The sequence below is a fragment of the Pristiophorus japonicus genome, chromosome 20 (genome assembly GCF_044704955.1).
Source record: "Pristiophorus japonicus isolate sPriJap1 chromosome 20, sPriJap1.hap1, whole genome shotgun sequence".
Lineage (NCBI taxonomy): Eukaryota > Metazoa > Chordata > Chondrichthyes > Pristiophoridae > Pristiophorus > Pristiophorus japonicus.
This window is the reverse complement of record NC_091996.1, coordinates 20,627,414-20,834,098: the sequence shown is the minus strand read 5'-3', so window position 1 is coordinate 20,834,098 and position 206,685 is coordinate 20,627,414. Positions and strand designations below refer to the sequence as shown.

The following is a 206,685-nucleotide window of genomic DNA, read 5'->3' as shown; positions in this document are numbered from 1 at the left end:
ACAAGAAAAACTCTAGACTCAGGTATTTGTTATGCATACTCTTTATTTTTGATATTTGTCTCTACAATATTAAAATATCATGTATGAATCTATTTCTTTTGACAACCATTTCTATTGATAATAACATTTCTTGCACATTTTTTAAATGTATTCATTCACAGGATGTGGGCATCTCCAGCAAGGCTAGCATTTATTGCCCATTCCTAATTGCCCTCGAGAAGGTGACAGTGAGCCACCTTATTAAATACAACTGAGTGACTTGCTAGGCCATTTCAGAGGGCAGTTAAGCATCAACCACATTGCTGTGAGTCTGGAGTCACATATAGGCCACAGGATGGCAGATTTCCTTCCCTAAAGGACATTAATGAAGCAGATGGGGTTTTACAACAATCCACTAGTTTCATGGTCACCATTACTGATACTAGCTTTTTAGTCCAGATTTATTTAATTTACTGAATTTAAATTCCCCAGCTGCCATGGTGGGATTTGAACTCATGTCTCTGGATCATTAGATCAGGTCTCTGGATTGCTAGTCCTGTGACATAACCACTATGCTACCATACCTGGTATTGTCACCAGCCTACCTGTCAATTATTTTCTTCTTTCTCACTGGTTAAGTATCTTTTCTTCTCGCTCACTGGTTAAGACTTTATTTTATCCTTTCCAATTGATTATTTTGTACTTTAGTTATTCATCAATCATATTGCAGCAAATCTGTCTCCCCAAACACATTCCAAAAAAGAGGATTGTACCCAATCACAATTGGCTTTTGATGCCCAGGAAACAACATCCCAGGATGAGCCATTGCTTTCAAAAACTGAGGTTAAACATTGTTTCTTCATCTAGCATCTTCCAGACCATAGTTAGGCTGGATCATGATCCAGGGAACCCATAAGATGGGCCACACCTCCTTGAAAGATTTTTAATATTATAGTGCCAAAATGGCTTGGCCATCTACAAGATCCAATTTAATTCTTGAAACTTTTAAATGCCTGCATCCTGGATTTTCATCGTTCCCCCACTGGCAGGCATGCCTTCAGCTGCCTACAAATTCAAAGTGGCCAAAACTACTGGGAGGACAGAAGATTGGGAAGCTTTTAAAAGCCAGCAAAGAATGACTAAAAAAATGATTAAGAAAGGGAAGATAGACTATGAAAGTAAACTAGCACGAAATATAAAAACAGATAGCAAGAGTTTCTACAGGTATATAAAAAGGAAAAGAGTGGCTAAAGTAAATGTTGGTCCCTTAAAGGACGAAACCGGGGAATTAGTGATAGGGAACATGGAGATGGCAGAAACTCTGAACAAATATTTTGTATCAGTCTTTACAGGAGAGGACAGAAAAAATATCCCAACAGTGGATAGTCAAGGAGCTATAGCGGGGGAGGAACTTACCACAATCACAATCACTAAGGAGGTGGTACTCAGTAAGATAATGGGACTAAAGGCGATAAATCCCCTGGACTTGATTGCTTGCATCCTAGGGTCTTAAGAGAAGTAGCAGCAGGGATTGTGGATGCATTGGTTGTAATTTCTCAAAATTGCCTGGATTCTGGGGAGGTCCCAGTAGATTGGAAAACTGAAAATGTAACACCCCATTTAAAAAAGGAGGAAACTATAGAACAGTTAGCCTAACATCTGTGGTTGGAAAAATGTTGGAGTCCATTATTAAAGAAGCAGTAGCAGGACATTTGGAAAAGCATAATTCGGTCAGGCAGAGTCAGCATGGATTTATGAAGGGGAAGTCATGTTTGATAAATTTGCTGGAATTCTTTGAGGATGTAACGAACAGGGTGGATAAAGGGGAACCAGTGGATGTGGTGTATTTGAACTTCCAGAAGGCATTTGACAAGGTGTCACATAAAAGGTTACTGCACAAGATAAAAGTTCACGGGGGTGGGGTAATATATTAGCATGGATAGAGGATTGGCTCACTAACAGAAAACAGAGAGTTGGGATAAATGGTTCATTCTCGAGTTGGCAATCAGTAATTAGTGGGGTGCCGCAGGGATCAGTGTAACGTAGCCAAGTTTGCTGACAGTGCAAAGATGGGAGCAAAAGCAATGTGTGAGGACGACACACAAAACCTGCAAAAGGACTTAAGACAGGTTAAATGAGTTGCCAAAAAATTGACAGATGGAGTATAATGTTGGAAAGTGTAAGATCATGCACTTTAGCAAAAAAAAATCAAAGAGCAAGTTATTATTTAAATGGAGAAATATTGCATAGTGCTGCTGTACAGCGGGACGTGGGGTACTTGTGCATGAAACACAAAAGGTTAGTATGCAGGCACAGCAAGTGATCAGGAATCTTGGCCATTCTTGCAAAGGGGATGGAGTATAAAAGCAGGGAAGTCTTGCTATAGTTATATAGGATATTGGTGAGGCCACACCTGGAATACTGTGTGCAGTTTTGGTTTCCATATTTAAGAAAGGATACACTTGCTTTGGAGGCAGTTTGGAGAAGGTTCACTAGGTTGATTCCAACGATGGGGTTGATTTATGAGGAAAAGTTGTGATACGTCCTTACTATACAGTATAAATGCACACGAGGCCCATGCTTGAGAGGTCAGTCTGTGACCTGTCCTTTATTCCATAGCACTTAAGTGATGAAGGTGGGTGGAACTTCCCCTTTTATAACTGAAGGTCCAGGTTAGGAGTGTCTCCCAAAAGTTCACCACCCAGTGGTCATTGTTCTCACAGTGTACAACTTGTCAGTTTATACATGGGTTACAATGCTGGTTGAATACATGACAAGTTGGGCCTCTACTCATTGGAATTCAGAAGAATGAGAGGTGATCTTATTGAAATGTATAAGATTATGAGGGGGCTTGACAAGGTGGATGCAGAGAGGATGTTTCCACTGATAGGGGAGACTAGAACTAGACGGCATAATCTTAGAATAAGGGGCCACCCATTTATAACTGAGATGAGGAGGAATTTCTTCACTCAGAGGGTTGTAAATCTGTGGAATTCGCTGCCCCAGAGAGCTGTGGAAGCTGGGTCGTTGAATAAATTGAAGACAGAGTTAGACATTTTCTTAACCACTAGGAATAAGGGGTTATGGTCGCAGGCAGGGAAGTGGACCTGAGTCCATGATCGGATCAGCCGTGATCATATAAAATTCAGAGCAGGCTCGAGGGGCTGTATGGCCTATTCCTGCTCCTATTTCTTATGTTCTTATGCCTAGGCCCTAAGCTCTGGAATTCCCTCCCTAAACCTATCTGCCTCTCGATATCTCTCTCCTCCTTTAAGACCCTCTTGAAAACCTACCAATATCTCCTTGTGTTGCTCTGTGTTAAATTTTGTTTGATAACGCTCCTGTGAAGTATCTTGGGACGTTTTATACGTTAAAGGCGCTATATAAATGCAAGTTGTTGTTGCTGCGTAACTCACTTCAGCAGTTTTTTTCTCCAGCAGGAATACTCCGTACTCCTTCATGTCCATTCAGATTTGTGACCATTTAGCAGTTCCTCTACTAATAGATAAGTCCAAGTTAGGCTTAGATAGTTGTCACTTGTTTCTCTTAAATAGTTTCTTTCTAGTCAGCTTACGTAAAAGGAACGCATTTCTAATATGTGTTTGAAAGGATTGAAGCTTAATTCCACAAAGGTACATCTGCAGCTATTTTAACTTTCTGTAGTCATCTGGTAATGAACATAAGAACATAAGAAATAGGAACAGGAGTAGGCCATATGACCCCTCGAGCCTGCTCCGCCATTCAATAAGATGATGGCTGATCTGATCATGGACTCAGCTCCACTTTCCCGCCCTCTCCCCATAACACTTTATCCCCTTATCATTTAAGAAACTGTCTATTTCTGTCTTAAATTTATTCAATGTCTGATCTTCCATGCTCTCTGAGGCAGCGAATTCCACAGATTCACAATCCTCTGAGAGAAGAAATTTCTCATCTCTGTTTTAAATGGGTGGCCCCTTATTCTAAGGTCATGCCCTCTAGTTCTAGTCTCCCCCACCAGTGGAAACATCCTCTCTGCATCTACCTTGTCAAGCCCCCTCATAATCTTATACGTTTCGATAAGATCACCTCTCATTCTTCTGAACTCCAATGAGTAGTGGCCCAACCTACTCAACCTTTCCTCATAAATCAATCCCCTCTTCCCCGGAATCAACCTAGTGAACCTTCTCTGAACTGCCTCCAAAGCAAGTAGATCCTTTCGTAAATATGGAAATCAAAACTGCACGCAGTATTCCAGGTGTGGCCTCACCAATACTTTATACAGCTGTAGCAAGACTTCCCTGTTTTTATACTCCATCCCCTTTGCAATAAAGGCCAAGATACCATTGGCCTTCCTGATCACTTGCTGTACCTGCATACTATCCTTTTGTGTTTCATGCACAAGTAACCCCAGGTCCCGCTGTACTGGGGCACTTTGCAATCTTTCTACATTTAAATAATAATTTGCTCTTTGATTTTTTTTCTGCCAAAGTGCATGACCTCACACTTTCCAACATTATACTCCATTTGCCAAATTTTTGCCCACTCACTTAGCCTATCTATGTCCTTTTGCAGATTTTTTGTGTCCTCCTCACACATTGCTTTTCCATCTATCTTTGTATCGTCAGCAAACTTGGCTATGTTACACTCAGTCCTTTCTTCAAAGTCGTTTATATAGATTGTAAATAGTTGGGGTCCCAGCACTGATCCCTGCGGCACTCCACGAGTTACTGGTTGCCAACCAGAGAATGAATCATTTATCCCGACACACTGTTTTATGTTAGTTAGCCAATCCTTTATCCATGGTAATATATTACCCCCAACCTCGTGAACTTTTATCTTGTGCAGTAACCTTTTATGTGGCACCTTGTCAAACGCCTTCTAGAAGTCCAAATACACCACATCCACTGGTTCCCCTTTATCCACCCTGTTCGTTACATCCTCAAAGAACTCCAGCAAATTTGTCAAACATGACTTCCCCTTCATAAATGCCTGACCGAATTTTGCTTTTCCAAATGTCCTACTACTGCTTTTTTAATAATGGACTCCAACATCTTCCCAACCACAGATGTTAGGCTAACTGCTCGATAGTTTCCTGCATTTTGTCTGCCTCCTCTTTTAAATAGGGGCATTAAATTTGCAGTTTTCCAATCTGCTGGGATCGCCCCAGAATGCAGGGCATTTTGGTGTCAGATGGGAGAATATCCACTAATGGTATCCTTTATGAGAAAAATTTGGGAATTGAATTTGTACTAATCTCCAATTGGGATATAAATTTAGTCCTAAATCAATTTAGAATAGCCCCTTTAAAATCTTGTCATTTTTTGACATGGAAATCAATAATTTTGTTGCTTTTGGTTTCAGCTCGAAGAGTCAGTGAGACCCAGGTACTTTGCATTTACCAGCATAATTTAATCTGGTTTCCTTCTGAAAGTGGTCTCTGAATTTCACTTAGCTTGATCATTCAACTTCTCTCCCATTTATTCTTCAATGCTTGAAAGTAGCTTGCATAATGTTGACGTCCATAGAGCATTGCAAAATAATTTTCAACGTTTCAGCAGAAACATTACAAGGATACTCTCAAAGCCTCCCTGATAAAGTGCAACATCCCCACTGACATCTAAGAGTCCCTGGCCAAAGGCCGCCCTAAGTGGAGGAAGTGCATCTGGGAGGGCGCTGAGCTCCTTCAGTCTCGTCACCGAGCGCATGCAGAAATCAAGCGCAGGCAGCTGAAAGAGCATGCGGCAAACCAGTCCCACCCACACCTTCCTTCAATGACTATCTGTCCCACCTGTGACAGAGACTGTGGTTCTCGTATTGGACTGTGCAGCCACCTAAGAACTCATGTTAAGAGTGGAAGCAAGTCTTCCTCGATTCCGAGCAACTGCCTATGATGATGATGATTATGATGATAATTTTCACCATTCCTCTGCCTTCTTGAGTTCTTTGCAAATTTTCTATTTTGGTCCTGATTTAGACTGCCGCTTTGATATTGATTACCACCTATCTGACAAGGGAGCAGAAGATTGTTCATAAGGTCAGTCAACTTACAATTTAATGGGCTAGGTTTTCAGCGAAAACGGGAATTTTACGCCAAAATTACCGTTTTCAGGTCTAACTTTCGGCCTTTACTTGCGCATAGGTAAAATCGGCGTTACACGAGAATTCGCGGCACAAACCATGAGTTTCGGCAACTTTAGTCTGAGGCCAGTAGCGCTGCGAGAGAGGCCTTGGGAGGGGGAAAAAAATTGCAAAAAACAAAAAAAGCATTCACAAAACATTCAAAAAACACACCGACTAAATCGCTGCAAAATAATTAAAAAATAAAAACTTTAACTTACCTTTTTGCATGTCTTCATACTTACCGATGCTGGAAGGGCTGTACCGACAGCCTGGTGTATTTGGACTTCCAGAAGGCATTTGACAAGATGCCACATAAAAGGTTACTGCACAAGATAAAAGTTCACGGGGTTAGGGGTAATATATTAGCATGGATAGAGGATTGGCTAACTAACAGAAAACAGAGAGTCGGGATAAATGGTTTATTCTCTGGTTGGCAACCAGTAACTAGTGGGGTGCCGCAGGGATCAGTGCTGGGACCCCAACTATTTACAATCTATATAAACGACTTGGAAGAAGGGACTGAGTGTAACGTAGCCAAGTTTGCTGACGATACAAAGATGGGAGGAAAAGCAATGTGTGAGGAGGACACAAAAAATCTGCAAAAGGACACAGACAGGCTAAGTGAGTGGGCAAAAATTTGGCAGATGGAGTATAATGTTGGAAAGTGTGAAGTCATACACTTTGGCAGAAAAAAATCAAAGAGCAAGTTATTATTTAAATGGAGAAAGATTGCAAAGTGCCGCAGTACAGCAGGACCAGGGGTACTTGTGCATGAAACACAAAAGGATAGTGTTGTGTATGGAGAAAGAGTCAGACTGAAAACTGTGAGTTCAAAGTAAAGTGTGACCTTAGTCTTTTATTGCAGGTCTCCAGAGTGCCTCTCCAACCTGTGAAGCCTCCTTAAATACCTGTGCTCCCAAGGGATTATGGGATCCCTTGGGACTCCAGGGGATGAGCCCTCTGGTGGCAGTACAGAGTAAACACAAGTCCACATATATAACAACACTCCCCCCCCAAAGTCAATAGTGTAACTATTTACAATGTGAGTCGATCTGGGGCCCTTCTTGCCCTGGTTGATCGTATCGGTGTGAAAGCTGGTGTTGTTGAATCATTTGTTGGGCCCTCGTTGGGCTGCTGTGCAGCTGGCCTTGCTGGGCTGCCTGGTGTGTTGGGCCCTGCAGGGTTGCTGTGGATGATGGGTTCTGCTTCGTGGTCAACCGTGGTGCCGGTTGCCACTGGTGTGTATGTTGGGGGATCAAAAAAGGTAGAGTCCAAGGTGGGTTGCTCAGGATAGTCCGTGAATCTGAGTTTGATTTGGTCCAAGTGTTTCCGGTGAATGAGCCTATTTGAAAGTTTGACCCGAAACACTCTGCTCCCCTCTTTGGCCACGACAGTGCCAGGAAGCCACTTGGGAACTTGTCTATAATTTAATACAAATACAGAATCATTGATTTCAATCTCGCGTGACACATTTGCGCTATCATGGTATGTACTTTGTTGAAGCCGCCTGCTCTCTACCTGTTCATGTAGATCAGGGTGAACTAACGAGAACTTTGTCTTAAGTGCTCTTTTCATGAGCAGTTCAGCAGGTGGGATCCCAATGAGTGAGTGGGGTCTCGTGCGGTAGCTAAGCAGGATTCGGGATAGGCGAGTCTGCAGTGAGCCTTCAATTACCCTCTTCAAGCCTTGCTTGATGGTTTGCACTGCTCTCTCTGCCTGACCATTGGACGCTGGTTTAAACGGGGCAGATGTGACATGTTTGATCCCGTTACGGGTCTTGAATTCTTTGAACTCAGCACTGGTAAAACATGGCCCATTGTCGCTCACCAGGACATCGGATAAGCTGTGTGTGGCAAACATGGCCCGCGGGCTTTCAGTAGTGGCAGCGGACATGCTAGCCGACATTATCTCACATTCAATCCACTTGGAGTACGCATCTACAACCACAAGGAACATTTTACCCAAGAATGGGCCTGCATAATTGACGTGTACCCTAGACCACGGTTTGGAGAACCATAAACTTAGTGGTGCCTCCCTGGGTACATTGTTTAACTGCGAGCATGTATTACATCTGTGAACGCAGGACTCTAAGGCCGCATCGATACCGGGCCACGACACATGGGATCTGGCTATTGCTTTCAGCATTATGATGCTGGATAGGTACTGTGGAGGTCATTGATGAAGGTGTCTCTGCCCTTCTTGGGGACTACTACTCGATTGCCCCACAGAAGGCAGTCTGCCTGTATAGACATTTCATCTTTGCGCCGCTGGAACGGCTTTATCTCTTCCTGCATTTCCACTGGGACACTGGACCAGCTCCCGTGAAGCACACAGCTTTTGACTGGAGATAATAAGGAGTCCTGGCTTGTCCAGGTTTTGATCTGCCTGGCAGTGATGGGTGATTGCTCACTCTCAAATGCTTCCATAACCATGGCTAGATCTGCGGGCTGCGCCATTTCCACCCCCGTGGTGGGCAATGGCAGCCTACTGAGAGCATCGGCGCAGTTTTCTGTGCCTGGCATGTGGCGGATGGCGTAGTTGTATGCGGACAACGTGAGCGCCCATCTCTAGATGCGGGCCGATGCGTTGGTATTTATCCCTTTACTCTCGGAAAACAGGGGTATAAGTGGCTTATGTTCAGTTTCCAATTCGAATTTTAACCCAAACAGGTATTGATGCATTTTCTTTGCCCCATAGACACACACTAACGTTTCTTTTTCAATCATGCTGTAGGCTCTCTCAGCCTTAGACAGACTCCTGGATGCATAAGCAACCGGTTGCAGTTTCCCGAAATCATTAGCTTGTTGCAATACAAACCCGACGCCATATGATGATGCATCACATGCGAGTACCAAACGCTTACATGGATCATACAACACAAGCAATTTGTTTGAGCATAACAATTTTCTCGCTTTTACAAAGGCATTTTCTTGGCTTTTGCCCCAAACCCATTCATCCCCTTTTCGTAGTAAGACAGTTGGTGGTTCTAGAAGTGTGTTGAGACCCGGTAAGAAGTTACTAAAGTAGTTCAAGAGTCTCAGAAACGACCGCAGCTCTGTCACGTTCAGTGGCCTCAGTGCGTTCTCGATTGCCTCCGTCTTCGCATTGGTGGGCCTGATGCCGTCCGCCGCAATCCTCTTTCCCAAGAACTGCATTTCAGGCACCAGGAAAATGCACTTCAAGCGTTTTAACCTGAGCCCCACGCGGTTGAGTCGACTAAGAACCTCCTCCAGGTTCTGCAGGTGCTCGACTGTGTTCCAACCTGTGACCAAGATGTCATCCTGGAAGACCACGGTGTGCAGGACCGACTTCAGTAAACTTTCCATGTTTCTCTGGAATATCGCCGCCGCTGATCGGATTCCAAACGGGCATCTGTTATAAACAAAAAGACCTTTGTGCATGTTGATGCAGGTGAGGGCCTTCGATCATTCCTTCAGTTCCTGTGTCATGTAGGCTGAAGTCAGATCCAGCTTCGTGAATGCCTTTCCTCCCGCCAGCGTTGCAAAGAGGTCGTCGGCCTTTGGTAGTGGGTATTGGTCCTGCAGGGAGAAACGATTGATAGTTACTTTGTAATCGCCACAGATTCTGAGCACTGGGACAATAGAACTGGCCCACTCGTGGAACTCGATCGGTGAAATGATGCCTTCTCTTTGCAGCCGGTCTAGCTCGATCTCTACCCTTTCTCTCAACATATACGGTACTGCTCTCGCCTTGTGGTGGATGGGTCGCGCCCCCGGAATTAGGTGGATCTGCATTTTTGCTCCTTGGAAATTTCTGATGCCTGGTTCAAACAGCGAAGGAAATTTGTTTAAGACCTGGGCACAAGAAGTGTCGTCAGCAGGCAATAGCGCTCGGATGTCATCCCATTTCCAGCGTACCTTTCCCAGTCAGCTCCTGTCGAGCAGTGTGGGACGATCGTCCGGTACCATCCAGAGCGGTAACTTGTGCACCACTCCATCGTAGGAGACCTTTACGGTAGCACTGCCGAATACAGGAATCAGTTCTTTAGTGTAAGTTCTTAGTTTCGTGCGAACTGGAGTTAAGACTGGCCATGAGGCCTTGTTGTACCACAACCTTTCGAAAGTCTTTTTGCCCATAATGGACTGGCTCGCGCCTATGTCCAGCTCCATTGACACCGGGAGTCCATTTGGTTCAACATTCAGCATTATCGGGGGACAATTCGTGGTGAATGTGTGCACCCCATGTACCTCTGCCTCCTCTATCTGAGGCTCTGGTCGTCGTGAAACTCCGTGGATCTGTCCTCCTCTGCAACATAGTGGTTTGCAGGTTTAACAGGCTATGCAGCTCGCCTGCACATTCATTGGAGGTGTCCCATTGTTCCACAGCCCTTGCAAACGTACTCTTTGGATCGGCATGAATGGAAACGATGATCACCCCCGCAGCACCAACAAGGTGTTAATGGCCTTGCATGGTGAACTCTGAGTCATCTGAGGACGTGCAGCTGCAAGTATGTGTGACCTGCCCTGTACATTACGATTTGAAAACAACATCACTTTGTTCACAGTACTTGCAGCAGCACTTGTGTGCTGAGATATTTGCTTCTTATTGTCACTGGTGGCAATGAACGCCTGGGCTATCGCTATGGCCTTACTCAAGGTTGGGGTCCCTACAGTCAAAAGTTTGCAAAGTATGGTTTCGTGGCCAATGCCAAGTACGAAAAGGTCTTTGAGCATGTGCTCCAAATGTCCTTCAAATTCTCAATGTCCTGCAAGGCGTCTTAGCTCGGCGACATAACTCACCACTTCCTGGCCTTCAGACCTTTTGTAGGTGTAGAACCAGTACCTCGCCATCAGAATGCTTTTCTTCGGGTTCAAATGCTCTCGGACCAGTGTGCACAAATCGTCGTACGATTTCTCCGTGGGTTTCGCTGGAGTGAGCAGATTCTTCATGAGGCCATACGTTGGTGCCCCACAGACGGTGAGGAGGATCGCCTTTCGTTTGGCAGCGCTCTCTTCCCCATCTAGCTCGTTGGCCATGAAGTATTGGTCGAGTCGTTCCACAAAAGTTTCCCAATCATCTCCCTCCTAAAATTTCTCCAGGATGCCCACTGTTCTCTGCATCTTTGGGTTTGCTATCTGTATCTCGTCACCAGTTGTTGTGTATGGAGAAAGAGTCAGACTGAACACTGTGAGCTCAAAGTAAAGTGTGACCTTAGTCTTTTATTGCAGGTTGCAACCTGTGAAGCCTCCTTAAATACCTGTGCTCCGAAGGGATTATGAGATCCCTTGGGATTCCAGGGGATGAGACCTCTGGTGGCTGTACAGAGTAAATACAGGTCCATATATATAACAGATAGTATGCAGATACAGCAAGTGATAAGGAAGACCAATGGTATCTTGGCCTTTATTGCAAAGGGGATGGAGTATAAAAGCAGGGAAGTCTTGCTACAGCTGTATAAGGTATTGGTGAGGCCACACCTGGAATACTGTGTGCAGTTTTGGTTTTCATATTTACGAAAGGATATACTTGCTTTGGAGGCAGTTCAGAGAAGGTTCACTAGGTTGATTCTGGGGATGAGGGGGTTGACTTATGAGGAAAGGTTGAGTAGATTGGGCCTCTACTCATTGGAATTCAGAAGAATGAGAGGTGATCTTATCAAAACGTATAAGATTATGAGGGGGCTTGACAAGGTGGATGCAGAGAGGATGTTTCTATTGATGGGGGAGACTAGAACGATATAAATTTCTTCTCTCCTGGGTATGTTAATCTGTGGAATTCGCTGCCTCAGAGAGCTGTGGAAGTTGGGACATTGAATAAATTTAAGACAGAAATACAGTTTCTCAAACGATAAGGGGATAAGGGGAGCAGGCGGCGAAGTGGAGCTGAGTCCATGATCAGATCAGCCATGATCTTATTAAATGGCGGAGCAGGCTCGAGGGGCCGTATGGCCTACTCCTGCTCCTATTTCTGATGTTCTTATGACAGGTTTGACCCTGTCGGTATTCTGGGCGTGGCATACGAGAGAGCCGAAAGTGCGGCGCAAACGCAATTTGCATCGTTGCACGTCGGTGCACCTCTCCCCGGCAGTATGTGGAAATGCTGCTGAAAAGAGGGGGCCGAGGAACCCGCCGACTGGGTTTTTGCCGTGGAGGGTCAAATCGCGGCGAAAGCCCAATTGCAAAGTCGGCGAAAAGCTAGTTTAATGTCTTGTACAAATCGTTGAAACAGATCTCTATTGACACCAAATGCAGTGCTGCCAAGTGAACTATTCTGTCTACATGTTCATTAATCATTATGATGCTATTGATCTGATAGCCATAGACCGATCAATATTCCTTCAGCTGGACTGTCCTCGAGGTCAAAGTCTCAAGAGTACTGCAAGGCCTCCCTTATCCTTCTAGTATAGATAATACTTTACTATGCTCCAGCATTGTGTTGAGGATACTGAATGCTGAAATATCTATTGATCCAGTGCTGAATGTCAGACAAGTAGTTTGATAGTACAGAGACAGTGGAGGGTTCGAGAAAGGTGGAGGAGAGGTAGAGCTGGGCATCATTAATGTAAATGTGAAAACTCACGTTGTGTCGCCGGATGATGTCACCGATGGTAATGAGAAATAGGAGGGGGCCAAGGATAGACAGTATGGGATCAGGAAGAGAAACCACTGCAGGTGATTTTATGGTTACACTGGAAAGATAGGAATGAAACCAGGCAAGTACAGTCCCATCCAGCTGGACAACGGTGGAGAGGTGTTGGAGCACAAGCTGCAGACATCTCCAGAAGGACGAGAAGGGATCGCAGTCAATTAGGATATTATTTGTGACCTTGGTAAGAGGCCTTTCAATACTGTGGTGGGTGACGGAAGCCAGATCGGAGGGATTCAAACAAGGAGTTCTGGGAAAGATGGGCACGGATTTGGGAGGTGACAACACATTTAAGAACTTTGGAGAGGAAAGGGAGGTGGAAGATGGGGGTGATAGTTTGCGAGGAAAGAAGGATCAAGGACCATTTTTTTTGAAGAGAGGAGTGATGACGGCTGATTTGAAGGAAAGGGGGACAATACCCGAGGAGAGAGAACCGTTAACAATATCCACTAACATGGGAGCCAGGAAGTGACTTTGGATGGTTAGCAATTTAGTAGGAATAGGGTTGAGAGAGCAGGAGGTTGGTCTCATTCGACAAGATGAGCTTTGAAAGGGAAAGAGGGGAGACAGGAGAGAAATATGCAAATTTGGGGTTAGGGCATGGGGAAAACGGAGAAGTCTGGTCCGGTGGGCTAGGGGAAGGGAGGGAATTGAAAGCAGAGGCAGTTGAATGGATGTTGTCGATCTTTTTAACAAAGAAGTCCATGAGCTCCTCACATTTATTATTGGAGGTGAGGGAGGAGGAGGAGGCAGGGGAGGGTGGTTTGAGAAGACAATTAGTGGTGAAGAGAAGCCTGCTGTTATTTTTGCTGAATAGTGGGTGGTTTTAGTGATGGAGAGCAGGACCTGGTCATGCTTTATATGATCTAGCCAAATCTGGTGATGGGTGATTAGACAAGTTTGCAGTGGGGTTCCGCAGGGCTCAGTACTAGGTGCCTTGCTTTTTGTGATACACATCAATGATCTAGACTTGAATATAGGGGGTATGATTAAGAAGTTTACCGATGCTGCTAAAATTGGGTGTGTGGTTGATAATGAAGAAGAAAGCTGCGGACTGCAGGAAGATATCAATCAACTGGTAAGGTGGGCAGAACAGTAGCAAATGGAATTTAATTCAGAAAAGTGTGAGGTAATGCATTTTGGGAGGGCTAACAAGGAAAGGGAATGCACATTAAATGGTAGTATACTGAGAAGTGTAGAGGAACTAAGGGACCTTGGAGTGCATGTCCACAGATCCCTGAAAGTAGCAGCCAAGTACATAACAAAGTGGTTAAAAAGGCATACGGAATGCTTGCCTTTATTAGCCGAAGCATAGAATACAAGAGCGGGGGGGGGGTTATTCTTGAACTGTATAAAACACAGTTAGGTCACAGCTGGAGTACTGCGTGCCGTTCTGGTCACCGCATTACAGGAAGGACGTGATTGCACTGGAGAGGGTACAGAGGTGATTTACAAGGATGTTGCCGGGAGTGGAGAATCTAAGCTATGAGGACAGATTAGATAGGCTGGATTTGTTTTCATTGGAACAGAGGAGGCTGAGGGGAGACCTCATTGAGGTGTATAAAATTATGAGGGACCTAGATATAGTGGATAGAAAGGACCTATTTCCCTTAGCAGAGGAGTCAACAACCAGGGGGCATAAATTTAAAATAATTGGTAGAAGCTTTAGAGGGGATTTGAGGGGAAATTTCTTCATGCAGACGGTTGGGGAGGTCTGGAACTCACTGCCTGAAAGGGTGGTAGAGGCAGAAATCCTCTCTACATTTAAAAAGTACTTGGATGTGCACCTGAACTGTCATAACTTGCAGGGTTACAGACCTAACACAGTTAATATATTCTTAGATGATACTGATTGAGGTCAGAATAACAGCTCGGACCAACTTCAAATTATTGCCCCCTTCACACACAATCCCTCACAACCGTAACCTCTGCCTTTATGGATTATATATATATATATATATGGTGCAACCGGTCAGCCTGACATCGGTGGTGGGGAAAATGTTGGAATCAATTATTAAAGATGTAATAGCAGCGCATTTGGAAAGCAGTGACAGGATCGGTCCAAGTCAGCATGGATTTATGAAAGGGAAATCATGCTTGACAAATCTTCCAGAATTTTTTGAGGATGTAACTAGTAGAGTGGACAAGGGGGAGCCAGTGGATGTATTTAGACTTTCAAAAGGCTTTTGACAAGGTCCCATATAAGAAACATAGAAAATAGGTGCAGGAGTAGGCCATTCGGCCTTTTGAGCCTGCACCACCATTCAATAAGATCATGGCTGATCATTCACCTCAGTACCCCTTTCCCGCTTTCTCTCCATACCTCTTGATCCCTTTAGCCGTAAGGGCCATATCTCACTCTCTCTTGAATATATTCAATGAACTGGCATCAACAACTCTGCGGTAGAGAATTCCACAGGTTAACAACTCTCTGAGTGAAGACATTTCTTTTCATCTAAGTCCTAAATGGCTTACCCCTTATCCTTAGATTATGTCCCCTGGTTCTGGACTTCCCCAACATTGGGAACATTCTTCCTGCATCTAACCTGTCCAGTCCTGTCAGAATTTTATATGTTTCTATGAGATCCCCTCTCATCCTTCTAAACTCCAGTGAATACAGGCCCAGTCGATCCAGTCTCTCCTCATATGTCAGTCCTGCCAACCCGGGAATCAGTCTGGTGAACCTTCGCTGCACTCCCTCAATAGCAAGAATGTCCTTCCTCAGATTAGGAGACCAAAACTGAACACAATATTCCAGGTGAGACCTCACTAAGGCCCTGTACAACTGCAGTAAGACCTCCCTGCTCCTATGCTCAAATCCCCTAGCTATGAAAACCAACATACTATTTGCCTTCTTCACCGCCTGCTGTACCTGCATGCCAACTTTCAATGACTGATGTACCATGGCACCCAGGTCTCGTTGCACCTCCCCTTTTCCTAATCTGCTGCCATTCAGATAATATTCTGCCTTAGTGTTTTTGCCACCAAAGTGGATAACCTCACATTTATCCACATTATACTGCATCTGCCATGCGTTTGCCCACTCACCTAACCTGTCCCAAGTCACCCTGCAGCCTTTTAGCGTCCTCCTCACAGCTCACACCGCCACCCAGCTTAGTGTCATCTGCAAACTTGGACATATTGCACTCAATTCCGTCATCCAAATCATTGATGTATATTGTAAATAGCTGGGGTCCCAGCACTGAGCCCTGTGGCTCCCCACTAGTCATTGCCTGCCATTCTGAAAAGGACCCGTTTATCCCGACTCTCTGCTTCCTGTCTGCCAACCAGTTCTCGATCCATGTCAGTACACTACTCCCAATACCATGTGCTTTAATTTTGCACACCAATCTCTTGTGTGGGATCTTGTCAAAAGCCTTTTGAAAGTCCAAACACACCACATCCACTGGTTCTCCCTTGTCCACTCTACTAGTTCCATCCTCAAAAAATTCCAGAAGATCTGTCAAGCAGGATTTCCCTTTCATAAATGTTCCAATATCTGGACTCCCCCCGCCTCGGCGAACCGACTTCGCCGCCCCGACCTCGGCGTGGCCCACCGCCCCCCCCCCCCAACTTTGCCACAACTTCGCGCAACTCAACCTCGCCCCATAGGACCTCGGCCCGCCCTGACCCAACTTCGCACAGCCCAACCTCGGCCTGCCCCCACCCCGCCCAACCTCGGCCCGCCCCAACTTCGCTTGGCCCAGCATCGGCCCGCCCCGCCCCAACTTCTTGCGGCCCGCCCTCAGCCTGCCGCGACTTTGCGCAGCTTGGCCTGCCCCTGCCCCACCCGACCTGCCTCGGCCTGCCCGACTTCGCCAGAACTTTGCGCGGCCCGACCTCCGCCCGCCCCGACTTCACACGGCCCGATCTTGGCCCGGTTCGACTTCATCGTCCTGACCTCGGCCCGGTCTCCCTCCCTCCCATCCACCTCGGCTGCCCGACCCCACCTACCTTGGGCCAGACAAGGAACTCCTTCACGGCGGCGGGCCCCGCCTGATCAGGTCCTCTTTGACGGCAAACAACTCCATGGCGGCGAGGCCCCGCCCATACCCTCGAACAACTCATCAACGTGCCCCGCCCCCGTCCCTTTCTGACATTCTGAAATCCGGAAATGCCCAAACCTGGGCTCGACTGTTTCCGGATTCGTGATGTGAGAAAGACGTTCCAAAATCCAGCAAAACGCAAAATCCGCAACGGCCTCGGTCCCGAGCATTACGGATTCGGGGCGCTGCACCTGTATACCTTAATGATTTAGACAAAGAAATTGAATGTAATATCTCCAAGTTTGCAGATGACACTAAGCTGGGTGGCGGTGTGAGCTGTAAGGAGGATGCTAAGAGGCTGCAGGGTGACTTGGACAGGTTAGGTGAGTGGGCAAATGCATGGCAGATGCAGTATAATGTGGATAAATGTGAGGTTATCCACTTTGGTGCCAAAAACAGGAGGGCTGATTATTATCTGAATGGTGATAAATTGGTAAATGGGGAGGTGCAACGGTATCATGGTACATCAGTCATAGAAGGTTGGCATACAGATGCAGCAAGCGATGAAGAAGGCAAATGGCATGTTGGCCTTCATAGCGAGAGGATTTGAGTATAGGAGCAGGGAGGTCTTACTAGTTATACAGGGCCTTGGTAAGGCCACACCTTGAATATTGTGTACAGTTTTGGTCTCCTAATCTAAGGAAGGACATTCTTGCTATTGAGGGAGTGCAACGAAGGTTCACCAGATTGATTCCCGGGATGACAGGACTGACATATGAAGAAAGACTGGATCGAGTAGGCCTGTATTCACTGGAATTTAGAAGAACGAGAGGGGATCTCATAGAAACATATCAAATTCTGACGGGATTGGATAGGTTAGATGCAGGAAGAATGTTCCCGATGTTGGGGAAGTCCAGAACCAGGGGTCACAGTCTAAGGATAAGGAGTAAGCCATTTAGGACCGAGATGAGGAGAAACTTCTTCACTCAGAGAGTTGTGGGCATGTGGAATTCTCTACCACAGAAAGTTGTTGGGGCCAGTTCATTAGATATATTCAAAAGGGAGTTAGATGTGGCCCTCACGGCTAAAAGGATCAAGGGGTATGGAGAGAATGCAGGAATGGGGTACTGAAATGCATGATCAGCCATGATCGTATTGAATGGTGGTGCTGGCTCGAAGGACCGAATGGCCTACTCCTGCACCTATTTTCTATGTTTCTATATAATTGCTGTCCATTTAAACCATTTCCACTTCGCTAGGGAGAAACTAGCTGGCACTCATAAGCAACATCGGTCTCGCCAGTGGGTGAGGCCACTTGGATGTCCAGGTCCTTGCTTTGCCTCCTACCATCGTGGCATTTTGACAGTGCACACCTCAAAGGGGTTGGCCCATCTCACATAAAGTTTCCCCAGAATGGGATCCTGCCTTGCTCAACTCCAACACGACGTGGAAGATGCCTTGGTCTCAGGAGAGGAAGATTCCCACAAGATTGCTAATTTCTCCTCATTCTTCTTGTCTGCATTTTTCATATCTTTCCCCTCAATTTATTGTCACTTTTCTTAAACGGTTCATTTCATTTTATCCCTTATTTTATTGCCACTGTACATTTGATGGGTTACATTTCCTTCGTGTTATATATTCCTTCCAAATGGCTTCAATTCCTTCTTTTCATGAAAGATTCCTTTACTTCGCTCCTCCGGTCTAAATGAGCTTTTCTGCAAACTTACTAAATCTTTCTTCGTTCAACAGGCGGTTAAAATGGTGCGCAGGGCAGTTGGAACCGTTTGGGCTTTGGCGTTTGAACAACGGAAGGAAGAAGCGCGAGGAAGCGCGCGCCGCCTTCCCCCAAATAAACATGGCGCCGGCCAACGGCTGCACTTCCTACTTTTGCTTCGTCTCGCCATCATCACCTTCTGAAGCGGTCCCCGGCGCAATTCAGCACAGGTACGTTTACAGAACACAAAAGGAGACTTAAAAGCAGAATTTATACTTTTTTAAATTCTTTATCACGATTCATATTTCGCTGTGTGTCAGCATTTAATCAATTGAAGTCCAGGGGAGGGAGAGTCGTTACCATGTCAACGGAGAGCCAACACACACTCGCAAAGAAAGCATTCTGGCTGAGCAAGCAGATTGTGATACTAAACTTGATAAGGCTTTAAAAAAATATATAAAGGATGAATTGGCCTAAATGTTCCATTATTTTCGGAACAGTGGAGCTTCGTCCTGAATTGGTGAGACAGACGAATTCCGATGTAGGTATGTTACTTCTTTTGGCACCTTGGGCAATGAGAAAAGATGAGAAAATGGAAGCGGGCGATGATAATCAACGAAGTGATTCGTTGCAAGTTCTGCATTCGGTTTTTCATTTCCCCCCATCCCATTGCATTTGTACAATACAAATGCTAATGCAGTGCTATATCGTTGTTGGCACGACCAGACAGCTGCTAGGAATGATGTTTAAACATTTATGATCAAAAAGGTAAGACCAATTGCAAGCCCATTTAAACATATGGAGCTCTATCTAGTTTTAAGATTTTCATATCAAACCAGACTGCATGTTTAAACCAAAACCTTGGTAGTTATGCAGTGTTGATAAACTTGCAATTATTTGCAGCCGTGTTTCACACATGACAACAGTAACTACACTCCAAAAGAACTTCATTTGCTGTAACGTGCTTTGAGACGTCTGGTGGTCGTGAAAGGTGCTATATATTATATATAAATGTAAGTCTTTCTATTTTTCATTAGACTGCCATGATACTGAACAGGCATTGTTTCTTTGCAGTACGATTATATTTTGGCCCAGTCACCTGAAATTCAAAATCGATTTGTACAAAGTATTCCAAATTGTAATAAGTACACCTTTACTCAATTAATGGTGTTGGATTAGCTAGATGGGAGCCTGAACGTGCTGAGAGTGACAGTAGACTCAGCACTTTGTCATTGTGGGTCAGCAATAAACAAAGCTAATATAATGCTGATACAAAAGCAAAATACTGCAGATGCTGGAAATCTGAAATAAAAACAGGAAATGCTGGAAATATACAGCAGGTTAGGCAGCATCTGTGGAGAAAGAAATAAAGTTAACTTTTCAGGTTGATGACCTTTCGTCAGAACTGGAAAAAGTTAAAGATGTAACCAGTTTTAAGCAAGGGGAGGGGAGGAAAGAACAAAAGGGAAGGTCTGTGATAGGGTGGAAGGCAGGAGAGATTAAATGACAAAAGGGATGATGGTGCAAGATGAAAGGGGATGGTAATGGGACAGTAAAGAAATTTGTGGGAAACAGGTAAAGTTATTGAGGGGAACGTCTCTGCACTTGAAGTTGAACATTTCAGACCAATGATAAAACACATAGAAAAAGTTACAAATGTTTTTATGTTCTTATCCTAATATGCAAGTGATGACCTCTAAGAAAAATGTTTACATTATGCTATGTTTAGAAACATAGAAAATAGGTGCAGACTCGAAGGGCTCTTCGAGCCTGCACCACCATTCAATAAGATCATGGCTGATCATTCTCTCAGTACCTCTTTCCTGCCTTCTCTCCATACACCTTGATCCCTTTAGCCATAAGGGCCATATCTAACTCCCTCTTGAATATATCCAATGAACTGGCATCAACAACTCTCTGCAGTAGGGAATTCCACAGGTTAACAACTCTGAGTGAAGAAGTTTCTCCTCATCTCGGTCCTAAATGGCTTACCCCTTATCCTTAGACTGTGTCCCCTGGTTCTGGACTTCCCCATCATCGGGAACATTCTTCCCGCATCTAACCTGTCCAGTCTCGTCAGAATCTTGTAAGTTTCTATGAGATTCCCTCTCATCCTTCTATACTTGTGTATAAAGGCCCAGTTGATCCAGTCTGTCCTCATGTCAGTCCTGCCATCCCGGAATCAGTCTGGTGAACCTTCGCTGCACTCCTTCAACAGCAAGAACGTCCTTCCTCAGATTAGGAGACCAAAACTGAACACCATATTCCAGGTGAGGCCTCACCAAGGCCCTGTACAACTGCAGTAAGACCTCCCTGCTCCTATACTCAAATCCTCTAGCTATGAAGGTCAACATACCATTTGCCTTCTTCACTGCCTGCTGTACCTGCATGCCAACTTTCAATGACTGATGAACCATGACCCCCAGGTCTCATTGCACCTCCCCCTTTCCTAATCTGCCATTCAGATAATCTGCCTTGTGTTTTTGCCCCCAAAGTGGATAACCTCACATTTATCCACATTATACTGCATCTGCCATGCATTTGCCCACTCACCTAACCTGTCCAAGTCACCCTGCAGCCTTTTAGCGTCCTCTTCACAGCTCACACCGCCACCCAGTTTAGTGTCAACTTGGAGATATTACACTCAATTCCTTCTATTGTGTTCCTAACACAGGGAGGTTAAAGTAACAGTGACCTCAGTCTTTAATAAGACACTCCAGAGTGAGCAACAGGCCTTAGGGGCCGGCTTATATAAAGTGCTCCCAAGGGCTGTTGGGATCCCTGGTGGCGGAACATGGGAGTGCATGCTTTACAGATACACAACATCACTAGCCCCCCGCACCCCCGCTCCCACCCCACCAAAGTCAAAGTGAAAACTATTTACAAGGTGAGGCAGTCGCGGGCCTTTCTTTCCCTGGTGGACCGCCTCGGTACAAATGTCTGTTCTGGTATGTTGGTTGTGCCCTCGCTGGGCTGGCGAGTTGTTGGCCCTGCAGGGCTGCTAGGTGAGCCTGGCCTTGCTGGGCTGTTGGGCATGATGGGTTCAATTTCCTGGTCTGGCGTGGTGTCGTTGATCCTTTGGGTGTGTGTTGTGGGCTCCAAAAAGATGGTGTCTGTTGTGGGTTGTTCAGGTAGTCTGTGAACCGCAGCCTCGTTTGGTCCAGGTGCTTTCTGCAAATTTGTCCATTGTCCAGTTTGACTACAAACACCCTACTCCCTTCTTTAGCTATCACCGTGCCCACGATCCACTTGGGACCATGTCCATAGTTTAGCACATACACAGGGTCATTCAGATCAATTTCCCATGACACAGTGGCGCGACCATCGTTTACATTTTGTTGCTGCCACCTGCTCTCTACCTGATCATACAGGTTGGGGTGAACCAGCGAGAGTCTGGTTTTAAGTGTCCTTTTCATGAGTAGCTCAGCCAGGGGCACCCCTGCGAGCAAGTGAGGTCTCGTGTGGGTTTGGAGTGAGCCTTCTGTGACTCGTTTAAGGCTCTGTTTGATGGTTTATTCTGCCTGCCCATTGGAGGCTGGTTTAAACGGGGCCGAGGTGACATGTTTGATCCCTTTGCAGGTCATGAATTCTTTAAATTCGGCACTGGTGAAACGTGGCCCGTTGTCACAGACCAGTGTGTCAGGCAGGCTGTTGGTGGCAAATATGGCCCTCAGGCTTTCAATGGTGGCGGTGCTTCCCGACATTATTTCACATTCAATCCATTTTGAAAAAGCATCCACCACCACCAGAAACATTTTACCGAGAAACGGGCCCGCATGGTCGACATGGGTCCTCGGCCATGGTGTGGAGGGCCAGGACCACAAACTTAGTGGTGCCTCTGGACGCGTTGCTGAACTGAGCACATACGCTGCATTGCCGTACACAGGACTCTTAAGTCAGAGTCGATACCGGGCCACCACACGTGGGATCTGGCTATCGCTTTCATCATTACTATACCCGGATGTGTGCTGTGGAGATCCGAGATGAACATCTCCCTACCTTTTTTTGGCAGCACGACACGGTTACCCCACAACGGGCAGTCTGCCTGAATGGACAGCTCGTCCTTTCGCCGCTGGAACGGCTTGATTGGCTCTTGCATTTCAACGGGGATGCTGGCCCAGCTCCCATGCAGTACACTGTTTTTTACTAGGGACAGCAGAGGATCTTGGCTGGTCCAAGTCCTAATCTGGGCCGTGACAGGTGATTTACCATTTTCAAACACTCCCATGACCATTAACAGGTCTGCGGGCTGCACCATCATCAACAAGTTTGCAGGCTGTGCCATTTCCACCCCCGTGGTGGGCAATGGTAGCCGACTGAGAGCATCCGCACAGTTCTCGGTGCCTGGCCTGTGGCGGATGGTATAGTTATACGCTGATAGCGCGAGTGCCCACCTTTGTATGCAGGCTGAGGCATTAGTATTTATCCCCTTGTTTTCAGCGAACAGGGATGTGAGGGGCTTGTGATCGGTTTCCAGCTCAAATTTGAGGCCAAACAGGTACTCAAGTGTTTGGGCACGCAAATGCCTCTATCGCAATCATGCTGTAGGCCCTCTCGGCTTTAGACAAGCTTCTGGAAGCATAGGCGACAGGTTGCAACTTCCCCGCAACACGTTAGCTTGTTGTAATACACACCCGACTCCGTACGACGACGCGTCACATGCTAGCACAAGTCTTTTGCATGTATTATACAATACAAGCAGCTTGTTGGAGCATAAAATGTTTCTGGCTTTCTCAAAAAGCAATTACTTGTTTTTTTCCCCATACCCAGTTCTCACCTTTGCGCAATAACTCATATAGGGGCTCGAAGAGGGTGCTTAACCCCGGTAGGTCGTTACCAATATAGTTGAGTCCCAGGAACGACCGCAGCTCCGTGACGTTCTGTGACCTGGGTGCATTCCTGATAGCCTCTGTCTTGCCGTCTGTGGGCCGACTGCCGTCCGCCGTGATCTTTCTCCCCAAAAACTCCACTTCTGTTGCCATGAAGACGCATTTCGATCTCTTCAGCCGCAGCCCTCCGCGCTCCAGTCGCTGGAGGACCGCCTCCAGGTTTTGTAGGTGCTCGACGGTGTCCCGACCGTGACCAATATGTCGTCCTGAAAAACCACCGTGTGTGGTACCGACTTGAGTAGGCTCGCCATGTTTCTCTGGAAGATCGCTGCGGGCAACCAAATTCCAAACGGGCATCTGTTGTAGATATACAGTCCCTTGTGCGTGTTGATGCAGGTGAGGCCCTTCGAAGACTCCTCCAGCTCCTGCGTCATATAGGCCGAAGTCGGGTCGAGCTTGGTGAACGTCTTGCCTCCTGCCAGCGTCGCAAATAGGTCACCTGCCTTGGGTAGCGGGTATTGGTCCAGTAGCGAGAAACGATTGATAGTTACTTTATAATCGTCGCAAATCCTGACCGTGCCATCACTTTTGAGTACTGGAACAATCGGGCTGGCCCACTCGCTGAATTCCACTGGGGATGCCCTCGCGTTACAGCCTGTCTAGCTTGATTTCCACACTCTCCCTCATCATGTGAGGTACCGTTCGCGCCTTGTGGTGAATGGGTTGTGCCTCTGGGACCAAGTGGATCCGCACCTTCGCCCCGGAAAAGTTTCCAATGTTTGGCTCAAAAAGGGAAGGAAATTTGTTAAGAACCTAGATACATGAGGCCTCATCGACATGTGATAGCACTCGGATGTCATCCCAGTTCTAGCGGATTTTGCCCAGCCAGCTCCTTCCAAGCAGCGTGGGGCCATTGCCCGGGACAATCCAGAGTGGCAGTTTGTGCACCGTGCTCTCGTAGGTGACCTTGACCATGGCGCTGCCCAGGACAATAATGAGCTCTTTGGTGTACGTTCTCAGTTTTGTGTGGATGGGGCTCAGGCCTGTTCTGAGTGCCTTGTTGCACCACAGTCTCTCAAGCATCTTTTTACTCATGATGGATTGGCTAGTGCCAGTGTCCAGTTCCATGGCTACGGATAAGCCATTCAATTTTACATTTATCATTATAGGTGGACATTTCGTCAAAAATGTGTGCACCCAGTGTACTTCAGCATCTGCCTCCTCTCTGAGGCTCGAAATTGCTTTGATCCATCATGGGCCGATCTTCCTATGCCACGTGGTGGTTAGCAGGTTTTGCAGAGCTTGCAGCTCGTTTTCAAGCTCGTTGGAGGTGCCCCATTGTTCCACAGCTCTTGCAAACATACCCTTTGAAGCGGCATGAATAGGCTGAATGGAAGCCTCCACAACGCCAACAAGCTGTGAATTGCCTTGCATTCATTCTTTGTTGTAGACTCCGAGTCATCTGGGTCACCTGAGGCCTGCAGGCAATTGCAGACTCCTGGTTTCTGCCCTGTACATTTCTGCTCGCAAACACAGTTCCAGTTAATTTATGAACATTGCTAGCACTTGTATGCTGAGAGATTTGTTTGGTGTTATCACTGGTGGACATAAACGCCTGTGCTATCGCAATGGCCTTGCTGAGGGTCGGTGTCTCTACAGTCAAAAGTTTTTGTAGGATAGTCTCGTGGCCAATGCCTAGTACAAAAAAGTCTCTGAGCATTTGCTCCAGGTAGCCATCAAACTCTCATTGTCCTGCAAGTCGCCTTAGCTCGGCGACGTAGCTCGCCACTTCCTGACCTGGCACGTGTAGAACCGATACCTTGCCATCAGCACGCTCTCCCTCGGTTTAAGATGCTCCCAAACCAGTGTACACAGCTCCTCATACGACTTATCTGTGGGTTTCACCGGAGCCAGAAGATTCTTCATGAGGCTGTAGGTCGGTGCCCCGCAGACCGTGAGGAGGACCGCTCTCCTTTTTTCAGCGCTTCCTTCTCCGTCTAGCTCGTTGGCTACAAAGTACTGGTCTAGCCGTTTGACATAGGCTTCCCAGTCCTCACCCTCCGAGAACTTCTCCAGGATGCCTACAGTTTGCTGCATCTTTGCGTTGGATTCGTATTCTCGTCGCCAGTTATTGTGTTCCGAACACAGATGAGGCTGCACACAGGGAGGTTAAAGTAACAATGACCTCAGTCTTTAATCAGACACTCCAGAGTGAGTAACAGGCCTTAAGGGCCGGCTTGTATACAGTGCTCCCAAGGGATGCTGGGATTCCTTGGGACTTCAGGGGATGAGCTCCCTGGTGGCGGAACATGGGAGTGCATGCTTTACATACACACAACACCTTCATCTAAATCATTAATGTATATTGTAAAGAGTTGGGGTCCCAACACTGAGCCCTGCGATACTCCTAGTCACTGCCCGCCATTCTGAAAAGGACCCGTTTATCCTGACTCTCTGCTTCATGTATGCCATCCAGTTCCATATCCACATCAGTACATCCCTCCCAATACCATGTGCTTTGATTTTGCACACCAATCTCTTGTGTGGGACCTTGTCAAAAGCCTTTTGGAAAGTCCAAATACACCACATCCATTGGTTCTCCCTTGTCCATTTTGCAAGTTACATCCTCAAAAAATTCCAGTAGATTTGTCAAGCAGGATTTTCCTTTCATAAATCCATGCTGAATTGGACAGATCCTGTCACTGCTTTCCAAATGTGCTGCTATTTCATCTTTAGTAATTGATTCCAACATTTTCCCCACTACTGATGTCAGGCTACCCGGTCTATAATTACCCGTTTTCTCTCTCCCTTTTTTAAACAGCGGTGTTACATTAGCTACCCTCCAGTCCATCAGAACTGATCCAGAGTTGATAGACTGTTGGAAAATTATCACCAATGCATCCACTATTTCTATGGCCACTTCCTTAGTCTGCATCCCAGAGTACTTATCATGGCCCCGTGGATTTATCGGCCTTCAATCCCATCAATTTCCCTAACACAATTTCCCGCTTTATAAGGATATCTTTCAGTTCCTCCTCCTTACTAGACCCTCGGGCCCCTAGTATTTCCGGAAGGTTATTTGTGTTTTCCTTTGTGAAAACAGAACCGAAGTATTTGTTTAACTGATGCGCCATTTCTTTGTTCCCCATTATAAATTCACCTCAGTCTGACTGCAAGGGACCTATGTTTGTTTTCACTAATCTTTTTCTCTTCACATATCTATAGAAGCTTTTGCAGTCAGTTTTTATGTTCCCAGCAAGCGTCCCCTCTTACTCTATTTTCCCCCTCCTAATTAAACACTTTGTCCTCCTCTGCTGTATTACAAATTCTCCCAGTCCTCAGGTTTGCTGCTTTTTCTGGCCAATTTATATACCTCTTCCTTGGATTTAACACTATCCTTAATTTCCCTTGTTAGCCACGGTTGAGCCATCTTCCCCGTTTTATTTTTACTCCAGACAGGGATGTACAATTGTTGAAGTTTATCCATGTGATCTTTAAATGTTTGCCATTGCCTATCCACCATCAACCCTTGAAGTATCACTCGCCAGTCTATTCTAGCCAATTTACGTCTCATACCATCGAAGTTACCTTTCCTGAAGTTCAGGACGTTAGTCTCTGAATTAACTGTGCCACTCTCCATCTTAATAAAGAATTCTACCATATTATGGTCACTTTTCCCCAAGGGGCCTCGCACAACAAGATTGTTAATTAGTCCTTTCTCATTACACGTCATCCAGTCTAGGATGGCCAGCCCTCTAGTTGGTTCCTTGACATATTGATCTAGAAAACCATCCCTAATACACTCCAAGAAATCCTCCTCCACCGCATTGCTACCAGTTTGGTTAGCCCAGTCAATATGTCGATTAAAGTCGCCCATGATAACTGCTGTACCTTTATTGCACGCATCCCTAATTTCTTGTTTGATGCTGTCCCCATCCTCATTACTACTGTTTGGTGGTCTGTACAGAACTCCCACTAGCGTTTTCTGCCCTTTGGTATTCCGTAGTTCCACCCATACAGATTCCACAGCATCCAAGCTAATATCTTTCCTTACTATTGCATTCATCTCTTTAACCAGCAATGCCACCCCACCTCTTTTTCCTTTCTGTCTATCCTTCCTAAATGTTGAATACCCCTGGATGTTGAGTTCCAGCCTTGGTCACCCTGGAGCCATGCCAATTACATCATATCCGTTAACTGATATTCCACAGTTAATTCGAATACTCCTCGCATTGAGGCACAGAGCCTTAAGGCTTTTCTTTTTAACACCCTTTGCCCCTTTAGGATTTTGCTGTAATGTGGCCCTTTTTGCTTCTTGCCGTGGGTTTCTCTGCCCTCCACTTTTACTTTTACTTCTTTCTATCTTTTGCTTCTGCCCCCGTTATACTTCCCTCTGTCTCCCTGCATAGGTTCCCATCCCCCTGCCATATTAGTTTAACTCCTCCCCAACAGCACTAGCTAACACTCCCCCTAGGACATTGGTTCCGGTCCTGCCCAGGTGCAGACCATCCGGTTTGCACTGGTCTCACCTCTCCCAGAACCGGTTCCAATGTCCCAGGAATTTGAATCCCTCCCTTCTGCACCACTCCACAAGCCACGTATTCATCTGAGCTATCCTGCGATTCCTACTCTGACTAGCACGTGGCACTGGTAGCAATCCTGAGATTACTACTTTTGAGCTCCTAGCTCCCTAAATTCGTCTTGTCGGACCTCGTCCCATTTTTTAATCTATATCGTTGGTACCTATATGTACCACGACAACTGGCTGTTCACCCTCCCCCTTCAAAATATCCTGCACCCGCTCCGGGACACCCTTGACCCTTGCACCAGGGAGGCAACATACCATCCTGGAGTCTCGGTTGCGGCCGCAGAAACGTCTGTCTATTCCCCTTACAATAGAATCCCCTATTAATATAGCTCTCCCACTCTTTTTCCTTCCCTCCTGTGCAGCAGAGCCACCCACGGTGCCATGGACTTGGCTGCTACTGCCCTCCCCTGATGAGTCATCCCCCTCAACAGTACCCGAAGCAGTGTATCTGTTTTGCAGGGGGATGACTGCAGGGGACCCCTGCACTACCTTCTTTCCACTGCTCTTCCTGTTGGTCACCCACCCTCTATCTGGCTGTCTAACCTTTACCTGCGGTAAGATCAACTCACTAAACGTGCTATTCACGTCATTCTCAGCATCGTGGATGCTCCAGAGTGAATCCACCCGCAGTTCCAGTGCCGCAATGCGGTCTGTCAGGAGCTGCAGCCGGATACACTTGCCGCATATGTAGTCGTCGGGGACACAAAGCGCCCCTGACTTCCCACATAGTACAGGAGGAACATAACATGTGTCTGAGCTCTCCTGCCATGACTTTACCCCTAGATTAACTTAATTTGGCAACAATAATGCTAAAGGTTACTTACTGATAAAGAAAAGAACAAGAAAAAACTACTCACCAATCACTTTATACATTTAGTCTGCTGCAGCAATGTAGTTGAATACAGATTGTTAAACATGAATGGAGTTTTTGGAGAAATTATGAATTCTCTCCCCAAATGTGTTTTTTTTTTGTAAAGCTGTAAAGAGGTGAAAGCTGGTGGATTTATGAAGATCATCTGAGTGAGGCAATTAAAAAGCATAAAAGAACAAAAGGGTGTTAAAATATCTAAGTACGGCGGTGAAAAGGTACAGGAAGGAAAATGAGGTGTGGTGGGTGAGAATAAGGGGGACTTTGTCATTTAGGCAGGGAGAGCAGAAGCCGAAGAAATGCGGTCGAAATGGGCCCTGTTGACTACAGCCAAGTGGAAGCCATGACTGAGGAAACTGGAACATTTCAGAAGCTTTGGTGTGAACGTGGACTCGTCAGAGCAAATGTGATTGAAATGGTGAAAGGGGTATTTGGGAAGAATAATAATAATAGGTAGTTGTGAGAGTCTGTGGGCTTGTAATAGATGTCAATGGAAAGTTAATTGCTGGAATATACACAGCGAGATGTCCAAGAAAAGCAGAGAAGAATAAAGGTTAGGGGAGAATGGACATTGGAAGTTAAGTTAATGAAATTCTCAAGATCAGAGTGAGAACAGGAAATGGGATGGACATGGTCAAAGCCATCAGTGTAATGTAGATTGAAGTCCAGAAAGGGGCCAAAGTAGGATTGAAACAAAGATTGTTCAATATATCAAAGTTGTTAGGGTGAGCACAAATTCAGCCAAGTAGTGATGGAAGGGAAACAGTTGGGATACTATTTAAGGAAGAAGCAGAGGGCCTGAAAACCGTTGTGGTGAAAAGGAGATAACTGGGACCAGAGAACCTGACAGCTATGGAGGGCATCCAATAAAACCATGGAAGGGGGGGGGTGGGGGTGTGGAGGAGAGAGAGAATGGAGACGAGGAGATTAGTTCAGTGGGCAGGAGCAAGGCACATGGCCCAAGCAGATTTCAGCCACAGGCCCACCTTCTGGCTGTGTCAACAGGGAGGAAATATGAGTGCTATTTCAAGTCTCAAGGGCCTGCAACTGTGCTTTGAGCCACCAAGATCGGGGCCTTCTGCCCCCTTCCAGAGTGTAGAAATCAGAAGGACGGTACAGGAAATCATCTGGGGGGATTAAATAACGACATTTGCCTTCATGTCTTTAGTCTGCCCTTGGAATCCTCAAGATCCTCTGGTTGGCAGGGGTCTGATGACAAGTTCTTGCTCCAACTTTTGGCAGGTGCCCTTCTGCTGGGACGCCATGAGTAGACTCATCAGAAAATGAGATGTGAGATGATGAACAGGTTACTAAAATGCCAATGCTGATTATGTATCCTGTGATATGCTTTTCTTGTGTTATAAGTTTCAATACGTGTAACAATCTAAAAGACATGCTACAATTTTTACTTTGCTACTATTACATTCCAGGAGTATACACAGACGAGTTGAGATGTGTGCATTGAGGAATATTAGTAAAATGTCTTGGTTTATGAGTTATTGTTTTGTTTGTACAGATTTACCCCAGTTTTTCATCACATTACAAAATCTTTACACTTCACCCAGTGATTGAGTTCTGCTAACACCATGAGGAAAAGAACTTCACAACGATTGGTAATCAACAGACTTCAAACATCTAGAAGTGATATGCACAGCCCAGTAGTTTTAAGTCGAAGAACTGCATCACCTTCCCCAGCCAGTAGACCTCCGACTCCAGAATTATACAATTCTAGAGGCTCTGGTGCGCAGCAACTTGACATCAGTGACGGAAGTGAAAGCGAATCTGCCATTACGTACTTTACCGGAAAGAGTAAGAATTTAGATGTTGCATATTATAAAATCTATCCAAATCCAGCCCAGATTTTCCTGGGGACTTACACCATTATAATGGCATGTTTACATCATCTGGTCCCTTGAATGGCACAAAAGAAAGGAAATTGTGGAGTAAGTTGCACGCTATCACTTATGGCACTCCATATTTTCCTCTGACTTTTTCCCTGTGTTGACAACAATGGCGATTGTGATTGCTGGATTGTCGTCATTTTTCACATCACTGCAGTGTGTTTTATACCTAATAGACCTTTTTCGCTCAAATGATCAAACATGAGCTGGCCTGAGGCTAAAGAACAGGCTCAATAAACCCCTGGAATCTCCATAATCAAATTTATGGCATGCTCTAAACTGAAAGAGACTGACTGATTCCACCGAGAAGTGATCATCCTGATGGAAGTAGCACTTTGGATGAGTGTCATACTGTGGATTTGCATTAAAAGATGATTTTCCAAACTTAAAATTGCCACCCAGTTGATTTCATGAAATTGTCGACAACAATGCCGCATCATTTTGGATTCGTTGCCATTCTCGGTGCGATGTATTCTCATTACAAATGCAGGAAAATATGGAGAAATTTATCGCCAGTGTGATCAGTGCGCTGGATGACTAAATGTACAGTGTAAGTCGCTGATCTTGTCATTGCAAGAAAATCTGGGCTATTGTGTTAATTGCAAGTAGCTATTTTGTAACTCAAGTAATAATTGACCATAGATCTGTGGATTCATGCTCACCACCAGATTTCTTTATTGTAAAGTTGCTTATTTATTTTGTTATACTACACGAAGACGTGGCATAAATAAAATTAGCAAAATGTATGTTGCAATTTGCGGGTGCTCTAAACAGTGATACAGTGCTACAACAGCTACGTTTATACCGAGCATTCCCAACAGTGAATTACCAGTATCAGCAATGCTCCTTGGATGGAGTGTTGAGCAGAAGCAAGGTGCTACCCTTCAGGCAGAGAGAAAAAAAGGCAAGAGTGACTGCATGGTGTTTTTTCTCTGTGTATCTTGTAAAGAGTGGTATTGGCACAAGTTATTTATCTGCCTTCTCAAACAGAGAATGGTGTTTAGATAAAACAAATAAGACCGATTACATCATTTTTTTAATGTACACCCCTCGAGCCTGCTCTGCCATTTAATAAGATCATGGCTGATCTGATCATGGACTCAGCTCCACTTCCCTGCCCGCTCCCCATAAAACTTTATTCCCTTATCGCTCAAAAATCTGTCTTTCTGCCTTAAATATATTCAATGACCCAGCCTCCACAGCTCTTTGAGGCAGAGAGTTCCTCAGATTTACCACCCTCAGAAGAAATTTCTCCTCATCTCAATTTTAAATGGGCGGCTCCTTATTCTGAGACGATGCCCCCTGGTTTTAGTTTCCCCTATGAGTGGAAATATCCTCCATGCATCCACCTTGTCGAGCCCCCTCATTATCTTATATGTTTCAATAAGATCACCTCTCATTCTTCTGAACTCCAATAAGTGTAGGCCCAACCTACTCAACTTAACTTCATAAGTCAACCCCCTCATCTCCGGAATCAACCGAGTGAACCTTCTCTGAACAGCCTCCAATGTAAGTATATCTTTCCTTAAATATGGAGACCAAAACTACATGCAGTACTCGAGGTGTGGCCTCACCAACACCTTGTACAGTTGTAGCAGGAGTTCTCTGCTTTTCTATTCCATCCCCCTTGCAATATAGGTCAACATTCCATTTGCCTTCCTGATTGCTTGCTGTACCTGCATACTAACTTTTTGTGTTTCATGTGCAAGGACTCCCAGGTCTCTCTGTACTGCAGCACTTTGCAATTTTACTCCATTTAAATTATAATTTGCTTTTCTATTTTTTTTTCTGCCAAAGTGGATAACCTCACATTTACCCACATTATACCCCATCTGCCAAATTGTTGCCCACTCACTCTACCTGTCTATATCCCTTTGCAGATTTTTTGTGTCTTCACAATTTGCTTTCATCAGCAAACTTGGCTACATTACACTTGGTCCCTTCATCCAAGTCATTAATATAGATTGTAAATAGTTGAGGCCCCAGCACTGATCCCTGCGGCACCCAACTAGTTACTTTTTGCCAAGTGGAAAATGACTCACTTATCCCGACCCTGTTTTCTGTTAGTTAGCCAATCCTCTATCCATTCTAATGTATTGCCTCCAACCCTGTGAAATTTTATCTTGTGCAGTAACCTTTTATGTGGCACCTTATCGAATGCCTTTTGGAAATCCAAATACACCACATCCGCTGGTTTCCCCCTTATCCACCCTGCTCGTTACATCCACAAAGAACTCCAGCAAATTTGTCAAACATGATTTCCCTTTCATAAAACCATGCTAACTCTGCTTGATTGAATTATGCTTTTCCAAATGTCCTGCTACTGCTTCCTTAATAATGGACTCCAGCATTTTGCCAACAAGATGTTCGGCTAACTGGAAAGGTAGACAAGAAGGGAAAGGAGGTGGGGTAGCTCTGTTAATAAAGGATGATATCAGGGCAGTTGTGAGAGACGATATTGGCTCTAATGAACAAAATGTTGAATCATTTTGGGTGGAGATTAGAGATAGTAAGGAGAAAAAGTCACTGGTGGGCATAGTTTATAGGCCCCCAAATAATAACTTCACGGTGGGGCGGACAATAATCAAGGGAGTAATGGAGGCATGTGAAAAAGGAACGGCAGTAATCATGGGGGATTTTAACCTACATATCGATTGGTCAAATCAAATAGCACGGGGTAGCCTTGAGGAGGAATTCATAGAATGCATATGGGATTGTTTCTTAGAACAATATGTTACAGGACCTACAAGGGAGCAAGCTATCTTAGATCTGGTCCTGTGTAATGAGACAGGAATAATAAACGATCTAGTAAAAGATACTCTCGGAATGAGTGATCACAGTATGGTTGAATTTGTAATACAGATTGAGGGTGAGGAAGTAGTGTCTCAAACGAGTGTACTATGCTTAAACAAAGGGGACTACATTGGGATGAGGGCAGAGTTGGCTAAAGTAGACTGGAAACACAGACTAAACGGTGGCACAATTGAGGAACAGTGGAGGACTTTTAAGGAGCTCTTTCATAGTGCTCAACAAAAATATATTGCAGTGAAAAAGAAGGGCGGTAAGAGAAGGGATAACCAGCCGTGGATAACCAAGGAAATAAAGGAGAGTATCAAATTAAAAACCAATGCGTGTAAGGCAGCCAAGGTTAGTGGTAAACTAGAAGATTGGGAAAATTTTAAACGACAGCAAAGAATGACTAAGAAAGCAATAAAGAAAGGAAAGATAGATTATGAAAGTAAACTTGCGCAAAACATAAAAACGGATAGTAAAAGCTTTTGCCGATTATATAAAACGGAAAAGAGTGACTAAAGTAAATGTTGGTCCCTTAGAAGATGAGAAGGGGGATTTAATAATGGGAAATGTGGAAATGGCTGAGACCTTAAACAATTATTTTGCTTCGGTCTTCACAGTGGAAGACACGAAAACCATGCCAAAAATTGCTGGTCACGGAAATGTGGGAAGGGAGGACCTTGAGATAATCACTATCACCTAGCGGAGTAGTGCTGGACAGGCTAATGGGACTCGAGGTAGACAAGTCCCCTGGTCCTGATGAAATGCATCCCAGGGTATTAAAAGAGATGGCGGAAGTTATAGCAGATGCATTCGTTACAATCTACCAAAATTCTCTGGACTCTGGGGAGGTACCAGCAGATTGGAAAGCAGCTAATGTAATGCCTCTTTTTTTTTTAAAAAGGGGCAGACAAAAGGCAGGTAACTATAGGCCGGTTAGTTTAACATCTGTAGTGGGGAAAATGCTTGAAGCTATCATTAAGGAAGAAATAGCGGGACATCTAGATAGGAATAGTGCAATCAAGCAGATGCAACATGGATTCATGAAGGGGAAATCATGCTTAACTAATTTACTGGAATTCTTTGAGGATATAACGAGCATGGTGGATAGAGGTGTACCGATGGATGTGGTGTATTTAGATTTCCAAAAGACATTCGATAAGGTGCCACACAAAAGGTTACTGCAGAAGATAAAGGTATGTGGAGTCAGAGGAAATGTATTAGCATGGATCGAGAATTGACTGGCTAACAGAAAGCAGAGAGTCGGGATAAATGGGTCCTTTTCGGGGTGGAAATCGGTGGTTAGTGGTGTGCCACAGGGATTGGTGCTGGGACCACAACTGTTTACAATATACATAGATGATCTGGAAGAGGGGACAGAGTGTAGTATAACAAAATTTGCAGATGACACAAAGATTAGTGGGAAAGCGGGTTGTGTAGAGGACACAGAGAGGCTGCAAAGAGATTTAGATAGGTTAGGCGAATGGGCTAAGGTTTGGCAGATGGAATACAATGTCGGAAAATGTGAGGTCATCCACCTTGGGGGGGGGGGGGGGAGGAAACAGTAAAAGAGAATATTATTTGAATGGGGAGAAATTACAACACGCTGCGGTGCAGAGGGACCTGGGGGTCCTTGTGCATGAATCTCAAAAAGTTAGTTTGCAGGTGCAGCAGGTAATCAGGAAGGTGAATGGAATGTTGGCCTTCATTGCGAGAGGGATGGAGTACAAAAGCAGGGAGATCCTGCTGCAACTGTACAGGGTATTGGTGAGGCCGCACCTGGAGTACTGCGTGCAGTTTTGGTCACCTTACTTAAGGAAGGATATACTAGCTTTGGAGGGTGTACAGAGACGATTCACTAGGCTGATTCCGGAGATGAGGGGGTTACCTTATGCTGATAGATTGAGTAGACTGTGTCTTTACTCGTTGGAGTTCAGAAGGATGAAGGGTGATCTTCTAGAAACATTTAAAATAATGAAAGGGATAGACAAGATATAGGCAGTGAGGTTGTTTCCATTGAACGGGGAGACTAGAACTAGGGGGCACAGCCTCAAAATACGGGAGAGCCAATTTAAAACTGAGTTGGGAAGGAATTTCTTCTCCCAGAGGATTGTGAATCTGGAATTCTCTGCCCAAGGAAGCAGTTGAGGCTAGCTCATTGAATGTATTCAAATCACAGATAGATAGATTTTTAACCAATAAGGGAATTAAGGGTTATGGGGAGAGGGCGGGTAAATGGAGCTGAGTCCATGGCCAGATCAGCCATGATCTTGTTGAATGGTGGAGCAGGCTCGAGGGGCTAGATGGCCTACTCCTGGCCTCACGTTTCCTCATGATTTGCTCCTGATTTTTAAGAGCAACTGGTGTAGAATGGAGTATCTTCGAAATCGGAATTCTCCACATTTAGTTTTCTGCAGTTCTAGTCAGATAGAACAGTTTCACTTTGGAACAGAATTTTTTTTTCAAAAGGGGGCGTGTCCGGCCACTGACACCTGATTTCAAAGTTTCCACAGTGAAAACGTACTCCAAACTAACTTAGAATGGAGTAAGTGAAGATTTTTGTACGCTTGAAAAAACCTTGTCTACACTTTAAAAAATCAGGCACAGGTTACAAATTAGGCGTAGGGAACGAGGTGGGGGGAAGGGAAGTCATTAAATTCTACAATCAATCCTTAGTTATACTTATACAAATATTATACAAATAAATCCAACCTGAATAAAAATTTATAAGCAAAGAAAAGATTAAATAAGCCATGTTCCTACCTGTATGAAAGTGCTTCAGGCAGGCCTTTCAGGCAGCGGTGTGGCGTCAGTGTCTCGACGGCAGCGGCAGCAAGCAGCCTTCGAGCTGAGCTGCAGTGCTTGAGGCAGGGGTGTAGCGTCAGTGTCTTGTCTCGACGGCAGCGGCAGGCAGCAAGCAGCCTTCGAGCTGAGCTGCGGTGCTGAGGCAGGCCTTCATTCCCCACGAAGATGCAGCACCCGGACGGACTTGAGGCCATTCGGCCATGGGATTGCAGCGGCGTCAGTGGCTGGCCGGGAGCTGAAGAAACAACAGCAGCAGCCTTCGAGCTGTGAGGGGGACTGACTGAGGCCATTTGGACAGGAAGAGGCAGCCACATCGACATCTTTATATTTAAATTTGCAGAATGGGTGCTGCATTGTCAACACCACATATTATGCAATGGTTTGCTTCCTCATGCAAGAAATTCTTTGTTCTTGGTGGACGTTGATCCATTGCAAAGTTGAATTGGCACTTTTATTTCTCCAAACACACAGTCCTTAATTTGCAGGCACCGGTTCTGCAAGTTTAGCAGTGAAAAGCTGAACTCACTGATTTCAGCAAGTGATTTATTCAGCAGTGCTGCTAAAAGCACTCCCTCACACAAAGAAATATCAAGAAAATTAAAATACAAGCCTTTGCAGGGGTCCAAGAAACAAATCTTCACTTTTTCTGCAGTACTTTTAAAAATGGCCGAGTGCCAATGTTTACTTCAGACTGCGCGAACGCTCCAACGCGCACGCGCAGGGTTGCCGGCACCAAGAAGCCTCATTTCAATTGTACCGGCCCCCTCCTACTTACAAAATCGGCGCGAGTGGTAGGCTCTGCCCCCTGTGCGCCGCGCCAAGCAGACATCGAGCTCCAAGGAGCTCGAGAATACCGCACTTTTTTTCCGGTGCCATTTTCGGCGCGGAAAACAGGCGCCCAGTTCTGAGGTGCGCCTTTTTCGCCGCGTGTGGAAACTTGGGGCCCCTGTTCCTAGTTCTTATGGTCTATAGTTTTCTGCTTTCTGTCTGCTTCCTTTTTTAAATAGGGGTGTTACATTGGCGGTTTTCCAATCCGCTGGGACCGCCCCATAATCCAGGGAATTTTGGTCTATTACAACCACTATCTCTGTCGCCATCTCTAAGATCCTAGGATACAAACCATCAGGTTCAGGAGACTTGTCTGCCTTTAGACCCATTATTTTACTGAGTACTACTTTAGTGGTAGTGATTGCATTCATTTCCTCCCTCCCTATAGCACCTTGATTATCTACTATTGGGATGTTTTTAGTGTCTTCTACCGTGAAGACCGATACAAAATATTTGTTCAAAGTCTTTGCTATTTCCCTGTTCCCCATTATTAATTTCCCAGTCTCATCCTCTAGGAGACCAACATTTACTTTAGCCACTCTTCCTTTTTATGTACCTGTAGAAACTCTTACTATCTTTTTTTATATTTTGTGCTCATTTACTTTAATCATCTATCTTCTGCCCCCCCCCTCCCTTTTTTTTTGTCGTTCTTTGCTGGCTTTTAAAAGCTTCCAAATCCTCTAGCCTCCCATTAGTCTTGGCTACATTGTATGCCCTTGTTTTCAATTTAATACCATCCTTTATTTCCGTAGTTAGCCACAGATGGTTATCCCTTCTCTTACAGTCTTTCCTTCTCATTGGGATATATTTTTGTTGAGAGTTATGACATATCTCCTTAAATGTCTGCACTGCTCATCAACTGTCCCACACTTTAATCTATTTTCCCAGTCCACTTTAGCCAACTCTGCTTCATACCTTTTGTAGTCTCCTTTTAGTTAAACTTAGGACACTGGTTGAGATCCAACTTTCTCACCCTCCAAGTGAATTTTAAATTCAACCATGTTAAGGTCACTCATTCCTAGAGGATCCTTTACTAGGAGATTGTTTATTAATCCTGTCTCATTACACAGTACCAGATCTAACATAGCTGCTCCCTGGTTGGTTCCGCAATGTACTGTTCAAGGAAACTATCCCGGATACACTCTATGAACTCTTCCTCAAGGCTACCCTGGCCAATTTGCTTTGTCCAATCAATATGAAAGTTAAAATCGGCCATGATTATTGCCGTTCATTTTTTTACAAGCCTCCATTATTTCTTGATTTATATTCCGTCCAACAGTGCAGCAACTGTTAAGGGCCTATAGACTACGACCACCAGCGACTTTTTCCCCTTATTATTCCTTATCTCCACCCAAACTGATTCAACATCTTGATCTTCTGAGCCAATGTCGTTTCTCACTAATGCACTGCTCTCATCCTTTATTAACGGAGCTACCCCATCTCCTTTTCCTTTCTGTCTGTCCTTCCGAATTGTCAAATAACCCTGAATATTTAGTTCCCAGTCTTGGTCACCTTGCAGCCATGTCTCTAACGGCTATCAGGTCATTTCCATTTGTATCTCTTTGTGCCGTGCTGAGCTCTATTGATTCTTTCTTCCTTTGACTGGACCAAAAGAAACCTTCCCTTCCAGCTCCAGAACAGACACCAGGATCACCAGAGTATAGCTTTGCATTGATGAAATGCACAGTGCAATTGTCACAATTGTACCCATTCAGATTACTCCATGTGTGTGAATTAAAATGTACACTATTTTTAAATGCCACTATTCTCATTTAAGTCACTTGAATCTATTTAAATCCAACAGAATGCATTGATGTAGCATCTGTTTACTGAATTCCGTTGAAACTTTACTTTTCATATTCATGTAAATCAGATTGTTGTGAAGAACTTAAAAAAACATCAAGAAATAGGACTGTTTACAGCTCAGAATAATTACAGTTTGGATTGAAAAACTGAAAACATCAAGCCTTTTGGCCCTTAATTGTTAAATCTAATTAAGATATTTGCTCCAGAATTTATTGTTTGGAAACATCATGAACCATGTACTTATTTCGTTTGGGGCAGCCCTTTTGCAGGAAAATTATATATTGGTTGAGTGTAAACTTTGGAATCCTTTTCTCTTATTTTCAGATGCAGTCACTAAAAGACCAGGGGTCCGATACATCACTGAGGACTTGATCAAAAAACAGTCAAAACAAGAACAGTTTAGTTCTGTGCATTCACTCAACCTTTGCCTGTCCAAGGGAGGGGGCAAAAAGTTTAAGGTAGTACATAGGATAAAGTTCACTGAAACAATGATGCAAATGTGACTTAAAGTAGTTTTCTGAAAAAATATAGTTCATGGTGATAGATTTAGATGAGGAAAGATGGGAGGAGGCTCGAGTGGAGCATAAACGCCGGCATGGACTGGTTGGGACGAATGGCCTGTTTCTATATAATCCTATTCCAATAGGAGACATACACTGCTGAGATTTTAATAGTAATCCAGGAATTTCTACAATCTAGACAATGCTCTCTAGTCTTGGGACTCCTACAACATTATGTGTTGCCCAGTTCCATCTAGCTTAGTGCAGAGCTGTTTTACATATTGGCCCGAAAATTACGGTTGGAGGCTTCCTGCAGGTGGACGCCTCCGACCGAAAAAATGTTTCCGAAAGTACCTGGTGGTCCCTGACGAACGTATACTTACGATCCGAGGCCTAGATGCGCAGCCCAGGCCTAGATGTGCAGCCCATGTATGGGCTCACGCATCCCAGGAATGTAAGCGCGGCCTGGACCACCAATCACAATATTCTCATTGATAATAGGAGCTCCGCTTGTACAAGCTCCCATTACTATCGATGACAATACTCCTACAAATACAAATACAATACAATAAATACAAATAAAAAAGTCTCACATATTTAAAATTAATTGAAATTCAATGTTTTAGAATTTTTTTTTTAATTTTTAAAATGTTTTAATAAAAATAAACCTATCTTGATGGACAGGGTTTTTAATATAACAATTAGTGATAACATTTAATTTTTCTACGTTTTAAAACTCTTGTGCTGGTAAAAGTAGGATATAGGCCTGCTTTGAGGCATAAGAGCTTGAAGGACATTCGCTGGGCAAGAATTGGGCAAATAGCCCAAATCTCTGCCTCGCAAATGTCCTTCTCCCGAGGATGCGTGTGCTCTTTTGACCGATCGTAAATGCCGGATCTCGGCGCATGTGCATCGCGCATCGAGAACCGGTATTTGCGAGGCTTCTTCCGGTGCATGCGCACATTGGACGCACCCGGAGAGGCCTCAATTTTCAGGCCAATCTCTCGATGCTTGGGTATTCTTTTTAAAATTAGCACTGGATAAGCAAAACAGCAGACCATTGGCAAACAGTTCTGTGCTGTAGATCCAATTGTTAGGGTTTAATTTGATTAACAGGATACTTTAGTAACTGCTATTACCTAGTTTAGAGAGAGACACTTTTTAAAAACAGTTCCTTATAAATGCCTGTATAATAAAAACTATTAAATTCATGAGCTATTTATTGTTGATCCATCTCAACTTTATTCAGTAGTAGTGGAAATTGTATCTTAATAGATCATCTCATAACTTTTACACAATCTCCAGTCGATCTATGTAATGTAGTTTACAATAGTGTCATGGTGCTGTAAATCAGATGGACAATGTCTGTAGTGTTACTGTGTCATCATTTTCTTTTCCTATCTGTTTAGCCACTTAATTTTATGCAATCCTTGTCTAGCTGTAAGATACAGGAAAGTGAATCCAGTCCTCTGCCACGGATTCATATTTCCATTTCTGAATGTATTACTGTGCAAGGAGGCTTTGCATTCACTTTCTGACCTCGCAGAATGAGTGACCACTAAATCTGAAGTTTCTGGGCCATAATTAAAACATAAAAGATGGCTTGTCACGTTTTTAAACTTTAGGGCTGATTCTGTATTGGTTCAGCGGCTAGTCTTAAAAATGACATGCAGTGACCAATAATTGCTGCTCACTTGTAGCTGTTATGTCTTGAATAAAGAGTCAGACTAGATACTGCAAGCTCAAAGTAAGGTGTGACTGTAGTCCTTTATTACAGATCTCAGAGTGCCTCGCCAGCCTGTGGGGTCTCCTTATATACAAGTGCTCCCAAGGGATTGTGGGATCCCTTGGGACTCCAGGGGATAAGCCCTCTGGTGGTTAGACATGGTATTTACAGGTTTACATACATAACAGTAGCCCTGATACGCTGTTTGGGTTTTAAATTTTGCTCAGAATGTGCTATCACTTTATACAAGAATATTTCAGGATATGCTGCTAATTGGGTTTGAATATTTGTTTCTAACAGAGCTCAAACTCTCCACCAAAGGTGTGAATAAATGTCTTGGTCGCTGCGTGGCCAATTTCATTAAATTAAATTTCAGAATTTGTCGTAAGGTTGACCAAGATAAGGGAATACTTCTAGTATTTGTGTAAGATGTTCATAGCTGTGCAAAATAATTCTGCTATCTTAATTATTTGTTCTTGGAAGCCTGGAACTAGAGTACTTTTATCTGATATGTGATGTAGGATAGGTCTGATCTAATTAATGAGGAATATTTATAGATATAAAAATAATCCCCCAAGTCTTGTACTTGAGAGCATAATAATTTACATAAGATACAGGATCTAACTTCAGCAGTACTGTAAGTTGGAAAGTGCAGCACCAAGGGTGTAGAAAACATTTATCTCCAATTCTGTTTAGTTCCCATTCTAAACCATGGTGTGCAGGGAGCATCAAGCACAAATAATGTGTCTCCCTGAAAGAAGATGGAAAAGTTTTCTTTTGGCCGCCATTACTTGCCCTTCAGCAGAAAGCTTAAGTCCTAGAAAGCATCTACTTATTGAAAGAAAAATTGTGTAAATCAGGACAACACATGTCTTCTTTGGAGGCTAAATGTCATCGGGGGGTGGGTAATAAACTAGTACCTAACTTTCTAAGTTCTGGTGTTGTTAGCTAACAAATTCATAACATTTTATATTCAGTTTATAGAAAACTTGGAAAAATGCGAGCAGCTACAGGTCCTGAACCTGAACAACAATTTGATTGAGAAAATAGAAAAACTGAACAAACAGTTTAAACTACGTGAACTTAGTCTTTCATGCAACCGAATTCGGTGAGTAACTAGAGAAATGTGCTGTGCATTCACCAGGGAAACAAAGTGAATGGGGCAGCATAATTAGACCTGTGTGGTTGAATGGATGAAAGAAAATTTTAAAACAAAACAAACTGAAATTTGTATTTTTGATATTTGATGAACATTCAGTAGATCTTGCATGATAATACTACATGTGTATTGGTCCTAATTAAATATAAATCATACAGCTTGATTCTGTTTCTAATTAGATCATATTGAGAGCCTTCACACTGACTTTACATGCCTGGTCAGCAGATATATTTCATGTCGCCATTTAAAATAAACTGTATCCTAATTTTTCCTGCATGCAGTAAAATTGAAGGTCTGGAGCACATGGTGAACCTTCAGAATCTGAAGTTGGCTGAAAATTATATTGAACAAATTCCTGCTTGGGTTGGAAAGAAGTTGCGATCCCTTCGTGTCCTCAACCTCAAACAGAACAATATTACATTGGTATGTTGATTTCAATTATGCACATTTCAGAATTCATAGAAGATTGACTGTTGGGATTTGTATCTTTGAAAAATTAAATTGTGTCGAGGATTATGTTAAAAATTGTAATTTGTAGGATGTAGGTTAAGAGATGATATATTCATGTACTATTTCTCCTTTCACAATATACAAGTTTTCAAAGCTTCTAAACCAACAAATCTGTATACAACCAGTTCACAATTATAAGATACTGTCATTATCTGTTTCAAAGAAAATGAATACAGGGAAAACTGCAGCATACTTTAAAAAAACTGAACTTCAAATAATGAGTTGGCAAATAAGACACAACTTTGCAAAATTAAACCCCAAACTACCAAAAGCAAACATAATGTGAATCTCCAAATGTCAGGAGTGACACCTGAATATTTGAACTTTGCCTACGCAACTGACTGCAATATCAACCGTTCGGATTGCTCTTTTTCCTCCAGTATTACATAACTGAAGGCTCAATTCTACATTTAGTATTAGCACTGGAGTTTAAAAAACAAAACACCTCTTGTGAATCTGGGGTAAAAGGCATCTTTGTGTATCTCATGCGTATGGATAATTACTTTATTAGGTGTCACAACACAACTGGAAAATCTGTTGTTGGTACCTGTAGATAATCTGTAATTTGTGCATTTCCATTTCATCGCTGGACAGAAGGGGGCAAGGAAATAAGTAAAATTGAACTAAGAATGTTTTTTTTTGTCCATTGGGAACTCTTTGAATAATGTTATATTCAACTTAAAACAAGATAAAATTTCAGTTTTTGTTTTTTGCAGTGGCAAAATGATGCTTCTGTTTAGACAAGAAGATTTATCTTAATGACTTTATAAATAATACATTGGTTGCATTTCCTGTGAATGATCTAATAATTTTTATGTTTTATGGCTTAGCTCCAGGATGTAGCTAAACTGAAACCTTTGAAAGAGTTGACTTCACTAACCCTGGCAGATAATCCTTTAGCTCGTCTTCCACATTATCGATTGTATGTCATATATCATTTACGCTCATTGAATTGCTTGGATGGACAGCCAGTAACTATCCAGGAGAGGCAAGAGGCTCATGAACGATTTCATTTAGGTAAAAAAAAAATCCAGAAACATGTATGATTTTATCCTAATAATAATTGAACTGTGTTTGAATAATTGTGACATTAAATTAGCTATATAAATCTGGTGGTCAAGTACACTTTTTGTCTATAATTAGGTCCTCTAAATATAACAAAGATATGCTGATCAACTTGCTGTGCATTTCCAACATTTTCAGATTTCCTTTTAACCTACAATTAATGTGCATAGCCCTATTGATTTTTTTTTCTTTGTTTTTCTAATTGCTTAAATGGTAAATTCTGATTTAATTGAAAGAAAATGTTTGGGAAGCATCACAGATGCTGTAACTATCGGGGAACTAAATTATTATAATATGCATAGACATTAATCCATGTGATCTTTTTATTATTTTAATTGTTTCAATTGGCTGTTTGAGCTTCCTTACACTGCTAATTTCAATAGCATCTCAGCAATACTCCAAATGATGTCATCAGTACTTAGATTTTTTTTCCATCATATATCGTGATTTTTAAAGGGGGCACTGATAAGACTCCGTTTAAATTTTAGACTATGGGCTGGAACTTCGCCAACCTTGCGGCTGTTTTTTTTTCGGCGATATTTCACCATTTTGGGTGAAAAATGATGAACCGGTAATTTCGTAGAAGTCTTGCATCGGCGGTTTTTAAGTACCACTGGGGAGCAAGACTCGAAATAGCGCTTTTGCCAAAAATTTGCCTTAGCGGTGACCCATATTCTGCATGAAAAAAAACACCAGGGAAAACCTGCGTTGCAGCCCTTGGAACAGCAGTAGATATGAAGACCTGCAAAAATGGTAAGTTAAAGTTTTTATGTTTTAATTCTTTTGCAGCGATTCAATAGTTAAGTGTTTTGTGATGTTTTATTTTTGTTTTTTTTGAAAAAACATTTTTGGTGTTTTGCCCCCCTCCCAAGGCGCCTCTCGCAGTGGTAATCGGCCTCCGGCTAAAGTTTGCATGGATCGTGGTTTCCGCCGCAAATCCTCGTGCAATGCCGATTTTTACCGCTGGGCGTTTTTTTCCCCGAAACTTAGGCCTTAAAAAAAAAACTAGTGGAGCGATAGCGGCATACATTTATGCCGCTATCACCAGAAAACAAATTTCTAGCCCATGGAATTTTAATATCAATGACCCAACTTCTACTTGTGGAAGATACAACTAATAGTTTCTTTATTATTTACTTTCTTAAAAACTACATTTTCAAAAATTGATAAAAGGCATAACATTGCAAATGCTGGAAATCTGAAACAAAAACAAAATGCTGAAAACATATTTACCAGGCCAACATCTATAGAGGGAACAAGTTAACGTTTTGGGTGTAACCCTTCATTAGACCTGGAAAATAATTCAAGATGAATTGCATCCAAAAAGGAATAGAACAAAGGCAATGAGAGGAAAAGGAAAAAAACAGAATAAACACATGAGATGAAATATGTGTAGAATGACCTGAAAACAGCTGATAATTGCTGAAGTTATATTAACATGAGATAATAAGTATAATTAAAAAAATGTAAAGGTATTTAAGAGATACGCTGAACGTGTGAATAGCTGCCTGTATGGCAGGAAATGACAACAGCAGAAGTTGGCAAAGGGCACCAGATTCAGCAGCCCGAGAAGACAAAAGCGAGAGAGCACCAAGGTTGCAGACACCCACTTCCATCAGCACAGTGTTCTAGCCACAGTTCGCCACGTTCAAGCAACATTCTCCTCCCCAAATGCCGACGCACCCATCCCATAACAGCAGTGGGCACTATAGTTAATGTCTGAGGTTATTGAAGTCAATATTCAGTCATGCTTATGTTTTTGCTATATCTATGCAGAAGAACTAGAGAACCTAGAGATGGAACTGGAAAGGAAGATGAAGGAGATTGAGCGGATGGAACAGGAGCAATCCAAGGCAATAGAGAACATTAAAAAGCAAGAACAAGTGAACATGGCACTTAAACTGGAACACCAACAACAGAAGAGCAGCTGCAAAAAACTGGCGAGAGAGGTGGCGACCCAGAATGAGCTGGTATGACTGAGTTAATAATGATATTTAAGAAGGAAATAGGTAACACTTGGGGGGGAAAAAAACCTCAAAAAATGTGGAAAGAGCAGTGCATGGGATTCAAGTGGAGTTAGCAGAAGCACAATGGACCTTCTGTGCTGAAATTTCCACAATTTTTATATCGAGTTTACAAAATGTTGTGGGTGATACAGAATTCAAAATCATAGGCCCAGAATTTCCTGGAAGGTTTTAGTGTAACTATAGTGTAAGAGTGGCTTTGCAGCAGTTTTTTTTTTAATACAAGGAAATTTCTGTGCAACTGATTTATATCAGTTTTGCACCAAAACATCGGTTATGCACAAATTTTCTGTTCTGCATAATAATGGAAGCGAAAGAGGAGCAGCAGTGGCAAGAAGCTCCGAGAGCGAGGCACCATTACCGAAGGTACTAACAGTGTAACCACTAGCACAGCGACACAATCGACGAGAAATTCCTTAGCTGCTCCCATACCGCTGGCACGACTTTACTGCAAGTGCAGTGGAAACCCCATTTATGTGTGAATGGGGTTTCCCTTAAACTTCTTGCAAAGTAACATCGGTGGAGCGGGAGCACTTCCAAAGAATTTACTGGCCATTATCACTCAAATGTAAAACTGCATCTGGTAGAGATGTTGATCTGAAAAGAAAGCTGTGAATAATTCAAACTTTTAACAATGGGTGTAGGATGCTGCCCAAATTGACACTGGTGAAAATGTACAAATGAATCTTTGTTACTGGACATAGCAATGGAGCTGCTGCCTTTTCACTTGCAAGTAGAAATGAGAGTCTAAACAAGAAATACGTTCCTCTCCAGTAGGCCTGCTGGTAAAATGTTGGGGAATCTTAACTGGACAACAGTGAGTTCAAACTCTGATTTAACTGAGATTCACACTTCCTTCCCCTCATTATGCAAGTTTTGGTGGTTTTTGGCAGACCACTAAATGATGCAGCACTGTTGCTGCCAAACATCATAGTGCTCAACTTAACACCCCACACATGCAAGTTGCCTGATTTTACATAAAAAGTTCATGAACCAGAATGCAGACACATGCAATAAGTCTTTATTTTCTATGGGGAATGTACCATTTTTTTAAATAGTTTATCTACAGTGTGTCCTTTATTTAAAATTGTAGTTGACTTTCAGGCACTAAACTCTTAGTTATTCAAATGAGATTAGACAACAAATGTTACGTTTTGTTTGGCCTGATGTGATACCTTTTCTCTTACCTTATTTGGGATCTATGGACAGGGCAAAGAAAAATGGGCAGTGCACAACCATTCTCTAGTATAAAAAGCTGTTCTCAGATTTCATATGAAATGTATTTTAATAACCTTTTTGGTCAGTATGGTTAAAATGATGTATCTGAGCTTGAAACCCTGCTGAGAGTTTCAGATGATGCTAAAGGTCTGTGCCTCAGATGAATGTGCTTACACAAATCTGATAATGTGTAATGGGAGTGTCGTATCATCAGTTGTATATGGCTTTCAGGTGCTCAAAAGTGTAACCAGAGCTGAAGAATTAAAATCAATTTTGCCTTCAGTTCTGGAGGGGAAAAAGTGCTGTGTACGCTTACACTTTTTACAGATTTTTGCAATTTGTGCTGACTACCTGTGCTTGCTTTTCTCCCTTTAGCTGGTATCATTTGTTGTTCACAACGCCCTCCCTGCTGCGCGCTGCATCTCTGTTCCCCAGTGAAGGTAGCCTGTGGAAAAAAAAAATGTACAGCTCATCTATTTTTGTCATCAGCTGATCTATCTGCATGTTGAACTGTAAAGAGTTTTTGTTTAAACAAAAACAAATGCACCGTACTTTGTGCACTGATCTTTTACTTGTGTGCAGTGAGCACAACAGCATAGCATGTATGGAAATGCTGGCAGCTGCAAGGTTCTTTTGTTTTATTTTTAAGCAACTTGTTTTTAACTGAAAAGTTTTTCTAAAACTGGTAATTTGTATGATTCTCAAACCTTATTATATTGACTCTTCCATTTTACTCTCTTACCTGTTGCTTTTCTTCAGTTTTTCCTGCCGCTGTCTATTGAGGCCTTACTGCACGCTTGCCTTCAGGTATCACAGCATGTAGCACTCCTGTTGCATGCAGCAGGGATCACACACAGGATTTCAGTGGCTGGGATGCAAAAACATACCTGAAGCTTCCTAATGATAAAACATTACGTAAATGGTAGAACAGAAGACAATATATGTTGTGCTTAATGCAATTCGAAAACCCGGAGTCACCTGAAGACTTTACATTAGTGCTCTAAATCAGACCTGCTGTCTAAACTACTGGTCAGCTTGCAGAAATAAGAATTTTGCAGCAATCAAAATTAATACATTCGGTGAATGAATAAACATTGTACCATTCAATCATGTTGGGCTGAAATGGCTGAAGAAACTGCCATCAGTAGTGGTGCAAAGGGAAGGGATCCAGCTTTGGAAGACCAGCAGGCAAGTGCTGGGGATATAGGTCTGGAGAAGGTTTCATTGGGAGTGTTGAGGCTTTGGAGGAATTTGAATTGAGGACTGGGAAGTCGGTGGAGATTGGTGAGGACATGGATGAGTGGGACTTTGTGCGGGCAGGATATGTGCACCATAGTTTGAGTTTGTTTAGAGTTTAGCTAATGGAACTGATGGATTAGTTAAGATTTGGGTTTCTTTTGTTAGACTATTCTGTTAAGAATGGCGGATGAAATATTTTCAAAAATATCCCAAGTGTGATCTCTGTGTTCATTATTGTGATTTTTACTGTTTGTGTATGTGTGTGTGTGTGTGTGCTTGTGATTTGAAATGCATTGGGAAAGATTTGTATGACAAAGAACATGGAGAAATCTGTATTGTTATCTATTGAGTTGTTAAATACCAAAATTTGTTCATTTTAAGATAAGCTATATGCATACATTAAAATATTAGGATTTTTTGGATAGTAACTGCCATGTGAAAAACATGGGAATGGCCTATAAAATAATTCAGGAAATAATTTTAGGCTTTGAAATCATTTAGTATTGAAAGGATTTCTTTTCTTTTAATGCATTTGATTTGAATTGTTGAACTTTGCTCGTCGTGGAAATATCTGGCTGCTTGTCCTCATTGGATATGTTTTTACAATGTTGATTTAGTGAAAAATTATTTCTTCAGAAACTGAACATTTTAAAAAGAATCTTCAAAGAATAATAGTATGTTTGTTTCCAAGTGCTAGCCAAGAAGAAATTTTGCAGCAAATTATTATTAATTTCAATTAAATATGTTGGCCATTTTAATATTCTAAAGTGCAATCCTTTCTACACAGTACTATCCTTGGCTGACCGAATACATAACATCTGTGTTTATTATTAGGCCTTAAACTTTTGATAAACTTTAGATTTATAATCCTCTTAAAAATATTTGAATTGTTTTATATAATGTATTTTAGCTAATGCAAATGCTATATATATAGTAGCAGGTGCAATGGTCCAAGATTTACTCACATTAAATGTTGCTTGCTCTCCACAATTGGGTGTGCAGATTAATTAGTGCAGAGATTAACATTTCACTAACATGGCTAATCAATGAAGTAGAATCGATTAATTTAATTTTACATGCAATGGGTTTTCTTGATTGCACAAACTGCCTTAAATGTATCGCCCTTGACTCTCAACTAAGTCAGAATGTTGTGCGTTCAAGTTCCAGTTGAAAGATTTGAGCGCACAATCCAGGCTGACACTCCAGTGCAGTACTGAGGGAGTGCTGCACTGTTGGTGGTTCCATCTATTGGAGAAGTTAAACAGAGTCCCCGTCTGCCTTCTCAGGTGGACGTAAAAGATCCATGACCCTATTCAAAGAGCAAGGGAGTTCTCCCCTGGGTTTTGGCCGATATTTATCCCTCAACCAACATCACTAAAAGAGGTTATCTGGACATTATCTAATTGTTGTTTGTGGGAGCTTGCCCTGCACAAATAGACTGTTGCATTTCCCTACATTCCAACACTTCAAAAAGTATTTCCTGAGGCTATGATAGGCACTATATAAATGCAAGTTCTTTCTTTTTGTATCACTCAACAGAAATAAAGGAAATGGGTATCCATTTCAATTAGGGAGCATCACACCTCCATTTATTGTCTCATGGTGGTTCTTATGTTGTCTCATCACCTGCTCTTCTGCCTTAACCAAAGGAAACATTCGGGGAGCAAGATTCGACTGCAGGAAGTCAAGAAGAGCACACTTTTTTTCAAAAAAATCATATTTACATTTGTCAGACATGATGAATGCTATGTTACTTGTTTTTCATATTTTTTTTTCCGTTACAGCTGAAGCAGAAGACAGCGGAGCTAACCAGGTCCTGTCATAAGCAGTATCAGCTGGAACAGGAACTAGCATTTTACAAGATTGATGCCAAGTTTGAACCACTGCATCACTTTCCAACTGAAGTAATGTACAACCTTACTTTATTAGGTTGCTTATCTATTGATAAAAAAACAATTCTGGGGGAAGAGGTGTCAATCTGAATGGAACAAAAATAAAACATACAATTACTTGTCCTATTTTCTAAATTGAACTGTTTGCGTATCCAGCAGTTCATACATTTACACCGTGGCTTGTTTTTTAGCTGATTATTCCGTCACACTCCTGGCTGGCCTCCCATGTTCCACCCTACGTAAACTTGAGGTCATCCAAAACTCGGCTGCCTGTGTGCTAACTCGCACCAAGTCCCATTCACCCATCACCCCTGTGCTTGCTGACCTACAATGGCTCCCATTTAAGCAACGCCTCAATTTCAAAATTCCCATTCTTGTTTTCAAATCCCTCCATGGTCTGGCCTCTGCTTATCTCTAATCTCCAGCCCCACAACACCCCCTCCCCCGAAATATCTGCGCTCCTCTAATTCTGCCCTCTTGAGCATCCCTGATTATAATTCGCTCAACCATTAGTGGCCGTGCCTTCTGTTGCCTAGTCCCTAAGCTCTGAAATTCCCTCTCTAAACCTCTCTGTCTCGCTACCTCTCTTTCCTCCATCAAGACGCTCCTTAAAACCTACCTCTTCCTGCCCTAATTTCTCCTTATGTGGCTCGGTGTCAAATTTTTAATCTTGTAATACTCCTGTGAAGCGCCTTGGATGTTTTACTATGTTAAATACGCTAGATAAATACATGTTGCTTTGGGTATATCATCTTCAACAAATTGATTATTGGCTACCTTTTAAACATAAAAATGCAAACTCTAAATATAGCAACGCACAGTACGGCTTCATAGGATTTGTTTCCAAAGAAATCATTAAACGTACACACTATGCTCCACTTGGACAATAAAGTAGCAGGGAAGGATTTATTCTAACATGATCATGGAGTGGTAATTTGAAATAAAAATGTTGTGAATTTCCTGATTTTTGACTTGAGGGAGAAGGAAATGAAGTGGAATGCACAACAGAAGCTTATTCTCCACCTGAGAGCAGGGGAAAATTAGTGTGCAACTTACAACTGGTTCTTGAATATCTCCTGGCAACCAATTTGAGTGATTCTAGCCAGAGTTCTGGCAGCATGTCAATAAACCTGCTCAGCTGCAGAATGCTGTGTGGCATGTAAAAAGGTGGGGGAGGGAGAAGAAATCACATTTTCTGGAGCGAATTATCATTATTATTGTAGAATCTGAACACAATCACCAATGCTTTACTTTTCACACTATTTTTCGGTTACAGATTTACACTCCTATTTTCATGTGCCCTTTCAGCCCTTTTTTGGTACTTAATAAACACTTTGTTTTGATATTTAATATTATTTTCTATTTATATCACAGTGCTTTTACCAAAAATGTCATTAATGTTCTTTTCACAATTTCTTTGAGCATAGCTTAGTTTTCTTATTTCGTGCAAAAGGTCACTGGATCTTAGATTTAATAATTTGTATAATAAATAGATTTTTAATTGAATCATTTTACAGAAATTTGAATTTGAAGATCTCCCTAATGAGAGCCCATACATTGGAAAGGCCAGGTACAAGAGAAACCTCTACATCCAAGAGGAACATATCGCTGACCCAGCACAGCTTGGAAAAGTTGGAAAAATTCAGTTTGATGAGGATGATCAGGCAAAAAATGAAGAAATGAGAGCAAAACGTCATCAAGCACTGGATATACAGCTGGAAGACAAAGAGAAGAAAATTCAGCAAGGTAGAGTTCTAGAATTATGCTCTTCAATTGCTTCAGTTTTTAACTGAAAGATCCATTAAAGTTGTAAAAAGAAAATCATTTTTTAAGTTAGAAACGATGCAAATTTTTAATGAGTGAAGGTCTCACGAACGCTTCAATTTATTATTTATTTTAATATCCCAAACCTATCTGTGTTAAATGGACCACAGGGCATCATAAAAAGCCTTACAAACCAGGAAACTCCCAGTTTCAATCCTTGGTCTAGCTAATCTTGGCAAGAGCAGAGGTGTGAGCACTCACGATTGGCTTTGGAGTACCTGGTTAATGAAGGATAAAATCAGCAATACTTTCAACTACTGATTGCTATCCAATGACCCTTTCTGGAAAGTGTACTTGGGGGAGGGGGGCGCTGTTGGCTGAGGTGTGGATCAGTGTGATTCCGCCCACTGGTTGAACAGTTCATCAACATTCACTAGCTAGTCTGACATTAAAAACGACCACCTAAGTGAGGTAGCACCACTGGAACCCTTTTTCATTTCTTTAAAATTATTACATAAAGTTCAAATCATGAGAAACTTCTTTTAGTCCTGAACCAGTAGATTTTCTGAAAATAAATGAGTTTTGAACTTGTATTCGACAACTGAGTTCCCTTTCTCATCGTTGAAATTTATGAAGTAAAATAAAATCACTTTTCAAATGGTTTCATTTTTAATATGAAACTGCCAAGTTCTATGGCAATGATGGTGCTATACTGTAATTTTGAAATTGATGCAGTGCCACATGTACAGTATAACCGGATCATTATAAAGGCATGAGAATTTTAAAACATTATTGTAAGTTGTATTTTCACATTTTTATATCTCAAAGGGACTGTGAAGCAGCAACTATAAAGTAGGAGTATAACTTGTACACTATTGATTGAGGGAGTGGATTCAATTGCATTAAATTTTATAGATAAAACAAAATAAAAATTTCCCAGTGTACTATGATTTTGTTTTGTGTTTTAACTGCAACTCTCAAAGAAAATACAAGTAATAATTCTGTTTAATTTCCACATTTTTCACAAGCTGTTTTTATTGTCATTTTTCATAGCTGAAGAGTCGTTAAGGCAACTACAGAGTGAAAAAGAAAAGACACAACAGCAAGTTTTGAGAACCGTTGAAGAGCTTAAAAATCTGGAGGAGATAGTAGCGCAAAAACAGGTGTGTATGGGTTAATAAAGGTTTAAATGTCTAGAACCTACAAACCTACAGTTAGAGATTAATTTTGGCCAAGCCTGTTTTTCAGCACACTTACCGGAGTTGCGCCGCTTATTTACGTTCCTGGATGCGCCAAAAAATAATGTTGTAACTTTGGCCGCTGTCTGGCCTCTTCACTGCAGTCGTGCAGTGTGGCCAGTTGTTCTGCGCTGGAAAATGTGCTGGGACGTCTGCATGTGCGCAGTGGTGATTCGTGATGTCCGCGCATGCGCAGTAGCGTGCAACAACATGTTATTTTGGTGGAGCCATCCTTGGAAGAATACTATAGAGAAACTGGGGTAACAGCTGTTGAAAAGTGCTGGATGTGGGGTGATGAGTTGTGTAGATTTGCTTACAATACTTCATTTTCTTTTGTTATGATGATCATTCTACAAAATGTTATATTTTCTCTGTAAATGTTTGCCCTGTACCTGCCATCATTTTTTTTTTAAAAAGACCTAAGATGAGGAGTATTCTATTCTCAGCTATTAACTTGCAATTAATTAATTGTAGATAAAATAATTTCAAAGTATTAAGATGCAGATGGCTGAGTGAGCCCCGGTGCAATCGATCGATTTAGTGCGCCTGCCTGCCGATGATGTCTAAAAGATCGATCGCACCAGGAGGCCACTCGGCAAGGGCTAGGAGCAGGCAGGAGAAATGAGCACCATCAGTTCTCCTGTCCGCCCCAAGCCCTGGCCGAGTGGCCTCCCGGTACGTTGTCCCGCTCCTAGCCCAGACCGAGTGGCCTCCTGGGGTTGGTTTAGGTGCAGGTGTTCTCCGCTTCCTGCCCCTATCCCAGGCCGAATGGCCTCCGATGTACCTACCTGTGCCAATTTCTTTAACTCGCCAAGGGTTTTCTGAAGTGGCCACATACGCTGGCCTAAGTAGAAACGGAGTACCTATTAGCTGGCCAAAGTTGCCTAAATGGGCAGAACTGGCATAGGTGGCTGGTAACGCCCCCTTTTGAGAAAAAAAACGAACCTAAAAAAATCGTAACTGAGTTACGCAGGTGCAAATTGATTGGGAAAACTGGGGATTTTTAAGTTACGCCAGAAAAATCAGGTTACTCCAAAAAAAAACGGAGCAACTCCTGGCCAAAATTGAGCATATGTCACCAGCAATGTTCCCTTTAAGATGTGCAGCTGTCCGGAGCTCCCATGCAACTGGTTCACCAGCTTTTAAATATAAAGACCGCGCATGCATGGATTTTTGAATGGGCCATGCAGCACCTTAAAGGCACTCCAAAAAAATTAGAGGGAACATTGGTTACCAGTGAGGCTTTTCAATGTGGACAAACTCATCATCGTCATAGGTAGTCCTTCGAAATCAAGGAAGACTTGCTTTCACTCTAAAAGTGAGTTCTCAGGTGACTGTACAGTCCAATACGGGAATTACAGTCTCTGTCACATGCGGGACAAACAGTGGTTGAAGGAAGGATAGGTGGGGGAGTCTGATTTGCTACATGCTCCTTCTGCTGTGTGCGCTTGATTTCTGCATGCTCTCGGCGATGAGACTCGAACTGCTCAGCGCCCTCCTGGATGCTCTTCCTCCACTTAAGGCGGTCTTGGGCCAGGGATTCCCAGGTGCTGGTGGGGATGTTGCACTTTATCAAGGAGGCTTTGAAGGGTATGTTGAAATGTTTCCTCTGCCCACCTGGGGCTTGCCTGCTGTGTAGGAGTTCAGAGTAGAGCGCTTGCTTTGGGAGTCTCGTGTCGGGCAAACTCAACTAGTGTGGTGGTTACAGCAACTATAAAGAAATACACAGCTGATGTCCATTCCTCTGTGTTTGGACAAGTGGGGTGAAAATTATGTTGGTGAGTTAATCTAATTACGTCGCAATTTGAAATCTCCTGTTAATGGTGTGAATCATAGTACCATCATTCTGAATGTACCTTCACAAGTATATTAAAAATAAATACTCATGAGATTTGTGTATTTTGAATATATAGGGCTCAATTTTCCCCAAAGCATTTTTTTGTTATGCCCAATTTTTTTTTTGGGGGGGTCCTTAAGTACGGCAAAAAATAATTGTAAGTTTCCCCGTTGGGTTTCTTTATTTTGTAGTGGCGTAACCAAAGATCGGGCTGCCATGGTAACCAGGGACACAATGTGAGCTGAGGCTGCAAAGTGAAGCATACAGCCAGCTCCCAACACATGAAAAGAATTGAAAAACTCATAGCAGCAACTTATCTCCAACCACGCCCGAAGGGCTTGCCAGTCTGGTCCCATTCTCCTGGTCCCCATTCTTGCGGTCTGGTCCCATTCTCGGTCCCTGGATATATTCTCTATCTCTCTCTAGCACTCGCTCGCTCTCTATATCTATATATGTTTTTCAATTCATTTAGTGTGTCTGGGCATGTGCTACATACGCTGGCCTACGCACAACTGGAGTCAAAAACATTTCAATCACCATCTAACTGATTTGCAAATTGGTAGTTTTAAGAGCAGTCTGATATTTTAGCACAGTTTCATTCCTATCTATCCAAATGCAGCAGAAGCATCTACAGCAATGGCTTCTCTTCCTGACCCCCAACCTCTCACTTCCAGAGTGTCTCAAATTTCCATTTTTGGGACCCTGCTCCTCTTCCTCATCTATAGACATGAAGTTTACTTTCATGTGTCTACTCTACCTCTCTAACTTTCTTGGAACACACAAGTACTTTGTACTGTTAAGCTTGTCCGACTGATATCAAGTCATGGTTGAACAATAACGTTCTCCACCTTATCAAGAAGACTGCAGCTGTGGATTCCGTCCCCCTGCCTGGCCATTTTCTGAGTGCAAAACCTAGGCATTCTATTTGACCCTGAGCTATGCTTTAATCGCCATATCACCGGTTTTCCACCTGTGTAATATTGCCAACCTTCACCCCTACCTCAGCTCCTTCATCACTAAAATAATTTTTATTATGTTTTTGTCACCTAGATTCAATTATTCAAAAACTGTCTCTTCTGGTCTCCCATCCTCCACAAATTTCAACCTGTTCAATAATGGCCTAGATTTTATGGTAGTAATGAGGGCGAGACTGTCGGCTTTCACCGTCATTACCCCTGTGAAACTGACATCAACTTCAGGATTTAGTGCATGCGCAGATAATCATGGTCAGTCATTCACAGCTCCACCACAGGTAGCATTGTGGAACTCCCCAGAGCCGGCAATCAATTGAAATTGCATAGAAGGACGAAAACTTCCCTTTTTACACTGGCATATCGCTTGGACCCCCTTCCCCTGAAACAGTTAAGCCTTATTGAAAGAGGTGTAATTAAGTTTTTAATGGCATATTGAATGCTGAATCTGTGCATTTTACTTCCTGATTTGCTGTCTGTAATTGGCTGCTTCACCAGCTTGATGACATCATATTTTGCTGGATGCTGGAGATTCGCTTGATTTGCCACCAGCTTCAAACAGAAATCAGGAGAGCTGAAATCAATGCCACAGAGATCGCTAGATCTTTGTGGGCAATTTCTTAGGTCAGCGTGAGCGCCGTCACTTCGCCGCTGTCTGCAATTTCCGGGCCAGTATTTGTTTGTACAACATAATATATAATGTGCCAGCTACTTGTTTGAGGTCAATGACTTTCCACGAAAATAAGTTCCTCCTAACATTTAACCTAGTTCTACGTTTGCGTATCTTATAATGCAACCTATCTGATTCCTCTCAGCAGTTTGTAAATCGCTACAATAATTTGAATTTACCTAATTAAAAGTATAAGTCAGGATTGAAACTAAAATTTACAATCATGCACCATACCCAAGACTACCTGTGACAAACGCCTCCGAAAATCCGCTATTGTATATACCTATCTGTAATGTATTAAGAGTCTCGTGTACTACTCTACATTAGCCTTACTTCCTGTGTCCTGATTTTTTTTTTTTTGGTCTCGCCTTTTTATGTGAACATTTGCCTGTTATGTTGTAAGGACAGGCCTCTTTCTATTAGGTGAAACTGTTGTGCTTTCCCGCCAACCCTCCGAGGCCCTCTGCCTCTGATATCCAGAGAACTCCAGTCTGACCACGGCATAGTAATAAAGTAACAATATATCGAAATGAATTTGATTAAATTATGCTTTAATATCCTGTACAAAAATAACACATGTTCCCTGATGATAGTGAAGGATAATTAAAGGTTTTCTGTTTTGCTTTCAAAATCCAACACTTTTTTTTAAAGAAAATTCAAATTAGGTGAGGAAATAAACTTTGTCGTGCTTCCCCTTTGTTGAATAAGTGTTAGTAATTGGAATGTTTATATTCTCAAGTGATAATTAGAGGTTTTTTATTTGCTTTCAAAATTCAACTGATTTTCTAAAAGTTAATTCCAATTATGAAAGATATTTTGTGTTTCTTTTTCTTGCAGCATAATACATTTTCTAAAATTTATAATATACAATTTGAACAGCTAAAGTTACAAGTGTGTAATTAGTACAGTGGGTCACATTTTCTCACCCCTCTCATACATACACTCACTCATATATACTCTCTGTTTCCAAAAGGTATTCTATACTCAGCTTAATTGTTCTTGTTAATTTTTCAAGTCATCCAAGAAACATTTGCTGTTTCTTCTTTACTAATGTCCAAATCATATTCTGTTTGAAAGTTTCCTATTGTTTGTCTTCTGTCTTGTCTGTCAATTTGTCATTCCAGTTTACCTGGGACTATTCCCTTATTATCTCCTTAAAATTTAAAATTGTAAAAAATCTTTTCTATAAGAATGCGACTGTTGCAAATGAAATGCAGTAGTTGCGTATGCACAGTTCATGTTTTTTTGATTGCTCGCTAACTGGGGAAAATAGATTGCTGCCGGATTGAACAGTGTCAGGGAAAGAAAATACTAATTAAAAGTTGAATTCATGTTTCTGTCAGCTTATGAAAGTTAACTTTTTTTTAATCCGTTAAATAAAAGTGAAAAGTTAAATGTTTTTCATTTCAGTATAGGTATTTATTCATCAATATGTCATATCTAAAACCGGAGTAATTAGTGTTTTGAAAATTAATTTTAAATTATTTTACTTGCTAAACAAATTTTAGGATTTTTCAACATTTGTAAAAATCAACTCTGAAGAGTGCCAAATAGGAGGTACAGATGAGGTTTTGATCATCAAAACTATATATTTTTAAAAGTTGACTGCGTCCTGCCTGCAGGTGAAATTGTAGGTAGCAGTGGAAGACCTAATGAGAGTGAAAATATAAATTGGAAACCAAGCACAATAATTTTCTAAAATTCCGTTTAAAGCAAGTTCTTAATCTTAAATTAATTATATACTGTAGTAATATATCACACTGCAGTAATATATCGCACCCTATCACGTCAAAATGCTTTACACAGTTGTGGTTATGCAGGCTCATTGAAAGTGTAGTGTTTCTCCACACAAAAGGAAGGCAGTTGCGTCTGAATCATCTTGGCCTTCTCTAGTGCATGTCCTGGTAGAGGCCTGAGAGCCAGTTGCCTGCCGACCTTTTAATTGGGAAATGATGCATGAAAATTTAAAAGGAAAGAAGGGATAACTTAATTGTGGGATGAATACAAAATAAAAATTAGAGATGGACTTGTAGTTAGGAGATATGATTACCAATGAACAAATGGCAATCTAGATGCAATATCCTTGAAGATTATTAGGGAAATTATTATATGTGATAACTAAGATTTTGAAAAGGCTGGTTTGAGAGCTTGCATATGGAATCAGCCTGAAAATTACCTGAGTGATGTATTCTGTTCTGTGTAATGTCATCCTTTCAATTCTTTGCATAGATTTCAGAAGTTGGGAAGGAGCTGCTCCACGAGCAATTGGCACAGAAGATCAAGCAGATTAACCAATTGCGTCAGGAGGCCGAGAAAGTGGAGCATCAGATGGAAAGATGGCATAAGGAGATGGAAAAAAAGCAGCACGAGATTGCTGATCTAGAAAAGGTCCTGGAGTCTGTTGATCCGAAAGACCCGCGACATGTGAGTAGAAATTAAAAAGAGAAACAATGTGGACATCTTGCCTTTAATCAAGTTTCCAAGATTGTCATTTTCCTTCGCTTATAGTGGGGGAGGGAAGGAGAGAAGTAATTGGAACTGAGGCTGAAACTTTTTCTGCACTGGATGCACAACGTCACACTTAGCAATCCAGACAATGGACAAAACTCATCATAGTTTCAGTTCTTGTATTTAATAGTCAGGGCTGTCCAGAGCATATGTCCCAAAATAATACCAAACTATATAGCCTGACCATGTACAAATCTAACCACCTAATTGGTTAATATAACTTTGCACATTCAATTAAGTAGAAGCAAAATCTACTTTTCTGATTGATGCATGGTGTAAAGAATTGAATACTTAAGAGAAAGTAATGATTTGAGCTAATTTTTGTGTATGTGGGCCTCCTTAGCAAGGTTTAGTTCTTTGAGTCTAAGAGCTTAAATAACATGCTACTTGTATAGTGCAAACCTGTGCTGTTGTCATATTTCTTTCACTAAGTCTGCAACAATTTTGTAAAGGAAGCACATGTAAAACTGATGCAGGTCAATAAGGAATTTTATTTTAATGGTCAATTAAAAAAGCAAACTTCAAACGTAATTTCACAGCAGTAATAATTCAGGCGGAAGCTTTTAATAAAGTACAGACTCCAACTTAATCATTAACTCATCATCATGGTCAGTCCCTCGGAATCGAGGAAGACTTGCTTCCACTCCTGAAGTGGGTTCTTTGATGGCTGAACAGTCCCATACGAGAGCCACAGACTATGTCACAGGTGGGACAGGTAGTCGTTGAAGGAAGGGGTGGGTGAGAGGGACTGGTTTGTCGCACGCTCTTTCCATTACCTGCATTGAGACTCAAGGTGCTGAGCGCCCTCGCGGATGCACTTCCTCCATTTAGGGCAGTCTTGGGCCAGGGACTCCCAGGTGTCAATGGGGATGTCGCACTTTATCAGGGAGGCTTTGAGGGTGTCCTTGTAGCATTTCCACTGCCCACCTATGGCTCTTTTGCCGTGAAGGAGCTCCGAGTAGAGCACTTGCTTTGGGAGTCTCGTCTGGCATGCGAACTATGTGGCCTGCCCAGCGGAGCTGGTCAGTGCTTCAATGCTGGGGATGTTAGCCTGGGCGAGGACACTGATGTTGGTGCGCCCGTCCTCCCAGGGGATTTGTAGGATCTTGCGGAATCATCGTTGGTGATATTTCTCCAGCAACCTTGAGGTGTCTGCTGTACCTGGTCCATGTCTCTGAGCCATACAGGAGGGCAGGTATTACTACAGCCCTGTAGACCATGAGCTTGGTGGCAGTTTTGAGGGCCTGCTCTTCAAACACTCTTTTTCTCAGGCGGCCGCAGGCTGCACTGACGCACTGGAGGCGGTGTTGGATCTCGTCGTCGATGCCTGCTCTTGTTGATGGGAGGCTCCTGAGATATGGGAAGTGGTCCACGGTGTCCAGGGCCGTGCCGTGGATCTTGATGACTGGTGGGCAGTGCTGTGCGGTGAGGATAGGCTGGTGGAGGACCATTGTCTTACAGATGTTTAGCATAAGGCCCATGCTTTCGTACGCCTCAGTAAATACGTCGACTATGTCCTGGAGTTCAGCCTCTGTGTGCAGACGTAAGCGTCGTCCGCATATTGTAACTCGACGACAGAGGTTGGGGTGGTCTTGGACCTTGCCTGGAGACGGCGCAGGTTGAACAGGTTCCCACTGATCCTGTAGTTTTGTTCCATTCCAGCTGGGAGCTTGTTGACTGTGAGGTGGAGCATGGCGGCGAGCAAGATTGAGACCCAACCAGCAGAGGTGGACGACCTAATTGAAATCATTATAAGCTGCTTGTCCGACTTTCTTTCCCCGCCTACATTTCAAATTTCCCTGCATAGCCACGGGATTCACGCAGCTCGGGAACCACATCTGTCAACCTGAGGTGGGAGTTGAGTGGCCTTTGCTCCAGCATCGAATGTACTATAAAAGTTCTGACCTCACAGCTGATCACTTTCCTCCGGCAGAAGCTGTTGCTGACTACATTGCCAGCACAGAATTAACTTTCTGCAGGTTACAAGTCTTTCCAGCAAAGTCTCTATCCAGTGTCACCTCATTGGAAGAAACTCTCTCACCATTGACAGACTGGTTCTGTCAGCTCTACTTGACTTGCCATCAATTCCATCAGCATAGGTGCCGTCTATACTGTCTCAACTTGGTCCTCAGAATCTGAACATGATGAGCAATAACACCACCTGATGCTGCATAGGACAGAGGGCATCAGCACCCAAGCACATTGCTGCGAGGGATGGCCGCATCATGGCCAGATTTACTTGACGTTACGCTGTACGCCCATGTGGCTGCCACATGCTGCGCCAGGTAGGCACCACCCCACAGCAACACCATAAAGGATCCCTACAATAACCAAGCCATTCCTTTCACACTGACTACCATTGCTGGAGGTTCCGTTGCGTCTCACCAGTCACCAACTCACTAAGCCACTTCCAAAGCTGCACACACGTGTCCAAGATGGGAAAGTGATGAAAATAAAGATTTTAATGGTTGACAATGCATGAAAGGAAACATGCCATTAATATTTACTAAACACCCAAATGGCTATTCTTGTGAATCTACTTGTGTGTCATCTTTCTCTTCCACATGCTTCTACGAGATGCTACCCCCGTGGCTTCAGCAGAGGTAGAGGCAGCCTAAACACATCCCTGCTGCAACTGCTTAGACACTCTGCAGACTTCCTCTGGATTTTGGAGCCTGTGATAGCCCCGCCAAAGTCTGCTCATCCTGCGACAGTGCAGGAGCAAACTTGGCCACCGCAATCTGGGGCTCCTACTGAAGGGTGCCAATGGCGAGAAGTGTAAGTGCTTTGAGAGGTACCTAGACTTCCCTCTCCCCTCGCACTGTCATCCCTTTCATGAGCGACCCACACCACCTGCAAGCCTCTGCCATCTATGCTCCATAGATGGCCATCTATTCTCTAGATATGAATATGCTCTTGAGTGGCGCATTAACTGCTTCATGTAGGTGGCCATGCCTGTGACATGCTGGTGCTCAAGTTGGAGATGGACTCTTGCTGCACCTCTAGGATCGCCCTCTTACTGGATGGCCCCAGAGGCTCAGCGTCTGTATGCAGCTGAGCAGAGCTGGGAGCATCCTGCCCCCCCCCCCCCTCCCCCCCCAGCGAGGAGTCTCCACTGTTGACCCTATCTTCACCATCTGCTCTTACTCCCTTGTGACTGACCCAGATCCTCCTGAACACATCCCTGCTGTTGATCTCCTGTAATTTGGAGCCACGCTCTTTTTGCCTCCTAGGGAGGTCTCTTTCGCCCATTGACCTCCCTGTGTGCTTTGACTCCCTCCACGAGGATATGGAGAGAGTCATCTGAGAACCTGGGTGCAGCCTTCTGCCTCTAGCCATTTATCCAACTTTTTAGAGCAATGAAAACCTCCAGTGTACTGCCTGCACACTCCTAGATGAGCCTTGAAATGCAGTGTGGCCATGACTCCATTTAAATATTCCGGCTGAAAATGCGACATGGATAACTTCATCAGACCTGTACCACTTAACTGGGCTGGGTAACACGCAGAACGGGCTTAAAAGGCCCCATTATATCAAAATCGCTTTCTGCAGCGGAAGCAGCAACAGGGTCGTGACCCACCATGCCAACCGCCATCACCCGACCGGCCCAGGTACAGAAAATTCCGGCCATTATTTCTCTTTCTGTACCTGATTTGGCATTGAATTCATCCACTCTAATTCACCCCCCTTCTCAGTCCTTCCTCTCGTTATTTCTCAATCCTTTAATCTCATTGGTAAGGAGATACACTGTTGTTCACCAAGGTCCCAGATTCCCTGTTGTCCTCGCTGCCCCGTTATCATCTCGCACTTCCAGCAACTTTGTGGCCAAAGAATTTTAAACCTAAACGTTGCATCAACAAGTCTAACTGAAGGGGGCACGCCACGAGATGCCCGTTCTAGCAAAATCTGGCCAAATCATTTAAGTGTAAATGAAAGTTGCACAGCATGGGGATGTAAGAGAAATTTGGCATTAGGGGTACCAGTGGGACAAGGGTTAAAGTGCTGGTTCCTGCACCGACCCATAAGGAGGTAAAAGGCCTCTCTTTGGCCTTGTACATTCCAGTACCAAGGCTCCAGAAGTTATCAATTCAATAATATTCCGACAGGATACGATGCGAGAACCTAAACAGACATTGATAAGACCTTGCGAAGAGGCTCGAGGCAGACTCATGGGCACCAAGGAGAATCAACAGATTCTGACCTAATGAAGTCATTCTAGTCACGGCCTAAGGTGGTCACGAGGATCTTGGCCTGTCGATCCAAAGTAGCACTAATAAGGTAGTCCAATTAGAGAAGTAGCACTGATAAGGTAGTCCAATTAGAGATCTAGGAAGGTCTTACCAGGGAATGGAGGGGTTTTTGAAATGTATAAAAGTTGTATGATTGTGCTGTTTGGGGAGCATCTCCACTCACAGGTGGCTGTGATGAGAGGTGTTCCCAGATGTTCGTAATAAAAGATCGTTATACCTTGCCATTCGTCTCTTGTCTGCTAACTCCGGGGACTGTTTCGTGGGTTGGGGCGAGCGTCGACCCTCTATATCAGGGGGCCCGCTCGTGGGAGGAGAAGTCTTCCCATTTTTCCCTTACAGGGAAAAAGGTATTTGTGTTTTTATGTTTTGATATAGGATTTCTTTTTGTAACACGCACATTTAATTCTTTGTAAAATTTTGCTGACTTTTGTGAAGGAACTATAGAAAATGCTTTGGTGCTTTTTGAAGTGTTACATGTTTGATATGGCTTTGAAGTTTGTATGCCAGGTTTGAAACTAAAAACTAAAATTGCATTTCTTAATGTACCTTGGCTACCTAGAAGTGGTTGTCAGGCAGTAATCGAACTGTAGTTCAGACTATCTCATAAACTGCAGGAGTGATGCTTGAGCAGTTTACAACCATGATCATCACTCTGAGATCACGAGATACAGGCGAGTGGGGTCATTCAGTCCACCTTGCCAGAATAAAAAATCTACATTCCATCCCATTATGTTGTCCAACTGACTCTTGAATGAGGTACTACTGTACCTGGAAGACCATTTCAAGTGTTTATTTTCGTTAATTAAGTTCTTCCTGTTAAGTTGTGTCCCTTTGTTCTAGCATCCTGGCATACCTTGAAGTAGTGCTCTGGATTAACCTTACATTTAATATCTTGTAAATTCCTTTCAAGGATGTGAAATCCAGTATTTTCAATCCTTCCTCACAACTTCATAACACTTTAGGAAGGACATGAAGGCTTAGGAGACGCTATAGAAAAAATTTGCTAGAATGGCTCCAGGGATGAGAGATTACAGTTACGCGGAGAAGCTGGGGATGCTCTCCTTGGAGCAGAGAAGGCTAAAGAGATTTGAGAGGTGTTTAAAATCATGAGTGTAGATGGAGAAACTGTAGATAGAGGTCGATAACCAGAGGGCACAGATTTAAGGTGATTGACAAAAGAACCAGATGCAACATAAGGAGTGACTAGTGGTTAGGATTTGGAACACACTGCCTGATAGGGTGGTGGATACAGATTCAATCGTGGCCTTCAAAGGGGAATTGGAGAAAAATTGCAGGGATATGGGGAAAGCGTGGGGGAGTGGAACTAGCTGAATTGCTCTTCAAAAGAGCTGGCACAGACTTGATGGGCTGAATGACCTCCTATGCTGTACTATTCTGATTCTATAACTCAATCCTTTGACACTAGGATCAGCCAGATGAGCCACTTACATGGCTTGAGTATTTCCCCTGTGTCTTGATTAACAAAACTGAACACAGTACTCAGAGTGACCCCAGTACTGTCCAGTTTTAATGTGATATTTTTTGACTTCTGCCCAAATAAACTAGCAATATAATTAAACATTCTATTTGCTTTTGAGATTGGGGCGGTGGATGGACCAGTTGGTCTCTTCCTGTCCTTTTTCTTATTTGTATTACTACTTGCATACATACCAACCATCTATGTTTTACAGAGTTTTTAAAGGCACTGTAGTGGGAACTATTGTGAGATCAGGAGATCTCATCACAATATGCACTGGTATTCAGAATTAAAGCAGTAGCAATGACAGGAGGGAGGAGCCTTTGAGCAGTGGAGAGGAAAGCTCGAGGGTGGTGCTGGAGAGGCTGGAGCAAAGGCCAAGAATGCAACTGGATGAGGAAGAGAAGAGTGGAAAACCTGAGAACAGTAGAGATGAAAGGAGTGGGGAACCCAAGAACAGTGTTGGAAAGGTGGGAGATGGCTGGGTGATGAGTACAGGAGGAATAGCATGAAATAAAAGGGAGGGGGAATGAGCGCTAATATGAACTGGTGTGGCTTGAAGGGAAAAGTGTTTCTGAACTGGGGATGTGTTGGAGGGGAGTGCTTCTTGTAAATGGGCTTTATTGGAGTGGAGAGTCTGAACTGGGGGGGCTACAAGAAGAGAGCATGTGAAAACAGTGAAGGGGTGAGTATATGTGAAATGGGAGACAGTGGAGGTGGTAGAGTGCCTCTGTCAACTGAGAAGTTGGAGTGTCTCTGAAGGGGGAAGAGTGACTGAGGTAGCTTTAGGGAAAATAATCTGTCAATTGCAAAGTAAAAAAAAAAGTGTTCAAAATTAGCCAAAATAAACAATGGACAAAAAACAGGGATGTGGGATTAAGCAAGACTGCTCTTTGAAAGAGCCAGCACAGGAATGATGGGCAGGATGACCTCCTTCTGTGCTGCATGTTTCTATGATCCTTATACAAAAAAGGTTAATGAATACAGACACCAGTCCAGAAGGAAGAGTATATTTACTGCTTTTTGCTCATTGCAGGCTTGTATACAGGCCGTTTTTGGAGAGCTGTTTTTCTGAAGCGGTTTGTCAGCTTTTAAAAGCATTCTAGCTTGACGTGTATCTACTTAGCGTTCTTTTATTTTCCATAATTTATATGTAGAATTCTTGGAGGGAAGTATTACTTTGTTTTTGATCCTGCTTTTTGGTCAATGGCAAGAATATTGGTCAAGCCACTCCAGTTGATTTGTGATGTAGCCTTGCTGAAGGATTAATTATTGAGAAATAGTCATTGCACATTTATCCAGTGTTAACTTGCCATTTAATACTGAAAAAAGATCAAATATTGTGAATAATTAGTTTGGCATACTGAATTATAAAATGTTTGCAAGTGATCATACCTGATTGGGTGGTACCGTACCTGACCATGCCATGCTTTCACCCTGGAATCTCAGTTTAAATCCACCCTAGTTTGATGGGTTGAAAGTCTGTGTTCATACTGTGTGTCAGCTGCTGAAGTATTGCATCACCTCCCCTGTTTTGAAAATTCATACCATTCATTGTGAAGACCATTAGAATCAATGGCACTTCTGTATTCAGCATTTTTCCATCCCACAATAGTACATATGGAGTGTTGTTCACTAGTTAATAGAAACGATACCATAAAACTGTACTGTCCGTGGTTAAAGGAAAATGTCATGACATCTGAATAATTTTTAATTGAGGTTTTTGGCATGCAAATTAAAAACTCCAGAAGTCCCTGATTGTTCTCAACAAAGAAAAAAATACATGCCTAAGAGCAAATATGATTACTGGTGATCATCATCATCAGAGGCAGTCCCTCGGAATTGAGGAAGACTTGCTTCCACTCACTTCAAGAGTTCTTTGGTGGCTGAACAGTCCAGTACGAGAACCACAGACTCTGTCACAGGTGGGACAGATAGTCGTTGAGGGAAGGGGTGGGTGGGACTAGTTTGCCGCAAGCTCTTTCTGCTGTCTGCGCTTGATTTCTACATGCTCTCGGCGATGAGACTCGAGGTGCTCAGCGCCCTCTCGGATGCACTTCTTCCACTTAAGACAGTCTTGGGCCAGGGACTCCCAGGTGCCAGTGGGCACTTTATCAGGGAGGCTTTGAGGATGTCCTTGTAGCGTCTCCGCTGCCCACCTTTGGCTCGTTTGCCGTGAAGGAGTTCCGAGTAGAGCACTTGCTTTGGGAGTCTCATGTCTGGCATGCGAACTACGTGGCCTGCACAAGTCTGCTTAATGGCATAGTGATTATGCTGCTTGTGTTGTATTGTGTGTACTGATCTGTGATGACCATAAAAAGATAACATTTTAGCAGTTTTTAAACTGCACTTGAAGACTGGTATGCAAAACTTTGTGCTTTGCTAAGACCTGAATTGTCACAACTAGTCAGTGAAAGAGTTAAATGCTAGCAATGCAGAATGAATGGAAGGGATAGCTTTGGGGCATTTTTTGTTGGTCTGATCAAAGTGCTGTTGTGTTCCATATGCTTAGAATGCAGAAGTTGTAATGTAACTCAATAGTGTCGACAGCTGTAGACCTAGCTCTAGCTTTTCCTTGTGAATCCAGTCTATTTGTGCAGTATTATTTTTAAGTGTAGCTAATCTAATGTGCAAAAATGTTATCAATATTAAAATGGTTTGAAAACTAATTTTTTTTCAAACGTTTATTTCTAGAAGAGTGATTGACTTGATGTGAATAGCTGTATTAAAACTCAAGGCCTATTCTTCCTGGCCAGTTCACAAAGTCGAATCATTCTTTGGAATCATGCCAAGAAGCATGGAGAATAATTAGGATAAGCTGCTGCATGCATTAATTGATATAGTTGTTCAATTATGTGGCTCGTCGATGATTTGTACTGTATCTTGTTAAGACTTCAGAGACTTAACCAACATTTCAGTTGATCTCATGTGTGAAATATTCTTGGTCTGGTTTGTGTGCCTTTGTGGCAGGCAGTTAGCAGTACTGTGGGCTGTCGTATTTCACAACTAGGAGCTCAGCCTCTGGGGAGATTAGAGAGGCAGTTAGATCAGCTATTTTTGATTGGCTGCACAAAGCACTTCCTGTGTTGTGATTTGAAGCATGTGGCATAATTGCAATTCTCCGGAAAACGAACAGGCTGATCTCTATCATGCTCTGACTGTAATGTTTTAAAAGTAGTGAACGAAGAAGCTCTGACTAAAGTTTGAAGAAGTGACTTGAAGCTGCAAGGGCTGGAAGTCAGCAAAATCAATGTGAGTAACGAGAACAGGAAGCTTGAGGGGAAGCGAGCTGGCTGAGGCATTTGACTTGCTATTCATTTGTACAGAGTAGAGGAACTTACTTTATTTATAATTACAAACTTTTTACATTTATCTGTAGCAGATTCACTAGGCTGAATTTAAAGGATTGTTTGGAATTACATAAAATATAAATACATTTATAGTATAGATGCCTATTCCTGTTTACCAGCTACGTAGTTAATTGGTTTCTTTATGTATCTGCTCACAAGCTGTACATAGTGTGTTATGTGGAGATTACATCATCCGTAATTCATGATTTTTATTGTGTTTTTCTGGGTTATTTCGAGTGAAAGGAACAGAAAAAACATGGCCGCTAGTGTAGTTGTATACCAGTTTTAAGTTATATATTCTATTTGATAAGCATATAATAACACAAAACAATATAACTCCAGTGAAAACAAGCCCAAGAAAGACTGGATCAACTGGGCTTGTATTCACTGGAGTTCAGAAGAATGAGAGGGGACCTCATAGAAACGTTTAAAATTCTGACGGGTTTAGACAGGTTAGATGCAGGAAGAATGTTCCCAATGTTGGGGAAGTCCAGAACCAGGGGTCACAGTCTGAGGATAAGGGGTAAGCCATTTAGGACCGAGATGAGGAGAAACTTCTTCACCCAGAGAGTGGTGAACCTGTGGAATTCTCTACCACAGAAAGTAGTTGAGGCCAATTCACTAAATATATTCAAAAGGGAGTTAGATGAAGTCCTTACTACTCGGGGGATCAAGGGGTATGGCGAGAAAGCAGGAAAGAGGTACTGAAGTTTCATGTTCAGCCATGAACTCATTGAATGGCGGTGCAGGCTAGAAGGGCTGAATGGCCTACTCCTGCACCTATTTTCTATGTTTCTATGGTTCTAATATACGTTTCAGTTTAGAATTTTAACCTTTCAAGTACTGTTTTTGTTTTTGTGGCTTACAAATGGTGTGATTTTGTTATATTTGTGTGTACATATAATTTTTTGTATATCTCTAATGTTAGAAAATTGTGGATTTAGAAGTTATATAAGAACGAAAGAATTCCAAAATTAGAGTAAAAAAATCAAGTCTTTCCAAAAATGTGATAGTTTCTAATACAATCTGCACAGTTTGTATATTCAAGTTCACTCATTTTTAAGTATTGAATTCTAATACTCCAACTATTATGAAGAAATCTGACTTATTTAAGATGATCTTAGTAGTTTAGGAACATGGCAACATCTGTTTGTAGGCGCTCGGTGATTGGTTTTAGTTCAACCTCAATAAGGCCAAGAACAAAAGAGAAAAGATTAAATATTGAGGAATCAAAGAGTCACCACAGAGCTTGTAGAACAGTTACAATGTCTTAGACGTTTCACGAAAAACCACAGTTGTCACAGATAAGAACAGGGGAGTATTAAAGGTAGAACAAAATATCAGGATTAGGTTGGCATCGTTGTACTTCACAGGTTTTGTTCTTGCAGTGTTTTACAGCTGAGGTTGGGTCAGGTCAGATCTCAGCTGATGCCAGAGGTTGTCCAGGCTGACAGGGGGTTAGGCCAAAGCTTGGCTGACATCCGGATTCTGGACTAACGGTAGCCCTTAGATCAAGCCCAGGCGGAGGTCGGGCCGAGCCTGGACGGACAGCATGAGGTCGGGCTGAGCCCGGGCTGAAGGCAAGAGTTGGGCCCAATCTGGTTTAGGCTGACAGTAGTAGACATGTCTGTGTTGTCAGCAGGAGTCGGTTTCCATCTGGGCTGACTAATAGTTGTCATGTCCTACTGATTCAGGAGGCAGCTTGGTTCTGGGCTAACAGTAGCAGTCAGGTTAATGAGAGGATGTGGCCACATGCTCAATGCCCCAGTTTCTATGATGGACCTTTTTAAATCAAGTTTTGCCCCTCTGCTGCTAGAAAGGCAAACTATTCACAAGGTTTGCTAGAAATGTGCCAATCTAGCTACTTATGAATGGTGAAAGCAGTGTTATTATAGATGGGTCCTGATAAGCCAATTTATACTCATTAATGATGGATTCAAATTGGATGGCAACTTTTGAAGTGAATCACTGGGCACAGCCGTGCAGATTTTGATTAATTCCTATCAAATAAGGGTTATTATTAACTCTCTTGAAAAGAGGAAAATATAGACCTATGTAAATGCACTGAGACAGTTATGTCTTCATTGCATGAATTTTGAATCTGTACCCTACAAAATATTCAGATAAGCTATTACTAGAACTTTGTTACACAGCTCAGTAAAAGATGAACTAATGACTGAATACACGCAGTCTAAAGGAAATATGTCTCTGTTTAAATTGAGATTTTGCAGTCCATTTTGTTTTTAATGCTATGTCATTTTAGAAGAAGTTGAGAGGGGAGCATTAAAAGCCAATATCTGTCTCTTCCCACTTCAATCACTGACTAGCACATTCTGTTAGTTGCTACTTTATACAGTTAAAAATGGTTTTGTTGAGGTAGGTTTGTGCATCGAGTCAACTGCATACATGAGCACTAGATTAATGTTCTCATTCTTATATACGTTTTGTAAATACTAATTTATTTGCTCAGGTCACTTTAACCTAATTATTTACTAACCACATTATTTTACCTGTCCTAACCTGTTGAATTATTGTAAATATGAAACAGCACAAGTAGCATTTTCTGACGGGCAGTACCTGGGAATAGTGATATCTGGCGGTAGTGGTAAAAATACAATTGGCGGTCATTTTCTACTTCAGGTGCGGACAGGGGAATGGCCATAGCATACATAGAATAACACATAAGCTCCCCTTTTTTGTTTAAATTGTGTGCAACACATTACATTGGTTAGTGTATCCACCCGTTGCTCTCTGGAAGCACCTGAGACAAAATGCCGCTGCAGATATTTTTAGAATATATATAAATGTCAAAATTCGCACCTGAAAGGAAGTTCAAACTTTGAGTGAAATTCATGCCTTGATATCTGAATAAGTTTCAGCGCAGTGGAATACTTTGTCCATACCTCACTCCTTATCCCTGCGTGCTCAGATAAGTAGGTAACAAATTGTGAAAATATGTTATGTAGTTAAAGGAACACTCTGGAAAAGATTTACAAAAAACACACATGGGCCTTGGTCTAGACTCTGACACTAGCTTGGGTAAAAGATTGAGTTTAAATGTATTGGCATTTTATATGTTCATGTCTAATTTGCACACAAATATCTTGGATACCATGATAGTTGCAAGCATGCACTATTCCTGAGCTCATTTTTACACCACTGATGTTGGGATGCTGGATGTTAAGTCTGCACTGCCCTAGCTTCTGAACTAGCTGTTGAATTAAAATAAAATGTTATACATCTATTCATATTGCATTCTCAGTGCACAGTTCTGATAATTTTTCATGAAATTATGAAATAATTACATTCTATTTTCAAGCAACATATTCAGAGTCCATTGATCCCTATAATTCTAATGCACAAGGCAGCCATTTGTGAATTTATAAAATTATGAAATGTTTATTAGTTGCAATAACAACTTTATTTTTACCCCAGAATCTGGTAGGTCTCATAATTATGATTCTTGAGCCTGTACTGGGGTATTCGCTTAAAATGGTACATAATTGGCCCTGAAATGCTGTCGATTCATACCAATCCTAAAATAAGATCACCACTGTGCCTCAAACACTAGAATGGATAAGACATTGTGACTTAGGATAGAGAAGACCCTCTTTTGGAAAAAGGGCTTATCTGATTGTGTCATTGGGTTACAAAGGATTTGTTGGCGTAAAGTGATCCGATTGATCAGAAAAATGGGTGGAAATCCATTCTTTCAGATTGTCTGGTGCAGTTAGTGCCCACCTGTTCGCAATTAAAAATATTAGAATTGGGCCACATTCTGTCATTTCGATATTCATTGAGCACCACAGGAAATTCTATCATCTACCTACCTGTATAAAATTGGCCTTTGGCCCCTAGATGAAGCTTTTAATAGAATGCATTTAAGGACCCCTATAGTAAGATTTGTAGCAACATTTTGAGGCTATTTCTGAACCATTTTTCTTAGTTTCTCTATTTTACCCTTGCCTCTCGGAAGCGTTGTATCAAATGTTGTGGACCTACATTTTTTTTTTGTTGCTATGTCAATGATATTGGGAGAGTGGCTTTCCTAATGGGAATTCCAACCCCGCATGTTTTTAGGGGGAAGTTTAGTAATGGAAGGATGCCAGGCAGGGTAGGTTGTGTCAGAGGAAGACTTCACCCATCTATCAATACCCTCCACCAACATTTATAGACACTGGTTTGTCTACCTTGCAATGACCACATGGAACTGGCTGTTCAGGCTCTGGGTTAGCAGATAACCAGATGGAGAGTTTTGCTATTTGCTGCAGGGACACCTGTAGCTAACGTGCACCATATGGCTGTCAGTGACAGTAAAATTCATTTGCGCCATCAAGTTCTCTTGCACAACCTCGTTCCAGGTATCCATTAGCTTGGATGATGTGAAATCTGTATGGGTAGAGCTGCGGAATACCAAAGGGCAGCAAATGCTAGTGGGAGTTGTGTACAGAGCACCAAACAGCAGAAGTGAGGTTGGGGATGGCATCAAACAAGAAATTAGTGATGCGTGCAATAAAGGTACAGCAGTTATCATGGGCGACTTTACTCTACATATAGATTGGGCTAACCAAACTGGTAGCAATGCGGTGGAGGAAGATTTCCTGGAGTGTATTAGGGATGGCTTTCTAAACCAATATGTCGAGGAACCAACTAGAGAGCTGGCCATCCTAGACTGGGTGTTGTGTAACGAGAGAGGACTAATTATCAATCTTGTTGTGCGAGGCCTCCTGGGGAAGAGTGACCATAATATGGTAGAATTCTTTATTAAGATGGAGAGTGACAGTGTTAATTCAGAGACTAGGGTCCTGAACTTAAAGAAAGGTAACTTCGATGGTATGAGATGTGAATTGGCTAGGATAGACTGGCAAATGACACTTAAAGGGTTGACAGTGGATAGGCAATGGCAGACATTCTATAGATGAACTTCAACAATTGTACATCACTGTCTGGAGTAAAAATAAAATGGGGAAGGTAGCTCAACCGTGGCAAACAAGGGAAATTAGGGATAGTGTTAAATCCAAGGAAGAGGCATATAAATTGGAGAGAAAAGGCAGCAAACCTGAGGACTAGGAGAAATTTAGAATTCAGCAGAGGAGGACAAAGGGAGGGGGAAAATAGAGTATGAAAGGAAACTTGCAGGGAACATAAAAACTGACTGCAAAAGTTTCTATAGATATGTGAAGAGAAAAAGATTAGTGAAGACCAACATAGGTCCTTTGCTGTCAGAATCAGGTGAATTTATAATGGGGAACAAAGAAATGGCAGACCAATTGAACAAATACTTAGGATCTGTCTTCACTAAGGAAGACACAAATAAGTTTCTGAAAATTCTCACGGTTCGAGGGTCTAACGAAAAGGAGGAACTGAAGGAAATCCTTATTAGTTAGGAAATTGTGTTAGGGAGATTGATGGGATTGAAAGCCAATAATCCCCAGGGCCTGATAGGCTGCATCCCAGAGTACTTAAGGAAGTGGCCCTAGAAATAGTGGATGCATTGGTGATCATTTTCCAACATTCTATTAACTCTGGATCAGTTCCTGTGGACTGAAGGGTAGCTAATGTAACACCTCTTTTTTAAAAAAGGAGGGAAAGAGAAAACGGAATTATACACCGGTTAGCCGGACATCGATGATGGAGAAAACGTTGGAATCAATTATTAAAAATGAAATAGCAGCGCATTTGGAAAGCAGTGACAGCATCGGTCCAAGTCAGCATGGATTTATGAAAGGGAAATCATGCTTGACAAATCTACTCATTTTTTGAGGATGTAACTAGTAGAGTGGACAAGGGAGAACCAGTGGATGTGGTGTATTTGGACTTTCAAAAGGCTTTTGATAAGGTCCCACACAAGAGATTAGTGTGCAAAATCAAAGCACATGGTATTGGGGGTAATGTATTAACATGAATAGTGAACTGATTGGCAGACAGGAAGCAGAGAGTCGGAATAAACGGATCCTTTACAGAATGGCAGGCAGTGACCAGTGGGGTGCCGCAGGGTTCCGTGCTGGGACCCCAGCTATTTACGATATACATCAATGATTTAGATGAAGGAATTGAATGTAATATCTCCAAGTTTGCAGATGACACTAAACTGGGAGGCGGTGTGAGCTGTGAGGAGGATGCCAAGAGGCTGCAGGGTGACGTGGACAGGTTAGTTGAGTGGGCAAATGCATGGCAGATGCAGTATAATGTGGATTAATGTGAGGTTATCCACTTTGGTGGCAAAAACAGGAAGACAAAATATTATCTGAATGGTGACAGATTAGGAAAAGGGGAGGTGCAACGGGACCTGGGTGTCATGGTACATCAGCCATTGAAGTTTGGCATGCAGGTACAGCAGGCGCTGAAGAAGGCAAATGGCATGTTTGGCCTTCATAGCTAGAGGATTTGAGTATAGAAGCAGTTGTACAGAGCCTTGGTGAGGCTACTCCTGGAATATTGTGTTCAGTTTTGGTCACCTAATCTGAGGAAGGACATTCTTGCTATTGAGTGAGTGCAGCGAAGGCTCACCAGATTGATTCCTGGGATGGCAGGACTGACATATGAGGAGAGATTGGATCAACTGGGCTTGTATCCACTGGAGTTTAGAAGAATGAGAGGGGATCTCATAGAAACATATAAAATTCTGATGCAGGAAGAATGTTCCCATTGTTGGGGAGTTCCAGAACCAGTGGTCACAGTTTAAGAATAAGGGCTAAGCCATTTAGGACCGAGATGAGGAGAAACTTCTTCACTCAGAGTTGTTAACCTGTGGAATTCTCTACCGCAGAAAGTTGAGGCCAGTTTGTTAGATATATTCAAAGGGGAGTTAGATATGGCCCTTCCGGCCAAAGGGATCAAGGGGTATGGAGAGAAAGTAGGAAAGGGGTACTGAGGTGAATGATCAGTCATGATCTTATTGAATGGCGGTGCAGGCTCAAGGGGCCAAATGGCCTACACCTGCACCTAATTTCTATGTTTCTATGTTACATTACTGCTCAAGGGCAGGGTGCCTGGGAATAATAATATCATAGGCAGTCCCTCGAAATCAAGGAAGACTTGTTTCCACTCTCAGAGCCCAAGTTTGCCCCCATGCTTAGAACGGCGCACCTCCGTGAGCTGCGCCGACTTTTGAGAACAAAAACCACGCCTAAAAGTTACCTTGCTATTCACCCAGCTGGAGCGATGAAGGCCCTCGGCATAGCGCCGCACAAGGGGCGGAGGGTGCAGAACCAGGTCCCTGCGCTGAAAACAGTGCCGGGAACTCTGCACATGCGTGCTAGAGTGTGCGGCATGTGCAGTAGCTCCTCTCCCTCCGAATCTGTGTGGGAGGGGCCCGATGTACGCCGTCCCTAGCCCTGGCCGAATGGGCTCCCCGCCGTGACCTGTGGGAACAGTGCCTGCCGCGTTCAGCTGGGAGTACTATAAAGAACATAAATTCTGGAATGAGAAAGGGCCATTTGAATTATCAAGCTGCACCATCCCCTGAATCCATGCCTTATTATTGTATCATGGAACAAGGAGGGAAGTCAGTGAGCATTTATTTACACACAGTAATGACGTTGTGGAAGAAGTTGCTCCAGAGAGAGAGAGAGAGAACAATAGAGAGTAATATAAATGAGTTTAAGGTAAGTTTCTGGAGAGAAAATGATTGAAGGGTATGGGGAAAAGCTGGGTTTCTGGGGTTGAGATTATTTAAAAAGGGATGGGCTTGTTCCTAAACATGTGTCTGTTCTCCCCCATCCCATGGAGTTGTGTGTTTTTGCATTAATTTCTGAAGAAGCAATTACAATGAGCTTTCTCACAGTGGCTCAGCTATTTGGGGGTTTACAACGACAAAGCTAAAAATGTATTGTGCAGACAGCTTCAAATAATTTGATAAACTATACAAAAATCACGAGGGTGTAAAGATTCTGTTACTGGATGTTTTAAAGTACTTTATGCAGCTTTTATCTACCTTCCTGTTGCGTGTAGATTTGTTAGTTTACCTCGGATTCTGTAAAAGCAATCAATATAGTAAGGGAGGGGCAGTTCTGAAGCACGTCTGATTTAGCAATGCATGAAGCAGTAAGCTTGTAATCCAAGACGTGCGTTCGGAGGAATTGGCTGAAATAGTCGGTTGTGATTAGGCATGTCAACAGTTAATTAGCAAATTTACTACGTCAAAAAATAATTATGGTGTGGGATGGTGTAATCATTTTCAAAATATAGTGATTGATTTTATCGGTTGATTTATTGATTTATTTATCATTTATTATTGATGATGGCTTTTTATTTGTAAAAGTGAAGTGTTTAATGTTTGTAAACTTCCCTGCCCCCCCCACCCCCATCTCTTGTTCCCTGCGCCTAATTTCTAACATGTAGGCAAGGTTTTTCTGAGCGTACAAAAATCTATGCTTACTCCAAACTAACTTAGAATGGAGTAAGTTTTCGCTGCCTAAACTTGCAAAACAGGTGTAAGTGGCTGGACACGCCCCCTTTTTGGAAAAAAACTGTTCCAAAATGAAACTATTCTAACTTGCTAGAACTGGAGCAAACTAAATGCCGAGAATTGCAATTTCTAAGATGCTCCATTTTAAACTAATTGCTCAAAAAAAATAGGAGCAACTCGGGCTGAAACTTGAGCCCAATAAGTGAGTTCTTAGGTGACTGGACAGTCCAATACAGGAACCACAGTCTCTGTCACAGGTGGGGGCACACAATCGTTGAAGGAAAGGGCGGGTGGGACAGGTTTGCCGCACGCTCCTTCCGCTGCCTCCGCCTGTTTTCTACATGCTGTCGGTGAGGAGATTCAGTGCTCTGTGCCCTCCTGGATGCACTTCCTCCACCTAGGGCGGTCTTTGGCCAGGGACTCCCAGGTATCGGTGGCGATGTTGCATTTTATCAAGTAACTTTCAGGGTGTCTTTGAAATGTTTCCTCTGCCCACCTTGGGCTTGCTTGCAGTGTCGGAGTTCCAAATAGAGCGCTTGCTTTGGGAGTCTTTTGTCAGGCATGCGAACAGTGTGGCCTGCCCAACGGAGCTGGTCGAGTTTCGTCAGTGCTTCGATGCTGGGGATGTTGGCCTGATCGAGGATACTAACGATGATGCGTCTGTCCTCCCAGGGGATTTGCGGGATCTTGCAGAGACATCGTTGATATTTCTCCAACGATTTGAGGTATCCACTGTATACGGTCCACATCTCTGAGCCGTACAGGAGGGCGGGTATCACTACAGCCCTGTAGGCCATAAGCATGGTGGCAGATTTGAGGGCCTGATCGTCGAGAACACTTTTTCCATAAGCGGCCAAAGGCTGCGCTAGTGCACTGGAGGTGATGTTGAACCTCGTTGTCTGTCTGCCCTTGCTGATAATGGGCTCCCGAGGTATGGAAAGTGGTCCATGTCCAGGGCCGTGCCACGCCGTGGACCTTGATGACTGGGGGTGGGGGGGGGGGGGCAGTGGGGTGTGGTGAGGTCAGGTTGGTGGAGGAACTTTGTCTTACTGATGTCTAGTGTAAGGCCCATGCTTTCGTATGCCTCGGTGAAGATGTTGACGGTGATTTGAAGTTCAGTCTCTGCGCAGACGCAAGCGTAGTCCGCATAGTGTAGTTCGACGACAGAGGTTGGGACGGTCTTGGATCTGAAGGTTGATCAGGTTCCCACTGGTTCTGTAGTTTAGTTTCACTCCAGTGGGGAGCTTTTGTGTGAGGTGGAACATTGCAGCGAGGAAGATCGAGAAGAGGGTTGGCGCAATGATTCAGTCCTGCTTGACTCTGGTCCAGATATGAATTGGGTCTGTGATGGATCCGTTGGTCACGATCACAGCTTGCATGTCATTGTGGAGCAGGCGGAGGATGGTGACAAACTTTTGGGGGCAGCCGACACGGAGGAGAACGCTCCCACCCCACTGCTGGTCAAGAACGGGGTGACACCCCTCAAGGACACCGAGGCAGTCAGGACCTGCTGGAAGGAGCACTTCGAAGATCTCCTTAACCGAGACTCTGCCTTTGACTCGAGTATCATAGAAACATAGAAATGTAGAAAATAGGTGCAGGAGTAGGCCATTCGGCCCTTCGAGCCTGCACCACCATTCAATAAGATCATGGCTGATCATTCACCTCAGTACCTCTTTCCTGCTTCCTCTTCATACCCCTTGATCCCTTTATCCTTATCTAACTCCCTCTTGATGCCAGTTCATTGGATATATTCAACAACTCTCTGCGGTCGGGAATTCCACAGGTTAACAATTCTCTGAGTGAAGAAGTTTCTCCTCATCTCAGTCCTAAATGGCTTATCCCTTATCCTTCGACTGTGTCCCCTGGTTCTGGACTTCCCCAACATCGGGAACATTCTTCCTGCATCTAACCTGTCCAGTCCCGTCAGAATTTTATGTTTCTGTGAGATCCCCTTTCATTCTTCTAAACTCCAGTGAATATAGGCCCAGTCAATCCAGTCTCTCCTCGTATATCAGTCCTGCCATCCCAGGAATCAGTCTGGTGAACCTTCGCTGCACTTCCTCAATAGCAAGAACGTCCTTCCTCAGATTAGGAGACCAAAACTGAACACAAGATTCCAGGTGTGGCCTCACTAAGGCCCTGTACAACTGCAGTAAGACCTCCCTGCTGCTACACTCAAATCCCCTAGCTATGAAGGCCAACATGCCATTGCCTACTTCACCGCCTGCTGTACCTGCATGCCACCCTTCAACGACTGATGTACCATGACACCCAGGTTTCGTTGCACCTCCCCTTTTCCTAATTTGCCGCCATTCAGATAATATTCTGCCTTCATGTTTTTGCCCCCAAAGTGGATAACCTCACATTTATCCACATTATACTGTATCTGCCATACATTTGCCCACTCACCTAACCTGTCCAAGTCACCCTCTAGCCTCTTAACATCCCCCTCACAGCTCACACCACCGCCCAGTTTAGTGTCATCTGCAAACTTGAAGATATTACACTCAATTCCTTCATCCAAATCATTAATGTATATTGTAAATAGCACCCCACTAGTCACTGTCTGCCATTCTGAAAAGGACCCGTTTATCCAGACTCTCTGCTTCCTGTCTGCCAACCAGTTCTCTATCCATGTCAATACATTACCCCTAATACCATGTGCTTTAATTTTGCACACCAATCTCTTGAGTGACCTTGTCAGAAGCCTTTTGAAAGTCCAAATACACCACATCCACTGGTTCTCCCTTGTCCACTCTACTAGTTACATCCTCAAAAAATTCCAGAAGATTTGTCAGGCATGATTTCCCTTTCATAAATCCATGTTGACTTGGACCGAACCTGTCACTGCTTTCTAAATGCGCTGTTATTTCATCTTTAATAATTGATTCCAACATTTTCCCCACTACTGGTGTCAGGCTAACCAGTCCATAATTACCCATCTTCTCTCCCTTTTTAAAAAAAAAAGTGGGGTTACATTAGCTACCCTCCAGTCCATAGGAACTGATCCAGAGTGATAGACTGTTGGAAAATGATCACCAATGCATCCACTATTTCTAGGGCCACTTCCTTAAGTATTCTGGGATGCAGACTATCAGGCCCTAGGGATTTATCAGCCTTCAATCCCATCAATTTCCCTAACACAATTTCACGCCTATAAAGTATTTCCTTCAGTTCCTCCTTCTCACTAGTGCCTCGGTCCCCTAGTATTTCCAGAAGGTTATTTGTGTCTTCCTTCGTGAAGACAGAACCAAAGTATTTGTTCAACTCGTCTGCCATTTCTTTGTTCCCCATTATAAATTCACCTGATTCTGTCTGCAAAGGACTTATGTTGGTCTTCACTAATCTTTTTCTCTTCACATATCTATAAAAGCTTTTGCAGTCAGTTTTTATCTTCCCTGCAAGCTTCCTCTCATACTTTATTTCCCCCTCCTAATTAGACCCTTTGACCTCCTCTGTTGAATTCTAAATTTCTCCCAGTTCTCAGGTTTGCTGCTTTTTCTCATCAATTTCTATGCCTCTTCCTTGGATTTAACACTATCCTTAATTTCCTTTGTTAGCCACGGTTGAACCGCCTTTCCCATTTTATTTTTACTCCAGACAGGGATGTACAATTGTTGAAGTGCATCCATGTAATCTATAAATGTCTGCCATTGCCTATCCACTGTCAACCCTTTAAGTATCATTTGCCAGTCTATCCTAGCCAATTCACGTCTCATACCATCGAAGTTACCTTTCCTTAAGTTCAGGACCCTAGTCTCTAAATTAACTGTGCCACTCTCCACCTTAATTAAGAATTCTACCATATTATGGTCACTCTTCCCCAGGGGGCCTTGCACAACAAGATTGCTAATTAGTCCTCTCTCTCATTACACAGTACCCAGTCTAGGATGGCCAGCTCTCTAGTTGGTTCCTCGACATATTGGTCTAGAAAGCCATCCCTAATACACTCCAGGAAATCCTCCTCTACCGCATTGCTACCAACTTGGTTAACCCAATTCATATGTAGATTAAAGTCGCCCATGATAACTGCTGTACCTTTTATTGTATGCATCCCTAATTTCTTGTTTGATGCCATCCCCAACCTAACTACTATTGTTTGGTGGTCTGTACACAACTCCCACTAGCGTTTTCTGCCTTTTGGTATTCCTCAGCTCGACCCATACAGATTCCACATCATCTAAGCTCATGTCCTTTCTTACTATTGCGTTAATTTCCTCTTTAACCAGCAGTGCTACCCCACTTCTTTTTTCCTTTCTGTCTATCGTTCCAGAATGTTGAATATCCCTGGATGTTGAGTTCCCAGCCTTGGTCACCCTGGAACCATGTCTCTGTAATCCCAATGATATCATAATCATTCATAGCTGCCTGCGCAGTTAATTCATCCACTTTATTATGAATACTCCTTGCATTGAGGCACAGAGCCTTCAGGCTTGTCTTTTTAACACTCTTTGTCCCTTTTAAAATTTTGCTGTAATGTGGCCCTTTTTGGTTTTTGCCTTGGGTTTCTCTGCCCTCCACTTTTACTATTCTCCTTTCTATCTTTTGCTTCTGCCCCCATTTTATTTCCCTCTGTCTCCCTACATAGGTTCCCAACCCCCTGCCATATTAGTTTAACCCCTCCCCAACAGCACTAGCAAACACTCCCCGTAGGACATTGGTTCCGGTCCTGCCCAGGTGCAGACCGTCCGGTTTGTACTGGTCCCACCTCCCCCAGAACCGGTTCCAATGTCCCAGGAATTTGAATCCTTCCCTCTTGCACCACTCCTCAAGCCACGTATTCATCTGTGCTATCCTGCGATTCCTACTCTGACTAGCAAGTGGCACTGGTAGCAATCCTGAGATTACTACCTTTTGAGGTATTGCTTTTTAATTTAACTCCTAGCTCCCTAAATTCAGCTTTTTACCTACCTCGTTGGTACCTATATGCACCACAACTGGCTGTTCACCCTCCCCCTTCAGAATGCCCCTTCTGTTGCTAACAAGTGAAAAGACAGCTCAAAATAATTTGGCAAAATTGCCTTCCAAACATTGTGCTCGCTCTCTCGCACGTTCGCTCTCTCGCACGTTCGCTCTCTCGCACGTTCGCTCTCTCGCACGTTCGCTCTCTCGCACGTTCGCTCTCTCGCACGTTCGCTCTCTCGCACGTTCGCTCTCTCGCACGTTCGCTCTCTCTCTCTCGCACGCACGTTCTCTCTCGCGCACATTCTCTCTCTCTCTCTCGCACACTCTCTCTCTCTCTCTCTCGCACGTTCGCGCTCTCTCTCGCGCGTTCGCGCTCTCTCTCGCGCGTTCGCGCTCTCTCTCGCGCGCATTCTCTCTCTCGCGCGCATTCTCGCATTCTCTCGCGCGCATTCTCGCATTCTCTCGCGCGCATTCTCGCATTCTCTCGCGCGCATTCTCGCATTCTCTCGCGCGCATTCTCGCATTCTCTCGCGCGCATTCTCGCATTCTCTCTCTCTCTCTCACCGTAAAAATCACCCTCCTCTGCCCTTGCTTTATGGATGTGTGTGTGCGTGCGTGCTGCTGCAGCCGCTGTCTCTCGCGGCTGCCGCTGACATTGGAAACGGGGGCAGTGTGGCACCGGGTTCCAGGCACAGAACCTATACATGCATGCTGGTAATGTCCATCTTTTGTTACTGATTGTAGTTGATTGTATTGATTCATTTAAAGTTTTAACTTTAAAATGTAGACTCGCCCTAATGGAAAAATCGTTTACGTGGAATAGCCCAATCCCCGAGGGACCCGGATAATCGAGAGTTGCCTGTACCTACACAGAGGCTCTGAGCCATCCCCTAGTGAGCTCCAAAAGCCAGTTCCAAAATGGTCAGGGAGTTTGACCATTCTATGAACCTGTTAAATTGGAGCCCGATTAGAAAATATATTCTCATGTGTACTAAAAGGCATAAATTCAAGGACAGGTTGGAATTTTATTTCTCTCTTTTTTTTTATTTAAAGAGTATATGGTTACATTTCCCTCAATGCCCATTTCCTTTACTGGTTTCTTGGACAATGTACCAAATGTAGTGGCGAAGACCAGTGATTGATCAGCTTTCATGCAGAAGCAGCTCCAAACTGTCCACAGGAGTAATGTTAGTGTCCAGAAGCAACACTCGCATGATATTTCCTGCCTCTATTTGGAGAAATGCCTGATCTGTTTGCTGCCTCCTCAGTGACGTGCTTTCCACTATTCCATAGCACAACATGTTGGAGTTACAGTTTATCTAGCACTGTTAATGGTTGTATTGAAACACACATATGCAGTGACTAAAATATGTTTAATTTATCAAAATGAATTGGAGTATAAAGAGTTAATTAACATTCCAGTGGTTTGTATTGAAATTGTTGAAATGTTGGGTAAAACTCAATTGTACCTTAATTAAAATATCAAAAATAAGTGGCATTTATTATGTTCAGCAACTCAATTAAATAGGTTCACTTTCTCTTAGGCACATTTGAAAGCTCAAATGGTCAGTAAAGCCCAACAACTTGACATGATGTCCAAGCAATACAAGCAGTTAGAGAAGCGCCTGGATGAAATGCTCTCCAGAATTGCTAAGGAAACGGAGGACATCAAGGATCTGGAAGAGCAGCTGACGGAAGGTACCTGTTAAGTGTTTTATTTACCCTGAGTAAGGCTCCCCTGTAAGTGAGTGAGTGTAATCTGTTGCAATCTTAACCGAGAATTCCTGAGGAGCATGTCTGCAAAGAGCTGAGTTTTGTTTCTGCATTTTCAACTAAACAACAGCAAATCAAAATGAGAATCCAAGACTAAATTTTGGGGTAAAAAGGCTTATTTCTTTAATTTATCTGGATAATGGACCCTTCAAAAAAGGCTGAAATATCAATTTAATTAGATTACAATGTTTATAATATGTCATTAAGTAAATTGTATCCTGCTGAATAAATCCTAACACCATAATGCTTCGCACGACAAATGCTGTGACCAGTGCTTTAAGGGTTAACCTGTCCAAATGTATTTTTAATAGGGCAGATAGCAACTAATGAGGCACTGAAGCGGGACCTGGAAGGTATTATTGCTGGACTGCAGGAGTACTTGGAAAGTGTAAAGGGGCAGGCAAAACAGGCACGGGAGGAATGCGCAGAACTGCAGAAGGAAAAGAAGACACTGTTGCATCGATTGGCTGAGCTGGAACAACAGAAGAATCAACTAGAAATTGTTGCCATGGATGCAGGGAACTTGAGAAAGGTATGTATTTGAGTGCATTTGAACTCTAAGGGGCTATACCATTTTTCTACACCAGAAAGGTGAACTCAATAGAAATTTAATTAAGGATAAATTATACAAAATATATGGATTTACAATTCAACTCCACTTTCACATAAACTCTTCTAATTTGTGTCCATCATGGGTAAGGATCTAATCAGCTACATATTGATAATCTGATAGATTATCTACCAAATTGGCAACTACTAATAATGGGAAGAAATTAATAATCAACTATTAAACATATATAGGGGTAGAAATCCATCTGCAGCAGTAGTGTAAAACGGGCGGTATGGCTTGGGCCGCCTGTTCTACTCCCTGCACAATACTCTGTTCTGTTGACATCAATAGGACTGAATATCAAGAGTGGCATATACAAGCGGCCAATGAAATATGGTCCATTTAACGCTACCACCCACGACGGATTTCTACCCCAAGATGGGAAGCACTGAAAGTAAAATAGCTGGTTTATATTTGTGTCCACTTTTTCTACTGTAATTATGCAAACAGAACATTATGGAAATAAAGATGCATTTGCAATTATTATACTGTACCATATGAAACAGGGCAATATATATTCATCTCTAGTTAAATTGTAAACAATGGATTTACTTGGAAGAATACAAATGTAACCTAAATCTTTTTAACTTTTGTGTGAGCTGCAGAATTGATTTTTTTCATTGTAGAAGCTGTCTGACCTGGAACATTCTTTACAAGAACAGCAGGAATTGAATGAATCCCTGCGTCAAACTCAGGGTGACCTCAGTGAGTATGAAGCTGAATTGGAATCTCAACTGCAAGCAAGGGACATTGAAGCAAACCAGCTTAGAGAGGAACTGGAGAGACTCCGGAAGCTTAGTCAAGTGAGTTACAATCTAAGTGCTTGATTCTTGTTCATTCTCCCAAAATTGTCATGTTTATATCTTTTTATATATGCGAAGTAAGTATTCAGGCAGTAAATGCTTTGCTTTATTTATAATCAGTGTTTTATACATTGCTGAATTTGAATATTGCTGAGAATTCGGAGTGAGTGGCACTGCATACTCATGTATGTATGCATGCCTAAGTTCATTGGGTGTTAAATTTTTTTTAAATTCTGTTGAATTTTCCATTAGATACCTGGTAATTGTTTCTAAACTTGTTTTACCTTATGTCATTGCTAGAGTACAACTTTAAAATGGCTAATACTCCTTTTCAGTTGTTCCTGTGTCATTTTGCTGTGATTCCATAAATTAAACGTTGTCTTGCTAAATCTACATGCTCAAATCAATTTAATAAATCAACTATCAGTTAATAAGTGACTACAGGATATAAGTGGTAATAAAATCATTTTCAGAAACTTGTCTGAAAATCATTCACCGTATATTTCCAAATAAAAAGCATTTTGTGGAATGCAAACCTCCCACACAAATCTAATATTTTGGAGAATCTGTTTTTTCTCTTAGCAGCATTTTCTATTTTTGTTTTAGATTTGCAGCATACGCATTTTATTTTCCTTTTGTCTTAATATTTTCTTGCAGTGCTGCCTCTGATGATGGCCCTGCATTCCAAGTGAAGTGGCATATGTAGTCCAGAGGCAAAGTGTTTATGCTGCTGGCAACATTCAGCCATCCCCACATTTCAGCAAATTCATATCACTGGTCTGTGCAGCGCTTCCCTGACATTGGGAAGTCCTATGGCCAGAATGATGATGTAAAAGCACTGGAAGCATAATATAATTGGGTTTGTTTCATTGGTTGCAAAAATGCATCAAAATCTAATTAGTCATCTGAAGTTTCTTTTAAAGACATTTTCCCATATTCTACTGTATTTGATTTTTATTTTTGAATCGTAATTTTTGTGTCTCCCCAACTCTTTGAAAGTAATAACCCTACAGGATATAGGATCTACAAATTTTGGATACTCCTGGATAATTTGACTAAATTTCCATAATGTGTGAACCTTGACCGTATCAGCAAGTCATTCAACTGCAGGGGACATCACAATCCAACCTGATTCTTTCCTTCTCGACGCTCACTTCGAGCAAGGTTCGCTCGATAGCAATTTGGAATGGGAATCCTAGTCTTTTGCAGCCCAGGGACGCTGTAGCCAATTATGAGGTTGCCTCGGCTGAGATCGGTTAACAGCGCATACTGGAGTTCAAACCTGCGGCTATCCTAGTTCATGTGGCTCAGCTATTCACTGCTTAAGCTCGTTGAGCCGTTGAAGGAACTCTTCCTTTTTCATTGCCGAGAGTCGAAGTTCCTTTTTCTCCTCGGTCTCGCGACCATGCAACTCTCGCAACCATAGTATAAACAGCTGACTTGTTCCCAACTTCCTCCAATGCTGCTCTAAACTAGCTACTAGGTCGTGGCTAGAATAATCCATCTAGGCTCCTTGCCAACTCTGAGGAGAAAACAGTTAGTCTCCATTTGGTGCCTCCCCACAGGAAGCGCCCAGGAACAGAAACTCGGCAAAGTGGGAAATATAACTTGCATGTCCATGCAGTGCATGTTGTTGAAGCAACACATTATGCAATTATATCCTTTCTCTTATTTTTAAAATACTCTGGGGGAGAAATTGGATGCCTTTGCAACTCCCATTATCGCAGGGCACAAATGCCTTTGCGACTGGGCGCGGCACTGACATCGACTCCCGTCATATTCAGCAGGAGTTTTGCGGCGGTGCTACAGCGTTGAGCCCAGAGATCATGACATCATCGCCCCGGTAGTGTCCTGGACCGAAATTGACTTCCACCCTCTGCAGCAGCGCAGGCAAAAGCACAGACAGCTGTAGGAGGCATGGATCGGGCGGCCGGCCACTACAGGGGGGGACAATGAATAAAGGTGAGGTGGCCAAGGTAAGTAAAAATAAAAAACGTTCTCATTGTCGTTTTTTTCGCAGATTCCTGCCCGCGATCATTCAGCCTGGCACTCTGCTTGAGTGCCGGGCTGATCACATGGGTTTGCCACTGCCTTGGTGGTCCAGGTAGGTCCCTTTTTTTATATTGCAGAACCTGCAGCGATGGCCCTTCCCTTCTTTGAACGCGGCAGCACTACACGGCCCAGTGTGCAGCACTGCTGAGGTCTCCGCCCTGCCTGCTGCCATTAGCGTTCTAAGAAAGAAGTGAAACACTTGATTCCGTGCTCCACTTCCTCCTTGGAGCGCAAACAGCAAATTTTTTTAAAGTTTGAAATCGTTGGTGCCTGGCGTTAACTTTCCAAACTTATAAAAATTAACGACCCAAATAGGGCGATAGTGAATTTCTCCCACTGTTTCTTGTTTCTGTTTGATCGCCTTGATTCCTTTTTTCTTTAATGCTTTTATCTTCTGTTTTCCTCTTTTGAATTGTTTTCATTTCTTTCTCATTTTTGCTGTATCAATTTTCTAAGCTTTTATTTCACTCTCCCATGTTTTATGGGGGGGGGGGGGGGGTTCTGCTACTGTGTGTGTGCGAGAGAGAGATGTGCAGCAACAGCAGGTGAAGGAATGTAATGGCCATTTATCTAGACACTCGTGGGCTAGAAATTCGGTTCTCTGCGTTAATTGTATTTTTTTGCCAAAAATACCGTTATCGCAATGCTATCGCTATGAGGCCGTAAATTCGAGCTTTAATTTGCGTAACGGTAAAAATTGGCGTTGCACGAGGATTTGTGGGGCAAACGACACATTTTCTGCAACTTTAGTCTGAGGCCGATACCACTGCGAGAGGCGCCTTGGGAGGGGGGGGAAACAACAAAAAATAAATTGCCACCAACAAAAAATAAATTGCCACAAACAAAAAATAAATTAAAAAATCACAAAACGTTCACAAGACACTTAACTAGAAGCTAATCGCTGGAAAGGAATTAAAAAAATAAAAACTTTAACTTGCCTTTTTTGCAGGTCTTCAAGGGCTGATCCAAGGGCTGCAACGCAGCTTTTTCCTTGGTGGTTTTTCTCGTCCTAAATACGGGTGTGCTCAGGGAGCTTTGAATGAAGTTATAATGGCAGGGGACTAGAGGACATAAGACAGAATCAGTCAAGGTAGTGCTGAATTGCAGGACAAGCGGCTTTTGTTCAAGATCCGAATGAAGAAGAGCCGGTGCTTCACCAGTATTTGATTAAAAGAAATTCTCTTGCACATTTTCTTTGTTTGTCTGTGGAGTATTTTGTGATAGATATTCTGTGACATAATGGTTATTACCCCAATACAACAAAAGTTATTTTTAAAATACCAATACACCTTGAATCTTTGTTAAATTTACATGAAATTGCTGTTCAAATAGTCAGTAAACACTGGGGGCTAGACTTTCGACACCTAATTGCCCATATAAGCGCTGAGGTTATCGGCCATATTTGATAAATGGAAAACTAGTGCCCGATTATCACCCATTTACTGCCGGCGCAACTTTCGGTATACAGGAATGAGCTGAAGCGCCCGGCCTATTTATTAAAAAAAATGTCACCATTCGTGCAGGGTCCTGTTTATAATGGAAACTAGCGGCAGATTATCGCCGAGCACTACTTTTGACATTTCGCCCATATTGCGCCCAAATGATCGCTCGCCCAAAAAGACGCTGAAGAAAAGCTGCAATCACCTGATCTTAACACGGCAGTATGGAGGAAGTTTAATAAAAGGCTACTTAAAGTGGTTGGGAGCATTGAAGTAATTTGAGTGATTTTTAAGGGCGTTTTTGAATCTTGCCAATCATCTAATCACATTGTGGTTAATTGCCAGCTTATGTATTTGTTGAGAACAATTTAAGAAGACAGATTAGGGCATTTATAGTGATTTATAATAATGGGGCCTGTAATTTCTCAACCAGTATTGATGACTACTCACATGCTGCAGAATAGAGATGGGAAAAGGTTTATTGGGCACACAATGCTCTTCAATCAAAGAGGTGGCAGACTGCTGAGGAGGAGGAGACATTATACCCAACGCATTTACAGGGATAAGCGATCATACCTGGACTTGTCCGATAACACGTGCGTTAGAAGGCTGTGATTCCGAAAGGAGATCATCAGTGAGATATGCCAGCTAATTAAGGGAGATCTGCAGCCTGCCAGCACTGCCCATTGAGGTTAAGGTTACTGCAGTACTTTCCTTATATGCATTGGGCTCCTTCCAGGCCTCAGCTGACAACATTTTCTGCATCTCACCATGCCACACATTGCTGCATTCAACAGGTGACTGAAACCCTTTACGCATGCAGGATGGACTTTATAAACGTCCCTATGACGAGGGAGGCACAGAGTGAGAGGGCTTTGGGGTTTTCGAGACTAACAAACTTCCCCAAGGTGCAGGGAGCAATAGACTGTACGCACATCATCCTGCAAGCACCTATACAGGATGCAGAGGTTTATCGTAACCGAAAGGGATTTCACTCCCTGAACGTGCAGCTTGTTGTCGACTACAAGCAAATAATCATGGCAGTAAATGCAAATTTTCCAGGGAGCATCCATGATCCGCACATGTTGCGTGAGAGCACTGTCTCTGACCTGTAAGAGTCAGTCACAAGGTCACGGTTGGATGCTGGGCAATAAAGGTTATGGCCCTGCCAGCTGGCTAATGACATCCCTGCATAAGCCTCAGACAAGCTGAGAAGCGCGACAACAAAAGCCATATAGTCACATGCAATATCATCAAAAACAATTGGAGTTCTGCCTGGACCACTCAGGAGACAACCTATAATACCACCCTGAGCAGGTCACTGAGTTCATTGTGGTGTACTGCATGTTGCATAATCTAGCTATCTGGAGAGGACAGTTGCCGGTCCACTTCAGGACAGAGTGGAGGAGGATGAGGACCTCTGGGAAGACAGTCAACCTGGCGATTAACCCATCCCCCCCCTCCTCACACCACTGGAAAAACCCCGTGGTAGTTAAGCAGCTGCAAAACTTGCGTCAGTAGCTCATAAATGAACGCTTTGCATGAAGTTATGTTGGTTACAGTTGCGTTATGTTTCATCCTTGCTTGGCCATTGTTTGCAACCCTTATATTTTATTAGAAGACACTGCACAACAGTTCTAAAGTCCAATAAAACATTTTAATAATTTGGCAAGTAATGTAAAAAAATTCACCAAACTATAACACCCAACCCCCAACGGTCGTCAATATTTTTCCAGCAACAATAATTTTTTTAACTAACGATAACACCCTCCCACAACCCCCAACTTTCAACAAATTTTTAATAACAAAAATATATTAGGTCCCCACCCCTTATCAGCGGCCATGCTTCCATCCTCTACCTTCCCATCCTGCCCCCCCATCTGAACCACCCCGCCGCCCCACCCCCCCCTTTCCCCACTTACACCCCTAGTAACGGGGCCAAGTCGTCTTGTTGTAGAGCACCTCAAGGGCTGCTGCTGTGGCGGGAGAGTTGGCATTGGCAGAGTGACTTCATGGAGCCGAGGAGAAGATGTTTCCGAAGAAACTTCTTCCGAGTCAGAAGCAGCTGCTTCCTCCTGACCCGCATCTGTCGAAGTTGATGGTATGGCACCTACGGGTGCAGTGCCGTATCCTGAAACTATCGCCTGCCGCATGGCCACGACGGAGTCGGCCGTTCACCGCACTGCCGCAACCATCTGCCCATGTCCTCTCAGATTCTAGCAGATAGTGTGGCAATGTTGCCGGTCAACCCATCAGTTGCTTGGAGGAGCTCTCGACCAATGTCGATGCTCGCCCTCGACAGAGACAACATGTCCTCGTTCACATCTGCCTGTCACTGCGCGTGCCTACCTCACTGACCCAACCTCCGCGGGGTCAATGTGGGCACTGGACGACTCGGAGTGCCCTGCTGCAAGCCGCTTGGCCCCCCGGCTTCATCCGTCGAGGATGACGTGGCCGCAGGTACTACAGATGACCCTTCAGGCTCATCATCCTCGTCCTCGGTTGTATCTTGTTCTTCCCCCATGGTCAGCACGAGCTGCAGAGATTGGGGTGATGCTCCAGGGGCCTCCTGGGGAGCTGGAAAACATAATTGAGGTTAGTAGAAGAGAAGGGGAGACATGAGTGCTTGCGCTGCGCAGGCATATGTCTGAGAAGCAACATTACTGCAATAAATGTGAATAAGACATTACATATAATTAACATGAGAGTACAGAAGCTGCATGCATAACATTACATCATTCATATAGTATAATCAAATGGCATTAAATTACCATTGGCTTACACATTACTCACATAGCGCAACAGTGGGATCTGCACCACCACGGGTGTCAGAACGATTATGCGTGCCTACCAAGGCTGCGGCACGCTCCTTGAGAAAGTGGCGGTCAGCAGGCCCTCCTCCACTCCGCCTGATTTTTGAATATCTTCCTCTGCAAACGTGACTAGAGCATGGCATAAGCTAATTGCCTAGGTACTATTATGGAAACACAACAGATATTGTAATCCACAATTAGTCACCCAAATGCTATTCATTAATAAATATATACTAATACGGTTTGTATCCAATGGATGCATGGTTATAACATCTACATTCAGAGAAAATATTTAATAAGATCATGTTTAGGAACTAATGCTTGACGCCAACCCTCTCGCGTACAATCCTCAGGAAAGGCCCCATCCACAGGCCGTTCTTGAGGGGAGAGAGGCGATTTATTGGAATCGATGGAGGTCCCTGGGGTTTGGGGGGGTGGGGGAGAAATTGGGATCGTTGGCGAGTTCGGCAATGACAGGACCATGAGGGGAGGGGGCACCGTGTCCCCAGGCTGTGCTCTGAGATCTCCGTGTGGCCGGAGCTAATGTCCCAGGGCATACAGTGAGCAAGGGCAGCTCTCCCCCAGTCCAGGCTGGGTCACTGTGACTGACCAGCAGCCGGAGAGACTCTCTCAGTCTCAACAAAGCTGAGCGAACCCCTCTGCTCAGTCGTGCCCCCATTCACCAACCTAACCAAAAAGGAGACTGTGCCCAAGTTAGAGTTACTCACAGCACACATAATTCTCTTTCTAAATGGTAGAAATGCCGAGTGTTTGCTGTCTGTGTTTCCAGCCATTCCTTTGGCCCCAATTTTTGATCAAAGCGTTTAAATAATAATTAATACTGTTGATTAAGTTTAAGGCATCTCAGCAACATTAAACTTAAAGGGCGCAGGTTCTGACCCTAGTCCAAATCTTACCCAAAATTACCCAGCTTAATTACATTCTAATTAATGAGTCAGTGCATCATTACAATTATAAATGTAATTTAATACTTACTCTTGCAGATGAAACAAGACTGTTCCGGCGCTTGCAGCACTGGTCTGCCTCTTCTATCGTGGGCTACCGATGATACTATCGCGGCGAAAACAGCCCATATTCGCTGGTATACTCTTGGGGGCGAACGAGGCCTTAGTCCACGAGGTGGCTTTCTCACATCCACCACGGGTTAATTGGACCCACCGAGTCTCCACCTCGTGGACTAAGGCCTTATTCGCCTCTTCGGAGAAGGCTTTCGCCCTCCTCCTCCCTGCAACCTCCTCACCACACTCTCCCGACTCCTCGTGCTCCATCTCCATGTTATCTGATTATTCTTTGTATCAATTCCTTTAAATGCACAAGACGCCACAAACCATCCTTCTCTCCCTTGCTCCCTCTGCCTTCTGAGCATGCGCAGATGACCCCTAGCCTTCCGAATCGCGGGAAAGTTCTTTGCCTGCAAAAAATGCGCATGAGCAGAACGACCATTAATATGGACACCAGCCTTGCACGACTGAATACATCGCTGTTGTCCATTTCACGTCGCTAAGGCTATTGCCCAAATTACAAAGGCAAAACGAATGGTTTTTAAAGTGGCCAATATTCCAGCGATCCTGAAAAATAAAAAAAGCACCAACACCGGAAATATCGCCTAAAAGCGATCATAGTGGAAAGTCTAGCCCTGGATCTGTAAAGAACTGTGCTCTGTTGGTTAAGTTTACAAATGTAACATAATGGCACTGTTTGTCATTTGATATACCTGTACCCTAGCGCTCGAATGCATCTTCAGTTACCAGACATAGAGAATAGACTTGAACATTCTTTTAGGTTTCTGAAAATGAATATTTTTGTTTCCTCGACATAGGAAGCCAATTCTTCTGGTCTAATAGTAGTTATCCGCTAATGCAGTGGAATGCTTACTTTCCAGATGGAACAATCTGCCCTGCAGGCTGAATTGGAAAAGGAAAGACAGGCACTAGAAAATGCCATCGCACAGGCTCAACTAGTGGCTGAAAAGGAGCATGAAAACAAGAAGCTAGTTGCTCAACAGAAAGGTCTGCAGGTAAGTCTGCTCTGACTGTTATTTACAATGCACAATTGCTGCACTTTTTTCCTAATAAAATTACATTCAATTAATGTCATACAGCATTAAGAAGTAATCTCATTATAAAATAACACTGAAATGAACATTTCTTAAAGAATAATATACTATTTGATATCTGAAAATTTAGTAACTTGTTATATTTACATTGGAAATGTATTTAAATTTTTGCATATTATTTGAAAAATGATAGCTTGTTTATAAGCTTTGGATGCACAAAGTATATCTATCTCAAAGTATATCTGATATGCAGATAAACACAAAGACAAGATCCTTGTGGTTAAAATGTCATGTGAAACCCTAGAGTAAATTCACTCAAACATTCAAAATATTCTTGAAACAAATGCTATTTCAAATGCTGTGAAACTGTGTTTGCTTACGATCATAAAGTCCACTAACCGAGCTAGAGAATGAATTCTGAATATTTTGTAAATTACTGGTCATAGTTTGGCAGTTAATGCTTTACTGCTGCACTTCAGAATTGATCCAGTTCCTTTATTTGTCAATAACAAGGAGTAGCAAATGATTTATGTTACATGTGCTAATTTGGCAATAATATAACACAAAATAATCTGATCAATTTAACTAATGTATTTAACATCCATAGTCAAAAATTCATCCACTATTACAGTACAGTTCTGAAATGTTATCTAGTTTTGTTTTATAAAGTGTAAAAATGGGTGTGATCCTAGACATTCAAAGAGCATGGGGTCAAGTTTCGGCCTGAGTTGCTCCTATTTTTTTGGAGCAACTTGCTTAGAATGGAGTATCTTAGAAATTGTAATTCTCAGCATTTAGTTTGCTCCAGTTCTAGTCAGTTAGAACAGTTTCATTTTGGAACAGATTTTTTTTCCCAAAAGGGGGCATGTCCGGCCACTTACGCCTGTTTTGAAAGTTTAGGCAGTGAAAACTTACTCCAAACTAACTTAGAATGGAGTAAGTGTAGATTTTTGTACGCTCAGAAAAACCTTGCCTACACTTTACAAATCAGGCGTAGGTTACAAATCGGGCGTAGGGAACGAGGGGGGGGGGCGCGGAGGGAAGTAATTAAATTCTACAAACATTCAACAGTCTTACTTATACAAATAAAGAACCATCCTGAATAAAAAAAATTATAAACAAAGCAAAGACAAAATATTGAATATTCCTACCTGTGAGAAGCAGCAGCAGCCTTCGAGCTGCGGTACTTCAGGCAGGCCTTCCATGTTGGAGACAGGTGTGGCATCAGTGACTCGACGGCAGCCCAACAACAACGGCAGCAAGCAGCCTTCGAGCTGCGTTGCTTCAGGTAGGCCTTCCTTCCATGTAGGAGACGGGGGCGGCGTCAGTGGCTCGATGGCAGCCGAAGAAACAGCAAGCAGCCTTCGAGCTGCGAGGGAGACTGAAGCCATTCGGCCAGGGACAGGGCGAGGCAGCCAGATAGCCAGGTTGAAACTTAAATTTGCAGAATGGGTGCTGCATTGTCAACACCACGGATTATGCAATGGTTCGCCAGAAATTCACTGCATAGGAGACAATTGATTAGAGCTCACCGCACCAGGAACGTCATAGCCAGTAGGCTGATGGGCAAGAGACCTTACCCACGTCGGCAATATCGAGCCAGGTGCTCGTACCTGGACATGAGCGAGGCTGATTGTGTCAAAAGGCTGCGTTTCTGCAGAGAAGTTGTTGCTGAGATCGGATATGCTGAGAGCAGATTTGCAGCCCAAAAGCAGAACGGCAACTACATTATCTGTTGAAGTGAAGCTAACAGCTGCACTTGCCTTCTATGCCTCGGGATCGTTTCAGGCTACCACTGGAGATGTGTGCGCCATCTCTCAACGTGCAATACATGCCTGCGTTTACCAGGTCACAGCTGCACTGTGTGCGGAGGAATGACTTCATCAATTTCCCAATGACCGCACAAGCGATTCATGAGAGGGCTGTGGGCTTCTTCAGGATTGCCGGCTTCCCAAAGGTACAGGGCTACATTGATTGTACCCACATAACCTTGCAAGCACCTGTGGAGGATTCCAAGCAGTACAGGAATAGAAGAGGTTTCCACTCCATCAATGTGCAGCTCGTGTGTGACGACAAGCAGCACATGTCAGTTGATGCGAGATACCCTGGTAGCACCATGATGCGTTCATCCTATGCGACAGGGTTATATCTGACATGTTTGAGCAGCAGCCAGAAGGGCAGAGCTGGCTGCTGGGAGACAAAGGGTACGGCCTAACCACCTGGCTCATGACGCCCCTACGCGTGACACGGACAGAAGCTGACAGTCAATACAACATGGCGCACATTGCGATGCGCAGCATCATTGAGAGGACCATTGGCATAGTGAAACAGCGTTTACGATGCCTGAACCATTCCGGAGGCCACTTGCAATACTCTCCTCAGATTGTCGGTCACTTCACTGTTGTGTGATGCATGCTCCATAGCTTAGCCATCATGAGGCAGCAGGAGCTGGTAGTGGAACCAGAAGACCCACGTGAGGGTCCAGTGCATGATGATAGTATTACGGAAGAGCAGGATGTGGATGATGACGACGATCAGGAAAGCATGCAAATGATTGATGCCGGAGCACGAGGTCGGAGGAGGGCCGTCCATCGTGCCCCTTTAACGATTGCTCAAGCCCTGCGCCAGCAGCTCATCCGTGAACGCTTCAACTACTGATGCCTGAGGGCTCCGCCACCACTGTTGTGCTTGGACATGTTTATTCTTTGGAGTTGTTCCTATGTTGTGTTGTGTTAATGGAAGATGAATCAGTTTTAATGAAAAAATATTTTATTGAAAAGTTAACGTCGCTGTAATAAAATATTTATTGTATTAAACTTTACTTTTTAATATGACTCTTGAAGATCACTTAAAAACTTGTAAAGTTACAAAACTTACAAAACAATTACAATGTGAGAAATGTTACTACAGCTACATCAAGAACAAAAGCAGCAAAGAAAGGCTGCAACCATCTCTCATCCACATCTCAGTGAATGTTCACTTCTTCATGGGGGTGTCATTTGATTGGCGGGGCTGTGCCCTTATTGCAGCAGCTACCTCCATGAGGGCCTGTGCCGCCACTTGCATGCCCTCCCTGACGACCTGTGCCGTCGATTGCACTCCCTCGGACATTCCCTCCCTAAGTTCCCGTGTCATTACTGCTATTTCTCCCATCAGGACCGTCACCTCTTCACCCACTGCACTGACGCTACTGATGAGTGATCGGGTAAGCTCATTGGTCTTCATACCCAATGCCACAACCTGAACCGCATCTGTTGTACGCTGCATCTCAGGAGAGCGTGTCTCCAATCTCCTTCTCCTCTGCCTCGTGGCACCACTACACTGGGAGGCGTGGGCACGGACGGTGGGACGCTCGGTGTTCCAGATATAAGCACTCGAGTGCGAGCCGTGGGCTGGGATGGTGGGTGAATAGGTGTAAACTGCTCCATTATATCACCAGCACCATTGGAATCAAAACCATGGAAGGTGGAACCAGAACCTGTACGAGTGGGAGGCGCAGGCTCGGATGGTGGTGCACTGGCTGTAAACTGCTGCATTACACCAGCAGCACCACTGGGACCCGCAACATCGGAATCAAAACCATGGAAGGTGGAACCAGAACCTATGCAAGGGGTTGAAACCCTTAATGGGGGCTCATAAACATTAATTTGGAAGCTCTCCCCTGTAGACATTTCAGTCATCGCCGCCATCATCCAGTCTGGATCATCTGCATCTGGTTGTACTGGTTCTTGTTCTGTACCTTCAGGATCCTCAGGGTTGGCAGCATCATCATGCTCTGCAAAATACATCAGAAGAGTCAAATGTTTAGCAGCACAGGAGGGGGCAGGATGGGTGGCATGAGTACTCTCACACATAGCAGGTTAGGCAGCAGGTTGATTTAAAGGGCCACGATGCATTTTCAGGACTTGCCCTCTTCCTCACGTGCGGGCCCAGCTTGTGCTGTACTGATTGCTTTTCTCCATGTACGACTCATCATAGCAGCTACCCTCTGTTCCAAGGGTGTCAGTGGATGCAGATTGGGCATGCCTCCTCCTGTTCGAGTTGCTTCCCTTTTGTTGTGGGCCAATTTCTTCTGCAGAGAGTAAAATATAACTTTTTACTGAGTGGGTCTTTCTGCAGGGTGAGACATAGATAGTCACGTTACAATTACGATCACATTAAAAATGGAAAATATGACTTACACTAACTACTTGACCAAGGTCATGCCATTTCTTTTTACACTGGCCTCCAGATCTCATGGTATGCACCACTGCGCAGTAATCTTCTGCAATTTGGTTCCAGCGTTTCTTCATTTCTTTAGGTGGCACTTTTATGCGACCTCTGTTGCTGGTATCTAGCTCCTGCCATCTCTGCTCAATATATCTCCACTTCCTCATGCAAGAAATTCTTTGTTCTTGGTGGACGTTGTTCCATTGCTGTATTTTTCACATTTTTCAAAACGCAGTCCTTGATTTGCATGCACCAATGCAGCACCTGTTCTGGAAGTTTAACAGTGAAAAGCAGCACTCACTGATTTATTCAACAGTGCTGCTAAAAGCACTCCTTCAGACACAAAAATCACCAAAATTCAATCCCAAGCCTTTCCAGGGGTCCACGAGACAAATCAACACTTTTCTTTAAGTCCCTTTAAAAATGGCCGAGTGCCGATGTTTCTGGACGACTGCACGTGCGCGCTCCAACGCGCACGCGCAGGGCTGTCGGCACGACGTTGCCTCATTTAACTTGGCCCTGCCCCCTCCACTTGCAGAATCGGCGCGACTCTGTGGCTCCGCCCCCCCGTTGCTGTCTGTGCGCCGCGCCAAGCTCCCAGGGACCAGCAAGGTGCCGGAGAATTAAGAGGTATTTTTCTGTCGCACTTTTAGGCGCGAAAAACCGGTGTCCAGGTTGGGGCTGCGCCGTTCTAGGCATGGCCCGAAACTTGACCCCCATGTTACTGCTAGAGAAATTATTGGATATTATCACCAGCTGATTGAATTACTATACTGGTTGTTCCTCTTTATTCTTACAATAGACACAACATGTTTTTGCTACTGAAACAAAACTAGGAATGGTTGCCAAATTACATTTTTCAAATTTTTGTGCTGACACGTGCACTGAATGCTATCACTGTTTAAAATTATAATCTTGTAGTGTAATGAATTAGTCCTTTCACTGGGAGCTGAGTTTGAAAACTATCTCCGATTAATAAGATAAGATTCTCCTCTTAGTTGCAGGTCCACATCACAAAATTGTTCATAATTAACCGTCTGACTTTGGAGTTGAGGCATATTGTTGGGGCAGAATAGAGGAAGCTTTACTTTGCATTTGAACCCATTGAATTGCTTGATGCTGGTGCAAGATGCCAAAAAGGGATAAATACCTATTCCTACCTATCACCTTGACAGACACCGCTAAAATTTTGCCACTTGGGGAGTGGAGTTTTGCACATGATCAGCACTCCTTTATGGCTGACCTCCATGTGGCCAACAGCAATGTAGATTCCGCAGATACAGTATATAATATTTATATATATATTTTTGTACATTTAATATAATAGATACTTATTACATGGATGTTGTGGTTTCCAGATTGATAACTCTTCGTTGAAGGAACAGCTTAAAGAGCTACATACGCATATGGATCAGGCAATGAAGACCATGATTCATCCAGAGGAGGTGTCCGCTCGCATCACTGAGCTCAGCAGCAAACTAAATTCTGGTGTTGGGGAAATCAGGTTAGACTTTCGGTTTGCTGTAATTATTCAGTACATGCTTTTTAAATTCTGGCAACATTAGAATTTTAAATTACACTGTGTTTAAGTGAGTGTCCATGAGAGTTTCCTGATGGGAAATGAGGAATAATTTATTTCTAGGCCTTATAACCAAGGAGACACCTTGGGAAAGAATCTTGCAGAATTGGAGAAGCAGTTGAATGAAGTTTTGAGACGCTCACAACAGGAAAAAGACGAAGCATTACAGCATCGGAGGAGGTTAGAACAGGAAATGATGGCATTACAGGATAAACTGAAAGATACACAGGAGGATTGCAAGACTGCTTATGAGAAAGCGGCAGAAACATTGGTAATTATAGGCTAACAAATAGAATATCAAATTACATAGTTCAACCAATGTACAAAAATATTTTTTGTTCATGACTTAAAAGTATGAATAATTGTACGAAATAATAAATCCTTAACTAAGCCTTATTCTATACATGAGCAATTATCAGAAATATGTTCATACAAGGTACAATTCTTGTTATACATGCATCGAATATATTAATGTTGTGCTAATAGATCACAACCATGATTGTGTTTTAGCACCGAGATAACTCATTGATGTACCAGATGTACCAGTATATAGAATAATAGTTTTGTAATTCTTGTCTACTTGGGGGGGGGCGGGGAAGAGAAGGGAAATGGAACAAATTATATCTGTAACCAGTGATTTTCAACCTTTTCATTATGGGAACCTCCTGTAAATATGAACACATTTTTGGGTACCCCATTCTAGCTTCTGAAAGACAGTGTTGGCATAGCAGAAAAGTTTTTCGTGCATAGCAATAGAAACAACAGGCTAGTAAGCCAACAAATATAAAGCAATACAGGAATCCAATGACAAATGGACAGAAATTTGGCCACACACATGCCTAGAGTCCAGGGACCCCAGCTTGAAAACCTGTTCTGTAAAATAAGGCAGAGGGGCTTTGGGTTTTGTTTAGCCATTGAAAATAATAAACTAATAAGGCAAGCTGTGCTTTACTGCTCACATCTACTCGCATTGTTTGCCAAAAAAGGATGTTATAATTTTACAGTGTTCATTCAATTCTTTGTTATTTACTCACATTTCCCTCCAGTCATTATGTACACATGGCTTCTGTGTTCTGCTAGTTTGACTCGTGATTTAATATTTGAGATGGCCTTTTCTATAAACTAGTTCTGATTTCTGTGGCAGTTGAAATCTGAGAAAGGAGTCAATGAAACTAAGGCACAGCAGCTGAAGAATGATCTATTGCTGCTCCAGGAGCAGCTGAGAAACATGCAAGAGTTGCAGGCTCTCACTGATGAGCAGCTCCAGGAGGCTGACGAGGATCGAGATAAGCTTTTAACAGAACTTGAAGATAAAGAAAAAAAGGTAATAAGAGCTTTGTGTAAATAGTGACCACAAAAAAAAACTTGGTAATAAAAATCTATTCCTTGGAATGCATCCAATTAAATTGGCTTGCCTGATTCAAACCAAAGATCACTTGCAGTAGTTTGTTACAGATAATAATGCTGTTTCTTTCTGTGCACCTTTCCGCAATAATTTGTCATTACAACGTGTAGTGGTGTTGGGTCTCTTGTTACATTTTGTACATCTATGGGGCCTTCAACATAGAAAAATAACTCCAGGCACTTTACAAGAGGTGCAATCAGACAAAAATGGATGCTGAGCCAAAGGTGGAGATATTGGGAGGAGAAAATAAGTGCACAATTGGACTGGAGAGGCAATGGAGTAGGATGCTATGGTCAAATGTGTTCAAGGCTGCAGAGTAGTTGAGGAGGAATAATGCACCATGGGCACAGTCATTTGTGATTTTTTTTTTTTGAGACCGTTTCAGTGCTGCAGCAGGATGGATGTCTGATTGGAGCGATTCAAACACAGTTGCAGTAAAGATAGGCAAATTTGGAAAGCAGCAACCTGTTCAAGGACTTTGGAGAAGAAAGGGAGATGGGGCAGTAGTTTGCAAGGACAGTGGGCTTTGAGGTAGGTATTTTGAGGAGGGGGGTGATGACGGCAGCTTTGAAAGGGAGTGGAAAGTAACTCAAGTGAATGAACCTATTTGTATCAATTGGCATAGAGGCCAGGGAGCTTGATCAGAATTTTAGTGGGAATGAGGTCAAGGGAGCAGGAGCTGGGTCTCGTGAGCAAGTTGAGTTCAAGGAGAGCTTGTGGGGAGATCAGTGATAAATTAAAGAAAGACACGAGATCAGGGGGTGAGTCTGAGAGTTATTTTCCAGGGCAGGCTCAGAAGGAAATAGCATTGGAATGGGATAGGAGGAACGGGTGTGATGAGGGATACAAGGGACCAGTCGGAGATGGCCTTATCTGATCGAGACCATGGGTGTAGAGAGAGGCCACATGAGATGCAGAATGAATGGGGTGGCCATGAATATTGGTAGGAGAGTTACATTGAAGGAGAAGTTTAGGGTAGTGAAATCAGAGGAAAGAGAGCAAGGTGAATTGAGATGGAAATTGAAATCACCAAGGATGAGGAGTTGCTCAGTACAGAGACTGAAGGAGGAAAAGAGCGATGCTATCTAGGGGAGAAACTGGGTGGGTGCACAAGAAAACAAGGATTTTAAAGGAGAGGTGAGAGGGGTGGAATTAGGTGAACTGCTTGAAGGAAGAGAAGATGCCAGAGGAATAGGGGCAAGAGATCAAGCTGTGATTTAGTGATGGCCATACCGGTGTTGGTTTCCAGGGCGCAGGTGGTGGAAAGTGTAGCCAGGCAGGGAAGCTCCAGTAATGGGCAAGCTGTTGCTACCCATGAGCCAAGTTTGCTGATTTTCCTGGCCTTTGCTCCTGGGGGACGCTCCACTCCTTGGGCGCTACAGCCAGGAAAAAAGGACAAAGACCCAGATTATCAGGTTACTGTCTCATTAACATTGTCCTGGTATTTCTGGGCTTTCCGAGAAGTGCAAGGCCTGGCCTGAGCCTGCAGATGGTGCAGACCTGATGCAGCATGTTAATGAGGAGGTAGATGCATTCCACCTCGCCCTTTCCAATCATGCAAATGCTTTGGGGAGGGACGAGGTAGGAACGTTTCTCTTATTTTACATTTTGGTCACTGTACGTACTTATATAGCTTAAGGTCAGAACATAATTTGCATGGTGCTTGTGGAACAATACCTTAGATACTCTGGCAATTGAAAAACCTCCCACCAGCGAATGGTATTGTCATTTCTCTGTGATTATAAGTTAACATTGATTAGGTTTGCAGTATATTTTCACTTGGCTAGCTTAAAAAATTCAACGCCAATTTAAAATCAATAATTTTAGTGATGTCCAAAATGTTTGCTAGTTTCTTTAAAAAATTCAGTAACGTGAGAATTTAAGATAGATGATCCTTGGGATTTCAAATTTCAATAATCAAATTTTATGCTGGTTCTTTAAAAGTGGAAGTAGTTATATTTCTACAAAATTAATGAGGATATAAATTTATAAGTTTTTTTTAAAATCTACATTTAGGAAACATTGATTTAACTTCGTTTCAATGCTAATTGCAGATTAAAATGGAGGATACAAGAACGCATTTAAAGCTGTGTGGTCTCGAGAAAGAGGTGAAAGACTTGAAGGCGACTATAGCTGCTTCGGACAAGATGGCTGCCCGAGAACTCGCCACTGCCAAGGAGCACCTGAAAGCTCTTCAGGGAACTGTTCAAAAACTGAACCATGAAAGAACAGAGGTGACATTTTGTTGAATGCAGAATATTCTGTGCATCCTGAACTCCTGTTTTTAAGTTTAGCAAAATTCTCTAATAAAAAATGCCAAAAAAATGTAAATTATTTTCACCCTCTAACTTTACTTGCTGTGGATTTGCATTTTTTATTTAGGAAATGGGAGTGACAGAAAAATTCCGAGCTGAGGCAACTCGGGCAGCTCGAGACCTTGCCAAGGCAGAAGCTGAAATCGATCTGCTGCAAAACCTGTTAAAGGAAAAAGAAAGCCAGGTGAGGACAACACTGTGGACACATCAGCCACATGTGACCAGATGGAGCTCTTTGGAATTTTGATGGGGTAGATGTAGAAAAAGTGTTTTCGCTTGTGAGGGAATCCAAAACCAGGTGACATAAATATATGACAGTCACTAACAAATTCAATGAAAAAAATTCAGGAGAAACTATTTTGCCCTGATAGTGGTTAGAACATGAAATTTGCTATCACATCAAGTAGTTGAGACGTATAGCATAAATACATTTAAGGGGAAGCTAGATAAATACATGAGGGAGAAAGGAATAGAAGATTATGCTGATGGGGTTAGATGAAGTAGGGAGGAGGCTTGTGTGGAACAGGAGCACCGGCATAGACCAGTTGAGCCGAATTGCCCTTTTCTGTGCTGTAATTTCTGTGTGATATATCTGACTGTTGAGAATGCAGTATTTGTCATCTTTTCATCCAGTAAAGCTGTAAGCCCAAACACATATAGGTATAATCATATATAGGTATATATCATATACAAACATATATAGGTTCCTATAGGTACAATCATACTATCCAGTATTGTGACAACATTTATATTTCACATGACTTCGCAGAGACGATTGAATTCAGGTTACATTTGTACCGTGTATTCTTGACCATTGAAAACTGGACTGAGGCCACACAATGTCACCTCCCACCGAACCAGCCAACTGAAACTATAGATATTAATCTAATCTGTCCAAACTGGATTTGAATTCAGGTACTAGAGATGAAAAAGACAATATTGCACACTATACTACCAAGTTCTCAAATTTGCTGTTCTTATAACAGTGAAGTATTTACTTTTTTGTATATTTTAATTTAATAAGATTTATGTTACAGCAGTGGATAAAAGGGGAAGACATTTTACAATTTTCAGCTGGTTTAATGAACATTGTTGCATTGTTATGACATTGATATTTCAACTCTGACTTGAACTGAATGGTATCAACTTACATTTTTTTTTCCCAATCATGTACTTATTGCATTCATTAGTAATAGGTTATTTGTGTGCCACAATTATAATAGTATTCTAACCCATATGTAATTTGTGTATTCATGGCTTTTGATTCCCATTTTAGATTCTGGATGAAATTCAAACAGTTGATTTTGGAGCAAATACTGTAAATGCCCAACGGCTAGAAATTGATAGACTAAACCGAGCTCTAAATCGTCAACGGGCAGATGTGAAACACCTTCAGGATCATCTGGATCATACCAGAGAGGGTAAGACGCAAATTGTGTATCAGTTCAAAAGATTCTACCACTATGGGCCCAAGTTTCGGGCCGCGCCAAGAACGGCGCAGCCCCGACCTGGACGTCCATTTTTCGCGCCTAAAAAATAATTACAGATTCTCCGGCTCCCTGCAGGTCCTCTGGAGCTGGGCGCGGCGCAGCACAAGCTGTGGGGGGGCGGAGCCAGGTCCCTGCGCTGAAAATAGTGGCGGGACCTCTGCACAGGCGCTACAGTGGGCGCGCATGTGCAGTAGCTCCAGGCGCCCAAAACTGTGGGAGGGGCCCGAAGAACGCAGCCCCTAGTCCTGGCCGAATGGGCTCACTGGGGCGGCGTGGATCAGGCTACACCTCCCATGCCCAGCTCCTGCTTCCTCCCTTCAGCTGGCTCTCTCAACCCCCCCCCCCCCCCGGACCCGACTCGACTTCCCCCCCGCCCCCCAGGACCCAACTCAACTCCCACTCCCCCGCCCCGGACTCGACCGACTCCTGCTCCGCTCCTGGACCCTCCCCCATCTTCCCCCCCCCCCCTCCCCCCTCGATTGTGCTTTTGTTTTCAAGATTACATTGCAGTGCCATCATTTATCAATATATTCAATGTTATTAATATATTATTGATGTCATTTGAGTGCACTATGTAATAATTTGTCAAACAATTGTTTGTAAGTAATTGAATACAGTTCATTTTTCTGGGATACAAATTCCCTCCAATTTCCTGCTCCAAACTAAGGTCTCCCAAACTCCACAACTCCTGCAGCCAGAAGGACAGCCCACTGATGGCTCCTTTCAGTTCAGCTCAGTACCGTTTACCAGTAGGTGTTTTTATTTGTCTTTCAGGTAATTTAGGTGAGATGGAAGACTTGATCAATGAAATCAGTGCTCTCAAGAATGCCCTTGGCAATCAGAGTGACTACATTACCAGCATGACTGATCCATTTAAGAGAAGGGGATACTGGTACTTTGTGCCACCTTCACCAAAAGTAAGAAATATACAAATCTATCAATGCTTTTTGCTTGTCATCGGTGCAATTTTCATGATTTTAGTATATGCCGCATCAGTGAGTTGAAAGAATTTAATTTCTAATTGGGTTTGTTACTAGCCGTATGTGGCCTCTATTTTCTGAATTTCCTGCTCACCCCAGATGAACACATTCATCTAGAGATTGTTCTCCATTTTAAAAGACTTATGTATTTTGGGTATTGTGTATGAAAATCACAGCATTATAAGGGATAGTTTTATATGTGAATGAAGTCATGCCAGCTTGTAAGCTCTATACTTGACTATTCCAATGCACTTCTGGCTGGCCTCCCAGGTTCAACCCTATGTAAATTTGAGGTCATCGAAAACTCTGCTACCCATGTCCTAACTCGCACCAAGTCCTGTTCACCCATTATCCCCGTTCTCGCTGACCTACGTTGGCTCCTGGTTAAGCAACGCCTTGATTTAAAAATTCTCATCCTCCTTTCCAAATCCATCCATGGCCTATCCCCTCCCTATCTCCTTCAGTCCCATAACCCCCCTCTAATTCTGGACTCTTGAGCATCCCTGATTTTAATCGCTCAATCATTGGTGGCTATGCCTTTAGCTGCCTAGACTCTAAACTCTGGAATTTCTTCCCTAAACCTCTCTGTCTTTCTACCTCTCTTTCCTCCTTTAAGGTGATCCTTAAAACCTATTTCTTTGACCAAGCTTTTTGTCAACTGTCCTAATTTCTCCTTGAGTGGCTCGGTGTCAAATTTTGTTTTATAACGCTCCTGTGAAGCAGTTTGGGATGTTTACTATGTTAAAGGAGCTATATAAATGCAAGTTGTTTATTGTAGTTTTATGTGACTGCAATCATGTTACCTTGTAAAGTATTCTAGCTTTGTATGTGAGTGCAATCATATTTACCTCATCACTGGCTACAAATGAGCAAGTTACCATGCCCAAAATCTGAAACACAGTTGTCCAACTAACTAAAACCTAATGTTATCTTTACGGTTCCATAGTGATCTCCATGACTTTAAGATCAGACTAATCCTTTAATGGTATTTAGTGCTGAATTGACAATGAGAAATTTTTCAATTTACTAATTAACATTGATTTTCTGGAACTGTCGGTTTGCATAGATATAGTTAGACTCTGTATGTTGACTTAGAATATAACCGATCCAATATTTCAGTGATGTTACTGCATTGAGTTTTTGTCCCACCTTTTTATTTTAGCCAGCAAGCCTGCTGTCTCAAAATAGTCACACAAAAGACTCTGGATTAAGCTCCCAATATCAAGTTCCACCATCTCCAAGTCGGGGATCGATTCCTAGAAGAGGAGGCAAGGAGGAATATATACCACCAGGCCCTGGAGGTTATTGGGTTTACACCCCAATCAGACGTTCCTCACACAGGACTCCTAACCAAAGAGGTATGGGAGGGGGAAGGGTTAGCTCTATTGATTGAAGATATTTAATTATGAAAGTATCTTTTTACGACTGGTATTAAAGAAAGATGCGTAACCCAGGAAGAACCATAAGAAAAGTAGCTAAAACATTGTTAATTGTTCAAGTTGGTGTGGTTTTTTTCGAAAGACTAAAACTGTATTTTCCCATCTAGATTTTGCAAATATCAGATGTCCAAACATTTATAACGATGACTGTTACATCTTTATGGAAATAATTCGTTTTATCATGTGTGACGGGTACGGTCTAGATACAGAAAATAATGGATTAGATGCTTTATAGCAATTTTGTATGGTTGTAAGATAAGTCCTTTGTCATTTACAGGTGATGGTGAAGATAGTGGGACTGAGAGTGATGAAAGTGGCATGCCCAGGCAACCATTTATCGCCCCACCCAAATCAGTTATTTATACCATGTACCCTGACGGTACTCCTGTGCCACAAGGTACAGTGGTATATGGACCCCCTCCTGCAGCAGCAGCCAATGTTAGACCTGACTCTCCGGGCACAATTATCTATGGACCTCCACCACCTGGAACACAAGTTGTTTACGGACCTCCTCCTGCCAGCTTTACCATCCCTCTTATTCCTGTTGGTGTTCTACACTGCAATGTACTGGAGCATCATGACCTGGTAAGACTTTTCACACCTGTGCTGCGTAGCACACCATTTCCAAAGCTGTTCTTCAGCCATACAGATCAAAAGCCTTGTGCAGACAAATTGCTGATATAATATATAAATGGCAGAACTTTGTAGCAATATTATTGGCATTCCATCACCTAAATTTAACACATTTAAAATTCTATGTGCATGACACTACTACATTTTACATCTGGAATTGTCATTTGTCTTTCAGGAGAATGAAGTCAGTAGATTAGAAGACATTATAGCACATTTGAGAACCCATAAACGTGAAGATCAGAGAACCACTGCATCCATAGATAGGTATCATGAGCAGATAGAACAACTTCACCACAACATCCATGAACTGTTGCAGGAGAGAGAAGAGCTGGAACATGAAGTTGAGGAATTGCACAAGGTGGTCCATAAGCGCAGCAACCAAAAGTAAGAAACATAATTCACCTGAAGGGAAGGTTCTGTATTATTGCCAGTGCTCTGCAGTAGCCTCAGATCTGTTGCATATCAGAAATAACAGGGTTAATTCTTAAGATTCATGGAAATTGTTTATTATTTTTGAGAACATTTCAAATCATACCAAATGGTTGAAGGGGTGCTTAGAGAGACTAAATATACATTATGGAAGTTACATTCAGTGCAGCCAGACTCATTATATTGAGTTCATGTGGTCCCTGATCATATGAATAGGTGTGGCAGTGCTTGCTCTGCCCCCGTGCCTCCATTTTTGGGCGTGATCGAATTTCTAGCCCAAAGTCTTCAGAATTATACAAACACTATTCTGTAAATTAGTCTTCAAAGTGAATGCAATTGGGGAAATTCCTATAATACAAATGTCACAATTTCATTGATTTTAAATGCTGAACATTATGGGGTTGAATTTCCATGGGCGTTCTCCTGATCGCCTGCTGTAACTTTTGCAGAATATCCACAAACTCAGAAACATTTACGTCATTTCTGCTTTGAATAGAAGGTTGTATCACTCTTGAGCCAAACACACTGCTTCTGAAAATCCTGTGGTATAAGAAATTGTACCATCTCTGTGAATGTTATACCATGTATCAGTCTGTTGGATCAACATCAAAATACAACTTTAGCCAAGTTAACTTCATGAATTATTGTGGTCTATATATAGATGCAGCGTTATAATATTGTAGAATATGGGTTATAAGAACATAAGAAATAGGAACAGGAGTTGGCCATATGGCCCCTCGAGCCTGCTCCGCCATTCAATAAGATCATGGCTGATCTGATCATGGACTCGGCTCCACTTCCCCGCCCGCTCCCCTTATCCCTTTATCGTTCAGGGTTACTGTGTGTTAAGTTGTATATACATTTTGATTTTCTATCATTACCATTGCTTTCTGGTTAAACTGCTTTCATTCAGGATGTGTTTATCCAGAAGGATAAATACAGCATTAGCAAAGTAATGAAGATATACATTAGTTCTTATTCATAGTATTTGATTGAGAAATAACTACATTGCATTTAAAAAGTTGTGGTCACTTCTTTTTTGCAGAGACTTTTTAGATGGACATATAGATCTGCTCATAAATGAACTGGAGGTGGAAAAATCCCTAAAAAGACACGATGATGTTGTTGATGAAATTGAATGTGTGGAGATGACGCTCGCAAAACGGAGGGCAGAGCTGCGAGAAGCAGACAGACTATTAATGGAGGCTGAGGTAGATCTCAAAAGTATAAGGGAAAAGGCAAGTCTGTTTCCAGTTTTGAGTATATACTCCAAGTTACCAATAATGCTTACAAACACTTCACACGAAGGGGTCAACATGTATTTCTTTAGCTGAGGGGGACTGAGATAGTTTAGCTTTCAGCAGGACCACAACCATTGGTACTGTGATAAGAGACATCTAAGTTGTTGGATAGTATACCTGTTAAAGCAACATCCTGACCAAAATGCATCATTTCTTGTGGATTAGAAAATGAACGCCTTGCCAAGTATATTGTTGCGTCTTCAGGTTCTGAAAGTCCTGTTATATTTAGAAACCCAGTATTTGTAATTTAAAAATGTAATTTATATTGTAATTTTTCCTTGGTTAGCTTAAATCTAATGGGGCTAAATTTGTGGCCCCTACGGGTGTGTACAAGATGCGCACGCGCCCATAGGCGCCCCGCAAGTTCTGGGTTTAGACATGCACTGCGCATGCACTGAAACCCAGAACTTACAATCTGTCAAGAATCCTCTTGACAGGTCGTACGAATCTGAAAGAAATGGGCATTCGCGGGCGAAGAGTTGGGCTATTTGCCCAATTTCTGCCCAGCAAATGCTCTTGAATTTCTTACGCCTGGTAAAAGCCAGCATACGGCCTGCTCTTACCAGCGTAAGAGTATTATTTTAAATAGAAAAATAAAATGTTACCACTCATTTATACATTTAAAAACCCTGTCCAATAAGGTATGTTTGTTTTTTGCCCCATTAAAGCATTTTTTAATTCAAAAAAAATTAAAATTTTGTTTAAAATATTTAATTAAATGGCATGTTAATTTTAAATATGTAATGTTTTTTTTAATTTCATGTATTCATGTATTTTTTTTTAAGTGATTCCCATTCATACTTATGGGGTTTCCGTACAAACTGAAACCCCATAAGTACGAATGAAGATTTCCTTCTTTTATTGGTTGGGCAGGCTCACGTGATCCCACGGGCGCTTGCAAACTGCATGCGCCCCTGGGATACTTGGGCCTCTCCCCGCGGGTACCTGGAGAGGCACAGGATTGCGAATCTACGAACCTCCCGGGCCACCAGGTAAAATTGTAGAATTTTTTGCAGGTCGGAAGCCTCCGCCCGTGGGAAGCCTCCGACCGCAGTTTCTACCCCATTGTTTCATCTCAATTGAAAGTTAAAATACTTCATTTTGATGGAACGCAAGTTTGAGTCGTACGGAGAGAAACATTCTCATTTCTGACCACGGTCGGGGGTGTTGAAATAGCCAACACAATGTAGAACTCTGAGTGAGAGAAATGCAGTGTTGAAGTTGGTAGGGGGTGTGTAAAATGTGCTCTGTTCTTGAAAAGACAGTTGGTGTAATTCTCTGAATACACTCTGGTGGTGGGGAATCATGCTCACTGCTAATGCATATTGAAAGATTCTATTGTGGCAGTCAGAGTTCCCCGCAGCGAGCACTTAGAAAATTATCCCTGGTATCTCTTACTTACTAAGGATATTAAAGTTGTGAAACCCAAAGCTTTACTTTTACTGCGATACTGAACAAAAAGAAAGGTGTGTCAGGAATAATTTAACGAGTCTGTGCCACCAGTGGGGCATAACAGAAATTTGAGCAGCACACACTCAAATTTCTAATGTGCTGCTGGTTGCTGAAGCTCCCCACTGGTAGCATAGACTTGTAAATTAACCTCTCAAAGGTACTCGCAACGAAGGGAGATAGTTAGTTGTATTCATGTGAACTAATTTAGGGTGTCATCCGATATTTTTTAAAAACTCAATTGCGATTATTCTCTCAATGAAAAAATTTTAACCTTGTTTAATCTTGGATTTAATCACATTTAATTGATACAATTACTGCATCCATTTTAATTTTTTTTAATACTGATGCTATTATTAACAACAAAAATCAACCTAGCATAAAAACCCTGTTAGCAGAAGTTATGGAGCATAATAGTGGCATAGATTTAAAATAATTGGGGGGAGGTTTAAAGGAGATACGAGGGGAAATGTCTTCACCACCCAGAGGGTGGTGAGGGTCTGGAACTCACTGCCTGAAAGGATGGTAGAGGCAGAAACCCTCACCATATTTTTGCAAATACTTGGATGTGCACTTAAAGGGCCCAAGTTTCCACACGATAAAAAACGGGTGCCCCTCCGAGCTGGGCGGCCGTTTTTCGCGCCTAAAACGGCGCCGGAAAGAAAAGGCGCATTTCTGGAGCGCCCTGCAGCTCCTTGTCTGTTTGGCGCGGCGCCCAGGGGGGCGGAGCCTACACTCGCGCCGATTTTGTAAGTGGGAGGGGGCGGGTACCATTTAAATTATTTTTTTTCCTGCCGGCAAAGCTGCGCGTGCGCGTTGGAGCGTTCACGCACGCGCAGTGTGAAGGAAACATTGGCACTCGGCCATTTTTGTAGTTCTTTGTAGCTGTTTAATTTTTGAACATTTTTTAATAAAAGCACATTGCCATCAGCACTGAGGCTTCCTGCAGCAGTGAGAAGCCGTTTCCCTCCCCCTCCCCACCCGCCGTCGGGAACAAACGGCTGCCTCCTCCCCCACCCCCCCAGTGGGAACAAACGGCTTTCTCCTTCCCCCCCCCCCCCCCCCCGCGGGAACGAACGGCTTTCTCCTCCTTCCCCCCCCCCCCCCCCCGCCCGCGGGAACGAACGGCTTTCTCCTCTCTCTCCTCCGCCCCCCCCCCCGCCCGCGGGAACGAACGGCTTTCTCCTCCCTCCCCCCCCCACCCCGCAGGAACGAACACCTGCAGCATTCTCCCTGGCTGAAGCACTTTCACACAGGTAGGAAGATGGTTTATTTAATCTTTTCTTTGCTTATAAATGTTTATTCAGGTTGGATTTATTTGTATAATATTTGTAGAAGTATAAATAAGGATTTATTATAGAATTTAATGACTTCCCTTCCTCCCCCCCCACCTCGTTCTGGACGCCTAATTTGTAACCGCCTGATTTTTTAATGTGTAGACAAGGTTTTTTCAGTTCTACAAAAATCTTTACTTGCTCCATTCTAAGTTAGTTTGGAGTACATTTTCACTGTGGAAACTTTGAAATCAGGCATCAGTGGCCGGACACGCCCCCTTTTGAAGAAAAAATTCTGTTCCAAAGTGGAACTGTTCTAACTGACTAGAACTGCAGGAAAAAAAATGTGGAGAATTGCGATTTCTCCGTTCTCCACCAGTTGCTCCTAAAAATGTGGAGAATTGCGATTTCTCCGTTCTCCACCAGTTGCTCCTAAAAATCGGGCGCAAATCATGTGGAAACTTGGGCCCATTGTGCTGTAACCTACAGGGCTACGGACCAAGAGCTGGAAAGTAGGATTAGGCTGGATAGCTATTGGTCAGCCGACGCGGACACAATGGGCCGAAATGGCCTCTTTCCGTGTTGAGCTCAATGGCCTGTTTCTGTGCTGTAAAATTTTATGTAACTGATTACATATGTACTGTTTATTTTGTTTTGCTTCTAAATTGTTTTTACTTTAACTCTAAATTATTTATTTGCCTTTTAGACATCTAAATCAAATTTTTGAGAATCTGACTATTAAAGTTTATAACAGCGTTTCTGTTGTTTACTTTACAAAGTTGCGCAGGTTCAGATTTTTTTAATGTGTTTTATCGTTTGGCAGACAAAAGAAATTGTCCAGCAGTATGATGATGCCAGGAAACACTTGGCAGACACTGAGAAAGATGCAGAAGAGTTGGAGCAAAGAGCACAGGAGACTGCAGTTGAACTAGTTAAGGCTGACCAGCAACTCAGGTAATGAACAGAGTTCCAAGCTGAAGTGAACTAAACACAGCTTTTAATAATTTAAACTGGTTACATGATACCCCAGCAGTAATGAATGATCCAGCAGATTCTATTAGCCAAAAGCTGAGCGCTTTAAACTTGAGTTGCCTTATTCCAGCATAGAGCCCAGCTGGATCATTCACCTTGAGCCATTAAATGCAGGAGGAGCCAATTTAATCGTTCTGGTGTCCAAAACATAGAGATAGAGAGAAACTGCTCCCGTTGACGAAAGGGTCGAGAACCAGAGGACACAGATTTAAGGTGATTGACAAAAGAATCAAAGGCGACACGAGGAAAATTGTTTTTTTACACAGCGAGTGGTTAGGACCTGGAATGCACTGCCTGAAAGAATGGTGGAGACAGATTCAATCGTGGCTTTCAAAAGGGAATTTGATAAGTACCCGAAGGAAAAAAATTTGCACAGCTACGGGGAAAAGGCAGGAGGAGTGGTACTAGCTGGAGTACTCTTGCAGAGAGCCGGCACGGGCTCAACAGGCCGAATGGTCTCCTTCTGTGCTGTAACTATTCTATGGGCTCAAAATTGGCCCAGCCCTTTTTTCGGCGCACTCACCAGAGATGCGCCGACTTTGTGGGCTGAAAAGGGCGCCGAAAAAATATCCCTCGATTCTGGCCGCTGTGTTGCCTCTCCCGGGGCTTGGTGCGGCATGGCCAGTAGATTGGGGGCGGAGCTAGGGCTCTGCGCCAGAAACAATGCCACCAGCTCTCCACATGCGCGTTGGAGTGTGCGTGCATGCGCAGTAGCTCCCCAGCCTCTGCGTGCTGCAGCGTGGCTCCCGTTGCATCCTGCCCCTATCCCAGGCCGAGTGGCCTCCTGCACAGGCTGGCCCGCTGCCTTCCCGGGCTAGAAGGCTACAACAAGCAGGTTGGTGCGAGACCCAAGCCGGGGCAGCGGGGATGGGGGGGGGGGGGTTTATCCCGGGGGGAAATTCTGAACCGCAGGTGTGTTCGATCACCGACCCCATGAGGGTAGGGGTTCCGATCCCCGACCTCTGGGGAAGATCTGATCCCCAGACATATCGATCTCTGACCCCAGGTACTGTTCTGATCCTGGAGGGTCTGATCCCCGACCCCGGGAGGTAGGGTTGTTGGTAAAGGGCAGGCTGATGGTGGGTGAGCTTAGGCGGCTGGGAGAACATAAGAACATAAGAATTACGAGCAGGAGGTACTTCTATTTTTTATTTGGATATTTTGAAAAAATTATATAAATATGTTTTGTCTCTTTACTACTTTTATTTTGTAGTTTAAACTTCCATGAATGCTTCTGTTGTATACTAAATTAACTTTGCGAAGTTTGTCATATGATGTCCTGTGTAGCTGTTTGATCCTATTCACATTCTTTAACAAGTCATTAAGTTCTGCTTGCCTCCGATGTATCTCCCTGCGCTGATTTCTTAACTTTCCACAAGGGTTTTCACAAGCGGCCACATATGCTGGCCTAAGTTAGTTTGGAGGAACCAATAGCTGTCCAAAGTGGCCAAAATGGGCATAGGTGGCTGGTAACGCCCCCTTTTGGGGGAAAAAAAACCTAAACTAAACGATAAAAGTCCTAACTTACACTGGCGCAAATTGAATGTGCAAAATGGGGATTTTTAAGATACTCCAGAAAAATCAAGTTGCTCAAAAATACAGAGCAGCTCCTGGGCAATTTTGAGCCCTATGATTCTAACGTTTGGGAAGGTTCAGATTAAGCAGTGTTGATAACTCTGAATGGCGAATGGTCAGCTAAATGACTTTACAACATTTTAATGGATTCATATAGCTGGCTAATGCAGCATGTTGGTGTATCTAATATGCTATGCCCATAATGATGGAATACAGGTTTCTACAAGTATTTTTTTTTTCCATAGTGTATTAAAGACAGACTATATGCTCCAAGTCATTTAGATTCCTTTTGAATTCCTTCATTTTCTGATCATCTTCATAAACTTACAAATGAGACACTCGAGCATAATCATTATTCCCCACTGTCCTCACGGATATTTCACAAGATTCTAGTCAGTATTATAGTCCTCTAGGAGAGTTTTGATTGAGAAACTATTGGGATTTACTGTTTATCAGAAGAGTCCAGGAGCATCATGTGTGCAATGTAGATGGCATTCTTCGTCACATCTGCTACACCTGCCCTCTTCTAGTAGTATTTGAAGTTACATAAGATATACGGTGCAAAAACAGGCCATTCGGCCCAACCAGTCCATGCTCCACTCGAGCCTCCTCATGTCTTTCCTAAATCTATCAGCATAACCCTCTATTCCCTTCTCCACATGCTTGTCTAGCCTCCCCTTAAATGCATCTATACTATTTGCTTCAACCGCTCCCTGTGGTAGCGAGTTCCACATTCCACACTCTTTGGGTAAAGAAGTTTCTTCTGAATTCCCTATTGGATTTCTTGGTGACTTATTTTATATTGATGGCCTCTAGTTATGCAATTCGATTCCCCACAAGTGGAAACATTTTCTCTGTAACCACTCTATCAAAACCTTTCATAATTTTAAAAATCTCTATTAGGTCACCCGTTAGCCTTTTTTCAAGAGAAAAGATACCCAGCCTGTTCATCCTTTCCTGATATGCATACCCTCGCATTTCTGGTATCATCCTTGTAAATCCTCACTGCACCCCCTCCAGTGTCTCTATATCCTTTTTATAATATGGTGACCAGACTGTACGCAGTACTCCAAGCGTTGCCTAACCAAGGTTCGATACAGGTTTAGCATAACTTCACTACTTTTCAATTGTATACCTCTAGAAATAAACCCTAGTGCTTACGGCCTTGCTAACCTGTGTCGCAACTTTTAGTGATGTATGTATTTGTACTGCCAAGGTCCCTTTGTTCCTCTACCCCACCTAGACTCTCACCCTCCAAGTAATAAGTGACCTCCCTAATCTTCCTACCAAAATGTAATACCTCACATTTATCTGTGCTGAACTTAATTTGCCAATTATATGCCCATTCTGCAAGTTTATTAATGTGTTGCAGTCCTCCTCAGTATTGACTATTCTCTCCTTTCCCCTTCTCTTCCCCCCCCCCCCCCCCCAATTTGGTGTCATCCGCAACTTTAGAAATTGTGTTTTTGAATCGGAGGTTGTCCAATGAGGAGCGATTGAATAGAATGGGCCTATACTCTGGAGTTTAGTAGAATGAGAGGTGATCTCATTGAACCATACAAGATACTGAGAGGGCTTGGCCGGGTAGATGCTGAGCGGCTGTTTCCTCTAGCTGGAGAGTCCAGAACGAAGGGTCACAGGATAAGTGTTCGGCCATTTGGGACTGAGATGAGGGGAAATTTCTTCACTCAAGGAGTTTTATCCTCTGAATTGTATTACTTTATTTAATATATCCCTCCTTTTTATTTTAAATGTGCTTATCTCATTACAAAACTCATCATCCAATGTCGTGTTCACCTGTTCTATCTCCCTGGTAAATACGGAAGCAAACTTATTATTTAATATTTCTGCTATCTCTCTATCGTTATCTGTAGTATTATCCTGTCTATTCCTTTAATGGCCCTATTCCCAATCCAACCTTTCTTTTTATTAATGTGCATGTAAAATAATTTACTATTTTGTTTTATGTTCCTTGATGATTTAATTTCAAAGCTCCTCTTTGCCTTCCTAATTGTTTTTTGGTCTTCTCTCCTGATCATTTCATATTCTCCCTATCATGCACTACCCTGCTATCTATATATTTGATGTATTGCCTCTTCCCTTAGCCTCAATTGTTCCTTTGTGGCTTTATTCATCCATGGTGTCTCATTAGTGTTTAGTTTGTTCTATCCTTTAAGTGGAATATATTCCTGCGCTCTGTTGAACGCCATTTTAAATGTTTTCTATTCCTGTTCTACATCGTCTTTTGCCAATGAGTTCTATTCTCAGCCCCTCAAAATCAGCTTTTCGACAATCATGCCCTGGTTTTCATCGTCCTTATTTCCTTCTCAATTATCATTTTAAAGTGTATTACCTGTATATTATGGTCACTATTGCCGAGATGTTCGCCTACTTTTACTTCTCTTATCTGCTCTGGTTCATTCCCCATTACTAGATCCAATAGTGAATCCTCCCTTGTTGGGCTTTTTACATATTGGGTTAGAAAGGAATCCTGTATACATTGTAGGAATCCCATTCCCTTATCCCCTTTACCAACTCTTCTGTCCAATTAATATCAGGGTAGTTGAAATCCTCCATAATAATTATTCTATGTTTTTTACTCATTTCCCTCATTTGTCTGCATATTTCTTCCTCCACCCCCTTTTCACTATTCTAAGTTGTCACTGTTTGGAAAATATTTGATTCTTCGTTAGGTTTCACTTGGAACTAAAACATTTGTAGTAATAAAGCAAATGTTTTTTCTCATAGACTAATGAAGATTGACTTGAAAGATCTTGAACAACACAAGGCTGAACAGGAGAATATTCTGAAAGAAATTAGCAAGGAGGTATCTGGAGAGGATTCAGAATTCCAGGCACTCGCCCAGAAAATGGAAAACATGACTGATGGGTAAGTGGATAGTAACTGTTAAATACAGGTTGCAATTTCTGGCTATCTGAAAAAAGAAAGGCACAACCGTACGGTTGCAGTGAGGGGAGGGGGGTGGAAGCAGGAGATGCATGCTTGCACCATCTGTACCTTGTAAATCAGAAGAAATTGTGGGATGTGAGGAGGATTAGGTATGAGAATGTCATCTTGTATTGGCCACGGGCTCAGCGATTGCTACTCATGGGGGAGGTGGGACCAGTACAAACCGGACGGTCTGCACCTGGGCAGGACCGGAACCAATGTCCTAGGGGGAGTGTTTGCTAGTGCTGTTGGGGAGGATTGAAACTAATATGGCAGGGGGATGGGAACCAATGCAGGGAGACAGAGGGAAACAAAAAGGAGGCAAAAGCAAAAGACAGAAAGGAGATGAGGAAAAGTGGAGGGTAGAGAAACCCAAGGCAAAGAACAAAAAGGGCCACTGTACAGCAAAATTCTAAAAGGACAAAGGGTGTTAAAAAAAAAACAAGCCTGAAGGCTTTGTGTCTTAATGCAAGGAGTATCCGCAATAAGGTGGATGAATTAATTGTGCAAATAGATGTTAACAAATATGATGTGATTGGGATTACGGAGACGTGGCTCCAGGATGATCAGGGCTGGGAACTCAACATTCAGGGGTATTCAACATTCAGGAAGGATAGAATAAAAGGAAAAGGAGGTGGGGTAGCATTGCTGGTTAAAGAGGAGATTAATGCAATAGTTAGGAAAGACATTAGCTTGGATGATGTGGAATCTATAGGGGTAGAGCTGCAGAACACCAAAGGGCAAAAAACGTTAGTAGGAGTTGTGTACAGACCTCCAAACAGTAATACGGATGTTGGGGAGGGCATCAAACAGGAAATTAGGGGTGCATGCAATAAAGGTGCAGCAGTTATAATGGGTGACTTTAATATGCACATAGATTGGGCTAGCCAAACTGGAAGCAATACGGTGGAGGAGGATTTCCTGGAGTGCATAAGGGATGGTTTTCTAGACCAATATGTTGAGGAACCAACTGGGGGGGAGGCCATCTTAGACTGGGTGTTGTGTAATGAGAGAGGATTAATTAGCAATCTCGTTGTGCGAGGCCCCTTGGGGAAGAGTGACCATAATATGGTGGAATTCTGCATTTGGATGGAGAATGAAACAGTTAATTCAGAGACCATGGTCCAGAACTTAAAGAAGGGTAACTTTGAAGGTATGAGGCGTGAATTGGCTAGGATAGATTGGCGAATGATACTTAAGGGGTTGACTGTGGATGGGCAATGGCAGACATTTAGTGACCGCATGGATGAACTACAACAATTGTACATTCCTGTCTGGCGTAAAAATAAAAAAGGGAAGGTGGCTCAACCGTGGCTATCAAGGGAAATCAGGGATAGTATTAAAGCCAAGGAAGTGGCATACAAATTGGCCAGAAATAGCAGCGAACCCGGGGACTGGGAGAAATTTAGAGCTCAGCAGAGGAGGACAAAGGGTTTGATTAGGGCAGGGAAAATGGAGTACGAGAAGAAACTTGCAGAGAACATTAAGGCGGATTGCAAAAGTTTCTATAGGTATGTAAAGAGAAAAAGGTTAGTAAAGACAAATGTAGGTCCCCTGCAGTCAGAATCAGGGGAAGTCATAACGGGGAACAAAGAAATGGCAGACCTTTGGTTCGGTATTCACTAAGGAGGATACAAACAACCTTCCGGATATAAAAGGGGTCAGAGGGTCGAGTAAGGAGGGGGAACTGAGGGAAATCTTTATTAGTCGGGAAATTGTGTTGGGGAAATTGATGGGATTGAAGGCCGATAAATCCCCAGGGCCTGATGGACTGCATCCCAGAGTACTTAAGGAGGTGGCCTTGGAAATAGCGGATGCATTGACAGTCATTTTCCAACATTCCATTGACTCTGGATCAGTTCCTATCGAGTGGAGGGTAGCCAATGTAACCCCACTTTTTAAAAAAGGAGGGAGAGAGAAAACAGGGAATTATAGACCGGTCAGCCTGACCTCAGTTGTGGGTAAAATGATGGAATCAATTATTAAGGATGTCATAGCAGTGCACCTGGAAAATGGTGACATGATAGGTCCAAGTCAGCATGGATTTGTGAAAGGGAAATCATGCTTGACAAATCTTCTGGAATTTTTTGAGGATGTTTCCAGTAGAGTGGACAAAGGAGAACCAGTTGATGTGGTATATTTGGACTTTCAGAAGGCTTTCGACAAGGTCCCACACAACAGATTAATGTGCAAAGTTAAAGCACATGGGATTGGGGGTAGTGTGCTGACGTGGATTGAGAACTGGTTGTCAGACAGGAAGCAAAGAGTAGGAGTAAACGGGTACTTTTCAGAATGGCAGGCAGTGACTAGTGGGGTGCCGCAAGGTTCTGTGCTGGGGCCCCAGCTGTTTACATTGTACATTAATGATTTAGACGAGGGGATTAAATGCAGTATCTCCAAATTTGCGGATGACACTAAGTTGGGTGGCAGTGTGAGCTGCGAGGAGGATGCTATTGGGCTGCAGAGTGACTTGGATAGGTTAGGTGAGTGGGCAAATGCATGGCAGATGAAGTATAATGTGGATAAATGTGAGGTTATCCACTTTGGTGGTAAAAAGAGAGAGACAGACTATTATCTGAATGGTGACAGATTAGGAAAAGGGAAGGTGCAACGAGACCTGGGTGTCATGGTACATCAGTCATTGAAGGTTAGCATGCAGGTACAGCAGGCGGTTAAGAAAGCAAATGGCATGTTGGCCTTCATAGCGAGGGGATTTGAATACAGGGGCAGGGAGGTGTTGCTACAGTTGTACAGGGCCTTGGTGAGGCCACACCTGGAGTATTGCGAACAGTTTTGGTCTCCTAACTTGAGGAAGGACATTCTTGCTATTGAGGGAGTGCAGCGAAGATTCACCAGACTGATTCCCGGGATGGCGGGACTGACCTATCAAGAAAGACTGGATCAACTGGGCTTGTATTCACTGGAGTTCAGAAGAATGAGAGGGGACCTCATGGAAACGTTTAAAATTCTGACGGGTTTAGACAGGTTAGATGCAGGAAGAATGTTCCCAATGTTGGGGAAGTCCAGAACCAGGGGTCACAGTCTGAGGATAAGGGGTAAGCCATTTAGGACCGAGATGAGGAGAAACTTCTTCACCCAGAGAGTGGTGAACCTGTGGAATTCTCTACCACAGAAAGTAGTTGAGGCCAATTCACTAAATATATTCAAAAGGGAGTTAGATGAAGTCCTTACTACTCGGGGGATCAAGGGTTATGGCGAGAAAGCAGGAAGGGGGTACTGAAGTTTCATGTTCAGCCATGAACTCATTGAATGGCGGTGCAGGCTAGAAGGGCTGAATGGCCTACTCCTGCACCTATTTTCTATGTTTCTATGTTACTCCAATTATCTCCAGCACACTCTCTCATGAGGGGTCAGTTCATGCAGGTGCACCTGTCCCCCTCTGATTAGGTCCTGCTGCCTCTGGTTATGAACCACCTTGTCCTGCAAGATCGAGGAAAGTGTGTTCGTGAATATGGTGCAGTGTGTTTGGGTGATGTGCTGTCATAGTATAATAGCTGGCAGTGTGTGCAAGCTGTGAGATGTGGGTGTGAGGCTTGCAGCAGTGCTAAGTGTGTGAGGATTACGTGAAGCTATGAATGTGAGGTTTGAGTTGTGATTGATGGAGATTGTTGGCAGGTGTATGGAATTTGCCTGGAGGGTTCTCTGGCCCCTGGTAAAAACAGGACCTCTGTTCCTCCTCCTGCGCCTTCTGCACCAAGGCCATCAGTGCTGCATTCGAGAACCTTGGAGCATACTCTCTCCCCTGTTGTGCCATTAATACTTCTTCCTGCCCATACTCTGTTCCCCGCCAGTTGAATCACCTACTGCAGCCAGAATGCACCTCCCTTTTAAGAAGTGCAGGCTAGCTTTAATTGGTACTAGCCTCTCTCGGACTTGGGGGCCCCCCTGCTGAGAGTGCAGCGCATTCAGCATTGGGCTGCACGCCACAATCATTCTAATTAGTAGGCAGCACGAAGTTGGCATGCTGCCTGCGTTACTTTGAAGGGCGCGAGATGATCCTGCATTGCGGTCCCCCCATCAGGGTCAGTCGAATTATTAGCCCTATATTTTACCTATTGTAAATTATAATATAGCAGAGTTTATTAATTGTCTTTTTAATGTTCAGTCTAGAAAAACTACAAGCAGAGATCCAATTTGCAGAAACCAAAGAAAAACAGCACCTGGAAACACTGAGAGAAGCAGAAACATTGTTGCAGGACAAAAAGAATGAATTGGAAAGCCTAAATTGTGAGGTAATTGCAGAAGATGTCACCGAATGAATTAATCCTGTTAAAAGGGTAATCCATCTTTGCTTGGCAAAGATGAGTTTAATCAAGGTAATAGATGTTGCTGCAGTAGAAATAATGGTTTTGGTTGCTGCTGTTGGGCATTGAGTAAGATGCATACAGGTTGGAATATTCTGAAATGGTAAAAAGCTGCTGTCATTCACTTTGTGTCTAGTATCAAACAAGCATTATCAAAGACTTGAAAGCTGGCCACCTGTTCCTCTGCCACGGCATTCTATGTGGTGTATGGAGATTCTACAGATGGAAGAAAAACTGACTTTAAAAATTGGTATTGCAATGAATTTTTTTTAAACCCACAAAATTAAGCAGTGTTGGTACAGGCAAAGCAGTCTCCATTACAATACCACTAATTTCAGTTTTAAATTGAAGACCAATAGTAATTTCTTAGCACATTAACAGCAATGAAATTGTGACATTTTTTGCTTTGCCATCAGGTTTCAGCACTGCAGGAAAATTTAATGATGTTGGGCAGGTGTTCAGGCAAGAAGAAAGAAGAGCTTCACTTTCTTCAGACTAACATCGACAAGAAGAAAGCAAGCCTTTCAGAAGTTCTTTGGGATGGTGAGGCAGAGGTGGTTGATAAGCAGCGGCAAATTCGGGTCAGTACATTTATTTGTAGTGCAAGATGTATTCTGTTGAAAATGTTTATATATAATAAGTTTATTTATGGGAAATTCTGCTTCGACCTGCTTGACTTAGTTTGTTGCTTCTGAGAAAGCCTCAATGGGGAAGTCCTGTGTTATCATGTTTTTAACTATTCTAAAGTTTGCTTGATTTCTGGCTACCTGGAGACTTTCTTCCCCCAACTGCTCTTTGATTCATGTTGTACATTGCATGTATTCCGGAGCAGCTCCATTTTCTTTGGACTAGCCTGGGGGCTGATGTTGAGCCATCTGTCCTTGGAAAGCCTCAACCTGCTGAGTGCACATAACCCTGCCAATAGTGTGCTTTCCTCAGGTCAAACTGTGCTTGATCAGCTTCCAGGCATGTATGGAAATGCCAACTTCCATTAAAGTGAATAGAGCCATTCTGTGACTCATCCATTTTGGCGAAGAGGCTGTAAGACCTCAAAATTATTCAAGTTTTATAATGGGTTAAGAGAAAATAATTTCCAAGCTGAATATTAGGACATTTGCTCTCTCTGGATTGTCCTTCCCCTTTAACAGTCAGTATGCTAACCAAAGGTCAGTGTTTCAGATCAATGATTAAATCCGAAATGTTAACTTGTCTGTTCTTTCCACAGATACTGATTTATCTGCTGCATGTTTCCAGCATTTTCTGTTTTTGAGTATAAATGATAATGTAAATGTATATATGATAAAAACATTTTGAAGATCTTCACAGAATAGTAAAAACATGAAATTATGTTTTATAGGAGCTGAAGGCCTTGCTTGAAGAGATGAGTGCACAGAAAGGAGAACTAAATGCTGAGATCAGTGAGAAGAATTCACACCTTTTCTTGTCAAAACAAGAAGTGATGAATGAGGAAGACAGGCATCAGAGCGTCCGAGCACAGATACATAAGCAAAAGACAGGTTGGTTTTCGAAAAGGATGCGTTTATTTGTGACACCTAAAGCTCTGTTTGGATCCCCTTGACGATGAGTCCTGATTGCTGATTGGTTCCCTTGGAGGATAAGACAAACCCAGCAGTTTCTCTTTGCAAAGTGTAATTCGAGTCAGTCTGACTGGCGACTCAAGACAGAACAGAGCTCACATGGAGCAGGCAGGGCTCACTCTCACGGGTTAAGACCTTCTCCCACTCCTTGAAGTTCATTATCTTCTCTCTTCTCTCTTCCCTCCCCCCACACCCCGCCCAAGTTCCTGACCTCACTTCCCCCGACCCCCACTCCCCACCATAGATGGGGCATTGTGTGTGGCTCAAGGATTGTTAACAGGTTTATTGGGTATGAAGTGAATAGTGAGTGTCGTGACTTCTGGATTTCAACCAGTCTTAACAATCTGGATCACATTCTCGTTCTAAACCACTGCCCCCCCACCCAGCTTTAGTATTGGATCACGATCGTCTGCCATCCCCACTGTGCTCTCTGTACTCTTTTTACCACCCCGTCACCCCACCAAGAGATCCTCATCTCTCTGATCTCCATCTCTCTGCCCCACCCCCTCTCTGTCCTCCTCTCCCACCCCCCTCCCTCTCTCTGTCCTCCTCCTCTTCCCCCCTCTCTGTCCTCTTTCTCACCCCCCCCTCTCTGTCCTCTTTTTCCCCTCCCAGCCCTGTCCTCCTCCTCCACCCCCTCCCAGCCCTGTCGCCCTCCTCCGCCCCCTCCCAGCCCTGTCCTCCTCCTCCACCCCCTCCCAGCCCTGTCGCACTCCTCCGCCCCCTCCCAGCCCTGTCCTCCTCCTCCACCCCCTCCCAGCCCTGTCCTCCTCCTCCACCCCCTCCCAGCCCTGTCGCCCTCCTCCTCCCCCTCCCAGCCCTGTCGCCCTCCTCCGCCCCCTCCCAGCCCTGTCGCCCTCCTCCGCCCCCTCCCAGCCCCGTCTCCCTCCTCCGCCCCCTCCCAGCCCCGTCGCCCTCCTCCGCCCCCTCCCAGCCCCGTCGCCCTCCTCCGCCCCCTCCCAGCCCTGTCGCCCTCCTCCGCCCCCTCCCAGCCCTGTCGCCCTCCTCCGCCCCCTCCCAGCCCTGTCGCCCTCCTCCGCCCCCTCCCAGCCCTGTCGCCCTCCTCCGCCCCCTCCCAGCCCTGTCGCCCTCCTCCGCCCCCTCCCAGCCCTGTCGCCCTCCTCCGCCCCCTCCCAGCCCTGTCGCCCTCCTCCGCCCCCTCCCAGCCCTGTCGCCCTCCTCCGCCCCCTCCCAGCCCTGTCGCCCTCCTCCGCCCCCTCCCAGCCCTGTCGCCCTCCTCCGCCCCCTCCCAGCCCTGTCGCCCTCCTCCGCCCCCTCCCAGCCCTGTCGCCCTCCTCCGCCCCCTCCCAGCCCTGTCGCCCTCCTCCGCCCCCTCCCAGCCCTGTCGCCCTCCTCCGCCCCCTCCCAGCCCTGTCGCCCTCCTCCGCCCCCTCCCAGCCCTGTCGCCCTCCTCCGCCCCCTCCCAGCCCTGTCGCCCTCCTCCGCCCCCTCCCAGCCCTGTCGCCCTCCTCCGCCCCCTCCCAGCCCTGTCGCCCTCCTCCGCCCCCTCCCAGCCCTGTCGCCCTCCTCCGCCCCCTCCCAGCCCTGTCGCCCTCCTCCGCCCCCTCCCAGCCCTGTCGCCCTCCTCCGCCCCCTCCCAGCCCTGTCGCCCTCCTCCGCCCCCTCCCAGCCCTGTCGCCCTCCTCCGCCCCCTCCCAGCCCTGTCGCCCTCCTCCGCCCCCTCCCAGCCCTGTCGCCCTCCTCCGCCCCCTCCCAGCCCTGTCGCCCTCCTCCGCCCCCTCCCAGCCCTGTCGCCCTCCTCCGCCCCCTCCCAGCCCTGTCGCCCTCCTCCGCCCCCTCCCAGCCCTGTCGCCCTCCTCCGCCCCCTCCCAGCCCTGTCGCCCTCCTCCGCCCCCTCCCAGCCCTGTCGCCCTCCTCCGCCCCCTCCCAGCCCTGTCGCCCTCCTCCGCCCCCTCCCAGCCCTGTCGCCCTCCTCCGCCCCCTCCCAGCCCTGTCGCCCTCCTCCGCCCCCTCCCAGCCCTGTCGCCCTCCTCCGCCCCCTCCCAGCCCTGTCGCCCTCCTCCGCCCCCTCCCAGCCCTGTCGCCCTCCTCCGCCCCCTCCCAGCCCTGTCGCCCTCCTCCGCCCCCTCCCAGCCCTGTCGCCCTCCTCCGCCCCCTCCCAGCCCTGTCGCCCTCCTCCGCCCCCTCCCAGCCCTGTCGCCCTCCTCCGCCCCCTCCCAGCCCTGTCGCCCTCCTCCGCCCCCTCCCAGCCCTGTCGCCCTCCTCCGCCCCCTCCCAGCCCTGTCGCCCTCCTCCGCCCCCTCCCAGCCCTGTCGCCCTCCTCCGCCCCCTCCCAGCCCTGTCGCCCTCCTCCGCCCCCTCCCAGCCCTGTCGCCCTCCTCCGCCCCCTCCCAGCCCTGTCGCCCTCCTCCGCCCCCTCCCAGCCCTGTCGCCCTCCTCCGCCCCCTCCCAGCCCTGTCGCCCTCCTCCGCCCCCTCCCAGCCCTGTCGCCCTCCTCCGCCCCCTCCCAGCCCTGTCGCCCTCCTCCGCCCCCTCCCAGCCCTGTCGCCCTCCTCCGCCCCCTCCCAGCCCTGTCGCCCTCCTCCGCCCCCTCCCAGCCCTGTCGCCCTCCTCCGCCCCCTCCCAGCCCTGTCGCCCTCCTCCGCCCCCTCCCAGCCCTGTCGCCCTCCTCCGCCCCCTCCCAGCCCTGTCGCCCTCCTCCGCCCCCTCCCAGCCCTGTCGCCCTCCTCCGCCCCCTCCCAGCCCTGTCGCCCTCCTCCGCCCCCTCCCAGCCCTGTCGCCCTCCTCCGCCCCCTCCCAGCCCTGTCGCCCTCCTCCGCCCCCTCCCAGCCCTGTCGCCCTCCTCCGCCCCCTCCCAGCCCTGTCGCCCTCCTCCGCCCCCTCCCAGCCCTGTCGCCCTCCTCCGCCCCCTCCCAGCCCTGTCGCCCTCCTCCGCCCCCTCCCAGCCCTGTCGCCCTCCTCCGCCCCCTCCCAGCCCTGTCGCCCTCCTCCGCCCCCTCCCAGCCCTGTCGCCCTCCTCCGCCCCCTCCCAGCCCTGTCGCCCTCCTCCGCCCCCTCTCTTCCCCCTCTCTCTTTCCCAGCCCTCTCTCCACCCCCCCACCCACCCTCCTCTCTCTTCCCACCCACCGCCCCCACCCTCTCTCCTCTCACCCCCCCCCCCCGCCCTCTCTCCTCTCACCCTCCCGCCCTCTCTCCTCTCACCCCCGCCCCCGCCCTCTCTCCTCACCCGCCCTCTCTCCTCTCACCCCCCCCGCCCGCCCTCTCTCCTCTCTTTCTCCCCCCCCCCCGCCCTCTCTCCTCTTTCTCTCTCTTTTCCCCCCCCCCCCCCCGCTGCCCTCTCTTCTCTTTCCCCCCCTCGCCCTCTCTAACACTAAGTTAGAATGGAGCAAGTGAAGATTTTTGTCGAACTGAAAAAACCTGCTCTGCACATTAAAAAATCAGGCGCAGGTTACAAATTAGGCGTCCAGAACGAGGTGGCGGGGGGGGGGGGAAGGGAAGACATTAAATTCTACAATCAATCCTTATTTATACTTCTACAAATATTATACTAATAAATCCAACCTGAATAAACATTTATAAGCAAAGAAAAGATTAAATAAACCATCTTCCTACCTGTGTGAAAGTGCTTCAGCATCGTTCGTTCCCGCGGGGGGGTGGGGAAGGAAACCGCCGTTTGTTGCCGTGGAAGGGAGGGAGGGGAAGGGAAGGAGACAGCGGTTTGTTGCCGTGGAGGGGAGGGAGGGGAAGGAGACAGCGGTTTGTTGCCGTGGAGGGGAAGGAGACAGCGGTTTGTTGCCGCCGCGGAGGGGAGGGGAGGGAGGGGAAGGGAAGGAGACAGCGGTTTGTTGCCGTGGAGGGGAGGGAGGGGAAGGAGACAGCGGTTTGTTGCCGTGGAGGGGAGGGAGGGGAAGAAGAGAGCGGTTTGTTGCCGTGGAGGGGAGGGAGGGGAAGGGAAGGAGACAGCGGTTTGTTGCCGTGGAGGGGAGGGAGGGGAAGGAGACAGCGGTTTGTTGCCGTGGAGGGGAGGGAGGGGAAGAAGAGAGCGGTTTGTTGCCGTGGAGGGGAGGGAGGGGAAGGGAAGGAGACAGCGGTTTGTTGCCGTGGAGGGGAGGGAGGGGAAGGAGACAGCGGTTTGTTGCCGTGGAGGGGAGGGAGGGGAAGAAGAGAGCGGTTTGTTGCCGTGGAGGGGAAGGAGACAGCGGTTTGTTGCCGCCGCGGAGGGGAGGGAGGGGGAGGAAACCGCCGTTTGTTGCCGTGGAGGGTGGGGAGGGGAAGGGTAGCCTCAGTGCTGATGTGCTGATGGCAATGTGCTTTTATTAAAAAATGTTCAAAAATTAAACAGCAACAAAGAACTACAAAAATGGCCGAGTGCCAATGTTTCCTTCACACTGCGCGTGCGCGAACTCTCCAACGCGCACGCGCAGCGTTGCCGGCAGGAAAAAAACTAATTTAAATAGTACCCGCCCCCTTCCACTTACAAAATCGGCGCGAGTGTAGGCTCCGCCCCCCTGGGCGCCGCGCCAAACAGACAAGGAGCTGCAAAGCGCTCGAGAATAGCGTGTTTTTTTTCTGGCGTCGTTTTAGGCGTGAAAAACGGGCGCCCAGCTCGGAGGGGCGCCCGTTTTTTATCCTGTGGAAACTTGGGCCCCATATTCCTGCTTTCTCCCCATACCCCTTGATGCCTTTTGTGCCTAGAAATCGATCTCTCTAATATATTCAGTGACTTGGCCTCCACAGCCTTCTATGGTGGAGAATTCCACAGGTTCACCACCCTGAGTGAAAAAATTTCTCCTCATCTCAGTCCTAAATTTCCTACCCCATATCCTGAGACTGTGACCCCTTATTCTAGACTTCCCAGCCAGGGGAAACATCCTCCCTGCATCCAGTCTGTCCAACCTCGTTAGAATTTTATACGTTTCAATGAGATCCACTCTCATTCTTCCAAACTCTAGTGAATACAGGCCTAGTCAACCCAATCTCTCCTCAAGACAGTCCTGCCATCCCAGGAATCAGTCTGGTGAACCTTCGCTACATTCCCTCCTATGGCAAGTATATTCTTAAGTAAGGAGACCAAAACTGCACACAATACTCCAGGTGTGGTCTCACCAAGTTCCTGTATAACTGGAGAAAGTCATCCTTGCACCTGTACTCCAATCCTCTTGCAATGAAGGCCAACATACCATTTGCCTTCTTAACTGCTTGCTGCACCTGCATGTTTACTTTCAATGACTGGTGTACAAGGACACCCAGATCCCTTTGTACATTGACATTTCCCAAGCTATCACCATTTAAATAATACTTTGTCTTTGTTTTTCCTACCAAAGTGGATAACTTCACATTTATCCAAGTTATACTGCATCTGCCATGTCATAATAACATGTAATTTCAATAATAATAATAAATAACATGTCTTTCACGTCCTCTTACTGTTGGTCAATAACTCATGTATGATGAAATGTTATAAACTTAGAGGGAGAAATTAGCCTCCTTTGCGCCTCCCATTAGCGCCTCCGGAGGTACGATAACTGGTCGCTACCAGCTCTGCGACCGGGTGCAGCAAGAGTACCAATGCCCGCGAACTTGCCTTGGAGGTTTGAGGTGGCAGTAACCCCCAACGCCACGATCTCCTGTGCCCTGAATATCGTGACGTCATCCGGTGTGCAGTGCCCCGGTACCGCCGCGGATACGAACTTTGGTTCTGTCCACTGCAGCAACGTCTGGCATCAACACCGGCAGCTGCAAGAGGCGTTGTAAGGTAGGCCGGCTGCTTGGGGAGTGGTATTTAATGGTAATGTCGCTTAGGGAAGTGAAAAATTTATATTGTCAGGCGATTTTGTTTTTTTTTTTCCCACCATTTTGTTGTGCCGCAATTGATCAGCCCTGCATTCTGTTAGATGGTCGTCGCGGATCGTGGGTGCTGTCGGCGAGCATGGCAGTCAATTTAATGCAGAACCTGCAGCAATGGCCCTTCCCTTTTTAAGGGAGCGAAGGAGCCTCCGATCCCGGCAGAACTGCACCAGACATTCTGCAGCGCTGTACCGCTACCGTCCTGCTGCCTGGTTTAGCGCTCCAAGGGAAGCGGTAGCGTTTGACTTAGCGCTCCACTTCCCTCCTGGAGCACTAAACCAGAAGTTTGCATCTGCTAGAATTTGGTGGTGCCTGACCATACTTAGGCGCTTCCGCAAAAGTTACCGCCTCATACGGGGTGTTAGGTAATTTCCATCCCTTATAATCTAAATTCAACTTTAAACCAATCTACATAAAGGAATGTTCCCTTGTTGTATTTATTTTTCCCTTGATACTTTTGTCTTGGACAAATGTAGATTTTGTTTCCTGTATTTTTCTCCCTAGAGCTGAAACATGTTCTTGAAATGGTGCAATTAGAAAATGATCAACTCTTGGAACTGAAACAGCAGCATGAGCAGAAAACTAAGGAACTGGAGAGGATCCAAGCTGTGCTACTGCAGGTCTGTGATTTGTGTAACAAAATGTAATGTAATGCAACCCTCGAGACTATGAGGAAATAATTATTCCTGTGTAGCGACATCATAAACTCATCTATTTTTGAACACATTTTATATTACAACACAAGGACCAATACAACCCTTCGCATGGGGAGGTCATCCTCAGCAATAATGTGCATGCAGTGGTCCCACCACTGACCTCTGTGGGACACCGCTGCAAACCTCCCTTGAAAAACATCTGTTCACCACCACACTCTGCTTTCTGTCCTTTAGCCAATTTTGTATCCTCACAGCCACTGCCCCTTTAATCCCATGGTCTTCAATTTGGCTAACAAGTCTATTATCTGCTACTTTATCAAGTGCCTTTTGAAAGTCTGTATACATAGAAACATAGAAAATAGGTGCAGGAGTAGGCCATTCGGCCCTTCGAGCCTGCACCACCATTCCATATGATCATGGCTGATCATGCAACTTCAGTACCCCATTCCTGCTTTCTCTCCATACCCCTTAATCCCTTTGGCCGTAAGAGCCACATCTAACTCCCTTTTGTTTTTATGTTCCCTGCAAGCTTACTCTCATACTCTTATTTTCCCCTCCTAATTAAACCCTCAGTCCTCCTCTGCTGAATTCTAAATGTTTCCCAGTCCTCAGGTTTGCTGCTTTTTCTGGCCAATTTATATGCCTCTTTCTTGGATTTAACACATTCCCTAATTTCCCTTGAGCCACCTTCCCTTTTTTATTCTTACACCTCACAGGGATGTACAATTGTTGTAGTACATCCATGTGATATTTAAATATCTGCCATTGCCTATCCACCGTCAACCCTTTAAGTAACATTCTCCAGTCTATCTTAGCCAATTCACGTCTCATACCATCGAAGTTACCTTTCTTTAAGTTCAGGATACTTGTCTCTGAATTCTAAAAGGACAAAGGGTGTTAAAAAAACAAACCTGAAGGCTTTGTGTCTTAATGCAAAGAGTATCCGTAATAAGGTGGATGAATTAACTGCAAATAGATGTTAACAAATATGATGTGATTGGGATCACAGAGACGTGGCTCCAGGATGATCAGGGCTGGGAACTCAACATCCAGGGGTATTCAACATTCAGGAAGGATAGAATAAAAGGAAAAGGAGGTGGGGTAGCATTGCTGGTTAAAGAGGAGATTAATGCAATAGTTAGGAAGAACATTAGCTTGGATGATGTGGAATCTATATGGGTAGAGCTGCAGAACACCTAAGGGCAAAAAACGTTAGTGGGAGTTGTGTACAGACCTCCAAACAATAGTAGTGATGTTGGGGAGGGCATCAAACAGGAAATTAGGGGTGCATGCAATAAAGGTGCAGCAGTTCTAATGGGTGACTTTAATATGCACATAGATTGGGCTAACCAAACTGGAAGCAATACGGTGGAGGAGGATTTCCTGGAGTGCATAAGGGATGGTTTTCTAGATCAATATGTCGAGGAACCAACTAGGGGGGAGGCCATCTTAGACTGGGTGTTGTGTAATGAGAGAGGATTAATTAGCAATCTCGTTGTGCGAGGCCCCTTGGGGAAGAGTGACTATAATATGGTGGAATTCTGCATTTGGATGGAGAATGAAACAGTTAATTCAGAGACCATGGTCCAGAACTTAAAGAAGGGTAACTTTGAAGGTATGAGGCGTGAATTGGCTAGGATAGATTGGCGAATGATACTTAAGGGGTTGACTGTGGATGGGCAATGGCAGACATTTAGTGACCGCATGGATGAACTACAACAATTGTACATTCCTGTCTGGCGTAAAAATAAAAAAGGGAAGGTGGCTCAACCGTGGCTATCAAGGGAAATCAGGGATAGTATTAAAGCCAAGGAAGTGGCATACAAATTGGCCAGAAATAGCAGCGAATCCGGGGACTGGGAGAAATTTAGAGCTCAGCAGAGGAGGACAAAGGGTTTGATTAGGGCAGGGAAAATGGAGTACGAGAAGAAGCTTGCAGGGAACATAAAGACGGATTGCAAAAGTTTCTATCGATATGTAAAGAGAAATAGGTTAGTAAAGACAAATGTAGGTCCCCTGCAGTCAGAATCAGGGGAAGTAATAACGGGGAACAAAGAAATGGCAGACCAATTGAACAAGTACTTTGGTTCGGTATTCACTAAGGAGGACACAAACAACCTTCCAGATATAAGAGGGGTCAGAGGGTCTAGTAAGGAGGAGGAACTGAGGGAAATCCTTATTAGTCGGGAAATTGTGTTGGGGAAATTGATGGGATTGAAGGCCGATAAATCCCCAGGGCCTGATGGACTGCATCCCAGAGTACTTAAGGAGGTGGCCTTGGAAATAGCGGATGCATTGACAGTCATTTTCCAACATTTCATTGACTCTGGATCAGTTCCTATCGAGTGGAGGGTAGCCAATGTAACCCCACTTTTTAAAAAAGGAGGGAGAGAGAAAACACTGAATTATAGACTGGTCAGCCTGACCTCAGTAGTGGGTAAAATGATGGAATCAATTATTAAGGATGTTTTCGCAGCGCATTTGGAAAGAGGTGACATGATAGGTCCAAGTCAGCATGGATTTGTGAAAGGGAAATCATGCTTGACAAATCTTCTGGAATTTTTTTGAGGATGTTTCCAGTAGGGTGGACAAGGGAGAACCAGTTGATGTGGTATATTGACTTTCAGAAGGCTTTTGACAAGGTCCCACACAAGTGATTAATGTGCAAAGTTAAAGCACATGGGATTGGAGGTAGTGTGCTGATGTGGATTGAGAACTGGTTGTCAGACAGGAAGCAAAGAGTAGGAGAAAATGACTACTTTTCAGAATGGCAGGCAGTGACTAGTGGGGTACCGCAAGGTTCTGTGCGGGGGCCCCAGCTGTTTACATTGTACATTAATGATTTAGACGAGGGGATTAAATGTAGTATCTCCAAATTTGCGGATGACACTAAGTTGGGTGACAGTGAGCTGCGAGGAGGATGCTATGAGGCTGCAGAGTGACTTGGATAGGTTAGGTGAGTGGGCAAATGCATGGCAGATGAAGTATAATGTGGATAAATGTGAGGTTATCCACTTTGGTGGTAAAAACAGAGAGACAGACTATTATCTGAATGGTGACAGGTTAGGAAAAGGGGAGGTGCAACGAGACCTGGGTGTCATGGTACATCAGTCATTGAAGGTTGGCATGCAGGTACAGCAGGCGGTTAAGAAAGCAAATGGCATGTTGGCCTTCATAGCGAGGGGATTTGAGTACAGGGGCAGGGAGGTGTTGCTACAGTTGTACAGGGCCTTGGTGAGGCCACACCTGGTGTTTTGTGTACAGTTTTGGTCTCCTAACTTGAGGAAGGACATTCTTGCTATTGAGGGAGTGCAGCGAAGGTTCACCAGACTGATTCCCGGGATGGCGGGACTGACCTATCAGAAAGATTGGATCAACAGGGCTTGTATTCACTGGAGTTCAGAAGAATGAGAGGGGACCTCATAGAAACGTTTAAAATTCTGATGGGTACAGACAGGTTAGATGCAGGAAGAATGTTCCCGATGATGGGGAAGTCCAGAACCAGGGGACACAGTCTAAGGATAAGGGGTAAGCCATTTAGGACCGAGATGAGGAGAAACTTCTTCACCCAGAGAGTGGGGAACCTGTGAAATTCTCTACCACAGAAAGTTGTTGAGGCTAATTCACTAAATATATTCAAAAATGAGTTAGATGAACTCCTTACTACTAGGGGGATCAAGGGGTATGGTGAGAAAGCAGGAATGGGGTACTGAAGTTGCATGTTCAGCCATGAACTCATTGAATGGCGGTGCAGGCTAGAAGGGCCGAATGGCCTACTCCTGCACCTATTTTCTATGTTTGTATGTTTTTTTTAATGTTTCTAAATGTGTCACTCTCCATTTTAATAAAGAATTCTACCATATTATGGTCACTCTTCCCCAAGGGGAACCAGATTGCTAATTAATCCCCTCTTGTTACACAAGACCCAGTCTAGAATGGCCTCCTCTCTAGTTGGTTCCTCGATATATTGGTCTAGAAAACCATCCCTTATACACTGTAGGAAATTCTGCTTCACAGTATTACTACCAGTTTGGTTAGCCCAATCAATATGCAGATTAAAGTCACCCATGATAACTGCTGTACCCTTATTGCACGCGTCCCTAATTTCCTGTTTGATGCCATCCCCAACCTCCCTACTACTGTTTGGTGGTCTGTACACCATTCCCACTAACGTTTTCTGCCCTTTGGTGTTTCGCAGCTCTACACATATATAGATTCCACATCATCCACACTAATGTCCTTCCTTACTATTGCATTAATCTCCTCTTTAACCAGTAACAATACCCCACCTCCTTTTCCTTCCTGTCTGTCCTTCCTGAATATTGAATGCCCCTGGATGTTGAGTTCCCAGCCTTGGTTACCTTGGAGCCATGTCTCCGTAATCCCAATTACATCATATCCGTTAACAGCTATCTGCGCAGTCAAATCATCCACCTTATTACGAATGCTCCACGCATTGAGACTCAGAGCCTTCAGGCTTGTTTTTTTAACACTTTGTCCTTTTAGAATTATCTTGTAATGTAGCTCTTTTTGATTTTTGCCCTTGATTTCTCTGCCCTCCACTCTTTTCTCCTTCCTACCTTTTGCTTCTGCCCCCTTTTTACTTTCCTCTGTCTCCCTGCATAGATTCCCATCCCCTTGCTTTTTTAGTTTAAACTCTCCCCAACAGCACTAGCAAACACTCCCCCAAGGACATCAGCTCCGGTCCTGCCCAGGTGCAGACCGTCCGGTTTGTACTGGTCTCACCTCCCTCAGAACTGGTTCCAATGTCCCAGGAATTTGAATCCCTCCCTCTTGCACCACTCCTCAAGCCACGTATTCATCTAAGCTATCCTGCAATTCCTACTCTGACTAGCAATCCTGAGATTACTACCTTTTTGAGGTCCTGCTTTTTAATTTAACTCCGAGCTCCCTAAATTCAGCTTGTAGGACCTCATCCTGTTTCTTACCTATATCGTTGGTACCTATATGTACCACGACAGCTGGCTGTTCACCCTCCCCCTCCAGAATGCTCTGCAGCCGCTCAGACATTCTTGACCCTTGCACCAGGGAGGCAACATACCATCCTGGAGTCTCGTTTGTGGCCGCAGAAACGCCTATCTATTCCCCTTACAATAGAATCCTCTATCACGATAACTCTCCCACTCTTTTTCCTGCCCTCCTGTGCAGCAGAGCCACCCCTGGTGCCATGGACTTGGCTGCTGTTACCTTCCCCTGATGAGACATCTCCCCCAACAGTATCCAAAACGGTGTATCTGTTTTGGAGGGAGATGACCACAGGGGACCCCTGCACTACCTTCCTTCCATTGCTCTGCCTGATGGTCACCCATTCCCTATCTGGCTGTGTAATCTTTCCTGACAGTGTGACCAACTCATTAAACGTGCTATTCACGACATCCTCAGCATCGCAGATGCTCCAGAGTGAGTCCATGCGCATCTCCAGTGCCGCAATGCGGTCTGTCAGGAGCTGCAGCTGGACACACTTCCTGCACACAGAGTAGTCAGGGACACTGGAAGCGTCCCTGATTTCCCACATAGCACAGGATGTGCATGACATGGGTCTGGGCTCTCCTGCCATGGCTTAACCCTTAAATTAACCTAATTGGTAACGATGCCAAAGGTTTCTTACTGATCAGAAAAGGGGGAAAAAAATTAAATACTCACCAATCCACCAGCCAATCACTTACCCTCTTGGCTGTGACATCACACTTCAATTTCTTTTTACCTTCTGCCCCTGCAACTACCTCTGACTGCTGGGCCCCCTTTTATGGGCCTCGCTGCTCCCGATGACCTCCACTCCTCCGACTCCCACTCTTTTTTAAACTGTCCGACTCTCCGATCCTCGTCAGAAGTGAATTCCTCGCCTACCTCCGGCCCTCCTGCTCCTCGGACCCCTGGCTTCCCGAACTCACGGACTTCCGCTCTCGGACTCTCTCGAACTCTCGGAGTCTCCCATACGCCACATCAACTGCACTATCCTCATCAACCCTCTGTTACTTCACCAAAGAACGCAGTCAAGTTAATCAAACACGATTTGCCTTTAACAAATCCGTGGTTGCTCTCCTTTATTAACCCCAAATTTTCCAAGTGCTAATTAATTTTGTCCTGGATTATTGTTTCTAAAAGTTCCCCCACCACCGATATTAGGCTGACTGGCCTGTAGTTGTTGGGTTTATCCCTCTCCCCTCTTTTGAACAGGGGTGTAACATTTGCAATGCTCCAGTCCTCTGGCACCACCCCCATATCCAAGGAGGATTGGAAGATTGTGGCCAGAGCCTCCGCAATTTCCACCCTTATTTCCCTCAGCAATCTAGGATGCATCCTATCCGGAACAGATGACTTTCTACTTAGAGTGCTGCCAACCTTCTAACTAAATCCTATTTATCTATTTTTATCCTATTCAATTGCTCTACTACCTCCTTTACTGTGACATTGGCAGCATCCTTTCCTTTAGTGAAGACAGATGCAAAGTACTCATTTAGTACCTCAGCCATACTCCTGTCTCCAAAAGGAGTTTGCTTTTTTGGTCCCTAATCTTTTATATGCATTTTTTTTTAATCCTTCTCTTCACATTGAGTGTTTTTAGTGAGATTTATGAATTACAAGGTGTGCTTTTATGCTAACAGGTAATAACTGTTATTGGTTAGATCAGCCAGCAGAGACGGCTTTTCTTCTATACTTTTAATTTTTATTGAGATGTTTAAAAGTAGTGTTACGCAGGGAAAAATGGCATTTTCATGCCCCCTCATTGCTAGTTAGTAGCAGCAGGTAAAGTGATGTGTTATAAATTTAATACCTAAATTTAGCTTTAAAGAAATCCAGAAAAAGGAATATCCTTAAGAGCTTTCGTCCTTTTTCCTTAAGTTGGTTCACAGTCCCATGTCATTTATTTGTAAATACAATATTAGCACTGTGCATAAAGCACTGGCATTCTCTCCTCTAATGGCCTGTAGCAATAGGCATTAACTACAGGTGCAAGAATTTGAGTTTCTGTTCTACAAAAAGGAACATTTACTTGATTTTGAAATAATAAAGTAAGGGTGCAGGAGTGTTCATTGCAATAACTTGTACATAATGCACTTTATTAAAAAAATATATATATACCCAGTTTGTAGCCAGAGTAGGACTTTGGTCAATATTACATGATTAATTTTCACAGTGCTCATTAATGCCATTTTGCTTCAGGAGAAGAGTGAACTGGAAGACCTACAGCTCACCTCCCAGCAACAACGAGCAGAAATAGAACATCAGAAGCAGCTTATTGAGAAGGATCGGCAAGAGGTAGACCAGCTGACTACCAAGATAAATTCCCTTCAGCACAGTATTAAATGTCTGGAGAGAGAGAAAAGTCACATTAAGGGGAATTGCCTCGTACTGGAGAACAAACTTTCTCAAGCAAAAAAGTAAGAAGCAGCACAAGATATTAACCCAGTCCAATACCAGATAAAGCACTAGAAACTAGCACTAATGTTAATATGCCAGATTACATAGTAGTACCAATAACCAGTACTGTCGGTGAGCCTCATAACTTAGTTCCTAACCATTAAGCTAATTAAACAGTGTCTGCAATGACTACAGCTCACACTGCAACCTCACCTCTGTTCCTCTATCTTGTTAAAACATTGTAAATCGAGTAAAACCCCAGAAGACAAAATCTAAAAAAGGCAGATTTGGGAGATCTGAATCAAAAACACAAGAAGCTGGAAATACTCTAAGTCAGTCAGCATCTGTGGAGAGAATAGATCAGTTCATCTTTTTGATGTAGGGTACATAGAAACATTGAAAATAGGTGCAGGAGTCGGCCATTCGGCCCTTCGAGCCTGCACCGCCATTCAATGAGTTCATGGCTGAACATGCAACTTCAGTACCCTATTCCTGCTTTCTCGCCATACCCCTTGATTCCCCCTAGTAGTAAGGACTATATCTAACTCCTTTTTGAATATATTTAATGAATTGGCCTCAACAACTTTCTATGGTAGAGAATTCCACAGGTTCACCACTCTCTGGGTGAAGAAGTTTCTCCTCATCTCGGTCCTAAATGGCTTTCCCCTTATCCTTAGACTGTGACCCCAGGTTCTGGACTTCCCCAACATTGGGAACATTCTTCCTGCATCTAACCTGTCTAAACCCGTCAGAATTTTAAACGTCTCTGAGATCCCCTCTCATTCTTCTGAACTCCAGTGAATACAAGCCCAGTTGATCCAGTCTTTCTTGATATGTCCGTCCCGCCATCCCGGGAGTCAGTCTGGTGAACCTTCGCTGCACGCCCTCAATAGCAAGAATGTCCTTCCTCAAGTTAGGAGACCAAAACTGTACACAATACTCCAGGTGTGGCCTCACCAAGGCCCTGTACAACTGTAGTAACACCTCTCTGCCCCTGTACTCAAATCCCCTCGCTATGAAGGCTAACATGCCATTTGCTTTCTTAACCGCCTGCTGTACCTGCATGCCAACCTTCAATGACTGCTGTACCATGACACCCAGGTCTCGTCGCACCTCCCCTTTTCCTAATCTGTCACCATTCAGATAATAGTCTGTCTCTCTGTTTTTACCACCAAAGTGGATAACCTCACATTTATTCACATTATACTTCATCTGCCATGCATTTGCCCACTCACCTAACCTATCCAAGTCACTCTACAGCCTCATAGCATCCTCCTCGCAGCTCACACTACCACCCAACTTAGTGGCATCCGCAAATTTGGAGATACTTCATTTAATCCCCTCGTCTAAATCATTAATGTACAATGTAAACAGCTGGGGCCCCAGCACAGAACCTTGAGGTACCCCACTAGTCACTGCCTGCCATTCTGAAAAGTAGTCATTTACTCCTACTCTTTGCTTCCTGTCTGACAACCAGTTCTCAATCCACGTCAGCACACTACCCCCAATCCCATGTGCATTAACTTTGCACATTAATCTCTTGTGTGGGACCTTGTCGAAAGCCTTCTGAAAGTCCAAATACACCACATCAACTGGTTCTCCCTTGTCCACTTTACTGGAAACATCCTCAAAAAATTCCAGATTTGTCAAGCATGATTTCCCTTTCACAAATCCATTCACACTAGAGTCAGAAGGTCGTGAGTTCAAATCCCACTACAGAGACTTGAGCACATAATTTAGGCTAGCGCTTCAGTGCAGTACTGAGGGAGTTCTGCACTGTTGAAGATGCCGTCTTTCAGGTGAAGCGTCAAACCTCTCGGATGGATGTTAAAGATCCCACGGCATTATTTAAAGAATAGCTGAGAAATTCTCCTGTGTCCTGGCCAATATTTATCCCTCAACCCAACACCTAAAATAGATGATTTGGTCATTTATTTCCTCACTGTTCGTGGGACCTTACTGAGCGCTAATTGGCTGCCGTGTTTCCTACATTACAACAGTGACTACACTTCAAAAGCGCTTCATTAGTTTTGGGATGTCCTGAGGTTATAAAAACGCAATATAAATGCCAGTCTTTCTTTATAATATATTGTTGCTGCAGTTCCACATGTTTTGGATTGTATGAATTTCATATCATGCATAATCCTCTATTCAACTTTGCCTTTGCAGCCAATACAAACATCACCAATAATTTTTCGGTACTTTTCCACACACATTTTGATGTGTTTGCATTAAAAACAACTGAAACCATTAAATTTAAAATGGATTTTTAGTATTCACACCTATATAAATATAATATAATTAAATGTTTTGCGTTTCCAGAGCCGTCGAAGCCACTGAAGACAATAACAGAAATGGCTTGTCCAAACTGCAGAAACTGCAAACTGAGATGGATGAACTAAATCAGGAAATCAATCAAATCAATATCCAGAAGCAAGAGCTAAATAGGCAGATAGCAAACATGCAAAACTCTCTGCAAGGTATGTCAATTAGCATTCTGTAAAGTACAAAATGCGGAGACTCCAAACTGGTAACCAGCATGCATGTTATGCTTTGTGTTACTGAATGGCTGTCACCTTTATCTACCCTGCCTTCTGGAGGCTTATTTTTTACTGGCCACATCAGCAAGGAACAGTAAAATCAGAAGCCATGACATGGTCCACGTTCCAATTGGCAAAGGAAGGCATGGAAATATCTGCACGAGGATGGAAGAATGTAATACTAAATGAAAGGTGAAGTAGCACATTGCAGCTCCATGATAGTGTGCAGATTTGTGTCCAGAATTCCCCAGATAAGGAGTTCCCAATCTAAACTCTGGCATTAAATAATATATCCAGCCTCACATATTTTCAAGCTTCCTGGTGTAAGCAGTCAACTGTTAGTATATGCATCTTTCTCTCACTCAGCAATATCAAAATGGGCTGGCCCCAAAATTTCTGATGCTGAGAATGACGTGAGTATCACGTGTAGCGAGTTGGTCTTACTGCAGGAGAAGGGTCCACAGCCAGCGAGGGAATGGAAGACCAGCAGGAAGAGTAGTGCAAGGAAGGTAGTGCAGGGGTCCCCTGTGGTCATCCCACTGCAAAACAGATACACTGCTTTGAGTGCTGTTGAGGGGGATGACTCATCAGGAGTGGGCAGCAGCAGCCAAGTTCATGGCACCGTGGCTGGCTCTGTTGCACAGGAGGGCAGGAAAAAGAGTGGGCGAGCGATAGTGATAGGGGATTCAATTGTAAGGGGAATAGATAGGCGTTTCTGCGGCCGCAACCGAGACTCCAGGATGGTATGTTGCCTCCCTGGTGCAAGGGTCAAGGATGGAGCGTCGAGAGAGGCGGGAGTCGAGAGAGGCAGCGGCCTATAAAAGGCTCAGCAGTCCGGGGAGCGTCGAGAGAGGCAGGAGTCGAGAGAGGCAGCGGCCTATAAAAGGCTCAGCAGTCCGGGGAGCGTCGAGAGAGGCGGGAGTCGAGAGAGGCAGCGGCCTATAAAAGGCTCAGCAGTCCGGGGAGCGTCGAGAGAGGCAGGAGTCGAGAGAGGCAGCGGCCTATAAAAGGCTCAGCAGTCCGGGGAGCGTCGAGAGAGGCGGGAGTCGAGAGAGGCAGCGGCCTATAAAAGGCTCAGCAGTCCGGGGAGCGTCGAGAGAGGCGGGAGTCGAGAGAGGCGTACCGGTGCAGCTCCAGCTGGGAGAGAAGGCAAAAAAGAAGTAGAAAGAAATCAAAAGGTGACGTCACAGCCAACGTGGTAAGTGATTGGCTGCTGATTGGTGAGTAGTTTTTCTTTTTCTTTATTAGTCAGTAACTTTTAACATTGTTGTCGGCAATTTAAGTGTATCTAAGGGTTAAGTCATGGCAGGACAGCTCGGTCACGTGATATGCTCCTCCTGTACCATGTGGGAACACGGGGACAACACCAGTGTCCCTGACGACTACATGTGCGGGAAGTGTGTCCACCTCCGGCTACTGACGGTCCGCGTTGCGGAGTTGGAGCTGAAGGTGGATTCACTCTGGAGCATCCACGATGCTGAGAATGACGTGAGTATCACGTGTAGCGAGTTGGTCTTACTGCAGGAGAAGGGTCCACAGCCAGCGAGGGAATGGAAGACCAGCAGGAAGAGTAGTGCAAGGAAGGTAGTGCAGGGGTCCCCTGTGGTCATCCCACTGCAAAACAGATACACTGCTTTGAGTGCTGTTGAGGGGGATGACTCATCAGGAGTGGGCAGCAGCAGCCAAGTTCATGGCACCGTGGCTGGCTCTGTTGCACAGGAGGGCAGGAAAAAGAGTGGGCAAGCGATAGTGATAGGGGATTCAATTGTAAGGGGAATAGATAGGCGTTTCTGCGGCCGCAACCGAGACTCCAGGATGGTATGTTGCCTCCCTGGTGCAATGGTCAAGGATGTCTCGGAGCGGGTGGAGGACATTCTAAAAAGGGAGGGAGAACAGCCAGTTGTCGTGGTGCACATTGGTACCAATGACATAGGTAAAAAAAGGGATGAGTTCCTACGAAATGAATTTAAGGAGCTAGGAGCTAAATTAAAAAGTAGGACCTCAAAAGTAGTAATCTCGGGATTGCTACCAGTGCCACGTGCTAGTCAGAGTAGGAATCGCAGGATAGCTCAGATGAATACGTGGCTTGAGCAATGGTGCAGCAGGGAAGGATTCAAATTCCTGGGGCATTGGAACCGGTTCTGGGGGAGGTGGGACCAGTACAATCCGGACGGTCTGCACCTGGGCAGAATCGGAACCAATGTCCTCAGGGAAGTGTTTGCTAGTGCTGTTGGGGAGGAGTTAAACTAATATGGCAGGGGGATGGGAACCAATGCAGGGAGATAGAGGGAAACAAAAAGGAGGCAAAAACAAAAGACAGAAAGGAGATGAGGAAAAGTGGAGGGCAGAGAAACCCAAGGCAAAGAACAAAAAGGGCCATTGTACAGCAAAATTCTAAAAGGACAGAGGGTGTTAAAAAAACAAGCCTAAAGGCTTTGTGTCTTAATGCAAGGAGTATCCGCAATAAGGTGGATGAATTAACTGTGCAAATAGATGTTAACAAATATGATGTGATTGGGATTACGGAGACGTGGCTCCAGGATGAGCAGGGCTGGGAACTCAACATCCAGGGGTATTCAACATTCAGGAAGGATAGAATAAAAGGAAAAGGAGGTGGGGTAGCATTGCTGGTTAAGGAGGAGATTAAGGCAATAGTTAGGAAGGACATTAGCTTGGATGATGTGGAATCTATATGGGTAGAGCTGCAGAACACCAAAGGGCAAAAAACGTTAGTGGGAGTTGTGTACAGACCTCCAAACAGTAGTAGTGATGTTGGGGAGGGCATCAAACAGGAAATTAGGGGTGCGTGCAATAAAGGTGCAGCAGTTATAATGGGTGACTTTAATATGCACATAGATTGGGCTAACCAAACTGGAAGCAATACGGTGGAGGAGGATTTTCTGGAGTGCATAAGGGATGGTTTTTTAGACCAATATGTCGAGGAACCAACTAGGGGGGAGGCCATCTTAGACTGGGTGTTATGTAATGAGAAAGGATTAATTAGCAATCTCGTTGTGCGAGGCCCCTTGGGGAAGAGTGACCATAATATGGTGGAATTCTGCATTAGGATGGAGAATGAAACGGTTAATTCAGAGACCATGGTCCAGAACTTAAAGAAGGCTAACTTTGAAGGTATGAGGCGTGAATTGGCTGAGATGGATTGGCGAATGATACTTAAGGGGTTGACTGTGGATGGGCAATGGCAGACATTTAGAGACCGCATGGATGAACTACAACAATTGTACATTCCTGTCTGGCATAGAAATAAAAAAGGGAAGGTGGCTCAACCGTGGCTATCAAGGGAAATCAGGGATAGTATTAAAGCCAAGGAAGTGGCATACAAATTGGCCAGAAATAGCAGCGAACCTGGGGACTGGGAGAAATTTAGAACTCAGCAGAGGAGGACAAAGGGTTTGATTAGGGCAGGGAAAATGGAGTATGAGAAGAAGCTTGCAGGGGACATTAAGACGGATTGCAAAAGTTTCTATAGATATGTAAAGAGAAAAAGGTTAGTAAAGACAAATGTAGGTCCCCTGCAGTCAGAATCAGGGGAAGTCATAACGGGGAACAAAGAAATGGCGGACCAATTGAACAAGTACTTTGGTTCGGTATTCACGAAGGAGGACACAAACAACCTTCCGGTTATAAAAGGGGTCGGGGGGTCTAGTAAGGAGGAGGAACTGAGGGAAATCCTTATTAGCCGGGAAATTGTGTTGGGGAAATTGATGGGATTGAAGGCCGATAAATCCCCAGGGCCTGATGGACTGCATCCCAGAGTACTTAAGGAGGTGGCCTTGGAAATAGTGGATGCGTTGACAGTCATTTTCCAACATTCCATTGACTCTGGATCAGTTCCTATGGAGTGGAGGGTAGCCAATGTAACCCCACTTTTTAAAAAAGGAGGGAGAGAGAAAACGGAATTATAGACCGGTCAGCCTGACATTGGTAGTGGGTAAAATGATGGAATCAATTATTAAGGATGTCATAGCAGTGCATTTGGAAAGAGGTGACATGATAGGTCCAAGTCAGCATGGATTTGTGAAAGGGAAATCATGCTTGACAAATCTTCTGGAATTTTTTGAGGATGTTTCCAGTAGAGTGGATAAGGGAGAACCAGTTGATGTGGTATATTTGGACTTTCAGAAGGCGTTCGACAAGGTCCCACACAAGAGATTGATGTGCAAAGTTAGAGCACATGGGATTGGGGGTAGTGTACTGACATGGATTGAGAACTGGTTGTCAGACAGGAAGCAAAGAGTAGGAGTAAATGGGTACTTTTCAGAATGGCAGGCAGTGACTAGTGGGGTACCGCAAGGTTCTGTGCTGGGGCCCCAGCTGTTTACACTGTACATTAATGATTTAGATGAGGGGATTAAATGTAGTATCTCCAAATTTGCGGATGACACTAAGTTGGGTGGCAGTGTGAGCTGCGAGGAGGATGCTGTGAGGCTGCAGAGCGACTTGGATAGGTTAGGTGAGTGGGCAAATGCATGGCAGATGAAGTATAATGTGGATAAATGTGAGGTTATCCACTTTGGTGGTAAAAACAGAGAGACAGACTATTATCTGAATGGTGACAGATTAGGAAAAGGGGAGGTGCAAAGAGACCTGGGTGTCATGGTACATCAGTCATTGAAGGTTGGCATGCAGGTGCAGCAGGCGGTTAAGAAAGCAAATGGCATGTTGGCCTTCATAGCAAGGGGATTTGAGTACAGGGGCAGGGAGGTGTTGCTACAGTTGTACAGGACATTGGTGAGGCCACACCTGGAGTATTGTGTACAGTTTTGGTCTCCTAACCTGAGGAAGGACATTCTTGCTATTGAGGGAGTGCAGCGAAGGTTCACCAGACTGATTCCCGGGATGGCGGGACTGACCTATCAAGAAAGACTGGATCAACTGGGCTTGTATTCACTGGAGTTCAGAAGAATGAGAGGGGACCTCATAGAAACATATAAAATTCTGACGGGGTTAGACAGGTTAGATGCAGGAAGAATGTTCCCAATGTTGGGGAAGTCCAGAACCAGGGGTCACAGTCTAAGGATAAGGGGTAAGCCATTTAGGACCGAGATGCGGAGGAACTTCTTCACCCAGAGAGTGGTGAACCTGTGGAATTCTCTACCACAGAAAGTTGTTGAGGCCAATTCACTAAATATATTCAAAAAGGAGTTAGATGAGGTCCTTACTGCTAGGGGGATCAAGGGGTATGGCGAGAAAGCAGGAATGGGGTACTGAAGTTGAATGTTCAGCCATGAACTCATTGAATGGCGGTGCAGGCTAGAAGGGCCGAATGGCCTACTCCTGCACCTATTTTCCATGTTTCTATGTTATTGGGCAGGCAGAAGTCTTGCTCCGCTGCACTTACAGCAGTGGATCATGGGACTCGCAGTGTTGGAGCCTAGATTTTTATGATTTGTTTTTGGAATAACCTACAATGGGGAAAGGAAAATACAAAAATATGTAAACAGTGAAAAGTTTCATACTTATCACAAAACATTTCTATTGAATAGAGAAAAAGGCAGAGCTGGAAATGCTGATGGATAATCTGAAAGATACCAAAGATCAGCTGCAATTAACAGATCAGGTAAATCCATAATTTAATTTTAAGTTGAATATACCAAGCTTTTATATGGAGTTTACAGTCTGGCTTAAGAATGCAATGAGGTAGAAAAACGTAATAATTTTTACCATTGTTACAAAGTGATAGATGATCCATTATTAAAAATTAGAATTCAGATTAATATTGAAATTTCTTGACTTATTTCTGTTGAGTTTTGAAATTTGTTTAAATGTTTAGTGGTGGGAGGAGTTACCAAAGATGTCATCAACACAAACGGAGAAAACAACAGGATGATAAAATTCATCAAAATTCTTTGCAATAGTTTGATTTTTAATAGGGGGTCAAGATGGTGAGACCTTCCTTTTTAAAGTAGGATATTTTATGCTAATTATTTGATACAAGGCCTCACCACATGAGTGAGTAGTAATTGGTGTCCATTTTGAAGACAAACACACAATGAACGACAAGCTACAAATCCTCATTTAGAAAGATGTACTTTACAATTGTGCATTGGGAGTCGATTTGTGTGGCATCTGGTTTATATTAGATTATAGACCAAGATATTGCATGTGTGCAGCCTAAAGGAGATTGAGCTGAATGGAATGATGGATAGTGCTTCATTGCAGCATTGAGTTGAAGAAACCATGAACAACTTGTGATTTTAATTGTCAAATATTTCCTTGATCCTTCCTTGGTAAACAGATCCAAATAATCACAGTTGTGTACTGTTTAAAGCTGTATTACTGGAAGTTTAGGAAAAGTACAATTTAGAAACCATGTAATTGTTCACTCAGTTTCATCTTCCCAATTGATTTACAGCACCAAAATGTGCTGTTGTACTATGCTAAACAGAATGCATATACGGCAATGTTGCAACTTGTTAGTTTAATAAAAAAAATGCATAGCCTTGTAAAGTATTTAGATTTTTAGTTGTGGGATTAACTGTAACTTAATATTTTGCAGCACTTGCATTAAATATACAGTTGAATAGATACTCGAGTCAAAGGATCATTTGTCTTTCTTTGATTTTTCAGGATCTTAAAAATGTCACTAAAAGGTGTGATGTGTTGACAGCAGAACAGCTGACTCTGAAGGAAAATATAAATCAAAGTGCAAGTAAATACAAAGCCTGTCTGGAGAAAGAAAATAGGAAAGAACAAGAGTTACTAATGCTTCAGCAACAGATTGAAGAAAAGCAACACAAACTCACAGAGCAACAAAGGGTAGGAGGGTGATGAAAACACAATGCTGTAATATAGTCGATCCAAGCCAATTAATAAACCCAAATCTCATTGCAAAAATAATTCTAAAATTAGGTTATTGGCAAGAGGTTTTGACTTTAAACAGATTTTGTAAAGGAAGATTCGGAAAAGGGGAGGTGCAACGAGACCTTGGTGTCATGGTACATCAGTCATTGAAGGTTGGCATGCAGGTACAGCAGGCGGTTAAGAAAGCAAATGGCATGTTGGCCTTCATAGCGAGGGGATTTGAGTACAGGGGCAGGGAGGTGTTGCTACAGTTGTACAGGGCCTTGGTGAGGCCACACCTGGAGTATTGTGTACAGTTTTGGTCTCCTAACTTGAGGAAGGACATTCTTGCTATTGAGGGAGTGCAGCGAAGGTTCACCAGACTGATTCCCGGGATGGCGGGACTGACCTATCAAGAAAGACTGGATCAACTGGGCTTGTATTCACTGGAGTTCAGAAGAATGAGAGGGGACCTCATAGAAACGTTTAAAATTCTGATGGGTTTAGACAGGTTAGATACAGGAAGAATGTTCCCAATGTTGGGGAAGTCCAGAACCAGGGGTCACAGTCTAAGGATAAAGGGTAAGCCATTTAGGACCGAGATGAGGAGAAACTTCTTCACCCAGAGAGTGGTGAACCTGTGGAATTCTCTACCACAGAAAGTTGTTGAGGCCAATTCACTAAATATATTCAAGAAGGAGTTAGATGAAGTCCTTACTACTAGGGGGATCAAGGGGTATGGCGAGAAAGCAGGAATGGGGTACTGAAGTTGCATGTTCAGCCATGAACTCATTGAATGGCAGTGCAGGCTAGAAGGGCCTAATGGCCTACTCCTGCACCTATTTTCTATGTTAAGACATTTTAATCGAAGAAAGATGGGAAAGATTTCAAACTTGCTTCCTTGAATCTGAGTACCTCAATTTTGTATTCTTTTATACTGATACTGCATTTGCATAATTTAGATGATTCTAGTGATTTGCACCTTATGTGTTTCTGTGCATTACATGATTTTTTAAAAATCCTTTTAATGTATTTTTCCAACCCCCGCTATGCTATTCCTGAAGAGGGCTAACGGGTGACCTCCTCTGACATTGCTATTCTGTTTCATGTTCCTCCCTTCACACCTCCCCCACCCCCGGCCCCCTTTCTGGGGAGGTGCTGAGCCCTTTAAGCACCTTCTCAGTGGCCAAGTTAAGATTAGAAATTTGACAGGCAGTCATGGATATAAATCCTTATCCTAAGGCACAATGATGGAGTGGCAGTGTGGTGCATCACCTCACAGTTAGAAACATAGAAACATAGGCCCCAAGTTTCCACATGATTTGCTCCTGATTTTTTGGAGCAACTGGTGGAGAACGGAGTATCTTAGAAATCGGAATTCTCCACATTTAAGTTTTCTGCAGTTCTAGTAGAACAGTTTCACTTTTGAACAGAATTTTTTTTCAAAAGGTGGCATGTCCGGCCACTGACGCCTGATTTGAAAGTTTCCACAGTGAAAACGTACTCCAAACTAACTTAGAATGGAGCAAGTGAAGATTTTTGTAGAACTGAAAAAACCTTGTCACACATTAAAAAAATCAGGCGCAGGTTACAAATTAGGCGTCGGGAACGAGGTGGGGGGAGAGGGGGCGAAGAGAAGTCATTCAACAATAAATCCTTAGTTATACTTATACAAATATTATACAAATAAATACAACCTGAATAAAAATTTATAAGCAAAGAAAAGATTAAATAAACCATGTTCCTACCTGTGTGAAAGTGCTTCAGGCAGGCCTTTCAGACAGCGGTTTGCCGTCGGGACCGACAGACGGCAGGGGGAGAAAGCTGCAAGAAGCCGCAGTGCTGATCATGGAAGGGCAATGTGGTTTTATTAAAAAATGTTAAAAATTGAACAGCTACAAAGAATTTGAATAGTCTCAAACAAGTGCATGTGTCCCGTTTATCACAGTCTATCTTTAATTACAGAATGCACTCCCTCATCCTAACACACAGAAATATCAAGAAAATTAAAATACAAGCCTTTGCAAGGGTTCAATAAACAAATTTTCACTTTTTCTGCAGCACTTTTTAAAATGGCCGAGTGCCAATGTTTCCTTCACACTGCGCATGCGCGAACGCTCCAACACGCACGCGCAGGGTTGCCGGCACGAAAAAAGCTCATTTAAATTGTACCCGCTCCCTCCTACTTACAAAATCGGCGCGAGTGGTAGGCTCCGCTCCCTGGGCGCCGCGCCAAGCAGACATCGAGCTGCAAAGCGCTCGAGAAGCTCGGAGGGGCGCCTGTTTTGCCGCGTGTGGAAACTTGGAGCCATAGAAAATAGGTGCAGGACTAGGCCATTCGGCCCTTCGAGCCTGCACCACCATTCAATATGATCATGGCTGATCATTCACCTCAGTACCCCGTTCCTGCTTTCTCTCCATATTCCTTGATCCCTTTAGCCGTAAGGGCCATATCTAACTCCCTCTTGAATATATCCAATGAACTGGCATCAACAACTCTCTGCGGTAGGGAATTCCACAGGTTAACAACTCTCCGAGTGAAGAAGTTTCTTCTCATCTCGGTCCTAAATGGCTTACCCCTTATCCTTAGACTGTGTCCTTGGTTCTGGACTTCCCCAACGTCGGGAACATTTTTCCTGCCAGTCCCGTCAGAATTTTATACATTTCTATGAGATCCCTTCTCATCCTTCTAAATTCCAGTGAATACAGGCCCAGTCGATCCAATCTCTCCTCATGTCAGTCCTGCCATCCCGGGAATCAGTTTGGTGAACCTTCACTGCACTCCCTCAATAGCAAGAACATCCTTCCTCAGATTAGGAGACCAAAACTGAACACAATATTCCAGGTGAGGCCTCACCAAGGCCCTGTACAACTGCAGTAAGACATCCTTGCTCCTATACTCGAATCCCCTAGCTATAAAGGCCAACATGCCATTTGCCTTCACCGCCTGCTGTACCTACATGCCAACGTTCAATGACTGATTTACCATGACACCCAGGTCTCATTGCACCTCCCCTTTTCCTAATCTGCTATTCAGATAATCTGCCTTCATGTTTTTGCCACCAAAGTGAATAACCTCACATTTAGCCACATTGTACTGCACCTGCCACGCATTTGCCCACTCCAAGTCCCCCTGCAACCTTTTAGCGTCCTCCTCACAGCTCACATTGCCACCCAGCTTAGTGTCATCTGCAAACTTGGAGACATTACACTCAATTCCCTCATCCATATCATTAATGTATATTGTAACTAGCTGGGGTCCTAGCACAGAGCCCTGTGGCACCCCACTAGTCACTGCCTGCCATTCTGAAAAAGACCCCTTTATCCCGACTTTCTGCTTCCTGTCTGCCAACCAGTTCTCTATCCACGCAGTACATTACCCCCAATACCATGTGCTTTAATTTTGCACACCAATCTCTTGTGTGGGACCTTGTCAAAAGCCTTTTGAAAGTCCAAATACACCACATGCAATCGTTCTCCCTTGTCCAATCTACCAGTTACATCCTCTCAAAATTCTAGAAGATTTGTCGAGCAGGATTTCCCTTTCATAAATCCATGCTGATTTGGACCGATCCTGTCACTGCTTTACAAATGTGCTGCTATTTCATCTATAATAATTGATTCCAACATTTTCCCCACTACTGATGTCAGGCTAACCGGTCTATAATTACCCGTTTTCTCTCTCCCTCCTTTCTTAAAAAGTGGTATTACATTAGCTACCCTCCAGTCAATCGGAACCGATCCAGAGTCAATAGACTGTTGGAAAATGATCACCAATGCATCCACTATTTCTAGGGTTACTTCCTTAAGTACTCTGGGATGCAGACTATCAGGCCCAGGGGATTTATCGGCCTTCATTTCCCTAACACAATTTCCTGCCTAATAAGGATTTCCTTCAATTTCTCCTCACTAGACCCTCGGTCCCCTAGTATTTCCAGAAGGTTATTTGTGTCTTCCTTCGTGAAGACAGAACCGAAGTATTTGTTTAACTGGTCCGCCATTTCTTTGTTCCCCATTATAAATTCACCTCAATCTGACTGCAAGGGACCTATGTTTGTTTTCACTAATCTTTTTCTCTTCACATATCTATAGAAGCTTTTGCAGTCAGTTTTTATGTTCCCAGCAAGCTTCCTCTCATATTCTATTTTCCCCCTCCTAATTAAACCCTTTGTCCTCCTCTGCTGTATTATAAAATTCTCCCAGTCCTCAGGTTTGCTGCTTTTTCTGGCCAATTTATATGCCTCTTCCTTGGATTTAACACTATCCTTAATTTCCCTTGTTAGCCACGGTTGAGCCATCTTCCCAGTTTTATTTTTACTCCAGACAGGGATGTACAATTGTTGAAGTTCATCCATGTGATCTTTAAATGTTTGCCATTGCCTATCCACCGACAACTGTTTTAAGTATCACTCGCCAGTCTATTCTAGCCAATTCACGTCTCATACCATCGAAGTTACCTTTCCTTAAATTCAGGACCCTAGTCTCTGAATTAACTGTCACTCTCCATCTTAATAAAGAATTCTACCATATTATGGTCACTCTTCCCCAAGGGACCTTGCACAACAAGATTGCTAATTAGTCCTTTCTCATTACACATCACCCAGTCTAGGATGGCTAATTCTCTAGTTGATTCCTCGACATATTGGTCTCGAAAACCATCCCTAATACACTCCAGGAAATCCTCCTCCACCGCATTGCTACCAGTTTGGTTAGCCCAATCAATATGTAAGGGAGGCTTTTTAGTAAATAAAGGAAGATTTTACTGACGTTTTTCTCATTTAATCTGCTTAGTTATTGCAGTGTATTGAGAAGGACATGAAATGTGAGGAGGTCAAGCAGGAACAATCTGCGTCTAAAGTAAAGGACCACCTCCAAGCTTTGGAAGCTGAGCTGTTGGACAAGAGAGACAAACTTGAGCAGGTTGCTGCAAAAGTGAACCTGATGGAGGAACGATCAAGAAAACTGCAACAGGACGAGGAACAGTGTATTATTCTGCAGGACCAGATTGCTACTCTGAGTAAGTTTTGGCTGTGGATTAAAACAATAGCTTAGCAAGTTCATCTAATGACTAGCTGAACCATCCCAGGTAAAATCACCAATCTATTTTGATCTAGCTATTCTCAGCCAGGGTGGCAGTAGGGGCACTACAATTATCCTCAGTCCCATTGGATTGGCAATGGAAAAATTGCCAGATTTCGGGCTTTTGCTCACATTGCACCGCGCCCTTTGATGAAAAGTAGGCAAGAGTGAATGTTGGATGAGGACCACATGCGACTTGCCTGTGAAGTACCTCATAATTGACGGGTCTAGCATGTGAACATGGGCAAGTTAATGGAGGGTGCCTGACCCGTGTGACCATACCAGAAAGTGAACACAACCGAGAAAGGAGAGGAGGTGCAAAAATTGGCGAGCACAGAAGCAGTAGCTCAGAATACTTTGTCTGGAATAGAGCTGGATATTGTATGTAACACTGTCACTTAATCAAACTTTCTCTTGGATTATTTGAATGACCATTTACACCCACTAATAATGTTTTTTGATCAGCACAGCTGCAGTTTTTGCACACTATTTCCTGGAAGTGTCCTGACTTCAGAATAATCAAGGCATAAAAATGGGGCACAGAGCATTATTCTGTCGTAGTGGCGCTGTTGCCACTAAAGCAGACCCTGGTATACTTGCTACCCCAAGAGGAAGTCTGAATCCCAGTTGATACTAGAATTTAAACCATTACTTCCTGAGCCAGGACACAACACATGCAGTGCTGTGCTGCTAAGCCACCCTTGAACTTTTTCTTTCATATAATGAAACATTTAACAATTTTACTGCCCAATCACACACACATTTACATCAGATATTCTGTTTTGTTTTGTTGAAGGACATCAGCTGTCCGACCGAGAGCAACAGCAGCGAGATACGATGGACGAACTTGCATTTCTTCACAAAGAGATTGAGTTCTCAAAAAACAATCTAACCCACCTTCAGGAGTTGATTCATTCAGAGAGAAAAAAGGCTGAGAAGCAAGTTGCAGCCATCAAAGAGGAGTCCAAAGCTCAGAGAGCTCAGCTGGAGAAGGTCCTTAATGTAAGTCGCTGTTCCCACCGAGTCATTGTACAAAAGCATTAGTCATTACATCAGTCCTTCGTTACAGCTTAACTGAATTTTAGTGTTAACAAACTTGTAGCAGAATCATTGAAAATATAACTGCCCCATTTATCACTAACTTAATTTAAATTTATAAACATATAACAAATAAATTACACGATAAACACAAAAAAGAAAGTTTATGAAAGAATAAAATTTAAATATGTGCTAATAAAGGAGAAATCTACAACATCCAAATTCCCTGTATGGACTAACAAAAACCCCCCCTGGGGTAATTTCTGACTTTGTAATATCGCCACAGGAACAAAAGTATGAAAACAACAAACTCCGTAAGGAATTATCTTCAGTCGACCAGGCTGCGCGTGATAACCATGAGCGTGCCAAACGCGTCATGACCGAGTTAAACGAGATGAGACAGGAATATTTTGAACTCAAGCAACAGGTACATGACAGAAAAAATCCACTCTGTTTTTCACAATTGGCTGAACCCAAATAAATTTGTTCTATGCAAGAATTGTTGGTTTGTTTTTATACATTTATTCCTCACATGCAGGATATTTAATATTCAGCTGGATGATCTGCAACAATATATTTTTTTAAATAGAAAAATGGTGTTACAATGTAGTGTTAGATAATGTTCTAAGCTCATGGTCTACAGGGCTGTAGTAATACACGCCCTCCTGTATGGCTCCGAAACATGAACCATGTACAGTAGACACCAAGTCGCTGGAGAAATACCACCAACGATGTCTCCGCAAGATCCTACAAATCCCTGGGAGGACAGACGCACCACCATTGGCGTCCTCGACCAGGCCAACATCCCCAGCATTGAAGCACTGACCACACTTTTTATCAGCTCCACTGGGCAGGCCACATAGTTTGCATGCCAGACACGAGACTCCCAAAGCAAGCGCTCTACTCTGAACTCCTTCACGGCAAACGAGCCAAAGGTTGGCAACGGAAACGTCACAAGGACACCCTCAAAGCCTCCCTGAAAAAGTGGAACATCCCCACTGACACCTGGCAGTCCCTGGCCAAAGACCGCCCTAAGTGGAGGAAGTGCATCCGGGAGGGCGCTGAGCACCTCTCGTCTCATCACCGAGAGCATGCAGAAATCCAGCGCAGGCAGCAGAAAGAGCGTGCAGCAAACCAGTCCCACCCACCCTCTCCCTCAACGACTATCTGTCCCATCTGTGACAGAGACTGTGGTTCTCGTATTGGACTGTTCAGCCACCCAAAAACTCATGTTAAGAGTGGAAGCAAGTCTTCCTCGATTCTGAGAGACTGCCTATGATGATGATGAGATAGTGTGCACTACATAGACAGTGGTTATTAACATTTGAATCCCTGAAGTGACATTACAACATAATTGTCTGCTAGGCAAGAGCTGTTTATATTTGCATATAATCTGGAGTTTACCAATGGAATAAAAATATCACTGTCGTACTGTATTTGACCTTTATATGTGGAGTCCTTTATTGTGATGCTTATATCACAAAAGGATGACAAGTAATGCAATGCCTGTGATTAAAGTGTTTGATACAGTATCATTACCGGCACTAAGAATGACTAGCAAGAGTGCATTACCAGGACTTTCTTTTTCAATTTTATATCCTTCATGTATTCTATTTATCTTTTACATTGTTTCCTAAAGAAAACATTCTAGAGAGAGTCTAGTATATTAGGAAGACCAAGAGTGATTCCCTACGGCACATTCCCGATCTGAAGGGAGAGTACGAGTGGAGATTATAGATCCTTCCCCATGGGGAGGTAAAGAAAATATCAGGTAGTATTGTGCACCTTGCACAAGTTGATGATAAGAGCAGCAGGGGCTTGGTAATGTCACTGCTGTCCTCTTTGAGGGAAGGCGAGGAAGATATAAATAAGGGGAAATTAGATCAAATGTAGAGGTGGAAAAAAATATATCTGATAATTTATAACTGAAAATAATTACTGAATAGGCTTTGATAGACTTATGAGCTGTTCACATTAACTCTTCTCAATATTTTATTGATCCTCTAGCTGAGAAGTCAAGAGCAAATGGAACAACGACAGAAGGAGATAAAGGAAGCCATAAGAACCCTTCGATCAGATGTGAAAGCAGAAATTAGCAGTAGTTTGAAAGATCTAGATCAATCATGTGTGGAATCAAAGAATGATCTGAATACAATTTGGGAAGAGGAGAAGACTCTTCAACGTGAAGTGGAAAGCCTAAAGGAAAATTTTCCCTTTGCTGCCAATGAAGGAAGGCAGCCAACTTACAATGAGAGGTTAAGCCTGACTAAATTCAATTTTAAGGTGATCTTCCTTTGCAATTAATTCTAATGTGTTGTGATAAATTATAGATTCATATTCCGGCAGGGTCCTTGAAAAAATGGCGGGTAGAGAGAGGGCTCATGCTCCCAGTTCCAGATTAATGTGCAGGATGCTTCTGTGCAGCTTCCGATCATTGGCATCATTCACTCCATTATTGCAAGCGGGTTAGAGCATAAGAGTAAGGAAGTCTTACTGCCATTATATAGGGCTTTAGTGAGACCATATCTGGAGTACTATGTACAGTATTGGTCTCCTTACCTAAGAGAGGATATACTTGCATTAGAGGGGATGTAACAAAGGTTCACTAGAGGAGAGATTGAGTAGAATGGGCCTATATTCTGTGGAGTTTAGAAGAATGAGAGGTTATCTCATTGAAATGTATAAAATTCTCAAAGGGCTCAGCAGAGTAGCTGAAGAGACTAGAACTAGGGGTCATAGTCTCAGGATAAGGGGTCAGCCATTTAGGACTGAAATGTGGAGAAACTTCTTTACTCAGAGGGTTGTGAATCTTTGGAATTCTCCCCCCTCGGGGGTGGGGGGTGGGCTGTGGATGCACAGTCAATGAGTATATTCAAGACTGAGATCGATAGATTTTTGGGCACTAAGGAATATGGAGATGGAGCAGGAAAGTGGAGTTGATTTTTGATGATCAGCCATGATCTAATTGAATGGCGAAGCAGGTTCGATGGGCTACTCCTGCCCCTATTTCTTATGTTCTTAAATCTTCTATGTCCACATCTTGTCAACTTTTTCCATTATAACTCCCTGTATCCACATTTATAATAGAAATAGCCTATTGGCACACTGTAAGTTCACCCTCCCCTTGAATGAAGATCTGCCAGCGCCACCACTGGTGGGAGGATGTAGTTACAGCGTGCTTAATGAGCATGTGCAGTTTGCATAATTTTCCAGCATGGGATATGTACATCAAAAGGGGTAGATAGGATGCATCTCATCCTGTGAGGATTTGAAAGTTTCTTTGCTTTTTCCAAAATACCTTTTTTTTCTTAAGCTGGAAATTGAACTGTCAAAACTTTTATTTCAGGCAAGTCTGGCATTTATTTCAATGTCTTAACCAACGCTTGTGAACAGATGTAGCTGTGATCATGGTTTCTTTGTTGACCATTAGAAAATAAAAAGATTGTTTATGGCTTTTGAAAATTCAGTTTAAAAATCCCTGTCTTCTGAATTGAATTTGAAAATTACAAAAAAAAATTAAACTTGGAAAAATCATAAACCATGATCTTCTGAGTGTTTTGAGGTAATTCTTCTTTATATTTGGAAATGTATATGTTTATTGAAGACTGTGTGTCAGAAAACTAACTAATGCACCAGATTTTCTGCTTCTGTACTCCTGGTGCAAGTCTGGCGTGCACATCAGTAAATTGTCCACTCATTTTAAGAAGCATAGAATGTGTGCCTACATGCATTAAGGTAGGAACATAAAGACAGGAACCACTTTACAATGAAAAAAATAGAGCGGCCGAGTTGAGAGTGCCTGTGGGCACAAAGGGGGCTGTGCAGAGGGTGTGATGCCAAAGCACACTGATCTTTTAGAGCCATAGATTGGTGGATGCAGATTCACACATACGTTCTGCATATAATGAGTTATCAAGCTATTGGATAAGACACCAGGTAAAAGTGAGGCTTCTGCGCAAAGGGAATGGAAAGATGGAGAAAAAGCATGTTATCCATAGCTGCAGATGAAGCCCTTTGTAAGGGGAAAATGGGAAGGCTTCCTTTCCCACGAGCGGGCCCACTGATATAGAGGGTCGACGCTCGCCCCAGCCCACGGAGCAATTCTCAAGGTTAGCAGACAGAGACGGATGGCAAAGTATAACTATCTTTATTACGAACGTCCGGGAACAACCCTCATCACAGCCGCCTGTGAGTGGAGATGCTCTCCGAACAGCACAATCATACAACTTTTATACATTTCAAAAACCCCTCTGTTCCCGGACAAGACCTCCCTAGATTTCTAATTGGACTACCTTATCAGTGCTACTTCTCTAATTGGACAACCTTATCCGTACTACTCCGGATTGACAGGTCATGAGCTCTGACTGACAGGCCATGATCTCGTGACCATCTTAGACTGTTCCCAGAATGGTATCTCTAGGTTGGAATTTGTTATATATTTCCTTTGATGCCATGAAGTCTATCTCGGGTCTCTTCACAAGGTCTTATCAATGTCTGGTTAGGTTCTCACATCGTATCCTGTCGGAATATTATTGAATTGATAACTTCAGGAGCCTTGGTACAAGGCCGAAGAGAGGCCTTTTACCTCCTTATGGGTCGGTGCAGTAACCAGCACTTTAACCCTTGTCCCGCTGGTACCCCTAATGCCAAATTTTCCTCTTGCACCCTTTATCAGGCAAATTACAGAACAAAGTCGGAGAACGAAAACCCAATCACCTTCCTACTTGCTCAAATAGGATATCATGCATGGAATGTACATCAAAAGGATTTTATTGTTTCTTTGCTATGCAGGACGAACAGTGGCGAGGAGAGGTGCTGAGAGAAAACCTACGACAAAAGGAAGATCACCTCAAGGTTGGAAAATGTGTCCAATGTGAAATTATATTAATACAAAAGTGACAGTATTGCTTATATTTATACACCGATGAAGATTCAGATTAGTTGTTGGATTAATTACTGTTTCTAGTTCACCATTATTACAGACAAATTATCAGAAAATAGTCGCCATTTTACATAGGAACCAATTGTAAAGAGACAGGTAGAATGCATCACGTTGAATAATTCAATTCATGAAGATGACTGTAAATTTACTCAAGGCTGTCTCAGTTTATATATTCATCCTACCTCATTATCTGGCACAAGTTCTCTGTCCCTGAATTTCTTCTGCAACTTTTAAAACATAAATCATTCCTGTTGTATACCAATTCCATAGAGGATTGCAATGTATTTCTACAGCTAAAGAACAGCAGTGTTAGAAAACATTGAAGATCACAGAATGGTTTTTCATTTAAAGTATGCAAAATTTAGTTATATTTGGAGTTATAAACTATTGAGAGGAGTAATAAAAGGTTGAACATCAGAGGTTCACACTCATGGTTTCTAATCCTCCATATGCCATCAGGGCAATCAAAGACCACCCCTTGTAGGAAAGATTGAAAAATCTGAGTGTTGAGTTGCTTTAGGCTACTTCATAGCAGTTCACACAACAGTAAAGTGGCAATAGCCTGGGAGCAGCTTAATCTAGAATTAGTGGGCATCCTAAAAAGGAAAAATTAAAAATGTACAGTGAATAATAAAACTGTAATTAACTGAGGGATTCTGATAACATCACTGATCTTGAGAACCTTTATTTTTTAATGGGTTGAAGTTTGCCACTGCTGATCCATTTTTCTCTTGTTTAGGCACAGATTCGTCAGTGCGTATCAAAGCAAGCCGAAGCACTATGTAAGCGAAAGCAGCAGACAGAGGGCAATCTGACCAGCCTTAAAAGACGTGTGGATGCACTGGATGAACTTGTCACCAGCACCAGCGTAGACTCATTTCACCAGTACCAGACTTCATTAAACCATGGGCAGAGCAAGGTGTGTTGCAAAATCTAGCAATCTGAGATGGGCAAACTAGCCAGGATTGGCTCTAACCAAAGCCCTCCTTGGGCTCTAGTGTCAAGAAGGGACTTTTAGAGAAAAGCTCTGGTGGGAGAAAGATCAACTCAAGGTTTCATTTAATTAATTTAAATTGAATAAGGAAGGAACATTGATGAGTGGAAATAGTGCCCAATGAATCTGTTATGAAATAATAAGCTGTAACAATTATAACAAGATTGTGTGTGGTGTATGATTTCTTCATAATATTGATGACTTCATTCTGTAAAATACTTTTTCATTCTGCTGATGTAAATGAAGCTGGTTGGTCTAAATTTTCACTTCTGTTATGAAGACATTTTCAAGTCAGCAGTTTAAAATCTTCCTTATTATCAAAACAAACTTTATTTTCAGCTATTTCCCACCATGTATTATCTATAATCTGACATGTGTAAACAGTGGCAATAAGAAAATCAAAAATTCTTCCACTCTGATTTCTATGCTTCTGATGGAATATAAAATACAATGGGCCCACGTTTCCACACGATAAAAAACGGGCGCCCCTTTGAGCTGGGCGCCCGTTTTTCGCGCCTAAAACAGCGCCTAAAAAAACATTGCGATTCTGGAGCGTTCTGCAGCTCCTTGTCTGCCTGGCGTGGCGCCCAGGGGGGCGGAGCCTACACTCGCGCTGATTTTGTAAGTGGGAGGGGGCGGGTACTATTTAAATGAGTTTTTTTTCCTGCCGGCAACGCTGCGCGTTGGAGCGTTTGCGCATGCTCAGTGTGAAGGAAACATTGGCACTTGGCCATTTTTGTAGTTCTTTGTAGCTGTTTAATTTTTGAAATTTTTTTTAATAAAAGCACATTGCCATCAGCACTTGCAGCCTTCTCGCTGTCCCATCCCCCCCCCCGCGGGAAGAACGGGCGCCTCCTCCCCCCCACCGTGGGAAAGAACAGGCGCCTCCTCCCTCCTCCCCCTCCCCCCAACCCCCTGCGGGGAAAAACGGGCGCCGCCTCCTCCTCTTTTTCCCCCCCCACCGCGGGAAGAACGGGTGCCTCAGGCTGACTGCAGCATTCTCTGTGCCTTCACACAGGTAGGAAGATGGTTTATTTAATCTTTTCTTTGCTTATAAATGTTTATTCAGGTTGGATTTATTTGTATAATATTTGTAGAAGTATAAATAAGGATTTATTGTAGAATTTAATGACTTCCCTTCCCCCCCCCTCCCCCCCCCCCCCCCCACCTCGTTCTGGACGCCTAATTTGTAACCTGCGCCTGATTTTTTAATGTGTAGAGCAGGTTTTTTCAGTTCGACAAAAATCTTCACTTGCTCCATTCTAACTTAGTGTGGAGTACGTTTTCACTGTGGAAACTTTGAAATCAGGCGTCAGTGGCCGGACACGCCCCCTTTTGAAGAAAAAATTCTGTTCCAAAGTAGAACTGTTCTACCTGACTAGAACTGCAGAAAAAAAAATGTGGAGAATTGCGATTTCTAAGATAGTCCGTTCTCCACCAGTTGCTCCTAAAAATCAGGCGCAAATCATGTGGAAACTTGGGCCCAATGTTTCATGTGGATATCGTTTGTTCAGATTTAGCTGGCCCTGGAAATGTCTTGCTTAGGATATTTACCAGTAGGTGTTCTGATTGGGTATCAGTATCCTGCCACGCGAGAGCCCAACAAATTCACAGTTTAGCTCCAAGTGTTTGGTTATGGACCAGTCACCATTTCATTAGTGAGTGGGGCTAGTATTTTGACAGATATCCTGGTGCTATGCTTGATTTAGTTATTTGCACTTTCTCAGTCACGGTGCTACTGTTGCAACTTGTTTCATTCACTGAGAGAAGAGAAGTCAGCATTCTCACATGATTTAAAATCTGAAATGGAATAGGAGCTGAACTGGTGTTCGTGTCACAATTTCTTTGGCACCGGAATGTAGGAAAAATTTCAGTTTGAGTCAATATTAGCCCGAGTTTCCCCATTTGAATTTGCTAGAATTTTATTTTCAGAAATGTTCAATGTTTTTTGGGGGGCAAATCATTTGTGCCCATTTATGCTACTTGATTAATTTTACTTTCTAGATGATGGGTTAATGTGTTGAACTTTTCAGGTTTTAACTACTTGTCCCTGTTGAAAATACATGTAACTTAAAAAAAAAACAATTGTTCTTGGGATGTGTGAGATACTGGCATGGCCACATTTAGTGCCCATCCCTGGTTGCCCTGAGAAGGTGTGGTGGGCCTTCTTGAATGGCTGTGGTGGTGGTGCTCCAGCATTTATGGCTTTCTTTTGTCTCTGCTATATGACACTAGCATGAGGCACTGCAAAATCTAACTAAAGCAGTGGGTCAGTTTGTTCTTGTTGAACAATATAAGTAGAAATAAATATGTTGGTCTACTTTATAGTCGCAATCTTAGCCAAAACAGATCCTAGAAACCACTATTTTTTCATGTGATTGAGCAAGTGTTCCTTTTACAAAAGAGTTGCATTAACTAGTTTGTATATTAAACTGTATATACCTTTACAAACTGACTACTTAGTTACAAACTTCCCTTCCTGGCCCCCATGTTGAACAGGGAACTACAGGCCAGTTAGCCTGACAGCAGTTATATTAATGACTTAGATGAAGGGACCGAGTGCAATGGATCCAAGTTTGCTGACGATACAAAGCTAGGTGAGAAAGTAAGCTGTGAGGAGGACACAGCCTGCAAGGGGATGTCGATAGGTTAAGTGAGTGGGCAATTAAGTGGCAGATGGAGTATAATGTGAGGTTATTCATTTTGGTAGGAAGAATAGAAAAACAAAATATTTTTTAAATGGCGAGAAACTATTAAATGTTGGTGTTCAGAGAGAGTTAGGTGTCCTCGTACAGAAAACACAGCTAACATGTAGGTACAGCAATCAATTAGGAAGGCAAATGGCATGTTGGCCTTTATTGCAAGGAGGTTGGAGTACAAGAGTAAGGAAGTCTTACTACAATTGTACAGGGCTTTGGTGAGACCACACCTGGAGTATTGTGCACAGTTTTGGTCTCCTTATCTAAGAAAGGACATGCATACCTTGGAGTCGGTGCAATGAAGGTTGAATAGATTGATTCCTGGGATATGAGGATTGTATTATGAGGAGAAATTGAGTAGATTGGACCTATACTCTCGAGTTCAGAAGAATGAGAAGTGATCTCATTGAGCTTCATATTTCCACTCATAGGGGAAACTAAAACTAGGGGACATAGAATAAGTGGTCGCCCATTTAAAACCGAGACTGAGATGAGGAGGAATTTCTTCTCTGAGGGTTGTAAACCTACGGAATTCTTTGCCCCAGAGAGCTATGGAGGCTGGGTCATTGAATATATTTAAGGTGGAGATAGACAGATTTGAGAGTGATCATAAGCTTCAGAGGGGGATTGACAGGGTAGATTCTGAGGTTGTTTCCTCTGGCTGGAGAATCTAGAATTAGAAGTCTCAGGATAAGAACATAAGAAATAGGAGCACGAGTAGGCCATTTGGCCCCTCGAGCCTGCTCCATCATTCAATAAGATCATGGCTGATCTGATCATGGACTCAATTCCACTTCCCTACCCGCTCCCCATAACCATTTACTCCCTTATCACACTCAAATCTCCATAGCTCTCTGGGGTAAAGAATTCCATAGATTTATAACCCTCAGAGAAGAAATTCCTCCTCATCTCAGTCACTTGTTTTAAATGGGCGGCCACTTATTCTGTGTCCCCTATGAGTGGAAATATCCTCTCTGCGTCCACCTTGTCAAGCCCCCTCATTATATTCTATGTCTCAATAAGATCACCTCTCATTCTTCTGAACTCCAATGCGTATAGGGCCAACCTATCTTAATAAGTCAACCCCCTCATCTCCGGAATCAACCTAGTGAACATTCACTGAACAGTCTCCAATGCAAGTATATCCTTCCTTTAAATACGGAGAGCAAAACTGTACGCAATACTCCAGGTGTGGCCTTACCAATACCCTGTACAGTTGCAGCAGGACTTCTCTGCTTTTATACTCTCTCCCCCTTGCAATAAAGGCCAACATTCCATATGCCTTCCTGATTACTTGCTGTACCTGCATACTAACATCTTGTGTTTCATACACAAAGACCCCCAGGTCCCTCTGTACTGCAGCACTTTGCAATTTTCCCCCATTTAAATAATAATTTGCCTTTCTATTTTTTTCTGCCAAAGTGGATAACCTCACATTTTCCCACATTATACTCCATCTGCCAAATTTTTGCTCACTCACTTAGCCTATCCATATCCCTTTGCAGATTTTTTGTGTCCTCCTCACCTCACAATTTGCTTTCCCACCCATCTTTGTATCATCAGCAAACTTGGCTACATTACATTCTGTCCCTTCATCCAAGTCATTAATATAGATTGTAAATAGTTGAGGTCCCAGTACTGATCCCTGCGGCACCCCACTAGTCACTGTTTGCCAACCGGGAAATGACCCATTTATCCCGCCCCTCTGTTTTCTGTTAGTTAGCCAATCCCCTAGCCACGCTAATATATTACCCCCAACCTCATGAACTTTTATCTTGTGCAGTAACCTTTTATGTGGCACCTTATCGAATGCCTTCTGGAAATCCAAATACACCACATCCACTGGTTTCCCCCTTATCCACTCTACTCATTACATCCTCAAAGAACTCCAGCAAATTTGTCATAAAACCATGCTGACTCTGCTTGATTGAATGATGCTTTTCCAAATGTCGCGCTACTGCTTCCTTAATAATGGACTCCAGCATTTTCCCAACGACAGATGTTAGGCTAACTGGTCTATAGTTTTCTGCTTTTTGTCTGCCTCCTTTTTTTAAATAGGGATGTTACATTTGCGGTTTTCCAATCCGCTGGGACTGCCCCAGAAGAGAAGGAATTTTGGTAGATTACAACCAATGCATCCACTATCTCTGCAGCCACTTCTTTTAAGACCTTAGGATGTAAGCCATCAGGTCCAGGGGACTTGTCCACCTTTAGGTCCAGGGGACTTGTCCACCTTTAGTCCCATTATTTTACCGAGTACTACTTCATTAGTGATAGTGATTGTATTAAGTTCCTCCCTATAGCACCTTGATTATCCACTATTGGGATGTTTTTAGTGTCTTCTACCGTGAAGACCGATACAAAATATTTGTCCAACGTCTCTGCCATTTTCCTGTTTCCCACTATTAATTCCCCAGTCTCTTCCTCTAGGGGACCAACATTTACTTTCGCCGCTCTTTTCCTTTTTATGTACCTGTAAAAACTCTTACTATCTGTTTTTATATTTTATATTTACCCCCCAAGGGGTCGGCCACTTAAGACTGTGATAAGGAGGAATTTCTTCACTGAGGGTTGTGAATGTTTGGAATTCTCTACCCCAGAGGGCTGTAGATGCTGAGTCGTTGAGTATATTTAAGGCTGAGATAGATAGATTTTTGGGCTTTAGGGGAATCGAGGGATATGCAGATCGGGTGGGAAAGTGGAGTTGAGGTTGAAGATAAGCTATGATCTTATTGAAAGGCTGTATGGCCTACTCCTAATTCTTCTGTTCTTAACTGATATTGTTAACGGTGCCCTCCACTCGGGTACTGTCACCCTCCTTTCAAATCTGCCGTCAAACCGCCACCACCTCATCAAAAAAACAGCCCTTGACCCCTCTGTCCTTCCAAACCACTGCCCCATCTCCAACCTCCCTTTCCTCTCTAATGTCCTTAAATGTTTGTCGCCTCAAATCCATGCCCATCTTTCCCACAACTCCATGTTTGAACCCCTCCTCTCAGGTTTCCGCCCCTGCCACAGCACTAAAACGGTCCTTATCAAAGTCACAAATGTCATCCTATGTGACTTTGACCATGGTAAACTATAGCTCCTCAGGCTTCTCGACCTGTCTGAAGCTGTTGACACGGTTGACCACACTATCCTCCAATGCCTCTTCTGCATCGTCCAGCTGGGTAGGGCTGACATCTGATTCTGTCCTCATCTATCCACTCATAGCCAGGTAATCACCTGCAATGACTTCTCTTCCCGCTGCCGCACTGTTATCTCTAGAGTCTCCCAAGCATCTATTCTTGGCCCCCTCCTACTTCTCATTTACGTGCTGCCTCTCAGCGACATCATCCGAAAACATGTAAGGTTCCACACGTACGACACCCAGCTCTACTTCACCACCACTTCTTTCAACCCCTCTATGTCTCTGATTTGTCACACCGCTTGTCTGACATCCAGTCCTGGATGAGCAGAAATGTCCTCCCAACGAAGTATTGGGAAGACCAAAGCCTTTGGGGGGGCAGGGGGGGTTTAAACATGAATGAGTGCATGGGATTGGGTGCAGGTGGCGGGGTTAAATTGGGCAAAATTCTGAGCATGCCGGGAATGGCCTCCAAACCCGCTCACTTCTGGGTTTAATGGTGACGGGCCAAGAGACTATCAACCGACCTGCTCCCAGGAGGCGGGTTGGCAATTTAAATATTTTAATGAGGCTGACAGCTTCTGATTTAACCTCCTTTTTCAGGTTTTACAGTGGGTGGCAGGGTTTCCCAGGCCTCCGGAGTGTTCCTCACCTGACTGGAAGCCATGCCTGTCAATCAGGCTGATTTCCGGGCGGGGAACCTGTCTGGGCCAAAAGACTCACGCTGTCAGGTTAAAACTCCATAGCATGCAGGGAAACCCAGACTTCTGGGTTTCTCGCGAAACTCCGCGCTCCCACCTACATAGCCCACGCCTGTTAATATTCAGGCCATTGTTTTTAGTACCTGCCAGAAAGACCATTCACTAGCCACCATCTCCATCCCTCTCCTTGGTCACTGTAGGTGGCTGAACCAGACCCTTCGCAACCTTGGCATCCTATTTTACTCAGATGAATTTCCGACCACATATATGTTCCATCACTAAGACCACCTACTTTCACCTCCATAACTTTGCCGCCTCTGCCCCTGCCTCACAGCATCTGCTACTGAAACCCTCATCCATGCCTTTGTTACCCCTAGACTTGACTATTCCAATGCATTCCTAGCTGGCCTCCTATCTTCCACCCTATAAACTTAAACTCATCCAAAACTCTGCGGCCCATATCCCAACTCTCACCAAGTCTCGCTGACCTACATTCGCTCACAGTCCAGCAATGTTTCGATTTTAAAATTCACATCCTTGTTTTCAAATCCCTTCATTACCTTGCTCTTCTTTATCTCTGTTACCTTCTCCAGCCTTTCAAACCTCACATCTCTGCGCTCCTCTAATTCTGGCCTCTAATGCATTCCCGATTGTAATCGCTCCACCATTGGTGGCCGTGCCTTCAGCTGCCTGGGCCCGAGGCTCTGGAATTCCCTTTCTAAACCTCTCCACATTTCTCTCTCTCTCTCTCTCTCTCTCTCTCTCTCTCTCTCTCGCCTTTAAGACGTTTCTTCAAATTTATCTCACCTGTCCTAATATATCCTTATATGGATCGGTGTCAAATTTTGTTTGATAACGCTCTAGTGAAGTGTCTTGCGATGTTTTACTATGTTAAAGGCGCTATATAAATGCAAGTTGTTGTTTCAGTCTCCACTCCATGGAGTAGTCCAATCACCTTCCAGAAGACCAGCTGAAAGATCTCTTCGATCAAAGAGTGTCCATTTGCTTGCTACAGATGCACATGTTTCTGAAAAAGATGCAGGTAAAGAATGGCTTGAGTAATATTTTTTTTAATATCCAGTTTTCCATTCTGGCCTTGATTCAAAACTTGGTGCCTAGCTATATCTTCCAGCTATCAGACCTAGGTATTCTTGTATTGCAAATTAATACATAGAAGTTACAACACTGAATAGGGCCAGTCAGCCCAACCAGTCCATATTAGTGTTTACCCTCTGCACAAGCAATAGTCCTAATCTCATTTACCCATCCTGTTCCCACATCCCTTCAATCCTTTTTCTTTCATCCACCTATAAAGAGAATAAATCAAATTCAGAGTACAGGGTAAACTGGGATAAACCCAATATTACCTGACTGCTTTCCTAAGCCTTAGTATTTATTTTCATAACTTCAGACCTTAACCTGGCTCCTTCCTACCTTTCTGCAGGGGTTACTGGCAATGTGGGATAAGTGTGTCGGCATTTATGGGGAGATGGGAATCGGAGATAGAATAGGCCACGACGTAAGATAATTCATGTGAAGAGACTCTATATGGTGTGTTTTTTATAGTATGGATCTTTTAAAGGCGTGAAAGTGTCTCCAGGTATAGTGGGTGAGAGGCTTTTCATTACATTTGTTAAATGTTTAAAGTAAGATAGTGGGCCACTTTGGCAAGCAGGAATGATGGTAAATAGTTACAGGATCACATGGGTTTCTGGAAGCAGATTCTGACCTCGAGCACAGTGTATCTGAAGGTACATGCCAACGCAGCTCTCGTCACACTCCTGAGCACTCAACCTTAAAAGTTGCAACGTTTTTTTTTCATTTAACATCTACAAAAATAATTTGTGTGCTCTCCAATGGCAAATGCTATAAGTGTAACAAAAATATACAGACTATTAATAATATTGGAATAAAGTTAAAACATGGTAATCTTGTTATATTATGGTGCAAAAATACTACTGAGGTGCTTAATAGGTTAACCAAGCTTAATACAACAGAGTCAACATGCATGATTCTGAGGATCTTATCTAGAATAGGTCACATGTTCAGTGGCAGTCAACTCACATGGATTCTTGTAAATGCAGTAGATATGATGAAACCAACTCGGAAGATATAATCCATTCCAGTAAACACCATGGTATTCAGTGGGAAATATAGTAATTTACATAGATAAGACCTGATAGACAGCTGTAATAAATTGACTTTTAACACAGACTAGTTTACTGCAAATAACCTCGCTGTTCAGTATAATTTTATTGATTATGATTTTTAGGCCAGTTTGATTCAAATATTTGGTATAGGGTATTTTATACTAACAGACAATGTAATCTACTTTAATGTATTTACAAAAGATGAAATTGACAATTATTTCAGAAAGTCTCCTGTCCCCTCAGATTGGGAAGAAAAGGTTTGAATCCCAGTCTTTGCAGACTCGCATTGGCCTTTCCTGGCTGAGTGTTGCCAATCTCAGACAGTTAAACGTCGCAGTGGGACTCCCTTGAGTCACATTGACTAGGCTTGTAGCACCATTGTAGGAGCCCATGAGGCTTTTGATAGTGTTTGCCTAATTAACAGTCATAGCACTTCACGTGTAATTCATTCTATGTGAAGTGCTTTAAGATGCATCGAGAGGTGTGATAATGCATTATATAAATGCATGGCTTTTCATTTTCTCTTCTCAGAAGAAAGTTGGTCATTTCCTTGAGCTCCTTGCTGCATAATGGAGTGGATTCAAATGGTGCAGGTACTACATTAACCAAGAGTACGTTCAAGAAACCAGACCTACCTCAGTCATTATGTCATCAGTCTCCCCATGAGTCTTCATACAGCTACACTGCTGGATGTGCGTGGTCTTGTACGTACTGTTTCCTCTTTGCAGCTATCATTGTGGTTGTTACTGAATAAAACAACCATGTGCCATACATGTTCAACAGTCCAATTTAGGTGTTCTGGGACATTTCATATTTATCTCAGCTAATTTTTCGAGAGCTGAACATTTTACATTTTTTAGCAATATTTCTTTTGTAATTAACACAATTCTGTGCTGTGACTGTGCAGTAAATTTGTATATTGTATTTATAGAAATACTGTATATATACATTATTTGTAAATGTTGCATTTTACATGGTTTTGCAGTAATAAAGAATTTCTGAAATGTTGGTTTTTCCATATTTCTATAAAAGCTAGCTCATCTCTTGTGGCAATCATTCACAGATGGTCTGGAGCCCAGTTGTGATGTTTGATAACGCTCCTTGGGCTGTTTCACTGTTAAATGCACTATAGAAATGTAAGTTGTTTAAATGCTAAGATAGAGCTGTAATCTTCCTTTACAGTCGCTGCTCAGATACTGTCAATGGGGAAGACATCTAAATATTCATATCCTGTGGTCAACTAGAGGATAATTGCTTGGGAAGCTTTCTGTAGATTGGCAGCTACTTGTCAATCCTTGGCTTCTGCCCTTGGGAAGATGTCTGATTATCAGGGTCAAAACATTCAGGAGAAAATAACTTGCCTTTTTTAAAAATACTTTTGAGACTTTGTAGTATGACATCCAAGGATGTGCTGGACACGTGATTTATTTTCATTCTACTGAGTGCTGTTCTGAGGACCGAAGCATTATATTATGTAACATACAAGGTGTTATTTTCCTACTAAAGTGAATGTGTCCTTTGAGGATATAAGGTGTAATTGCTCGACAGTCTTGAAATGATTGGCTTGGTTAAATTACATGTCAAGCTGGCCTGCTTGCTTTCAAGTGCAGCAGCATAGAGTGGCATTTGTGAGTTTGGTAAGTGGGTGAGTTTTAAGGGTTATTCTCTTTAAACCATTTGGAGGCTGGAGTAAATTGTTAGTGGCAATTGCCAGTAGCTTCTATGTAAGTAGCAGTTTAATTTAAAGGGGAAAAGTTAAATAATGGGAATCTTTCAGGTTTAGGCAGAGAAAAACAAGGTAACTCTCCAGTAGGAGGCAATTAGCAGCTAGTTAAAACCAGTTCTGTAAACGACTGGCCAATAGTGAGTCATCTGACCTAGATATAGTTTAAAAAGAGGCAGCTCATGCAGAGCACAGGGTGTAGCAGCATAGAGTGGCATTTGTGAGTTTGGTAAATGGGTGAGTTCGGGCAAGTGGGGGTGGCAGGTGCTGTTTTGTCTTGTTTTTCCTACCAGTGCTGACACTAGAGCAGCTGATAAGGAGTGCGAGAGTAGGAGACGGAGGCCCAGAGACCAGCCCAACCAGCTGCAGACAAAGATAGAGGGGTGCGAAATCGAAAGGTGACGTCACAGCCAAGTTGGTAAGTGGTTGGCTGTTCGACTGGTAAGTATAACTCTCTTTTAGACTGACTTTTAGATTGGTTTAATTGGCAGCGAACTACTAAGTAGCTGTTTGGTGTTTAAGTAAATTTTAGTAAGTAAATTAATTTAAGGGTTAAGTCATGGCAGGAGAGCTCGCGCCCATGTCATGCTCCTCCTGTGCTATGTGGGAAATCGGGGATGCTTCCAGTGTCCCTGACGACTGTGTGTGCGGGAAATGTGTCCAGCTGCAGCTCCTGACAGATCGCATGATGGCACTGGAGCTGCGGATGGACTCACTCTGGAGCATGCGCGATGCTGAGAATGTTGTGGATAGCACATTTAGTGAGTTGGTCACACCGCAGATAAGGGTTAGGACAGATAGTGAATGGGTGACCAAGAGACAAGGCAAGAGCAGGACGGTAGTGCAGGAGTCCCCTGCGGTCATCTCCCTCCAAAACAGATACACCGTTTTGGATACTGTTGGGGGCGATGACTTACCAGGGGAAGGCACCAGCAGCCAGGTTCATAGCACCATGGGTGGCTCTGCTGCACAGAAGGGCGGGAAAAAGACTGGGAGAGCTATAGTGATAGGGGACTCTATTGTAAGGGGAATAGATAGGAGTTTCTGGAGCCGCAACCGAGACTCCAGGATGGTATGTTGCCTCCCTGGTGGTAGGGTTAAGGATATCTCTGAGCGGCTGCAGAGCATTCTGGAGAGGGAGGGTGAACAGCCAGTTGTCATGGTACATGTAGGTACCAACGATATAGGTAAGAAGCAGGAAGAGGTCCTACAAGCTGAATTTAGGGAGCTAGGAGTTAAATTTAAAAAGTAGGACCTCAAAGGTAGTAATCTCTGGATTGCTACCAGTGCCACGTGCTAATCAGAGTAGAGGGAGCAGGATAGTTAGAATAAATACGTAGCTCGAGCAGTGGTGCAAGAGGGAGGGATTCAAATTCCTGGGACATTGGAACCAGTTCTGGGGGAAGTGGGACATGTACAAAAGGGACGGTCTGCACTTGGGCAGGACTGGAACTGATGTCCTGGGGGTAACATTTGCTAATGTGGATATCTGAACGGAATATATGGAATTAAGGACAGTAAAGTAAACGGGATATATGAAAATGTATAAGCCATGGAAGAATAGCTGGGAGAATGTCAGATTGCAAATAGTGCAACATCAGCATAGCTAACAGTCTGTCTCAAGGTTTCAAGTCACTAATCCTGCCAATAATATAATTGTAACATGAAATACATCTGCAGAATTGCAAGGTCTCAGTAAATAGTCACACCATTAGATTGAAACATTTAGAGGCAATACTTGAGCTTTCAAGAAGAACATCTCATATAGATTGACTAATGAGTGGCTGAGTTAGACTGTCAATCCATTTGTATTTTGTTATCTGATTTCAAAACTGTATAACTGTTAACGCTTTACGATGTAACTTCACCTATCCGTAGGGAGTGTGTACGCTCTAGCCAGAGAGTATATCTTCTGTCTGATAGGTCTTACTGGCCGGTAATAAAGACTGCTTTGTTCAAAGCACAAGAGGTATTCGACTCAGTAATTTTACTGAACCAGATTGAGGTAAAAGAATCCAGGAATTAACATTTAGTGTCAGAAGTGGGATCTCAACGGACGACTGCCGAAAACTTGCGAATTAAGAGCCAGACTAGCCTTGGACGAGACGAGGGGAAAATGGCCACTGGAGTGAGTATGATTTCAATACTGCTCCAGTTTCCCCCGGTTTCAAAAGTCTGAGGAAAGTTTAGCCACTCGCTGGTTCTCAGGTAGTGTCTGAACGAGATCCAGGACAATCTGGTGAATACCTTTCAAACCTAGAATAGGGATAGAGATAGGGAAATTGTGCGATGACGCAAACCAAGCGGCGACTTGGAAAGGGAAAGATAGTTAGAGCTAGATAGGGATAGATGATCAATCATGGATCCCAAAAAAATTAATAGGAAAGAAAAGAGACTCTTATGAATGTCTGTTTAAATGAGAAATGCTTCTGTGACTTTTACTGTAAAAAAAAAAAGCCGGGGAGTTGTGGTTTGTTTTATCTCAAACAGAATGAAAGTTTGTTTTAACCCTTCGTAGTGTTGTCCTGTATGTGGGAAGTTTAAGAGTGTGAACCTTATTGAATTACGTATATTCGGATGATAAGTTGCGGAGCCAGGAAATGCCCAAAGGATAGATTTGTTAAAAAGAGAAAAAATTACATGGTCCCGGTGGTTTAAAAAAAAAAGAAAAACTTGTTGAAAGAAAACATTCAGAGAAGGCACAGCAAAACAACTGAGATGGATTCAAAAGGATTAAAAAAAAAATTATATTAAATAACACGACCTTGAGGCTGGAACAATTGAGATAACGAAAAGCAGTCCACAGCCTACGTGCCAGACTTCTCTCTAGTTATAAAAAAAAGTAACGTACTAAATAGGTGCTGAAAGAAAAAAATGTTCTGAGATTTTAAATTATGAAAAATATAAAATCACTCCTGTCCAATTGGCAGAAAAACTTCATTAAATTAGGGCTTTCATTGACTGATTGAATTTAAACTGCGCAGTAACGTCAAAGGATAGGGAAATTTGGAAACTGAAAGAAATTAATTGAGGCTCATAAGAAATCAAAATTAGAAAATTAGGCTCACAGGGAATAAAATGGGGATTTAAATAGAGGATAGGTGTTCAACTCAGGTACGACGAAGGGACCTTGAATATCACTTGGCCCGTCTAGGCTCTGATTGAATTTTTAAAAAAACCCTGCAGCAACTCGGAAGGTAGGGCCGACGCGAACGCGCGGCCGAGAGAAGGGCCGAAGCGAACGCGCAGTGACGTCAACGCGCAGTGACGTAGACGCGCGGTGACGTAAACGCGCAGTGACGCCGACGCGTAATGACGCAGAGGCGCAGCAACGCGAATCGCGAAAGTCAGTGCTAATGGCAGTAAGTCTGTAAGTCTTAAAGTGTTTAGAGTTTTAAGTAAAGTTTTAAGTATTGAGATCGCGCGGCGACGCGGACCGTGCGGCGATGCGGGTAAGTGTTAGAAGTCTTTGTCTATTTTGTAGATCGCGCGGCGATGCGGACCGTGCGGCGACGCGGGTAAGTGTTAGAAGTCCTTGTTTACCTTTTAAAGTTAAAGTATCTTAACTCGCGCGGCGACGCGAGCCACGGGTCGACGCGGATCGCGCGGCGACGTGAACTGCGAGGCAACGCGGATTGCGCGGCGACGTGAACTGCGAGGCGACGTGGTAGTTTAGTATTGAGATCGTGCGGCGACGCGGACCGTGCGGCGATGCGGGTAAGTGTTAGCATTAGTAAAGTTTGGTTATTTGGAGTTAGTTAAAGTCCGTGTTAGTTCTGTAAAGTCTGTGTCTATTTTTAAGTTTGTTTAAATTGCATGACGACACGAACGCGTAGCGACACAGTAATACGAGGGGCAGTGTGAAAATGGGTAATCAGTTAGATAAAACCACGGATGCGGATAATCCGCTACAAAAGCTATGTGAGGAATTCCCTGAAAGAGCTGAAGACTTTAGAAAATTATCAGGAGCCCTGAACAAATTATTAGGGGATGACCAGTGGCCTCTAAGTGACACTAGAAGCGTAGAGGTAAAAAAAAAGCACAGGGATTAATTTGGAGAAGGGGACGAGGAAAAGGGGATAAAAAAATTTAATTGCAACCTGGCGACATTATTGTCAGAAATTAAAAGATGCATCACTTCTATCGAGTTGGCAAACAAATGCTATTAAATTAGGACTTGCATTGACAGAGGGAACACATGTTAAAACTGTAGATGTCTTTTTAAAAAAAAAAAGAATGAATGTGCGCACGAGAAACTTGCTAAGAGATCCTCTGGGACCTCTGAGAAAGGTATTGATCAACTACAAGTTAAAATGGCTGGCTTTGTGTTAACCGAGGCTGATGATGAAATTGATGAGTGGCCACTGACTCAGCGCCCAACGGCGCCTCCCGCACCCCCTGGCCTCTTGCTCCAGTCCTCTTCCCAACACCCTCCACCTAACACTCCGGTAAAAAGAATTAGGAACAACCACATATCACCAAAGCAACAAACCCAAACTGACTCCTCATCCTCTGATAGCGATTCGGATCCCCAGTTCACAGGCAATATAGCCGAAAGGACCAGATCTCACACTCGAAAGGGCAGAACTATATCTCAACATCACAAACAGTCCCGTAAATCTTCTAGTCAACCTACCAGTCCAAGTTGTGAAAGACATAGCAAACACCCCCGCCGATCGAGACGCAGAACTGTCAAGCAGTCAGACAGCTCTGAAACATCCTCCGGCCTAGAAATGATTTCCAAGATCCCAAAGTCCCGACACCAATTCCCTGTCAGACCAATGCCAAACTCTGATGCACAACAAGCTGCAGACCACCTCTCTATAGATGTCTGTGATCTTCAAACAACTATTTGATTGCTCACGCTATCCGGACAGATGGAAAGGGCAGTTCGATATTATTGGCAGAAAAAGAAAGGGGAGGGGGGAGGTGCGCCCCCAACCCGGGTCAAGACTAAATACGTGACTAGAAAGGAAGAGCCATCTCGGGAGGAAGGATCAATAGAACCGTAGTGTGGCATACAGGATTGGATGGATAAGCAAGGATACGGTTATACTAAACAACCAAACGGCCCGAGCCCTGCTAATAAACCTCCCTATTGTCCCCGGCATGGTATGGGAAGAGGCCGGGACTGGGTAAGAGGAATTGACTGTTTTAATTGTGGGCAGGAAGGACATTGGAATAAAAATTGCCCCTACCGTCAGCATGGAAAAGGAAGAGGAGGGGGCAAGGGGGGAGAGGAGGATCTTACACTAACTTCTCCCAGAACAACCCCTTTGGTCAATTGTCCCCCGATTGACTACGCAGCTTGATTGTGCAGGGATCCTCCCCGGACGACGAACCCATTCTGAATGAGTGGCAACCCTTTTTGATAGATACGGGAGCCTTCATGTCTTCTGTACAATCAAAGCTTAAACTCCCTGCTTCTACTGAAACACAGGAACTTTCAGGATTCCTGGGACAAATCTCGACATTCCCAGTGTCAGAACCGGTTAAAATGGGTTACCAGGAAGAATCGGTGGAACATCGAGTTGTTATCACAACCAATCTGGACTGTAACTTGATGGCTAGAGACCTCCTTTGCAAATTCCAGTTGCATTTGGAGTGTGGAGATAATGGGATTATTGTAAAACAGGAAACCCTTAAGCTGCAGTATTATACCACTAGAACCCCTCAGTGGTGGTCTCTGGACCTGCCGCAGGCACCCTGTCACGTGACCCTAGCATACGATCCCAGTGGAAAGAATCAGGACCTGCAGAACTTTTATCAGGATCACGAAGGGGAAGTGAAGGGAATTCTATTAAGGGCTAGAGTGACTGGACTGGAAAGAGAGGCAGATTTTGTGGAAGTGGATAAGAATCTGTGGAAACAGCCCCTAACAATGGCACCGCATATTGCTCGTGAAGTATTAGCCCCTCACCATGCTAAAGATTTGGGAGTTATGGTACACAAGGCCATAGATGAGGCTGACCCTACCAGCCGGGATGTGCAAATTGTAAAACATGGCCGAACAGTCCAATTTCATGGGGACCCCGAGAAGGTCTTAACGACTCTACAGCATCATACTGGCTCCGGCATACCTGACTATGTGGATCCTCATGTGTGGGCAGAGAACCCCTCCCAAGTGGGTTATACTCCCATTGATCCGATTGAGATCTCAGTGCAGGGCAATCCGACAGAACCCACTGAAATCACAGGCAATCCTAAACTGACTTTTTGGCACTATACTGCAATTAATCCGGCCTGTTTTCTTACTGAGCCACCCCAAGATGAGGAAGAACCCAGTCATGATTGTTTATGTTTGTTCACGGAAGTACTTCTATTAATCCAGAAGATACACGAATCTCAGGATACGCCATAGTAAACCAGGAGAATCAGGTCTTGGAATCTGCTGCTTTGAAACCGCCTATTCTGCTCAACAAGCTGAACTATTCGCCCTCACCCAAGCCTGTATCTTGGCCAAAGATCTCAAAGTCAATATCTATACCGACTCTAGGTATGCCTTTGGGGTGGCGCATGATTTCGGACAATTATGGAAAAATAGGGGATTCCTAACCTCACAGGGGAATGAGATATCTCATAAACAGTTAGTATCTGATTTGTTGCAAGCCCTCATGTTCCCCAAACGCATTGCCATTGTCAAATGTACCGCCCAACCTACCGGAAATTCTCTGGTTGATATAGGGAATCGTTGTCCTGACCAAGAGGCCAAACAGGCCTCTCGTGACCAACAGATGGTAGTGCCCAAAATTATGAGTCAGACTAAAAATCCTGCGAAGGATAAGTTAGCCTCGGAAAAACCAATGCCAACCATCCAAGATGTTATAAAAGCACAGGGGGACGCTCCTGAAAAAGATAAACTGTTGTGGAAATATTATGCATGTACTTATGACAATGTTTCTAAACTCTGGACCACTCCCGCGGAACAGACTTGCATGTCTGACGAGTTGGCCTCATGGGTTATAGAATGTCTGCATTTTGCTACTCATTGTGGAGCAAGGGCAACAAGTGATACACTTTTGGCTACTTGGTGGCACCCTAAACTCCAGGCGCTCACCCAGAACATCAGTAGTCATTGCCTGGTTGGCCAGCAACATATTCCAGGGAAGGGAGTCCCCTGTGATTGGGATAAAACGCCCCTACCCGAAGGTCCCTTTGAGACATTTCAGTTGAACTACATTGAGTTGCAAAAAGTTCAGTGTTACAGATATGTGTTAGTAATAGTAGATGTGTTTAGCAGATGGATTGAAGCCTACCCTAACCTGGACAATAAGACTCAGACTGTTGTTAAGGTGTTAATGAGGGAAATTGTTCCTAGATATGAGGTCTCAGCTAGACTGATGACCACCTATGTTCTTTCTCTGACTCAGGCTCTGCGACTAGTTCACAACCAGGTTCAAGATGCTCACCTCGACCTCCCAGTTTTACCCGAATTGTCCCTCGTGGCACCAGGGAAGTATGGATTCGGAAGGGATTAGAGCCACAATAGGAGGGGCCTTTTTAGGTGTCACTCACTACCCCCACTGCAGCCAAGGTTGAGGGGAAAAGTGCCTGGGTTCACCTGCACCACTGCAAGCTCATCACCATTTAAACAAATCTTGCTGGTTAGTCTAATTCCTGTTTCTGTTCCAGATCTCCTCCTCCCTATAGCTGAACAAGGCAGTTGAAGGAGGATCAGTTTGAACTCTTACCTGTCAGACAGCCAAATACACTGACGGAAACCTGAAGGGAAACGTGAAAACAGAACTCTTTTTATCAGCTAAATAATTGGACTATTTATAAGATGAGACTGTGTCTGTATGCTACTGTCTGCATAATAGTGTTGATATATGACAGTTTTGGTGCACAGGAAGGAAGACAAAGGCGAGAGCTCCATGTAAACACCTTTTTGTATATGTCTTACGTTTATGCGGAAAAAGGGCACTTCACTAGATGCTGGGTGTGTTCACATATCCCTATACATTCTAAAGGGGGAATTCCTTTGCGCACCGTTCCCCTGACCCTAACTGAGACTGTTAGATGGATTCAAAGAAACGATATTGGAACAGGTAGCTAACCGCACTGCTGAGGCTCTGGAGGGCATCACAGCTGAAATGGTAGCGATAAGGACCGTAGCATTACAAAACCGAATGGCCCTCGATTACCTGTTAGCTGAGAAAGGGGGAACGTGTGCCCTGATAGGATCTGAATGTTGCACTTACATTCCTGATAGTTCAGAAAACATAACCCACCTTGCCGATCACATAAGGAGGGAGGTGAAAAAGTTATCCACACCAGCAAAAGAACTTAGCAGGTTTGATTGGTTTCTGGGTGGATCTTGGAGATCCTATCTAATACATGGCGCAATTGTTCTCCTCATAATAATTACCTGCTGTTTGATTGTTGGTTGCCTTAACCTCTGCTGTAAAGCAATGACAAGGTTAGCAGACCCTCTTGTGGTCAAGGGTTCCCGGGTTATGATCCAACAAACTAGAGAACTACTCAACAATGCAATACTCATAGAATGATCCTAAATGTTATCATAGAATGATAAAAGGGGGGATGTGGATATCTGAACGGAATATATGGAATTAAGGACAGTAAAGTAAACGGGATATATGAAAATGTATAAGCCATGGAAGAATAGCTGGGAGAATGTCAGATTGCAAATAGTGCAACATCAGCATAGCTAACAGTCTGTCTCAAGGTTTCAAGTCACTAATCCTGCCAATAATATATAATTGTAACATGAAATACATCTGCAGAATTGCAAGGTCTCAGTAAATAGTCACACCATTAGATTGAAACATTTAGAGGCAATACTTGAGCTTTCAAGAAGAACATCTCATATAGATTGACTAATGAGTGGCTGAGTTAGACTGTCAATCCATTTGTATTTTGTTATCTGATTTCAAAACTGTATAACTGTTAACGCTTTACGATGTAACTTCACCTATCCGTAGGGAGTGTGTACGCTCTAGCCAGAGAGTATATCTTCTGTCTGATAGGTCTTACTGGCCGGTAATAAAGACTGCTTTGTTCAAAGCACAAGAGGTATTCGACTCAGTAATTTTACTGAACCAGATTGAGGTAAAAGAATCCAGGAATTAACACTAATGCAGTTCAAGAGGGTTTAAACAAATATGGCAGGGGCATGGGAACCTATGCAGCGAGACAGGGCGAAGTAATATGGAGTCAGAAACAGATGGTAGAAAGGTAAAAAGCAATAGTGGAAGGCCGAGTAAACAAACGCAAGAAACAAAAAGGGCCACACTACATCCTAATTCTAAAAGGACAAAGGGTGTTAAAAAAACAAGCCTGAAGGCTTTGTGTCTTAATGCAAGGAGTATCCATAATAAGGTGGATGAATTAACTCTGCAAATAGATGTTAACAGATATGATGTGATTGGGATTACAGAGACGTGGCTCCAGGATGATCAGGGCTGGGAACTCAACATCCAAGGGTATTCAACATTCAGGGAAGATAGAATAAAAGGAAAAGGAGTGGGGTAGCATTGCTGGTCAAAGAGGAGATTAATGCAATAGTTAGGAAGGACATTAGCTTGGATGATGTGGAATCTATATGGGTAGAGCTGTAGAACACCAAAGGGCAAAAAACGTTAGTGGGAGTTGTGTACAGACCTCCAAACAGTAGTAGTGATGTTGGGGAGGGCATCAAACAGGAAATTAGGGGTGCATGCAATAAAGGTGCAGCAGTTATCATGGGTGACTTTAATATGCATATAGATTGGGCTAACCAAACTGAAAGCAATACGGTGGAGGAGGATTTCCTGGAGTGCATAAGGGATGGTTTTCTAGACCAATATGTCGAGGAACCAACTAGGGGGGAGGCCATCTTAGACTGGGTGTTGCGTAATGAGAGAGGATTAATTAGCAATCTCGTTGTGCGAGGCCCCTTGGGGAAGAGTGACCATAATATGGTGGAATTCTGCATTAGGATGGAGAATGAAACAGTTAATTTAGAGACCATGGTCCAGAACTTAAAGAAGAGTAACTTTAAAGGTATGAGACGTGAATTGGCTAGGATAGATTGGCGAATGATACTTAAGGGGTTGACAGTGGATGGGCAATGGCAGACATTTAGAGACCACATGGATGAACTACAACAATTGTACATCCCTGTCTGGCGTTAAAATAAAAAAGGGAAGGTGGCTCAACCGTGGCTATCAAGGGAAATCAGGGAATTAAAGCCAAGGAAGTGGCATACAAATTGGCCAGAAATAGCAGCGAACCCGGGGACTGGGAGAAATTTAGAACTCAGCAGAGGAGGACAAAGGGTTTGATTAGGGCAGGGAAAATAGAATACGAGAGAAAGCTTGCAGGGAACATTAAGACTGACTGCAAAAGCTTCTATAGATATGTAAAGAGAAAAAGGTTAGTAAAGACAAACGTAGGTCCCCTGCAGTCAGAATCAGGGGAAGTCATAACTGGGAACAAAGAAATGGCAGACCAATTGAGCAAGTACTTTGGTTCGGTATTCATTAAGGAACACACAAACAACCTGCAGGATATAAAAGGGGTCAGAGGGTCTCGTAAGGAGGAGGAACTGAGGGAAATCCTTATTCGTCGGGAAATGGTGTTGGGGAAATTGATGGGATTGAAGGCCGATAAATCCCCAGGGCCTGATGGACTGCATCCCAGAGTACTTAAGGAGGTGGCCTTGGAAATAGCGGATGCATTGACAGTCATTTTCCAACATTTCATTGACTCTGGATCAGTTCCTATCGAGTGGAGGGTAGCCAATGTAACCCCACTTTTTAAAAAAGGAGGGAGAGAGAAAACAGGGAATTATAGACCGGTCAGCCTGACATCGGTAGTGGGTAAAATGATGGAATCAGTTATTAAGGATGTCATAGCAGCGCATTTGGAAAGAGGTGACATGATAGGTCCAAGTCAGCATGGATTTGTGAAAGGGAAATCATGCTTGACAAATCTTGTGGAACTTTTTGAGGATGCTTGCAGTAGAGTGGACAAGGGAGAACCAGTTGATGTGGTGTATTTGGACTTTCAGAAGGCTTTCGACAAGGTCCCACACAAGAGATTAATGTGCAAAGTTAAAGCACATGGGATTGGGGGTAGTGTGCTGATGTGGATTGAGAACTGGTTGTCAGACAGGAAGCAAAGAGTAGGAGTAAATGGGTACTTTTCAGAATGACAGGCAGTGACTAGTGGGGTACCGCAAGGTTCTGTGCTGGGGCCCCAGCTGTTTACATTGTACATTAATGATTTAGACGAGGGGATTAAATGTAGTATCTCCAAATTTGCGGATGACACTAAGTTGGGTGGCAGTGTGAGCTGCGAGGAGGATGCTATGAGGCTGCAGAGTGACTTGGATAGGTTAGGTGAGTGGGCAAATGCATGGCAGATGAAGTATAATGTGGATAAATATGAGGTTATTGAGGGAGTGCAGCGAAGGTTCACTAGACTGATTCCCGGGATGGCAGGACTGACATATCAAGAAAGACTGGATCAACAGGGCTTGTATTCACTGGAGTTCAGAAGAATGAGAGGGGATCTCATAGAAACGTTTAAAATTCTGATGGGTTTAGACAGGTTAGGTGCAGGAAGAATGTTCCCAATGTTGGGGAAGTCCAGAACCAGGGGTCACAGTTTAAGGATAAGAGGTAAGCCATTTAGGACCGAGATGAGGAGAAACTTCTTCACCCGGAGAGTGGTGAACCTGTGGAATTCTCTACCACAGAAAGTTGTTGAGGCCAATTCACTAAATATATTCAAAAAGGAGTTAGATGTAATCCTTATTACTAGGGGGATCAAGGGGTATGGCGAGAAAGCAGGAATGGGGTACTGAAGTTGCATGTTCAGCCATGAACTCATTGAATGGCTGTGCAGGCTAGAAGGGCCAAATGGCCTACTTCACTTATTTTCTATGTTTCTAATTGCTAAGTAAAAACCAGCTCTAATGTCAGAGTTTAGCTGTTCAGTCAGGAAACAACAGAGAATGGAATACGCTTGTTAGTTTGAACTTCCAGCTGAGAAAGCACACAGCGTTTTAAGATTTTTTGTTTCTTAAAAAATAGTGATGTCTGTAATATGACTCCTGTCTGTGCAGATGTGCCAGTTTTAATATAAATGGTATTACTAAAGTTGTTTATAGTGAGTCTGGGAATGTACAGTACTGTTTTTGAACTGTAAGGGGGTTATGCACAATGTAATATTAGCAGAGCCAGTGGTTAATGAGAACTGAATAAGTCAGATTGTGTTTTTATTGCTTGATATTCTGGGATTTTTGCGGGATTGAATTCCACTGGAGAAGCTTGTGATTTGTTAGCATTACAGAGGGGGACCTTGGGAATTAGCAGAACTGGGAGTGGAACTCTGGCAGCACCAAGGGGGAGAATTTGATAAGAACTTTGCAAGAGATCCCCAGAGACAATGAGGCAACTTATTTTGATTGGTTCTTCAAAACATAATAAGTATTTACAGACACTAACAGAAAGTAAACACATTTGCTCTAATAAGCACATATTGGATTAATAAAGAATCCTTTGTATGTTCAGTGCTGGCAAACAGATAATTTGTTTTTGCTTATTGCGAGGAAACCATCATCGGTGCCACATAGGAGGTTGCTGCACAAGATAAAAGTTTACGGTGTTGGGGTAATATATTGGCATGGATAGAGGATTGGCTAACGAACAGAAAACAGAGAGTAGGGATAAATTCTCGGGTTGACAATCAGTAACCAGTGGGGTGCCACAGGGATCAGTGCTGGGACCCCAACTATTTACAATCTATATTAACGACTTGGAAGAAGGGACTGAGTGTAACGTAGTCAAGTTTGCCGACGATACAAAGATGGGAGGAAAAGCAATGTGTGAGAAGGACACACAAAATCTGCAAAAGGACATAGACAGGCTAAGTGAGTGGGCAAAAATTTGGCAAATGGAGTATAATGTTGGAAAGTGTGAGGTCATGCACTTTGGCAGAAAAAATCAAAGAGCAAGTTATTATTTAAATGGAGAAAGATTGCAAAGTGCTGCAGTACAGCGGAACCTGGGGGTACTTATGCATGAAACATAAAAGGTTAGTATGCAGGTATAGCAAGTGATCAGGAAGGTCAATGGAATCTTGGCCTTTATTGCAAAGGGGATGGAGTATAAAAGCAGGGAAGACTTGCACGGTATTGGTGAGGCCACACCTGGAATGCTGCGTGCAGTTTTGGTTTCCATATTTAGGAAAGGATATACTTGCTTTGGAGGCAGTTCAGAGAAGGTTCACTAGGTTGATTCTAGAGATGAAGGGGTTGAATTATGAGGAAAGGTTGAGCCTCTGCTCATTGGAATTCAGAAGAATGAGAGGTGATCTTATTGAAACGTATAAGATTATGAGGGGGTTTGACAAGGTGGATGCAGAGAGGATGTTTCCACTGATAGGGGAGACTAGAACTAGAGGGCATGATCTTAGAATAAGGGGCCACCCATTTAAAACTGAGATGAGAAATTTCTTCTGAGGGTTGTGGATCTGTGGAATTTGCTGCCTCAGAGAGCTGTGGAAGCTGGGGCATTGAATAAATTTAAGTCAGAAATAGACAGGTTCTTAATCAATAAGGGGTTATGGAGAGCGGGCAGGGAAGTGGACCTGAGTCCATGATCGGATCAGCCATGATCGTATTAAATGGCGGAGCAGGCTCGAGGGGCCATATAGCCTACTCCTGTTCCTATTTCTTCTGTTCTTATGAAGGAGCGTCATGATGAAGATGGCTGCCAAAGGTGGGTGGTTTTGAGTATTTCCAACTGGACAGGTGGGCATCCTATAGGGGGAGCTGGAGATGGGAGCAGTAATGGTGGTCGGGAAGCAGGCAGCCAGAGCCCCAAGGCATTGCACTGGCAAGGTCATGCAGGCCCAGGGAGATGCAGGAAGAAAGTGGAGGTATTCATATGGGCAGCAGAGGCCTAATTCAATTTAAAAAGAAAATGTACCAAGTTGGACAGCAAATAATTGAAGTTTCATTACATTTGAAATAAAAGCCTATCTGACTGCCACCTAGAAAAACAGGCCTAGGAGACAATTTGAAAGAGCAGCAGTTCCCTCTATCTTTTGGAGGACTGATAGCTTACAGTTTAATAGATTAAAATGAATACCCTCGCATGGTAGAAATTGCATTACACGTGTGAAATTTAAAGGAAATGTGCAATATGCAAAAATTGTAATAAGTAAATAATGTGCACTGAAGACCAGTTGGCCTCGTGTTCACCTAACATTTTCAAATCTCATGACTTGTATCTGATAATTGACATTGAAAAATCAAGTAATATATTTTTCATATGTACTAGTGGATCTGCTATGGCTTTGCACCTGAAACGTCCGTGGGAGTACAGAATAAACAGTGTAGGAGGCCACACTAGTATTTACAGACACAAACAGAAAGTAAACACATTTGCTAGGCTGACTCACCAGGAACAAACAGCAAAAGATGGTTAAAAGACACAAGTGATTATCATAAGAAGCAATAATTAGAGATTTTAAAGAAATTCAAGAAATATAAATGACACAGAATTGGTGAAGAGCTAAAGGCATGGGGGGGATAGGCAAGTGGAGAGGAAAGCCTGAAAACTGGTGTAGCAGAGCAAGCTCCAGTGAGCGGGGAGCCCCTACCCCAGCCATAGTGTTCCAATGGGGGGGGGGGGGGGGGGGGGATTGTCGCCCTAACCACCAACTTGCTCCAGGAGCCAGGATCATGGCCAGTAGGGTGGGAGTGAAATGGTCACAGTGAGATTTATCTTTTTTAAATGGAAGAAATCTTTAGCAGCTGAGAGAACTGCACAGGGTAAAAGAATATATATTTTTTAAACTCAGCCCTATTGGGCTGGGACTGGAGCAGACATGAAGAATGAAGGCCAGTATTGGGCCAGAGCCTAGCACATCCAGCAGGAACATAGGAACAAGAGTAGAGTATTCAGCCCCTCAAGCCTCTTCCGCCATTCTATTAGGCCATGACTGATATGCACATCAACTCAATTCACCCACTTTTGCTCCACAACCCTTGATACACTTAGCTAACAAAATTAACATTTTTTTTTTCAAACTGAATAAAAGATAACATTTTAAATTGTGACTTACCTGGAGAGAAACCATGATAGTCGACAAAATCTCTGAATATTTCCACCACCCTTGGAAACTGGAGCTTTTGACTCTCCACTGGTAGAGGGGGTAGCTGCAGGTGTGACCAACTGCTCGAAGCTGCTCACTTACAAATAGGAATTCCTATCCAGGTGCCACCTAGAGGTATGATAAATATGGAGATGTCCAAATAAGGTCTGCACAACATAGCAACTTAAATTTAGTATATAGGTAGATGCAGATTGGCCAACCATTAGCAGTACTAATCGTAACAATTTATGTGAATTTTAAATGGTTAATGGTATGCAGCCTGCAGAGCATCGGGGGATTAGGGAAATCCATCTTGAACGACCCGCACACCCAATCTAGAAACATTTAGCGCAACTGGTATTTTGAGGTCAAAACAATACCTTTAACGTTTATGCCTTTTCCTTAGTTTGGTGCCTATTGCATTCACAACCAAAACTAATCTTGATCACCTTTTACCACATTTCTATACAATAGAAGAATATGCAATAGAAGAAAAACAATTGTTTTTCTCAAAAGAGCCCAGAAAATTTACAATCTATATCAATGACTTAGATGAGGCGACCGAGTGTAATGTATCCAAGTTTGCTGATGCTGCAAAGCTAGGTGGGAAAGTAAACTGTGAGGAGGATGCAAAGAGGCTGCAAAGTTGATCTAGACAGGTTGACTGAGTGGGCAAGAACATGGCAGAAGGAATATAATGTGGAGAAATGTGAAGTTCTCCACTTTGATGAAAAATCAAAACATAGAATATTTTTTAAATGGTGAGAGATTGGGAAATGTTGGTATTCAGTGGGTCCTGGATGTACACGAATCACAGTAAGTTAACATGTAGGTGCAGCAAACAATTAGGAAAGCAAAATGGTATGTTAGCCTTTATTACAAAAGGATTGCAGTACAAGAGTGAAGAACTCTTACTACAATTATATAGGGCCTTGGTGAGACCACTTCTGGAGTATTGTGTACAGTTTTGGTCTCCTTACCTAAGGAAGGAAATACTTGCCTTGGTGAGAGTGCAAGGAAGGTTCACCAGACTGATTCCTGGGATGGTTGGGGGGGGGTAGAATTGTCCTATGAGGAGAGATTGAGTACACTATGCCTATATTCTCTAGCGTTTAGAAGTATGAGAGGTAATTAATTGAAACGCATAAAATTCTTAAGGGGCTTGACAGGGTAGATGCAGGAAGGATGCTTCCTTGGTTGGGAAGTCTAGAACACGGGGTCAGTCTTTGAAGAAGGGGTTGGCCATTTAGGATTGAGATGAGAAATTTCTTTACTCAAAGGTTTGTGAATCTTTGGAATTCTCTATCCCAGAGGGCTGTGGATATTCAGTCTTCGTTGAGATTAGCAAATTTGTTGATAGTCGCTTATCTCTGGTCTATCAAATAATCACGATTGACTGCAAACCAATATGGTGGGTATAATCTGTTTAATCAGAGTTTAAGACGGAATATAACATTAATTATACAGCAAAAACATATGACCGTGACAAGTAGCTGGTACCGGTCCTGATCGGACAGATGGTGTGTGCGAACAGCTCTTCGGCTTACGACCTTGCTTCTTCTTCTGGAGCCAACAAAAGTGTTAACTAAGGTCAGCATGGGTTCAGCCTCGGAAGAGTATTATTCTTGGAAGCTCTCCCCTCCACTGTTTGTGCTAAAGTTCTTTAGGTCTTACTTTTATTCTCTTTAGGGATGGGCCTGGGCTAGAATATGGACAGGACTATCTAACCTGTAAGGACTCTTCTTAAACCAAGGTGCCTAATGGTATGTTGAGTTCTTTGTCTTAACTTTCAGATGAAAACCCTCACCTAAGGGGTCTCATGCTTTTCTCGTATGCCTTTCCTGTTTATACATTCTGAAGGCCCATCCATCTGATTTCCTCCTATCCCGTCCTTATCCTTCTGAGTTTTGAGTCAGATATGCCATTCTCGGTCTTCGGATGTTTGTAGCTGCTTGTTATCAGTTATTTATATTCACGCTGTTCATGTAGCTTTAGCTAAGCAAAACAAACTATTTCATTCCATTATCAGACTACTGTACCATGGAATGATTCATTAAATTCCCAAAGATAATCCTCCATTCTATTCTCACCCACTGGTTAACTTACGCATTTTAAAGCAGTTTTATTAAACAGTCAAAATCCTAACTTAGCATTATAATATAGTTATTAGCAGCAATGGAAGAAACATAGGCATTAGGCCTTAGTTGGTCAAATTAAAGATAAATTAAACAACCGTCCTAGCACACAAACAGCAGATAGCTAGCCTGGAAACAAGGTCATATGTGACCGCTACGGTGCAGAATGTTATAACGTCCGCAGGGAACCAAAAAAATAAGCACATTCTAAGCATCTATCCAGCTATTCTAAAGAGACACTTTTGTCTCCAGTTCTAATACAATCATCTAAACACAGTATTATTCGTGTCACAATTTCATTCGCATAACCATATACAGTTTAGGTCCCCTCATTTCTAACATCGTTGAGTACATTCATGACCGAGATCGATAGACTTTTGGATACTAAGGGAACCAAGGGATATGGGGATAGTGCAGGAATGTGGAATTGAGGTAGAAGATCAGCCAGGATCTTATTGAATGGCGGAGCAGGCTCGAGGGGCCAAATGGCCTACTCCTGCTCCTATTATGTTCTTATGGAAAGGCTAATTTCCTCCATGGAAAAGTCGAGCGAGATGTGGCGTCAGTCAAGGGATCGCCATTGGAGCTGCCTTTAAAAATATTCAGGTGCAAGAGAAAAAATCTAGTGATGAGTGGTCTTAATGGTGAATATAATAAAACCGAATTAAAAAACTGTTTAAGCAATTGGATTTTTTTTTTGCATGGGAGAGGGATAAGGGATGAAAAAGTTTCCTTATTCCTTACTGTTAAGCTCTGATTAAGCAGGCCATTTGAAGTAGTTCAATCTCTATTGGAACTGCGAGGCCACTCCAGCAGTCAGTTATTGTTTTGACAGTGCTCAAAACAGCAACAGATCACAGCGAAGTCGGGATGCTATCTTTTCCCCAATGTTCTTCCTTATATATTTGGAGAGCGAGGCTGGAGCTGTGGGAACATCAAAAATAGCCCGACTTCAGAGGAGCAGCTTGGAGCCTGAGGCTGCAGCTGTGGGCAAATCAAAAAAAGCTAGCCACGCAGCAGCAGAATCAACAACGGTCTGAAGAGGGTGACAAAACCAAAGTGGGCGACAAAATTAGACGACATCAGAATGCAGGTAGATGATTTGTGGCAGCGTGGTGGAGGCTAATGGAGGAGTCAGGACCCAGGAGCGGGAGAAGCAGAGGTCGGAATAGGCAAGGAGTGGAGGTCGGAACGGGTGAGGTCCAGAGATCGGATGCAGAGAGGAGAGGTCGGAGCCCAGAGGTGGAGCAGCGTGGACAAGACCAAGGGAAGGTGCAGCACGGGCCAATAGCAAGGCTGTGAGGTTGTGAGGCTCTCGTGGCGTACTATGAATTCCATGCAGAGAGGTGCCCTTTGGGAGGGAAGGAAGGAAGGAGAACAGTAGGAGTATGTTTGACTTTGTGGTGTATGTATTGGCACATGTGGTGGAGCCTGGTCTCCAGTCGTCTTGGATCCCCTCGCCACTGGACCAAGACCTGGCTCTGTCAAGCCCATGTGATGGCTGGTGTGCAACGGCCACCCCACGTTAAAAGAAATCATGCACAGGCATCTTCCACCGTTTAAAATGAGTTCATCAGTTACCTGAGTACTAATTTTTAGTGGAAGCAAGTCATCCTCGACTCCGAGGGTCTGCCTATGATGATGATTATGATATATTTGAAATGGTAAGTTTTTTTAATTGTTTCTGATTAATAGTTTGCTCTGAGGAATCATTTCCCTCACAATACACATCAATATAATTCTGGTGTGCTGCATAAAGCCATGGAAATCCAAATCTGATGGAAGGTAAAGGTTCTTTGTACCATTGAAAGAAAGAAAGATTTGCATTTATATAGCACCTTTCACAACCACCAGATGCCCCAATGTGTTTTACAACCAATGAAATAGGTTGTGAAGTGCGGTCACTGTTGTAATGTAGGAAATGCGGTAGCCAATTTGCGCACAGTAAGCTCCCACAAACAGCAATGTGATAATGATCAGATAATCTGTTTTAGTGATATTGGTTGAGGGATAAATATTGGCTAGGACACCAGGGTTAATTTCCCTGCTCTTCTTCGAAATAGTGCCATCGGATCTTTTGCATCCACCTGAGAGAGCAGGCAGAGTCTCAGTTCAACATCTCATCCAAAAGACAGCACTCCCTCAGTACTGCACTGGAGTGTCAGCCTAGACTTTTGTACTCCAGTTCCTGGAGTGAGATTGGAATCCACAACCTTCTGACTCAAAGCCAAGGTTGCTACCCACTGAGCCACAGCTGACGTACTGCATAAAAAACTACTTTTAAATGCTGCCAACTGAAAACACATCAGTGTTGGGCACAGATTTGCTGAACGAATTCTGTCCACTATTTGAAAAGTGGCAAATTAATCAATATTATTTACAATAGTCTAGTGCTGATAGCAAGACTCTCAGAACTCTTGTAAAAGGCTGCCATCTACTGGAATTTTGATTGAAGGTTTCAATGAAACCTCATGATATTTAATAAAAATATTTCAATTTATAACCAACACAGCTTCATAAGTCTAGAATGCACTCTGCAATATCATTTCAAATTAAAGATTGATCAAAAACCACATACAGAATTCTATGTTAAATTATGTGGTTTATAAACTACTCATCATTCAAACCTTTGCCTGCAGTGATTGAATATTCTGTGTTTCAACTTTTGGGATTTATATAGCACCCCTCACATCCTTACAGCTGGCGTTATAAAATTAAAATATCCTTTTTGTGCATTTGTTTTCATGCAATACCACTTCACTGTTTTAATAATGATTTTCACTTCCTTTGTGACATGCCTCAACTGTGAGACTGGGGAAATGACCTACTGCCAGGTATGTGTCAATGCTGCTCTGTAACTGGAGATGGGGAGAGATTTGTACTGGTTATAAATTCACATGGAGCTTGTAAAGCATTTATATACCGTAAGTGTTTCTATTCTCATGTCTGCCGTCCTGCTTTTTTTTCGAAATATTTGGATTGTTTTCTAAAAGTTACGAAAATAATCTGAACTTTTACCGTTAAATTTCATGCAATGCTCAGCCCCATGGATTCCTAGTACGTACGATTTTCCCTGCTCCCAAATATTCCCTTTGGCTGTTTTGCCTGTCATCTCAGCCTCACAGATTTAGCCCAACATTCTCAATGTAAAATAATACTGCAGCATTTCTAGAGGGATAGAATTGAAAAGCAGATAGATTATGTTAAACTTGTATAGAATCTTGGTTCGACCCTTCTTCTGAAGCAGTCCTCCGGAGTCAAGGATGACTTGCTTCCACACTAAAATGAGTTCTAAGGTGACTGCTGAGACCAATGTGGGATCTACAGTGTATGTCACAGGTGGGGCAAATGGTGGTTGGAGGGACGGATGGGTGGGGTGCTTGGTTTGTCGTACGCTTCTTCCGCTGTTTGTATTTGGCTTCTGCATGCTCCCAACAGAGACTCAAAGGGCTAGACTTTCGGCATATATCCGCCCATTTACTGCCCATATAACTGCAGAGATTCTGTTTACCGCCCATATTTTAAGAAAAGGCTGCTTCAAGTTGATCGGAGCATTAACTAATTCGTGAGTGATTTTAGGGGCGTTTTAAAATTTTGACAATCATTTAATCACATTGTGGTGAATTTTGAGTTTATATTGTGTTTGCAGAGGAAAATGTAATAATTTTGAAGATAGATTTGGGTATTTATAGTGATGGGGCCTGTAATTTCTCAGCCAGTATTGATGACTACTCATATGCTGCAGAATAGAGATAGGAGAAAGGTTAATTAATTGGGCACATAATGCACTTCAAAGAAGTGGCAGACTACTGAGGAGGAGGAGACCTTATACCCAACGCATTTACAGAGATAAATGATCATACCTAGAATAGTCCAATAATATGTGCGTTAGGAGGCTGCGCTTCCCAAAGGAGGTTATCAGTCACATATGTCAGCTAATTAAGGGAGATCTGCAGCCTACCAGCACCAGCAGGACCGCACTGCCCGTTGGGGTTAAGGTTACTGCCACACTTTCCTCCTTTCAAGCCTTAGCTGGCAACGTTTGCAACATCTCTCAGCACGCCACACATTGCTGCATTCGACAGGTGACAGAAGCCCTTTATGCTCGTAGGATGGACTTTATAAACTTCACTATGGCCAGGGAGGCACTGAGTGAGAGGGCTTTGGGATTCTTGATAATAGCAAACCTTCCCAAGGTGCAGGGTGCAATAGACTGTACACACATCACCCTGCGAGCACCTTAAGAGGATGCAGAGGTTTACCGTAATCGAAAGGGATTTCACTCCCTGAATGTGCAGCGCGTTGTCGACCACCAGCAAATAATCATGGCTGTAAATGCAAATTTTCCATCATGCATTCATGAGGCGCACATCTTGCGTAAGAGCACTGACCTGGTTAAGAGTAAGCCATAATGTCACAGTTGGATGCTGGGGGATTAAGGATATGACCTTGTCAGCTGGTTCATGACACCCCTGCGAAAGACTTAGACAGAAGGACAATCAGCCTGGTGATGAGTCCATGCCCCCACCCCACCCTAAACCACAGGAAAAAAATCCCCGTGGTAGTTACGCAGCTGCAAGACTATTGCGTCAGCAGCTCATAAATGATCGCTTTGCGTGAAGTTACATAGGTGACAGTTGTAGTTGCGTTACATTACATTTCATCCTGGCCTGGCCGAGCCATTGTTTGCAACCCTTGTATTGATGTTTGACCTTTCTGTTATGAGAAGACAGTGCACAACAATTGTTAGTTAAATAAAAAAACTTTAATAATTAAACACTTAAAAAAATGTTTTTTTTAAACAAACTATAAAAGTGAAAAAGCAAACATATACATTAAATAAATAATTGAACATAGACACCCATCTGCCCTCCCCCCCCCCCCCCCCACCACCACAACAGTCAACAAATTTTTAATAACAATAATTTTTCAATAACAATTAAAATATAAAGAAAGACTGGATCGACTGGGCTTCTCCTCACTGGAATTTAGAAGAATGAGAGGGGATCTCATAGAAACATATAAAATTCTGACAGGATTGGACAGGTTAGATGCAGGAAGAATGTTCCCGATGTTGGGGAAGTCCAGAACCAGGGATCACAGTCTAAGGATAATGGGTAAGCCATTTAGGACCGAGATGAGGAGAAACTTTTTGTTATATATGTGGACATGTATTTACTATGTACAGCCACCAGAGGCCTCATCCCCAGGAGTCCCAAGAAATCCCATAATCCCTTGGGAGCACAGGTATTTAAGGAGGCTTCACAGATTGGAGAGGCACTCTGGAGACCTGTAATAAAAGACTACGGTCACACTTTACTTTGAGCTCACAGTGTTCAGTCTGACTCTTTCTCCATACACAACACTTCTTCACTCAGAGAGTTATGAGTGTGGAATTCTCTACCACAGAAAGTTGTTGAGGCCACTTCGTTAGATATATTCAAAAGGGAGTTAGATTGTGGCCCTTACAACTGAAGGGATAGAAAGCACGAAAGGGGTACTGAAGTTGCATGATCATATTGAATGGTGGTGCAGACTCGAAGGGCCGAATAGCCTACTCCTGCACCTATTTTCTATGTTTCTATAACAGGACACAAACACCACCCCTTCCCCCCCCCCCCCCCAACAGTCAACAAATTTTTAATAACAATAATAACGGCAATAACCCCACCAACAGTCAACAATTTAATAACAAGAATAAGCCCCCCCCCAACCCGGTCTTAACACCTCCTTTTCCACTTACATTCCTCCTGCCCGCAATAACACCAAGCTGTCTTTGCAGCAAGGCACCTCGAGCACTGCTGCTGGGGGTGGGGGGGGGGTGACAGTGGCAGAGTCGCATCTTGGGAAGCTAGAGAAGACGTTTCCAAAGAAACATCTTTGAGTCAGAAGCAACTGCTTCCTCCTGACTCGCATCTGCCGGCATAGGTGGTACAGGCACCTTGGGGTGAACATAAGAATTAGGAACAGGAGTAGGCCATCTAGCCCCTCGAGCCTGCTCCGCCATTCAAAAAGATCATGGCTGATCTGGCCGTGGACTCGGCTCCATTCCTGCATTGCTCCTGGGGAGCTAGAAAACATCATTGAGGTTCGTCGAAGGTAAGGGAGGCCAGGGTGACATGAGAATGCTTACGCTGCGCAGGCATATGTATGAGAAGCAACACTACTGCAATAAAGATGACTGACAGGCATCACATCTAATTAACATGACAGTACAGAAGCTGCATGGCATTAATTACATAACATTACATTATTCATATATTATACTCAAATGGGCATTCAATTACTTTAAATTACCAATGCATTACTCACATGGCGCAACAACGGGACCAGCACCACCACGATTATCAGCACCCGCAAGTGTTGAGGCCTGCTCCTCCAGGTCGGCTAATTGGCATAGTTCAGCAGGCCCTCCTCCTGTCCGCCTGCACTCGGCGCAATTCTTAGATATCTTCATCTGCAAAGGTGACAAGAGCATGGCATAAGCAAATTGCCTAGGCACTATTATGGAACACACAGATATTATAATCCACAATTAGTCATTGCCCATGCTATTCATCGTTAACGTTATATGCAAAGAACGGGGAAACACTCATCAAGGACACCAAGGCTGTCGGGACCTGCTGGAAGGAGCACTTTGAAGACCCCCTCAATCGAGATTCTGTCTTTGACTCGGGTGTTCTCAACTCCATCCCGCAGCATGCAACCCGCCACCACCTCAGTGAAACTCCAACGCTGCATGAGGTAGGCAAAGCCATAAAACAGCTCAAGAATAACAAGGCTACAGGTCCGGATGGAATTCCTGCTGAGGCGCTAAAATATGGCGGAGAGGCGCTGTTGGCGCGGATACATGACCTTGTGATGTATTTGCAGCCATGCTCTGTACCAGGCATTGTACCATGTAATTACATGCAACAGCCAACAGATGGGGAAAGTCCGGGAGGCACACATTACTGCACCTCGTGCTGCCTCCCGATATAAAGCAGGCTCCCCCTGTAGGTTTCACTTTTGGAGTTTACATTAAACCTAAAGGTCACAAGGTGATCAGTTCCAGCAATGAGCCACGTGTGATTTATTATAGTGATAAGCATATGTATCAATTGGCGACGAGTATGGGATACTAACACGCAGCTATGGTCACCATTGACTACATCGAGTGATATTGCATCGGGGAAGACTGGGATGACTTAATTGACAGGCTGGATCACTGCTTTGTCGCGAAAGACTTGGAGCTGCGAATGCCAGCAAACGCAGGGCTGCCCTCCTCATGTTCTGCGGATCATGGACATACACATTCATCAAGGACCTACTGGCCCCGACGAAACCCACTGAGAAAAGTTATGAAGAACTGTGCGAGCTAGTTCGAAATCACCTAAAGCTGAAATGCAGTGCGCTCATGGCGAGATACCGTTTCTACACCCACCGGCGCAGGGTAGGCCAAAACGTGGCAGCGTTCATCGCTGAGCTAAGGCGTCTTGCTGGGCCTTGCAAATTCGGGACAGTTCTTGAAGAAATGTTAGGAGACTTCTTTATTTTGGGAATCGGGCACGAAGGGATTTTCTGCAAATTGCTAGCGGAGGAAGACTTAGACTTAGCCAAAGCCACCCTGGTTACTTAGGCATACATGGCCAGAGAGGAAGAAACAAAGCTACTCTACTCACAACTTCAGAATCACCCGGGGCCAAACACCGTCAATAAGCTAAATTCGTCGGCAGTCAGGAGAAGTGCCCCAGCTGGGCTAATGCAACCTCTGCTCAACCTGAGATGACACACTCACCACAACAATGGACTAATGCGAAGAGATCAGTACCTGTGAATGCAAGTCCATCAGCAAGCTGTTGGCGCTGTGGAGGGGCTCATCTCGCAAACCAGTGCAGGTTCAAACAATATGTCTGCAAGAGTTGCTCAATGATGGGGCACCTCCAACGAATGTGTAAACGAGCTACAACTCGATACGTAGCGGAGGATGAGAGGTCAAGCGCAGATCCTGAGGATAGCGCAGAGTTGACCGAGGAGGAAGAGGTACATGGGGTGCATGAAGTGCACACCTTTACCAACAAGAGTCCCCCGATTATGATGAACGTTAAACTGAACGGCATACCGGTACCAATGGAACTGGACACGGGTGCGAGCCAATCGATCATGAGCCAGAAGGCCTTCGAGAAGTTATGGGCAAACAAGGCACACAGGCGCAAGCTGAGCCCGATCGACGCAAAGCTGCGCACCTACACTAAAGCGATTATCCCGGTCCCCGGAAGTGCAATAGTTCAGGTGCTCTATGATGGTTCTGTGCATAAATTGCCACTATGGATTGTTCCTGGCAATGGGCCCCGCTGCTTGACAGAAGCTGGCTACGGAATTTTAACTGGAAATGGGGCGATGTAAAAGCATTATCGTCGGTGGAGAAAGCCACGTGTGCGCAGGTCTTAGACAAGTTTCCGTCACTGTTCCAGCCTGACATCGGCAGCTTCACAGGGGTCAAGGTGACAATTCACCTCAGCCCAGACGCAAGACCCGTTCACAAGGCCAGAGCGGTCCCTTACATGATGCGGGAGAAAGTAGAAGTCGAGCTAGATCGGCTTCAGCACGATGGCATTATATCGCCAGTGGAATTTAATGACTGGGCCAGTCCCATTGTCCCCGTTCTTAAAAGTGATGGGACAATTAGAATCTGTGGGGATTATTAAGTAACCATAAACCGAGTATCTTTACAGGACCAGTACCCGCTACCCAAGGCGGAGGATTTGTTTACAATCCTATCGGGCGGTAAGCTGTTTTAGAAATTGGACCTCACAACATGACCCAGGAGCTGGCGGAATCGTCCAAGAAGCTGACGTGCATAAGCACACACAAGGGGCTGTTCATATACAACCGGTGCCCCTTCGGGATCCGTTCAGCAGCTGCGATCTTCCAACAAAACATGGAGAGCCTGCTGAAATCTGTCCTGGGAACGGTCGTCTTCCAAGACGACATCTTGATCACCGGACACGACACCAATGAACACCTCCATAACCTGGAAGAGGTGCTACGTCGACTAAATCGAGTAGGTCTAAGATTGAAACGAACCAAATGCGTCTTCTTGGCACCAGAGGTGGAATTCCTGGGAAGGAGAATCACAGCAGATGGCATCAGATCCTCAGACTCCAAGACTGAGGCGACCCAGAAGGCCCCGAGACCACGCAACACGACGGAGCTGCGCTCGTTTCTAGGACTACTGAACTACTTTGGTAACTTTCTGCCTGGGCTGAGTCCTTTGCTTGAACCATTACATGTACTGCTCCATAAGGGTGATGACTGGGTCTGGGGTAAAAATCAAGAAACTGCCTTCGAGAAGGCCAGAAACTTATTGTGTTCATACAAACTACTGTCGCTGTATTATCTCTGTAGGCATCTTGTTTTAGCGTGCGATGCGTCATCCTATGGGATCGGGTATGTGCTTCAGCAAGCGAACGTGTCGGGTAAGCTCCAACCTGTAGCTTATGCGTCCCGCAGCCTTTCCAAGGCTGAAAGGTGTACAGCATGGTTGAAAAGGAGGCCCTAGCTTGTGTGTATGCGGTAAAAAAGATGTGCCAGTACCTATTTGGCCGGCAGTTCGAACTAGAAACCGACCACAAGCCGCTTACGTCGTTATTCTGAGAGCGAAGGCATTAATACCAATGTCTCGGCTCGCATTCAGAGGTGGGCATTAACACTGTCCGCTTACGACTACACGATCCGCCACAGACCAGGCACCGATAACTGCGCAGATGCGCTCAGCCGGCTCCCGCTCGCTACCATCGAGGGTGAAGCGGAGCAGTCCACTGAACTGGTCATGGCCATGGAAGCCTTTGAGGGCAAAGGGTCTGGACCAGCCAAGACCCACTCCTGTTCCAAAACTGTATATTAAGTGGAAACTGGGCAACCACGCATGACAAATTTAAGCCGTTTCACCGGCGCAAGGACAAGTTATCCGTCCAGGCCGACTGCATTTTGTGGGGAAATCCCGTAGGTCTGCCCAAGAAGGGCAGAGATTTATTTGTCAAGGATCTCCATAGCACACACACCAGCATCGTAATGATGAAAGCATTGCGAGACCGCCCAGCATCGACGCAGACTTAGAGTCGTGCGTACGCCGGTGCAACACGTGCGTGCAATTCAGCAATGCACCCAGGGAAGCCCCCCTGAGCCTGTGGCCCTGACCCTCCAAACCCTGGTCCCACATCCACGTAGACTACACGGGTCCCTTTCCAGGAAAAATGTTCCTGGTTGTAATTGATGCCTATTCCAAATGGATTGAACGTGTTATAATGTCGTCCAGCACATCCACCGCCACAATAGAGAGCCTGTGGACAATGATCGCCACCCATGGCCTGCCCGACATCCTAGTTTGTGACAATGGACCATGCTTTACGAGTTCCGAATTTTGCGAATTTATGTTCTGTAATGGCATAAAGCATGTCGGGTCGGCCTCGTTCAAACCAGCCTCCAATGGCCAAGCTGAACGGGCCGTACAGATCATAAAACAGGGCATGCAGCGAGTGACGGAAGGCCCCTTGCAGACCCATCTGTCTCGCGTGCTGCTTGCATATTGGACAAGGCCCCACTTACTCACAGGAGTTCTGCCCGCTGAACTCCTCGTGAAGGGGACCCTCAAAACAAGGTTGTCCCTCGTGCACCCGGTTTTAAGTGAGATTGTCGAAAACCAGCATCTTAAGCAATGTACATATCATGACCACAACTCTAACGCGTTGTATCATCGTCGATGACCCTGTTTTCGTGCTGAACTTGGGTACGGGTCCCAAGAGGCTCGCAGGCACTGTCGTAGCTAAAGAGGGGAGTAGGGGATTCGTGGTAAGACTCACAAATGGCAAAACCTGCAAGAAGCACATCGATCAAACCAAATTGAGGTTGACCGATGATCCAGAACCGCTGGATGACTACAGTGACATCGACTTCCAACCACAAGCAACAGAACCAGCGGTTCACCAAGAGGCAGAACCTGTCATGTTGTGTACCTGTAAAGCATACACTCCCATGTTCCGCCACCAGGGAGCGCATCCCCTGAAGTCCCAAGGGATCCCAGCATCCCTTGGGAGCACTGTATATAAGTCGGCTCCTAAGGCCTGTTCCTCACTCTGGAGTGTCTCAATAAAGACTGAGGTCACTGTTACTTTAACCTCCCTGTGTGCAGTCTCATCTGTGTTAGGAACACAATTACTGGCGATGAATATACGAACCCAACGCAAAGATGCAGCAAACTGTGGGCATCCTGGAGAAGGTCTCGGAGGGTGAGGACTGGGAAGCCTATGTCGAACGGCTAGACCAGTACTTTGTAGCTAACGAGCTGGACGGAGAAGGAAGCGCTGCAAAAAGGAGAGCGGTCCTGCTCACGGTCTGCGGGGCACCGACCTACAGCCTCATGAAGAATCTTCTGGCTCCGGTGAAACCCACAGATAAGTCAAATGAGGAGCTGTGTACACTGGTTCGGGAGCATCTTAACCCGAGCGAGAGCGTGCTGATGGCGAGGTATCGGTTCTACACGTACCAGCAATCTGAAGGTCAGGAAGTGGCGAGCTACGTCACCGAGCTAAGGCGACTTGCAGGTCATTGTGAGTTTAATGGCTACCTGGAGCAAATGCTCAGAGACTTTTTTGTACTGGGCATTGGCCACGAGACCATCCAATGAAAACTTTTGACTGTAGAGACACCGACCCTCAGTAAGGCCATTGCGATAGCACAGGCGTTTATGTCCACCAGTGATAACACCAAACAAATCTCTCAGCACACAAGTGCTAGCAATGTTCATAAATTAACTGGAACTGTGTTTGCGAGCAGAAATGTACAGGGCAGAAACCACGAGTCTGCAACTGCCAGCAGGCCTCAGGTGACCCAGATGACTCAGAGTCCGCAACAAAGGATGAATGCAAGGCAATTCACACCTTGTTGGCATTGTGGAGGCTTCCATTCAGCCTATTCATGCCGCTTCAAAGGGTATGTTCAAAGAGCTGTGGAACAATGGGGCACCTCCAACGAGCTTGCAAACGAGCTGCAAGCTCTGCAAAACCTGCTAACCATCACGTGGCAGAGGAAGATCGGTCCATGGTAGATCAAAGCAGTTTCGAGCCTCAGAGAGAGGAGGCAGATGCTGAAGTACACGGTGTGCACACATTTTCGATGAAATGTCCACCTATAATGCTAAAGGTAAAATTGAATGGCTTACCCGTAGCCATGGAACTGGACACTGGCGCTAGCCAATCCATCATGAGTAAAAAGATGTTTGAGAGACTGTGGTGCAACAAGGCACTCAGACCAGCCCTGAGCCCCATCCCCACACAAAACTGAGACCGTACACCAAAGAGCTTATCACTGTCCTGGGCAGTGCCATGGTCAAGGTCACTTAGGAGGGCACAGTGCATGAACTGCCACTCTGGATTGTCCCGGGCGATGGCCCCACACTGCTTGGAAGGAGCTGGCTGGGCAAAATCAGCTGGAACTGGGATGACATCCGAGCGCTATCACATGTCGATGAGGCCTCATGTACCCAGGTTCTTAACAAATTTCCTTCCCTTTTTGAGCCAGTCATTGGAAACTTTCCGGGGCGAAGGTGCGGATCCACTTGGTCCCAGAGGCTCGACCCATCCACCACCACCAGTCGGGTGTGTATTACAACAAGCTAACGTTGCGGGGAAGTAGCAACCTGTCGCCTATGCCTCCAGGAGCTTGTCTAAGGCCGAGAGGGCTTACAGCATGATTGAGAAAGAGGCATTAGCATGTGTGTTCGGGGTAAAGAAAATGCATCAGTACCTGTTTGGCCTCAAATTTGAGCTGGAAACCGATCACAAGCCCCTCATATCCCTGTTTGCTGAAAACAAGGGGATAAATACTCATGCCTCAACCTGCATTACAAAGGTGGGCACTTGTGCTATCAGCATATAACTATACCATCCGCCACAGGCCAGGCACCGAGAACTGTGCGGATTCTCTCAGTCGGCTGCCATTGCCCACCACGGGGTGGAAATGGCGCAGCCTGCAAACTTGTTGATGGTGGCGCAGCCCGCAGACTTGTTGATGGTCATGGAAGCGTTTGAAAATGATAAATCACCTGTCATGGCCTGCCAGATTAGGACTTGGACCAGCCAAGATCCTCTGCTGTCCCTAGTAAAAAATTGTGTACTGCATGGGAGCTGGGCCAGCATCCCCGTTGAAATGCAAGAGCTAATCAAGCCGTTGCAGCGGCGAAAGGACGAGCTGTCCATTCAGGCAGACTGCCTGTTGTGGAGTAACCGCGTAGTGCTACCCAAAAAGGGAGACGTTCATCTCGGATCTCCACAGCACACACCCGGGTATAGTAATGATGAAAGCGATAGCCAGATCCCACGTGTGGTGGCCCGATATCGACTCTGACTTAGAGTCCTGTGTACGGCAATGCAGCGTGTGTGCTCAGTTGAGCAACGCGCCCAGAGAGGCACCACTAAGTTTGTGGTCCTGGCCCTCCAGACCATGGTCGAGGATCCATGTCGACTATGCGGGCCCGTTTCTCAGTAGAATGTTCCTGGTGGTGGTGGATGCTCTTTCAAAATAGATTGAATGTGAAATAATGTCGGGAAGCACCACCACCGCCACCATTGAAAGCCTGAGGGCCATGTTTACCACCCACGGCCTGCCTGACATACTGGTCAGTGACAACGGGCCATGTTTCACCAGTGCCGAATTTAAAGAATTCATGACCCGCAATGGGATCAAACATGTCACCTCGGCCCCGTTTAAACCAGCTTCCAATGGGCAGGCAGAGCGGGCAGTACAAACAATCAAACAGAGCCTCAAATGAGTCACAGAAGGCTCACTCCAAACCCGCCTGTCCCGAGTACTGCTTAGCTACTGCACGAGATCCCCTCACTCACAGGGGTGCCCCCGGCTGAGCTACTCATGAAAAGGATACTTAAAACCAGACTCTCGTTGGTTCACCCCAACCTGCATGATCAGGTAGAGAGCAGGCGGCAGCAACAGAATGTAAACGATGGTCGCGCCACTGTGTCATGGGAAATTGATCTGAATGACTGTGTATGTGCTAAACTATGGACATAGTCCCAAGTGGATCGCGGGCATGGTGATAGCTAAAGAAGGGAGTAGGGTGTTTGTAGTTAAACTAGACAATGGATAAATTTGCAGAAAGCACCTGGACCAAACGAGGCTGCGGTTCACAGACTGCCCTGAACAACCCACAGCAGACACCACCTTTTTCGAGCCTACAACACACACCCAAAGGATCAACGACACCACCCCGGACCAGAAAATTGAACCCATCACGCCCAACAGCCCAGCAAGGCCAGGCTCACTCAGCAGGCGTGCAGGGCCAACAACACGCCAGCCCAGCGAGGGCACAGCCAACACACCAGAGCAGACATTTGTACCGAGGTGGTCCACCAGGGAAAGAAAGGCTCCCGACCGCCTCACCTTGTAAATAGTTTTCACTTTGACTTTGGTGGGAAGTGATGTTGTGTATCTGTAAAGCATGCACTCCCATGTTCCGCCACTAGGGAGCGCATCCCCTGCAGTCCCAAGGGATCCCAGCATCCCTTGGGAGCATTGTATATAAGCCGGCCCCTAAGGCCTGTTACTCACTCTGGAGTGTCTTAATAAAGACTGAGGTCACTGTTACTTTAACCTCCCTGTGTGCAGTCTCATCTGTGTTAGGAACACAATACGTCGCACCAGACAGTCTGACCAGATCCGCAGCACCACAAGGCAGCGACACTCGGTCAGGCTGCCCACACGCAGCGTCCAACTCAGACGCACAAGCAGAGAGCGCAGACCCCCAGTCAGGCTTGATCTGTAAACCGCATCTAAGACTTGGGGGGAAATGTTGTGATATATTTGCAGCCATGCTCTGTACCAGGCATTGTACCATGTAATTACATGTAACAGCCAACAGATGGGGAAAGCCCGGGAGGCACACATTACTGCACTTCGTGCTGCCTCCCTATATAAAGCAGGCTCCCCCTGCAGGTGTCACTTTTGGAGTTTACATTAAACCTAAAGGTCACAAGGTGATCAGCTCCAGCTATGGGCCACGTGTGATTTATTATAGTGATAAACATATGTATCAGACCTCATCTCTCTCATTTGGAGGGAGGAGAGCATGCTGGGAGGTCTCAGAGATACAGTGATCGTGTCCGTTTTTAAATAGGGGAACAAATCCGACTGTGGCAACTCCAGGAGAATCTCCCTGTTATCAACCATTGGGAAGGTTAGCGCTCGAGTTCTCCTCAACCGTCTTCTCCCTGTGGCCGAGGAGCTCCTCCCAGAGTCACAGTGCGGATTTCGTCCCTTACGGGGAGCAACGCACATGATCTTTGCAGCGTGACAGCTGCAGGAAAATTGCAGGGAGCAGCACCAGCCCTTATACATGGCCTTTTTCGATCTTACAAAGACCTGTGACACTGTCGAGCGTAAGAGCTTATGGAGCGTCCTCCTCCGTTTTGGGTGCCCCCAAAAGTTTGTCATCATCCTTCGCCTGCTCCACGACGTCGTGCAGGCCGTGATCCTTACCAACGGATCCATTACAGACCCATTCCATGTCCGAACTGGGGTCAAGCCGGGCTGCGTCATCGCTCCAACCCTCTTCTCAGTCTTCCTCGCTGCCATGCTCCATCTCATTGTCAACAAGCTCCCCGCTGGAGTGGAACTAAACTACAGAACCAGTGGGAAGCTGTTCAACCTACGCCGTCTCCAGGCCAGGTCCAAGACCACCCCAACCTCTGTCGTTGAACTGCAGTACGCGGACGATGCCTGCGTCTGCGCACATTCTGAGACTGAACTCCGGGATATAGTCAATGTATTCACTGAGGCATATGAAAGCATAGGCCTCACGCTTAACATCCATAAGACAAAGGTCCTCCACCAGCCTATCCTCGCTGCTCAGCACTGCCCCCCCAGTCATCAAGATCCACGGCGTGCCCCTCGACAACATGGAGCATTTCCCATACCTCAGGAGCCTTGTCAACAAAGGCAGACATTGATGCGGAGATTCAGCATCGCCTCCAGTGCACCAGTGCAGCCTTCGGCCGCCTGGGGAAAAGAGTGTTCGAGGACCAGGCCCTCAAACCTACCACAAAGCTCATGGTCTACAGGGCTGTAGTAACACCCACCCTCCTGTATGGATCAGAGGCATGGACGACTTACAGAAGACACATCAAGTCGCTGGAGATATATCACCAACAATGTCTCCGCAAGATCCTGCAAATCCCCTGGAAGGACAGACGCAACAACATCAGTGTCCTCGCCTAGGCTAACATCCCCAGCATTGAATAACGACAATAACGACACTCGATCAGCTTCGCTGGGCAGGCCACCGAGTTCGCATGCCAAACACGAGACTCCCTAAGCAATTCTTTATGCGGAGCTCCTTCACGGCAAACGAGCCAAAGGTGGGCAGCGGAAACATTACAAGGACACCCTCAAAGCCTCCCTGGTGAAATCACCACTGACGCCTGGGTGACCCTGGCTGAAGACCGCCCTAGGTGGAGAAACTGCATCGGGGAGGGCGTTGAGCTCTTCAAATCTCAACGCTGCGAGCGTGAAGAGGTCAGGCGCAGGCAGCGGAAGGAACGTGTGGTAAATCAGTGCCACCCCCCCTTCCCCCGACGAATATCTGTCCCCCCTGTGACAGGGTCTGTGGCTCTCGTGTTCGACTGTTCAGCCACCAAAGAACTCACTTTAGGAGTGGAAGCAAGTCTTCCTCGATTCCGAGGGACTGCCTATGATGATGATGATGTATATGCTAATATGCTTTGTATGCAATTAATGCATGGTTATAACATTTACGTTCAGAGAATAAATTTAATAAGATCGTGGTTAGGAACTAATGCGTGACACCAAGATTACCCATCTTAATTACAATCTGGCAGATTTACATTTTAATTAATGAGTCAGTGCATCATTCCAATTATAAATTTTATAATTTAATACTTACTCTTGCAGACCCAACCAGGTCGTTCCAGCGCTTGCGGCACTAGTTTGGCTCTCTAACGTCGTGGGCCGCTGATGAAACAACTTCGGCGATCTCTGCCGAGATTCTTTGGTATATGCAGGGGGGTTTCCCATGACCACCCCAGGTTAATTGGCCCCACCGAGTCTCCATCTCTGCCTCACCCACATCTGCCACCTCACCAACATCACTCACTCCCGACTCCTCGTAATCCATCTCCATTTAAAAACAAATAAGTATCCATTTTTTCTTATTGATAGCCTCGACACAACCTTCTTGCTCAGCTCCAAAAGACAAATGAGGTCTCTCTTTCCTTCCCTTTGTCTTCTGAGCATGCGCAGATGACCCCTGACCTCCTGAATCACAGGAAAAGCTAATAGCCTAAAAGAAAACGCGCATGCGCAGAACGGCCGTTGCTATGGACGCCGGCCTTGCATGACTGAATACATTACTATTGCCCATTTCACATCGCTATGGCTATCACCCAAATTAAAAGGGCGAAACTAGCGGTTTTTAAAATGGGCAATATCCCGGTGATCCTGAAAAATAAAACAACCACTAACGCCAGAAATATCGCCCATTTTTAGGCGACAGCGATGATAATGGAAAGTCAAGCCCAAAGTATTCGGCACCTTCTCAGATGCTTCTCCTCCACTTTGAGCAGTCTTGGGCCAGGGATTCCCAAGAGTCAGTAGAGATGTTACATTTTTTCAAAGAGGCTTTGAGGACGTCCTTGAAGCGTTTTCTCTGCCCTCCTGGGACTCACTTGCTGTGACGTAGCCTGGAGTAGAGTGCTTGTTTCGGGAGTCACACTTGGAGCACTGTGCACAGTTCTGGTCTCCATCTTGGAGGCACTGGAAAAGGTGCAAAATAATTTTACAAAGGTGAACCAGGACTGAGAGGTTAAAACTACCAGGGAAGATTGAATATGCTGGGCCATTTTCAATAGAAAAGAGAAGGCTTGGGGATGATCTGATAGCGATCTGGAAGATTATGAAAGGTTTTGATTGGGTAACTAGGGGACATAACTATACGGTGGTCACTAATAAATCTAATAGGGAATTCAGAAAATACTTCTTCACCCACAGAGTGGTTAGAATGTGGAACCCGCTACCAATGTTCATTGCACAGTGCAGCTCCCGTGCAGCCGGCTCATTGGCCTTTAAATAGGAAAAATATTTTGATTAGGCCGCACGACCCCTTAAAGGGGCCGCGCATCCCCCAAAAAATTCATCATCATCATAGGCAGTCCCTCGAAATCGAGGAAGACTTGCTTCCACTCCAAAAGTGAGTTCTTGGTGACTGAACAGTCCAATATGGGAATTACAGTCTCTGTCACAGGTGGGACAGACAGTGGTTGGAGGAAAGGGTGGGTGGGACCATTGCTCGCTATCACAAGGAGTAGTTGAGGCAAATAGTATAGATGCATTTAAGGGTAAGCTAGATAAACACATGAGGGAGAAAGCAGTAGCAGGTTGTGCTGATATGGTTAGATGAAAAGGCGTGGGCAGAGGCTCGTGCAGAGCATTAACACCGGCATAGATCAGTTGAGCTGAATATTGTCTGTAATTGAAAAGGCTTTTCATACCAGTGTACATTACGCAAAGCTCAGAGTGCAGCAGGAAGTCCTTTATTCCACTGCTGATCATGTGCTGAAATGGAGGAGGGCTGGGTGGTGTAATCTGGTTAGAAGCTGCAGGAAATCAAAGATAATAAAAAGTTGACGATTCTGGAAACCGCTGCAGACTCTGACGGGGAAACCTACTCACCAGGTGTAAGCGGCACAGTGAACAAAGCACACATTAATATTTAAATAAGGACCGCTTCTTTCTTCTGCGTTAAAACTACAGTCCCCATGTTTGCATTATATTATTGCAGTTTCTAAGAATGCAATATCCTTCCCTGGCTGTTTCTACCACACCCATTTTCAATATGTGAGAGTGAGAACAAATGCTTGCATAATCTGCTCTCATTGATCACTGACCTCAAGTTGACCGTACATTTTCGAGAAGGATCAGGTAGCCCAGGAGATTAAGCATACCAAATGTTCATACTGGGCTACTCCAAAGAACATACTCCGGTATCTAAAGATCAGTTAACCTAACCTCGGTGATGGGGTAATTGTCAAGTGGAAGAATGTGGGTTAATAACTGACAGCCAACGCAGATTTGTTAAAGGCAAATCGTGTCTGTACAATCATAGCTTTTGTTATTTTATCTCTCCTTCCTTCCACCCCATTTGTTCTTGCAAATCTTCCCCTCCCACTCCTTCCCTGCCTCTGCAATTGTTTAAATCCTATTATATCCTGAACTTTTTCCAGTTCTGACGAAAGGTGGTCGACCTGAAACGTTAACTCATTCTCTCTCCACAGATGCTGCCTGAACTGCTGAGTATTTCCAGCATTTTCTGTTTTTATTTCATATCTGACAAACCTGATTGAGTTCTTCAATCCTTTTGAAAGTTACGATTGAATTTGCTCCCACCATCCTTTCAGGCCGTGCGTTCCAGATCATAAAAACTGACTGCATTAAAAAAAAATTATCCTCAGAATTCCCTTTGGTTCTTTTTCCAATGATCTTAAATCAGTGTCTTCTGTGCCAGTAGAAACAGTTTCCACCCATTTACCCCAACAAAACTCCTCATATTTTTTAACACCGTTATTAAATCTCCCCTTATTTCCATATAAACACTAAATGGTATTGCAGATTTGGAGTTATGTACTATGTAACCTATTGCCGCAGATTTTGCTGTCAAAGTAACGGTGAGGCTGATGGAGCTTGCTGTTATTTACAGCAACTTCAGGCGAGGGCAGATAGATGGTTCAATGTCAATACCCTAAAGTTTCTGTTCAAGTAGCGCCGCTGTCCTGTTAAATTAGCAAAAACAGCATCGTCGTCTAGGTCACCATGGAAATGGCGTTGTAAGGGGAAAATGGGAAGGCTTCTCCTCCCACGCGGGTCCCCTGATATAGAGGTTCGACGCTCACCCCAACCTGCGTAACAGCCCCCGGAGTTAGCAGACAGAGACGAATGGCAAGGTATAACGATCTTTTATTACGAATGTCCGGGAACAACTCTCATCACAGCCGCCTGTAACTGGAGATGCTCCCCGAACAGCACAATCATACAACTTTTATACATTTCAAAAACTCCTCCGTTACCTGGTAAGAAAGCCCTAGATCTCTAATTGGACTACCTTATCAGTGCTACTTCTCTAATTGGACTACCTTATTAGTGCTACTTTGGATTGACAGGCCAAGACCCGCGTGACCACCTTAGGCCGTGGCTAGAATGACTTCATTAGGTCAGAATTTGTTGATTCTCCTTGATGCCCGTGAGTCTGCCTCGAGCCTCTTCGCAAGGTCTTATCAATGTCTGTTTAGGTTCTCACATCGTATCCTGTTGGAATATTATTGAATTGATAACTACTTGGTACAAGGCCGAAGAGAGGCCTTTTACCTCCTTATGTGTCGGTGCAGGAACCAGCACTTTAACCCTTGTCCCGCTGGTACTCCTAATGCCAAATTTTTCTCTTACATTTCCCCCATTTTGGCCCTTGGCTATATGCCAAGCTGGCCATATTTCCCGATAACTGTCTCCCTGTAGGCAAGTTCCAGATAGGTCCGTTCATCTGGTGGCCATCTCCCAAGCTTCGGGATCTCCTGAAACCTTTCCCGCAGAGTTATATAAACTAAGTCCTTCCTGTAGGACTGCTTAAATTTTCATGGCCTTAATCATAGTATCGTTTGGCCTGGTTAATTCA

The 206,685-nt window shown here is 44.1% G+C and overlaps 1 protein-coding gene across 6 annotated transcripts; it reads left to right on the top strand.

The window, feature by feature from the left end:
* The first annotated feature begins 18,535 nt into the window (after positions 1-18,535).
* cntrl (centriolin) lies at positions 18,536-167,891 on the top strand. Of its 6 annotated transcripts, none has more exons than XM_070862590.1 (45): positions 18,540-18,617; positions 19,291-19,400; positions 30,238-30,481; positions 39,130-39,263; positions 42,009-42,139; positions 42,472-42,613; positions 43,531-43,717; positions 45,542-45,735; positions 50,031-50,150; positions 51,656-51,884; positions 52,956-53,065; positions 58,848-59,042; positions 83,066-83,219; positions 83,606-83,826; positions 84,531-84,707; positions 92,915-93,049; positions 98,656-98,801; positions 98,940-99,147; positions 100,021-100,200; positions 102,336-102,515; positions 102,664-102,780; positions 103,873-104,017; positions 104,861-105,003; positions 106,229-106,424; positions 106,783-107,090; positions 107,314-107,522; positions 108,613-108,805; positions 112,415-112,545; positions 116,947-117,087; positions 121,274-121,400; positions 121,889-122,053; positions 122,830-122,989; positions 129,383-129,498; positions 136,720-136,937; positions 139,240-139,397; positions 144,965-145,038; positions 146,049-146,237; positions 151,053-151,278; positions 152,137-152,342; positions 152,665-152,805; positions 154,386-154,661; positions 157,170-157,232; positions 158,060-158,239; positions 165,769-165,883; positions 167,523-167,891. In XM_070862590.1, exons 3-45 carry the CDS (start codon positions 30,259-30,261, stop codon positions 167,543-167,545), a joined length of 7,086 nt encoding a protein of 2,361 aa, XP_070718691.1. In that variant the 5' UTR covers positions 18,540-18,617; positions 19,291-19,400; positions 30,238-30,258; the 3' UTR covers positions 167,546-167,891. The 6 variants fall into 6 exon arrangements, with proteins under 6 accessions (XP_070718692.1, XP_070718689.1, XP_070718691.1 ...); XM_070862589.1 differs by having other exon boundaries at positions 30,189-30,481; XM_070862591.1 differs by lacking the exon at positions 19,291-19,400 and having other exon boundaries at positions 18,536-18,617.
* The last annotated feature ends 38,794 nt before the right edge of the window (positions 167,892-206,685 follow it).

Coding starts and splice junctions, on each gene's coding strand:
- cntrl (XM_070862591.1), top strand. CDS start 30,259: ATGAGGAAAAGAACTTCACAACGATTGGTAATCAACAGACTTCAAACA. Junction 152,806..154,385: donor ATTTTGAACTCAAGCAACAG/GTACATGACAGA, acceptor TTGATCCTCTAG/CTGAGAAGTCAAGAGCAAAT. Junction 165,884..167,522: donor TGTTTCTGAAAAAGATGCAG/GTAAAGAATGGC, acceptor TTCTCTTCTCAG/AAGAAAGTTGGTCATTTCCT.